The sequence below is a fragment of the Panthera tigris genome, chromosome E1 (genome assembly GCF_018350195.1).
Source record: "Panthera tigris isolate Pti1 chromosome E1, P.tigris_Pti1_mat1.1, whole genome shotgun sequence".
In the NCBI taxonomy this organism is placed as follows: Eukaryota; Metazoa; Chordata; class Mammalia; order Carnivora; family Felidae; genus Panthera; species Panthera tigris.
In genome coordinates this window covers 15,059,528-15,273,861 of record NC_056673.1, presented here as the reverse complement: position 1 = coordinate 15,273,861, position 214,334 = coordinate 15,059,528, and the positions used below count along the sequence as shown (strand labels likewise).

Here is a 214,334-nt window from a genome sequence, read left to right as displayed (position 1 = left end):
AAGACACATCACTATCCTGTTAATTTCCTAAGTCTTCTCTACCGAGAAGCTAGGATATATACACTTGTTGTGTCAACACCTCATTTAGTAGCAACAAATCAAGTGTGATGATGGAGCGGATATTCTTATACTGCTGATGGGGAAGAGGGGGGCTATAAAGTGGAACGACCCCTTCTGGAGGGAAATGGACAATATTTACCAGGTGAAAAGTTAATGTTCTCGGACACAGGAAACCTAGAAATGTATCATACAAATACACATGCAAATATTTAAGTGCAGTTACAAGGATATTTAATGCAGCACCATTTATAATAGCAATGCTGGAAACAATCTGAATGTCCAAAGGGGGTCAACTAGTTAAGAAAAGAAAAGATCAGGAGTACATCCATGTTACACTGTCATTCAAATTAGATCTAAATGCGGAATACAGAATGATCTGTATTAGCTAAATACCTATCCACGCTGTATAGACTATTTTTCGCACTTGATCTTAGCCAAAAGGCCGAGAAGCGATTAGACTATTTTTCGAAAAAAACTACTTAACACTGTCTCTAGTAAGGGGAACGGCTACAGAGTTTTACCACGTGTACATGTACTACTGAGAATGAAAGTATTCTTTTCTGCTTCTGCCACTGACCTTTGGAGTGGTAGTGGGGGCTAAGGTAATTTTACTTCAGACTAAGTAAGGAGGTTTATTAAGGACACATTCAGCCTTATTTAGTTGTAGAACCCAAAATTCCATGCTAGAAAATGATCCATAATTATACCTTAAGTATGAATTTGTACTTTTATGATTAAAATAAATACCGTGTTACTACCTGGTTGAGAGGACAGTAATGAAGTGACTTGGTGTTTCTTAGTGTTCTTCACAACCAGGTTACAAGTAAAAAAAAATTCTTTTTCTAAAAATACACATCATCTTTGGGGAAACAGACAAGTGATTTACAAAGAAAAGGGAGGGGAGATCTTTCCACATTCAGGAAAACAATACTGTCAATGTGTTTGGACTAGAGATTTTATTTTAGAAAGATAAAGGATGGAGGCGCAATAATATTTGGCATTTTTAATTTAGGTTTGTTTTATTTAAGTTTAATGTTAATTCCATGCTGTGTTTCAGTAAGAACAATACAGATTCTGTATCTGTGGCTCCAGTCAGATATCCAGTAGTACAAATTAGCTTCAAGTTACACATACTGAACAAAAGAGGTTGAGCGAGCGAAGTAGGGAAGGGGGGGCCCGGGGGGGAGAGGGAAGGAGAAGAAACAAAGAATTGAACACGCATGCAGGCTTTTCCATACCACCTTCAATGCTAACCTGCTTTAGAGGGAGAGTAAAAGTAGGCAAGAATGAGCAGCCACGGATTGTTGAACTGTTACCAGCACCATGCTTTTCAGCAACATTTCAGCAGAGTTTGAAACACTTTTTACAGCAAAACCATTACAACTCTCCGAACAACTTTTAACCACCTCAAGCTAACACCCAATTAATTTTAAACATTGGTATAAAATTCAATTTAAACAATTAGAAAAAGGAAAAATAATACCACAATGCCTCATAGTGTGATTAACCTCTCTCTTAGATGCTCGCGTCACCTAGAAGTCTAATAGCTTTCAAATATCATTTCCATTTCTAATGGTGATCTTGCCCCACCTGGCAGGAGACAATACAGTAATGCTGAAAAAGCCTCTATGCAGTCCTGTTAGTGTCTTAAAGAACCTAAAAGCTGGGACCAGTAAAATCCACAGAAATTCACTCTTGCCTTTAAGAACTTTTGAAAACGGTTTAAAAAAAAAAAATAATAACCAACAGGGCAGGAACCTAAATTCTGAGACCAAATGTAAAAGTCAGATTTGGTGGTTCTCAGTGACAATGGGGGAATTTCCAATGGGGGTGGGATGGGAAGGAATGGGGTGGTCAGAGATGGTTTCTCTTGTTGGCTTTTATGTCTCACTGATTTTCATCTTCCACATCCTGCAGCGCTTCTTTATTCTGCTCTTCACCTACAAAGAAGAATGAGTTAATTATTGCATACTGACTAGTCAGGCTGTTGTGGTCACAAAGGCATCATTCCAAGCATAAAGACTCCTTCTATTTGCTACAACTGGTATTAACCACAGACAGGCAAAGGACTTCTACCACCCTTAACACCTGAGACGCCTAAGCCAAGAGGTGCTGCTGGACCATGGTCCTGAATGGTAAACAGGATGAAAAAACTGATGCGCACAGTAAAACTAGTTTTATGCTAAAATAAGCTCTTGAAAGTAGACAGCCAAGGTAACCATAACTATTAAATGATTTTCAAGCTTTCATGTATATCTTGGGTCAAAATACTCTTTCTCAATAACCTCACCTCTTCAAGAGACTCAACAGTACTTTATAGTTGTTGGTTTTTTTGTTTTTTGTTTTGTAAAATCTACCCACAAGCTCCATGAGAAATGCTTCAATAAAGAGAACTGAGCAGTAAAATGCTCCAAAGGAGGTCTATAGTTTTAGAGGGAGAGTTTTGCTTTTTAAGGTATCTTACATTTTGTATCTTAGCCAGTCACACCAAACCATAAACCAAATTCCTTACTCCAAAGTGAAACAGCATGCTCAAAGTAAACCAGACCACTGAGGTTATTAAAGAAGGGCATTTGGACCAGTTCTCTCATGCCATTTTTCTCTTCCCTTAAAACATGATGATCGGCCTCGGGAGTTTCAACTGCACTATGACATGCAATAAAAAGCCAGCCTATTCACTGGAGAATCATCTACCTATTAATAAGCATTAAATAAGTCACAGCCATACTAAAGAGAACATGCAAGTTTTTGCTAAAATAAAATAATAATAATAATAATAATAAAACAGGTAAAAGTTACATTCTTTTGTGCTTTAACAAACCACTACAATTCCTATGTAGTTACTAGTTTGAATCAAATTTCAACAGGAAAAAATAAATACCAATTAACTAATCCAATAATCATTCCAGTTCAGACAATCCATCCATTCCCATTGCTTGCTAAATTAGTCAGGATGGATAAACGACACTAAGACCGGCTGACTACCAACATGAAGCATTTACCCTGAAGAGTGTTTTTAAACAGCCCTTGATATGATAAACAATAAATGCTGTCATGGCAACAAGGATTAGGTGAATGTAGTTTTAGAACATTTACAATTTTCTTCTCTAACAGAAATGTTTGATACTGATATGTGACTCTTAAAAAGTACTTAAGGTACATAAAGATTTTTGACTCATATAGAAAATGGACATGCAAAGACAAAAAAACATTTACCAAGGAAAGAAATGATGGACCACCCAATCAATCGTTCCCAAAACAATGTATTCAAACTTAGAAATGATAGGAACATTCACGCTCATTTTTAACAGCAATACACTGCCAAAATATGGTTAACATACAACAACAGAACACACTCTAATTCACTTATAAGCAACCATTAGATTTGCCAAGAGTTCCAAGTAACTTTGGCATAGAATATTGTCAGGTGAGTCACACCCAACCAGAGGTAGACAAGGGTAGCAGATCATAAATGTCTTAGAAGATTTCACATCCTAGAATGTAGAACAGGCAGTTTTGTAAGCAAAAGGATGATAATATATGCAGGCATGATTAGTGAAGAACCAAAACTAAAAAGCAGAATTTGCTGTGCCATGATAATGACTTACAAAGTAGAGTTTTTAGGAAAGGAAGAGTTGGATTTTCCTTTAGGAATCTATATTGTAAGGAGAAAGGGAGGGAGAACAATCATATGAAAGCAACATTACAAGAAAAATAAACCAAGACAGCAGGACAAAAGAAAACATCAATGATTTAGGGGAATCAGATTTTGGTCTTTTTACTTTGTATAAACTTCATTCTACAAAGTTATCTGTTCCTTTTACCTTTAAAAGGATGAAACAATATCCTCTTAAAAGGTATACAGAAGAGGAAAAAATGTTTCTTTGGGTATGTATTTCTTTGCCCATTGTTTCTTGATTTTGAGGGAAGACAGGAATAAGGCAGAGAACACACATTTTTTCTATAGACTTGTGTATGAAACGTCCTCTGAACATAGATTAAAAGGACTTAATGAGAAAAAGTGGTCTGTTTACAAAGATGTTCCAACACAGAAGTTAACATATTCTGCAGTTAAGAAAGTATAAAAGCGTCTCAATAAAAGCTTGTGAAACACATACATTTCTTCCTTCATAAAAAAATTAAAAAGGAGAAAACTAACTGATGGTCCGCTAAATCCAACATCCTAGAAAACTGCCAATTCCATGACTGCAATTCTGCATGGATTAAGTCACAAAACCAATTTAATAAAACATGTAATACTATACCTTTTAGGAAAATGGCAAATAAATTACTAGTACCCACAACAATTTGTAAATTCAGATAATTTGTTAATTTTACTAAAAATGTCACGAGACTACTAGAATTTTTTGCTGTTAAACTAGCAAGTTTCATCATTTCAAATACTGTCTTTAATGAAAATTAAATGAAATCTCTTAAATGTAAATTAGTCTGTCACAACCAAATTTAATCAATTATTCAGTTTACAAAGTGGTAAGAATTGAAGCAACTGGATTTAACTAAGATATACATAAACCTGTTTTAGGATTAAAGAGAAATCTATGCTGAAATGTAATAAAACATCTCTGTACAAAGAACCTTTGCAACTATGAAAAGTAAGTAGTTTCAAGAAAATATCCTATTGTAAAAAGTGATCTATTTCATAAAATGCCTGATAACCAAGGAAGAGAGTATCTTTGGTTTTATATAAAAACAGAATGGGAAAACATAGTTTACTTTGATTTATCAATTACTGGTTATCAATGATAAAGAACAGTAGTACTAGAAAATATAAAGTTCAGGGGAGCTTGGATGGCTCAGTTGGTTAAGTATTCGACTCTCGGTTTTGGCTCAGGTCATGATCTCATGGTTTGTGGGTTCAAGTGTAGATCCTGCTTGGGATTCTCTCTCCCTCTCCCCTGCTGTGCTCTCTCTCGCCCTCTCTCAAAGTAATTAAACTTAAAAAAAAAATTTTTTTAGAGAAAATATAAAACTTTATTTCTGTTTAATTTTGTAATCTAGCAAGCTTAGTTATAAAAGCTGGCATAAAATGTCTTTTAAAAAGCAATGTTTCAACCCAGGTCACCTTGTTTGTTATTTTCACCCTCAGAAAAATGTCCCCAGAGGTGTATACCTTACTTGGGTCAACACCGCTTACCAAACTCTCCACGTTTCCTTTTATCCCCTCAAACAGATACTAGTCTTCTCTGAGCTGAGGGTGACTATGAAGAGTCCACAGCTGTTTGGCCATTCTTCTGAGTAGTTATTGTTTAGAATACAACAGAATTTTAAAGCTGGAAGGAACCTCAAGTCATTAGTTCAGAGATGGTAAATTGGTTTTGAGACCCAAAGACTGGTAGCAGTTGCCTGAAGTGCTGTGTTAAAAAGTAATCTGTGGCACTGTCTGGCTTTGCTGGAAAAGTGTGCAAGCAGGTCACACGTGCCACACATCTCAAGCCAACCCTAATCAAATATCTAAATATTTCACAGACCTAGTGAGCTTTAAAGCTGAGTCACCTAATTCTCACTTTAGTACCTAAGGTAAGTCTAAAATCTCACTCTATCCTTCCATAGTAAGGACATTTAAAACGAAAACCCATTTTCAGAGGCACTTTTAAAGAAATATAATGCTTCCAAAGACAGTACAGCATGCTGGTGTGACCAACAGACTACAGTTAGCCTCAAGCAATGCAACCTGTATGTTTCATTTTGGTAATATACTCTTATAGGATCTGCAGTTGATATTGACAAACTTTCTTTTCCCCATACCACCACCAACTGTAAAGCTATCTCATAAAATGGTCATGTCACACTGGTTTTTGCACCCTGTGCCCTCCTCCCCCTGACTCTTCAGTGATCTATCATGGATAAAATGGATTCTCTGGAATAAGCACAACAAAATCTCCTTTAAAATCAACAATTATGACAAATTTTGGCATTTAGAATTTTAACCCCCTGGCCCAATCACAAAAGTAAGTTTTGTAAAATACTATTTAGAACTGAAAACTAAAACCAGACATCTTAAATAAGGACTAATGGCAAGACAGGACGTTCCATTTGCTCTAGAAAATCTTCTTTAGATAAAAGATTTCCACACAGAGAAGACGCTTCATAAATATTTACTGACACCATCCAGTTTTAACCTGAGGATACCAGTCGGCCAAAGTAGTGATCAGGACATTCAAATACAATTATCTTCGATCTCTAAAATTGAATCTGAGGAAGATAAAATGAACTGCTTCCTCCCTCAATCTTCCACAACAGTGAGAGAAGTTACCGAACATTAGAGGCAAAATTTTTAAATCTTCGAATACAAAAAAAGATCCCCTTTTCCAAACAAGTCTTTTACATTATCATACAGCCCAAAACGGAAAACTGTACTTTTGAGATCGTTTGCTGTAAAGGCAATAATTAAAATTTGATACTTTGTGGACGATAGGCTGAGTCTAAATTGCAGCTTAATGTGAAAAAATGCCAAGAAATGTCTAAGAGTAAAAAGACCCAACAACTCAAAAAGATGCATTCATTAACTTCCAAGTTTCCTTACCATCACCCTGCATGTCTGAAGTCCATAGTGTCAGATTATCACGTAACAACTGCATGATAAGTGTAGAGTCCTTATAGCTTTCTTCACTCAGCGTATCCAGTTCTGCAATTGCATCATCAAAAGCTGCTTTTGCCAACCTAAAAGCATTTACATAAATGTATTACAAAAATAAGCCCAAAAACAGAATTAGAAATAACATGTTAGAAATCAATCTTTTTCTTTAGTTATCCCACAGTATGTAATAGTGACACTGAGTAACTTGGGTTTAAATACCAAAATAAAAGAAAAGCAAGTGTAACTGATAAAAATTAACTTTCTATTTTATTTTGTAATGTAGCAAATTTGGAGGTAGTAAACTTTTTGGAGCACTACTTATTTATTTTTTTTTTTTTTAAACATACTCTCCCCTCAATGTGGGGCTCAAGCTCATGACCCTGAGATCAAGAGTCATCTTCTCTACCAGCCGAGCCAACCACATGCCCCTGGAGCACTGCTTCCTACTATGCTTAACAAGCCTATCAGTAAACAGAATACACAAACCAAATTCTATCCTAAACCACCGCCAAAATACATGCAATATAAAGGTATTACCAAGTTCTAGTCAACAACTCACTTAGACAGTATCTCAGTTTAATTTCAATAGAATTTAATGTTAATAGAAGCGGGGGGGGGCAGTATAGAACCCACAGAAATGTGATCATATAAGCCATCTGCTGCAATTTAAAAGAAATAAAATCAACATTTACTGAGTATGGTATATAATGAGCACCAAGTAAAGCAGGACACTGGTGGAGAAACTGAAGAAAAAGACGATCTCAGTCCACAATGAACTTAAAACATCTAGGAATAGAGGACTGACACATAAAACTATTATAAAAGAAGTATGCTACTCTGGAGAAAGTGCTTCGGAAACCCTAGAGGATGAGGAAATGGGGATGGGAAGACAAATCTGAACTCATCTTCAAAGTAGGAAAAGAGCATGAATGGCACGCTTAAGACTAAAGCAAATGCGTATAGCAAAGACATGGATAAGACTTAAATCAAAGTGATGTGTGGGACAGCCTAAACTAGAGAGTAACAATGAAAGAGCACAATACTATTAGCTGACAGATAGCTATAACTTCTTCATTAAAACCTGTATATGTTTGGACAAATTCAACTAGGCATTTAGAATGCTTTTAGATGAATAAATAACGGTTTGCATTTAAATGAATCTACCTCCCATCAGGAAAATCTCTCATGGAATATCTATCTGATTCCTATATACTCAAGAATACTCTAAGTTACAAACAACAAATACATTATTCCAATTATGAGGTACCTAAAATAGGCAAATTCACAAAGACAGAGAGCAGACACTGTGAAGGGGCAATAGTGGGGGGGATATGGAGAATTAGTGGTTAGAGTTTGTTTCTAGTGATGAAGTTTTAGAAACAGTAGTGACAGTTACACAATACTGTAGGTGTACTTAATGCCATCCAATTATACAACAAAATGGTTAGAATGATAACCTTCATGTTGTATTTTGTAGTAATTTTTACAAGTAAAAAGCCACGTACATAAAGATATCCTTTAAATTTCTATCTGTTTCAAAAATTGCGGGGCGCCTGGGCGGCTCAGTTGGTTGAGCATCTGACTCTTGGTTTCGGTTCAGATCGTGATCCTACAGTACATGAGTTTGAGCCCCACATCAGGCTCTGCTCCCACACTCACAGTGTGGAGCCTGCTTAGGATTCTCTCTCTTCCCCTTGCCCCTACCCCACTCGCCCTCTGTCTCTCTCAAAATAAGTAAATAAATTTAGGGAAAAAATTGGGAACAATCTGAAATACAAATGGGCGAATTGTTAACATACAAAGCTGGAGAACTGTTCATATTAAAATAGAAATTACAAAATATGTACAACTAAGAGCATACCTATATTAAAAAGCATGCCTACAAGGACTAACAGCTAATAAAAACATTAAAATAACTCTACTACAACTCCTCTCATTTCACTCTATCACTAACAAGTTAAAAAATTTTTTCAACCTATCAACAAAATATTTCCACATCAACATCCAAAACTGCTATCCTAGCAAACTAGGTAAGGTCTGTCCTAAATCATCCAAAGCAGTTTCATTAAGAGCCAAAAGAATTCTTTAGTACATGGCCAAGGATACAAAGGCAGTCCCAGGAAACAAAACAGAAACAATTGTCCTTTGTAACTTTTTCACTTTCATAGTGAGAGCTTTTGTTTCTCTTCCATAACTTACCTGCAGGCACGGTCAGGGGAATTAAGAATTTCATAGTAGAATACGGAGAAATTGAGAGCAAGACCTAAGCGAATAGGATGCGTCGGTGGAAGTTCTGTCATTGCAATATCACTAGCAGCTTTATAAGCCACTAGGCTGTTCTCCGCAGCCTCCTTCCTGTCATTTCCTGTGGCAAATTCAGCCAGATACCTGTGGTAGTCCCCTTTCCTAAAACAAAACAAAATAAAACAAATAGAATTAAGAAAAATGCTTTTTAAATGAAAGTAGACTGTTACAATTTTTCTATATTCTATAAAATGAAGTATGTGACAAAAATATATCAATAATTAACAAGTATACTTCAGTAATTTCACAAAGTCTCTTTCAGGAAAGACTGACTAGTCTATCTAGTTTTCCCCCTCAGAGTTCATATTACCAAACAGAAGCAAAACACTAGAGAAATCAACTGAAAAGCCTCAAAAATGAACAAATTTGTCAATGACTAGAATTAAAAATGAGAAGTGGTTCCCCAAAAAATGGCATGACAGTTTGTTAATCATGAAATAAAACTTGTACATAAAATGTTAAAATTGAGCTATGTAATAATGTATTACTATACAGCTGGGGGCTAATTCCACACAAAAATGCAAACAGGTAAAATAAAACCTAGTACTTTCACAGTAGTCTGACCATCTTAAACGCAACAATTGTTCACTAGCAGTGAATCTGCAAACGATTACTCAAAAATTAAGTTTTGAAAATCATTCTTCCCGTGTAACTATTCTTCTAACAAGCTATTATTAAAGTTGAACACCTACACAGAGAAAGTGATAATTCTAAGGGAGCCAACATTTAATCTCACATTTTCCCTTCTAGTATAGAACCTACATTTTATAATAGAAAACCTTGGACTCGCCAGTGTTAGCTGCTGGAATGAGGTGTTTGTCCAGTACATCCAGAATGTCACAACAGATTAACTTTAGCTCAGTCTCAACCTGGAAAAAAAAGTCAAAAATTGTTTAAGTCTAAGAGATTACATAAATTATGACACATTCTCCCTCTGGTTTTAAGGAAGAGAGCCATAGTAAACAGAATATACATCTTTCTCCAAACCTTCTTCCTCTCTCTTGATTAAAAAAAAAAAAAAAAACAGAAAAGTTATCTCCCAAGTTACAGAAATTACCTTCTTTCTTTCTCCATGCTGTTAAGTGCTTTTAAAAAAAAAAAAAAAAAAAAAAGGGCAGGAGTGCCTGGCTGACACAGACCATGGAGCATGGGACTCTCAATCTCCGGCTTGTGAGTTCAAGCCCCAGGTTGGGTATGGATACTACATAAAAATAAAAATCTTGGGGTGCCTGGGTGGCTCAGTCGGTTAAGCGTCCGACTTCAGCTCAGGTCACAATCTCGCGGTCCGTGGGTTCAAGCCCCGCGTCGGGCTCTGGGCTGATGGCTCAGGGCTCAGAGCCTGGAGCCTGCTTCCGATTCTTTGTCTCCCTCTCTCTCTGCCCCTCCCCCATTCATGCTCTGTCTCTGTCTCAAAAATAAATAAAAAACGTTTAAAAAAATTAAAAAAAATAAATAAATAAATAAAATAAAAAATAAAAATCTTGAGGCACCTGGGGGAGCTCAGTCTACTGAGCATACAACTTTGGCTCAGGTCATGATCTGGAGGTTCATGGGTTCCAGCCCTGTGTCAAGCTCTGCACTGACAGCTCAGAGCATGTAGCCTGCTTGAGATTTTGTGTCTCCCTTTCTCTCTGCCCTTCCCCTGCCTGTGCTGTCTGTCTCTCTCTCAAAAATAAACAAACATTAAAACAAGAGACAGAGCTATGATGTGAACACAAGCAGGCTAGAAAACCTAAGGTCATGGTTTATAAGGGATGGAATAAAAATTCAATCCCAGGCAACTGGCCTCCAGTGCTCACATTCCTAACCACTACTGTGCTCAACAGCCATAAGTGGCAGAGATCCACAGCCAAATTATAGCACTAAAACTCTGTATACTAAAGTAAATATTGCCACTCATCTCAATTTATCATACCAAAGATGAATATCCCAAATGAACATACATATATCTTAGTCTCTATTTTCTATTAATTCATGGTGACACTGGTGAACCTTTCCAAGTTCTTCTTATGCCCTCTGGAACCTCCTTTCCATTGTAAAGAATCCTCCCACTCTCTCTTCTCCTATAATCTCATCCAGATCCTAAATTAAACTAGCTCTTTCCTGAATGAACTACCTCCCTCATGGCTTTTCAAGTAGCAATTATTCTAAGAGAAAAAATTTCTGAATTCTCTTAGCTCCCCACTAACTCAGTATGACTGGCTGCTGTTACTCCAAACAGCTCCTCTCTGGAAGCTCATCCTCTGTGACGTAATTTTTCAGTATCTGTTATCAGTGGATCTCTACAGGCCTTCCAACCACATTCACAGGCTACCTCTCCAATTCCTGGTATCACACCAAGGTATTATCACCCATGTTCCTTTCAATACAGTTCCTTGATCTCAACTCCATGACCTATTTGTCAACATCTCTAACTGAGCTGCTTTATCCAAGAAGTCTTAAATGCTATTTCACTACTACATTGTAACTTCCTTCCTTACTTCTTTATTCCTGTTATTCCTAATTAGAGACACATCAAGACCTCCAGCCTCTTGAATCTTTCATCTTCCCCCAATTTATCAGTCCCTCTCTTTGCTTCCTGCTTCCTTTCCTACTTAGCCCAAATCCCACAATTTAGCACAGAATTCTGCCACTTAAGCTTAACTTTCTCATTTCATCATTCCTCTGAGACACCAAACTTTTCTACTGACAATCCATACTCTTGTTGCAATATATTTGACATTAATGGGCACACTGATATCAGCTTACCACCTGTTTTTAAAAATTATTTTAAGTTTATTTATTTTTGACAGAGTGAGAGCATGAGCTGGGGAGGGGCAGAGAGAGAGGGAGACACAGAACCCGAAGCAGGCCCCAAGCTCCAAGCTGTCAGCACAGAGCCCGACACGGGGCTCGAACTCACGAACTGTGAGATCATGACCTGGGCCGAAGTCAGATGCTTAACTGACTTAGCCACCCAGGCGTGCCCCTATATCAGCTTACCACCTCTTAAGTCACTCAAAACCTCAGTCTTCCCATCTATAAAGTAGACTAATACCTATTCTTTACAGGGTAATTTAAATAAATACCCTATGTTGCACAATTATGTGTATTAATAAATATCTCCCCACTCAAGAACAGCGTCCAACAAAGGTGGAGATAATAAATGTAGTTGCCCTTTTCCCTCTCCCTACCAAATTCATTCCCCATGCTACTTTTTGAGTGTTCCTGTAATTTCCCTCGCTGTACTCAAAATGTGTTTATATGCCTTTCTCTTCCACAAGAATCACTTTCTCAATAGTAGCCTGACATTTTGGACTAGATCATTCTTTGCTATAGGGGGCTGTTCTATGCACAGGGTATTCAGCAAACAGCATCCTTGTCTCTACCCACTGGATGCCAACAGCACCCTCCAAGTTGTGACAACCAAAAATGTCTTCAGAAATTGCCAAATGCCCTCTGAGCAGTAGAATCACCTCTGGTTGAAAACCACTGACCTAGATCAATGGCTATGGTACTTTTTTGACCAAAACTCACAGTATGAAAAATTCCATTTATATATAAAATACATGAAACAATAACTTCAAGAAATAATGTCCAATGCCTTTAACATTTCCTACTCAATTAAGAAAACAATGACTAGACTGAACCTCCATATGCAAAGTAACCTGTATTTGTCTCATCTTTACACCCATAGCACCTAGCAAATTGTGCAGCACATAAGAGGCACAAAAATACTTGTTACATTGTCCTGAATGGTTCTTTCAAGTCACTCAATGAAGTATTTTGCAGTTAACTACAATAAAAACAAGATTAAATTAGTTTCTCCTTGTTGGTGCTCAAAAGTGAGCACCTTCTATAGCTTCCAGAGAAAAGTTCTTCACCTGTGTCCTGAAATACTGTATGACCTATAATCTGGGTTAAGTAAAATATGCAAATCCATTCAAGTATAAAATTTATATTACACATGTGTACTACAGTGTGACCTAAAATGTTCAGGGGCACCTGGGTGGCTCAGTCAGTTAAGTGTCTGACTCTTGATTTTGGCTCAGGAGATGATCTCACCGTTCATGAGTTCATGACCCATTATCAGGCTCTGCACTGTAAATGCAGAGCCTGCTTGGGATTCTCTCTCTGTGTTCCTCCCCTGCTTTTATGCTCACTCACTCTCTCTCAAGATAAATGAACTTTTTAAAAATTCTTAAAAAATTAATAAAATAAAATGTTCAAAACCTGGGACGCCGGACTGGCTCAGTCGGAAGAGTATGTGACAATCTCAGAATCATGAGTTCAAGCCCCACACCGGGTTTAGAGACTACTTAAATAAAATTTTACTAAATTTTTTAATGTTTATTTCTGAAAGACAGAGCACAAGCGGGGGAGGGGCAAGAAAAACAGAGACAGAATCCGAAGCAGGCTCCAGGCTCTGAGCTGTCAGCACACAGAGCCCGAAGTGGGGTTCAAACTCACAAGCCATGAGATCATGACCTGAGCATGACATTGAACGCTTAACTGACTGAGTCACCCAGATGCCCCGAGCTTTAAAATAAAATATCCAAAACATGAGGCATCTTTCTTTAAAGAAGCCTAGGATATGATAATCTCACCATTTGCCGGTATTCCCGAATCATTTTTAGTTTGTCTTCTCCTCCCTTGTTTTCTTCTTTCTGTTCAATGCTGCTGATTATTCTCCAGGAAGCTCTTCTGGCTCCAATCACATTTTTATATGCAACAGATAGGAGGTTTCTTTCTTCAACTGTCAACTCCACATCCATCCCTGCTACTTTCTTCATCGATTCCACCATTTCTATAAGGGAAAAGTGAAATCAGACCTTACAAAGTAAGTTTTGTTGATACAAAATCCCTTCACAATAGGTCTTTTTTTCTGTCAAACTAGTATAAAAAGGTAAGAATTTTAACAAAAATAACTAGAATCATTAAACCTGAAAGGAGTAAAAAACCAAAAATCATGTAAAAGAAAGTACACTAAGAGCCTAGAACAAGAGAATCTGTAATAAAAGATCTATGGAATCAAAACCTCATATACCACCTAACTCAATACAGCTTAGAAGCATCTGTCTCATTAAATAAGGGAACTAGGAAAGCACATCTGCCCATTTCCCAGTAAAAATAATTGAGCTGGCAGTTTAAGACAAAGATTAAAAATCTGTAGGCTCTAGGGGTACCTGGGTGGCTCAGTTGGTCAAGCCCCCAACTTTGGCTTAGACGATGAACTCACAGCTTGTGGGTTCAAGCCCCACATCAGGCTCTGTTCTGACAACTCAGAACCTGGAGCTTGCTTCAGATTATGTCTCCCTCTCTCTGCCCCTCCCCCACTCATGGGCGTGCTCTCTCAAAAATAAGCATTAAGAAAATTTGTTTTAATTTACAGGCTCTAAAATATTTTTTCTTACAAATAAATTCTATTTCAAAAAATGTCATGGGAGAAAAGAATATTCATTCATATAGCAAACATACGCATTTGAGCATTTGGTTAAATCACAAACACAAACCAAACGTAACTTTGGATGTTTCCATCCTTCCACCTTTAGAAAGAAATTGTCCATCTCCTACACATTCATTAGCAAAACTTTTGATGGTTCCTATTTGTTACCACTAGGTGGCGGGCTAAGAAAGGGGCCCAGATAAACCTTAGGAGATCCCCAAGTTTAAAGAAAAACACAGGGAACAACAATGCAGAGAAATGCAAAGAACCAAAAACAGCTCAATGAATACTAACCCAATAAATACATTTACTAAAACTATGCTTTTAAATAGAAAAGACTAAATGCCATATCACCATGTGGCTCTTTACTGATTCAAAATCTTTGGTCATAAGACCCCAAGAATCTACATTTTAACAAATACCCTTAGCATACATTAACACTCTAAGCATAAGCATATTCTAAAATATGATACAGATGGTAACTTTATGAAACACTCCTTAACAGTTAAATTATGTGCTGTCCCAGGAAAATAAGTTTTAAAAAATTACACTTTAGGGAGGACCAGAAAATTAATAGAAACATTAAGATAGTAAGGTCTTTGAAAAGTTTGGTAGTTCTTATAGTTAGAAAACCCTGTTAAGACTCAGTAATTCCACTACTAGAGATTTCCCAAAAGAAATTAAAATGTATCTTAACAAAGACCTTCACACAAATAAATGGTCACAGCAACTTTATTCAAAACGCTAAGGTGAAAACAACCCAAAAGTCTAAGTATACAATGGAGTACTACTCAAGAATAAAAAAATAAACTACGGATACAAATAACAACATGTAGGGGGCGCCTGGGTGGCTCAGCCTTTTAAGTCTGTTAATTTCGGCGTGGGTCATGACCTCACAGTTCTTGGGACTGACAAGAAGCCTGCATGGGGTTCTCTCTCTCCCTCTGCCCATTCCTTGCTCGCACACGTATGTGGGCACATGCACTTCCTTCTCCCCAACCCGTACAAAAACAAATTTTAAAACAAAAAGTCACAAGATAGATGAATTACAAAATCATTCTAACTGAAAAAAGCCAGACCAAAAAAGACTATATAATTCACTCAAGCCAAGTCACAGAAATTGCAAAACTATAAAGACAACAAATAAGTGGTTATACCAAGGTATAGGGGTGAAGTGACGGGCTTGTGTGTAAAGGAAATTTGGGGAGTAAGAAAATTGCTCCACTGTGGTGGTTACACTTATCTAAACACTAAATTGTACAATATAAACCCTTGAATCACACAAGAGTAGGGCACCAAGCACAGTCAGAAATCCAAGTATACCTTGTAGCTCCCCAAAAACTTTACTAATAGCCGAATGCTGACCAAAAAGCCTTGCTGATAATTAACACATATTTCTGTATGCTATATCTATTATATACTGCATTCCACAATAAAGTAAGCTAGAGAAAAAGTTATAAAGAAAATTCCATAAGAGAAAATACATTCACAGTACTGTACTGGTTCATTGAAAAAAAAAATCCACACGTAAGTAGACCTGCTCAGTTCAAGCCCATGTTGTTGTTCAAGAGTCAACTGTATATGTAAAAGGGGTATATTTTATCATATATAAATTATACTTTAAGTAATTTTTTAATGTAATTCTGAAGCATGAAAGAAATAGTAGGGAGCACAATAAAACCATTAATTCATTTGTGGAAGCCTGAAAGCATTCATTTTTTTTTTTTTAAATTCAGTAGGCTCCATGCCCAACACAGGGCTTGAACTCACCACCTTGAGATCAAGAGTCACATGCTATAAGGACTGAGCCAGCCAAGTGCCCCAGAACATTTTTTTTTTTTTTTAACTACAGTCATTAAAAAGGGGGGGGGGGGCGCCTGGGTAGCTCAGTCAGTTGAGCGTCTGACTTCGGCTCAGGTCATGATCTTGTGGTCTGTGAGTTACAGCGTTGGGCTCTGTGCTGACAGCTCAGAGCCTGGAGCCTGTTTCCATTTTTGTGTCTCCCTCTCTCTCTCTGCCCCTCCCCCGCTCATGTACAAGCACGCGCGCGCGCTCTCTCTCTCTCAAAAATAAACAAACATTTAGGGAAAAAAAGGGCTAAATTCAGGGCCAGTGGAGTCAGAGGGTAATTTCAACATCACTTCCATACAAGTTTATTTTCAAAAAACTAACAAATTAAACATTCCTCAGAAGTGAATCAGTAATTAGTTTTCTATATTGGCCCCAACAAAGCAATTTAAAAATTAATCTAGCCACACCAAAAGACAATTATTTTAAATTGTAGGACTTTGCAACTATGTGGAAAAACTATACACAAAATACCACCAAAAATTTAACAATGATAGGTCTGAGTACTGTTCCAGATAATTTGCATTTCCTTCACTTTCTATGCTTTAAAATTTTCAACATTTTAACAATATTTTTACAGTAAGAAGAGGGAAATAGATTTTTAAAAATTTTTTAAATTTTCTGAGAGAAAGGGAGAAAGTGAACAGTGGAGAGAGGCAGAGGGGGAGAGAGAGAATCCCAAGCAGGATCAAGGCTCAGCATGGAGCCGGTTGCAGAGCTTGATCACAACCTGAGCCAAAATCAAGAGTCCAACATTCAACCAACTGAGCCACCCAAGGGCCCTAGGGAAATGGAATTAAAGGACTCAGTGATAGTCTACAATCCGATTCAATTAAGTATATCACTCCTTTCATTTTAGAAAGCCACAAACTATGCACAAAAGACTATGGTACAATTACGGAAGCAGCAGTTACCCAGTGTTATTAAACAACAGCTTCATTGATCTTCACCTATATGATTCACTCATTTAAAATGTACAATGTATGGGAATGCAAGCTGGTGCAGCCACTCTGGAAAACAGTATGAAGGTGCCTCAAAAAACTAAAAATAGAACTACCCTACGACCCAGCAATTGCGCTACTAGGTATTTATCCAAGGAATACAGGTGTGCTGTTTCAAAGGGACACAGGCACCCCAATGTTTATAGCAGCACCATCAACAATAGCCAAAGTATGGAAAGAGCCCAAATGTCCATCAGTGGATGAATGGATAAAGAAGATGTGGGGTGTGTGTGTGTGTGTGTGTGTGTGTGTGTGTGTGTGTATACATACACACAATGGAGTATTACTTGGCAATCAAAAAGAATGAAATCTTACCATCTGCAACTACGTGGATGGAACTGGAAGTATTAGGCTAAGTGAAACTAGTCAGAGAAAGACAAATATCATTATGACTTCACCCATATGAGGACTTTTAATCTTCAAAACAGATGAACATAAGGGAAGGAAAACAAAAATATAAAAACAGGGAGGAGAACAAAACATAAGAGACTCATAAATATGGAGAACAAACAGAGGGTTACTAGAGGGGGTGTGGGAGGAGGGATGGGCTAAAATGGGTAAGCGGCACTAAGGAATCTATTCCTGGAATCATTGTTGTACTATATGCTAACTAATTTGGATGTAAATTTTTAAAAAATACAACTTTTAAAAATAAATAAAATGCACAATGTAGTGGTTTTTAGTATATTCACAAAGTGCTGCAACGATGACCACAATCAGTTTTAGAACAGTTTCATCTCACCTGAAAAAGAAACACTCCATACCCATTAGCCATCACTCCCCACATACACCCCAATTCTCTCAACCCTAGGTAACCACCAATCTCCTTTCCATCTCTACGGATTTACCATTCCGGACATTCCATATAAATGCAACCATGTTATGTAGGCATACCTTGTTTTACAACTGCATTGTTTACAAATTGAAGATTTGTAGCCACTTTGTACTAAGCAAGTCCTCAGCACCATATTTCCAACAGCATCAGTTCATGTTTCTGTGTCACACTTCAATAATTCTCGTAATATTTCAAACTGATTTTTCATTATTATTACATTTGTTATGGCGATCTATAATCAGTGATCTTTGATGTAACAATTGTTTTGGGGCACCACAAACCGCACCCATATAAAATGGCAAACAATAAATGATGTGTTCTATCCCACCAACCTGCTATTCATCTTCAGTACCATGTCCTGTCACCCCACACTCCACTATCTCTCCCTCTCTCTCTCCTCAAGCCTCTCTATTCTCTGAGACACTACAATATTGAAATTAGGCCAGTTAATAACCCTAAAATGGTCCCTAAGTGTTCAAGTAAAAGGAAGTCACACAACTCTCACTGTAAATCAAAAGCTAGCAATGATTAAGTTTAGTAAGGAAGGTATGGTGAAAGTTGAGGCAGGCCAAAAGCTAGGCCTCTTATGACAAACAATTTGCCAAACTGTGAATACAAAAAAGTTCTTGAAGTTGAAATGAAAAGCACTACTCCAGTTAACACATGAATAGTAAGAAAGCAAAACAGCCTTATCCCTGATACAGAGAAGTTTTAGTGGTCTGGATAGAAGATCAAACTAGCCACAACATTCCCTTAAGCCAAAACCTAATCCAGATCAAGGACCTAACTTTCTTCTATTATATGAAGGCTGAGAGAGGGGAAGAAACTACAGAAGAAAAGTCAGGCCAGCAAAGGTTGGTTCATGAGGTTTAAGGGAAGAAAGTCCTCTCCACAACAAGGTGAAGCAGCAAGTGCTGTGGTACAAGCTACAACAAGTTATCCAGATCTAGCTAACATAATTAATGAAGGTGGCTACACTCAACAGATTTTCAGTGTTGATAAAACAGCTTTATATTATTAGATGCCATCTAAGATTTTCCCAGCTAAAGAGAAGTCAATGCCTGGTTTCAAAATTTCAAAGGATAGGGTGACTCTCATGTTAGGTAGGGCTAAAGCAGCTGGTGATTTTAAGTTGAAGCCAATATTCACTGACGATTCTGAAAATCCTCAGCCCTTAAGAATTATGCTAAATTTGGGTGCCTGGCGAGCATAGTCGGTACAGCATGCAACTCTTGATCTCAGGGTTTGAGTTCAAGCCCCTCACTGGTTGTAGAGATTACTAAAAATATAATCTTCAAAAAAATTACGCTAAATCTACTCTGCCTGTACAGTGTAAGAGAACAAAAGCCTAATGATAGCACATCTGTTTACAACACAGTTCACTATTTTTAGCCTACTATTGAGACCTACTGCTCAGGAAAAAAGATTCCTTTTCAAAATATTACTGCTCAATGACAATGGACCTGGCCACCCTAGAGCTCTGATGGAGATGGACAAGATTAAGGTTTTCACATGCCTGCTAACACAATATCAATTCTGCATCCCAAGAATCAAGGATAATTTCAACTTTCACTATTATTAACAAATACATTTCAGAAAGAAAAAAAAAAAGGAAATACATTTCAGGGGTGCCTGGCTGGCTCAATCAGTACAGCATGCCACTCTTGATCTTGGGATCATGAGTTCAAGACCCATGTTGGGTGGACATTACGTAAATAAACTTTAAAAAAAGTGGACTTAATCAAAACCAAAATGAGGTATCACCTGTCAGAATGGCTACTGTCAAAAAGACAAAAAATAAGAAGTGTTGGTGAACATGTGGACAGAAAGGAACCCTAATGCACTACTGGTGGGAATGTAAATTCGTGCAGCCACTGTAGAAAACAGTATGGAGATTCCTCAAAAAATTAAAAATAGACGGGGCGCCTGGGTGGCTCCGTCGGTTGAGCTGGACAACTTCAGCTCGGGTCATGATCGCACAGTTCATGGGTTCAAGCCCCACGTCGGGCTCTGCTGACAGAGCCTGGAGCCTGCTTCGGATTCTGTCTGTCTGTGTCTGTCTGTCTCTCTCTCTCTCTCTCTGTTCTTCTCCCACTCATGCTCCGTCTCTCTCTCTCAAAAATAAAAAAATAAACTTAAAAAATTTTTTAAAAATTAAAAATAGAAATACCATAGGATCCAGTAATTCCACTACTGAGTATTTAACTCAATGAAAATAAAAACACTAATTTGAAAAGATATATGCATCTCCACTTACCACAGTATTATTTACAATAACCAAGATATGGAAGCAATCTAAGTGTCGATCAAGAGATGAATGGATAAAGATATAGTGTGTACACAGACATTCCATGGAATACTACTCAGCCACGAAAAAGAATGACCTCTTATCATTTGCAATAATATGGACGGACACAGAAGATATTCTGCCAAGTGAAATAAGACAGAGAAAGACAAATACTGTATTTCACCTATATATGAAATCTAAAGAACAAAATAAAAGAACAAACAAAAAAGCAGGAACAGACCCCTAAGTACAGAGAACTGGTAGCTGCCAGAGGAAAGGGAGGTAGGGGATGGACAAAAGTGTGAAAGAGAGTGGGAGGTATGGGCTTCCAGTTATGGAATAAGTCAGAGGGATGAAAGGTACAGCACAGGGAATACAGTCAGTGGTGTTGTGATAATGCTATATAGTGACAGAAGTAGCTACACTTGTGGTGAGCATTGTATAATCCATACAGTTGCTCAATCACTGCTGTAAACCTGCAATTAATGTAACATTGTGTGTAAACTCTAAGAGCCAATAAAAAAAATAAATAACATAACAGGGGCTCCTGTTTGACAGGATTGACAGGGAGGGGCTCAGTCAGTTAAAGGCCCAACTCTTCATTTCTCTTGATTTCTGTTCAGGTCATGATCTCACAGTTCGTGAGATCAAGCCCCGCATCAGGCTCTGAACTGACAGTACAGAGCCTGTTTGGGATTCTCTCTCTCTGCCCCTCCCTCGCATGCACGCTCTCTCCCTCTCTCAAAATAAATAAATCAACTAAAATAATAAAATAACAAAGTAGGCCTGAAGGTTGACTCAACTGCTGCAATCTCAACTGCTGCAATCTCCTGATAAAACTGACAAATAAGGGAGTTAGGTTGCTTCTTATGAATGGAGCAAAGAAAATGGTTTATTTTTTTTAATGTTCATTTATCTTTGCGAGAGTGTGAGTGGAGGAAGGGCAGGGAGGGGGACAGAAAATCCAACGCAAGCCTTATACGGGGCTCAAACACACGAACTGCAAGACCATGACCTGAGCCAAAGTTGGGACACTCAACCGACTGAGCCACCCAGGCACCCCAGAAAATGGTTTTTTGAGATGGAATTTGCTTCTGGTTAAGACTGCTGAAATGAATCCAAAATCTATAAAGAACTTATCAAAATCAACACCCAAAAACCAAATAATCCAGTGAAGAAATGGGCAAAAGACATGAATAGACACTTCTCCCAAAGAAGACATCCAGATGGCTAACAGACACATGAAAACATACTCAACATCACTTATCATCAAGGAAATACAAATCAAAACCACAATGAGATACCACCTCACCTGTCAGAATGGCTACAAATTAACAACTCAGACAACAATAGACGTTGGCAAGGATGTGGAAGAAAAAAAGCACCCTTTTTCACTGTTAGTGGGATGCAAACTGGTGCAGCCACTCTGGAAAACGGTATGGAGTTTCCTCAAAATATTTAAAAATAGAACTACCTTACAACCCAGCAACTGCACTACTACGTATTTATCCAAAGGATACAGGCATGCTGTTTCAAAGGGGCACATGCACCCCAATGTTTATAACAGCGTTATCCACAACAGCCAAAGTATGGAAAGAGCCCAAATGTCCATCGACAGAGGAATGGATAAAGATGTGAAATACACACACACACACACACACACACACACACACACACACACACACACACACACAATGGAGTATTATTACTCAGCAATCAAAAAGAATGAAACCTTGCCATTTCAAACAATATGTATGGAACTAGAGTGTAGCATGCTAAGCAAAATTAGAGAAAGACAAATAGGACTTCACTCATATCTGGAATTTAAGACACAAAACAGATGAACATAATGGAAAGGAAGCAAAAAACCATAAAAACAGGGAGGGGAACAAAACATAACATACTCTTAAATATAGAGAACAAACAGGGTTGCTGAAGGGGTTGTGGGTGGGGGTATGGGCTAAATGGGCAAGGGGCATTAAGCATGACACTTGTTGGGATGAGCACTCGATGTTATATGAAGAGGATGAATCACTGGATTTGACTCCTGCAATCAGTATTGTACTATATGCTAACTAACTTGGATGTAAATTTAAGAAAAAAATTTTAATTGGAAAAAAGACTTCTGAAATGACATTAAAGCATTTAAAATAGTACTTAGACTTAGTTGATAAAGCATTAGCAGGATTTAAGAGGCTTGACATTGACTCCCAATTTTGAAAGACATTCTACCATGGGCAAAATGCTATCAAACAGCACCCCATGCTCCTGAAAGGAAATCAATCAATGCAGAAAACCTCACTGTTGTCTTTTTTTTTTTTTTTTAATGTTTATTTTTGAGACAGAGAGAGACAGAGCATGAACAGGGGAGGGTCAGAGAGAGGGAGACATAGAATCTGAAACAGGCTCCAGGCTCTGAGCTGTCAGCACAGAGCCCGACGCGGGGCTCGAACTCACAGACTATGAGATCATGACCTGAGCCGAAGTCGGACACTTAACCGACTGAGCCACCCAGGCGCCCCACTGTTGTCTTTTTTAAGACACTGCCACAACCGTCCCTACCTTCAGCAACCACCACCCTGATCCGTTAGCAGCCATCAACAAGGCAAGACATTCCAGCACCAAAAAGATGACTCACTGAAAGTTCAGACACAGCATTTTTTAGCAGTAAAGTATTTTTAACTAAGGTATATAATTTTTTTTGACATAATGCTACTGCATACTTAAGGACTACAGCATATTGTAAAAATAACTTTTATATGCACTAGCAAACCAAAAAATTCATCTGACTTGATTAGGATATTCGCTTCATTGGGATGTTCACTTTACTGCAGCAGTCTGGAACTAAATCCACAATATCTCCAAGTATGCTTGTAATATGTTGTCTTTGTAACTGGCTTCTTTCAATTAGCATGTCTCAGGGTTCACCCAGAATGCAGCACCTAACAATATAGTTCACAAACTATATGGATATACCACATTTTATTTATACATTTACCAGTTAGTGGACATGTGAGTTGAATTTTCACTTTTTGGCCACCATGACTAACGCTGCTATGAATATTCACAGAAGTATGCTTTCAGGTCTCTTGCCTATATTACCTAGCAGTGGAACTGCAGGGACATCATAGTAACTTTCTGAAGGAACTGCCAAACTTTTTCCCAGGGGCTGCACTATTTTTACATTCCTACTGGCAATATAGGAAGATTCTAATTCCTCCATACTCTCACCAATATTTGTTAGTTTCTTTTAAAAAAAAAAGTTACCTCAGTGTGGGCAAAGTTGTACACATCATGGTTTTTATTTCTTTAATGGCTAATGATGTTGAGCATCTTTTCATGTGCTTACTGGCCATCTGCGTACTTTCTCTGGAAAATATTCAGATGCTTTGCCAATCTTTTAATTGGCTTGTCTTTTTATAATGGAGTTGCAGATGTTATTTACTTTTAAGACCCCAACTCTTCCCTCTTAGCCCCTCAACTTCCAGAATCTGTCCATTCCTGAAGGTAGTAGATTAAGGGAGAGTAGTAGCCATGAGTCAGAAAAGCACTTCCTACTACCCCTAGGTGTTCTATACAACCAGCGCTTTGTACCAATTTGCAAATTATGACTATAATGAAGCTCTCGTGAAAACCTTGGTGTCATCCTCACCCTTTTAACACCAGCAACAGAAACATGATCCTACCTATAAAGTACCCCAAAACTTTACGTGAAAACTGATTTATCCAAAACTGGCCACACCTTCGAAACCACCATCAGCAGGATTAGCGCAATTATATTCACATAAAATGCTCAATTTAACTAGTATTTCACAAAGTCTCCTCTGCAATAACTATTTTCTCAATGTGATCTAAGCACTTCTGGGATGGGGGATGGCTGTCAAATCTGTTTGCAGCAGGTATGATCAAAACTTATGAACCAGTGAATAGAGTGTCACTGTCAAAGACTACGTGTGGATGCAGAGGCAATTTGGTACAAAAACTCTGGACAAAATTTGGGAGACTTCCAAGTAGCTTGGGGACAATAGGTAGCTGACTGAAAATCATCAAAGAAACTGAAATTTAGAATACTAGCAACAGAAAGGGCACAGTAATCAAACATACTAATAAATGCCTGTTTGGGAGCACCTGGGTGGCTTAGTCAGTTAAAAGCATCTGACTTTGTCTCAGGTCATGATCTCACAGTTCGTGAGTTCGAGTTCTGCTTTGGGTGAACTCGAGCCCTGCTTCGGTCTGTCTGTCTCTCTCTCTCTCTCTCTCTGCCCCTCGATCATTTGTGCCCTTTTTCTCTCAAAAATAGTAATAATAATTTATAAAGTTTAAAAAAAAAAAAAAAAGCCTGTTTGGTTCCAGGCCATTTCCCCTTTACTGTGTAGTAATAGCCTAGTTAGACAGCAATTACTTTAAACCAGCTTGCCTGTATTTGTTATGGGACTATCCTGCCAAAAGAAGTTCCCTATTTTTCACCCTGACTTTAATTTAGCTTTATTTCTTAGTTTTGCTCTTTGAAGTATTTGTGTAAATATATTCATTCAATAAACCATTCACAAATAAAACACCTCATGCCAGGCACTGTTCCAAATGCTTTGCAGGTATTAATGCATTTAATCTTCTCAACAAACCTTTGAAGTAGGTAGCAGTATTATCCCCATTTTATAAGGAAATTGAAGAACAGGGAAGTTAAACTTGATCAAAATCACAAAGTCAGTAGATTATAAACCCAGGCAATCCGACTCCAGAGCTGTACTTTCATTTAATCATACTACCTCAGATTTGAATATTCATTTGAATTCATCTGGATGGGGATCCTTTGGTCTTTTCCTCCCCACTCCCCAACCCGGTCTTTTTTTTGTTTGTTTTAATTGAAGTAAGAACAGATGCAATAAATGTATGCAGTGACAAGAGACACAAGCTTAATACATTAAACTTTGGCTTATTCTTGCTTAAAGCACATCCTTTTCCACCAAGTTAACCCTCCAGAACACTATCTCCAAAAAGCTTAATGCCCATGCCTTGCAGAATAACTCCCATGCCACTAAGATTTCTACATCAACGTCCCAGTAAACATGATTATCCCAAGATGTCCCCAACAGCTGGTAAAGCAAGTTTCTGCTGAGATTCAATAGCCCTGTAATCTTATAAAGACAAAGTACAAATCTACAAGGGGGCATGTTTCCACCTATTAAACTAAAAATTACCACAATGCCTAATTCTACAGTTCCTAATGAGATCCAGGATCAGAACAGAAGCAAACTGTTCAGCATCCGTCATGGAAAAATGAGCAGGCACTGTACTAGCTGACAGAATTAATGTACCTTGTACTGAAGCATACAGGGTCATAACCATAATTATTCCCAAAACGGAAAAAATACTTGCCAGTGGTTACAAAACATAATCCTGACTTTAAAACACAAAAACAGGGGCGCCTGGGTGGCTTAGTCACTTAAAGCAACTGACTTGGGCTCAGGTCAATGATCTCACAGTTCATGGGTTAGAACCCCGTGTCGGGCTGTGCTGACAGCTCAGAGCCTGGAGCCTGCTTAAGATTCTGGGTCTCCTTCTCTCTCTGCCCTTCCCCCACTTGTGCTCTGTCTCTATCAAAAATAAATAAATGTAAAAAAAAAAATTTTTTTTTTAATTCAAAACCAGACAATTTAACTTAAGTGCCTAAACTCTCAAACACCACATTCAACGAACTTTCCAAGTTAAATGCTCATAGAAACAAGAAATTCTTAAGTCCAAGAACACTGAAAGTAATCATCCCAAGAAAAGAAAAAGGCCATAATAGCATCAGACACTGCCTTACAAAGGTTCTGTCACTCAAGGTTCTGGAGAGGTACTGGGTTTGCTTTATGTAAAGGTCGATCAGTTGGCCCATGACTGTTCTTCTTTGCCTAGGAAATTATTCACTCTGAATCAAACTCAAACATTTCATTCTATAAAGCCTTCCTGTGCTTCCCAATCCATGTACACATTTCTCTGTACTGAAGATCAGTGTTTTTCTCCCCATCAAATATAACCTTCCAGTCAATCAATAATTTAGAAAATTCCCTTCCTGGGGTGCCTGGGTGGCTCAGCTGATTAAGCATAGACTTCAACTTCAGCTCAGGCCATGACCTGACAGTTCATGAGTTCGAGCCCCACATCGGGCTCTCCTGTCAGTGTAGAGCCCACTTAGGATCCGCTGTCCCCGCCGCCCTCTGCACCTCTCCTGCTCACACTCTCTCAAAAATAAACACTTAAAAAGTAATTTTTAAAAAAATTACTTTCCTAAAAGGTCAAGAAATGTGTTTTTATCTATGTATTTCCAGAAGAGCATAGTATCTAATGCCACAAAAGGAACACAAACATGTGATGAAAGAATGAAGACAGTAAGACAAGCTATATTAAATAAAAAGACAGAAATAGACTCTGGTGGGCTTGACTGAGTATGTCAGAGGTAAATGAAATCTTTAAGGATTCCTTCTAGATAGGACCAAAGATTCTGTAATCATCTGTCAGCAGTATTATTTGGTAGAAAACTTACTTATACCTGTCCCTAAAGAGGTCCCTGAGACCCAAGGTATCATCATCCTGAAAATCTGAGGTCTGTTCTTTAAATATATAAAGGGAAATTTAGTATAGTGTCTTATGTTATCTCACTTTGGTAAAGTGCCTATACATTCAAATAATATTCCCAACTAACAAGACTATGGTATCTTCAGGGATCCTATATTGAATCCTGTACACGAAATGACCAAAGGAGAACCAACACCATTGCACATTACAAGAGTCAAAGCATTTAGGGATATTGTGAGAACCTGGTCTAGAAGCTCCACTACTTATCATCAAGAGAAGACAAACAGAATGAGTAGGATTATAACATGTTTTAAATGGAAAAGTGACTGGTTGGTGTAAAAAACAAGGGTGGGTGGGAAATAAACTCATCAATGCAATCTATAAAAGAGGGTTAAAAAAAAAATGCCACTTTTCCCAGTCAAGAGCTCCTAGGGTGCATTTAACAGGACAGTGAAAGAAAAATCCTAGCTCTGTCCTTTATCTATTTAAAAAATAGTCACACTGGGACGCCTGGGTAGCTCAGTCGGTTAAACGTCAGCTCAGGTCATGATCCCACAGTTCGTGAGTTCAAGCCCTGCATCGGGCTCTGTGCTGACAGCTCAGAGCCTGAAGCCTACTTCAAATTCTATGTCTCCCTCTGTCTGCCCCTCCGCCGCTTGCACTCTGTCTCTAGCACTGTCTCAAAAATAAATAAACATTAAAAAAATTTTTTTAAAGATAATCACACTACTAGGTATTTACCCAAAGAATATAAAAATATTAACTCAAAGGGATACATGCACCCCTATGTTTATAGCAGCATTATCTACATTAGCCAAATTATGGAAACAGCCCAAGTAACCATAGATTGATGACCAGGGAGAGGGGGAGAGGGGGAGAGGGGGAGAGGGGGAGGGAGGGAGAGGCGCAAAGAAACTAAGTGTGTGTGTTTAATATTAGTCATAAAAAAGAATGAAATCCATGGGGCACCTAGGTGGCTCAGTCAGTTGAGCATCTGACTTCAGCTCAGGTCATGATCTAGTAGTTTGGGAGTTCAAGCCCCGTGTCGGGCTCTGTGCTGACAGCTACTAGCCTGGAGCCTGCTTCAGATTCTTTGTCTCCCCCAATCTCTGCCACTCCCATGCTCATGCTTATGGTCTCCCAATAATTTAAAAAAAAAAAAAAAAAAAAAAAGTTAAAAAAAAAAGGGAATGAAATCTTGCCCATTTCCAACAACATGGATGGCACTAGAGAGTATTTATGCTAAGTGAAGTCAGTCAGAGGAAGACAAATACCATATGATTTCACTCATATATGCAATTTAGGAAACAAAAGAGCAAAGGGGGAAAAAAAAAGAAGAGGCAAACCAAGAAACAGACTCTCAGCTACAGAAAACAAACTTGGGGTGCCTGGGTGGCTCAAGTTGGTTAAGCGTCCGACTTCAGCTCAAGTCATGATCCTGTGTTTCTTGAGTTCGAGCCCCGCATAGGGCTCTGTGTTGTCAGCAGAGGCTGCTTCAGATCCTCTGTTGGCCTCTCTGCCCCTCCCCCACTCTCTGTCTCAAAAAATAAACATTTAAAAGATTTAAAAAAATAAACCAATGGTTATCAGAAAGGAGGTGGGGGTTGGGGGGACAGGTTACATAGGTGATGAGGATTAAGGAGTGCACTTGTGATGAGCACCAGGTGATGTATGGAACTGTCAAATCACTATATTGTACACCTGAAACTAACATTACACTGTATGGTAACTGGAATTTAAATAAAAGCTTTTAAAAAAATTAAAAAAAATAAAAGATAAGGATGGCTACCACCAAAAAAGCAGGAAAGAAGTGCTGATGAGGCTGTGGAGAATTAGACCCTGCACTGTTGGTGGGCATGAAAAATGATATAGTTGTTGTGTGAAACAGTAAAACATTTCCTTCCACAAAACTTGTTAAATACAATTACCATATAACCCAACAATTTTACTTCTGGGAATATACCAAAAAGAATTGAAAGCAGGGTCTTGAAAACATTTGTACACACATGTTCACAGCAGCATTATTCACAATAGCTAAAACATGGAAACAACCCAAGTGTCCATCAGTGGATGAATGGATAAGCAAAATGTAATATATACATACAATAAAATATTATTCAGCCTTAAAAAGGGAAGGAAAGGGGCACCTGGGTGGCTCAACTGGTTAAGGGTCCGACTCTTGATTCTGGCTCAGGTCATGATCTAAGGGTTCTAAGATTGGGCCCCTAGTCCGTGCTAGGCATGGAACCTGCTTAAGATTCCCTCTACCTCTCCCCCTCTCTCTCTGTCCCTCTACTGCTCCTGCTGGCCTGCATGAAGGCAAGTTTCCCAAATCACTATGTCACATGGAAAGAATGCAAAGTTATCTTAGGGATGACTCAGAACTATAAGGGGGATGGGGGAAGATCAGGAAAAAAACAAGGTACCTCTGTAAACTGTAAAACTCTCTAAAATTCACATTGGTGTAATTATAAAAATCATCTCAGTAAACCTCTCTCTCTAGACTAATTATTAGTTCTCAGGAATGGTTGTTTGAAACTGTTAGTTTGGGACCTATCAAAATATATTTTATATGCATATATCTGGACTGATCAATAGAGAAGTTATTACTTCCTGAGATAAAAATATTTTAATGTTTATTTATTTTTGAGAGAGAGCGAGCATGCAAGCATGCGCGTGGTCGGGGGAGGGGCAGAGAAAGAAGTGGGAAAGAGGTTCTGAAACAGGCTCCCTGCTGACAGCAGAGAGCCCAACACTGGGCTCAAAAACCTGTGAATCGTGAGATCAAGACCTGAGCCAAGTCAGGTGCTTAACCTGCCCCTATAGTTCTTTTTGCTAAATAATATTCTATTCAATAATAGTACATCTACCAAAAGAGGTAAATCTACTGTACAATTATAAATGACAGTGTAAGACCTGTACATTCCAATAAAATGCCACTATCTTTCCCTTACCTTGAATATTCTTTCATCACATGACTATTATCTTACAGACACTTATTTTTAAAAATCTAAAAATAAGGATAAATACCACAGAAAAGACTTACCATCATGGAAAGCCACTTGCACTAGAAGAGAACAGCAAGAAGAGAACAAAACATCCTGCAGCATTTTCCCAGCTGCTGCGAAAAAGTATTTTATCCTTTGATGATAAAAAGAGGTAAACTTATTAGAAGGAGTGTGTCAACAGTTTAAATTTTAGGAATGTCCCCATCTTATGATTATCAGAGATATTAACACTGAGGGGAGAGACCCCTGTATGAACATGAATGACTCTTGCACCATATGTAAAAAATATATATATTTGCGTCTTCTGGGCTCAAAAAGGAGGAAGTACAGCAGCAAAGAAAAACCTGATGTCTGCATGGGGGGGGGGGGGGGGGGGGGGACACCCAAGTGAATAAAAACCAAAAACCCAGACCTGCTTCAGCAAATACATTGGAAGAATAGCTAAATTAAGGACCAAAGGGAGAACTAAAAGACCTAAAATAAACGCCAGAGAACTTAATGTAACAAATTAAACAAACCTCAGTAGTTAGGAGGCACCTGGGTGGCTCAGTCAGTTGAGCATCCTAATCAGGTCATGATCCTGGGGGTCATGGAATGGAGCCCAAATCTGGCTCTATGCTGAGCGTGGGGCATGCTTAAGATATATTCTCTCTCTCTCTCTCCCTCCCTCCCTCCCTCCCTCCCTCCCTCTGCCCCTCTTCCCTGCTTGTTCCAGTATGTGTTGCACGCTCACACGCGAGCTCTCTCTCTTAAAACAAATTTCTAATGTAAATCTCCACACTTAATTTTAAAAAGATGCAGTTTAGAAATAAAGGAATGAAGAGAAGGAACTCCACCAGAGAATCAGTCTACACAGAAATGGTGAAGTATCACGCCTCTTTATTCATTCATATTCTGAAGCTACCAGAGAAGTAAAATGTCCTTCATTTGGCATGCACATATTTAAGATAACAGTCAAAGGATGATTTTACTCATCTTCAGAAAAGTTAGCATATAAATTTTAAACAATCCCCTAAAATTCTAGAAAGCAGAGTAGCCTGGATGAAATCTACTTAGCATCTCAATTTGAAAACACAAAAGAGGCTGTAAACAGGTTTAAACCTTTTCTAAAGAATCAAGGGCCTGGGGGGAGGATATGCTTGGGAACAAAATTACTCCCCAAATTTCAGAGACTTCACACAAGGTTTCTTTAGTGAGGAACTATGCCTTTTGATAGTTGAGGATTCCTGGTCAAAGCAGAAAAAGGAAAAACAAAAAATCAGGAAAGGGGTTTTCACTGCCTCTACAGTTACGCACGTAAGTGCTGCTCACATTTCACCGATAAACAGCTCACATGGCCCTTCTGACTAAGTACAGAAGTTGTGAAAAGAGGGGAGGAAGCACTAGTGTATCAATATAAAAGAAAAAGAAAAGCCAATGAAACCACACTAAAATTAAAAAAAAAAAAAAAAGGCTGTCAAGTCAAATTAGACATTATTTTTAAAAGATACACATAGTGGGGTGCCTGGGTGACTCAGTGAGCTAAGCATCTGACTCTTGATTTCTACTCAGATCATGATCTCACGGTTCATGGGTTCCAACTCTGTGTCAGGCTTACAGCTGACAGCACAGAGCCTGATTGGGATTCTCAAAATTAATAAATACACCTTAAAAAAATTATATATGTCAAAGTTCAGGTATTATGCTTCTTTTAGAACTGATGGACTTACACAATATCCAAGGAATGGCTGAAATTATCAGCCAAACGAAATTTGGACAATCTCTAAACAGCCAATTCATAGATAATTCAATGACAATCAATACTCTGCCTTACAGATTTATAAAAGATCCAAATAACTTGGTAGCAAAGACTCTGCTGTTAATACTTAGGAATACACCAGGGTGCCTAGGTGGTTCAGTCAGTTGAGCACCAAACTTCAGCTAAGGTCATGATCTCGTTCATGGTTCCTGGGTTTGAGTCCTGCATCGGTGCAGAGCCTGCTTCTGAGCCCCTGTCCCCCTCTCTCTCTGCACCTCCCCTGCTTGTGTTCTCTCTCAGAAATAAACTTTTAAAAATGAAAGAAAAAAACATTTAGGAATACATAGATACACAGATATTTCTAAATACCATGCACTTTATCACATCGACAAATACTCCATTGGAGGTACCAGTTCTGTACCATAAAGCATGGAAAATAAATTTTCATTTGACAATCTTAAGGGAGAGTACAGTATCAGTTAACCATACAACAAATTCAGTATAATCCCTATGGAACATGATTTTTGACATAACTACACTCTAATAAACCTATGAGATTAAATTGGTTACAAAACATTCTTAGCTAAACTAACTTATAATGGTTGTTAAACATTAAATCCCTGCCAAATTTGACAATTTTAACTTTATCATAAATAATTCGACTGCTTAAGTCTACTCAAAGTTTGTGGTGCCATCATTTTAAAGTCTATTTGCACCTGAGTGGGCTTCCAAATCACTAAGGAATTCTAGGAGATGCTAAAACATAGTTTAAGATTTTGCATTACTCAAAACTGTAATTCAATCTATAAAAAAAAAAAAGTCTTGGTGCACCTGGGTGGCTCACTTGGTGAAGTGACCAACTCTTGATTTCAGCTCACGTCATGATTTCGCAGTTTGTGGGTTCAAGCCTCATATCTGGCTCTGCGCTCAGTGCAAAGAGCCTGCTTGGGATTCTCTCCCCCCCCCCCCGCCCCTCCCCAGCTTGCACGCTCTCTCTCAAAAATAAATACTTTTAAAAAATAAATTTTTAGAAGTTATAAAGGAAGGAAATTTGAAGTAAATAATTTTGCAAGATTTGAAGCGTCTCCTGGGATTTTTAAGCAAGAGTTTAAACGGCTTCAAGTGGACAGAATTAATAAATTAACTTAGAAGTCAATAGAAGTATACTTTGTGTTGGAGGAAATAGGATTTTTAAAATAGAAAATATGTCTGGGAAGCCTCTCTAAAGAGGTCCTATTCAATTCTAGTAACACTTCCACAATTCTCACTTGTACTCTTAGTAAGTGGACCAAAACACACACACACACTTTGAGAAACATAGCATGCTAGGAAAACACCACCTTTACAGCCAGAAAGACTCAGATGAGACTTTCTTCCTGCCGTACGTATTTATTTACAAGCTATTTAACCTATGTCAGGTAATCTCTATAAGACTGTTTCCTGATCAGAGATACCCACCTCTCACTAGGTTCTGAGAGTTAAAAGGAAGACTGCATAGGCAAATTCTGTAGCAAGTAACAGAACTCAACAGCATCTTAAAAATCCTTTTCTTTGCTTGCCTGTCTTCCAAGATTTAAAAAAAGGGGGACAGAGGAATCCAGGAGGATGTAAGCCCTCAGAGGAATGTTAACAATGTGCTTGATGCAGTAATGAGCTAAATAAAGAACACGGTTTAGAATCTAGCCTAATAAATAGAACCTTTTGCATCATCTAACTCCATCTCCTCTTTCTAGCCCAGATAACTCCATTCTTAGGCCTCACATGCTTAATTCCAATACTGCACTCTTGATTACTTATCTGAAAGAACCTTCCTCTCTCACTACCCAAATCTTATCCACTGGATAGCTCGCCTATTACTCAAGCTTTCCCTAATAATTATTCACAATGCTATCCTCAATTCCCCTTTTCTCAAATTCCTGTATCACATAAACTAGCAAAATCATTTTGTTTTTAGCCACAATTCTCCTTAAAGTGGACTGTAAGATCCTTTACGTTGAGTATTATAGTACATTCTTTTATCATTCACAAGGGGAAACTCATTCTCAAAACTCACTAAATACCTATTGATTAAAAAGCCCAAGAATGGATTTACAGGAGAAATCCTTAGGAATGCTTTTGAAGGTACCAAGAGAGGAATTCCTAATTATATCAAATGATCAAAATGTAATATAAAAATAGATGTTGATACAGGGGAAAATGATAGAAATCAACAAATGAAGGGAAGAAACATTAAGAAGCCCATAAGGTATGCAGTGCCAACTCTAAAACAAGATAAATAGTATTTTTTAAGTCAGATTAAATATGATTATTAGCATTTACAGCTAAATTTAAATCTGAAGTTATGCTACATATTCTATCATCTGCAAGACAGAAAGTAATCCTTTATTACTGCACTTGGGCAAATATATCCACATAACTAACCATTACTCATTGTTCAAAGCTGGACAAAAAATAGACAAAAAAAGCTATGCAGTACTGCTACATAGCTTCCAATATTCTCAAACTCAAGATCCCTGACAATTACTTAACTGCTGAAAAAAACAGCTGAGACAGCCTCTCTCTAGAAGGGAACGTTACAGGTCATCTAGTCAAAAGCAGCCGTATACCCCAAGATACGCATTAGGTTTCGAGTACAGACCAAATGTCTGAATTTTTTTTTTAATTTTTTTTTTTTAACATTTATTTATTTTTGAGACAGACAGAGAGAGAGAGCATGAACAGGGGAGGGGCAGAGAAAAGAGGGAGACACAGAATGGGAAGCAGGCTCCAGGCTCTGAGCCATCAGCCCAGAGCCCGACGCGGGGCTCGAACTCACGGACCGCAAGATCGTGACCTGAGCCAAAGTCAGACGCCCAACCGACTGAGCCACCCAGGCGCCCCCAAATGCCTGAATTTTTAATAAGCACACTCAGTTACTCTAATTCAGTCAGGCATATGAGAAACAATGATCGATTCCAGTGGTTCTCAATGCTGTTTGCACACTGAAATTCTTTAAGGAGTTTTTCTTTTGGGGCACCTGGGTGGCTCAGTGGGTTGAGCATCCAACTCTTCGCTCAGGTCATGACTTCGCTCAGGTCATGATCTCAGTCTGTGAAACTAAGCCCTGCTGTGGGCTCCTTGCTGAGAGCTAGGATTCTCTCTTCTCACCCCCTCTCTCTGCCCCTCCACCACTGGCCCACGAGTGCTCGCTCGTTCTCGCTCTCTCTCTGTCACTCAAAATAAATAAACTTTAGAGATGCCTGGGTAGTTCAGTCTGTTGGACATCAGACTTTGGCTCCGGTCATGATCTCATGATTCATAAGTTCGTGAGTTCGAGCCCCGCATCGGGCTGTGCTCTCAGTGCAGAACCTGCTTCAGATCCTGTCTCCCTCCTCTCTCTCTGCCCTCCCTTGCTCAAGCTCTCTGTCAAAAATAAAACATTTAAAAAATAAACTTTTTTAAAAAAATGTTTGAAGGGGAACCTGAGTGGCTCAGTTCGCGAAGCCTCCAACTCATGATCTCCCGGTTTCTGAGACTGAGCCCTGCATGGGGCTTTGCACTGACAGTGGGGAGGCAGCTTGGGATTTTCTCTCTCCCTCTCTGCCCCTCCCCCACTCTCTCAAAAACAAACCGTAAGAAAAATGAAAAAACATTAAAAAAAAAAAATCCTTCTTAAAAAATGTTGAACATTTCTGTAATTTAACAAAAAGAAAAAAAATTTTTAAGTTTATTTATTTTTAGAGAGGGAGAGAGGAGTGAGCAGGGAAGGGACAGAGAGAGAAGGAAAGAGAGAATCTCAAGCAGGTTCTACACTGCCAACTTGGACAAGAGTGACCAGGGGCTGAAACCCACGAACCCTCAAATCATGACCTGAGCCAAAACCAACAGTCAGACATTTAACTGACTGAGCCACCCAGGCACTCCAGACGTTTTTGTTTTAGTCGTTAGACTGACCTAGAGTAACACACCATTTTTTAAATTTTCATGTTAGTCTGGCTAAACCCATCATCCAATTGGTTTCTAAAGTATTTTTTAATATCTACAATGTTTTGGTGAGAAAAAGGTATGTTGCTAAATGATATGTATGTTTCCATGAAAAAATGTAATACAGATGTGTACATCCACTCTTTTAGGAAACTTTCCATATTAACATCCATACGATCCAGATTTTTCTTAGTGATGTATCAATGGTGGAATTGGCAGCATTTTTCTTTATTGGTGTTATACAAAGTAATAATGTATGTCAAATCAATAGCATGTTGGGGTCTATAAAATGGAAGTATCTTCCTGTGTTTGTACGTGCATGGACACTTGAGCAAAGACAAAATTCTCGAAGTATATTCAAACCATTAACAATAACAATAATTACTTCTGGCAGTACAGAGAAGCTGTATCTATTTGACAGGGCTGTACTATTGGACTTTATAACATTTAATTTTAGCTTTTGTAATTAAAACAGACATGCGTTTCACATTTTAAGTAATGTTTAAAATATTTAAATACATGAGTTCTTGTAGTGAAAACATTATATGCACTGAGCATTCATGAACTCGTTGTACTGTAAAATGAAAAGCTCCTTTCAGAAAAGGATGGTACAGAAGCCAAAGGCCTCAGGTTTATTTACCTTTTTTTATAATGTTTATTTTTGAGGGAGGGAGAGAGGGCATGCAAGCAAGTGGAGGAGGAGTAAAGAGAGGAAGACACAGTATCCAAGGGAAGCTCCAGGCTCTGAGCAGTCAGCATAGAGCCGGGAGGAGGGGCTCGAACTCATGAACCATGAGATCATGACCTGAGCCAAAGTCAAACACTTAACTGACTGAGCCATGGGCACCCCAGGCTTGTTTACTTAGACCAGTAAATTCCACTCCTCAAAATCTCTCCTAAGCAAATAACCCAAATTACAGAAAATGCTACATTGAATGTAAGTATTTCATTGCAGTATTACTAGCAATATACTAGCCAAAAACGTTTGTTACTGGATGTTACACAGCCAATAAGAATATTTACAAAATAGTTCGTGATATAAGAAAAATGCCCATAATACAAAACTGTGCAAAACGAGATAAAAAGGTATATAAAAAACAGGCTCCGGGGGCGCCTGGGTGGCTCAGTCGGTTAAGCGGCCGACTTCGGCTCAGGTCATAATCTCGCGGTCCGTGAGTTCAAGCCCCGCGTCGGGCTCTGTGCTGACCGCTGAGAGCCTGGAGCCTATTTCAGATTCTGTGTCTCCCTCTTTCTCTGACCCTCCCCCGTTCATGCTCTGTCTCTGTCTCAAAAAAATAAATAAACGTTAAAAAAAAAACAAAAAAAAACAAAAAAAAACAGGCTCCTCGCTGGCTCAGCTGGAAGAACGTGCAACTCTTCATCTCAAGGTCTTGAGTTTGAGCTCCAGACTGGATGTACAGATTACTAAAAAAAAATTTTTTAAAGACATATATAAAAAAGATATATAAAAAAACAATGAAATAGTGAAACAAAACAAAATCTGCACAGAACACATCAGTTAATACAAGTTTTCTTCCCACCTTTGGTTTTTCAAATTTTCCACAAATATACATCTACACTGAAAAAAAATACAGAAAATATACTAGATAGAGGCTTTAGCTGGAAAATATCCAAGTTACTCAAGTCAATTTTAATGCACTTTAGCCAGCTACTATTTTTAGTAATGATTGTCCTCAATTCCTCTCTGCTTCACAAGTGTCAGTAAATTTAAGAAAACACTTTCAGATTTTTAAGCTTAAATACTTGATGTCAAATAAAAATAAGAGAAAAAAGTAATTTTAATTATTTAAATCACATCTTGATTAGTCAAATAAGTCTACTTGATAATCAATCAAGACTTGATGTGAAGACCTCTACAATAGGCCATTCTCTTAATCTAATTATCTTCAAAGTCATACAGAACTAAAATAAAATACACTGCTTTACATATTACTACTAGTATTCCAAAACTTTCAGCTTTTATTTTTTTTTTAATTTTTTTTTTCAACGTTTTTTATTTTTATTTTTGGGACAGAGAGACAGAGCATGAATGGGGGAGGGGCAGAGAGAGAGGGAGACACAGAATCGGAAACAGGCTCCAGGCTCCGAGCCATCAGCCCAGAGCCTGACGCGGGGCTCGAACCCACGGACCGCGAGATCGTGACCTGGCTGACAAAACTTTCAGCTTTTAAAAGCGTAGGAAAGAGGGGCGCCTGGGTGGCTCAGTCGGTTAAGCATCTGACTTCAGCTCAGGTCATGATCTCGCGGTCCGTGAGTTCGAGCCCCGCGTCAGGCTCTGCGCTGACAGCTCAGAGCCTGGAGCCTGTTTCAGATTCTGTGTCTCCCTCTCTCTCTGACCCTCCCCCATTAATACTGTCTCTATCTCAAAAATAAATAAACGTTAAAAAAAAAATTTTAAAGCATAGGAAAGAAAACTGGGTAACAATATTAATGCAGTCTGATAGACAAGAATAAAAAGTAAAGACAAAATGACTAAAGAAATGTTGGCAAATAACATTCTGAATGGAGGAAAACTAAATCAAGAAAGTCATAAGCAAGTTGTAGCAATGACGAATAAAAGACAAAGGCATAAAGGACCATGTTAATGGTTATCTGTTAACTGTCAGGAAGAGGAAAAACCAATTTAACAGCAAATAGTCTAGAGAAAAAAACCAACGTCTCCTGTGGCCATTCCCCAGTGCCCCCAAATTACATGCCTTACAAATCACACACTGAAAAGATACATAAAGAAAAAGAAAAGGGGCACCTGGGTGACTCAGTTGTTGAGCATCGACTCTTGATTTCTGCTCAGGTTACGATCCCAGGGTCGTGGGATCGAGCCCCGCGTCAGGCTCTGCACTCAACACGGAGCCTGTTTGGAATTCCCTCTGCCCCTCTCCCCATCTCGCTCTCTAAAACTGAAAAATAAAGAATAAAAAGAAAAAGAAAGAAAAAGGAAAATAGAGGGCCGTATTACTGTCTCATTAAGTTCCTACGGCTTCTTTCCTATCCAGCCCTTTATAAAGTGTTAGTCTAGCAAGAGGTTACAAACAGTAGTTATTTTTCTTATGCTCAGCATTGTTTTATTTGCTCTATTCCTTGATTAAATAACAGTTGAGGGCACCTGGGTGGTTCAGTCTGTTAAGCATCCGACTTCCTCTCAGGTCATGATCTCTCAGTTAGTGAGTTCAAGCCCCATATGAGCTCCCGTGCTGACAGCTTGGAGCCCGGAGCCTGCTTCAGATTCTGTCTCCCTCTCTCTCTGCTCCTCCCCTGCTTGCCTTCAGTCTCTCACTCTCAAAAACAAACATTAAAAAAAAATTTTTTTTTTTTTAAGTAACATTTGAACATGTTCAATGGCCATATTAAAAAGTAGAAGGTTGGTGGTGGTGCCTGGGTGGCTCAATCAGTTAAGCGTTCAACTTCGGCTCAGGTCATGATCTCATGGTTTGTGGGTTCAAGCCCTGCATCCGGCTGTGTGCTGACAGCTCAGAGCCTGGAGCCTGCTTCAGATTCTGGGTCTCCCTCTCTCTCTGCCCCTCCCCTACTCACACTCTCTCTCAAAAATAAATACTAAAAAAAAAAATTTTTTTTAAAGGTAGAAGGCTGAACAGTAAGTTAAGGGTTTGTTAGATTCCAAAGCTAGAAAGAAACAGAAGAATCTCACAATGAGGGAGGGGAAAGAGGGAGGATATCAGTTCTTTAAAATAAATACAGAATTATAAGAAAAATTCCACATTTATAAATGGGATTCTACTGGCTACAGGTGAGGAACATATTACTACCGTATAATCTAATAAATCCGAACATTTTCTTATAACTATATCAAGACCAATTCTCTTCTGGAAAGAAAAGTGAGCATAGTGGCCTTTTCCATTCTCTTCATTCAAACAACTAGCAAAAAAAAAAAAAAAAAAAAAAAAATGAGGGTGGGGGATAAATCCCAAGGCACCTAGCTGGCTCAATCAGTTAAGCATCCAATTCTTGGTTTCAGCTCAGGTTATGATCTCATGATACTTGAATGTGAACCCCTCATCTGGCTCCATGCTTACAGCACAGGGCCTGCTTGGGATTCTCTCTCTCTCTCTCTCTCTCTCTCTCACTCACTCACTCACTCACTCTCCCCCCTCTCTCTCCCCTTCCCCTGCTCGTGCTCTCTCAAGATAGTAAGAAAACTTTAAGAAAAAAATGTTTTAATAAAAAAAAGGGTAAATTCCACTCATTTTGTTTGAGGGAGGGGGAAAAGTTTGCCACCTTTCCTCCAAAATTTTCTAAATTTATCTGCAGTACCTATGTTGCACAGTTTCAGAAGTTATACTATCCAGTGACCCTTAAAATGCTGCATTAAAAGAACTGCAAACAGGGATGCCTGGGTGGCTCAGTCGGTTAAGTGTCCGACTTCAGATGAAGTCATGATCTCATGGTTCCTGGGTTCGAGCCCCTGCATCAGGTTCTGTGCTCAGGGCCTGGAGCCTGCTTCAGATTCTGTCTCCCTCTCTCTCTCTGCCCCTCCCCCGCTTGTGCTCTGTCTCTAAAATAAACATTAAAAACAAACAAACAAAAAGCTGCAAACAGCAAATTTGAATCAATTATTGAGAGAAAAAAAGACCTAGAAAATTAAAATAGGTAAAATCTATTTAAGTACGTACAAAAAGCAAAAACAACCTCAGAAAATATTCATGTACAATACCTCAGTAACCCTGGTACTTCCTTAAAACTTGATGCCTCTTTGGGTATATTAAGAGCTCACCTTCCAGACCTTCCAACCACCACTTAACTTAGGTTGTACCATATGAAATGATCATTTTTACAGGTGAAAAATGATTGAAATTGAGGTACAAACTGCCAATTATAAAATAAATAAGTCATGGGGCACCTGTGTGGCTCAGTTGATTTCTGCTCAGGTCATGAGTTCAGGGTCATGAAATCAAGCCCAGCGTCGGGCTCCTGTCCCTCCCTCTCCCTCTGTCTTTACTTTGCTTATATGCATGAGTATGCTCACTCTCTCAAATAAAAACAAAAAGGGGCGGGGGGGGGGGGGAGCCTGGGTGGCTCAGTCAGTTAAGCGTTTGACTTCGACTCAGGTCATGATCTCGCAGTTTGTGGGTTCAAGACCCATGTTGGGCTCTGTGCTGACAGCTCAGAGCCTGGAGCCTGCTTCGGATTCTGTGTCTCCCTCGCTCTCTGCCCCCCCCCCCCACTCTTGCTCTGTCTCTCAAATAAACATTTAAAAAAACTGTAAAATAAATAAGTCACAATGCTATAAAGTACACACAGCATAAGAAATATTGTCAATAATATAACTTGGTATGGTGACAAACTACACTTATTGTGGTGAGCACTGCACAATGTACAGATTTACTGAATCACAACGTTGTACACCCAAACTAGTATCCCATGCATGTTCACTATACTTCAACTAAAAATTGACTGAAATTGGCAATTTCATATAGTTCAACCTCATAATTCATTCAACACAAGCAGAAATATAAATGCAAATTTGTCCTCCCTGGGCTTGGACGTAGTTTGCGGTGACATGGCTACACGCACCAACAAAGTCGGAATTGTCAATAAACATGGGACATGTTATGGTGCCTCCCTCAGGAAAATGGTGAAGACTGAAATGAGCCAGCACATGGGGCGCCTGGGTGGCTCAGTTGGTTGAGCGTCCAACTCCGGCTTGGGCCATAATTTCACATTTGTGGGTTCAAGCCCCACATCAGGCTCTGTGCTGACAGCTTGAAGCCTGGAGCCTGCTTTGGATTCCTTGTCTCCCTCTCTTTCTCTGCCTTTCCCCTGCGTGCACTCTGTCTCTCTCTCAAAATATAAAAATAAAAAACATTAAAAAAAAAGGTTTGGGGAGGGGTGCCTGGGTGGCTCAGTCAGTTGAGCGCCTGTCAGTTGTGCTTCAGATTCTGTCTCTCCCTCTCTCTCTGCTCCTACCCCACTTGCACTCTGGTCTCTCAAAAATAAAATAAATTTTTTAAAAAGAAACAAGCCAGCACACAAGTACACTTGCTCCTTGTGTGGCAAAACCAAGATGAAAAGATGAGCTGTGGGGATCTGGCATTGTGGTTCCTGCCTGCAAACCATAGCGAGCGGGTGGTGCCTGGAACTACAACACCACGTCTGCTGTCACAGCAAAGTCAGTCATGAGAAGACTGAAGGAGCTGAAAGAAGCTCCACCATTTGAAACATTGCTAGCCTATAATAAATGGGGCAATTTATACAACAAAATTTAAATAAATAATTTATGTAGAAATGCAAATTTTGAAAATGGAAGTTTTCTATTCAATGAAATCAGTAGCTAAGATGGCTGGATCAAAAAACCAAAGTTGTAGATGTAATCTAGATCTGAATTTAGATTCATTTCCTAGCTCTCCATCCACTTGTCACAAGGCAAAGATTTTAAAAGTTGCAGGGGCGCCTGGGTGGCTCAGAAGCGTGCAACTCCAGCTCAGGTCAGGATCTCAGTTTGTGGGTTCGAGCCCTGCCTCAGGCTCTGTGTCGACAGCTCAGAGCCTGGAGCCTGCTTCCGATTCTGTCTCATTCTCTCTCTGCCCCTCCCCCACTCACTCTCTGTGTCTCAAAAATAAATAAATGCAAAAAACAAAAAAAAAATTTTTTTTTTAATGAGCTGCAGCCTCAGAGGCCCCAGCTGAGCTTCTGACTTCAGCTCAGGTCGTGATCTCACAGTTTGTGAGTTCGAGCCCTGTATCGGGGTCTCTGCTGTCAGCATGGAAGCCGGCCTCCAATCCCCTGTTCCCCTCTCTCTGCCCCTCCCTGCTTGCACTCACTCTCCTCAAAAGTAAACATTTAAATATATATAACAAATAAATAAATCAACAAAATAAGTAGTTTCAGCCTGCAAATTCATTAAATAACTTTCAGAAAAGAAATCTCTCAGGGTGCCTGGGTGGCTCAGTTGGTTGAGTGTCACACTCTTGATTCTGGCTCGGCTTGTGATCCCAGCCAGGGTCGTGGGATCAATCCCCAAGTCGGGCTCCACACTATCTGTGGAGCCTGCTTAAGATTTCCTCTCGGGGTGTCTGGGGTGGCTCAGTCAGTTAAGCGTCCAACTTGGATTTCAGCTCAGAACAGGATCTCCTAGCTTGTGAGATCGCCCCTTATTGGGCTCTGCAGACAGCAGGAAGCTGGCTAGGGATGCTCTCTGCCCCTCCCCCCACTCACTGTCACTCTCACAGACACACACATGTGCTCTCTCTCTCTCTCTCTCTCTCCCTCAAAATAAATAATACACTAAAAAAGGTTAAAAAAAAGAAAGAAAAGACTCACTCTCTCCCCACTAGCTCGCACACATACTCTCATAAATACTAAAAAAATAAAATAAAATAAAATCTCTCATTATACAGATGATAAAAACAGGCCTTGAAAGTAACCATGTCTCAAGAGAGTGATCCACATAAAATCTGAACGTAACAAACCTCCCCCTAAATTTAATGACTTCTTGTCCAGTGCTTGTTCTACTATCTCTTGTTGCCTCTCCACTGGAAAATATACTCGACCTCCACACCCCTGTCTCCTTCATATGAAAGAAAATGCTAGGGGCGCCCAGGGTGGCTCAGAAAAGTTAAGCATCCAACTCTTGGTTTCTGCTCAGGTCATAATCTCACAACTAGTGGGTTTGGGCCCAACATCAGGCTCTGCACTGGCAGCTTGGGGCCTGCTTGGGATTATCCCTCTTTCTCTCTGCCCCTCCCCAACTCACGCGCAGGCACTCTCAAAATTAAACAAACTTTTTTTTTTTTTTTTTTTAATTTTTTACAAACGGGCGCCTGGGTGGCTCAGTCAGTTGGATGTCCAACTCTTGATCTCAGCTCAGGTCATGATCTCACGGTTCGTGGGTTTAAGTCCCACTTTGGGAGAGCCTGCGTGGGATTCTGTCTCTCCCTCTCTCTCTGCCCCTCCCCACTCTCCCTCTCAAAAGAAAAAAATGCTAAACAGAGAAATTAAGTCAAAAGACTCTTCAAAGGAACTTCTAAGTTACAAAATTAAAATCTATGGAACAGAAATAAGAGCTTCAAGGAGACTGGACTAATGTTTACATACAAGCACAGAAGCTATCAGCCTGGGAGTGCAACATCCGTCCCAGTGATGTTACCTATTTACTGCCACCTTTCCTAATGTTCTTAATCCTTACCTGTAAAATAAGTGGCGTATCTACTTTGCAGGGGTTTTTTTTTTGAGGATTGAGAGAAATAATAAGTACCTGGCATAATTAATAGATGTTATTAGAGAATTTTATTATCACAGAGTCAATGAAAACTTTTTAAAGCTTTTCAGTTTGTTAGCACTACTTGACCATAGCAGTCAATAAAGTACATTTGTAGTTTTCTAGTCCTTGATACAGGACAGGGACCAGCAATAGGTATGGTGCCTTTATTAAACATCACTGTTGTTACTAATTCAAATTAACTCAATTACACATACTAACAGAAGAAATAATTCTAAAAACGTTTATACATTCACTGCAATATAAACTCCTTGAAGAGACCCTTTGTCTATTTTGTTTAATGATGAATCCCAAGTGTCTAGAACAGTGCCTGGTACATAGTTGGATCTCATTATGTATTTGTCAAATGCCTTTGGAACTTACTTTTAACACTCTGAATACTAAGGCTTTCAAAACACAATAATCTTGGCATTCAAGTACAATTTTTTTCTTCTTGTACCAGCCTAAAGAGAAGCACCTCTCACTCCAGAATTAACTCCTATCTTCCCTAGAAACAGGCAAAAAAAAAAAAATCTTGTGTAAGCCTTCTGAAGAACTTTAAAACGTTCCCAACTAGCTTCTGTTAGGTAGAAACAGGACAGCTTTGGGGTGCCTGGGTAGCACAGTGTGTTAAGCGTCAGGACCCCTGGTCTCAGCTCGGATCATGATCTCACTGAGCCCAGCACTGGGCTCTGCACCGCTGGCACGGAGCCTGCTTGGGATTCTCTCTTCTCTGCCCCTTCCTCACTTGTGCGTTTTCTCTCTCTCTCTCTCAAAATAAATTAACTTAAAAAAATTTTTTTTTTTTAAACAGGACAACCTTCTACCCAGATTCTACAATTTTGACTGCAAAGAAGTACCACTCTCATTAGTCTCACGATTGGGGGAAATGGGAAATTCCCTCTGACTCCATCAAAACAGGAGTTTTCTCTTCCAAGAGTTTAAGAGGATATCCCCTCAGGCAGCCAAAAATGTTAAGCCTTGGTAGAATCAAAAAGATGAGGTGCAGAGAAAACAGAGGTAGAAAATAAGAGATTTAAAAAGAAAAGGGGCGCCTGGGTGGCTCAGTTGGTTAAGCGTCCGACTTCGGCTCAGGTCACGATCTCACAGTCTGTGAGTTCGAGCCCCGCGTCGGGCTCTGTGCTGACAGCTCAGAGCCTGGAGCCTGCTTCAGATTCTGTGTCTCCCTCTCTCTCTGCCCCTTCCCCGCTCATGCTCTGTCTCTCTCTGTCTCAAACATAAATAAAAACATTAAAAAAAAAAAAAAAGAAAAGAAAAGAGAGGGGTGCCTGGGTAGCTCAGTCGGTTAAGCATTCAACTTCAGCTCAGGTCATGATCCCACAAGTTCGTGAGTTCGAGCCCCACATCAGGCTCTGTGCTGACAGCTCAGAGCCTGAAGCCTGCTTCAAATTCTATGTCTCCCTCTCTCTCTGCTCCTCCCCCACTCATGCTCTGTCTCTCTTTCAAAAATAAATAAAAACATTAAAAAAAATTTTTTTAAATAAAAAGAAAAGAGATTGGCAAGATAAGCGACCTAAGACACTGACATATGGGGAAAAAAGGAAAAAAAAGGTCAAGGTCTAAATCTTTTGTCATGTTTTTGCAGAATTAGAAGACACATTTGTTTTAGAATACATCAGGGGAAAAAAGCACCAAAAATAACCCTTGTACTGATACAGCTTAAAAGAAAGGTTACACCAAATTTATTACTAATTTCACTTATTCTTCTAAGTCTCTGAACAGCCAAGAAACCTTCACCAAAATTTCAGCAGTTTTAAAGCTGTGAAACCTATTCTGCAGATTTTGTATTAATGAATTCCTTTTGCAAATTCTAAAAACAAAGTCATAACTGGGGCACCTGGGTGGCTCAGTTGGTTAAGCGTCCAACTCTTGATTTCGGCTTAGGTCATGATCTCAGGGCTCATAAGTTTGAGCCCTCTGTGCTGACAGCGTGAAGCCTGCTTGGAATTCTCTCAGCCCCTCCCCCACTCACACACACATGGGCTCTCTCTCAAAATACACATTTAAAAAAATAAAATCATAACTGTCAGTGATATTTCGTAGTCAAAGAACACACAGTGTTTTGAAATTTTCATGATATTCTTCTCATAAAGTTTTACTACTTAAAACAACACATTATAACAAATAAATACAATGACTAACCACCAAGGTACAAGTAGTATTAATTGGTAGCATTTTATTAATCAGAACCCATTCACTGCCCAAGGCTTACATTAAGCCTTTAGAATCACATTTCACAAAACTGGTTATAGGTAGTATACACACTATATGTACCTACTATAGATAGTATCAGTATGTTCCTAGTGAGTAATCTTGAGACTGCTAGCAAAAATATTTTAATCCTAAATTATATTTTTATTCTATGGAATCTTTCATTCCAGATCTACCTACAACAGGTGTTTTATTTGTCAGAGAGACATGAACATTCTCTTGAATATTAACCTGGAATTAGTATCAAAGGAACTACAGACCAGCTCAACATGGCCAAATTATGTATTATATTGCTTCAGAATAATTTGGACAACCTTCACTTTTAGGATATGCAAATGTTCAGATTTGAGTTACAATTAAGGATTTTCAGAACTAATTTCTCTTTATGCAAATGTAACTTAGAGACTAACACCACAAGAGTACACTTGCTAGGAAAAACTCAAGAGATAATTCATCTTATAATATGACCACAGTATACCCACAGCAAAATTTTACTTCATCTTTCACACCGGAAAACAGGAATACTCTGCCCTTTAATGAACCCACAATTTCATAACCCTGTAAATTAGCAGGCAAGGCAAGTAATCATTAATTGCCCTTCTACAGACAAGGAATGCAAGGGTTCCAAGGCCTTTGCACTATACCACATCTGCCAAAATATGAAAATAGTCATAAATTTCAATGCAACGTGTCTCTTTGAAATTTCACAAATGAACGTTAAACATATTTCATATTGCTTTAGCTGGATAAAATCCTGACCTGATCACAAATCAAGCTTACCAATGACAGATCTGCCCAGCTATTGTGCTAAATCGTTGGAAGAAGGGCTACAAATTGAAGATTAAATTTAAAACAAGATAAACCAGGATCATGGTCATGTTTTCTAAACTAAACAATTCAGTGTTCTAAACAGAATGGTCATAACAAGGTATGGGGTTAGACTATAGAAGCGTACTTGGGGAAAATCTTCCAAGCTTAGGACAGACACTGCTACTAACACCTAAGTCAAGTATTTTTAAAGACTTTTTTAATGTTTTTTTTTTTGGGGGGGGGGAGGAAGAGGGAGATGGAGAGACAGAGAACAAGCGGGGGGGGGGGGGGGGGTGAGAGGGGGCAGAGAGAGACAGACAGAGAGACAGAGGATCCAAAGCAGGTTCTGAGCTGACACAAACTGACATCATGACCTGAGCTTAACCACTGCATTCATCAAAAACACAGATCTACTCAAGACAGACAGACAGACATAAAACTAACATATTTGGCTTTGACACTATCAGTCAGGTCCACCGGTTGGTGGTTTGTATGAATCTAAATGAGATGAGTAAGAACAAATGGTCTTAAGTACAATAACCGTAAGGCAAGTTTGCATCTCCGAACAATCCTAGTTTATGCTTACGGTCTTAGCACTATTATGAATTGCTACCCCTTCGTTTCAAGGTATCCTGATTTGAATGATAAATTATGATGGCCCTTTAATTATTATGGCAGTTATTATGACCCAATTATTATGTAGTCTAACATGAATATTTAGTTAATGAGTTCAAACCACAGAATTATGTTGGCAAACCAATTTGCTGTTAACTGACCATTTCAGAAACAGTATAACTTTTTGCTACTGTTCCTCACTACCCCTTAATGGATTCTGTATGACAGCTCTCTAGGCTAGTATCTGGAACATTTGCAAATCATTTGTCAACCTCTCCCCCTCCTAAAAGTGTTATGACTAAATCATTAACTTAAAGGCTGCATCCATCAAGACAAAAGGGGGGGGGGGGGGTTGGACAGAGGTTTTAAATAAAAGCAATTTGCAGAAATGCCTGGCCATACCCCAGCAGACTCTACAAACCGAGGAAACCAAGGAAACCGTATGCAAACACAAATTTTGAGATTACCTAAAATCCCTCATTCTAACTTCATTCACTGTGCCTTAAAATGAGATTTTTTTTAAGTTTATTAATTTTTTTTTAACAATCTCTCCACCCAATGTGGGGCTCAAACTCATGACCCCAAGATCAAGAATCGCACACTATGGGGCACCTGCATGGCTTACTGGGTTAAGCGTTTAAGAATCCAACTTCGGCTCAGGTCACGATCTCACGGTTTGTGGGTTCGAGCCCCATGTCGGGCTCTGTGCTGACAGCTCAGAGACTGGGGCCTGCTTCAGATTCTGTGTCTCCCTCTCCCTCAAAAATAAATAAACGTTGGGGAGCCTGGGTGGCTCAGTCAGTTAAGCGACCCACTTCAGCTCAGGTCATGATCTCCCGATTCGTGGGTTAGAGCTCCATATCGGGCTCTGTGCTGACAGCTCAGAGCCAGAAGCCTGCTTCAGATTCTGTGTCTCCCTCTCTCTGCTCCTCCCTCTCTCTCAAAAATAAACATTAAAAAATATTTTTAATAAGTAAATGTTAAAAAAAATTAAAGAGGGGCGCCTGGGTGGCTCAGTCGGTTGAACATCCGACTTCGGCTCAGGTCATGATCTCGCGGTCTGTGAGTCTGAGCCCCGCGTCGGGCTCTGTGCTGACAGCTCGGAGCCTGGAGCCTGCTTCGGATTCTGTGTCTCCCTCTCTCTCTGACCCTCCTCCACTCACACCCTGTCTCTCTCTCTCCTTCAAAAATAAATAAACATTAAAAAAAAAAATTAAAGAATCGCACGCTTTTCGGACTGAGCCAGGGAGGTGTCCTAAGATGGAATTGTTTTGAAAACACGAGGTTTCTTTAGAAAAGCATGAAGATGTTTTATCTACTATTTATGACAGATACAAGTCAAGCACCAAGACACATTATTTGAACTACTAAAAAAGTAAGTATACAGCATTCCCAGCTTACTACCTTAATTAGTTACACACAGGTCTCTTTTGTGGCTTAGAAGTGGCTTAGAAGAAATGAGAGTACTGGTCTAAAGATCAGCAGACAAGTTCTGGCTTTGCCATTTACTAGCCAACCAGTCATGTGGTAGGAAAAAAAAAAAAAAAACATTGAATCTCAAATTCACTTTCCTGAACCATAAAATGGAAGCAACATTATCTAGTTCACTGATACATGATATAAGTAAAAAAGTTTGTGAAAGAAGTTTGTGAAATGTGAAATTCTAGATAAATGTGTTCTATAAAGTCTAAAAGTTTAACCTTTACCTTACTCCTGTCATTGCTGTTTAAATACACACTCGTCTTAAATATAAAGTAAAAAAAAAAAAAAAAAATTGCTGCAAAATCAGCCTTACAGCCTTCTTTTTTAAAAATTCTGCTTTGGGTTAGGGGCGCCCGGGTGGCTCAGATGAGCGTCTGACTTCGGCGCAGGTCATGATCTCACGTTTCATGGGTTTGAGCCCAGAGTCGGGCTCTGTGCTGACAGCTCGGAGACCGGAGCCTGCTTCACATTGTGTCTCCCCCTCTCTCTGCCCCTCCCCTGTTCACGCTCTGTCTCTCTCTGTCTCTCAATAATAAATAAACGTTAAAAAAAAAATGCTTTGGGTGGCTCAGTCGGCTAAGCATCTGACTTCAGCTCAGGTCATGATCTCGGAGTTCGTGAGTTTGGCCCCCCACAGAGTCTGGAGCTTGCTTCCGATTCTGTGTCTGCCCCATCACTGCTCATGCTCGCGCTCTCTCAAAAAAAATAAAATAAATAAAATAAAATTTATTATTATTTTTTTTTTTTTGAATTATGCTTTTGGGGGCACCTCAGTGGCTCAGTCAGTTAAGCATCCCTCTTCGGCTGAGGTCATGATGTGGCTTCTCATGAGTTCCAGTGCCCCATCAGGCTCTAAGCTGACAACTCGGAGACCCGTCTCCCTCTCTGTCTCTGCCCCTCCCCCGGTCACACTCTCTCTCCCAAAAGTAAATAAACATTTAAAAAATTAAAATAAATAAATAAATAAATAAATCACCAAAACTTTCAAAAAAATTATGCTTTTGGGGCATCTGGGTGGCTCAATGGGTTAAGCGTCTGACTTCAGTTCAGGTCATGATCTCGCAGTTTGTGAATTCGAGCCCCACACTGGGCTGTCACCACAGAGCCTGCTTCAGATCCTCTGTTCCCCCCCACCCCTCCCCCACTCGTTCTCTATCAAAATAAATAAACTTTAAAAAATGAAAAAAAAAAGTTTTTTTAATTATGCTTTCAGGGGTACCTGGGTGGCTCAGTTGGGTTAAGTGTCCAACTCTTGATAACAGCTCAGGTCACGATCTCACGGTTTCCTGAGCTCAAGCTCCATGTCAGGCTCTGTGCTAAGCCTGCTTAGGAATCTGTCTCTCCCTTTCTCTGCATCCGTGCTCTCTCAAAATAAATAAATTTTAAGAAAATAAAAATAGGGGCGCCTGGATGGCTCAGTTGGTTAAGCGTCCAACTTCGGCTCAGGTCATCATCTCAGTCCGTGAGTTCGAGCCCCGCATCAAGATCTGTGCTGCTATCAGTTCAGAGCCTGGAGCTTGCTTCGGATTCTGTGTCTCCCCCTCTCTCTGCCCCTCCCCCATTCACGCTCTGTCTCTGTGTCTCAAAAAATGAATAAACATTAAAAAAAATTTTTTTAAAGAAAATAAAAATAAATAAAAATAATGTTCTCAGATCATCTTCTTAAAGTATTGGTAACTCATTTATAAAATTAGATACATTAAATTACCAGACTGAAATTTCACTTTCTATATTTCACTTGCTATATATACCAGGTTAAAGTCTAGGAGTGTTTTAAATGTTTCATATTCCTTTGAACAAGCTTATTAGACAATTATGAAAACTCTGCTTGTTTGCACAGACTCTCAACGTGTTTGTTTGTACTTACTGAATCCAAATTTTGCTCAGATTATGTGTTCTAGACCATACTAGAATTCAAATTGAGACCTTTTCAAATAAAGGTGAAAAGGATGCCTAGGAATGTCCGCAATAGTAAGAATTTACTCCCATCATCTCAAATTACAATGATTTCATTATATTCCATAGTTTGGGAAGCCAACAAAATAAACTGAAATTTGCCCACTGTGCACAATACTGTACAAAAGCCTAAAGTAGGGGTGCCTGGCTGGTTCAGTTGGTGGAGCATGCGACTCTTGATCTTGGGGTCATGAATTCCTGCCCCATGTGGGGTGTACAGTTTACTTAAACAAGAAAGTATTTTAAATGTTAAAGTAAACACAAAAGAGCATCCGATTTAATTAAATATGAAGGCTAGGGCACCTGGGTGGCTCAGTCAGTTAAGCATCTGACTTAGGCTCAGGTCATCTCATGGTCTGTGAGTTCAAGCCCCTAGCTGGCTGGACTCTGTGAAGACAGCTGGGAACCTGGAGCCTGCTTCAGATTCTGTGTCTCCCCCCCTCTCTCTGCCCCTCCCCCGCCTGGAGCCTGCTTCAGATTCTGTATCCCCCCCCCACCCCTCCCCATTTGGGCTCTTGCTCACTCTTGAAAATAAACATTCAAAAAAAATTTTTTTTAATGTTTATTTATTTTTGAGACAGGGAGAGATAGCATGAACAGGGGAGGGGCAGAGAGAGAAGACGACACAGAATCTGAAGCAGGCTCCAGGCTCTGAGCTGTCAGCACAGAGCTCGATGCGGGGCTCGAACTCACAAACCGTGAGATCACGACCTGAGCCGAAGTCGGAGGCTCAACCGACTGAGCCACCCAGGCGCCCCACAAAAAAAAAAAAAAAAAAAAATTTTTTTGTTTTAAAATTAAGGCTAAAGGTTACCTGTAGAAGGGATTTTTTTTAATTGCGTTATCCAACTCTGCTTATATTTAGGCAGGGGGAAAAAAACATTCAATAAAGTTAACTCCCATTAACTGAAATAGCAATAATAAAAATTATTATTGCCCTACATAGAATTGATAGTAACCTGCTTTAAACTCGTTACTAAAGTTACTCTTTATCCGTTTTTCTCTCCCTAACATCTATTAAGGAGTTTATTCACAACATGTTCCCACCTTCACTGACTATAGAATAAGCTAGAGATGAGGCTCTGGTATTTTAAAAAGGACTGCGCTCAAGTAAATAACTCAGAATAGATGCATTCATTCACACAGAGAATGAATCACAAGTGACCATCTAAACTTTACCCCTACCCCACAAGGAGCCAATCATCACAGGGAAAAGGTAAGAAAGGACAAAACCAGCAACTACCCCACAAACCCAATGTACTTTATGCTGACCCCTCTACTCTGAAAAATGTGAAAAGCACTTTTTCCGCTTTTATTTTTCCTTTTCTGTACTACTGTGGTTTGTGTATATGGGAATGCTAAGACTTGGTTCAGAAATGCTTAAAGGTAACAGGCTTGCTTAAAACTGCTACAAATGTTAGAAAACCTATGTCTTAGACTACTAAGTGATGCCGCTAGATTTAATCTCCAAGGTGAACACTCCTACCCCAAACTTCAATATTTCCTATCTGCAACCGCCAAGTGTCCTTTTCCTGAACACAGCTTAGCTCTTCCTCCAGTACCATTAAATAATCCATATAAATTGATTCCAATTCCCCAGAATATAATTAAATGATGCTACAAAAAAGTATTACGTTCAACAGAGTATGCAACATAACAGATACTGCAGGAACCAGAAAAGCCAGTATTTACTTCCAACCCAAAAACAAATCATTTAAATGCACTCTTCTTCTACTCCCCACACCACATATTGTTCAGTGACTAAAACTATGAGGAATTTTTGTCACCACAAAACTGAATTATTGCACTCAACAAAGGAGTGGACACAGGTAGAGGCTACTTCCTGATGACTGCTTTCCTCTTCTTCCCAATGAATTCCTCCCTATCTTGTGCCCAGCAGTCACAGGAGTTCCTTCCCACCTGGTAGATCCTATTTCCTTCCCCCTTTATATCCTGAAGGAGACACTTAACGTTTAAATAACTTAATGAAGTGGCTCTCTCTAGATAACACTATGTTCAATAACCAACAGGGCTTTGGTTAAAACTCCTCACCACCCAGCTCCAATATTATCACTAAACCATCACTTGCTTGGAAGCTACAATCATGAGCTTCCAAAATCAGTTTTAAAACAAATTAAAAACAAAAAGCTTCTTCCACACCCTTTTTGGTTTTGGCAAAACCTAAATCCTAACTTGAGAATTTGAGCCTAAATCCTTACAGACCAGAGAGCATTCAAATACAATTTCAAGTTTCCCCCCAAGGACACTAATAGATTGAGAGGAACCTATCTGGTGCCTAAGGGGGATGAAGAAAAACTTCCACAAGGAGCACACCTACATTGTTTCACTTTTAAACAAGGAAATAAAGACAAATCTGACCTTGAGCTGTACTTCCCCATCTTATTTCCCTCTCCCTCCCAACAAAAACCTTGTTCAATACAAATAGGTATGTAAGAATTTATGAAATGCAATTGGAGTTCCTGACCTTTTCTAATTTTCAAATTCTTGAATCCTAATATATGATGATATACTGAGACTACCCCTGAGGCTATTCACATGACCAACCTGGCATTCAAGGAAAGCATGGGCCCTACATAACATTTTGAAAAATAAGTGGCTTCAGTAATTATGAAAAAATCTGAAGATCAATGGTTGTTTCCAACCTTGTCTCACCCCTGAACAGAATTAAAACCACAGAAACCACATATAAGGTTTTTTGTTTTTATAATACTACAGGTTTAACGGATGTGGGGTAATTCAAGTTACCTAGGTCCAAAATGGAGGAGGTAAGGGCAATTTTAAAGAGCAGCACCCTTTGACGACTAAACAGACACAATGGACATTTCGATCAAGTTCTAAAAAAATGACTCAAGAACCTTTAGGGGCAAAGGAGCAATGAACAAAGAACTGTTCAAATCTGTACACAAAGCCATTTCTTTAAAATAGAAAAGAGAAAATACGATCTGCTGGGATGCCCTATGTTCAAAATCCAATAACCAAACCCTCAGCTGAGGGCTTCGGGTAGGTTACGACCTCCCCATTAAATACAAACACGCATTCCAAGCCGGGGGAGTCAACCAAAATACAGTTATTAAACGTTATTTGAAATAACTTTATTTTCCAACAGGTCTTTTCGTTTGTCATAATGGTAACTGTAAACAGTAAAGTCATCATTTTTACAAACTGGTAAACTGAGGCACGGGCATTTAAAGGACTAAGAATCATGGTCTCCTTATTTCCTGTTCAATGCTTTATCCACCAGAACCTGCCCCCCCCCCGCCGTCCCCAGCTAACGATGCCAGAAAATGATTACAGGAACTTGCGAGCTCTCCAGGATAAGTCCGAGGAAAGGGACCGTGAGCGAGGTTTTTCTAGACCTCCCCAGAAGAAAGCAAGGTTGATTGAACGTAAAGTCTAAAAATCACTCAATACAAGGTGTGCCGGCCTACGGAAAGGAAATCCGATCGCAGCATCTCGGCTGGCCTCCGCTCAAGGATGAACTGCAGTGATTCCCACTCTGTCCTTCCCCACCCCTCACCCAAGACGGCCCTCCACCACAAACCCAAAGCCCTCCGCTCGCAAGGATTCTCCTTTGTGAGACTCCACAGCCGCCGCCCCACATTGGGCCTCCGGGGAAAAGCCACCGCCCCCACCCGCCATATTTCCCTCAAAGGCGCCCGCGCTGCAGCTCCTGGTGCCACTCTCCCCCATGTGACGGGTGTTTCTTCTCCCATCACCCCACCCAATTGTTCGCCACATCCCAAGATGGCCCAGAGGTTCCCCTGGGGATTGCTCGCGCGGAGACAGCACCCGCCATCTCCTCCCCCTCCCCCGCCCCGGGACTCGCCCTCCCCCCCCCAGCCGCCATTTTACAACCAACTCCTCCACCCTCTCGCCTCGGCCTCCAGGCCCGCGAGTGTCTGCAACTGAGGACGCCAAAGGGGTCAAATTCCTGGGCCTGGAGCCTCCCACCGCTCCGGGAGCCCACAGGCCATTTCCTGCTTCCCGAATCCACGTCCCCGGCCAGGTTCGGAGACGATGCCGCCATTTTGTCTCCTGCTCCCGGCCTCTGTGGGCGGCGGCAGAGGGTCCGAGAATTCCAGCCCCCCGTAACCCCCCCAACTCACCGTCGTATCGCTCAGCCTGCTCGGCCAGCTTCGCCTGGTACACCAGATCCTCCCGATCATCCATAGCGGCAGCGGCTCCGGCAGGGTCTGCGCGACGGATGGAAGCGGATAGTGTCTCCGACTCTCTCAGCCTCTCGCTCCGTGTCTGGGCAGCAAAAATGGCGGCGCCTCAATCCGGGACTTCCGCCTGCGCACGCGGACAACTGCTCAGCTCTATGGCAACCGCTCCCTGGCAACTGGCGCGGGGAGGGGGGGGGGGCGGGTCCAGGAGCTCAAAGCCCGAAGAGGCTGGAACCAGCCAGAAGCCCCTCCTCCGTGGGCTCCGCAGGCGTTGGAACGTTGAGGCGGGAACTGCGACGGCTGGGAGGGAGAACTATCCCGAGAGATTGAGGGAAGAGAGAGACAGCGCGGGGGAGGCCGCCTGGACGGCTCCTGAAGTGAGTGAGCGAGGGAGCCTGGGCTGTGACCTAAGGCCGACGCCTGGACGTGCGGGAAGAGAGCCAGAGGCTGTAACGGTTTTTATAATGGCAGGCCTTCCTCACTGAAACCAACTTCTGTCCTACCTGCTCCTTTTTCAGCCAAACCCAGTCCTGGGACATTTTCACACCCTTTTGACACCAGGGTTAAGAGTGGGATTCTGCTATAATTGGTAGGGGAAAGAGGCCTGCAGATTTCACACCTCAACTTCATCCTTGCCTTTTGCAGTCTTTTTCTTCTTCCTTTTTAGTCTTCTTTTTCTCCTTAGGCCCACCGTGGATAGGAGAGGGAAGTTGTTAGAGAAATCCGGTCTGGAGTGCAAGGTGCAGAAGAGTGGGACCAATATTAAATCGAGATGGAGGAGGCAAGACTGGGAAAGAACCTGGCCTGTGTTTCTTCCCAATGGATTCCCAGCACCTTGTACTCAATAACATATTAGTTGCATGACTGAAGCTCAGGTCAGAATACAAACTCTGTGGTGGGATATGCAATAGATGTGGAATAAAAAGTAGATTGGAAACAAATTATGAAGAGTCTTGTATGGTAAACTAGGAAGTTTGCACCTTTTTTTTTTAATTTTTTTTTTTAACGTTTATTTATTTTTTGAGACAGAGAGAGACAGAGCATGAACAGGGGAGGGGCAGAGAGAGAGGGAGACACAGAATCGGAAACAGGCTCCAGGCTCTGAGCTGTCAGCACAGAGCCCGACGCGGGGCTCGAACTCACAGACCGTGAGATCATGACCTGAGCCGAAGTCGGACGCGCAACCGACCAAGCCACCCAGGCGCCCCTGCACCTTATTTCGTGGGCACAAGGGAGTTATTTTTTGATGATTTTACGTGGAGGATGATGCCATCATGCATACACTTTGGAAAGATTAATAGAGATTGCATGGCAGGCCTTGCAGTCCCCATGATCCCAAAACCACCTGCACTGCCCAGCCATGATCAACCCCACCATGTTCTTCCACCTCGCTGTGGGTGGGGAGCCATTGGGCCACGACGCCTTCCAGCTGTTTGCAGACAAAAGTTCCAAAGACAGCAAGCAAACTTTTGTGCTCTGAGCACAGGGGAGAAAAGATTTGGTTATAAAGATTCCTGCTTTCACAGGATTATTTGGGATTCATGGGCCAGGGTGGTGACTTCCCATGCCAAAATGGCAGTGGTGGCAAGTCCATCTGTGGGGAGAAATCTGATGATGAGAATTTCATCCTGAAGCATACAAGTGTTGGCATCTGTCCATGGCAAGTGCAGGACCCAACACAAAGTTTTTCATCTACATTGCCAAGACTGGATGGCAAGCATGCGGTCTTTTGCAAAGTGAAAGAGAGCATGAGTATTATGGAAGCCATGAAGTGCTTTGGGGCCAGGAATGACAAGACCAGTAAGAAGATCACCATTGCTGACTGTGGACAAATCTAATAAATTTAACTTGTGTTTTATCTTTTTTGGTTTTGATTTGTGTTTTATCTTAACGACCAGACCATTCATTCTATAGCTCAGGAGAGCACCCCTTCACCCCCATCTGCTCCAAAAATCCCGTAATCTTTGTGCTCTCACCACAGTTCTATGGGTTCCATATTTTCCTTACTCCTCTCCATGTCTAGCTGGATTGCTAAGTTAAGTTTATGATGATGAGGGGCTCCTGGCTGGCTCAGTAGGAAGGACATGCAACTCTTGATCTTGGATTGTGAGCTAAAGCTCCACACTGTATGTAGAGATTTCTCAAAAATAAAAAATCTTTTTAAAAGGTTTATGGGGTGCCTGGGTGGCTCAGTCAGTTAAGCTTCCGACTCTTGATTTTGGCTCAGGTCATGATCTCACAGTTCATGAGTTCAACCCCCACATCAGGCTCTGTGCTGACATCGCCAATCCTGCTTGGGATTCTGTATCCTTCCCTCTCTCTGCCCCTCCTCCGCTCACTCTCTATCTCTCACTCTCTCTCAAAATAAATAAAAATAAATTTTAAAAATAAGTTTATGAGGGGTGCCTGGGTGACTCAGTTGGTTAAGCATCCAACTTGGGCTCAGGTCATGATCTCATGGTGTGTGAGTTTGAGCCCCACATCAGGCTCTCTGCTGTCAGCACAGAGCCCACTTCAGATCCTCTGTTCTCCTCTGTCTCTGCCCCCTCTCCCCGGCTCATTCTTCCTCTCTCTCTCTCTCTCAAAATAAAAACTTAAACAAAATTTTTAAAACATAACTTTATGATTATGAAATAAAAATTAAAACAAAAAAGGTTGCACAGCTGTTATTAAAGAAAGGCTACAATAATACAGGTAAGAGTAATAGATGGTTGCAGTAAAGATAGGAAGGAAAGGACAGATAGAAATAGTCCTACAGAGAAAAGCCTCAAGAGTTCATAGCTGGGGGCACCTGGCTGGCTCAGTTGGTAGAGCATGCAACTCTTGACCTCAGGGCTGTGAGTTTGAGCCCCACATTGGGTGTAGAGATTACTTAAAAATAAGATTTAAAAAAAAAAAAGTTTGTAGCTGTTCGGATGTGTCAATTTTGTGAAGAGAAAAAAAAATTAAAATTGACAGGTAGGGAAAGCTGCTGACGGAATGAACGGAACATAAATGAACAGAGACGTGACGGAATGAACAGAGACATGAATTCCTTTTTGTACATGTTCTAAGGTTCTCACAGATCATCAGGTAAAAATTACCAGCATGGAATTGGGAGGCTGCCACGGAAGCAACTAGAGAATGTGTGCAGGTAGAAGACCAGAGAAACCTTGAAGAAGACCTGCTTTTAAGAGATATTTGAAAGCAGGAGACCCAACGAAAGAGATTGGGTAGCTCCTTATTGCCTTCGAAACGAAGCCCCTTTACACTTTAAACATACTTATCAGGGGCACGCCCGGGGGACTCAGTCAGGTAAGCCTCTGACTATTGATTTCTGCTCAGGTCCTGATCCCAGGGTCGTGAAATCAAGCCCCGAGTTGATCTACACACTGAGCTTGAAGCCTCATGCTTAAGATTCTCTCTCTCTCCCTCTGCCCTTCTTTCCATCTCTTTCTCTCTCTAAAAAAATAAAAATAAAAATAAAAAACAAACAAACAAAAAAAACAACTTATCAATCTTAATGGTAAACGTGAAAATCAAAAAGACCTACTAGGTTCCAGTACCAATTCTGTAAATAAATAAACATGTGACCTTCAGCAAACATCATGTTCTTCTGTAAGTTAAGGAACTGGAGATCGTATGATAGGCCACAAAAGCAGTCTTTTTGTTTTTAATATTTATTTATTTTTGAGAGACAGAGACAGAGTGCAAGTGGGGGAGGGGCAGAGAGAGAGGGAGACACAGAATCCAAAGCAGGCTCCAGGCTCTGAGCTGTCAGCACAGAGTGGGATGCGGGGATCGAACCCACGAACCATGAGATCATGACCTGAGCCAAATCAGATGCCCAACCAAATGAGCCACCCAAGCACACCACAAAATGAGTTTTAATAAATGCTGAAAGATTGAGGGGCGCCTGGGTGGTGTAGTCAGTTAAGCGTCCGACTCGCTCTCAGCTCAGGTCATGATCTCATCATTTGTGAGTTCGAGCCCTCCATCGGGCTTTGCACCCTGCACTGATGGTGCGGAAACTGCTTGGGATTCTGTTTCTCCTTCTCTCTGCTCCTACCCTACGGGTGCTCTCTCTCTCTCTCTCTCTCTCTCTTTCTCAAAAAGAAATATATAAACTTAAAAAAAAGTTAAAAGAATGCAATCATACAAAATATCTTTTCCTATCACAATGGAATGAAACTAAAAATCAATAATAAAAAGAAAACTGGAAAATTAACAAATATGTGGAAATGAAGTAACACTTTAAATATTTTTTTTAAGTTCATATATTTATTTTGAGAGCCAGAAAGAGTGCATGTGCTTAGCAGAGGGGCAGAGAGAGGGGGAGAGAGAGAATCCCAAGCAGGCCCCATGCTGTCAGCGCAGAGCCAGATTGGGGGCTCAATCCCAAGAACTACGAGCTCATGACCAGAGCCAAAATCAAGAGTCAGACACTCAACCGACTGAGCCACCCAGGCGCCCCTGAAATAACACTTTTAAATAACTAATGGCCCAGGAAGAAATCACCAGGGAAATTTAAAAATACCTTGAGATGAATAAAAACAAGCACACAGTATACCAAAACATGAGATGACTAAAAATAGTGCTAAGAGGGAAATTTGTAGCTGTAAATGCCTACATTAAAAAAGGAAGATCTTTTGGGGTGTCTGGGTGGCTCGGTGGGTTGAGCAACCGACTTTAGCTCAGGTCATGATCTCGCAGTTCATGAGTTTGAGCCCCGCGTTGGGCTAGCTGCTATCAATGTGGAGCCCACTTCTTCCCATCTTCTGTCCCCCTCGCTCTCTGCCCCTCCCCCATTCGCGTTATCTCCCTCCCTCTCTCTCTCTCTCTCTTTCAAAAATAAATAAACATTTAAAAAAAGGAAGATCTCGGGGCGCCTGGGTGGCTCAGTCGGTTAAGCGTCCGACTTCAGCTCAGGTCATGATCTCGTGGTCCGTGAGTTCGAGCCCCACGTCGGGCTCTGTGCTGACCGCTCAGAACCTGGAGCCTGTTTCAGATTCTGTGTCTCCCTCTCTCTCTGACCCTCCCCTGTTCATGCTCTGTCTCTCTCTGTCTCAAAAATAAATAAACGTTAAAAAATTTAAAAAAAAATAAAAAAATAAAAAAAGGAAGATCTCAAATTAATAACTGTACATCTTAAGGAACTACAAAAAGAAGAATCAACTAAACCGAAAATTAGCGGAATAAAGATTAAAGTGGACATAAATAAAATAGAAAATAACAAAAACTAGATTGGCTAAGAAGAAAAGAAGTCTCAAAATTAAAATCAGAAATGAAAGTAGGGACATTACTATAAACCTTACAGAAAGAAGGATTGTATTATGAACACTGCTATGCCGATAAACTGGATAACAAATGAAATGGACAAATTCCTAGAAACATAATGTGATATCATGATATAGTAAAAAGTACATGTTTGGCCTTTGTCCTTAGTTCCTTGAACAGAGCTCCTAAAACTCTTGTAACTTCCCAAATAATCCCTGTGAAGAGCTTCTGTTATTTGTTTTTTTTTTAAATGTTTATTTATTTTTGAGAGAGAGAGAGAGAGAGACAGAGCACAAGAAGGGGAGGGACAGAGAAAGAAGGAGAGACACAGAATCCGAAGCAGGCTCCAGGCTCCGAGCTGTCAGCCTGTTAGCACAGAGCCCAACGCGGGGCTCGAACTCACAAACCGTGAGATCATGACCTGAGCCGAAGTTGGCTGCTTAACCAACTGAGCGACCCAGGCACCTCCCTCTCTCAAAAATAAATAAACATTAAAAACATTTTTTTAAATAATGAAGTGGGGAACTGTCCTATGGAACTGAGCCCTTAACCTCAGTCCCCGGGGTCTGTAGTAACTCTGGGTAGTGTCAGAATTGAATTAAAATTTAGGATACCCAGTTGGTGTCCACAGATAATTGGAAAATTGCTTGGTGTGGGAACCCACACATTTGGTATAAGAAATATTGTATGTAGAACCAGATCATACTACGTGCAAACTACCAAAACTGACTCAAGAAGAAATAGAAAATAATCTTCCAACAAATAAAATCCCAAGACTAGATGCCTTCACTGGTGAAATCTGCCAAGCATTTAAAAAAAAATTTTTTTTAATGTTTATTTATTTTTGTAGGAGAGAGACAGAGCATGAGCAGGGGAGGGGCAGAGAGAGAGGGAGACACAGAATCCGAAGCAGGCTCCAGGCTCTGGGCTGTCAGCACAGAGCCCGATGAGGGGCTTGAACTCACAAGGTGTGAAATCATGACCTGAGCTGAAGTCGGACGCCCAACTGACTGAGCCACCCGGATGCCCCTTTTTTTCTTTTCTTTTCTTTTCTTTTTTTTTTTTCTGCCAAGCATTTAAAGAATTAACACCAAACCCTTTGAAATTCTTCCGAAAAATTAGCTGAGAGAGCACGTCCTACCTCATTTTGTTAGACCAGCTTTACCTGGCTCTCTAATACCAAATCTGGACAAAGACATTACAAGAAAACTACAGACCAAAGTCTTTTATAAATAGATGCAAACCTCTTCAACAAAATAATAGCAAACCTACCACAGCAGCATAGGGGCTCCTGGCTGGCTCAGTTGATGGAACATGGACTCTTCTGGATCTTGGGGTTGTGAGTTCGAGCCCCACATTAGGTGTACAGATTACTAAATACATAAACTTTGGGAAAAAAAGATTAGCAATGAGGAAAAGCCATTGGATATAGGAATTAGGTCATTACTGACCTTCAAGAGCAGCTTCTAAAGGATGTTGGAGGCCACACTGCATTTGACTAAAGCATAAAGAAGGCAAGAAAGTGAGAGCAGTAAGTTTGGGGTTCTCTTGAGAAGAAAAGCAGTGAAAAGATAGAGAGTGGTCATTTTACAGAAATAGTAGCCAACAGGGGTGGCCAATTGGCCCCCCTTTTTCACCCTACAAAGCCAGCTGTGCTCCCAGGATGCTACAGGGCTATCATGGACATGCAGAGGTTTGGGGGGACCTCATTGTCACCACTTGGTACTCTCTCCTGAGCAGTGTCTCCCAAGACTGGCTGAAGTCTATCTGAAGGTGCCTCTTCCTAAGAAACTGCTGAGAAGGTGGAAATCTTAAACCTAGATGGATTCTTTGACTGTACTGCCTGTCCTCTCAACAAACAGAACTAAGAGAGACAGAAATTATTGACAAGGTAACAAACATATAAAGAAATATTTTTAAACTTAATTTCAGCATAGTTAATATATAAGGTTATATTAGTTTCAGTTGTACAATATAATGATTCAACAATTGTTACAGCTCAGTGCTCACCTTGATAAGTATACTCTTCTTTTTTAATTTTTTATTCACTTTTTGAGAGAGAGAGAGAGAGAGAGAGAGAGAGACAGTGTGAGGGGGGAGGGGCAAAGAGAGAGGGAGACAGAATCGGAAGCAGGCTCCAGGCTGTTGGCAGACAGAGCCCCATGTGGGGCTTGAACCCACGAACCATGAGATCATGACCTGAGCCAAAGTCAGACACTTAACCGACTGAGCCACCCAGGCACCCCTGGTAAGTGTACTCTTAATGCTTAATCCGTTTTACCTATTTCACCCATCTCCCTACCCACCTCCCCTCTGGTAACCTTCAGTTTGTTCTCTACAGACAATTTTGTTTCCTAAATTGCATCTATGAATGAGATCATATAGTGTTTGTCTTTCTCTGACTGGTTACTTTACTTCGCATTATATTCTCTAGATCTATCCATGTTGTAACAAACGGCAAGATTTTATTATTTTTATGGCTGAATAATATTCCATCCGGTATATATACCACATCTTGTCATTCATCTATCGATGAACACTTGTGCTGCTTCCATAATTTGGCCATTGTAAATATCGCCGCAATAAACAAAGGGGTGCATATAGCTTTTTGAATTAGTGTTTTGGTATTCTTGGGTAAATATCCAGTAGTGGAATTACTGGATCACATGGTAGTTCTATTTTTAATTTCTGTGAGGAAGCTCCATACTGTTTTTCACAGTGGCTACACGAGTTTGCATTCCCACCAACAAGGAAAGAGAGTTCCTTTTTCTCCTCATCCTCACCGACACTTGTTTCTCGTGTTTTTATTTTAGGCATTCTGACAAGGGTGAGGCGATATCTCATTGTGGTTTCCCTGATGATGAATGATGTTGAGCATCCTTTCATGTGGCTGTTGGCCACCTGTCTTCTTTGGAGAAATGTGTGTTAATGTCTTCTGCCCATTTTTTTATTGGATTATTTGGGATGTTTGGGTGTTGAGTTGGTACAAGTTCTTTCTGTGTTTTGGATACTAACCCTTTATTGGGTATGCCATTTGCAAATATCTTATCCCATTCAATAGATTGTTATTTCATTTTGATGGTTGGTTGCTGTGCAGACCAATTTTTGATGTAGTTCCAATAGTTCACTTTTGCTTTTGTTTCCCTTGCTTCAGGAGACATATCCAGAAAAATGTTGCTACGGCCAATGTCAGATAAATTACCACCTATGATCTTTTACTAGGATTTTATGATTTTAGGGGCATAGGGGCTCCTGGGTGGCTCAGTCAGCTGAGCATCTGGCTCTTGATTTCAGCTCAGGTCATGATCCCAGGATTGTAGGATAGAGCCTGCTCAGGATTCTCTTTCTCTCTCTCTCTCTCTCTCTGCCCACCCCACCCCACCCCCAAAATGAATAAGTAAACTTTTTAAAAAAAGGATTTTTATGGTTTTAGATCTCACTTTTTTTTTAAGGTCTCACATTTTTTAAATGGTTTCAGGTCTTACATTTAGTTCTTTAATCCATTTTGGATTTATTTTTGTTTATGGTGTTAGAAAGTGATCCAGTTTCATTCTTTTGCATGTTTCTCTAACTTTCCCAACACCATTTGTTGAAGGGACTGTTTTTTTCCCATTGAATATTCTTGTCTCCATTGTCAAAGATTAATTGACCATATAATCACGGTTTGTTACTGGACTCTCTATTCTGTTCCATTGATATATGTGCCTATTTTTGTGCCAGTACCATTCTGTTTTGATTAGTACAGTCTTGTAGTGTATCTTGAAATCTGGATTGATTACTACAGTCTTGTAGTGTATCTTGAAATCTGGATTGTGATACCTCCACCTTTGCTCTTCTTTCTCAAGATTGCTTTGGCTCTCCGGGGTCTTTTGTGGTTCCATACAAATTTAGGATTATTTGTTCCAGTTCAGTGAAAAATACTGTCGCCATTTTGATAGGGATTGCATTAAATCTGTAGAATGCTTTGGGTGGCATGGACATTTTAACAATATTTGTTCTTCCAACCCATGAGCATGGAATGTCTTTCCATTTGTTTGTATCATCTTCAATTTCTTTCATCTATGTTTCATGATCTTCAGAGTACAAAGTTTTTCACCTCCTTAGTTCGGTTTATTCCTAGGTATTTTATTACTTTTGACGCAATTATACATGGTATCATTTTCCTAATTTGTCTTTCTACTACTTCATTATTAGTGTGGAGAATGCAATGGATTTCTGTATATTGATTTTGTGTCCTATGTGTGACTTTACTGAATTCATTTATCAGTTTTAGTAGTTGTTGGTGGAGTTTTTAGGGTTTTCTATATATACAGTATCATGTCTTCTGAAAATAATGAAAGTTTAAAGGTAGAATGTGAAGGGGCACCTGGGTGACTCGGTTGGGCATCCGACTTTGGCTCAGGTCGTGCTCCCCTGGTTTGTGAGTTTCAGACTCACACCAGGCTCTTCGCTGTCAGCACGGAGCCCACTTTGGATCCTCTGTCCCTCTCTCTGCCCCTCCCCCACTGGTTCATGTGTTTTCTCTCTCTCTCTCTCTCTCTCTCTCTCTCAGAATAAATAAATAAATAGGGGGCACCTGGGTGGCTCAGGTCATGATCTCATGGCTCGTGAGTTCGAGCCCCACATCGGGCTCTGTGCTGACAGCTCAGAGCCTGGAGCCTGTTTCAGATTCTGTGTCTCCCTCTCTCTAACCCTCCCCTGTTCATGCTCTGTCTCTCTCTGTCTCAAAAATAATAAAACATTAAAGAAAATTTTAAAAAAAATAGTGAGTTTTACTTTTTCCTTACTACTTTGGATGCCTTTCATTTCTTTTTCTTTTTCTTTTTTTTTATTTGTTTGTTTTTGGTTTTTTTGTTTTTGTTTGATTGCTGTGGTTAGGACTTCCAGTACTATGTCAAAAAAAAAAAAAAAGGAGAAACATTTTTGATATAGCATCTGGGACTATATATACAAAACAGATATAAAAAAATCATGGTGCATGCATGGGGGCGCCTGGCTAGCTCAGTTGGTAGGGCATATGACTTTTTTTTTAATGTTTATTTATTTATTTGAAAGAGAGAGAGAATGCAGGGGAGGGGCAGGGGCAAAAAGAGGGGAAAAGAGAATCCCATGCAGGCTTCGTGCTGTCAGCACAGAGTCCTGTTGGGTCTCAGTCTCACGATTCCCTGAGATCATGACCTGAGCTGAAACCTAGAGTTGGACTCTCAACCAACTGAGCCAACCGCTCAGGCGCCCCAGTAAAGCATGTGACTCTTGATTTCAGGATGAGGAGTTCAAGCACTATCTTGGGTGGAGAGATTAATACTTACAGAAAATCATGGTGCTGTATTGAGGTGGTTCTCAGAGTGTAATACTGAACTTCACACAGCTGCTGTGTTAACGGATACTTCATACTCCATTGAAAATCCTTTAAAACAATCACCAGGTCATTAAATCACACCCTTAAGTATGAGTCTCCCAACTTTATTGAAATATTTCCTTTAATGGAAACAAGACCTCACTTGACTTGTCTTGAGTAGTGTATCCATACATGGCAGTGTGCTAAGCACTACAAGAAGGAAATAGGACATTAAAAAATATGATTAGTCATTGCCTCCGGGAGCTTGCAGTTTAGTTGTTTTGTTTTTTTTTAAGTTAACATTGTGTTTTTACTTGTAAAAATAGGCTAATTATTTTATTTTGAACTTTTTAAAATTTGTTTAAATTTTTTAAATGTGTGTACTACCTTAAAATTTACAATTTAATTTTTAAAAATTAATTTTTTTTAATTTACAATATAAAATTTATGAAGATACCCATGAAAAACTCTCACAATGTATGATTAAGTATAAAAGCAATGAAATCACATATTTAGTATCATCGCATTGTTAAAAATACAATTATATTTAGAAAACAATAAAAATACACTAATAGAATGTTGAAATCAGTTTTTAAAAAAATTTTTATGTATAGGGGCACCTGGATGGCTCAGTCGGTTAAGCATCCGACTTCAGCTCAGGTCATGATCTCATGCTCCGTGAATTCGAGCCCCGCGTCGGGCTCTGTGCTGACAGCTAGGAGCCTGGAGCCTGTTTCAGATTCTGTGTCTCCCTCTCTCTCTGCCCCTCCCCTGCTCAGGCTCTGTCTCTCTCTGTCTCCAAAATAAATTTAAAAACATTAAAAACATTTTTTTACGTTTAATTATTTTTGAGTGAGAGAGAGAGAGAGAGAGAGAACGCCAGCTGGGGAGGGGCAGAGGGAGACAGAGACACAGAATCTGAAGCAGTCTCCAGGCTCTGAGTTGTCAGCACAGAGTCCAACATAGGGCTGGAACTCACAAACCACAAAATCATGACCTGAGCCGAAGTCGGACGCTTAACCGACTGAGCCCCCCAGGTGCCCCAAGAAGGTTAAAATCAGTTTTTTAGGGATTACAGGTGTTTTATTTTCAGCTTTTGCTTTCATTTTTTGTTGTATTTTCATAAATATCTTTAATTATGTATTGCTTTTATTTTTTTTAACTTTTTGAAATTTATTTGTTTTGAGAGAATGAGAGAGTGCAAGCAGAGGAGGTCAGAGAGAGAGGGAGAGAATCACAAGTAGGCTCCGTCCTGACAGTGCACCACCCAAGTGCCCTGGATTACGTACTACTTTTAAAGAGTAGAAAGGTGAGGGCACCTGGGTGGCTCAGTTGGTTAAGCCTCCGACTCTTGATCTCAGCTTAGGTCTTGATCTCAGGGTGGGGAGTTCAAGGCCCTTGTTGGACTCCGACTGGGCATGGAGCCTACTTAGAAACAAAAATAAATAAATAAATAAATAAGTGAACCAAAAGAAATAAAAATTACTTTCTGCCATAATATTGTTCTGCAGACTCAGACTGCTTTTTCCATTCAATATATCATATATATATATATATATGATATATATACACACATACCTTTTTTTTTTTTTTTGTAAACTGTATGCCCAACATGGGGCTCAAACTCACCACCTTGACATCAAGAGTTGTGTGCAACCCTGACTGAGCCAGCATGGTGCCCTTCAAGAATATTTTTTCAATAGTACCTATAAAGCTACTTTTCTCTTTTTAACACCTATGATATTCTCTTGTATGGGTGTTACATTATTTAATCAATCTTCTACTGATAAATATCTAAACTCTTTATAATTTATTGCTGTTACAGGGGCACCTGGGTGTCTCAGTCAGTTAACCATCTGACTATGATTTCGTGGTTTGTGAGCTCGAGCCCCGAATTGGGCTCTGTGCTCACAGCTCAGAGCCCGGAGCCTATTTCAGATTCTGTGTCTCTCTTTCTTTCTTGGCCCTGCCTCTTCCCCACCCCTCAAAAGTAAATAAACATTTAAAAAAATTTTTTTAAATTACTGCTGTTACAAATAATACTGTAACAAACCCCTTTATTTATTTACATATATATATATATATATATATATATATGGGTATGTTTACATATATAAGGGTATTTACATATTTGCATATATATAAGGGTATTTCTAGGAAAGAAAATTGTTTTATTTATTTATTTGTTTGTTTGTTTATTTATTTATTTATTTATAAGCAATCTCTACACCCAATGTGGGGCTCTAACTCACGACCCCAAGATTAAGAGTTGCATGCTCTATCGACTGAGCCAGCCAGGCTCCCCTAGAAGGAAAAGTTATTATTATTATTTTCTAAAGGTTAATTTGTAAGTAATCTCTACACCCGATATGGGACTGGAACTCACAGCTCCAAGATCAAGAGTCTCATGCTACCAACTAAGCCAGCCAGGTGCTCGTTTGTCTATCCTTATTTCAACATGACGTTATTTATTACAATAGGTTTACAGCACACTATCATGTTGGTAAAGTAAACATTTTTTTCAAAATTTCACTCATTTTGTATTATAAGTCTCCCAGATGAACTGGAGAATCAACCTGAAACATTCTCTCAAGATCCGTTTTGAGGGGCGCCTGGGTGGCTCAGTCCGTTAAGCCTCTGACTTCGGCTCAGGTCACGATCTCACGGTCCGTGAGTTCGAGCCCCACGTCGGGCTCTGTGCTGACAGCTCAGAGCCTGGAACCTGTTTCAGATTCTGCGTCTCCCTCTCTCTCTGCGCCTCCCCTATTCACGCTCTGTCTTTCTCTGTCTCAAAATAAATAAATATTTAAAAAAAGAAAGATCCGTTTTGAATTTTTTTCTTTATTTTAGAGAGGGAGAAAGTGTGTACAAGTTGGGGAGAGGGGCAGAAGGAGACAGTGAAAGAGAGAGAGAGAATCCCAAACAGGCTCTACACTTGGCCTGATGCACAGCTTGATCCCAGGGGGATCAGGACCAGACTGAATTCAATAGTTGGATGCTCAACCTACTGAGCCACCTAAGCGCCCCTCCCAAGATCCATTTTGATTTTGATTGGGGTTCCCCTGAATTTATAGATTAATTAGGGGAAAGTTGGGAATCTTTTTTTTTAATGTTTATTTACTTATTTTTGAGAGAGAGAGGGAGAGAGAGAGAGGAGATAACAAGTGGGGGAGGGGCAGAGAGAGAGAGAGACAGAGAGAGAATCCCAAGCAGGCTCTGCACTGTCAGCACAGAGCTGGATGTGGGGCTCAAACCCACGAACCATGAGATCATGACCTGAGCTGAAGTCTGAGGCTTAACTGACTGAGCCACCCTGGCTTTCCCTCTGGCTTTCCCTCTCTCTTTCCCCCTGGCTTGGGTTTTCAGAGTGAACTACTAAAATTTTTGTTTCGTAGTACCTGGGTGGCTCAGTCGGTTAAGCGTCTCTTGGTTTCAGCTCAGGTCAGGATCTGGTGGTTCTTGAGTTCGAGCCCCACATTGGGCTCCGTGCTGACAGTGTGGAGTCTGCTTAGGATTCTCTCTCTTCCTCTCTCTCTGGCCCTTCCCTGCTCACTCTGTCAAAAATAAATAAATAAACTTTTTAAAAAATTTTAAAAAGATAAAATTTTTGTGTCTTCCTTTACAGTAAGATAGCTCCTATTTACTTCTCATTTCTCCATATCTATGTAGCTTCAGATAAATGTTGACTATGGGATCAAATTGGGCATTTGTTAAATTCCATATTTTAATGGGAATGTCTAATATTTCACCTTAATATTTAAGGTGAATTTAATATTTCACATTAAGAGTAATGTTTACTAATGGTTTGATAAATAGGCGTTTTTTTAAATCAAGTTAAAGAGATCCCTCTACTTCTAATTTGGTAAGACTGTTTATTAAACACTAAGTTAAGGGGCACCTGGGTGGCTCAGTCGGTTGAGCATCCGACTTCCGCGCAGGTCATAATCTCACAGTTTGTGAGTTCAAGCCCCACATCAGGCTCACTGCTGTCAGCCTGTCAGCACAGAGCCTGCTTCTATCTGCCCCTTTCCCACTTGTGCTCTCCCCAAAAATAAATAAATATTTTTTAAATAAATAAATAAAAACTGAGTTAAAAAGTGAATGTTGGGGCACCTGGCTGGCTCAGTCAGTAGAGCATGCTGTCTTGATCTCGGGGTTGTGAGTTTGAGCCTCACATTGGGTATAGAAATTATTTAAGGAAATAATAATAAAAAAAAAAGTTTTTACTTTATACTGGATGCTTTTTCAGGCTCAATTTTTATAAAGTATGGGTTTTTTTTCCTTTAATGAGTACGTATAGTTGGTTATATTAGATTTTCTAATGGACTCATATTTACATTGCTGGAATAATTTCTTAGTTATATATACATATGGCAGGCAGCCCGTGACTGGCTCTCTTCAGGACACCTGTGTAAATATGTTGGGAGTGTTCTTTTTTTTGTTGTTTTAATTATTATTTTTTTTTTTTTAGGAGAGAGAGAGAGTGCAAGCCAGGTAGAGGGGCAAAGGAAGAGAGAGAGAGAGAGAGAGAGAGAGAGAGAGAATCCCAAGCAGGCTCCATGCTCAGCGCAGAGAGCTGGGCACGGGGCTGGATCCCATGGCCCTGGGATCAGGACCTGAGCCAAAATCAAGCATCAGATGCTCAATGGACTGAGCCACCCAGGTGACCCTGTTGGGAAGGTTCCGAAGGGCTTCCCCTCTTGGTAGGTTACAGGCAAGTAGTTTCAGCCCAGAAACTTATTGTCTGGTCCATTGACTCTCAGGAAAATACCCACGTTTATATTGTGCGGAAAGATGGGAGTACAGGTGGCTTCCATGGCACCTCCTCTCTATCCTGCCATCTCTCCTCAACCCTTTGGTCAGGTGCCCAGAGAGGCTTGGGCACATGAGCAATCCACCACATCACGTCCTTCTACATTTGTGGCTGATTTCACTCAAGATTCTGCTACCCTCCGGGGCACCTGGGTGGCTCAGTCAGTTGAGTGTCTGACTCTTGATTTCAGCTCAGGTCATGATCTCTAGATTCATGAGGTGGAGCCCCCCATCGGGTTCAGTCAGCATTGATAGCAGGGCCTGCTTGGAATTCTTTCTCTTTCCCCCTCTCTGCCCCTCCCCCGCCAAAATAAATACAGTTAAAAAAAAAAAAAAGATTCTGCTATTCTCCAAATAACTAGTAAAATCTATCACTTCCAACCCTCACAAGATTGTATTACTTAGGAAGAAGAAAAGATTATCTTGTAAGTGGTTTGAGGACAGTAGCAAATTAGAAAGAAGTTAGGTCTACACTTTATGCCATTCACCAATTAGTTTTTAAATTTAATGAAGTAAGGTTAAGAACCAACTTCTATAAATATTAGTATAAAATATAATCAAATAACTGTCAGATCAATGGAAGAAGGTTTTTTAGCATTGAAAGTAAAAATTGACTATTTGAAGGGGATCCTGGGTGGCTCAGTTGGTTAAGCAACTGATTTTGGCTCAGGTCATGATCTCACGGTTCATGGGTTCAAGCCCTCATCGGGCTCTGTGCTGACAGCTCAGAGCCTGGAGCCTGCTTCCGATTCTGTGTCTCCCTCTCTCTCTGCCCCCCCCACTCTCTCTCTATCTCTTTCAAAAATAAACATTAAAAAAATGGACTATTTGAGGGGCGCCTGGGTGGCTCAGTCGGTTGAGCGTCTGACTTTGGCTCAGGTCATGATCTCGCAGTCTGTGAGTTCGAGCCCCGCGTCAGGCTCTGTGCTGACATCTTGGAGCCTGGAGCTTGTTTCAGATTCTGTGTCTCCCTCTTTCTCTGACCCTCCCCCGTTCATGCTCTGTCTCTCTCTGTCTCAAAAATAAATAAACATTAAAAAATTTTTTTAAAAAAGGACTATTTGAATAAAGAGTAAATGCAGTAAATAAAATATGAAAGGGGTATAACCTGGGACACCTGGGTAGCTCAATCAGCTGAGCATCCAACTCTTGATTTCTGCTCAGGTCATGATCTCAGGATCTGGGATCCTGCCCCATGTTAGGGCTCTGAGCTGAGCGTGGAGCCTGCTTAAGATTCCCTCACCTTCTCCCTCTGCCCCTCCCCCACATGGGTGTGTGGAAGCTAGCGCATGCACATTCTCTCTAAATTAAAAGTAGTAAGTAAGTAAAAACAAAAAAAATAAAAGGGTATAACCTGCTAATTCATACATGAGAAAAGTCAAAGAGTTAATAAAGAAATATATTCATTCTCACTAGTAATAAAATTTACAAATAAATTGAGTGAGTTATACTTTTTGAAAAGTTCATCAATTAATCTTTAATTCTTTTTTTAAATGTTTTCATTATTTATTTTGACATATATATATTTATGTATTTATGTTTTATTTATTCTTGAGAAAGAGAGAGACAGAGCATGAGTGAGGGAGGGGCACAGCAAGAGAAGGGACACAGAATCCAAAGCAGACTCCAACCTCTGAGCTGTCAGCACAGAGCCCGATGTGGGGCTTGAACTCATGAGTCGTGAGATCATGACCTGGGCCGAAGTCGGACACTCGACCGACTGAGCCACCCAGGCGCCCCTTCATTATTTATTTTGAAGGAGAGAGAAAGAGAGGGGGAGAGAGAGAGAGAGATAGTGAAGGAAGGGCAGAGAGAGAGAACGAGAGAGAATCCCAAGCAGGCTCCACCCTGTCAACACAGAGCCTGACACTGGTCTCAAATCCCCAAACCATGAAATTATGCCCTGAGCCAAAATCAAGAGTCAGACACTTAACTGAGCCACCCAGGTGCCTCAAGATTTTATTTTTTTTAAGTAACCTCTATACCCAACGCTGGGCTCAAACTCACAACCCAGAGATCAAGGGTTGCATACTCTACTGACTGAGCCAGCCAGGTGCTCCTCATTCATTTTTTTAATATCATTGAATATTCAGTCCGTGGTCAATTTCCCATGGTTGTCTCAAATGCTTTTTTTTTTTTTTCCAATTGGTATACCTGAATCAGGATACAAACTAAATTCACACAATACATCAGTGAGTAGAGCTCTTAAGTCTCTCTTTATCCATAACAGATATCCCTTCCTGTCCTTCGTCTTTTTCATGCCATTTATTTGAGAGAAACTGGGCCATTTGTCTTATAGAATATCTCACATCCTGGATACGTCCTCACTTCCTTATGGTGTTATTTAACTTGTTCCTGTATTCCTCATATTTCCTGTAAACTGATAGCTGGATTAGAGTAAGGTCCTTTTTTTTTTTTTTTTTTTTTAATTTGAATGCCTCAGAAGTGGTGCTTGCTATGAGCTTCCTGTTGTATCACATCGGTGACACACAATGTCCTATTCACTTTTGGTGTGGCTATCACTGATAAGAGACAAATACTTTTATCATACTCAGAACAATGTTTTCTGTTTTTTAAATTTTTATTTTTCATTGAAATATAATTGTTATACAACGTACAATGTTATGTTAGTAAAAAGACAACCACAAAAAAACCCCACCAATGTTATATTAGTTTCAGGTATGCAACGTAGTGATTTGACAATGCATTATTCATTGCTCACCGCAGTGGGCGTTAATCACAATCTGTCACCGTACTGTGTTACTACAACATTATTTACTATACTGCCCATGCTGTACTTTTCATTATCATGACATTTCGTTTATTACTGGAAGTTTGTATCTCTTTTTTTTTTTTTTTTTTTTGAAGTTTGTATTTCTTAATCCCCTTCACCTATTTTGTCCCTACCCACCTCCCCTCTGGCAACTACCCGTTTGTTTTATGTATTTAAAAATGTGTTTCGGGGGGCACCTGGGTGGCTCAGTCGGTTGAGCATCCGACTCTTGATTTCAGCTCAGGTCATGATCCCGGGGTCGTGGATTGAGTCCCACGTCGGCTCTCTGCTGTGCATGGAGCCTGCTGGAGATTCTCCTCTCTCTCCACATACCAGAAAATATATAGCAAATATTAACAGTGGTCTTCCTTGTGTAATCACATAACTGGTGGACTTTTCATCCCTTCACGTATTACTATTTTTTATCATAAGCATGTATTAGTTAATAAATATAAAATAATAAAATACAGTGTACACTCAAAAAAAAAAAAAAAAAAGATTATCCTCTCTCTCCCTCTGCCCCTCTCCCCTGCTCTCTGTCTCTCTAAAACAAACAAAAAAGTCTGGTTTTTTTGTTCGTTGATTTGTTTTTTAGATTCCATATATAAGTGAAATCATATGTTCTTTGTCTTTCTCTGCCTGACTTATTACCCTTAGCACAATACACTCTATCCATATATGTCACAAATGGCAAGATCTCATTCTTTTTTATGGCTGAGTAATATTCCACGGTGTATGTATACACCACATCTTCTTTATCCATTCATCTACTGAGGGACACTTGGGCTGCTTCCATATACTGGCTATTGCAAATAATGCTGCCATAAACATAGGGGTGTGTATATCTTTTCAAATTAGTTTTTTCATTTTGAGGGGTATATAGTGAGTAATGGAATTACTGGATCATATGGTATTTCTATTTTAATTTTTTTAGTGTTTACTTATTTTTGAGAGAGAGACAGAGTGCAAGTAGGAGAGGGGTAGAGAGAGAAGGAGACACAGAATCTGAAACAGGCTCTAGGCTCTGAGCTGTCAGCACAGAGCCCCACACGGGGCTTGAATTCACAAACCACGAGATCAGGACCTGAGCTGAAGGCAGATGGTTAATGGACTGAGCCACCCAGGCACCCCTAGTTTGAATTTTTTTTAAAGATTTTATTTATGTAAAACTCAAACTCACAGCCCTGAGGTCAAGAGTTGCATGCTCCACTGACTGAGCCAGCCAGGTGTCCTTCCATTTTTAATTTTTTTGAGGAAACTCCATACTGTTTTCCACAGTGGCTACACCAATTTACATTCCCACCAAGAGTGCAGGAGGGATCTGTGTTTCTGCATCTTCACCAATACTCATTTCTTTTCTTTAAAAAAAAATTTTTTTATGGGGGCGCCTGGGTGGCTCAGTCATTGAGCATTGATTTCAGCTCAGATCATGATCTTGCAGTTCATGGGTTCAAGCCCCACATCAGGCTCCTGTGCTGACAGTGAGGAGCCTGCGTGGGGTTCTCTCTTTCTCTGTCCCTCCCAACATGCGCTTTCTCTCTCTCTCAAAAGAAATGAATAAACTTAAAAAAAAAATCTGGACAGCAATTAAAAAAAAAGATTTTATTTATGTATTTTTAAAATTTGTTTTCTAAAAAATTTTTTGATGTTTTATTTATTTTTGAGAGAGAGCATGCACGCAGGCGGGGGAGGGACTGAGGGAGAGGGGAACAGAAGATTCGAAGCAGGCTCCACACTGACATCAGCAATCCCAAAGTGGAGCTTGAACTCACAAACGGTGATATCATGACCTGAGCTGATGTCGAATGCTCAACCAACTGAGCCACTCAGGTGCCCCTATTTGTGTGTTTGTAAGTAATCTCTACACCTAATGTGGGGCTTGCACTCGTAACCCCGAGATCAAGAATTGCATGCCGCACTGACTAAGCCAGCCTAGGCACCCCAACATTTGTTATCTCTTGCTGAGACAGATATTTTTATTTATTTGTTTGTTTGTTTATTTTTATTTGAGACAAATATTTTCAAAGCGCTTTACTGAGATATAATATACACACCATAAAATCCATTAGTTTTCAGCGTAAAATTCAATTAATTTCAGTGTGTTAACAGAGTTATGTAGCTGTTGCCACAGTCTAATTTTAGAACACTTCCATCATGCTGAAATGAAACTTTGAGCCCATTTACAGTCAGTCCCCATTCCTTCTCCCAGCCCCGGGCAACCATTAATCTATTTTCTGTCTCATAGATTCACCCTATATAAAAACAAATCATGTTTGTGTGCTCCACTGTTTTCATCTCTGTTAACTCTCAGTCGGTTTCAGAATTTGGTTCAGACATTTTATTTATAAAAAAAATTTTTTTAATGTTTTTATTTATTTTTGAGACAGAGAGAGACAGAGCATGAGGAGGGGAGGGGCAGAGAGAGAGGGAGACACAGAATCGGAAGCAGGCTCCAGGCTCCCAGCTGTCAGCACAGAGCCCAGTGAGGGGCTCGAACTCACACACTGTGAGATCATGTCCTGAGCCGAAGTCAGACGCTCAACCGACTGAGCCACCCAGGCACCCTTGGTTCAGACATTTTAACCTCACTATGCCTTTTTCCTTCCCTTGCTCCTGTTTCTCTCAATCCCTCATTCATTGACGTTGATTAATTTCTAAAAAAATTTCTTAAGTTTATTTATGTATTTTGACAAACAGAGAGAAAACACGAGTCAGGGAGGGGCAGAGACAGGAGAGAGCAAGTCCCAAGTGAGCTCCATGCTGTCAGCACAGAGCCGAACATACAAACCATGAGATCGTGACGTAAGCAGAAATCAAGAGTTGGATGCTTAATTGACTGAGCCACCCAGGTGACCCTTTTTAAATATTTTTTAAAGCTTTTTTATTTATTTTGTGTATGTGTGCACACGTGCACACAAGTGGAGGAGGGCCTGAAAGAAAGAGGGAGAAAGAATCCCAAGTAGGCTCTGCACTGTCAGTGCAGAGCCTGGCACGGGGCTCGATCTCATGAGCCCTGAGATCATAACCTGAGCTGAAATCAAGAGTTGGACACTTAACCGACTGAGCCACCCAGGCACCCCAATGTTGATCAATTTTTAAGAACAGTGTCTCTAGTTTTGTGCTTAATTTCCTTGCTTTGTGCATTTTGTGTCGTCTTGTATCCCTCAGTAGCCAGCTCTGTGCTCCCCTAAATTACCAGGGCTGGCTGGGCTTGCCCAAAAGAACTGTTGTAAGATTTGTAAAATAGGTCCCCCTCCAACACACAGTCTTAAAGGCTTGCTGCTTAGCAGGCAAAAGGCTGCTATGTTTGAACTTAAAACTATGCCCCCTGCAGGCAGGCAAAGCCAGGAGCCAGGCCTGAATCTTGGCCATCAGAGCACAGATTGGATTTCAACTCCACTCCTCTGTGCCCCACAAGTCCTTCGTTAGGGCCTAACTTGTATATTCACATGCAGCAGCACTGCTAATAAGACTAGACATTTGGTTTTCCTTTACAGTAGTAAATAGAAGTTTACTATTTGTCATTTGACAAACATTTGCTGAGTGTTTCCCGTGTGGTAATTATGTGAGGTGCTACAGATAAAAGCGAATAAAATGGGCACAACCCCTGACGTTAAGAAGCCTGCTGTCAGAGTCTTTTCATTCCCAGTAATCTTTTTCCATGGGCCTTTCTTCTCAAACAGTTCCCAAGGCCCAGTTCCAAACACCCACTTTGGCAGGTGCTAAAAATCATGCTTGGGGCGCCTGGCCGGCTCAGTTGTTTGAACGTGTGACTCTTGATCTTGGGGTCATGAGCTCAAGCCCCATGTTGACTGTAGAGATTACTTAAAGAAATAAACATTTTTATTTATTTTATTTTTATAAAATAAAATAAAGGCAAGCTATTAAAAAATAAACACTATGGGGCACCTGGCTGGCTCAGTCTATAGCACATGCAACTCTTGATGTATTTACAGCTCATCTCATCAAGAGGGGGAGTCTATTTCCTCACTCCTTGAAACCTGGCTGGCCTTGAGACTCACTTTGATCGATAGAATGCGGTGGAGTTGATATTGTGTCAGTTCTAAGGTTAGGCCTTAAGAGCCTCCATAGGATTCTTCCTGTTCTTTTGGAATTGTCAGTAGCTATGAGACCCGGTCCAGGCTACCCTGCTGGAGGATGGAAGGTCACACAAAGCAGAGATAAACTGTGTTGGCTGAGGGCCATCCAAGACTGGTCAGCCCCCAGTCAGTCAGAAGCTGAGCAGACCAGGGGCGCATGGGGGACTCAGTTGATTAAATGTCTGACTTCGGGTCAGGTCATAATCTCATGGTTCCTGGGTTTGAGCCCCACATTCACGGTTCGTGGGTTTGAGCCCCGCATAGGGCTCTGCGCTGGCAGTTCAGAGCCTGGAGCCTGCTTCGGATTCTGTGTCTCCCTCTCTCTCTCTGCCCCTCCCCTGCTCGCATTCTATCTCTCTCTTTCAAAAAGAAATAAATGTTAAAAAAAAATTTTTTTAGCAGACCAGAACAGTCCAGCTGAGCCAACCTACACTGCAGAACTATAAGATAAATAAGTGATTGTTGTTTTAAGCCACTAAGTATTGACATGGTTTACTTTGCAGCAAAAGCTAACTGATACAGTAACTTTCTTATGTCCATTGGATTATTACTACCCGCTGCTCCCACTTGGCTTTTGATGACCTCTGGCCTATCCTGCTTTCCATTATTTTGTCCAAAATAATGATATCTGGGTGTGTGCAAGATACCATTGGGTATCTGTTGTGTGTACAAGCAGAGCTGGGTACTGAAATACACCAATGAGCCACCTTGGTTATGCAACAGGCACGTACAGGTAGTTTCAGTTCAGTGTGATGCTACAAATGTAAATACATATTGCCAACAAAGGACCTGGGACAGACACCTAACTAGTCAGATAAGATAACTAGTCAGATAATTACTAGTCAGGTAAGACTAGTAATTGAAGGTGAGAGAGAAAGTGAGTCAGAGAGAGGTATAGACTGTACACAAAAGCCTGGAGGGGCACAGAGGAGGGTCAGGTAAAGAAAGGTCAAGAAATTCAGTGTGGCTAGAGCCCAGAGTACAGGAGGGAGAGCAAGGAGAGGCAGGGCTGGAGAGAGAAGCAGGAACTAGAACACAAAGAGCTCTACCCGCCTTTACAGAGAGTTTAGCTATCTGCTGCAGGGGAATATAATCTAATATAATATGAATGTAGGAAGCTCACTAGGACTGCAATGTGACAGAGGGACTGGAGGGGTTGAAACTAGAGGCAGGAGACCAGTTAGGCGGCTGTTGCGGTCATCTAGATGACAGAACGTGGCAGTATGAACTAAGGTAGCAGTAGTGGGGATGAAGTTAAGTGGACTGATATTATAGATGCTTAGGAGTTAAGATTCCGTAACTGACTAGAAATGGGATGATGAACGAGAGGAAGGAATAAAGGGTGGTCCCAGATTTTTGGCTTGGCCAAATGGTGATAGAATTGAGGTTAAGAATGTGGGTGAGGAACAGGGGAACAGAAGGGGCAACTGTGTCCAGTTCAGTCGGTGGAGCATGTAACTCTTTTTTTTGTTTTTTAAGTTTATTTATTTTGAGAGAGAGAGAGAAAGTAGGGGAGGGAGAGAGAGCAAGTGGGGGAGGAGCAGAGAGAGGGAGAGAGAGAATCCCAGGCAGGCTCTGTACTGTCCATGCAGAACCTGATATGAGGCTCGAACTCACGAACCATGAGATTATGACCCAAGCCGAAGTTGGATGCTTAACCAAATGAGCCACCCAGGTGCCCCTGGAGCCTGCAACTCTTGATCTCAGGGTTATAAGTTTGAGCCCCACATTGGGTATAGAGATTACTTAAAAATAAAATCTTAAAAAATAGGGGAAGAGATGAAGAATTCAGTTTAGGATATGTTAAGTCTGAGGTGCCTTCAGGACATCCAAATGGAGATGTCTAGTAGGCAGTTGGATATATCTAAGACCTGACAAACAATATTTTATATATTTGCTCATTATCTAACTTGAAAAAAAAAAAAAAGATAGGAGGTATCTGATAGTTGAGGAGTTTAGGGACTAGAGGAGGAAGGGAAGAAGAGAGCTTTGGGAAAAGTGAGAGAACCGGAAGCCTAGAAGGTAGTGGTCAGAGAGTAAAATGTCTAGGATCCCAGGATGTAAAAGTACAAGATAATGAATTTGAAGTACTCGAAAAAAAAAAAAAAAAAGAGAGAGAGAGAGAGAGAGGCCAAGGTGATGGATGGGTCACCCCAGATGATAGCAGGCCAGATGTCAAAACCTTTCATAAATGAGAGGAAGGTAAACCTTTCATAAATGAGCCACCTGGGTGGCTCAGTCAGTTAAGCGTTTGACTTTGGCTCAGGTCATGATCTCGCGGTTCGTGAATTCGAGCCCCGTGTGGGGTTCTGTGCTGACAGCTCAGAGCCTAGAGCCTGCTTTGGATTCTGTGTCTCCCTCTCTCTCATTGCCCCTCTCCCACTCACGCTCTCTCTCAAAAATAAATAAACATTAAAAATTAAAAAAAAAAAATGAGAGGAAGGTTGATGACAGTAAAGTGGGTAAGGGGCAGAACAGGATGGCAAGACCTTCAAAGATGGAGTGAAGTCCAAAACGGGGCACGTATGTTCAGAGAAGACTCGGCACAGCTTGAGGATGCCAGGAACAAAATGAAGGGTGACTGGGGGACTTACACTTGGGGCAATTAGCAAAATGACAAGAATGTGAAGTATGGTATGAGTGGGTTGGCCCCAGATGTCCAGGTACAGATTGTTCATGCTTTGGAAGGAATGCAATACCCCTTGAGGAAAGAGCAGGAGCCCGGCACAGTGTTTCTCTTTTAAAGGGCAGCCGGGGATAGAATTGCCAGGTTTAGCAAATGAAAATACGGATGCTCAGTTAAATTTTTTTTTTAATTTTTAAGTTTATTTATTTATTTTGAGAGAGAAAGGAGGTACAAGCAGGGGAGGGCCAGAGAAAGAGGCAGGGAGAGAGAATCCCAAACAGGCTCTGCACTGTCAGCGGGGCTCAAACTCGCAAACCGTGACATCATGACCAGAGTCGAGACCAAAAGCCAAACGCTTAACCGACTGAGCCACCCAGGCGCCCCGCTCAGTTAAATTTCAATTTCAGGTATTGCATGGGACATACTTAGACCAATTTCTACAAAGTTTTGGCATCATACAGTCGTAACAGCCTGCCAGCTGGTTAGCCTCTCAGCTATCCAATTCAACTCCTTTGTATTAGAGTAGGCTAACTGCTACAACTATTTGATCTTAAAACATAAAATGGGTTTTTAAAAAAGAATTATTTTTAATGTTTATTTATTTTTGAGAGACAGAGTGCAAGCAGAGAAGGGGTAGAGACAGATGGAGACACAGAATCTGAAGCAGGCTCCAGGCTCCGAGCTGTCAGCACAGAGCCCGACATGGAGCTCGAACCCACAAACCGCAAGATCATGACCTGAGCTGAAGTTGGACACTTAACCGACTGAGCCACTCAGGCGCCTCAGGTTTCTTGATTTTCGAAATTTATTTTTAAAAATTAAAAATATTTTTAAGATTTTATTTTCTTTTTAAAGATTTTATTTTTTCATTTTTTAAAATTTATTTGAGAGAGAGAGAGAGAGAGCGAGCACCAATGGGGGAGAGGGGCAGAGGGAGAGTGAGAATCATAAGCAGGCTCCATGCACAGCCCAGAGACCGATGCCACACCCCAGGTACCCCTGAAGATTTTATTTTTAAGTAATCTCTACTCCCAACGTGGGCCTCAAACTCACAACCCTGAGATCGAGTCCCATGCTCCACCGACTGAGCCAGCAACGTGCCCCCATATAATGGTTGAACAAAGCTTATTTCCTACCTAGCTGGTAACGAAGCTGGAGAGGCCCTTCTACATGCAGTCATTTAGGGGTCAGGGGGATGAACTTTCTGCCCTGGGTGTCATCTCCATTCCAGCCGGGTGGAAATGGTGAGCATGGAGGAGCACCTGTAGGGGTTTGTATAAGCCAGGCCCGAAAGTGGCGTAGACACTCCTGCACACAGTCCGTTGGCTGATGTCAATCACATGGTCCTACGTAACAGCAAGGGAGTCCTGTTAATGTAGTCAGGCAGTGTGCATAGAAGAGAACACGGATTTGAGCGAGTCATCTCTGCCATACCCCTTAGGAGGTTTATCTGTGGATCCCCTAGGGGGTCATTAAGATTCTGGTTCAATAACCGTTGCTTTTGGAACAGGCCACTCCTCTCCCTCTCAAAAACACACCAAGTCCTGATTGCTGCTGAAAATGTGATTAAAGACAGAATGAAAGATTATCACATTCTTTCCTTTTTTTCCCAGATACGGTGGTACTTAGGATAGCCAAAAGTGGCACCTATCAAATAGATCTCACTAAAAGAAATAGGAAAAGTCTGTCTTGTTTTTCCAATTCTAGCTGCTAGCCTGTCAAGTTGGTGCTATATCTTTCCATTACGATGAAATTTACCACAAATCATTCCAAACAACAAATATTTTCCCCCAGTTCTTGCTTATGTAAATGTAGGTTGTCATGACAACAAGAAGACTGCCTTGATCATATGGCAGAGCTTGCTAAGAAACAAGAAGCAACTAGCTGGTTCAAACATAAACCTAATCCCATAGGCATGCTTAACAAGGGAAATGAAAAACTGGGGCAATTTTTTATTCAAAAGAAAAAGTGAAAGTAGAGGAAGAATTTGATTCTACTGAGAGAAAAGATGTGGTCAAAAAATTTAAATAAACCACTTCCTCTTGTTACATTCTTTCTTTGGGGATGGGATCTGGCTTTCTTCTTGTTTCTTGCTGTATCACAAGGCTCATAAAAGGATTTGGGCCCCAGACTCGGCCAATTTTCTCTTTACTTGCAATCCACCTTGACATTGGAATGGGGTCACGCCCTTTACTATATACTTTACAGAAAGAATTCACAGGGACCTCACCCATTAGCTGCTTTCTTGACTTGCTGCCTCTACGGTCTATGTTATTGAGACCTAAATGGCAAGATAAGAACTAATTACTTTGAATAATGTTTAGGATATATTAAGCTACTTTCATTAGAACTGGCATTTTAGAACAAAATAATTTGCACATAACCTTGACATTTTTGGTCATGGGATTCAGTCTTTTTGAAAGTATTGCTAAAACGAGATATTAAAAATAAGCTACAACTAGCGAGGAGCACCCCCCCCCCCCACGCCCTGCACTGCTTGGCAGCAATGCAGATTGGTGCAGCGACTATGGAAGATCTTATGAAGGTTCCTCAAAAAGTTAAAGGTGGGGGGCACCTGAGTGGCTCAGTCAGTGAAGTGTCGGCCTCTTGATTTTGGCTCAGGTCATGATCTCACAGTTTGTGAGTTTGAGCCCCGAGATGGGCTCTGGACTGGCAGCATAGAGCCTGCTTGGGATTCTCTCTCTCTCCCTCTCTGCCCCTCCCCCACTTGTGTTTTCTCTCTCCCTCTCTCTCAAATAAATAAACATTTTTTTAAAAGTTAAAGATGGAACTATCCTACAACCCCGTAATTGCACTACTGGGTATTTACCCAAAGAGTACAAAAACACTAATTTGAAGAGATATGTGCACCTCTACGCTTATTGCAACATTATTTACAATTAGCCAAGATATGGAAGCAGGACAAAACAAACAAGTGTCCATCAACAGATGAATGCATAAAGATGTAAGACATATATAATATATACACATACATATACATATATAACCACACAGGAATATTATTCAGCCATAGAAAATAATTAAATCTTGCCATTTGCAACAACATGGATGGATCCAGAGAGTATAATGCTAAGTAAAATAAGCCAGTCAGAGAAAGACAACCACCATATGATTTCACTCATATGGAACTTAAGAAACAAAACAAACAAGGGGGGGAAAAAGAGACAAACCAAAAAACAAACTCTTAAGTATAAAGTACAAACTGATGTTTACCAGAAGGGAGTGGGGGGGGGGGCGTGGGGGAAATAGGTGAGTAGGATTAAGAATACACTTGTCTTGATGGGTTTTAGTCTAATATTAAAACGAACCTACAGTCTTTGAGCATACACAAGACCAGGGAAACCAGAGACAGCAGCTGAGAGGTAGTTGGCTGGGCCCCTATTCCCCAGCACTAAAAACTCTGCTGAAGGAAACATTCTTTGTTCAATAAACGTGTATTATCGGCTGTGAGCTAGGCTCTGTGCTGGGCTCTCAAGATGGAATGACCAAATCATGCATAGCTCCCGCCCTGCTGGAGCTGACTTCTAGTCTAACAGAGGAGATGGAATGAAATGACCACAGAAATATACCACCACAATTTGAGATGAGCACTGTGAATGCGAATGATGTGATTGATTACAAGATTTGTGGGTTTGGGGAAGGCATCTCTGAGGAAGTGACATTTAAGCTGGAACCAAGAGAGTTAATAGATCAGAGTTGGGGGAAGGGAGGTCCTAGAATGGGCAAAGGCTTCTTTATCCGAGCTGACTTGCTCCCCATCCCTTTTTAAGTAACCTCTATGGCCAGCGTGAGGCTCCACCTCAAGACTTCAAGATCAACAGTCACACACTCTACCAATTGAGCCAACCAGGTGCCCCTCATCTGAGAAGCTGAAAGGAAAGCCTGCCAGGAGCACAGAGGATAAGATACGCCAAGGAAAAGGTCAGCATTCCCATGTAGGCCATTCTATGGAATACGGATTGTATTTTATGATTAAGAGGAAGCCATTAAATGATTTTAAGCAAAGGAATGCCATGCTCAAGTCTGCCGAGGACGACCATCCTGGATGCTTTCTGAAGAACAGACTAGGGAAAGTGCATGGCCAGAGGAATGTTGCAGTGGTCTACAGGAGAGATGGCTGCTTAGGTGGTGGTGGTAGAGGCATGCAGGGAATATTTTAGAGGCAGAGCAGACAGGATTTGGTGATGATGGGGATGTGAGGAAGAGAGACATCTATAAACGGGCAGCCAACTGAAACATTAAAAAGAATAACCCAAACTATTTACTGAGTACCACGTACAGTTCTGCATCAGAAAAGGGCAATCAGTTGAGGAGGCAAGAGGGGTTATAATCTACATCACACTCTTGTTTGGACTTGTGAAGCCACGAGCCTGGCATGGGCCATGTCCACAAAGAGGAAGGAGTGCCTTCCTACTGCCCACCAAGCTGGTGTCTAGTGACCTTGACAGAACACTTTCAGAAAGCCACCAGCAGCCTCCATGGGGGCAATGGATGTGGGTTTTGTCCTGCTTCTCCTAGAATGTAAGATTCACAAGGGCAAGGATCTATCCTGTAGGAACTACCACACTTAGAGCTGCTATAATCTGATCAAACCCAGTCACAGAAGCACTCATCTAGCCCTGACAGCTCAACAGCCTGCAAAATATGAAGTCAATCTCTCCCTTTAGTGACAACAGATGAGTACTTCATATTTATTTATTAAAATACTTCACATTTAGAATAGCTCCCTTCTGTGGCAGTAGAGGTATCCTTGGGTTCATGTGACACTCTCTCAAAACAAAGATTACAAAACCATGAGTGAGGTCAAGTAGGTAATCTTTAGACACCATAGCGACACCAGCCAAGGCAGTCAAGACTTTGTGTTAGGGCTCCCAGCTGTTAAGGGCTCACAGGAGCCCTATGGTCACGCTGGAGGTCTAAGGGGAGAGAGGTAGCATTGAGTATACAAACCTGCACAAACACAGTAACTTCAGGAAGCTTAATCCTGCATTACATAGTACATGAAGGTAGCCCAGAGGTATCCAACAAACAGTATTACTATACCCTAACATTGTACCAAGTTTTCACTCACAGTATTTTCCTGGCATAAAAGAGAAAGGAGGAGCCCATCTTACATCTTAACTCAGGTCTCTTTCCTAGTTTCCTTACTGGTACTCAGATCCTTGCAGAAACCCACCAGGGCCACCAGCTTGAAATGAAGCTAGAAAACTCCACAAAATTGTCCCAAATTAAGGAGAGGAGGCTTGGAACAAGTCAACCTCCACAGGTCTGATATACAATCTCTCTCCCTCCCACTCCCAGAAAGCTAAAATGTCCAAAGTCTTCCCATTTCAAGTAGGAGGATAGAAAAAAAAAATCTGTCCAAGTCAGTTTACCTTTGACCATTTGGTCAATACTCTAGTACCCACCTTGCAGATTCAATGCAAATCTCAAATCTAAGAAAATCAGGCCAACTACAGAAATACTGGAAGCATCCCTTTGACCAGAAGCCAGGCTGGGTGCTCATTTTTTTTTGCTTGCTTTCATCCTGTATCCCTAGAGGATCCTCAACCATTGCTCCCGTTATGAACCTCACTTCCTGATGGTTAGTTCTGGCTTGCCCTCCACCCATTTCTTTCTATATTCAGGGTATGTATGGTAGTAGAGCTCCAAATACTTGGTTTCCTCCTGTCAAACTCAAGAGGCCTATTTTCGCATTTTCTTCTACAGAGGGGGCTTCTTCTCTCTTCTTATCTGTAAAAGGAATAGAATTTAATCTGAAAATCAGGGTCATAAACATAAGAGTAGGTATGGGCACTCAAAGTTATGTGAAGGAACCCAACACTCAACATATTAAAACAAGATTTTAACACTTTATTTTTTATTGATAAAAAGTCGAAACACACTTAAATCACCTTGCTGTTAAGCTTGTATATGCCAAAGTTGGCTCCCTTTGGGGGAGATTCCTTTATTTAACTCCGGGTTGACAATCTGCTTTGTCTACAGCGGTAATGAGATGTTTTATTTTGGGTCCAAGTAATTGGCAAAGCTTGTCCTTTTCATTTCATTTTTTGAAAGTAATTTCTATACCCAACTTGGGGCTCAAACTCACAACCCCAAGGTCAAGAGTTGCATACTCTACTGACTGAGCCACCCAGGTGTCCCTGTCCTTTTCATTTTAAAACTTCACCACCCATAGGACACAAAACTAGAGGACAATGTCAACCTGTTAGGTATATATAGTGTCATACTGTGTGTGTCTCGATATATACACGTGCTTTGAGAAAGGATGGAAAAAACATAACGTTTAACCTTTTTTTTTTTTTTTTGGTATTTACTAAATTATCTATCCTGAAAATGTGCTACTTACATAAAAAAGGAGAAATTAAACTGTGTATCTATCCACACTAACATTCTAAAAACCTATTATATAATGTCTAAATTTCTCATTTGCTTTATAAAGTCCCCTACCATATCCTTACTTTCTCTACACCCACATATAACCATTTCTGGACAAGTTTGATGTTCTCTGTCCACATTATTCCAGCTTTTTGATCATTACATAATCTCTTATGTTCCTCTCAAATCAATTTATTTCATAACTTCTGGAGACCCTTGTTCAAAATATCACCAATGATTAACCTCATCTTTAATGAGTACCCACAGATTATACATAATTGTTCCTTTATCCGATTATATGATTGTTCGTAGGTTGTTGAATGTACACACCTCTTATTCCCTAAGCATAAAAGATTTAGCTCTTTTGTGAAAAATATTCAAGGATTACTTTCTTCAAAAGATCACCAAGCCAAACATTTGGCCATATTTTTATTTACTACATATACTATAAACATATACAATACATGCTACAAAAAAACATTTTTTTTTAAATTTAACTGTCAAGAAAGTGTATAGTGTTATAATACAATGGCACATGTTCATATTTTATTTCAAATTGGTTTGCTGACCACCCATTTCAAACCATTAATAGTGAAATGTTACTTAAGGATAATTAAAAATTATCTATTTGCATTATTAACAATAAACAATTCCAACAAATTAATAAGAATTAACCACGTCAAATATTAGTATCCAAAAACTGGGCTTTTGCAGAAATGATTATATAAAATATAGCAGCCAATTACAGTTTACTTGCTCTGTGACAATGTACATATGCACTTGAATAGGATTCTAGCATTTGCTTTTGGAAGATACTTTTTAGAAGTCCTTTGATTTAAGGTCTAACAACTGACACACCCAGCCAAATCCAACCCAACAGTTCATATAATGGCTTCAGACAACTGATCAAACTGATCATTGAGAAATTCTTATGATTTGGGTAGAGTTGAATGTTCACTAATATTACATATGATGAAAAGAGACATATCCAAGCCAATATCAAAGTCAAAGGCAAAAGAAAATACAAACATTCAAATCAGTTTATGACAAGGTTTTTCTACAAGTATTTTAGATGTCACACTTTCAGGAAAACAAGATTTAATTTAATGTGTAATTGGATTTGGATTTTACAGTATCTATGCTCTAACTGAAAATTTAAGAGTAGTCAGATGGAATTAAGTCTAGTATTGCAAATATGTTCATTTAACATTATTGAGCACCCACTACGTGCATTGCACTGTGCTAACTTTTAAAAGTTGAGTATTAATATATTTATCAAGCATTACCTTAGTGTGAGGTAAAAATAAATTAGCGTCAACTCATTAGTTTGCTTGTGGTATGTAATCCTGTGTCAGCTGGCTTCCCTGTGCCGTATAATGAGCTTCTGCACACCCCTCATTCACTCACACAAACATCTGCACACCGACTATGCCAGGCATTGTGCTAGTCACTGGGATACCATGATTTGGTATAGTTCAAAGAATGCATATTAATCATTAACCTATGTAGAAACAATGAGAAAGATACATTACTTTTCTAAAATGAGGCCCAAAGCAAAATATAAGGTGTTTCTATGGGTCATACCACACCATAGACCAGTAAGTGCCTTTCTAGACTGGGAACTAACTTTTAAGGTTTCATATTGTAGTCTAAATAGCCTAGATCATTTTTGGTCTCAGAAGTCAATTCTTTGGAGCACCTGACCCCACATAAACCTTCCATACTGGAAAGGATTTGTAAACTAAACTGGAACACAAAGAAAAAGAGCCAAAAATGAAGGCAGTTGATAACGTAATGCACTTCAAGCACTATTCTGGCCATGTAAAATGAATACTACATAATTCATGATTGGTTCAAATGTTTTTAAAAGCGCTAACCCTACCCCAAACTCATGTAATTTTAATCTGACTTGTATACAAGTTGCACATAAAGCAAAGGGCAGAATTTGGCCCTACAACCCTCTATGGAATATTCTAAGTGATTGGTCCTTCCACTCCAAGCAAGTAGAAGCTAAGAATTTCAGAGAGTTCCCTAATAGGATACTGGCACTCAGAAGAAATGGCCCTACTGGATCCCATTAGCCAGGAGTCTGTTTAGTTGTGGTAGCAGTGTGAACCTATGACCCCTTGAGGGAAGGCAGAAAGCTGGGAGTTTGGGTGTCCACTCAGTGAATCCAATACTGGCTTAAAGCTATGCACTGAATAAAGTGCTCTGCACATCCTGCTTGTCATCTGGAATGAAAAATACTTTTCTCAAGAATGAACCTGTTTGTAGGTTTAGGGGAAAAGAATGACAAGGATTTAAAGAATCCCAAGAAAAAGTATGAAGCATTGACTAGGAAGGAAGACAAATGCCTCTAGTAGTGTCCTCAGAAATCTCAGGATCTGAACTGTCAGAATGAGTCACACAGTGGTCATGTTCTATAAATGAAAAAGCAATCCCACTGGGTACTTCCTATTCACACGGTGCAATATTACTTCATGGGGGTGGAAGGGAATAGTCTATTGCCATTTGCTAGCATGGTTTCAAAATGAAAACAAAACCATTGAGTAAATCAGGGTAAGCAGTGTCCAATATTCCTCTCCTGTCCATCAGTTTTCCACAGGTTGATCTGCACTACCTGAGGGAAAGGAGGCAAAATACCCATCCCTTCTGACACACTCAGGCATGGCTGCTATCGCCTAAAATTGCCAATTCAGAAGTTAACACACGAGCCCTCCAGTTTCGTACCCTGAATATGGTAAATGAGACTAGAGATGGAGTAGTTCAGTCTAAAAAAGATCACAGGTAACAGAATGCTTATATAAACTAGACTGCTTTGACGTCTGTAAGAAAATCGTATAGATGACAATTGGAAAAAAAAAAAAAAAAAAGATTGTTCCCATCTGTCAGCAAAACTGTTGAGCTATACTCAGCTGAAGTCCTCATCAGGATTCTGTTGATCCAGCAGACGGACATGTGTGAATGGGAAGTGACCTCGTTTGCCATTACACTCCCCTTCCCACTGACCACTCACATTAATCTTCGTAACCTTTACCAGCTCACCGACCTGCAGGAGGAGAATAAGGAAAGCGCTTTATTTCCAGTTATGAATGCAAACTGAAAAACTCCATTCTCTGGTTAGGCATACCCTGCCCACGTGATTGCTCTAGGGCTGACATTATAGAAATGGCTATTTGCTGCCTCCCAAGCCCCAGCCACCAGACTGATTACTTGTGGTTAGTGCAGGCAGAAGGAAGAAGTGATTTTAGCAGTGCAGAAAAACACAGAGTACAGAAAATAGAAAGGGCCCTAAAAAATGACACTTTTTGGAAATTTTAATCATCTCTGGAAGAGCAATCCCAACCAGAATGAGCCGGTATTCTTTTTTCTGGTACCCACTGCCCTTAGATTCCTGCTTGCCCCCCAGGCCATGGCCTAGGAGGAGAGATCCCCCACCCCTACTGGCATACAAGCAGCAGCACAATCCCTCAACCCACTAGTGTATACATATCACTACCTACTAGTGCTTGCAGAGAAGATAATCATGGAAATCAACTTCATCTGGTCCCAGAAAATGAAGTGTTCTATCACCTTCCTATCAAGGCAAGGCTTTTCCCATTTGGGCAGGTATAGGCCAAAACTCCAAATTCCATCAGCTCCCTGCAAAGTCCCCATCTTCTTCATCAAGCTCTACTTGGCAGACCACTGCCTGCCAGCTCTCCACCCCCACCCTACCATGTACTAACAGACCTTGTTGCTCCTTCAATGCCACTTGGTACCTATTCATTAAGGAGACATTACGTTTTCGTTTCTGTTATGAAAAACTTTCCTTTGCAACATCAACTATAAAGTTTTGACAATCTAGGATATACGTCTATTCTCCTATAAAACTTAAGACAAAATCAGTCTGATGAATGGATTCATCCTGTGGCAAAATATTGAACAAATGGTGAGATCAGGCCCCATATGACACTGGACTAAAGAACTTTACCCTTTAATTATCAACATCTGAGTTCTGAGCATACAAGAAGTTTCTAAGCATAACTGTTCATTTGGTTTTATTAAGTTAATAGCTACTATTTACTGAACTTTCATTAAGTACTGTAGAGGATTTTTTTTTTTTTTTTTTTTTTTTAAAGTAAGCTCCAAGATCCAACATGGGGTTTGAACTCACAACCCTGAGATCAAGTATCACATGCTCTACTGACTGAGCCAGCCAGGCACCCCTACCGTACAAAATATTTTATATAAACGATTTTCTAGTCCTTATGATAACCTTGTAAAACAGGAATTTTTCATTTTATAGCTGATAAAACTGAGGTTCAGAGCAATTACAGGATATACCTGAGGTCACATAGCCAGGAGCAGGGCTGGGATTTGAGCCCAGAAGTATTGGCTCCAAAGCCAATTAATTTATGCTCTTTCTACCATAGCAGGAACTTTCAAATTATGCTCCCACGACCTTCAGGATTCCCTAAGAATGTCTGTAGGTCAACCACTTGCTTAAGTGAACTCGAGTTTAGGACCAGAGCCTTCTGCAAAACCAGCTTGATCTTAGAGAAGAAACAGATTGTCTACTGGTCTGTCTATAATGTCCTGAAGAACTATCTGAGAACTACAGAGGCCTAAGGTGGTTGTGGGGACCATAGGGTGCGGAAAAAAGGAAGACAGAAACTAGAGAAGATCTGAGAAAAGGGGATAAAATATAAGGGTGAGAAAAGGCAGCAGTGTAGTCTGCTGATGTTGTCAAGATTGAGGCTGATGGTTTAAGGGGAGAAGAAAAGATGCTGCACGTCCATTCTTGCATCCACATGCACAATGCAGTCCCCCAAGGCTGCTAGCACCAGGGTTCTTTATTCCAAGCAATCTTTGAATTCAAAGTTCCTGATGTCCAAGCAAGCCAACCATGACAAGTCAAGATGTTCCTATAGCCCCCAATCACACCACTAGCCTCTTGCTATGCTAAGGTCAATTATACCGAGTGTAGGACTTCTTTTCTCCATCTTAGTATTTATTTGTATTTTCTACTAAAACACTCATGTCGTGCTAAGTGCTATTCTGGTAGCTAGACATAGGGTAGTAGACCTAGGGGATGTGTACACTCATGTCAAAAGTCTAAATTGCCACTCACATTAAGTTCCCCTCCAGATGGGGACAAGGGCCCCCAGTTTGAGAAGTTGGTTTGACAGGGTGCTGGCTGGCTCAGTCAGTAGAGCATGTGACTATTGATCTCGGGGTAGTGAATTCAAGCCCCATGTTGGGTGAAGCGCTTACTTGGCATTGGGGGGGGGGGGGTGGGGGGAAGCTAGTTTGACAATATCTAACACCCCTAACAGCTGTCATATCTGAATCCATCATTTTACTGATATTAAAAACCCACAAGAGAGACATGAGGAAACATTCTGGAGTGTTGGAAATGTTTTATACTTTCATGTGGGTGGTTATCACATAGGTGAATACACATGTAAAACTCCAAGCTGTATACTCAGGACCAGTACCTTTTACCAAATGATTTCATATATTTTTTTCTCCTAACCCCACTCCCTCAAATGATTTCATATTTAAATGAAAAGATGAAAATTTGTTATATTTTACCCGCATTTTCTGGGTTTTTGAGAAGATGGTTCTTCAGGGTATACCCTTAAGTCCACCATTCTACTTGATAGCAAAATCTAGGTTTATTTTATTCATTTTGTTTCAAGTTTGTTTATTTTATTTTGAGAGAGAGCAAGTGGGGGAGGGGCAGAGAGAGAAAGAGAGAATCTCAAGCAGACCCCATGCTGTCAAGCACGGAGCCCAATGCAGGGCTTGAACCCACAAACCCTGAGATCATGACCTGAGCCAAAACGAAGTCAGATGCTTAACCAACTGAGCCACCCATGCACCCCCAAAATCTAGATTTAAACACTTTTCTCTCAATGTTACATTGTCTTTATTTTTAAGCATTCAACATGCTATCTCAAATCGCATCCCACAGAGCTCTGAGAAGTGAAGGACAGGTTGAAATGTGGACTAGCCCAGCCTCTTGTTTTTATCAGTACCACAGAAACACAACAGCTGCTCCACAAGCAGGACAGAACCTGCTGGCCTGCCCTCAGACTTTTCTTCTTTCAGAGGTCAAACGGAGAAACATTGCAAGATGGTACTGGTAGGGGTGAGGGGTGGATTCTGTACAGATTAGACCTTGGGACACACCAGAGCCATCTCTAACGCACATGGTGTCTTGGCTCTACCCTACAGAGGCTCTGGAAAACCACACCATATTCTGAAATCCAAAACCTTTTTTTTTTTATAGTTGATCAGGTTCTTGGCAGAGAGGCCCAAACATCAGGGAGTGAAACAAAGGCTATGGCACAACTCTAAAACAATTCTAACTTTTTTTTTTTTTAATTCTGATATTTAAGTGGATAAAAGAGAAAAATTGTAAGCAGTCAATTGGGCTAATTAACCTGTCCAAAGTGGCCTTTAAGTACAAGTACTTCGAGGAAGATCTTATCAAATTAAATAACCCTTTGTACCCTATGGAGTTTTTCTACTGCAATATTCAAAGCCCATGGGGATTCCTAGGGTCAAGAAAAGGCAAACCCCAAGGGCAACACGACTATCCTTAGATCACATGAAGCCCTAGTACTTTCGTAGTCTGGAAGAATAGGTGGCTGTCAAGCCTGGAGGATGCAGGCTGGGGGAGCTCAGAAGGTGCCAGGGCAGTCTGAAAACACGGGCTACGCTAAGTGCAGTTCTTCCTCCAAATCAGAAACAACACGAGAATTCACGCTTCTCCTCCTGTTAGGCAACAACTCACTAAAGCAGGATTTCCAAGGCCACACCAAGGAGGATGAGGGGGACGGATATGGGTTCAAGCTTGGCATGCTATTCCAAAGACAAAGAAAGCAAAACAGAGTACTTGCTCCAGAAATGCTATAATCTTAAGATACAAAGGAATGTACTAATCAGTAAGTGCAGTAATAACGGTGTTCTAACACTACTGATTTCAAAATTCAAGTTATAGATGGAAAAAACCCTAATTTGCCTATCAATGAATAAGAAAGACTTTATAAAGGATTTGAAGCACGAGACAGTTCACCTTTCTTTTTATGAGGCAGACTTCATCACCACCCTGTAAAGGAGAGACAGTGATGATTCTTTCACTGAGGTACTGTTCTATTGTCCAGTCAGTTCTCCTGATCCTAGGTCATGAACTTGGACGCAAGCCTGCAAGTAAATCATGGCATCATCTATAAAGAGGACTGAATGTGGTTACTTCAGTGTTTTCACTCCTAGGGAATTTGATGAATACTGGTTTCTTCCCTAGCTCTGTGTAGTTCCCAAGGTAAATCACAATTTTGGTACACATGAGTCAGATCTACAATTGGTCCAGGAGCAAAAGACTACCCAATCGATATTCACCAGTGAGTTTCCATTATAGTGAGAAAAATACTGGCACCCAATTAGCATTAATTTTTGGTACTCGCTAAATAGGAGACATCAGGGAACTGTGTGATCTCCTTCCTTTGCTGGTGTAACTCCAGGTGACTACTTTTCTAGTTTCGGTCCCTACTATCTAACAGGAAAGGCATCAACAATCACCAGTGTTCCTTTGATGCTAACTTGCTGTAGGATTCCAGTGAGATCTGACAAGAAACACATACAAATTCATATAAATAGAACCAGAGAAAAGCACATACAGAGATGGAATACAGAGGCCTTGTCTTCAAACATTTTTGAACACACCAAGAACACATTTAGTAAATACTTCCAGATTTGGCTGGAGGAGAACAAAAGTTAAGAAAACGACAGCAATCTAAGACAGGGGTCAGCAAGCTACGGTCCATGAGCCAAATCCAGCTTGCTCCCTGTTTCTGTAAACAGTTCTCTCAGAACACAGCAAACTCATCTGTTGTTTTGTCTATGGCTGCTTTCTTGCTACAATGACAGTTGAGTGGTTGTGACAGAAAGCGTATGGTCTGAAAACCCCTTTACTGAAAAAGTTTGCAGATCTCTGATCTAAGGGAATAGGTAATATTTAGGGTACATCTACAGTCTTGCAAATCAATGGAAACAACTGCAGACAGTTCGGCCTTAAAGATTCACTTGCCTCAGAGATGGACTGAAATTGCCATGGGCTATATTGGTAGAAAGTGGCAGGTCTTTGAGATTTAACTGGTAGGCTTCTGGATGAAAAGAAAAAGCATCTCAACAAATCCTGGAAAATAGGTCTCATCCTAATTCTAGTCCAAGTCAGAACAGATCTTCTCTAGCTCCACAGCCGATACTACCTAAAACTAAGTTCCCTATCCCCCTGGACAAGTTGGGGAGGTAACCACATATACTAGATACATTTTTAGCTAAATGTAAAGAATTTTCTTTTTTTTTTTTTCTTTTTAAAGTTTATTTATTTTGAGGGGGAGAGGGAAGAGGTGCAGAGAGACAGGGAAAGAAAGACAGGAAGAGAGAGAATCCCAAGCAGGCTCTGTGCTGTCAGCTTGATCCTGTAAACTGTAAGACCATGACCTGACCAGAAATTAAGAATCAGATGCTTAACTGACTGAGCCACCCAGGCTCTCCTCTTCTTTTTTCTCCCTTAAGGATTCTATTTTTAAGTAATCTCTAGACCCAACGTGGGGCTCAAACTCACAACTCCAAGGTAAAGAGCTTCATGTTCAACCAACTCAGCCAGCCAGGCCCCCCACGGATTTTCTAAAAACCAACACAATGGACTAGACCTAAGGTTCCCAAACTGTAGTATCAGAGAGAGGCACTGCAGCAAATTCAGAGGGTGCCGCGACACAGTTAAAGTTTTGAGGGAAACAGCAATACTTGACATCTATTATGCCACGTGAACTACTAGCTCAAGGCAGCTGACAATTTCTACACTAGACTGCACAACATTCCTTTCAAAGATGTCGTCTCTTTGCAAAACCAGGTGGCAGCAAGCTACAATAAAAAACAAGTACCTCATGAAATAAGTGTGGAACAAGAAACAAGAATGGCAGTGTTCTAAATGATCTCAAGGTTTGGAAACAATACGGCATCTAATAGATGTACACGTCTTTTTTTTTTTTTTTTTTTTTATTTCTTTTTTTAATGTTCTTACTTAGTTTTGAGAGAGAGAGAAAGAGAATGAGCAAGGGAGGGGCAGAGAGAAAGGAAGGCAGAGAGAGGATCTGAAGTAGGCTCTGCACTAACAGACAGCCCAATGCAGGGCTTGAACCCACGAACTGTGAGATCATGACCTGAGCCAAAGTTGGATGCTTAACCGATTGAGCCACCCAGGTACCCCTAGATGTACATGTCTTAATAGTTAAGTAATTGCAGTTATTTGAGATTAAAATTAAAATATTGTTTTCTTGGGGAGCGTGGGTGGCTCAACTGGTTAAGTGTCTGACTCTTGGTTTCAGCTCAGGTCATGACCTCATGGTTTGTGAGTTCAAGCCCCACATTGGGCTCCAGGCTGACGGTGCAGACCCTGCTTGGGATTCTCTCTCTCCATCTCTCTCTGCCCTTCCCCCACTCTCTCTCTCAAAAATAAACTTAAAATTTTTTTTCTTAAATATTGTCTTCTTTCCACTATGTTTATTATTTTTCAAATGGGTACTAAGTTATTAGGATATAAAATTTTAACCTATCTACTAAAGAAATGCAACTGTCATGTATTTCTTTTGGCCTGGGACACTGTGAAATGTTACTGAGACACTATAGGTGCTACGAACCAAGAAAGTTTGGAACCTCTGGACTATACTTCTGTGTTGACAGCAAGTTCCCCAAAAGTAGAGATATCCAAGCAGATGTTTAAAAAATCACCTGTGAAGATACCAGAAGATCTGCCTTTAATGTCTGAGAGGCTAGATTAGTTTACCTCCAAAAGTCTTTTCCAACTGAGATTCTATGAGCTGAAATAAAGGTAATGTCCAAGAAGAATGGAAAGAAGAGGAAAAGTAGACATCTGTCTCAATAAGCAATACAGAAATCTGTAATTACAATTCCAGGAAAAGACAAACCAAACTGACACAGCAAGAACCTGCCACTCGTGTTCTTACACTTTCCGATCTCAATTTTTTTTTTTTCCAACACAGGAAAGTTTAAAAACTTAGGTTTCATAGAGTTCCACATGGGGAGATAGAGTTGGTGTAGCCACTAATGCATATAATCTGGGACCCAAAGCACATTTACTCCTTTCCTATCTGTGCCCTGAGGAACAGGTCCAAGTCTAAGAATACCTGAGAAGCTCCTTGATTACTCTCAAGTCTTATCATCAATCAAAGGCAAAATGCCAGGTTGAATCAGAGAATGAAAGTTACGTGATTAGTACATTTAAAGATAATTTGATTATTTTCGACAGTCTATAGAGGCATCAAATTAACTTTAACATCTGCCATTCATAAAATAAGATTCATCCTATTCCAGCTCCCAAGGAACCATTACACAAAAATCTAAGAACAAAAATTAAAGGTGCCACTGCACTACCCTAATGTTATTGCCAGTATCTCTCCTTTAAAACACTGCATATTTGTATGTTTAAAATCTCAGGAGCTCCAGAATGGAACAGAAGGTATCTGGTTTAGTTATATTCCCCCCAGATATGACCAACTGACCCACAGAACTATAGTGGGCAGAGGAATACCCTTACTTTGGTGGTTAGCTGGAATCAATCCCTACTTTCCAAACCCTTCAACCTTACTAGAGAAATCTGGTGCATAGCAAAAGAGAAAATATCTAATAATCTTCCAGTTGAGGACTGTGGTCAGAATAAATGTACTAATGCAGAAAAATTCCATCTTTAAGGTGAGGGCAGGTGGTTTGTGAACTCTGTTTTTTAAATTTATGTTTTTAAGTACAGAAATCCTTTCTTCAAAGAAAATCTTAGAGAGATCCAAATACGTAACACAGTTAAAAACAGTTGCTTTGGTTGAAGCCAGAGCCCTGCATCCTTCGATTCCCCCTCTCACTATGTACCTCTTGGGACTCTTATGACACTGAGAAGCAGTCTGAAGACTGCTGGTCTTAGGGGCGCCTGGGTGGCTCAGTCAGTTAAGTGTCCAACTTTGGCTCAGGTCATGATCTCGCAGTGCGTGAGTTCAAGGCCCACGTCCAGCTCTGTGCTGACAGCTCAGAGCCTAGAGTCTGCTTCAGATTGTGTCTCCCTCTCTCTCTGCACCTCCCCCACTCACGTTCTGTCTCTCTCAAAAATAAATAAACATTAAAAAAAATTTATGAAGGGGCGCCTGGGTGACTCAGTTAATTGAGCATCTGACTTTGGCTCAGGTCATGATCTTGCAGTCTGTGAGTTTGAGGCCCATGTCAGGCTCTGTGCTGACAGCTCAGAGCCTGGAGCCTGCTTCAGATTCTGTGTCTCCTATTCTCTCTGCCCCTCCCCCTGCTCGCTCTCTCTTAAACATAAATAAACTTAAAAAAAAACTTATGAAGACTGCTGGTCTAATACAGTATCTCTAGGGCCCTACCAATTCTAAAATGCAAGGATTCTAATTTGTCAATTTCAAGTTAAATGTAAAACTGCACTAAAATGTACCTCGCTGGTCTACAGATCTTGATTTCTAGTGGGTCATATATAGCAATGAATGTTTTACTTTATTGTTTTTATTAAACCAGAATGCTAAGGTCAGAACACCACAGCCTCCTACTCTTATCTCCCAGCCTCACCTCAATAAGGACAAGGCATCAGCGTATAAAAAACTAGACATGGGAAAGGAGAACTGTAGACAACTGTCTCCTATACAGCTGTACTGTATTGAGAGCACAACTATCCTTGCATACAGTACAAGTGAGGATATGCTGTCAGTGAAATCACACAAAACCTACATTGAGAAGGGCAGTGGCACTGTTAAAAAACAAAAAGAATCAGAGATTAGATTGGGCATGGTAGAAAAGGTACCACATGAGATCTGGGTTCATTATAGCTCTACCTCCAATTAGTCTGAACAATCCAATCTGTCTAAACATCAGTTCTTTTTATATAACAGATAAAGATATCTAAGGTCCTTTCCAGCTCTAAAATTGTATGATGCTAAACTGACACTGTGTTTTTAAGCACATGAGGTATTTTGAAGCTATTACTGTGGGGTATCGAACTTGAAAGAGGCCATCTTCAGCAATCAATGTATGTGGCTTAAAACCAGTATCTGACCAAAAAACAAAACTTACTGAAATCAGACATTATTTTCTTTCCTTTTTTTTTTTTTTTTTTATAAATTATTTTCTACTTAGTTATTCACAAGATTTATGTTTCATAGTAGGGAGAGCAACTCAACCACTTTGAGCACTAAAATCTCTTAGTCAAGGCAGGCATCATTAAAAACAATTCTCTTGAGGAGCCTGGGTGGCTCAGTTGGCTAAGCGTCCAATTCTTGATTTCAGCTCAGGTCATGATCTCATGTTTCAGGGTTCAAGCCCCACATTGGGCTCTGAGCTGACAGCACAGGGCCTGCTTGGGATTTTCTCACTCCCTTCTCTCGCTCTCTGCCCCTCCCCAACTCTGTCATTCTCACAATATTAAAAAAAACAACACCACTTCATTAAAAAGAAATCTCTTTCAAGAAAGGAAATGCAGGGGCACCTGGGTGGCTCAGTAGGTAGAGGGTCTATTGATTTTGGCTCAGGTCATGACCCCAGGGTAGTGGGATCAAGCTCTGCATCAGGCTCCGTACCAAGCATGGAGCCTGCTTAAAAGTCTGTCTCTCTCTATCTCTCTCATTCTCTCTCTCAAATGAATGAATGAATGAATGAATGGAAATGCAAGAGCGCCTGGCTGGCTTAGTCAGTAGAGCATGTGACTCTTGGTCTTGGGGTTGTGAGTTTGAGCCCCGTGTTGGGTACTAAGATTACTTTAAAGAAAAAAAAAAAAAAAAAAGGAAATGCAAATGGAAACAAAAGTACTGTGATAATTATTCTTTCCAGGGTCTTGGCTGGCTTGTTTCATGAATGCTATTTTCATACTCCAGCCCAGTGCTAACAAGGTCTGCAGTAAATGTCAAGAGTTACATCTGTCATGTATGTGCCCAGCATCATGCTGTATGTCCAGACTCAAAGTGGGAAAAAGTGGTGTGCCCTAGATAACACACATTCGTTTCTCGCCAAAGCAGAAACACAATACTTTTAACTCACAGCACAATCTCAAAAAACAAGCACTTTAAAAATAATTTTTCAGTAAAATCTGTATGACTCAGCTAACCCTCTTTGCATTCACTATTCAGAATGTAAAAGAAAAATTTCAAATCCAGTATGATCACAGACTGATTCAAATAAAACCTAGCTTATTCTATAGGCTAACACTTCTAAGCAGCTCTTACTCCTCAGTGTATGAACATAACCCAAAGAAAACAGCATTTAGAGATTTCAGTTTATAAGAACACACTTTGGCCCCTTCTCTGCTAGTCAGTACTCACATAACTTCAGTCTGTGCTTATGAAAGGTAGCTCCTTGCTTAAATTCACATTCTATCGTAAGCCCTGAAAGACAGGAGAGCATACCACTTTTGTACAAGCTTTTACACTAAACCACTAGCTCTGCATAACTCAGAAAGGCAGGGAGACAAAGCTATGAGTGCTAAAGAGAGGAATAAAAGAATAAACACAATGCAACGGTTGGCCAGAGGAGATGGGCTACCAAGATTAACTATTCACCAGTAAAAGGCAAGAATTTATTCCTCAGGAGGAACTGGCTTCCCTCCTGTCAAAGGTACCGAACAACAAAAGCCAAGTAAACCTGCTGCTCCTTGGAGTGTATGCTTTTAGGTACATATCTCTTCTCCCCTGTACTATGCTACACTGTTCGTCCTGAATTCTTCCTTTATGAACACAATCAGTCAATGCTAAGGAACCCCATGCCCTCTAAAGTAAAAACATTATGGTTTTGTGGGAAAACTCCATTTAAGTACTTCAATAGAGCCCATCTTATTATTTTCAACACCGATAAACAGAAAGAATCAGATTAGAATGCAGAGGAGAAAAAAATATTTTAGGTTAATTCCTGTGAATTTAGGCGGAGTTAAAGAGGTCAAAGTATGTTTAGTAGATCAATCAGAACATTCAGTTATACAATTTTAAGCTTACTCATTTCAAAATAGGTTTTCTACAAAAAAAGAGAAAACCCAACATTAAATGCCAAAATCAGTACTTAATGATTCGACATCTACAACATCACAATGCTGGTGCTTGTATTCAGCATTCCTATAAAGCTCTAAGAGGTCTGAAAGGGAGACCCTGTAGCAGATCTCTTCTTTCTACATTTTGCACATTATGTACCTCCAAAGCCAAGGCTGTCTTGTCGTAGGCATTAGGGACTCGCTTCTGGATTACCCTGGCATAAATGGGCCCATTCTGGAGGTTAGGGAGCGGAGTGTTGACGCTGGGTTGGGCATAGGGCCCAGGCTCCGGCCCACCCAGTGGCTGTGGGTGGGAACCCTCCTGGTTACCTCCAATCAGAGCCGATACTGAGGCGGAGGCAGGTCTATACTTCTCGACGTAAGGGACTGGAATCATCCCCCTCTTGCCTTCGCTGTCCTCCGCATTCCACCACTGCTCTTCAGGCTTATCCCGGATTCTCAGGATGTCTCCTTTCTTAAAGGGAAGATCTTCTTCATCATTCCCATTAAAGTCAAAGAGGGCTCGCACATACTCAGCCTCCTCCTGCCTGAGAATCACTCCACTACCCTGCCTGGATTTGGAAACTGGTTCTATCAACGTTGTAGTGTCCAAATAATGTATTTTGTAGAATTCCAGTAAAGCAGGCAATGAATCAAACTCTTGATCTCCTATTCGGAGTCTGGAGGGGCTCACCCCTGGAAAAAAAAACAGAGCAGGCTATTATTTAAAGATGTATTATACAGGATATGAAATGCAGATTTTAAGCATTTCCCAAACACATTTAGTCAGTAATCAGAAAAAAAATAAATAAATAAAGTCTAGAAAAGATAATCCCATCTCCTTATGGTAAACTGAAATACTCTGTAGCTAAAACATACCCTCAAAAGATGCCCAGCACCACCTGCAGCAGAAAAGGAAGAGAAGGTCATAAGAGACCAGATCAGTCGGGGCATATTCTCATACTGGATAAAAGACAAAGCAACATGGAGACTTTGTTCATTTTCCCAAAATGTTCTGTGCTATCCCATTTACAGAGTAGCATAAGGCTTAACATTTTGTTAAAATCTTCTTTTCAACCTCAGGAAATGTAGCGAGTTCTTTTCCACAGGTCTCAGCAGCTTTTCCAAGAAGAGGTGGGGAGAACTTGCTATTTATCTATACCAGGCTCATACATTCCTTCTCTTCACATTTAGAATGTATAATTGCTAAGAAAAGGTTGTTTTTTGGTTTTTTTAAGTGAGCTCTGTGCCCAATGTGGGGCTCAAATTTATGACCCTGAGATCAAGAGTCACATGCTCTACTGACTGAGCCAGCCAGGCAGGCACTATCTCTTTAAAAATTGTTTTTTCATTTAACCTACTTTTTAGAGTGAGAGAGGGAGAGGGAGAGAGAGTGCATGTGCACGTGGGGGGGGGGGTGCAGGGAGAGACAAACAGAAAGAGAATCCCACGCAGGCTCCACACTTGGCACAGAGCCTGATGCTGGGCTCAATCCCACAACCCTGGGTTGAACTGGATGCTCAACCAACTGAGCCACCCAGGCACCCCAAGACTATCTTTTTTAATCTATGATTGCTGATTTCAATTTTATTTCTGACAGCCAAAAAAAAAAAAAAAAAAAAAAAAGAAGAAGAATCTTAATCAGGCAAAAGAATCAAGGAGCCTATAAAAAGAAACTAAAAAGCTGCTTAAAAATCAATTCCTAATGTCTTCATTGAAATAAAACATGCAAACAGTATTGTTCCCTTTGAGGCAAACAGGTCATGAAAAAAAGTAAATAAGGATGCTTGAAAAAATAAAGAAGCATTAAAATTCTCAACGTCTAGGGGTACCTGGCTTCCTCACTCACAGCACATGACTCCTGATCTCAGGATTGTGAGTTCCAGTCCCGTGTTGGGTGTACAAATTACTTAAAATCTTTTAAAAAATAAAAATAAAATTCTCAACCTCTGAGGACATCCTGAGGGTCAAGGAGAAAATGCATTAGGAATCTTTAAAATTCATATGATGCAAAGAGGTGTATGGCCCTAGACATACAGGGCATACTTCAGAATGTATTCCCTCTCAGGGCGCCTGGGTGGCTCAGTCGGTTGGGCTGCCAACTTTGGCTCAGGTCATGATCTCGTGGCCCATGGGTTCGGCCCCACGTCGGGCTCTGTGCTGACAGCTCAGAGCCTGGAGCCTGCTTCAGACTCTGTGTCTCCCTCTCTCTCTGGCCCTCCCCCGTTTGCGCTCTGTCTCTATCTTTCAAGGGTGAATAAATGTTAAAAAAAAAAAAAAAAAAGAATGCATTCCCTTTATCCTGAGATTCTAGAATTGAATAAATTAACACAGTATCAGTTCAAATGAGAAACAAAGTTTCTAGTAAGGAGCACCTCTAACACTCTGCTAAGTGCCAAAATATCAAATTGTCTTCATTGGATTTTTAACCTTTGGCTTCCTGATAAAGTAATAAATAACTCTATAGAAAACTGGATTTTGTGGAGATTGGATTTTTTTTTCAATCAGCCTTAACCTACAGGCACTCAGCATTGAGTTATAACATCCCAGATTAAAAAAAAAATTAATGTTCATTCATTTTTGAGGAGAGAGAGACAAGAGTGCCAGCGGCAGGAGGGGCAGAGAGAAAGAGGGAGATACAGATTCTGAAGCAGGCTCCAGGCTGAGCTGTCAGCACAGAGCCCAAAGCAGGGATCAAACTCACGAACTGTGAGATCATGACCTGATCCGAAGTTGGACACTTAACGACAGGTGCCCACAACCTCCCAGATTTTAATATAGATCTGTGTGTATGTGTGTGTCATAAATTTATACAGGTTTTCATAGCCAGGTTGCTATAAAGTTTTATATCTTGCCTTTTCTCCTACTATGAAAAACATTTTATTTTATACAATAAAAACTTTCTCTCTTTTCAAGAACATGACTTTTAATAGCTACAAAGTATTCCCCAGGCGCCTGGGTGGCTCAGTCCCTTAAGCTTCTGGCTCTGATCTCAGCTCAGATCTTGATCTGCATCATCAGTTCAAGCTCCACACTGGGCTCCATACTGGGCATGGAGCCTTCTTAAAAATAAATAAATTGAGGTGCTTGGGTGGTTCACTCAGTTGGCATCTGATTCTTGATTTCAGCTCAGGTCATGATCTCATGGTTCATTAGTTTGAGCCCTACATTAGGATATGCACTGACAGTGCAGAGCGTGCTTGGGATTCTCCGTCTCCCTCTCTTTCTGTCCCTCCCCAGCTCATGCACACACGTGCATTCTCTCTCTGAAAAATAAACACCAAAATAAATCAAATAGGGGTGTCTGGGTGCCTCAGTTGGTTAAGCATCCGACTCCTGGTTTCGGTTGAGGACATGAACTCACGGTTTGTGGATGGAGCCCTGCATCTGGCTCTGCGCTTAACAGTGCGAAGTCTGCTTAGGATTCTCTCTCTCCCTCTCAGCCCCTCCCCTGCTCACACGCTCCCTCTTTGAAAATAAACTTTAAAAATAAATAAATACAGATAATGGAATAAATGCTGATAATGGATTTAAAAAATAAAAATTAAAAAAATGAAGTATTCCCAACTTTTTGCTAGTGAAAATGCTACTACAAGCAATTTTTTAAATTTATTTTCTTTTGAGAGAGACAGAGAGTGTAAGCAGGGGAGGGGCAGAGAGAGGGAGAGGAAGACTCCCAAGCAGGCTCCTCGTGGTCAGTACTCAGAGCCTGGTTCGGGGCTCGAACCCACAAAACAATGAGATCATGACCTGAGCCAAAACCAAGAGTTGGATGCTTAACCAACTGAGCCACCCAGGTGCCTCTATTGTGAGCATTTTTTTCTTAACTATTAATGAACTTTTTTCTCATTACTTCCTTAGGATAGATTCCTTGAAATGCAATGGCTGGAGCAAAGGGTAAGAACATTAAAGTTCAGGGGTGTCTGGATGGCTCAGTTGGTTAAGCTATCCAATTCTTTTTTTTTAATGTTTATTTATTTTTGAGACAGAGAGAGACAGAGCATGAACGGGGGAGGGTCAGAGAGAGAGGGAGACACAGAATCTGAAACAGGCTCCAGGCACTGAGCCGTCAGCACAGAGCCTGACTCGGGGCTCGAACTCACGGACCGTGAGATCATGACCTGAGCCGAAGTCGGACGCTTAACCGACTGAGCCACCCAGGCGCCCCAAGCTATCCAATTCTTGATTTCGGCTCAGGTCAAGCATGATCTTGTGGTTGTGAGAGCTACATGTCTGTGGAGCCTGCTTGGGATTCTCTCTCCTTCTCTCCCTTGCATACATGTGGTCTCCCTCAAAAAAAAAAAAAAAAAAAAGAAAGAAAGAAAAGAAAAAAGAAAAAACCATTAAGGTTTATGTTGCCAAATTGCCCTCCAAAAAATCTGTACAATTTTACACTCCCACCAGTGGTTTATGAGTTCCCACTTCCCCCATACTCTTGCCAAAACAGCATTTAAAAAATCACTGCCAATTTAATGAGAAACGTGATCTCTTTTTAAATATCATCTTTGATTATTTGGTGTTTTTCAAGTTTACTATTTGTACTTTTTTTGGGAAGGTTTCTTGTTCAAGTCCTTTGTTAAGGGAAAATGGTCAATTTCTGCTCTCCACTCCAAGAACACTGGTCCACCATCTAAAAGCCATAGTGATTAATATGGTGAAATAGCAATATTGTGGTAGCCCAGAAGTATCAATTAATTTGCATTCTAAAAGAAATGAGACCCAATTATTCTGTTGTTAGAAATCACTTCTAGAATGACCAGAAAAAGTACATTTAAAATTCAGTAGTGAGGAGAAGTGAAGATAAACTTTGGAAGTTAACCTGAAGTCCTCAATACAGAATGAGTTCTGATGAATGAATGCCTTCCGTTTTTACATAAATGAATGAATGAACAGCTGTAAGCTAAACAAGCTGTAAGCTAAAACAAGTTAATAGCCCACATTCAGTAATGCTGTCTCTCCAACTCAAGATGCTGAAATAGATGTCCAGACCCAGGACTACATATCTATGGAGAACACTTAGCAGGCACAATCACGATAGTTCTGAGTGTTGAACTAGAAAGAGAATTTCGGTTATGAATACACCAGAGCACGGTGGTGCTATATTTTGGGGTTTCTCTTCACTAAAGGGGATCAATGAAGGGGAACTGTTCTTATTTAAGTCTGGTAGGCAGGGAGACACATGGTCATTCTGCCTATCACCACTAGGCTAATTAAGTGATCCTTTAGACCTGCATAACTGTTAAGGATTGGGTCAGTGTGAGCTCCAAGGAAACCTACGTAGCACTGCCTGCTCAAGAATGCCTTCAGGGCTGAGTGGTAGAGAGAACTCTCACACCAGCAGAGTATCCATGGCGTAGAAAATGGTCCTAATGACACCTGGGGAGGAAAGTTTCTTTGCTCGAGTTTACATGACTACATGCCAAGGTGCAACAGCCAAATGGTTTTCACTAGTTGCCTTTTTGGGACAGTGGTTGGAAGACGGTATATACTCAATAAATGTTAGATATTATTAATGAACAAAACTCTGAAGTGAGGTAAAGAAGTAAAATGAAAGTCTGTTCCCAGCTTTGAGAAGCTCACAGCATAACTGGGGATGTAAAGGCATACACAGTGTAACCAAAGCAGTGTATCGCAGGAAGACGTTATTTCCCCCCTGCTTCCACTTTTTTTTTAAATTTGTAAATGTTTTATTTTTGAGAGAAGAGAGAGAGAGACAGAGACAGAGACAGAGAGAGAGAGAGAGAGAGAGCGCACACAAGCAGGGGGAGGGGCAGAGAAAGAGGGACACACAGAATTTAAAAGACTCTAGGCTCTGAGCTGTCAGCACAGAGCCCAACACAGGGCTCGAACTCACAGCTGCGAGATCATGACCTGAGCCAAAGTCGGACGCTTAACTTACTGAGCTATCCAGGCGCCCCACCTCCTGCTTTCACTCTGAAGGGGAGAGGTGTTCTTACAAAAAACAGTAGCAACATCAAACTGTGTTCTTAGATACAACAAAATCATGATGAAAGATTTGATCATGCCTGAACATTTCCAAGGCACTCTTTTCACTCTAAAAAGGAAAGTAACCACTCCCTGTTATCCATTGTTATAGTTCCTCCATTACTGTAGTAGCCCAAATAAAATGTGTTTTGTGTTTGTGTTTCTTTGGGGGAAAAGAGTTTAGAAGAACAAATAAGACCACAAAACCCATTCCCTTAGAAAGATCGCTGGGAGAATTCTGAAAGGAAAAACTGGCAGCTCCTCCGCCATAAACATAAAGGTAGGAAGCTGTTCATTTCTTCTTCAATTGCTACATGGTGTGAAGTGGGCCCACTATGACTTCTTTCTTGGCTTGGCTTGGCAACCCCGGCAGTCACAGAAATATAAGCAAAACACCAAGGGAAATCTTAGATATTCCTTACTCATAAATTTTTTTCTCTTCTAATGACACTATAATAATACCACAAGAAGAATGCCTGTTTTTGTGTACTGCTGAAGCAATCAGGTTATATAGACTATCAAGTTTCATCGATCCAAACTCCAGAGGAAGGGAAGGGAAGGGAAGAGAACAAAGGTAAGTCTCAGATAAGCCCAAACCTCATTACAGCTGTGTGTCCTGGTTCCTTTTCCCTAGTCCATCTCCCTCCAACTACAAAGAGCCAAAGGCAGGAAATAGAAGGGCGGGAAAGGAAGGAGATACAGTCAGTCTAGAGAAAAGAACCAATGACAAGGTTCTCATTGCTGGAGCTTGGAAACCTCACTGATTTGTTCTACCTAAACCTGCCCTGGTATTCTGAACATGCAGTTATGAACACACACGTTCAGAAATCACAATCAATGCAAGCAATTAGATATTCTTTTGGTTTCTGTACATGCTCAACTCATTACTTCTAAGCATTTTAGCCCTTGGGTTACATCAGTTTTTACAACACGACTCCCTGAAGGTTATATGCACACCCAAGAGCTCTGTGGGCTATGACAGGCAAGGTCACTTCTGACGTGGGTACCACCTCAGCAGCTCCATTATCATCGTCTCCTTGATCTCACAGCACTTCCTTTTTCCCTTTCCCTTTCCTTAATTCCCACTCCTTCTCTTCTGCTTATGGTATTTATAGAAATTGCTTACACACACCCCACCACCTGTCTAATACAAAGGGATAAAAAGGCTGCTGACTTCCATCTGAGAAGGTTTCCTAAAGAGGTATCAAATGTCTGGTCTCCTAAGCAAACAGAACTTTCTAAAAATGGTAGCTATTAGCTATCAGCCTGGTACTTTGCAGACTCAGACTGATTGGGTTTGATGAATTCTGGCTCTGCCATTTACTAGCTGTATGAGCTGTTATTTAACTTCTCATGGGGCCAAACACCTACTTTATTACAACAAAGTTCCTAAAAGTAGCTGGTACCTTACAGGTGCTTAATAAAAAGCAAATTCAGCTTAATACCCTGCCCAAACTTCTGAATTCCTTTAGAAATTTCCAATTAATCCCAAACCCAAAGTCCACTATACTGTTTCCCAGAAAAGGTTCTACAGAATCTCAAATGCTTCTCAAAAAGTCTTGTGGTCAAATATGTTTGAAAAACCCAGTATCCAATACCTACTAATTTCACATAAGCATAGTAAAGGCTTAGAGAAGTCCTCTAGTAAATAAACCTACTTCCTTTTACCATGGAATCCTTTTCTTGTAAAACGTGGAAGTAACTCACTGAAGAACTTCCCCCCAGAACCACTGGATGGATGGATGCTCTGTAACTGACGAGTAAAACCTGAGGACCAGGTTTCAGAACCGCAAAGACCAGGTAAACAAATGAAACACAGATGGTGGATGAACAAAAAAAGGAGCAGTGGGTAATGAGCAGTCCCACAAGATCTCTAAGTGGCTTAGTGCAACACCACGTTGAAGAGGCAGCACAAACAATAACCACCTTAGCTTCTGCCCCTCCCCCCTCAAAAGGAGGCAAGCTTTTATGCTCCCTTCATCCACCAGAGCAACAGGTAGAAGGCTCTGAGTTAAGCAGGTAACAACAGGTGTCTTCTTTATTTCCATGTCCTGGATCCAAGGTCCTTTTCACACTTCTTGATGCACCCCATTCCCCTCCACCCAGGCACCTGCCAGTGTCCACCAATCCACACTGTGCCTACCTGTGAGCCTCTCAAAGCTGAGAGTTTTCAATTTGGCTTCAAGTCCTGCTCTCCCAACCTCATAAGACTAACATATCTAATACTTACTGAGTACTTCCCATATGTTGGCCCCATTCATAAGTATTTAATATACTAAATTCATTTAATCCTCACAACATAGTGAGGTATCATACTCTATGAGGTATTACTATTTCCCACTTCTTCACAGATGGGGAAACAGACAGAAGTTAAAAAACTTGCCCAAAGTTATATAAGTAGTAAGTGGCAGGTAAGAAAGATTCAAATCCAAGCTCCAGGGCTCAAACTTATAACTACTCTCCCAGATCACACTTACTCAGTTTCGTTGACTGTCTACTGATCAAGGTCTAGTAATACCTCATTGTCTGAAGAAGAAACGTGTGAATCAGTGATTGCAAAGCCTTCCCAAGAGGTCAACCTTGAAGTCTAACCTGACCAGGTATGACCAGCAGACCTGACCAAACCTTGCCTTATGGCCCTGAGGCATAAGGCAGGTTGCTCTCAGACTACGGCAGCCTATGGAGGCTGAACAGCTAAGTTAAAAATAGGTTCACGGGAAAAGGTTGAGAATACCTGTTCCATCCTATCCCTATGACTCTAAAAACTAAGCCATTCTATACAATTTCTACCTATGTATTATGTCCAGAAAATATGCTATATAATCCTACGTAAAAAGCTCATTTTTCATGTTCAAATTACCAAATAAGGATTTTTAAAGCTTCATCATTGACTTTTAGATGGCAGACGTGTATTATCTAAATGCTAAAGCGAGTTTCTTCTTGTCATCCTTTCCTTTTGGTCTTTAAATAGAACCTGTAACCCCAGGACACAGACAGAAGTGTTGAATCCTCTATGTGCATGGTTGAGATCTTAAAAGGAAAGAGAAAGAAGTACAGTATAATAACGTAAGCTCTCTGGTCAGAATTCGAAGGTTCAAATTCTGGCTCAGTCATTTACTAGTTATGTGACCTTGGGCAAATTACTGAATCTTTAACTCTGTTTCCTCAGCTATAAAATGGGAAAAAAAAAACCATTTTTTTGTTAAAATGAAAACACTTTAATAAATAGAAATCATAGCACTTTGTCCTCAGATTGTTATAGACAGAGAATGAAATAAAGCACAGAAAGTACTCAGCAAAGTCCTTGGCATAGAATAACCAGTCAATAAATGTTAGCTAATACCGTGCATGCTTTTCTAAAACTCAAGAATTCCTGTGGAGTTTCAAAAGAAAATAGCTTGATGGGGGAGGGGGAGAACAAAGATTAAGTAATCTTTATAAAGACAGCAACTCAATCAATTGCTCTACGTGGAAAAAGTGGGCACGCTACCAGAAACGAGAATTACCACAATGCCCATGAATGTTCCACACCCCATCTACAAACCTTGGCAATCTTCACCTTCTCTCTTGGGACAAGCATGTGAACTCGTATCTGTTATGACAAGGTGGAGCTCAATATCAAGGTAAGTGCAGAGATACAAAGTCATAACACCAAGGTGTGGAGAAAGCTCAAACTAGCAAACCTTCCTGCTGCCATTCCCAAATTTTGCAAAACAGATACACAAACAAAAAGGCTGAAAATTAAGCTTTGGTGACAGTTTGACATCATATTACTGCATTGTAATGCAAAAACCTAGATACCAAGAAGGTGGTAAAAGGTAGACTATATCTGGTTTAGGGCAAATTTATGTTACATCAATATTCCTGTCTCATGTTATGCTATTAAACCAAAGAGACTGAGAAAGACTTAGGCATTGGTATGTGCTAGCAACAAAGAGACGGACTATCCTATCTCCCCCTTTCTGGCCAGAGTGAATAAATCTAAATTAGGACTACCTAATTTGCAAGTCTGCAAAGCCTGGCTCAGGAGCTTCCTAATTCACTGAGACTGGCCCAGAGCTTGCCTCAACTGGTCAGGAGGAAACTGCTTCAATTTGGGAACAATGAGAAAGACAAAGCCTCTCCGTGCTGTGACACAGATGATGGTAAGAGGATAGGAACCTCAGAATTACTCTGTACCTCACAAATCTCAAGTACTAAGTGCACAAATCTCGTTAACATTCTCCAAAGACGTCGATAAGACAGTCACGTCTCAACGATCCTTGCTAAGGAAAACCTAGGTCACAGCCCCCAAGTTACTGAGAAAGGAGAGGCCCTGACTTACAAGACTGACAATGTTTAAGTCCAATGAAATTGCAAGGTCCCTTCACTTTGAAGGAAAAGATGGTTTCCACTGGCTTATTTCCTGGGGGGGGATGTCCTCCCCCAAATACCTTGAAAACTAGAACCCGTAATTGTGGAGAACAGTCTCTGGACGCTAAGATCTCTCGGACACTATCAGCTGGGCATCAACTTGTTCTGGGCTGATCACAGAGGGCTTACTTCTATCACCAAGGCGCTTAGCTCACCACCTTCGTCCTCTGTGGGGGAAGAGGGCAGTAAAAGTATTTTGGAAAAATGCCCAAGAAAGGAAAAAGCTGACCGGTTTCCTGAGGGTGTCTCCATCCCTCCCGGCTAGTATGTGGTGACTTCCTACCAAAGGCCAGCAGGGGAGAATAGCTCTCCAAACCAAACCCGGCTCTCTAACACTACAGGAAATGTTTCAAGCCTAAAAAGCCACTTGTAGGATTATCGGATTCATTCTGGGAACCGGTGCCAAGTGATGCCCCCGCAGTGCCAACATCCCCCTCAGCTCTTTGTCCCCACGTTGCCCGGCCCTGCCCTTGTGCCTGGCCCCGCCGCTAGCCCCACCCTGGGGCCGAAGCAGTTCCCCTTCCCCCGGGCTGTCCTCCCAAGTCACACCCAGAGGCCTGGGTCAGCGGCTCCTCCTCTCCCCACCCCCCAACACACGCCCGCTAGTCGGTGGGAACGAGCCCGGACACCAGGCTGCCCCCCTGCCATGGTCGCTCCAGCCCTCTGCCCGTGTCCCTCGTGGAGGTCAGCTCGCGAGGAGCAGCCAGCCAGGCTGGGGAGTTCCGCGGCCCTCACCCCCGCCCCGGGCCTCCCGTCCCGTCTGTCCTCACCGGGCGGAGGCTGGGCGGGCGACGGTGGCACGGGCGGGCGCGGGCCGCTGCTGTTGATGATGTAGTGGGAGACGCGCGAGTTCTCGGAGACGCTGAGCACATAGTCCCCGGGGCTGGTGCTCGAGTCCCGCACCAGAAACACCCCGTGCCGCTGGCCCTGCAACAGCGCCACCGCCTCCTGCCGGCTCAGCCGCCCCCAGTACCAGCTACTCCGCTCCTCCGAGTCGAAGTTGCCCGCCATGGCCGCCTCCGCGCCTATACGCTGGGCCGCCGCCGCCGCCGCGCGCGCGCCCCTCTTGCCCCGGCGCCCGCCGCCCAGCGGACCGGCTCCGGTCTCAGCCTCACAGCAGCGCCTGAAATGGCGGCGGCGGCCGCGGGCCTTCCCCACCGGAAATGACGCGCGCTTTGCCCCCTCGAGGATGCCGGGAAGGGGACCGCCACCCGCCATTGGGAGAAGGGCAAAGGATGGCTCGAGCGCTCACTGCGCGTGCGTTCTCACGTGCGTCGCCACCTGGCGGGGATCGGGACTGCAGAGGATGGACAGGCAAAGTCTGGGACGAGGGGTAGGGGCTCAGCCAGCAGTCGGCGGAGGTTTGTGTTTGTGCTTTGCGACCCGAGGCTCTTCTCTGCACCAGGCTTCAAGTTCCTGGAAGGCCCGGAATTTCTAGGCGGCGACTCCGGGCCAGAACTGGAGTACAAAAGATGCATGTGGCCCCAGGGCCTGAGTTCCGGGAGACCCGTCTTTTTCTGGTGGTTCCTCCAGCTTTTGTCTATACTGGCTAAAGTTTTTTGTTCGCATTGATTCATTCAGCAGTTACTGACACCACTGTGGGTGCAAAGGTGACCAAGGCTGGGCCTTGACCTCACCGAATTCACCACCAGTGGGAGGAACCAGGAAACAATGACAAAGGAATGCCAAGTGCTGTGATAGGGAACCGAGAAGGGACTCTAGGAGCACGGTGGGGGGTGGGGGTGGGGGTGCTAATCCAGTCTGTAAAGGGATTCAATATGAAGTGGCTTACCAGAGGAGGTGGCTTGAGCTGAATGTTGAATGGCAAGTGGGGGAAGAGCATTCAACACAAAGGAAGCGGAATGTGCCAAGCGAGGTAGAGGTATGGAGTTCTCCGTACTGATTCAATCTCTCAAGTCATTTGCCCAGATTCTTCTAAACCCTAATTGTGGCCGTGGGGATCCTGTACTTTCCCTGCTGTCATGAGCATGTCTGTCTCTGTATTCTGCATCTATATCTGTATTCCTGTGAACAGCTGCTCACTCGTGCTCTATAGTCTTGCTGCCCCAAGTGCATTGCACATATCTGCCAGCGTCAGCTTTCTAAATTACAGCTCTAAGTCTGTTGCCACCCTGTGTACAACTTTGAACGGTCTCCAGGTGTGAAAACTCGGTGTAGCTCCCAGCGTAAAATGGGGCCACAGTCTCCTCTTAACTGCTCCTGCGTGAACCTTGTGTTTCTTTTTCCTGGAATACCTTTTCAGTCCTTTCCAGATCTCAAACTCAAATGTGTCCCGGCCTTGACCACCCATCCCTCCCTCTCGGCACCGACAGCGCTGTGTCCGTATTATTTCCATTACAGTTCCTACCCATTGTACTGTAACCTTTCGTTTACAGATCTGTCCGTGTCCCACACTAGAGCTCCTCGAAGGCCAAGCATCTAGTGTAGGAGGCACTACACAAATGTTTTATGATAACGGCTCACATTTATCCAGGGAATACTACCTGCTAGGCAGAGTGCCAATTGCTAACCGCCTTTATACGGGTCATCTCATTTAATCCTCTTAACAACCTATTGTACAGCTATCTCCATTTTACAGATGAAGCTCAGGGAGGTTAAGTAATTTGTCCAGAGACACACGGCTGCCGAGTGAGGAGCTGGCATTCAAATCCTGGAAGGAACAGAGAGCTATGGTCCTTGTGCCACATCCTCAGGCTCCTGGGATAGGAACAGAGAGGGACCCGAGGCTGGGGGAGGATGGCAGAAATAGGCATTAAAAAAAATCAGCCTTTGGTCTTAACATGAACAGCACACCTCTTCCGGATCTACTTCACACACTCCTGGGCCTGCTCTGGGAAGGGAAGGGGAGCAAAGGCACCTTCCATGCTGTGGGTGACTCATCGTGACCCTGGCTTAGTCACAGCCAAGTTACCACAAGCCAGCAGCAGAAGCCATCCCAGTGTGAATTCTGGCCCTTTGGGAAAGAGGAGTGCCTGCTCTCCGCTTCTCCAGGATGGCGGAGCCTTGAGGCAAAGCCTTACCAGGAGGCTGCTTGTGGGCTCTGAAGCCATTTCTCCAAACCCTCTCTCCGGGGCATATGGATATGACAGAAAACGTACTTTAAAAGAAGAAAAAGGGAAAGGAAGGAAGGAAGGCACAGAGGAAGGAAGGAAACAGATCATAAACTGGATTATAAGCAAGGAGATCGACAAGGAGGGAGACCTAGACCCAAGGGGCTACTCGCGTGTGTTCTTTCTTGAGCACAGAGAGGCCAACGAGGTAGGAACAGGAGTGGCCTTGGAACAAGGAGGAGGTGAACCCATCCTGCGCCTCCGTCCTTTCTCTTCTCCTCCTTCTCTCCCCTACATACATTTGGGATTTGTGCTGTAATGGTGGCTTTTGCACACACCCCCCCCCCATTCTTTGCCCTACAAAAAATGTGACTTTCCTGCTTAGGAATGGCTCCTGGTGCCGGGGTGGGGTGTGGGGGAGTTACCTGAAAGAGAAGCAGAAGGAAAAAGGAAAAAGAGAAGCCTGCCCCATTCAAGAGAAAAACACACCAAAGTCCTTTACTCCCAACTCTCCTAACCAGAGAAAGGCATTCCTTATTTTAGCAGGGGAGGAGGAGCAGGGGATCAGTGATCTGCTTGTGTGCCTGCACTGAGTTACCTAAAGTAATCAGAGCTGCCTCGTACAGCTGTGCAGGCTGTGCACTGCATAAGTCCACACTATTATGTAAGGAAGCCCTTGGAGTTGGGTTACTACTATTACACAGTTTGCCTTAAAAAAAAAAAAAAAAAAAAAAAAAAAAAAAAGCAAACAAAGACGATTTGTACCAAAGACGACAAAAATATTGCTATCTAGAGCGAAAACCGACAGGATCACCTTGCAAGAGAGAGAAAGAAAAGGTGGGTGAGTATGTGGAGACACAATTCGTATTAGTACAAAACCACCATTCTACCCTGTTCTCATCCATGTAGGGAGACCGGGGGGGGAAAGGAAGGAGACACAAAAATCTCCAAACCTCTGCTGGAGTTTCTGAACTATGAAGAGAAATGCCCCACCTCCCAGTGGGTAGCCCTTAGTTTTGCAGAGATGGGACTGGTCTTAAAATGTGCAAAGATAAGATCTAGAGGCAGACACGGGGCGGTGCGGGGGGGGGGGGGAAGCTCTGTGAGGAATTGTGAGGGGATTCCAGGAGGGCCTAGGAGAGGAGAGTGTGCTAGGAACCGAGGCAGGAGGCCAGACCTTCCCAGGAAAGTCAGTGAGATGTTCCCATGTGGTGATGTGCTGTGGGACCGGTGAGAATAGGTTGTGGGGGGCGCCTGGCTGACTCGGGCTGTGGAGCATGCGACTCTTGGTCTCAGGGTTGTGAGTTTGAGCCCCGTGTTGGGTGTAGAGATTACTTAAAATCTTTTTAAAAAGAGAGAGAAAGACACGGGGCGCCTGGGTGGCTCAGTCGGCCGAGCGTCCGACTTCGGCTCAGGTCACGATCTCACAGCTCGTGAGTTCGAGCCCCGCGTCGGGCTCTGTGCTGACAGCTCAGAGCCTGGAGCCTGCTTCGGATTCTGTGTCTCCCTCTCTCTCTGCCCCTAACCCACTCGCATTCTGTCTCTGTCTCTCTGAAAAATAAATAAACATTAAAAAAATTTTTTAAAGACAGAGAAAGGCAGAATGCGTTGTATGCCTTGCCGCGAGGTGAATGCCCCTCCCCGCCTCCATCCTTTAGGAAAGCCTTTGCAGTGAGGCATCCAAGAGAAGGTGTCACCTTCGTTGTCTCCATCCTCTCCAAGCTGAAGAAGTCAAGAACATCTGAAGGAGGCAAGATGCAACCGTGCCCGTCTTGTCGTCTCCCCCTGCTCTCCCGTCCCTGGCTCCTCTGATTCTTCTTCCTCCTCTGACGAGCCTCCGCACTTTGCACTTGCTGTTCCCTCCACTGGCGGCCCACCGTCAGTCCCTCACCTCCTCCAGGTCTGTGCCCCGTGTTGCCCCCTCAGGGAGACCTTCCCTCACCTGCCCATTTGCAAAGGCGAATGGTGCAGCCACCTCTGCTTCTCCTCCTTCTCTGCTTTATTTATTTTCCTCCTCTAAAACGTAAGCTCCGTAAAAGCAAGGATTTGGGTGCTTTTTGTTCTTGCTATATCCCGAGCGCCTGGCAGAGAGCCTGGCACATAATAGACATTAAGTAAATACTGGTTGAATGAAGGAATGGACGGAGATTTGGGTGGAGACTCTTGTCCAGGGCCCCATGTAGCTTGCCACAGTTGGCACGCAACTCCTGGAGGGCACTGGACTTCCTGCAGGACGTGAGCTGAGGGTGCAGACCATTCTTGACTGCCTCGCCAGAGGCCAGGGCTCCTGGGCCGCACGTGGGTCACGTCTGCGACGCGGCCCTTGCACACATCGCAGTTTGCTAGAGAAAGGCGTGTTGCTGGGTTCTAAAGCTGCTAATTGCACCCAGCACAATGCTTATCTTATCTGTCGGCTTCTTGCAGCCACTGCCACTACTGATAGAGCGGACAAATTATTGTGGTGCTTTTTTTTTCCCCGTAGTTGGGGGAGTGTCAAATCTAGGTTGTGCGCACAGGATTGCGTCAAGCCCAAGATAGTCCCACGTTGCACAGTATCTCATTCATCGGGAACTTCTGCCCCGGGTGATGAATCTAAGCTCCTGGGCAGATAGCTTGACCCCAAATTAAACTTTTTCTTGCCTTTAACCCTTTCCTTTGCCATTCCTTCTGCTCACCACGCCTGTCCCACTTGGGAAAACTCTTAGCCATCTGCCAAGTTCTGTGGATGCTGCCTGCAACACTCATTCCCTTTCTTCTGGAGGCACCACTCTGATGATCTCTTGGGAAGCCATCTGCCCCCGCTCTTGGACCATGAGTCAGGTGTGGTTCATGCTGCTGGTGTCTGGGCTGGGGTAGGGGATAGACGCATGACCTAGACCTGGCAGGCACCTATCGGAACAGAATGTGCTCTTCTCCCTAACTGCAACAGTTGGGTCAGGGAAGACCCAGTTCAAGGTCTTCATTCAAGTTGGTCTACTCTGCATTGGCTCTGAGACTTTTTTTTGGTCTTTTTTTTTTTTTTAACGTTTATTCATTTTTGAGACACAGGGAGAGAGACGGAGCATGAGCGGGGGAGGAGCAGAAAGAAAGGGAGACGCAGAATCCGAAGCAGGCTCCAGGCTCTGAGCTGTCAGCACAGAGCCCGATGAGGAGCTTGAACTTGGAACGGCGAGATCATGACCTGAGCCAAAGTTGGACGCTTCCACGACTGAGCCACCCAGGCGCCCCCTGAGACTTTTGAATTACTGGGAAAGACGCTCTTTTTTCCTACCTCCTTATGCTCAACTCACAGAGTGAAAGCCCAGAGCTGCTGCTGACTGTTGCCGCCATGCCACAGGGCAGACCCTGCTTGACAGTGGAGCCACCGCAGAGGAAGGCTGAGCCAAGAGATGGTCCCAGACATGTTCTTAACGATGTTGTTTGAGTGCCTGCAAGCAGCCCTACCCTGGGACCATTAGGTCGGTAATGCTAATAAATGCCTTTCCTGCCCAAGCCAATTTAGATTTTATTTGCCACTTGCCACAGAATTTGGAGCCTATCCTTTGGGACCCAGCTCAGATGTCATCTTCTCTGTGAAGTGTTTACAGCCTTTCTCCCCCACTGAGTCCATCGCTAGTCAGCAGGCCCCTTGGGGCCTGCACTTCCCACACTGGGCTGTGTTTCTCTCCGCCGGGCTGAGGACCACTGGGCAGGGACTGTGTGAGATGCATCTTCCCCTGGCCCACAGCAGTGGGCCAGGCTGAGCAGCCCTTCGGTAGATAGTTAACGAAAAAGCAAGTCTGTGTTGCAGCTACTGGTTACTTCTGTTTTCCCTCCGGGAAGGCGCCCTGCCTTCCTCCTTCTGTGGACAAGGCAAAAATTCTAACACAAGACCCCGGGTTGCCTTTAGGGGTCCTGTCCCTTTCCTAACATTCGCAAGCAGACCAATGTTGGCAAACACATATTGCTTTATTTAGTGTTTCTCTGGATTGCAGAAGTATCAGCGGTGGGCTGAGACCCCCAGGAGGGCAGAGGCAGCTGGGCAGCGCTCAGGCCCTCTGGGGAGGTGGGGGGACACAGCAGAAAGAGGTGATGCCTCTGCAGCTCCTCCCAAGGCTAGCCTCTTCCCTGGGCTCCGCAGACAGGAGGGCGTAAGGGCCAGGAAAGGGCCTACATCCTTGAATTGGGGCCAAAGTATATAAACAGGATGTTTGTCATCCTAAGGCATAGACTCAGGTAGGACTGCTTCTCCCACCTGTTGGCCCCCAGGGTGATTGCTGGTTAGGGAGCCACACGCACCCTTGAAGACATGAACCTGTCCCTGGAGAGGCAGTGAGGTGTGTTGAAGACAGGACTGCAGTCCTGGTTTTGCCCCAACCTGCTGGATGAAGGGCACATCCCTTCTCTTGGGCCTCTGTCTCCTGCTCTGTCACACCAGGAAGCTTACACTGGATGATCTCTCGGCGTGTTCCAAATTCTGTGGTCTAAGACCCCTTCCCCCGCTCCAGGATGTCCTCAGGCGGGGGTGATGATTTTGAAAGGGTATTTTTAAGGCAGGAAGAAGGGGGCAGGCAGAGGTGGTCTCAGCCCCCAAGGGGATGGCAGAGTGGGCTGCAAAGGGTACAGGTGGGCAGGCAGGCAGAAAGAAAGGTGCCAAGGGAATGAAGAGGAGAGAGTGGCCTGGGCAAGGGAGAGGGCACCGGGGCCCAGACCACCCAACCCCTCGGCTACACTCCCTGCCCTGCTGGCATCAGGGAAAACACATCCAGTGTGTCTTGGGGTGGGAAAATAGCTTTTTTAAAAAATAGTTTCTTATAAAGCATCAAAAAATCTCAGAGAAAACCTCAGCAAAAGTTCCCTTCTCTCAAATATTTGGCATCGGCAGTGGGGCTGGCATGGCCGCCTCTGTCCCCGGCTTTCCTATTGCTGTGGCCCGGCCTGGCCCACTTCTGGGGCGGCTCCCTGGCCCCCGCTGCTCCCTCAAGAGAGGGGTGAGCAAAAGGCAGGAATTTGTCAGTGGGCTTTGAGGTGTCCCTGGGTCCCTGTCTAGAAGCTCGAGTCTTTGGTAAGTGGGAAGGGGAGGTGGGGAGAAGCAAAGCATTGGGAGGTGGGAGGGGGTCCAGTGGGCGCCTTCATCACCGAGAGTTCAGCCGTGGGGCCACCTATGGGGGCAGAGAGAGAAGCCCAAGTGGTGAGTAGGAAGCAGACCCAGGCGCTTTGGGTGCTTGTCTACATGGATTAGATAAATGCAGTGGCGGTCTGAGGGGTGGGCGTCTGGTGGCCTCAGTCCTGGAGCCTCTGATCCTACTCCCATAGGACTCCCCGTCCTGCCAGAGTGGGCCTTGTCTACAGCTCCCCTCGAGCCTCCCAGGCCTCCCCCACCTCCCGATGCTGCCATCTTTATGACCCTCTGCACCGTGGAGGCTCATATGGCCCCACTCTCTGGCCCTCGATGGGCAGTGGGAAGAACAAGGTGGTTTGATGCCCCACGGATGGAGACCCATGGATGAGCTGCCCAGGCTCTGCCAAGCTGCCGAGAAGCATGGCCACCCGAGGCTCACCCGAGCCCCAGGGCTACTGATAGGGAGGTGGGCTGTTGCCTGCTGGCCCCACTCACCACAGCCAGGTGCCCGTTCTTGGCCTTGGTGATGAGCAGTTCCGAGCCAGGCGTGAAGTCGATAATGCCATCCCTGCCGGGGCCCCCTGCAAACGTGATGCTGGAAGGAAGGGGGTGTGTGAGGGCTGTCTGCATACGCACACCTGGTCCCCTCATCACCCCTGACCGCCTCACCTGCCCTGGTTGATGTTGATGTTGTTCACGCGGTCAGCACTGAGGGCTGTCTTGGTCAGTGTCTCAATCACGTGGTCACTCTGCAGCACCACATCCCCCTGGGGGGTCCAGAAGAGAGAGGGGTCAGGCCCTGCCCAAAGCTAGAGAACCCACCTCGGCCCTGCCGCCCAGGCCCCAACAGGGTACCTTCTGCTTATTGTCCTCCCGCTGCACATGCAGCACGAAGAGGCTGTCGCTCAGGCTGCTGACAGAGATTCCTGAGGGGAAGGGCAGAGGTTAGGGGTCAAGGGTCAGAGCAGGGGCCCTCCCTAAGCAGCCCTGGGCTCTCGCTCACCGGTCAGGTTGGTGTAGTCAATCCTCTGCTTGACTTTGGCGTCCTCCACGATGACCACAGCGCTGGGTGTCAGCAGCAGCTGCCGGGAGCGGGCTTTGTAGCCCTTGCGGTCGTATTTCACCACAGGCACCGCATACTGCGGATGGAAGGTGGGGTGAGGGCTCGGGGAGGGGCTACGGGGCCTCCAGGGCAGCCCCTCATTCTCTGCCCGGGCCCTGAGCACCCCCCATGGAGCCCTCAGGCCGCAGAACCGTGGTCTCACCTGGATGGGCTCAGAGCCCAGGGCCTGCAGTACCTTGGGGCTGATCTCATCTGCACCTGCAACGCAGATGGGGGAGAGAGAGGTCAGGGGAGGGGAGAGGGGACTTAAGTCGGATGGTGCTGGAGGGTCGGAGCACTGAAAGGGGCTCACCAAGCCGTGTGCTGATGAAGAGCCTGGGGACACTCTGGGGGTAATTGTCCTTCTTGCCCTTGAAGATCTCACTAGCCACGGCTTTTTGCTGCAGCTGAGGAGACAAGGGCGGGAGGTGGGGGTTACAAGGGGTGGGAACCATCAGGGAGCGGGAAGGGGCAGGCCAGCCCCAGGAACTGAGACAGTCTCTCACCTTCTCTCTGGCCCCAGCACCAGGAGGCGAGGCCCTGCCACCAACCCTGCTGTTGGCCTCTCCCTCTGCTTTGCCCCCAACCCCACTAACAAGACACAAGGCTTTCCAGAAGGGTCAAGACAGCATTTCCAGGGGCTAGGCTCGACCTGGGGGCTAACTCCCCATCGTATGAGGCCCTGGGGCCCCTGGCGTTCAGCTCTAGCTTGGCACCTTGAAGCTGGCTGATTGCTGATACTCGAAACTACTAACAGGTTATCTGAGCTGGTGGGTCTTTCAGCATCATCCAATAGTGACTTGGCCAACACAAGGCACATCAGACACCAACGTCCATCCGTGGAACCACGGCAGACGTTACCAACCGATCAGACTGAATCTGTAGCCTTTTCAACACAGGGCTCTGGGGAGCCTCTACCAGTCCGGTGGAGTGGGCCCAGAGGACGAATCCTATTTGCCACCCAGGAGCCACTCCAGCCTTGACCTCACACACGAGGCCAAATAGGGCCCGGGATCCGTCTGACATCACACCGTAAACCCGGGGTGGGGGGGGTGGGTGACGTGCTCCTCCCAGCACGCTGCCCCGACCTCGCTGGCTAGTCCCAGTCCACGCCTGCCTCCTCGCTCTCCATACCTGCTGCTTCCACTCCGGGCTGATGCTCCGACAGTAGTTCCACACCATGTTCTTCATGCACAGCTCCCGCAGAAGCTCTGAGGCCTGAGGGCACGAGTGAGGTCAGGGCACCTACACAGCCCGGCTCCCTTCCCTCTGAAGACACTAGGCATATGCCCACTACTGGGCCTTTGCCGGAGTGACCCCCACCCCCTCAACCTGGACATCCCTTCCATTCCTGAGCCGTTTCTCTCAAAAGAACTCATTCTCCGTGGCCCAGCTCCAGTTCTCCCTCGGGGGACCTCCAATGCTTCTCCGTCCACAAGATCAGTAGGCCCCTCCGCTGAGTGCTTTCACGGTCCCCAGATCAGCAGGGAAGCCCACGGACCTCACGCAGGGCAGGTGGCGGTGTGGGCCAGGAAGTGTCCAAGACATTCCGGGGCAGATGCTTCCGCAGGTTGAGCAGAAAGGAGGTGCGCACGTGGTCCAGGAAGAAGGCATTCTCAGGGCAACGGGGTGCGTGGCGCAGGATGAATCCACGGATGAGCCTGGGGGTGTGGGCCCGCCAGGGGTGGGGGTGAGAGGCCTGGCAGCGCCCCACCGCCTGTTCTGCACCACCCCCTCGTGGCGCCCCGGTGCTCACCGCCGGATCGTCTGGGCGGCCCACTTTCTCTTGGCTGCCTTCCTCCGGCCCAGCGTTCCCCGCCACCACGACTGGATGCAGATGGCTGCGGAGACCACAAACGGCTGACCTTAATCTCCTCACGATGGCGGCCCACTCTAGCCCCAGACCCTGCCCCTTCTGAGGACCCCTGGGCCCCCAAACCTGATCGCTTCACACGGAGGAATTTCTGCCGCCAGTGAAAGCCCCTCCAGGCGGCCTGGATCTTCGTGGCTGTGGTGGGGAAAGAAAGTCACTTGGCCAGAGCCCTGGGGAACCAGCTGAGGGCCTGGCACTGTCAGAGCTCACTGAGGGGCACGAATGAGTGTGGCTGAAGGAACTACTGAATGAGAGGATACATAAGAGAAGGAGAATGCGATGCGTGAAGGAGTGAAGGAGGGAGCAAAGGAAGGTGGGAATATGCTCAGAGTTTGCATCCAGGAGCAGGACTGGAGCTGGTAAGGAGGAGGGGAGCTGAATGTGAGTGAACTGGGCTTCCTGGAGAAAAGGCCCAAATGCAGTGATTTCTTTCCTTCTCCCCAGAACAGACCCCACTGGGACAGGAAGGTGCGGCCTCTCTCTTACCCAGGCTCTGCCGCCGGACCTCCAGGGCGTCCTCTGTGGCAAACAGGGTCTTGGGGAAGCGGATGAAGATCTTGGTCCTGAGGAGGCAGCAGTGATCAGCCCCTGCTTGCTACCCCTTAGCACCCCAAACACTGGGTGTGGGCGGGTACCACTCACCTGCCCATCTTGTACTCTTCTGGCTTGTAGCCCAGGTGCCTGACCAGCACAGCCACCCCATCCTGGGGCCGTCCTGCCCATGTGGGCCATGTCTCTGGACACAGTGACTTGTACCTGGAGACAGGAGGAGCGGAAATGCACCCAGGCCCCACCCCAATCAATTCCCCCCCACCCCTGGGGACCCAAATCAGCTTTTCGGGGTACATGCTGGGTACTCCCACCCATGACTTGCAGCTCATGAAAAGCCTCAGAGGTCACTTTGTCACTATATCCATTTTATTTTATTTATTTATTTTTCGAGAGAGTGAGCAGGAGAGGGGCAGAGAGAGAGAGGGAGAGGGAGAGAGAGGATCTTAAGCAGGCTCTACACTCAGCAAAGAGCCCAACACAGGGGCCCGAATCTCATGACTGTGAGCCGAAATCAAGAGTAGGACACTTAAACAACTGAGCCATCCAGGCGCCCCACTGCATTCATTTTTTTTTTTAATTTTTTAACGTTTATTTATTTTTGAGAGAGGGGGGGAGAGAGAGAGAGAGAGAGAGAGAGAGAGAGCAAGCGCAAACAGGGAAGAGGCAGAGAGAGAGGGAGACACAGAATCGAAAGCAGGTTCCAGGCACTGAGCTGTCAGCACAGAGCCCGACACGGGGCTCGAACCCACGAACCATGAGATCATGACCTGAGCTGAAGTCGGACACTTAACCAACTGAGCCACCCAGGCGCCCCACCACTGCATCCATTTTAAAGAGGAGGAAACTGATGTATCCTCATCTGTGTAAGGCCACAGGGCTAGAAAGTGGCAGGGATGGAATTCAAATCTAATTGACTCTCCAGCCCCTTAGACCAACCACAAAGCTGCTCTATCCTTTCTGAACTGATTGGAAACTCTGTCCTCTTCATAGACTTTTACTATGCCACCTGGTGACAAGCATGTGGATGCATGCCTATGGACCCCTAACCAGGTGCTCTATGAGGGCAGGTCCCTGAGCGGGTGGGGTGGGGGATGGGGTTGGGAGCGCTGGCGTCCTGTCCACCTAGCTTGATATTAGGCCTTCAAGCATAGAGGGTCCCCTGACATGAGACCCACAGCAGCTCAGAGACTCAGCGTCCTAGTCTCTGAAATGGGGCCAAGAATCCCCGTCTGCTCTCACGGGATCCAGAAATTTCCTACCCTCCTACCCCCTTTCACTGGCGCTGAGCCAGGCCACGCCCCCACCTCTGCAGGAAAGCTTCGTATTTGCGCCGATAGGCGAAGCCGGCTCTGCGCACGCGCAGGTTCTCCATCAACCCCAGGTACTTCACCTGGTGCCTGATCAGCACTTCGTCAAAGCGGCCTGGGGGAGGGGTAACAGGGTGGTCAGTGGACTTTCAGGGATGGATAGCCTGTTGCCCCTGCAGGGGTGACCCAGTCCCCACAGGCCTATGGCGGGCAGAGGCACCTACCTGGCTGTTTAGCATCATTGGGCTTGATGCAGCGGACATAGGCGGGCTCTTTGGACTGCAGGATCTCCACCAGCTGCAGGAGGCTCATCTTGAACTGGGTGGCAACCTGGGCAGCCAAAGTGAATGGAAGGTTGGCCAAGGCTGTGGATCCCTGCAGCTGCCCCTCACTGGGGCAAAGCTGCTGAACCCTGCAGACGCCCCTTCCTGGAGCGGAGTGGCGCCAGTCCCCTGGGCCCTACTTGGGCCCTTCCTTTTGCTTCCCCAAGCTCACAGGAGAGGGAGGGACCAGACTGCTGGCATCTTCCAGCTGGGCTACAGACATCAGCTTAGGAACCTCACTCCTACCTAAAAACTCTGCTCAGGAGGCACCAGGCTGAGACTCAATCATTGGAACCTACTCTTGTGGGCTCAAGCCACACCCAATCTCTACATCCAATCTTTTACACATTGGCTGTAGAGATTACTTAAAAAACCAAAACCAAAAACACTTGTTCAGGTATCCCCACAACCCCGATTCTAATCTCCCTTTGATGACAACTCTTTCTCCTTCTAGAATTTCAGGACCACCTTCTTTACCAATGTGTCCTAATGCCTATGCATCCAACCATTGTCTCTGCACACTGCTCATCAAGACCGTCAAGGATCTCAGGCCTATGGGAGAAGCAGACTTCTCAACAGATTCGCAATTCCATCAATGACAGAGGTGTATGCCTGGGGGTTCCAAAAGCATCAAGGAGGGGCAACTAATCTAGTCTGTGGGGTAAGGGGCATCAGGAAATGCCCCTTGGGCTGAGATTTAAAGGGTAAGTAGGAGATAGCCAGAAGGAAGAGAGGAGAGGAAGGTATTCAGGCAGAGGGACAGCCTGAGCAAAAGTTTCATGTACCCAGGGAGCTATAAGCAGTGAAAGGATCCAGATGGGGAGTAAACAAGATAGGATTAGAGAGGCAAGCAGATGCAGTATCATGACAGGCTTGGAGAGTCACATTCGGGGGACTGACTTCTCCTGAGGGAAATAGGGAGCCAATGAAGAATCCGGAATGAGGGAACAGCAGGCACAGATCTGCATTTTGGAAGACCTCTACGCAAATATATGGAGGGTGGGTGGCAAGGGCAGCCAGGAAGCCAGGAGGAGACCAGAGATGACACTGGCTGGCTCAGAGCACTGAACTGGAGCAGTGGTTATGGGGACAGGCTGAGGGGAAGGAGCTGAGAAGTACTCAGGCAGCAGGAACCAGCAAGATCCAGTAGTTGTCTGGATGAGGGAGATGGGGGAGACTGAAGAGTCATGGATGTTGCCCAGGTTTCTGGCCTGTGAGACTGGGTGGTGGGTGATCCTCGTCCTGAGTTAGGGACACAGAAGGGGCAGGCCTGGGGCACTGTGCAATCAAGGGCCCATTTTAGACCAGTGGGTTGCCTGGAAGGCACTGGAGGAGATCAGTGGATATGTGAACCTGCAGCCTGCTGGAGAGGCCTGGACAGTGGTGCGTGTCCTTCCCCCGAAGGGGGGGTATGTGTGTGTGGGGAGGGCGAGGGGTATGCATCAGGGAACAAGGGACTGGGGAGTGGGACACTGGGCAACCCATGGTTTCTGCACCCTCCCTGCCAGCGTGTCTCAGCCTGCAGGACTCCAGCTTCTACCTCAGACTGAGCCCGCTCCTGCTGGGACCCGGGGCCTCCTCCCGCCACACCCAACAGCCACACCTCTGCCCTCAGCTCACTGGAGCTCTCCCTGAATCAGGCACCACTGGCCGCACCCGCCTTTCCCAGCCTCTCTCTCGATGATGTCACTCTCCTGTCAACCTCCTGGTCTTTTTCTGGGTTCTGCGTGTCTGTGCTGGGCCTCCCTCTGCCTGCTGTGCTCTCCCATAGGTCCCTCTGACAAGCACATACTCAGTCCCAAGTTATCTCAGATGCTTCCTCTAGGAAGCCTTCCCAGACTGCTCCCCCCACTTCTACTCCCTCAGGCAATTTGCTGTTCCTTATTCTGTTTCCAAAGCACCCTGTGCACATTTCTATGAAAGCACCTATTCATTTTGGTCTCCTAAGTGCCTAGGAATGTCTCATCCAAATGTCTGCCGAGTGGGTGAATGCAGGCAAGTGCCGACGCAGAGACAGGTATAATCCCCACAAGGACTCGGGGGTTCATGTGTGGGTCTACAGGTAGAGACAGGTGCACACATGGAAGCCAGCACAGATGCACCCACGGGCAGCCTCCTAGACGCACACAGATGTGTACCAGTGAACATGTAGCTCACATGCACACTGCCAACTCCCGGCTCACGCAGGCACCCATCCACACACACGTGCACACACGTGCCCCCTCAGGTCCCCACAGCCTCCACACCGTCTCTGGCCGCTTCTTGTCGCTGAGCTCACTCCGGTCGAAGCATTGGCTCATAATGGGATTTTCTGAGCTGCACATGGTCTGTGAGGGCAAAGCAGGGAGTCAGGGCACAGGGGCAGGTGGGACCCGTTCCTGGGGCAGAGGTCAGTCAGTGCCCAGATCCCGATCCCTCTCCCCAGTCTTTCTCACCTCCTTCAGGTTCCGGAAGAGAAGGTCATTGTTTTTATCCAGAAACCCTGGGAGGGGGGAGCAGACACGAGGTGAGGGCGAGCCCCTCTCCCTGCCCACTGTGGGGACCCAGCTCCAGAATCCTCACCGGTCACGCTGTAGGTCACCTCCCCAGCATAGTGCAGAAGGCGGAACTCCCCACGGCCCAGAGATTTCCTGGTCCGCTGGTCAGCCAGCTTGTGCCTGGAGAACGAGAGGAAGCTACAGATTGCTGGCCTGAGCCACGCGCCTTCCTGCTGAAGAGGCTCAAGAAACGAACCGGGCATCCAGTAAGGAGCAGGTACGCCCTGGGCCACGCCACAACCCTCCATGCCTGGTGACAGACAGGGCAGGGCCGTCGGCTGTGGAGGCTCAGGGAGGCAGACAGCCTTTCCCAGGGTCACACAGTGCCAGGCCCGGGATGCAGGCCTCTGCGCGGCTGGGGCTCACGGGGCAGAGGTCTCCTTTCATTGCTTGTGGCTGTTATGTGACTCTGCTCAGAAGGCTCAGTGCTGCCCACTGCATTTTAAGAATGGAAATCTGCCCCAAAAGATTACTTAAGTGTATTTATACCCTTTAACCCATTGTCTACCATTTTTTTTTTTAAGATTTTATTTTTTAAGTAATCTCTATACCTAACATGGGACTCAAACTTACAATTCCGAGATCAAGAGTCACATGGTCCACCGACAGAGCCGGCCAGGTGCACCCCCGCCCCCACCATTTTCTACAACTATTCCAAGCAACTAACCAGAGATACAGGGAGAGATTTAAGGCACAAGGATGTTTGTGGCAGCCTTGTTACCCCAGCAGAAGCCTGGAGGCTGGCTAGGGGCCTCCAGAGGCTGGGTGAGAGCAGTAGAGTATCTGTGAGTTAGAGCCACTGGAGGAAGTGTTTTGAGGAAATTTTTCTGTTTGATGATCCAGGAAAGCACTCAGGATATAACATTATCCTGAACCTTATACACAATAAGTTTTCAACTATGAAAAAAAAACATATAGAAAAAGGCAGGAAGGAAATGCCTCACATTGTTATCAGTGATGACCTCTGGGTGTTAAGCTAGATAACAAGTGGCTTTTGCACACGTTCCAATTTTTCTCTAATGAGCATCATTATTTTTACAATCAGAAAAAAAATGTTAATTTATTTACTATGAGAGAGAGAGAGAGAGAGAGAGAGAGAGAGAGCGTGAGTGGGGCAGCGGCAGAGAGAGAGGAGAGAGTGAGAATCCCAAGCAGGTTCCACACCATCAGCGCTGCACCCTGAGAACCCTGAAATCATGACCTGAGCCGAAGTTGGATGCTTAACTGACTGAGCCACCCAGGCGCCCCCAGGAAGCGGTTTTTAATGTTACGATTTTTTAATTTAAAGTTTATTTATGTATAAATAAATTGAAAGAGAGAGAGAGAGTATGAGCAGGAGAGGGGCAGAGAGAGAGAGAGAGAGAATCCCAAGCAGGCTCTGCACTGTCAGCGCAGAGCCTGATGCGGGGTTTGAACTCACAAACCATGAGATCATGACCTGAGCTGAAATCAAGAGTCAGACTTCTGGGGTGCCTGGGTGGCTCAGTCAGTTGAATGACCAATTTCGGCTCAGGTCATGATCTCACGGTTTGTGACTTCAAGCCCCGCATCGGGCTCTGTGCTGACAGCTCAGAACCTAGTGCCTGCTTCGGATTCTGGGTCTCCCTCTCTCTCTGCCCCTCCCCCACTCATGCTCTGTCTCTGTCTCAGAAATAAATAAACATTAGAAAAAAAATTTAAAAAAAAAGAGTCAGACTTTTAACCGACAGAGCCACCCAGGTGCCCCTTAAGGTTACAACTAAGCAAAAAATAAAAATAAAAAAATAAAAAGGTAAAATGCTCGGGGCTTTGGCGTTCAACAGCTCCAGGCCTGAGTCCTAGCTCTGCAACTTACTAAATGTGTGATGACCTTAGGCAAATGACGTCACCTCTTGGAGCCTCAGTACAGTGGAGAAAGCACCACGAATGCCTCCTTACAGGCTTGCTTCAGGTTAGAGGAGGTGATGTGCACAAAAGATGCAGGGCAGAGGTGCTTGCTTCTTTCCTTCCCCTTCCCACATTAGGGGAATCCTTAAAGAAAGAGCAACTTCCAAATAAGGAAGCTAAAAAAATCTTAACAAGTTTCATTCTCAAAAAAGAATAAGGAGGGAGCCATGCTCCTCTTAGCTTCTTACTTTGATGCACCACAAGCTGTGGCTTTGTGCGCCTGTCCTCAGCTTAGCAACTCCCCTGGTCATCCCTCCTTATGGCTGGGGTCTTAGGATTGTAGGGGGATCCCGCGCTTCACAGGCTCTTCCCCAAGCGAGCCCTTGCCCCTAAGCTGCTCGGCCACCCCGCTTACGTCAGGAAGTGCGGATGGTGCTTGACTGTGTCCTCCAACTTCTCCAGGAAGGTCAGATCCGTGGCCTCCCCAGGGCGCAGACATTCCTCATCCTGGGGGGGTGTGGCAGAGGATGAGGGATGTATCAGGGAAGGAGCCGGAGGGCACAGGAGACTCAGGGGCATCGTGCCAGGAAGCAGAGATGCAGCGGACAGGGGCAGATCATAGGGAGCCTCCCACAGACAGCTTCCAGACCAGACCAGCACCTCACCTCACCCTCCACACACAGCCCTGCCCTGTCCCTACTCAACACCAAACTCAGGCCCTCCGTGGACAGGCCTAAGAGAACAGGGAACGGAGTTACATCCTCCCACCCAGCCCCCAACATGAGTCCTCGGAAGAGCAAAGGACTCACCAAAATGGAGATGATGCCCTTGAACTTCTCCTCCACCAGGTCACAGATGATCTTATTGTTGAAATACTGGACGGGCTCCCACTGAAGGGCAAAAGGGAAGGACAGCATCATCATGGGGTCCTAGCACCTTGTCCGGGGGACCCCAGTGCCTGGCTTCCTATGGGGTGTCCATAGGGACACCTGTAGGCTCGCACCCACCGCGATGCCCTCTGCCTCATATTCCTCCTGCTCCGACTTGAGGGTGAGCTCGATGAAGAGCTGCTGAAGCTTCTCGTTGCAGTAATTGATGCAGAACTGCTCAAAGCTGTGAAGGAAACAGAAGAGCCCACGGTAGTTCAAGGGGGACACAGGACCAGGACAGGGGAGAGATGCGGGGAGGACTCGGAGTAGCTAAGGGAAGGTACACAGAGCAGGACCCGAGGTGGCCGGGGACTTCATCAGGAATACGAGAGGCAGGGGCAAGAGGAGAGGGACCGGGACAGGGGAGATGGGAGGAGAGATGGGCAGGTGGACGGGGGGGCTGACCTGTTGTGCTGAAACACTTCAAAGCCATAAATGTCCAGGAGCCCAAGGACCGTGGTGCTCCGCCAGCTGGGGCTCTCAGCATCCTAGGGCCAGCGGTTCAACAAAGAGCGTGGGTCCTGGTGTTTGCCAGCACCCAGCCCCGGGCCTCCCTGGACTGCCCTCTCTGCTGCCTCAGAAGCAGCATGGGCCAAGGGCCACGAGCTCACCTTGGAGGCCAGCGACCTGTTGATCTTCCTGACCAGCCAGGTAAAAGTGCGGCTGTACACGGCCTTGGCAAGAGCGTCTCGTGCATACGCAGCCTGTTCCAAGTTCAGCGGGCTCAGGAGCTGCCAGCCAAGGTGAGACGGGAGATGATGCCACAGACCCCTTTCCATCTGCCTCCCGTATGGGCTCAGGCCGAGCACCAGAAAACCACAACCGCTCTGTCCTCCCGGCTCCTGGTGAGCCTGGGGGGTGGGGCACGCCAGGAGCGGCCACAGTGGCCACATCAGAGGGAAGACGGTGTAAGGACAGGAGGCTGCGTTCCTGGAGGTGGGAGTCTCAGAAGAGGCCTTGGAGCACCTGCACCCCCTTCACCCCCCACGTCCTGAGACAAAGGCTTGGCCTCACCTCCTCCCCCTTGGCGATGATCTTCCTGTGTGTCAGGGCTTCCCGCAACGTCGAGCCTTCCACACCAAGCAGCTGTCAAGGGAGGGGGTGGGCATGGTGGGGGTGCACTCCTCCTCACCCCAGCCCCTCTGCCCTCGCCCTCTGCTCACCCCACTCACCCTGGTCAGATACTTGAGCTGGTTCTCGGTGGTGACCTGGGCGTTGCTCTCCTCATCAGCGGCAAAGTGGATGTTGCCCAAATGCAGGACGCTGGCCACAATACTCAGCAGGTCCTGGACAAACAGGGAGGGGTGGGTGGGGGTCACAGGAGGGGCAGAGAGCCAAGGAGGGCAACCAGTGAGCAGTCAGATGGAGCAAGGAATAGGTGGGGGAGTGTCTGAGAGAAGGGAGCTGTAAGGGCTGTAAAAGCGGACGGAGGTTTTCCAGGTGCGGCAGGAGGAAAGGGGGGGTCCCCAGCACGGGCCTCACCTCCACTTCATCTTCAGTGAAGTCGATGACTGTCAGAGCCTTCCTGACGACTTTCCAGTCACTCTTGTCATTGATGGACGAGACTTTGGCACACTGGCCCTGGGGGAAGAGCAGAGCTGGGTCACCAGCCCCAGCGCTGCGCTCCCTGGGTGGCACCCGCCCTGCCCACTCGCGACTCACCTTGACCAGGTACAGGTAGCTCTGGGGGTTCCGCTCCAAGCCCAGCCTGCGCAGCATCTCCTCCTCGCCCCCTTCCAGCAGCTGGTAGAAGACGTGGAAGTTCCTCTCCCCGTGGTTCTGGTGAACCACTCGGGACTTCTCCAGCAGGTAACTGAGGATGTGGCCACCCACAGGCGCACCCTGTGGGCAGGGCAGGACGTGGTGGCTGTTCAGGGGGCCTGGGGATAGGCTCCAACCCACCCTCCCCCGCCTTCCTCTGCACTCCTGGCCTCTAATTCTAGAGCTGCGACTAGCTGCATGGGCTCAGCCAGCCACCCCCTCTGGCCTCCGTGTTCTCATCTGGGAAATGAGCACGTCCAGCCCTATCTACCTGGCCACTCCACTTGGCTGTCCGACGAGCCGCTTACACTCAACAGGCCTGGAACTGCACCCTGTACTCATGGTGTCCCCTCCTCAGACCAGCTCCTCTCTTCCCATCTTGGTCAATGGCCACTCCACCCAAGAAGTTTGCCCTCCTCTTGGAAGCCTCTTTTCCTCCCTAACCTCATGTCCCGCCACGCAGCCAATCCTGCTGCTTTAACCCTCAAAACATCCACAACTCTACACTGCCACCACACTGGTCCCAGCCACTGTCATCTGTCATCTCGGCTTAATAACCACCAGCCTCTGGACTGGTTTCCTTGTTCAGCCTGCTTCTCCTACCATCTACTCTTGACAAAGCACTAGAGGGATCTGTTTGAGAGCAACGTCACATCATGACGCACTTCTGTTCCAAACCCTCCAACAGCTCCCCTTCTACTCAGAGTTTCTTGTTTTGTTTTATTTAGTTTTGAGAGAGACAGAGACAGAGCATGGGGGGGGGGGGGCAGAGAGAGAGGGAGACACAGAATCCAAAGCAAGCTCCAGGCTCCGAGCTGTCAGCGCAGAGCCCGACATGGGGCTCAAACTCATGAACCACGAGATCATGGCCTGAGCCAAAGTCAAAGGCTTAACCGACTGAGCCACCCACGTGCCCCTACTCAGAGTTGTTTTTTTTTTTAAACTTCTTACAAAGACCCAGAAGTGCCTGCACCATCCAGTCTCCCCTCCTATTCCTGGGCACCTTGTTCTCTGGCCTCCTTGCTGTCCTTACCAGGTACTCTCCTACCCCAGGGCCTTTGCACTGGTTAGTCCCGCTGCCTGAACTCTCTCCCCTAGGTATCCGCACAGCTTGCTCCCCTGTCTCCATCAAGCCTTTACCAAAATACTACCTTCTCAGTGAGGTCTACCCTATCTGCCTTATTTAAAATAGCAACTGGTCCCACCCCTCACCTCATTTTACTTTTTCTATAGCACTCGTCACCTAAATTACATTTTTCTGTTTATTGTCTATCTCCCTGGAGGCAGGATTTTTGTCTATTTTGTTTCACTGCTGTACCACTGGCACCTGGAACAGCACCTGGCACAGAGTAGACGCTCAATAAATATTTGCTGATACCAAAGACCTGGCGAGTGGGTGCCTACCACCTGGGAATCCCATTCCCCCTGCCTTGACCCATCCACAGGTACCTTGAAGTCAAACTGCACATCCATGTACTTCCCAAACCTGCTGGAGTTATCGTTCCGGAGGGTCTTGGCGTTTCCGAAGGCCTAGGAGCGGAGGGGGGTATGAGGGATATCTGGTGTTCTCTCCCTGCCCCTCCCTCCCTGCAGACACTGCTGTCCCCTACCTCCAGCACCGGGTTGCTCTGCAGCAGCCGGTCACGTACAGCACCCCCCCTCTCGGGGGCTGGGCAGGTCTCAGCGTAGAACTGCAGCAGCCGCTTGGTGGCCTCTGTCTTGCCTGCCCCGCTCTCCCCAGAGATCATCACCGCCTGATCCCGGCGCTCGGTGCGCAGTGCCCGGTACACGGTGTCGGCCACTGCAAACCTGGGGCAGAGGCTTGTCAGGAGCTTAAGGGATGGGAGTGGGGCAAGGTAGGAGGGGGATGGGGCACAGGGATTCCCGTATTTCTCATATTTGCTTGGAATTCATTTGTGGGTGGGAGTTGGGCATACCCTCACAGATGGGGATTGGGGGACCCTCAGGACTGCGGGTCAGGGAAGGTCCTTCACCCTGAAATGGGGGTCACTTTGAGATGGAGGACTGAGGAGATCACTCACGGGTGGGGGTCCTGGAAGTCATTCAGGTAGAGATTGGGGTCGCAGAGTCACTGAGGTTGGGGAGCCATGCCCTGGTACAGTTGGGGGCAAGGAGCTAGGGGTGTGAGGTGGGGTGGGGGCTGGGGAGGCCCCCCCCCAGATGGGGTTGAGAGATTCATCTCAAGTGGGGATCAGGGTCACTCTAAGGTGAGAGATTGTAGGACCCCTCACAGATCATTCATCCCAGGTTGGAGGTCAGGGATATTCTAGAGCGAGAGCCATCTCAGGTGGGGTCATCTCAGGTGGAAGGGGGGGGTCACTCCTGGAGAGGCTGGGGGTCACTCACAGGTGGGGTGGCACCTCATAGAAGCTGACACCCCGGTAACGTTCCATGTGCTGCCGGCTGTAGATCTGTAGGTCTCGGTAGGGGTTGACAGAAACCAGGACGGGGCCAATATAGGTCTGGGGGTTGAGGGAGGAGAATCAGAAGTCTCTCCCAGAGGCTCCTGGTGCTTCTTTCCCCCTCAGACCTGTGTCTGCGCCCCCCAGAAACCCTTCTCTTCCCACTTGGGGCTCACGTAAATGAGGTTCTCCCGGAAGCGTCGCCGCAGGTTTTCGATGAAGGCTGCCTCACTGGTGAAGTTCTCCAGCAGCACGAAATCCTGTACCCCCACCCGGTCACGGGCCGTCAGTGCACTCTCCATGGTCACCCGCACCCCGTCACTGCCCAGGGCCTGCAGGGAATGGACCACAGGACGGTCAGAGCCAGCAGGGTAAGGTAAGGCTGCTTCTCTTCCACCTCAGCCTGTGGGACTAAGAGGGCAACCAGGGGCACATGCACCCAGGACACAGAGAACACCCAAGAAATGGACCCTGCTGGGTACAGGGGCAGGGTCACAGGAAGCTGGCACATGGAACACTGAGGACATGGGTCATATAGAACAAGGACCATGTGGGGCACATGGCACCTGGACACAGGACACTGGGGCACGGAAGACCCTGAGGAATGTGAAGCAAGGCCACTAAATCCAGGCAGGCACTGCTTTTTGTGTAGAGAAAGAGGAGTCATGAGAAGAAACTCCCTGGAATAATAAAAAGAATGCTCTGTTGACCTTGGACAAATCCCCTCCTCTCTCTGGGTTGTTTCCTCCTCAAGGAGGAGTTGAGTTAGACCAGGTGACCTCAAGTCCCTTAGTTCTGGGCCACGTGTGACAGGTGCTTTGGAGGACAAAATGGCTCAGAGTGAATTCTGCAGTCAGGGTGGAGCCATCTCTGCCACCCTCACTCATCAAAATCTCCAGGAGAAGAGGGGCGCCTGGGTGGCTCAGTCGGTTGAGCGTCCGACTTCAGCTCAGGTCACGATCTCGCGGTCCGCGAGTTCGAGCCCCGCGTCGGGCTCTGGGCTGATGGCTCAGAGCCTGGAGCCTGCTTCCGATTCCGTGTCTCCCTCTCTCTCTGCCCCTCCCCCGTTCATGCTGTGTCTCTCTCTGTCTCAAAAATAAATAAAACGTTAAAAAAAAAAATTAAAAAAAAAAAAAATCTCCAGGAGAAGAGAGTCAGGGACCAAGCAAGAGGCCACCAACAGACCACAGGAGAGGGATTTCCCCAGAGGGCCTCCTGTCCCAGCTGGACTCAACACCCACCCCAGAAGTTGCAGGGGAGGAGGGGGGGGGCACTCCTTCCCATAGCTGGGCCACACCCTCTCCTCCAGCTGCCAGCCTCCCCAGACACCCTCCTCCTGAGAGCCCCAGAAGCCTCAAGGGGGTGGGGGTTTTACCATGGAAAGCCCAGCTGCCTCCAGAGCACACAGGCTCAACGAGGCCCTCACCCCAGGTTACACTCTTCACATAGGAGGAGAGGGGGCTCTAGGAAATTGACGTCAAGAGTGTCAAGGGTCGGAGAACAGCAAGGTGGCAGTGTGGGGGGGGTGTGTAGATCCCACTGAGGCCATCAATTCTCCTCCAACCACAAAGCATCCAGATCTCTGGCCTGGGGCACCCCTCTGGGTCTGGCCTGCCTCTCCCAGGCTTGTCCCTCGCCGCCTTAACCGCCCCCCCCCCCCAATGCTGTCCCGAAGCTGCTGCCAAATCTGGCCAAAGCTCCCGCCCCCTTGCCCTCTGGGTGACGGGTCTCTGTGCTCTCAGCCCTCCCTGAGAGCCGCCAGCCGGGCTCTGGGTCCGAGTGCCCTGCGGCCCTCTTTGCCTCCGCCTCTTCCCCCTGCAACTTTCCGGGACGTTTTTCCACCCGAAATTCCTGGGCCGCGCCCGCTTCCTGGCGGGGCCGAGGCGGCGCCGCGAGGCAGAGAGGGACGCTCGGGACCCCCGCCCTGCCCGCCACCTCCGCTCACCGACGCCCGGTAGCGCATCCTGCCCGGCCGGTCTGGCGCCCTGCTCCGCTGCCGGTGCTCTCCGCCCGGGGCTCGGCGGCAGCGGCGGCGGCGGCGTCAGCGAGGGAGGGGCCGGCCCGCCCCCCGCGCCGCCCCCTGCGCGAGCCTCAGAAGCGCGGGACTCCCCGGCCGCCCGCGCCTCCCACGGGGTTCGCACTCGGGGGTTCCTGCCCAGCTGGTGGGAGTGGGGTGGGAACTACGCGGGATTTCGGTGCGGGGGTGGAAATGGGGGGGGGGGAACGGAGCTCCCCGCCCGGGAGGGGCTTGGCCTGAGTCAGGTTTTCCAGGAGGGGCGTTGTTGGTTCCAGGGTGGGGCCCGGAACCCGCACGGCCGCCGCGTCTACACGGACCCGGAACTCACTTCCGGGCTGTGTCTACACTACACATCAGGCCAGGCGCACGACGAAGATTGAGGCCCTTGGGTCCCGAAGGAGGCAGGATTTCCATCTCCCCTCACCCCAACCTCAAGTCCCAGGAAAGTTAAAAATAGACCGAAATGTCCAAATACGGCCGGCGAGCCCAGGCGGGCGGAGCCTCCGTGCAGGACACTGTCCACCCCTATATACTCTCTGGGAGGTGGCCCAGTGTCCTTAAGGCCCAAGAAAATCTCTTTAGGTTCCGAGTCAGGACGGAGCGCACACCCAAGGGACAGCCACGGCCACAGGGAGCCTTTGCCGGGCGCGGTGTGTGTCTGGCCCCTATGGAGGTCTCATTCTTCCATCTGGGAAATGTACACCCGACTTCCAGCATTTGGGGCCTATACCCTTCTCCCCTATCCCAGACACCCTAACGAGGGCCTCTGTGCTTCGCTCAGGGGCTCCTCTCCTCTCCCTCTTGATCCCCCAGGACACTCTTCTCCCAAACCAGCCCCAAGCAGCCCCACCGTCGCTGGGGTCTTAAAAGGCACTCGAGGGGCAAACTCTAGCTCAGATCCCACCGCTGGCAGAGGCGGTGATGGCTAAAAGGCTTTGGTGCTTGCAAACGGCTGGGCTATTTCTCACGAGCTGTATGGGAGCAAGTCGGTTTCGTAGAGCCAACTCTGTATCCTTAAAATGTGGCTAATACCTGCCTTAAAGATTGCTGGGAAGGCTAAGATAAAGCGCGAAGGCACCTCCCAGTCCCTCAACAAGCACTTCCCTCTCTCGGCCCGACATTCATTCCACACGTGCTTGGGACAGACCTACTAAGAGCCAGGCCCTGGGCCAGATAGGTCACACTTCCTATAGTGGGGAAAGCCCCTCAGGCGTGCCTGCCAGTTACAGACAGCTCTCGTAAACTTTACCTGTTTCCCACCTGACAGATAAGGAACCTGAGGCACAGTAACGCGGACTTGTCCTAGAGAGGAAAAGGCGGGGCCGAGACCTAAAGCCCCAGCATGCCCCTCGCACTCAGGCTCCCCGGAGAGGGGGTGAGGCTGCGGCAGGTGCGGGCTGCAGCCTCGTGGGGAGGCTCATTACCTCGAGAACAACAGCCCGGTCGGAGCCGCGGCCCGGGGGACCCCGCGGGGGGTGCACCAGCTGGGAGATGGGGCCTTGCGGAGGGGCCAGGGGACTGGGTGCGCAGCTGGGAGATGGGTGGGAGAGGAGGGGGGGGGTATTAAACGCCACCGACAGAAGCGGGCTCAGGGAGGAAGGGGGCGCCCTCTGCGGCGTCCCAGGTTTAAAATCCAGAAGGGAAGGGGAGCGGGGAGGGTTCTCAGGTTCCAGCCCACTCGGGGTGGGGAGCGCCTTTGGATACTGGGGGAACGAGGTCGAGCGAGCCCCCACCAGCAGCATGGCTCCCTGCGGTAAGGGGGCGACAGGGCTGGCGCTGCGGCCGCTCGCGGACCGGGGAGGAGGAGCGGAGAACGGGAGGAGCCTCGCGGCCGCAGAGCCCGCCCCGCCCGCTGCCGCGTCAAGCGGCTGGAATGAGGGGAATCCGCGTGCGGAGGGGTCCTGCCGGCCACCCCCCCCCCCCACCCGGAGCCGCGCCGCCGCATTCCCGGGATGCCCGCTGGCGCCCCCACAGCCGCCGCCCGGCGGCGGAAGGAGGGGGCGTCTTCGCTGCCGGGCAGGCCAGAGGGGCGGCCCCGGCCGGGGTCCCGGCCCCCGCCCGCCCCGCCTCACTGGACGGAAGCGCCAGCCCCAGGGAGGGGGTAGGGAGGCGGGGAACCGAGGGTGTGAGACACACAGCGACCAAGGCTGCAGCTCCTGGAGCTTCCTGCGTTCTCAGCGCCCACTTACCGTACTCCCTTCCATGCTCCCAAGCCAAGCCTTTAGGTCTGCGTTATTACCCCATTCTATAGGCGGGGAAACTGAGTCTGGGCAGGTGAATGACTTGTTCAAGATCCCAGGACTAGTAAAAGGAGGGGTGGGGTCGGAACCGGCAACGCCAGCACTCACTGCTTCTGCAGGGCTGCCCTGAAGGAGAGAGGCAGGCCCGCCCGCTGGCTGGTGGATGTCCAAGCTTCCGCTTCTCTGCAAGGGTTAACTCGCTGCCCTGGCAGGCTATGACCTTCCTCAGTAACCCCGTGACTGCAGTGCCCAGTATACAACCCTGTCGGTTTTGTGTGACTATTGATATGTAGGCCTTAGGAGCAATAGCTAGGGAGTACGCCACTGCCTTTGGGCCCCGAGCATGGCCCTGCACCTAGGGGCTGGCTGCAGGCTGGCGAGAAGCCATGGACACATGAGTGACCCAAGACTTATTTCCCTAGACTACCTCTGGGTTTCCTCCCACCTGTGTCATTTCCTCTAAAGGCAGGGATGGGGCAGACCCGGCAGACCTAGGTCATCCAGTGCCCTTTACCTAGTGTGGGCCAGGTACCCTCAAGACTGGCCTCTGGAGGAGTGGGGAAGGCAGTGGCAGCCTCAGATGTTCAAAGAGCCTCAAAGGACCCATGCAGATCTGGAGAGGGTGTTTTGAGCTTCCCCAGATTTCTGCTAAAAGCTGATTTCCACCGAGGCAGCCTCCTGGCCTTTTGGGGAAACAGACTCATAGCCTCTCTCACCCACAGTGTAGTGCTGGGCACAGAAGAGTTTATATTCAGTTTATATTCATTATGCTCAGTTTATATTTATTGGATGTATCTTAGATCTGGGCCCAGGCTGCCCCACCAAGGACTGTTCCAGACTTAAGGCAACTGTTGTGAGGGGCAAGGGAGATGAAAGGTGGGGACTAAAGGGCTCTACCCGATTGTTCACAGGGCCCCAGTCAAGGGCTGTACACTCTAGTTCTAGAATCATGGGTCTCTGGCCTGCCAGACACCTCTGCTTGGGGGTCCAGCGGAAGTAAACAGAGCACTTTGTCTCCCTGACCTATCCTCCTTGTTCAATATCCTATATGTAGAAAGGAGGAAGACACCTCCAGCTAGTCATCACCATCTGGCATCAAAAGTCCTGTTCACTTCCCTCCATTTCTCACACCAAGGAGTCACCACCTGCTAAAACCTTCCCTCTGCTCCCCCTTCACTCTTGTGCTCCTGGATCAGGCAGCAACCTTCACACTGCCCTCCCAGCCTTCCTCCCTCCAATCCATTTTCCCACAACAGCCTGTAGTATTTACAAATGCAAGTCTGATTAATTAACATCTTATGTTAACGGAGTGAAAGTTTATGGGGCACCCTTCCATGTGCCAAGCCCACACTTCACACCTAATGCTTCTTGCCAGGAACCTGCATAGAGACTCCAGCAGCCCCCTCTGTCCTCAGCTCACCCCGATGTGCCCTGTTCCCGTGTGACCACAGGGGTGGCCCTCTCCAGTCCCTTCTTTCACTACCACACACAGCCAGGAGGAACTGCCCCCATCCCTATCACACGTCGCTCTCTCCCTAAGCTTCTTGTCTTTGCACCTGCACCTTCCTTGGTTGGGCGCACCCTCCCTCTCCCCACCTGACTGACTCTTAGTCATCCTTGAAGACTCAGCTCAGGTATCACCTCCTTCAGAACCCCTTCCTGCCTCCCCCAACACATAGCCCCCTCCATATCTCATCGTGCTCCAATCGCCAGTTTCCTTGTCAGTCTCTCCCGGGAGACTGCTCCCTCCAGGGCGTACACCCCGGCTAGGCACACAGTAGGGGCTCAGTAACCCCTCGTGGACGCCTGTATGAATGAACGAATCACAGAGCCCAGAGCGTGCCGGGAGTTGAATAAGGCCGTGGACCGACCATTCATTCTCTCGTTCACCTCCGAGACCCCGGCCGCCGCACTCACCGGCGCCCAGGCGCGGGGAAGCTGGCACTGCAGGGCCCCGGGGGCGGAGTACGGGAAGGGGCGGGGCTCGAGCGTCCTCTCCGGAACCCAGAGGCAGCCCCGGCTGCCGGAGGGGCCCAAAGAGGGTACAGGGTGCCTGGATCCTGTGACCCCAGCCGCCCCTCCCCGCCCTCACGTTACCTGCAAGTAATCTAAGTCTCCACGAGGCCGAGTTCTGGGACCCCTCACGGGCCGGGCCAGGCCGCCCGGGCCGACCCTCGGCCCCAGCGATCCCCAGGCCGGCGACCCCCGCCTTCCCGCACGGCAGCTCCGGGCTGGGCTCGGCTTTCGGCCACCTGCCCTTTCCCCCTTTCCCCCCGCCGGCCGACCCCTCCCGAGACCACGCGGCTGCTGCCCGCCGTGCGCCCACGCCCCCCGTACCCACCGGCTCGGCTCTTCGGGTGCGCAGGCGGGGGCCAGGCTGGGCGGCGTGGCCGGCTCCGGAGTCCGCGGCCCCGGCACGCTCTCCCCGCCCAGGGCCCGCCCGGGGCCGGGCCGCTGCCTGTCGTCATCCCGGGCAGGGCCCAGGCCCGGGCGCGCGCGCGCGAACCCTCCCGCCCCGCCCCGCCCCGGCCAGCCCCGGCCCTGGCCCCCGCCTGAGTCCGCCGAGACTCGGTGCCGCACACTCCGCAACCAGCTCCGGGGACGGGGCGCGCGTCACAGCCACACGCGGACACACGCGCTCGCTCTCGCTCTCTCTCTCTCTCTCTCTCTCTCTCTCTCACACACACACACACACACACACACACACTCACGCACTCTCCACACCTGGCCCACTCGCTGCAGCGCTGGGGTCGAGGGGATGCATTTCCCCATCCTAGGGCCGCTTTGCATCCTCAGAGCAAACCCGACCCCCGCCCCGCTTTTGCCAGGCCAGCCCAGCTCTTCCCCACTTGTGCCTACCTGTCTCCCTTCCCCCTCCTTCCCTGCCCAAGCTTCCCTGCCCGCTCTGAGCTGGCCAGTCCTGGTTCTTTGGGCTGAATGAAGCGGAGGCATTAATTCAACCTGTACTATGCGTCTGGAGCTTTACATGCACCGCCGGTCCTTTGGCCCCAGAGCAGTCCTGTCACCTACGTGTTAGGGCCAGTTTATAGCCCAGCCTATTGAGGATCAGGGAGCTGGGAGAGAAGGGATTCAAACCTAGATCCCTGCTTAGAAAAACCCTGCTCCTAGAGGTGCTTAAACTCTTACCCCTTCCTTTCATTTACCCCTTCTTGTCCAGTCTGTTCCTGTCCAGCCAAAGATCAGAACCCCTCCCCACTGCTCACCTCTTTCCTGAGGGGCTTGCTTGAGAGGGAGCTGCTGGGCCCTGGGGAGATGCTGCCACCCTTCCTCCCGGCCCAGGGCATCCCAGCTTACAAGCTTGCAGGGCCTGTGGGGATGAACCACGCGGATGATCTCCCCAGTGGGTATCAGCTCCACTTGCAGTGCCATTCTGCCGATGGAGAGCCAGTGTGCTGAGCAAAAGCCTGCCTGCCCCCTGGCTCTGGCTGCTCCCGGAGTCAGGAATCTGGTCTCACACTGGGATGGCCACTTGGTTCGGCTTCAACTCCGGCCCCGGCCCCGGGGGATGTGTCTGGTCCAGCTCCTCAGGACACAGCTGGAGCAGCGCAGGTCTGATTGGGAGGCCTCTTGGCCCAGCGGGTTGGGGCAGGAAGAGGAGGGGCCGAGGGATGGAGGAAATGCCTGTTGTCCCAGGTAACCAGAGGAGCTGATGCAGCCACCCGTGGGGGACCCTGGCCTCCAGGTCAAAGGTTAGGAGGGTCCTTCGCCACAGCAGCTCCATGGCCAGGCCTCTCCTGCTGCCCACTCACCGGTGTCAGCCGTAGAGCTCAGTGTTCCCCAAACCAGAAGCACATCCCGCCCTAAGCCAACAGGATCCATCAATAGGCACTGCCCCTCCTGCATGTTCCCCCAGCGTGCCTACCTCCCCACAGCAGCGGGCAAACCCCTTAAGTTCGAGAGGCCAGAGCGGCTGGGGGCTGGCCATGTTGGACAGAGGGGGTTTAGCCAGAGAGGCAGGACGACATTGGGAGGAGGCCCCCGTCCCACCGTCCTCTGGAGCCTTTAATGCTTGGGAAGTTGGTCCCCAGACTCCTTGGCTCTGGGCAGCTGTAGCCCTGTCGGCTTCTTACTTTTCCATAGCACCCTCAGGTGCCCCTCACCCCCGGTGTTCCTGTTTTCTTCTTTATTGTTGCTAAATCACAGCTGACACTTTCCTGGCCTGGGAGTGAGCCCTCAGGTCTTCAGCCGTTCCTTATCGGAAGTGAGAAGGGAAAGAGGATGGGGAAAAGTGACCTTTCCAGAGAGAGGCACTGGCCTGGGAGGGGTGGAGTCCAGTGGGCTGGTGCTGGCCTTGACAGCCCCCTGGATGGGCACCTTCCCCCCGGGGCACCCTTTCCTTCCCTCCCCACGGCTTCCCCCGCCCAGGAAAGGCCAGCAAAGCTTCCTTCCTTCCTCTGAGCAGCATGTCTATCTAGGGCAGGCTCATCCCCGGTGGCCACACAATGGCCCTTATCAGCTGTGGAGCCAGGCGCAGAGACCCAGCGAACACCAAGTCTCACATATTTCCTGTTTCCACCCAGCGGGTCAGGGCTGGGCCCAGAGCGACCATATCCTGACTGGGGCCAAGAGGAGGGAGAACACTCCCCCTTCCCTTTCCCGGCCTCTCAATCACTGGACTCACCCCCACCCCCAGGCCAGGAGGGGGCCCCCAACAGGAGGCAGGGGTAGGGATGTGTGAGGACTTAAAGGAGGGAAGGGGAGAGGTGGGCACATGGACAAGCATGCTCCACAAGCAGAAGGGGGGACCACGGAGACCCAGCCCCAGGGCTCCGTTAATCAGAACGAAGAGGTAGGCATGCTGTCGCTTTGGTTGTTTTTGCAATTGTTCTCACAACAATCTTGTGAATGGATTCATTCTTTGTGTTTTACAGACAGCCGAGATTCCTGTGTGGGAAGAGGTGGAACTCGGATTCAAACCTGGGTCTTGACCTCATTCCTGGGTTTCTGGCCCTGCAGGACACCACAGCTGCCTGTGTAATTTTGGAAGGATCACGCCACTCCTTTGAGCTTTGGTTTCTCTGTTTGCCAAGTGACAGGTGCCATGTGGCAGAGCCCATGATGGTTGTGCAGGCACGAAGGCAGGAGGCGGGCAAGTGTGGGTGTTTGGGGTTCCTCAGGTGTTGAGTGTGTTGGGGCAGGAACAGAGGTTACCATGGAGATGTTGGGGGCAGGAGGGTCTGGGAAAAGGTGGGGCAGAGAGAAAAGATGGTGACATCTTTGGATAGCTGGACATGGGACCAAGGCTCAAGACTAAGGTGAGGAGGGATGAACCAGAGTGCAGAGTAAGCACCTTTTCTGAGTTGTCGGTTGCCAGAAATGCATTCTGCTTCGCAGCAAAGTAAACTAAGTGCCTAATCACATAGGTGGCTCGCCCCAACTGCACCAGGGACCCAGAGGGCCACCATCCTGGAACCTCATCCCATTCCCATCCCGGCAATATCTGCCACCCTCGGACACAGAAAGTCTAGTCTGGATCTACAGGGCCCTCGTCCCAGAGTTTAGAAAGGGCCCATTACTAGGTGCCACAGAGTCACACACAAGTGTAAAAGTCATGTTTCTAATTATCCTCCAACACAATAGACGCAGAGCACAGATAGCCATGGCCCGCTAGCAGCCAGGGGGACAGTTCTTCATGGTACACACGGCTCCCAGGGTGGAGTATGGATCAGAGAGCAACTGCAGCGTCCCTCAGTCTCAAGTCATAGGATGGGCATGATGGTCACAGAGCAGGCTCCCTGAGGTGTCTTCTCCTTGGAGAAGGGCCGTTGAATCACCAGTGGCTGGAGGCAAGTGGTGGGAGGTGGGACTGAGTGCCCACACAGCACCTAGAGAATGCTCTCTGAACACCCTCAAGGTCAGATTCTCCAACATCTAGATTCTGGCTCTCTTCTCTGCCGGCCTCCGCTTCTGCGTGCTAGGGCACTCTAGAGAGAGGGCAGGTTTCTGGCCAGTGACCGCAGCAAGGGTAGGGGCAGATGAGCCACGAATGGGCGAGGAACACCCTGGAAAAGTCTGTGCCTTCACAAGAGGACAGGTTGGGGCATGGAGCCTGACCCACCAGCAGAAGTGAACCTGGGTTCAATCTTCTGCTCCGGCCCTGGGACATCCTGGGGTGGGGGTACTGGCAGCAGGACAGTCATCGTCTTGCCCACAACATCTACATGAGAGCCTGGGTGAAGGGGCCCCTCCATCCCACCCACTTAGTCCTTGCTGAAAGCAGGGACCCCAGGCCCTCTGCCTATCCCTCAGGGGGACAGGCAATGAGATGCCAAGACTCCTGGAACCCAGGGCTGCTTGTGCCAACCAGTCTACAGAGCCTGTGCAAATGTGAGCATCTCTTCCCCCCCGCCCAGGCAGCCTGAGGCCCAGGATGGCGTGACAAGAATGCAGGCCTGTGCCAGATGGGGCATGTGCCTGGCAGGCCTGCTTGGGCGGAACTGGAAGTGTGTGTGGGGAAAATCAAGAAACGAGATGCAGGCTGGAGGGTCTTCCCACAGCCAGTGGACTGTCTCAGGTCTTCACTGCTGACAAACCAGCTGGTTGCACTCACATCTCAGCAACAAAAACCTGTATTCAAGTGGCCAATTCCAGAGATCTGGACTGGAGAGAGAGCATAGGAGTGTGGCGAGAGCTCCCCCTGGGAGGTGGAGGGTACCTGCTGCCTCTTCTGGGGGCTGGGCCCCCAGCGCTCCTGGCAGTGGTAGGCAGAGCTGGCTGCCAGCTCTGGCCTCCGCCCTGGATCCACTCTCATCCGGGCTCAGATATGTGGTTGGGCTTCACCCAGTAGGTCCTCTGCCAAGGAGGAGCCAGGCTGGATCTGCAGGGATAAAACAGGCGGTGAGTAGAAGTGCAGGGGGAGGGGGGGGGAGGGGAAGAGCAGGTTTTCCTTTGTGCCTTTCCATCACTCCCATTCTCAAAGGATGCGGCTCCATGGTACAAGTGGGTTCCTAGCCCGTGCCCTCGGAGAACCGATGAGGAGCTCAAGTCCTCTGACAGTCCCCTTCCCCACCAGCATCCCGTACCTTGAAGGGTTTGCTTATCCCCACCACAGAATGTAGACTGTTGCTATAGTAACAGAGGAGAAACTGGTCCTCAGTCTCGGGGATATCGCTGACATTGAAGTATACCTGGAGGGGAGGATGAATAGGAATGGGGTCACCTCCCCAGGCTGGGCCCCACCCAGCGCTCAGCAACAAATCATCCCAGCCTCGGTTCTTTCCAAAGACAGAGCGGTGCTCAGGCAAGCCCTCATGCTGGAGACGTGGAATACCTAGCTTAGGAAAGGGGGCAGGTACCTGGCTCAGCCCATCGTTGAAGGAGACCTGGTTGTCCCTGACCCAGACATAGGACACGTAGTCATTAATGTGGCGCAGCCCCACCTGTGGGAGAGGGGATTGGGCAGTCAGTGGTCTGGGAGGACACAGGACCTATGGCAAGTCCTAAGGAGAGGACGGTTTTACTCCCCAGGCTGGCCATTGTAGCGTATGCACCGTCCCCTTCACTGCCAGCCCCTAGGTGGGCAAGGACCCCCATGGGGGATGAGCATGAGCTCTTCAGCCTGTGCCCAGCTCCCGTAAACCCTCAGGATGGATAAGCCAGAGCAGTATGGCTGATGGACGCCACGCCTTTCCCGCCACATCACCTTGTATAGTCCAATCCAGTCCCAGGGGCTGCTGAGAAAGTCTGGGGTCAAGGAGTAGCTGATCAACATGTCGTTTTCCATGGTCCACAGGCCCTCAGGTATCAGGGTGATCAATGGGGCAGACACCAATGGCTTCAGCTACACGCAGGAGTGGGAAAGGGGTTGAAATCCCATAGCATCATTCCTTTCTCTGAGACGAATGTCCTTGCTGGGCCCTTCCAACACATCAGGGTCAGTAGGGGAAAAGAGGGCACGCAAGGGGGTGGGCATCGAACTCTGCTCGGCTGCCCCGAGAAAGTATCAGACCCTGGCTGGCCACCTGGAGGAAGGGGCCAAAGGTTTGTTGGGGGTGGCTGGCCCTGCCAGGGAAGATGGGGATGGGGGCCAGGTGGGTAACCACGCAGAGAGTCAAGTGTTGAGGGGTGATGGTGGAGGAGAATGGGGGAGTTGATGACAGGTTTAAGAAAGAAGGCAGAGAGCTGCTCTCAGGCCTCTAGGGTTTGTCAGGAACCCTCCCCAAGGCTCTGGGGAGAACAGCTATAGGCATGTGGAGGGACACAATGGTATACAGACAGACAAACCAGTATGAAAAAGTGAAGGCTGAGGGCAGCCAGCGGGTCACCAAGGGAAGTCAACATTGCCTTGGTCATTGGATGGCAAGATGCAAGGATGTAGGGAGCTCCCTTTGCAACCTGATCCAGGTAGGTTTAGGACAAAAAGAAGAAGTCCTACTTCACATAGTAGGTAATAAGCATAATGGAACTCATTAGCCCCAAGGGACGGTACCAAGAGGAAATGGAAACCTGTTCACAAAGGGTCTGGACACGTTTTTGACAGAGCCCTCCACAGCTTCTAAGAGCTGGGATACCTGACCTGGGAGGAGTGGCAGTGGTGTCCTCCTACAGGTCTCCCCTGGGACGTTTGCTGACATTAGAATCCAGGGCTGGAGGGTGTGGGAGGTGGCCCGGCACGGGTGCTCTGTTAAGTGCCAGGCAGCCCAGAAATTCACCTCCAAGTCAAAGGTGCTGGTGACAGGCTTATGGTCACTGATGCAGTACACCATGTGGCTGACGTAGCTCCTCAGGGTCAGGCAGAAGTGGGGGGCTGGCAGTCTCGGGGTGTGGGGGTTGGCCTGGGGCTGCCGCTTCAACCTCCACAGGATGCGGTCGGTCCATGCGGGCTTGCGTTTTTTCTCACTGCCGGTGGGGGTGGGGGTGGGTGGAGAAAAAGAAGGAGGAGAGAAGGGTTGGCAGGAGAGCAAGAAGTTACCCCCCACAAGCTTGCTGGAGCCCCTAACACCAGGGGCTATCAGTGGCCCTGACAGCCCTGGGCCACAGCTGGAGTATGGCATGGCAGCAGACTGGAGGGGGCCCAAGGGAATCAAAAGTATGTTGGCTTTTGTCAGACTCCGCCAAGGACCTGCAGTCTGGTCTACGTTTGTATGAATCAAATTGTGATTCGGAACCGTTTCTTTTCAAAGCTTTTCTTCTTTCTTAAACGAAAGCAGCAGTAGCTCAAAAAAGCTGAGGTCTGGACTCGGGAGTCAGACGTGAGCTTGACTTTGGCTTCCCCCTCACTAAAGGCACAGCCTCAGGAAAGGAAAGGGAAGCATTTGGAGAAGCTGTCTATGCCTGCCATCGATACTGTTTGTTCCACTCTCCACTCCACAGGTGGAGAAATTGAGATTTAGAGGGGAAGCAACTTTCCCAAAGTCACACAGCTACCGAGCATGGAGCCAGGATTCAAGGGCAGGCAGCATGACCACAGAGCACACGCTCTTCATCACACCAACCCCTCCTGGCCTCAGCCTCCTCATCTGTAAAATGAAGGTAATAAGGGTTGCTGACGTGATTAAATGAGATAAAGCACAAAAAATATTTAGCACGGCAGTAGGTACAAAATAAGCTCTCTGTAGTCACTGGCTATTATGACTCTTTGTTCTCGAGAGTCCTCCACTGAGGGACCTCTCACCTGTTTGCTTACAAGCTTCCTTGAAGGGCATGAGGGGCCATACAGCCCCTGGAGACAAGAGTGCTCTCCTCCCCTAGGTAACTGTAGTTGCCCCAAGACAGGCAAATCTCTCACTCCTAACACAGCTATGCCCAGGCAGCTACTGGTGTTCTCGAAGACTGGCTGGCTAACCAGGCCCTGCCCTCCAAAGGGGGACCCTGAGTCCTGGAACAGGGTGGGGTGGGAACAGTGGCTGTTCTGGGTTCCTCCCCCCTTTATTTTATTTTTTTAATTTATTTATTTTGAGAGAGAGAGAGAGAGAGAGAGTGAGTGGGGGGGGGGGGGGGAGAGAGAGAGAGAGAGAGAGAGAGAGAGAGAGAGAGAGAGAGAGAGATAGAATCCCAAGCAGGCTCCACAATGTCATCACAGAGCCCAATGGGGGGCTTGAACTCATGAACCGTGAGATCGTGACCTGAGGCGAAATCAAGAGTTGGACACTTAACCGACTGAGCCACCCAGGCATCTCCTCCCCCTTTATTTTACGTATTAAAAAAATTTTTTAACGTTTTATTTATTCTTGAGAGAGAGCGAGAGAGACAGAGCATGAGTGGGGGAGGGACGAGTGAGAGGGACACAGAATCGGAAGTAGTCTCCAGGCTCTGAGCTGTCAGCACAGAGCCTGACGTGAGGCTTGAACTCACAAACCGTGAGATCATAACCTGAGCCGAAGTCAGACGCTTTACCAACAGAGCCACCCAGGCGCCTCCCCCTCCCCCTTTATTTTATTTATTATTTTTTTAAAAAAATTTTTTAACGTTTATTTTATTTTTATTTATTTATTTATTTATTAAAAAAAATTTTTTTTTAACGTTTATTTATTTTTGAGACAGAGAGAGACAGAGCATGAGCAGGGGAGGGTCAGAGAGAGAGGGAGACACAGAATCGGAAGCAGGCTCCAGGCTCTGAGCCATCAGCCCAGAGCCCGACGAGGGGCTCGAACTCACAGACCGTGAGATCGTGACCTGAGCTGAAGTCGGACGCTTAACCGACTGAGCCACCCAGGCGCCCCCCCTCCCCCTTTATTTTAAATGAAGCCAGAGTAGTCAAGCCTGTTCAGATGGTTCCCTACTTTAAAAACTGCCCCCCCCCTTTTAAAACCTTTAAGGAGTCTTCATGCCTCCAAAATAAAGCTCAAGTCCCCAAATATGGCTTTCAAGGTGCTCAGGAGTCTCACACCCCTGTCCTACCTTGTCTCCCACCACTGTCCCAGACCCATCTACCACAGTGATTCTTAAGCCTCAGGACCTTTACTCTTGCAGTTTTTGCTGCCCGGAACATACTTCTTCACAGGGAGAGGCCCAATTCCAAAGCTGTCTTTGTCATAAAGCCAGCTTTGAGCTCTCCTTTTTGCTTCCAAAGCATTTTACACCGGTGCTTCCCTAATTATGTTATACAGCGCGGCCGTTTTGTTTCCCAGTCAGCACGTCGCTTAGCGTGAGCTCGGAAGGCAGGACTGGCTCTTGAGTCCCCTGTGTATTCTCAGCATTAGTACAGAGCCTGGCACGTAGTAGGTACTTAATGGTGTATGGAACCCAAACTAACTAAAACCCCAAACTCAATCTCTCTCCTCAAAAATGATCATCTAATCCTAACGTATACGGTTTCAGATGTTGATAACCAGTTTGAAATGTTATTTTTGTCTTGTTTCATCCCGTTTTTAATTAATTAAAAATAAATTAATTAATTAATTAATTAAGTTTTTTTTTTTTTGAGTGGAGGGTGAGAGAGAGAGAGAGAGAGGAGAGAGAGAGAGAGAGAGAGAGAGAGAGAGAGGGAGAGAGAATCTCAAGCAGGTTCTGCACAGTCAGCGCAGAGCCTCACGCTGGGCTTGATCTCACGAACCATGAGATCATGACCCGAGCTGAAATCAAGAGTCGGTCGCTCAACCAACTGAGCAACCCAGGCACCGCCCCCCCACCCCGCCCTCTTTCACTGTTTTAAATGAACATTTCCGACGTACTGTTGTCAATTCAACAGCAATAGTCTTCCAGCAACAGAGGCAGAATGGTGTCCTGCTGGTAAACTCTGACTCTGGAATCAGACAACAGGAGTTGGGGGAAGGTCCTGCTCTGTTATTTAAGAGCTACATGGTTCTGGTTGGTGAACATGTGATTTGAAGAGCGTGGCGGGCTCAGAGGGCAGGGAAGCTCCTCGCCCTCTCCCCATACCTTGCCCTACGCATCTCTTTCATCTGCCTGTTCCTGAATTACATCTTTTTATAATTAACTGGTAATTTAGTTTAAAAAAGAGAGAGAGAGAGAGAAAGCTATGTGCCCTTGGGCAAGTGACTTCACTACTCCAAGCCTCAGTTTCTTCAACTCTAAGATGGGGTGATAACAGTACCTACTTCAAAGACACATTGTGAGGACCAAATAAATTAATGTGCGTCAAGGGAGTGGCCAAAAAGTGCTAACTGGCTGAAGCACATCTGTTTGGGGCTCCTGGGGTTGTTTCAACTTTTCACTCTTCTGAGGACTGGTCAGAGCACATCAGAATGTGCTATTTCCATCCCAGAGACTATAAACAGAATCTCAGAACCTACTGAACCTACATTCAGTACCCAGCAATGCTTATACTTGGTGATGCGCCACATAAATACACCACTCTTCCTTTCAAAGTGTTCCCCCTCCTCAACTTCCCTATCATGGTGACTTCAAGATCTTCCCCAAGACCGGACCACAGCCTGTCTCCCTTTCTTCCTTTTCCATGGCCTGGCCCAGGCTTATCACTGGGCACCTGTATTGTTCAGTCTTTCAACAAAGATTTACTGAGCCCTTATTATATGCCAGGCAACTGGGGACCTGAAAAATGGGATTGACAAGGTCCTCAAAGAGCTTGTTTGACAAACAAAAGACAGGAAGCAAGTTAAATGTGCACAAATTAAATTCCCCCAGTTCTCCATTTCTAAAAATAACAAGAGCAAAACATGGGGTCCTTCTGTGCATTAGACACTGTGACAGGTGTCTCACGGACTGTTCTAACCCTCTCAACACCGGAAGAATGTCACAGGGCGCATTTTCGTCCTTCTACAAGACCCTGAAGTTCAGAGGTCACCCTGTCCAGACAGAAGTCGGACGTTTGCCCAGGTCTACGAAGTCCACACTCCTTCCACGGCACTCCCCTGTGGCCAATTCCCAGCAGCCAGAACTGTCTCAGAGCATGCCGTATAGAACTGGACCTCGCTTTTGCTTTTTGGCTGAATGGTATGACTGAGTATAAGAAATGCTTCTGGATATTACTGTGTCCTAATTTTTGAAAAATTAAAACCGAATATAACTCTGCAAATTTCTCTTTAGGAGCTAGAAAACTGAGCCAATTTACTGACCCTAAAGTAGGGAAGTGTTCCATTTCTAGGTCAGAAGTGGACTTTCCCTTCCGCTCCCTATAGATGGCTTCTAAGTGTCTCACTGAACTCTGGACATGAGTTTTGACTAGATTGAGCATAATAACCTCTGCTCATCGCCTAGTGGAGAGGTTGACCAGGCTCGTGTTGACTGTAACAAAATCCTATCGCAATCCCTGACTATAACAGGATTTCCCGCTCTGGGCCCTTTCACCCTCCCCTGTAATGGAGCTGACCTCGTTTCTCATTACATCTTGGCTCAGGGACGCTGCTGTGGCTGGGCAGAGCCGTGTGCGTACTATGCCCTGTATACAACTCACTCGCAGCCACATTGTATGGCTGGTCAGCCTCTTCTCAAGGTGCCTCTCATCGGTGCTGCTGATTGACCGGAACGTCTGCCCTTCTTTCTGCCAAAGTCTGCTGCTTCCTTGACAGCAGCTCTGACTGACTCCTCCTGGCTTCAGCTGTCTGTCTCCTTACCATTCGCTCAACTTCCTTCGGCACTTACAGAGCTCTAGAACCTTTTACTGGCCAACTCTTGGACTTGAGAGTGTTTATTTGGATCTCTTGCTATGGGTGGGTCTCTCTACTAGGCTGGCTGCTCCTTAAATAACTTATCTTTCTTCCTTTTGTCCTCTCAGGCTCCTGATTCAAACATACGCCAGGCACTATGCTACATACCAGAAACGGTCATAAATCAGCTCTCTTCAGGCATTCATAGTAGAGCAAGAAAAGCACACCGTGTCTTGAGAACAATACCAAAAGCATGATGTGTGCAGGGGTTTCAGGAGGCATGCCGGCAGGAGAGGACTCTCGGTGGGATGGGGGAGGGTCAAGGAAGGCCTTCTAACAGACGTGATGTCTGAACTGAGTTTTCAAGGATGAGTAACAGTCTGGTTACACAGACACACGGCAAGTGCTCAGTAATGGCGACCACAATGTGGGTTGTATCTATCATGTGGAAGTACCTGCTTCCTTCTTAGCAAGGCTTTGCTATCCCAATCCCGCCCTTTCTGCGGCTGCTGGCAAGACCGGCTGTGATTGTGGAGGTACTGCGGGCTAGAGGGAAGCATCGTGGGCCACCAGAGTCCAGAGTCAGGTCTCAGCCCCAACTCTGCCACCAGTGGCTGAGCTTCCTGGGGAAGTCCTCTGAAGTCCTTTAACACCTCAGGGCCTCTCTAGCCAATCTCAGTCCCTGCTGACCGCAGCCTAGACTCAGCTGTAACAATTCCTAGTCTCCTGGTGGTTTCCCTACCATACCTCGGGGTGGGGACAGAGGGACACCTGGTCACATGGCCTGCCAGCAGCTCTCTTCCTGCTGCCAAGTGAGGATTTAAAGTCAATTGGCAGAGGGTCCCAGGCCCCAAGGCTTGGGCCTGTCCCACCGAGGCCTCCCAATTTCCATGATAGCTCTCATTTCCAATGGATGGCTGCGGAGACTGGCGTTCTCCGTGCCGCTGTGGCCCCGGGCCAGCTGGCCAGCCAGAACCTGCCCTCTTACCTCTTTTCCAGCCTGTTCTGTTGCCCAGGCTGGACTCTGTTTCCAGTGTTCATGGCCTCTTCTTGTGTACATTGCCCGGGCCATGACCCCAACCCGTCTTGCTCCACACTCCTGAAATGGCTCACCCTCTCCCCGTTCCGTGGAGGGGCCGCTGTGGCTCTGCCATACCCCTTCCGGCACAGGGCCGTCGGTTCTACCTGTCTTCCTGGCCTGGCTGGGGAGACACCTGTTCACTCCCTAAATTCCAGAGGCGCTGCCCTGGAGGCACTTCCCGCCTCCCTCATAAGGCAGCCCCGCTGTGAGGAATAGATGAAGCCGCTGCTCCAGGGGAAACGAAACCCCCAGAACACGTGAGGGGTTCTTCTTTTTCTCTTCTTTTTTTAACATTTTATCTTTTTTTTTTTTTTTTAACATTTTATCTTTAAGTAGTCTCCCTGCTCAACGTGGGGCTCGAACTCACAACCCTGGGATCAAGTGTCGTACGCTCCACCGACGGAGCCAGCCAGGTGCCCCTATTCTTTTTCTTCAAAGAGATGAGAATCCTTGCCAAACTGGGCCAGGGACTCCATGCCGGAGCTGCTTTCGACCCTCGGCCTGAGCTTAAAGTTTTGGTGGTTACCTGGCCCTTTCTTGGCTTCTTAGGAACGTTTCTGGTAAAACTACCACCTGAAGGCACGAATCTAACAACAGCAGTCGTCACCGTGCTTACCAGGTGCCAGGCACCGGGCTAAGCACATGCAAGGTCTCGTTCAATCCTCAACTTCATGAGGGGGGGTACTGTTAGCACCCCCATTTTATAGATGACAAGACTGAGGCTTAAACACCTGTCCAAGGTCATGCAGCCGGCGAGGGGCAGAGCTGTACCTCTGACTGCCAGCTGCACCGTCTCTATACTGTTTCCCATAAACTCCTCCCCGCCCCGACAACTACTATTTCATCTTCCTAAATAGTACCTGATTCACCCACAGCTGGGGCAGGGACACTTCATACCAGTAACTGGCTGAGCTGAGATTTCTGTCCCCCTGTCTGGGAGGGACCAGAAGGTCTGGGGAAGTGTGGACAAGGGTGCCCAGAATGCTGAAATACGGTCCCTCCCAAGGGAGGAATGAGCTGCTTCCCCCCTTCCTCCTGCCCTACCTGCCCTGCCCCCACCCCCACCCTGCAGCCTCGTCAGCACCTCCATGCTCTCCGAGGACAATCTGGGGCAGCTCCTGTGGTCAGCGCCTCATGAGGTGGGTGGGAGGTGCCATTCCCGAGGTGGTGGCTGGCCGGATCTGTTCCCGCTTTCTAACACTTCTGTGAGGCAGCTCCCTCTGCCACTAGGGCCCGTACAACCCGACTTCCCGGGCCTCCTGGCCCTGCACTTCCTCCTCACAGGCTAATTCCAAATCTGCGGCAGGCTGACCCTCTCCTGGTGGAGCCCCCTCACCTGGTATCGTAGTTGTTGGAGTTCTTATCAAACTTGTAGGTGGGCGGGAAGAGCAGAGGGCCCTCCTGGAACTCCCGGAGCAGCGGGTCGTGTTTCTTGGCAATGCTGAGCTAGAGAGAAAGAACAGTCCCATCTCCTAGGAGTCCTGACCCAGTGGCCCAGCACACACTCCATTCAAGGGATGAGCACGTGCCGGCACGCTAGGCAAGAGTCCAGCAACACGTCTTCCCTTCCTCACCGCCGCCCCGGTGGCAACCTCAGCACCCCATCCCCACTCCACCCCCAGGAAAGCAGCTGGATCCCTTTGTAAACATCACGCGAGATCCCTAGTCCCGCGAGAGGCAGATGCCTGCCATTTCCCAGTCCTTGGACTCTAGGGAGCGGGCTTTGAATTGCATCTGTCTGGGAGACACTAGCAGACATGTATCACAGTGTATTTGGGTAGCCAGGGTGCCCCCAAAGGGGTAGTATCTCATCCTCCAGAAGGCAAGCAAGCCTGGGGATGGGAAAGACAACAGGGTATAGGAGAGTCAGCGTCTGGTGCGGGGCCACGGCAGGCGGAAGCCCTTCTCATTCCCCAACTTATTTCACACCCGGCAGCTCCTCCAGGCGAAGACCAGGCCTCTGGGTGCAAAGGGAACAGGGACTTCAGAGGCTTGGGAATGGGGGACAGGTGCTCAGGAACCCGAGCAGTGCTCCCCACATTTGATGTTAGGCCTCCACAATGGGCTCAGATCACCCCTCTGGACCCTTCCTTCATTTGATACCTGATCCTTCTCCCACAGGTCACTGTAGCACCGATTTTTTATGGATTCCCGAACAAAATGCAGCCCAAAGTCCTCGATCCGAAAGTTCATGTCTCCAAACCAGAGAATGAGGCTGCAGAGAGAAAAGAAGGCAGCTGAGGGCTATGATGAGGTAAGAGAAGACAGGAGCAATGGACCCCGGGGCCGCTCACTCCTCTGGCACAGAGCTCGAGGAGCAGGTGAGGCGCCAGATGCTGGGAGAGGAGCCAGTAATGGTAACGACGTGGCATGGGTCCTACCGGGCTGTTCTGACAGCCACTTCCTTGTCCTCCAAAGAGGCCAGCCCCTGGGGGCAAGTAGCAAATACAGAGCAGGCTCTAGGCCTCCCACTCCCCCCCTCAACTGGCCACCAGGCAAGGCTGAGAATCAGCTCCCTGTGGGTGACCTCAAGGAACCATGGCCTTCTCAATCTGGGGTGTTCAGAAGTGTCTAGAGCTCCTAGGCAGGCCAGGGAGGCAAAGCTGGATGGGAGAGTAGATGGAGCGTTAGGGAAGAGGCTGGGAAAGGGGGGGAGGGGAGCAAAGCTGCCTGAGGAGGATGCTAGCCTGGGCTGACCGCAGGGGCAGCAGTTTACAAGCACATGCTCACTCATGGTCCAGGATGTTGGGGATGTTCTGTCCCTCAAAATTTTGCATCTCCAGGATCCGGTCAAAGTGCTGCAGCCGCTGGTCATTGTTGGCCATGTGGGGGGGGAGGTGGCAGTTGATGATGCTGACATAGTAGCCATAAAGCTTCAGGCAGATGTTGATGCCCCCTTTGTTCCCCTGGTGGAACAGGTGGGCAGAAGGGTGGGAAGTCGCTCTGGGTGAGAATCACCTCCCCTTTCCCATTGCAGGGCCAGACACTCAGCTCCCTGGAGCGACATCTCCATCTAAGAGCCCAGCTCACCCAGTCTGAGGTCTCAGGGGTGCTAAGCTCCCAGGGGCAGGAGAGCAGATATGTGGGGCACTGGCCTGGAAGAATGCTAAGATTCATTTCACCCCCTCTTTTATTTGCTCACCTCTAAAGAACCCAGCCCTCCCCGGCCCAGTGGCAGGAGGCCTCCCAGCTCACAACTCAGACCACAGCTCAGTCCTTACCCAGTACCCGAAGAGGCCAGTGGGGGTGGATTTAGTAGAGAGGATCTGGACAAAGGGCAAATGCTGATGCTTGGCAAAGAAGAGTAAGAGGAGCCCCTGCATGCGGACACTGGAGACCTACAGCACAGGGGGGGACAATGGTCATTCATTTCCCTGCACTGGCTGAGCACGACTCTGCCCAGCCCTGAGGTCAATGGTATCTCAGCTCCAGTCTCACTCCCCTTAGCTGCCAAATGATGCATTCTGGGAGCTGAGCAAGTTCCAGTTTCTGTTCTTGGCCTTGGGTGGAAGGCAGGGAAGACAAGGCCACCAGGGTACCCTGCCATCAGGAGGGCACTGACTCTTCAGTCCCAGTCCCATGGAACCCAGGGGCTCCTCTCACCCATGCTCTGTAGGTCCTTTGGGCACTGTGGGCTGCTACCCCTGTGGGCCAGGGCCTCAGAGAGGAATGGCACAATGCAGGATAGTGGCTAAGGGCAGTGGCTTTGAAGTTAGCCAGATCTGGGTTCAAAGCCCAAGAGTATTTGATACTGGGCCAAGTCTCAGTCTATTTTATCATTGATAAAGCAGGAATCTATCTCATCTATCTCACAGATGCTGGAAGGATTAACTGGTAGCTGCTATTTTTTGGTTTAAGGATTTATTTTTTGTTTTTAACATTTATTATTGAGAGACAGAGCATGAGCAGGGGAAGGGCAGAGAGAGAGGGAGACACAGAATCTGAAGTAGGCTCCAGGCTCTGAGCTGTCAGCACAGAGCCTGACGCGGGGCTCAAACTCACAAACTGCAAGATCATGACCTGAGCCGAAGGCGGATGCTCAACCGACGGAGCCACCCAGGCATCCCATGGATTTTTTTTTTTTTTAAAGTAATCTACACCCAAAATGGGGCTTGAACTCATGACCCTGAGATCAAGAGTCGCAGGCTCTTCTGATTGAACCAGCCATGCGCCCTTGATTTAAAGTTTTTAAAAGTAAATTGGGTGGCAGGGGGGTGGTGCCTGGGTGGCTTGGTCAGTTAAGCATCTGACCTCGGCTCACGTTATGATCTTATGGTTTGTAAGTTCGAGCCTCGCACTGGGATTGCTGCTGTCAGCACAGAGCCTCTTTTGGATCCTCTGTCCCCCTCTCTCTGCCCCTCCCCCGTGAGCATGCACATGCACATTCAAAAATAAACATTTAAAAATAAATAAATACATACATACATTAATACATAAATAAATAAAAGTAAATTTAGGGGACCGCTTCAGTCACTTAATCATATGACTCTTAATTTTGGCTCAGGTCATGATCTCACCAGTTGTGAGATCAAGCCCTGAGTCAGTCTCTACGCTGACAGCATGGAGCCTGCTTGATTCTTTCTCTCTGCCCCTTTGTCTCTCTCCCTCCCTCTTATAACCATTTTACAAAATTAAAAAATACATATAAGTAAATTCAGGGAGGGGTGCCTGGATGACTTCAGTCGGTAGAGCATGTGACCTTGATCTCAGGATTGTGAGTTCAAGCCTCACGTTGGGCGTGGAGCCTACTTAAAAAAAAAAAAAAAGAAAGTAAATTCAGGTAAAGAACATGAGAGAGCCTTCTAGGGTGCTAAACGTATTCTGTATCTTGACTTGCTGACTTGACAGGTGATAATATTGGTGCATATACACATAAAAATCCATAAAAAATACGCTTAATTTTGCAAACAGTATAGGTCAATGGAAAATTAAGAAAATGCTCCACAAAATAATTATACCCTGTGGTTCGTTGCATTTCCACAAAGGCAATGAGAGCAAGCACAGTGGACATGTGTTTACGGGCTGGGGAGAACGGCCACCATCTACACAAACCCTTCATACCGCATTTAACCTCTGCACCAATGTCCCTGTTCTGCAGATGGAAGGCTGAGGCTCAAGGAGACTAAGGAACCAGTAGGACTACTTGGATAACAGTATTAGAGGTCTGGGGTCACCAAAATCCTTGCTCTCTTTGAGGTGGGGTGGGAAAGGGCCCTAGCCAGTGACCCTCTCACTCAGCTTCAGGCTGTCTACACCTACCACCCGAGTAGCTGTTTCCGGAGCATGAGGTGCAGAGGCCAAGGAGGAAATCCCCGGGTGGGGAGTGTGTACTGGGGCCTTCCAGGAATTATGAAACTTGATGCCGCAGGCCAGGAGCTTTGGCACAGTGGAGGAGTCAAAGCAGGGAGAACCCCAAACCCAGGAACGAGTGAGGGAGGCGTGGAAACCTAGGGCTGGGTAGAGGTTGCTACAGATGTGTCCTCAGCCCCACCCTCCAGCCCCAGTCTTGGTCTCTCCCATTCACAAGCACAGGATAATGGACCGGACTAAGGAACCGATAAAGATCCAGGAAGGGCTGTCAAGCTTAATCCTAATCCACAGAGCAGGTCTGGGCCACTGGGACCCAGCACAAAGGCACCAGTCCACTCTGTGAAGCAGCAGGGACTGGTGGGGAAGGGGGGGGGTGGCAGAGGCAGGAAAGCCTCAGACTGGGAGAAAGGGTAGGGCCAGGGAGGGGGGGGGGTGGGAAGGCGGGAGAGGGGAAGTTCGGTTGGAGGAAGTGAAGTAGGAGGAGCTAAGGAAGGGCCTAAAGGGAGGCAGATAGGGGCTCTGGAGCAGGCAGAGGGCATCAGGCCCAGGCTTCTCAACCTATAATTGGCAAACTCCTGCCAAAGGAAGAGGCTGCAAGCAGGACTCACCCCTTCCCCTCAATTCTTGGCTAGGGGGAGGAGGGACGTCTATCTGCTTTGGGTGCCAGCCCCTCAGGCAGTCCTCCCAAACGCGGGAGGCTGCATGGGTGGAATGGGTTGTGTCCCCGCCACAAACTGAGCTAATTTCCTTGGCTCCATTCCATTCTACCAATCCCTTGCCAGTTAGCTGGGGCGCAAGGAGGCCTCCAATCTTGGGAAGAGAGTGGGTGGTGAGAGTAATGGTTCTGCCTTCACAGAGGCTCTAGCTCCTCGTCTGTAGAAAGAGGCCTGAGTTTCATCTGGAGAAGACCAAGGGCTTGGGGGTTGGCCTTTTCTAGCCTCAGCAGCAGGACAAAACTTGTATTCCCTCCTCCTGGCTCTGCCCTCAAGAGGACTCACATCTGTTGCCTTGGCATCTTTAGGCAAACTGGGGTAAGAGAATCAATTCTGAAGAAATCCAGTTGCCCAGGGAGAGGAATAGAGGAATTCTGGTATTTCCTAGAAGCACTGCATGAGGCGCTCTGAATGGGAGGATGCTTCATCCCTCAGCTGCGCAGGACATAAAGGTGAAGATGTAGCAATCTAGAGCCTTCCTGTGGAGTCTCCTATGGTCTAGTTTCCCCAAAGAATACTGGCCTTTCAGACTGAGAACTATTTTCCTCCCCATCTATCTCCCCTCTCCTAACCTCTGGGCCCCTAGAAGTTGAGGCACATGTCCTCTATGATCAGAGGACACCCTCGGATACCAGTAGGCTAGCCTTGGGATACCTGTCAGCCTCAGAGCTCACCAATATAGCAATAAAGTATAGTAATCAAAAACATGGGTTATGAAGTTTGAAAGATATGGATTTAAATCCCAGATAGCCTGTGTGACCTCTGAGTCTTGGTTTTATCTGTAAAATAACCATATTTCAAGAGTTATGGTTTCTAAGTAATGTATATAGAAAGCTTATTTACAATGCTTACTACCAGGTAAGCACTCGATACATGTTAGCAGTTATTATTATATTCGGGGACTTTAGGCTGGGCATGTGAGTAGAGATGGAGGCTGGCGGTAGGGTAGGCACCGAGGTGTTAATAAGCTCCCCCCTCCACCCCCCCCCCCCCGGATTCTCCCAATCTGAAAAATATCAAGGTGTTAAACTAACCCCCCGGGGTCCCAGCTCAGCTCCAGCTACATTGGAAAGACACAAGGCAGACAGGAGCACCAGGAAGCCAGGTGCAACTGAAGTTCAGGCCTTTAAATAAATGGAAACAGCATGAAAGCCTGAGTGGGAGACCAAAGGACTGGGGGTTAGTGAGGAGAGGGGAGATACATTTCCCAACTGCCCATGAACTTGTAAGTTACCTTGACGAAGGTCAGAGGGGAAAGCACATCCATGAAGAAACTGCTCCATGGGTCTTCAAAGGCAGTGTCAGAAAGGAGGCTCATGATCCCACAGTTCATTTCCTGCAAACTGCCCATCCCAGGTCAGAGGATCTCCCCCTGGCCTAGAGGGTACTGCCTCTGCCACAGACATTTTATACTGCCCTCAGCACTTTCAAACCTTGGGTACTCATGACCGTGATCTCTCCCTCCCCTGGCTGTTGATCGCCAACCTTCGCCATCACTAACTCAGGACAAGAGACACTGACTGGCTGAAAGCTCCTAGCCTTCAGACTCCAGAGCAAGGGAGGACAGGTCACAGTTCCCCATGGGGACGATTTGGGACTGGCTGGGCTTACCTATCTCAGATATGGGGAAGGGTGAGGGGGCATTGCAGACACCTACCCAATGACATACATGTCCACACTCAGGTTCTCTTTGTTGAGCTGAAGAAGATCACTGAGGTCTAGAGGAGGTGCTGCAGAGGCCACGTTCCACGTCACAACATGGATGCTGTGGAAGGGATGCAAAGGGAAGTCGTGGAGGAAGGAGGGTAAGACCTTATCCCGGTAACAAACGGGCCGAGGCCCGCTGACGGCCGCACCACGATCCCCTGCAATCGTAGTGGGAAATGTGTTTCTGCACCTGGGTGTGGGAAGAGGTGCACTGAACTGCAGGCTCTTCATCCTGACTTCCGTCCTGAAGCAGGACAATTCCATCCTGCTTTGGCTCCTCCATGCAGGCCCACAGCTGCCCACACCTGGCAGCATGGGTGCTGCTGACATCAGCAAAGCTGCTCAAAGGTTTCCGGGGCAGGCAAGGGAAGGGGTGGGGATGGGGTGGGTCGTCAGGAACTTAATAATTCCATCAGCCATTCACACCTCAGGGCTCCTAAGACCACCAGAAAGATTCTGGAGGTTCAGTTTTTACCTTGTAAGAGGCCTCGGCACTACAAGACAGGAGAATTTCAAAAATAACAGAAGATAACAATACCACATTCCCTTCCTTCCTTCTTCCTAGGAGGTCCCTGGAGCATAACCAAATTCTGCCAAACATTTCAGGGAGCCCAAAGAGAAGATCCTAAATAACAAGGTTCTCAACATCTCTCTCAAGAGTCTACCCTCTTTTGGGAAAAGTCATCAGTTGGATAACATCCTCAACCTTGGCTTCACGCTAGGGAAGCAACAGAACTTAGATCAGCAGCTTTCAATAACAATGGATCACATCAGAGGCTCCGGGGAAAAGACACTTGCAGATCTCTTTAATTGAATAGTTACAGCAATACTCCAAGAGAGCCCGACTCTGCTCAGTACAGAGCTACAAACCCTGCAGAGACCAAAGACAGCCACCAATCCCTAGGTGAGTCTTAGGGACACTGAGGAGAGGATCTGCAGCAGCTGCAAACCGAGAATGGGAGCAGCTACAAGGGGGTTGAAAGAGGTGGGAGAGAAGGGCAGGACGTCTAAAAACATCTCTTCTTCACCAGATCCTGTTCTTAGAGGTCCGTGTTCTAAAAAGCACAATTTGAAATTCTCGGCCTTTTTAAAACAACTTCCTGCCCCTCCCTATGAACATCAACAAAACAATACACAAACCACCTTTCTAGGCATTCGGCCAGAGATTCTGGGCTACGTTAGTTTAAGATCTCCCCCTGCTGTCCAACAAAGGATTAAGAAAAACAACCCTTTTAGTGCAAGGCTCTTTGTTTTCCCACGGACCAGCTCTAAATGGATGGAGAACAAAAGTCGGGATTTCTTGCCCTCACTCTCAGATCCGACGATTAGCAGCAAATCCCTGCATTGTGACTTGCACTAAGTTGGTGATTAGTGGTGTTCTTTGCTAAAGAGCAAGCATGGGACCAGGCTATATCCCTTCGCTAAAGATCTTATCTAAATCTGATTTCGGATTTCAGGAGATCACAACGGGATCAGGTAGACCCCGTGATGTACGTGCTGATCAAAAGAACAAGATTTCTACTCTAGAGCTGACAGAAGAATGCCTTGTTATGTCTTTAACTTCAGACAGCCCGACACCGCTGCCTCCGCCAGTAGCAAACTGAGACACCTGCTTGGGGCACCCAAATAGGAACGAGCTCGGCGGCTTGAATTTGGAGGGGGCGCGGGGCTTGGGCCCAAAACAGCCCACTCGACATCGGCTTGGGAGAACTGGGGAGGGCCTCTGAACTAGAATCAGCCCTGTGGCCTGGTCCTTTCTCTCCCAGTCTAGTTCTACCCCAGATCCGCAGCCCGGAATGGGTAGGAGGCAGTGATCCTGCCCGGAGCAGGCGGGCCTGCCCGCAGCCGCCTTCCTCACCTAAGCGTCTTGCCTCTCGGTTCGGTTAATTTCCGTGGGTTCACAGCCGCCATCGTCCCAAGCAACGGCCCGGCCGCCTCGTGTGTCCCCGCCACAGCCGCTCCTGGCCCGATCCGCCTCCCTCCTGCAGGAGGTCCCGGCCAGCTTACTCTCACCAATTGTTTTCCTTCCGGATTCTGACTCTCCGCCTCAGCTTCCGTAAGAGGCGGGGCTTGAGGGCACGAAGGGCTCTGAGTGGCTCGGCCCGGGGGAAGAGGCGGGCCTCTCCAACGAGCGCGAAACGGCGAAAGGCTGCGAGGAGAGAGGCTTAGGGGATCCGGGCCGTAAGACAGGCACGTCTCTGTGTCGTCAGAACCCGACGCAACGATGCCCCGCCCAGCGCGCCGAGCATCTGTCACCGCCCACCCCGTGGCTCCCAGGGTGCCCCGCGCGAGGCCGGCCGGGAGGTGCTGTCTTCCGGCGGAAGCTGCTGCGAGGCCCGCACCGGCATCCTCGAGCCGGCGCGTCTCCCTGTCGTTGGAAATGGGGTCTCTGACCTCTGCGCTGTGCCCCTCCACCTCCCCAATGCCCAGAGACCCAAAGGGCGAAGGTTGAGGGTGGGGTGGCAGCCCAGCCACTGTCGTGCCTGTAAACCAGTCTCTCTGCCCCTCATCTACAGGTAAACGCTTTCATGTTGGTCATTGAGCTCCTCCTTCGTTCGTCTCCACTCCCACTTTAAAGTGCTTCTCGCTTTTCAAACTCATTAGGTTATTTATTACACGTTAGACGCTGGAGGTTCCTGGGCTCTTAAAAAAAAAAAAATTAGCCACCAAAGAATCAAAAACCACTCCCTATATTTGATGAATATCAGATGAAGATTATTTTGCCAAAGATTAACACAGATTTTCTTCAGATAACTGGCTCTTAATCTTGTTTGGCAGTGGGGAGGACGGTGCATGGGATTCCTTTGAGGATCCGATGAGAACCATGACTCCCCAGAAGAATGCACAATTTCACAAACAAGTTTTAGGAGGTTCACAGACCTGGAACTTTTTTTTTTTTTTTTTTTTTAAATAAATGTTTTGATGGGTAGGATGGTTAAAAAGAGGGAGATGTGAAGAGGAGAGACCAAAGCAAAAAGGAAATACTACCAATATAAAGTGGCAGAATTCCTTTCAAATACGTGATGTCTGTGTAAGTACAATGACGAGGGGATGTTTTAATTTACAGAAATTGGCCTGCAAAAAATTTTGGAGATATCTTGTATTTTTTTCTAATCCTGGTAAAATGGAGGACATCAGCAGAAGTTGGAGCATATCTAAGTTGTAAAATGGACATAAGGACATCACCAATAAGCTGGACTCCAGAAATCTCTGTCTAGGATTTTATTAGACTGCTTTTCTCCCCCCAGTATACCTGTTTCGGAAGATTAAGACAAAAAGGCACAAACTCACATTAAATAAACAAGATAATCTAATCAGTTCTACAAAGTGTATTTTGTAAAAGAAGTAGCACTAGGAACCAACCGAAATAAGTCAGGGAGTCCCAGCAGGGACTATAAGAGGACTTGGGAAGATATACACATGCCCACAATACTGACCCCGTCCCTGACCTCTCTCGACGAGAAGGCCAGAGCCCGGCATCCCCCCTTAACAGAGGCACTGCTGCTTCAAACTGGGACTATGACCCTGGAAATCTAATGGAAGCAGCTAGTCTGCAGGGGCACGGCACACCCTCAGGTACTATCCCTGGAGCTGAGCCTTGCATCAGAAGCCCCTCTCGGTGCTAGTCAGTTTGGGGGGTGGGTGAGAGGGTAAGGGGGATACTTAAAAGCCAACACTGTTGCCCAGCAGCAACACTATCCGTGGGGATAGAATAGACCAGGGACACCCCTCCTTATGTTTCTGTGGGTTGGAGCCCCAGATCCAGCTGACCTCAGGAAATTCTAGCTCAGCTCATGTGGATGCTTTCAAACTGGGGCAACAGGTGGAGGTGGGAGGAGCCAGAGAAGAGCCAGATAAAGAGCAAGCCCCCAACTCCATGGAGTTGGGAGTGGTATGTGTGGATCTTAGGAGAAGAGCTGAAGCAAGGAGACTAACATCTGCTGACCCTCAAACTACCTGTCTGCTGAGAACATCATGGTTCGTTTCTCCCAGGATGACCCACATCTGGACTTAGATGATGAATGAAGAAGGGAAAACGTTAAGCACAAATATAATTATAGCTAATACAGAGCTTGTAGGAAAACATTAACATTTTTCTCCAGTAGTAATGCTTCACTTTCCCAGTCAAAGGGAAGCTACCAGCAGTCGGGATCCTAATAACCAACTGAACTGCCCCAGATCCATTACTGTAGACCCCACAAGGTGAGGAGACTGAAAGGAAGGTGTAACAGGACATTTCCTGGTCCCAAAGAGGCCTCAATGAAGGTGGGAGACAACCACACTGAGGGGTCTGAGTCCATCCACTGTTGCCCCAACAGGGCCACAGGGAAGCATCCATCAGGATGTCACAGGTGCAATCCTGTGAAACATTCCCTTATTGCACTTAGAAATGAGTAAGGCAAAACAAACTGACAAGAACATAAGGATAAATGATCCCATCCTACTTCTTGCTCCCCCAACACAGATTTGGTCTCTTAATCAGCCACCCCACCCAGGCTGGCATGGGCTTGGATCACAACACGCTTGGCTAACAACATACCTCACAAGGCTTGGGAGATGTCAGATGACACCACAGCTATCTCGGATTCTCCCACCGGGAAGGCATGCTTGGGTTCTGCCAAGTCGTACAAAACCATGAAGCACTCAGCAGCTTCTACCTCCCTTGGAGTCGACTTTTTCACTGGCCTACTATGGTAGAGTTCTATACCACGATCACTACTTGCTTTTGATTGTCCAAGACAGAACTCAGCATGGGGGTGGGATGAGCTGAGTCCTTGATCCCCAAATTCCTTTCCGGTAGCTGGAGACAAGAGGGAACATGTTCTTCTGGGGAAAAGCTTTTTGCATGCTCGTTTTGTGCAGCAAGAAAAGATCAGGACCCTTCTGTCCTGACCAGCCTCAAAGACAGGGCAGGAATGTGAGAAAGCACAGAGAAAAGAGGATTATTGCTGAGTGGCAGCACCAGCCCAAAAGGGAAGAGGAGCATGGACATACAGAGCTCCTCAGGGGGGTGGGCACACTAATTAGTACATAGAGGGCAGACTCAGTTCTAAGGGCCACACTGGACAGGTCCCTCCAGGTGGAGAGTTGACCCGGGCGTATCATGGGCTCTGTGAGGTTCAGACAGAGTGGGCAACAGGAGGGCCGAGAAGCCATAGGTGTTTCTAAGACTAGTGACCAGAGATGCGATGCCTGGGGCAGAGGTTATCTGAATTTGTTGAATTTTTAAAGCAGACTGGCTGGGCCCTGGGTACTTCCTCCTCGGTGCTTACAGCACATGAACAATGGGTTACTGAGAGCAGAGATCACAGTTAGGAAGCCGGACTGCTGTTCGGTGGAAATGGAGGAAAAAACTGTATTTCCAACTCATCTCCTCTCCCCAGGTGAGCACTCAAATTTGCAAAGATCTGCCCAGGAAGCGACATACCTCAGTTTATCCCAAGGTTGAAAACAAACAAACTTAAATCATTTAAATCACCACATCACAAAAGGCAGCTATTTTGAAAGACTAAAAATGTCACTTGGAAATAAAGGGAGGGGCACACAGAAATGGGCTGAGAACACAATGGCTGGAGAGGGAGGAGCTGTAAACACAGCAACCTACAGGCCATGTATCTCAGAGGAGCAGGCTCCCGTACACGCGGGCTTCATAATACCAGACGGTCTATTTGTTCACAATATTGAAGGGCATCTAGAATTAGCTACAGTAAGGGATCGAAAGTTGCCTGAAGAATGGGCACAGAAAGGCTGCGTCCGAAGATGGCCTGTCACTCGGGAGGGTGGAGCTGCTGGGCCTTCCTGTTGACCACTGTCTTGCAAAACTAGAAAAGAAATACAATTATTAAGGAAGCAACAGAGGAAAATAGAAGCACACTGTAAATCATCATTGATGGGGCAATTTCAAAAGGAGGAAAGATGCCGGTTGGGGGTTGGGGTCAGGGGAGGAAACTAAGGCCCAAGCAGCTGGCATTGCACCAATCCGCTTGATCTTACTGTTTTATCTCTCAGAAGTTCTCAAGCACATGAGGCAGGGAGAGCAAGCTGAGGTCCACGCTACTGCTAAGACCCCAGGCCTCCTCAGCTCCTTAGTGGTAGAGGACAACCAGATTTTATTTGATAAAATAATTTTCTCTCAGAGCCTGATGGGAAGCAGGGCCAGGTTTTCAATGCCATGACCAAGCCGGCTCTGAGCTGCTGGAATACCAGGAGTCTGTGGAGGTATGTAGGGCCCTGGGGGCTAAGAGAAGGACAGGGCTTGGGCAAGAGTGACAGCATGAAACAAGGAACATCTCATTCTGGTCCTATGACCTGGGCAGAAATACTGTCCAAGCATCTGAAAGATGCTGCCTCTTATGAGGACAGCTACTTAGTATGGGATCAGGAGGTCTAAAGAACAAGGAAACGATGCCCCAGACACAATGATGGACCCTAGGAAAAGCTGTCTGGCCCGCAGATTTTCCAAGGGTGGGGCAGGTAATGCCGGCCTGGGAGCTAGGAACGAGCTCAGGGGCATAGGGAGCACTCCGGAATGCCAGCTGCAACTTGACACGGCTCTAGTTATGACAGGGAGAGGAATTAGTTGCAGATAAGCTTCAAATGTGTATCTACCAACACAGCCCCCCACTCCTCACCCCCAGGTCCATGTGTCTGTCTGGGCCGTTCATTATAAAATCACATATCCCTGAAATGTCCTAATAGTCACAGGATCTTTCAGTGGAGGGCTGAGAGCTGTTTAGCATGGCAGCCGTCGTTATCAGTGGAGGGCAGGATGATGAACGAAGCGTGCTTCCTGATGCCACAGTGAGCTGCTGAGGCCCCGAGGACCCAAACTGGCTTTCACGTCTATGACATGCAAAGGGAGGGTATTTGGTACATACAGTGCAGAAGGGGGAGGGGTGGCTTTAGTCATCTGCGGTCATTCCTTTCACTGGGTCCTTTTGTCTCATCTGGAACAGAAAAAAACAGGAAAAACTGAAGGCTCTTGCTGCTGATGGAACTCCAACACAAATACATTCCGCCTTCTCTTCAGTCCTGCCAATGAAGAGGGTGGAGCATTTTTTGTTCACAAAGCTAATCAGAAGAAGAGAATTCTGCATACCTACGGCCAAAGCCCTACCATGGATAGCTCCGTGTCACTGGTCCCACTGTCCAGGATTTCTGTTCCTCGCCCTGCATCCCAGTGCTGGGGTATAGCTCTTAAGCTCCTCTCTTTCTTCATTCATTCATTCAACAAATATCTATGAAGCAACTCCTTTGTGCTAGAAACTGCACAAAACTGCTTCAGGCCTGAGGATTCAACAGTGAACCAGGGAGAGACCAAGTCTCTCCTCCCGGTGCTTACATCCTGGGGCAAAGTGAGGGAGAACAAACCAATATGTCACGTGGGGCCAAGGGCTGTTTGGATGGAGCATGACCCTGGAGAAGCGGGTTGTGGAAGGTCTCTGACAAGTGACATTAAGTAGAGACCGGCAGGAAGCGAGGTGGCAAGTCCTGTGGCTCCCTGGAGGGGGCAGGTGAAGGGAAGCGCAATTCCCTTTCCTGGGCTCTGCTGAGAGGCTCCGCGCCATCGGTCAGATGGGCAGAGCGTGGCACGAGAAGGCAGGGCTTGAAAGTGCAGGGTGGGTAGATCTCAGCAGAAGTGTGAGGCTGCCAGAAAACAGGATGGGGTCTTCTCTGGAAGCCCTGAGTGGCCCCTGTCAGCTGCACCTTCCAAGCAGAAGTGGACACAACTTCTCGTGGGGAGACCGCGGAGGTGATCTCTCTCAAATCCTTTCCAACTTGCAAGTTCCACCCTATTTGCAGCATGCCTACAACACACGCGTATTTTAACTTCCCATCAGGTATTTCTTCACTATCCATGAGTTTTCTGCTCAACTCTCATTCTTTATTCATTCAACAAATTGTGAGCACCTCAGAGAATGGGCCTCTGGAGTCAAACTGCCTGGATTGTACGCTGGCGCCATCACCACATGTGACCCTGAACAAGTTACCTCACGGCACTCTAAGCCTCAGTGTCTGTGATAATAAAATGAAGATAATAAAAGCGACTACATCGTGGGGTTGTAGAAAATGAAGTAAAGGTATTCATGCAGAGTACTTAGCGCGGTAGAGTGCTGGCCCCGAGTATGCGCTCAGTCCACCCCACCTGGGATCTCTGCAGCACCCTGCAGCAAAGCGGGGGTGGGGGGTGCCCACAAGCTCCGAGGAAACTGGACTTCTACGCTTCCTCCTCAGAGTTCTGTTTCGTTCGCTAAAACTTTAACACTGCCACGTCTGCAGAGACTCTACCTCAGAAGCAGCAGTTCTCCACTAGGACATATTTTCAAAATACTCTTCCCGCCACATTTGGAACTCGTGTCCATTTTTCACACTCCCTGCTTTCCCCCAATTATTACACTCAGTGAATCCATGTGGAACCTGGACATAGTTAAAAAAAAAAAAAAAATTCTCCTGGAGGTTCCGATATTCATTCCCTGTTGACAACTTTTACTGGAATTACATCAAATGTCTCAGCTTGGTCTTTCGGGCCAGAGTTTCCTACTTGAGCAAAAGAATTGCCCAGACTGCTTGTTGTAGATTCTTGGACCCAAGACCTGATAAGTCAGAACCTACAGGAGACAGACAGTAAGTGAGTCATCAAATCAGTCAGTCTTACATGCCTCACTTACCATCCCCAGCAAAGATCCTCTGTGCCAAACAGGAAGATCCGTTTTCTGACACGAAGCCAGTATGTGCTTATTCCTACCTCCACCTGAGTGCCTAGCCCCTGTCGATTTGCTCTAAACTCACTTTCACAAATGATGACTTTTGATTTTTATTGCTTCTGTAACTTCAGTTATCTCTATCAATTAATGCCTGTTAATATATTACTTTATTGGAGTTTAACAAATTCAAGATTTTCCAACATGATAGAAATCTGTTAAGGATAAAGGCACTGTTTTAAAAATTTTTTTAATGTTTATTTATTTTTGAGACAATGCAAGAGACAGAGTGCAAGCAGTGGAGGGGCAGACAGAGGGAGACACAGAATCTGAAGCGGGCTCCAGGCTCCGAGCTGTCAGCCCAGAGCCCAATGCGGGGCTCGAACTCACGAACCGTGAGATCATGACCTGAGCCGAAGTCAGATGCTTAACCGACTGAGCCACTCAGACGCCCCACTGTTATGTTTTTAAAAAGAGAAAAAGTTTACCTTGTAGTATTAGGCTGGAATTGGAAGTATTTGTGTGAACATACACGTAAGACAGATATGGAAATAACTAAAGATGTGAAAGTTCCTCAGCTCTGTCCTATGAGAAGGCCTGGGGGCAGCAACAGCCCAGCAGTAACGAGCACACACAGGACCCTTCACTAAAAAGAACCAGGGCTCCTTAGAGACATGGTCCCAGGGCTGTGTCACGGAAAGAAAAAGACAAACCCCTGATGCCTTGTGCTTTGAGTGGACAGAGGTAACCTGAGCAGTAAGTGGACAGAAAGACAGCTACAATGCAATGAAAGGACACCAAATCTGTGACATTCTGGCCTAAAATATATAAACTGGATCTAATCCTGCAGAATCATTGCATAAACCCAAACTGAAAGACATTTTACATGATGATTTCCCTATGCCTATAACCTTCAAAAATGTCAGGGTCACGGAAGTCCAGGAAAACTGAGGAATTGCATCAGAGTGACAGAGACTAGAAGGGTACAGTGTGTGACACTGGGCTGTATCCGCTTGAGAGGACAGAAGTCTCTGGGGAGCCTGGGTGGCTCAGTCAGTTAAGCATCCGACTCTTCATTTTGGCTCAGGTCATGATCTCACAGTGTGTGAGATTGAGCACTGTGTTGGGATTCTCTCCCTCTCTCTCTGCCCCTCCACTGCTCGCTCTCTCTCTCTCTCTCTCTAAGATAAATAAATAGGGGTGCCTGGGTAGCTCAGTCAGTTAAATGTCCAACTTTTCATCTCAGCTGGGATCATGATCTTGCAGTTCCTGGGGCTGAGCCCTCTGTCGATGCAGAGCTGCTTAGGATTCTCTCTCCGCCCCCCCCCCCCCGCCCCTCCCCAGCGCTTTCTCTCTCTCAAAGAAAGAAATAAACTTAAAAAAAAAAAAAAAAACTTAAAAGGAATGAGGTCTCTGTGTAAGGGGGCATACAAGAGTTCTTTGTGTTTTTCTTGTCATTTTCTCTAAGTTTGAAACTCTTTCAAACTAATTTTTAACTTTATTTTTTTTTAATTTTAGAGAGAGAGATCACATGCATGCAGGGAAGATGGGCAGGGGGAGAGAGAGAATCTTAAGCAGGCTCCACACTCAGTGTGGACAGGGCTCTATCCCATGACCCTGGGATCATGACCTGAGCCAAAATCAAGAGTTGGCCACTCAACCAACTGAGCCACCCAGGTGCCCGTCAAAATAAATTAAAAAAAAAAAAAAATTAAAGTATAGCTGATGTACAATATTATGTTAGTTTCTGTGTACAACACAGTGATTCGACAATTAGATACATTAGGAAATGTTCACCATGTGAGTGTAGTCGCCATTGGTCACATACAAAATTATTCCACTACTATTGACTGTATTACCTGTGCTGTATTTTTCATCCTGTGACTTATTTTTTTTTTTTAAGTTCGTTTAAGTGTGAGCAGGGGAGGGGCGCAGAGAGAGAGAGAGAGAGGTGGGGGGGGGGGGGGGAATCCCAAGCAGGCTCTGCATTGTCAGCACAGAGCCCAACGTGAAGCTCAAACTCACAAATTATGACATCATGACCCGAGCTGAAATCAAGAGTCAGATGCTTAACTGAATGAGCCACCCAGGCTCCCCGTGACCTTATTTTATAACTGTTTCACCCACCTCCCAATCCACCCTCCCCTCTGGGAACCACTAGTTTGTTCTCTATATTTGAGGCTCTGTTTCTCTTGTTTGTTCATTTGTTTTGTTCTTTAGATTCCACCCATCAGTGAGATTATATGGTATTTGTCTTTTTTTCTGTCTGACTTATTTCACTTAGTGTAATACCCTTTAGGGTCCATCCATGTTGTCACAATGCAAGATTTCATTCCCTTTTATGGCTGAGTCGTATGCCATCCATTTTATTTACACACACACACACACACCCCACATCTTCTTTAGCCATTCATCTATTGATGGACACTTAGGTTGTTTCCATATCTCAGCTCAAAATAAATTTTTTTAAAAACACAAAAAAGAATTCATTAACTGTTTGCTCACTAATGACCATTCACATAAATTTTCGATTTGAGAGAGGCTAAGATTTAGTACCAGGGGAGGAAATCTCCTTGGGCCCCAACTAGATCCATGTATACCCTCAGAGTTTATTGCCTTGCTTTAATTTACTAAAGCCAGGTCCTGTTTCCTATGGCTTAGGATGCAACTTCCTATCAGAGACCATGAAAGCTTCCCTTACTCTCAGAGACAAGGTCACCTCAGAGGGTGCCACTGAAATAAAAATGCATTATTTCATTCTTCTAATGAAATGCTCTAAGAATGCTTATTTCCTGTTTCTTGGGGCCTGTATAACACTGAGAGGTTTTATCTGATGTTTGTTCTTCCGATCAAGCTACCAAAGGCTGGCTATGTAGACGCATATAGTCCAGGAATATGAAAATACAAACTCCAATCCTGGTTTGTTTTGTTTTGTTTGAGAAAAAGAGAGAACGTGTGTGCACGCACACGTGCGCAAGCAAGGGAGAGGGGCGGAAGGAGAGAGAGAATCTTAAGCAGGTTCCACGCTGAGTGCAGAGCCTGATACAGGGCTCAGTCCCAAGACCCTGGGGTCGATCATGACCTGAACAGAAATCAGGAGTCGGATGCTCATCCGACTGAGCCATGTCAGTTGGACTAGGCATCCCCTGGTTTGTTTGTTTTTTAATTTTTATTTTAATGTTTATTTTTGACAGAGAGAGAGAGAGAGACAGAGCATGAGCGGGGGAGGGACAGAGAGAGAGGGAGACAGAATCCGAAGCAGGCTCCAGGCTCCGAGCTGTCAGCACAGATCCCGATGTGGGGCTCAAACTCACGGAGTGCAAGATCATGACCTGAGCTGACCCCTCCCCTGTTTGTTTTTTTATTATTTTTATTTATTTTTGAGAAAGAGAGAGAGACAGAGCATGAGCAGGGGAGGGGCAGAGAGAGAAGAAGACACAGAATCTGAAGCAGGCTCCAGGCTCTGAGCTGTCAGCACACAGCCCGACATGGGGGTCTAATTCACAGACTGTGAGATCATGACCTGAGCTGAAGTCGGATGCCCAAACGACTGAGCCACCCAGGCGCCCCCCTTGGTTTGTTTTTAACAGTGATTTTCTCTACGGAATAAGGCCAGGGATTGGAAGAAAGGAACTTTTATTCATCTATTTATTTTATTTATTTATTTGGACTTCAATTTTGTATTTTTCCATATTTATATATTTTTAAGATTTTATTTTTGGGGCCCCTGGGTGGCTCAGTCGGTTAAGCCTCTGACTTCAGCTCAGGTCATGATCTCACAGTTCGTGGGTTCAAGCCCTGCGATGGGCTCTGTGCTGACAGCTCAGAGCCTGGAGCCTGCTTCAGATTCTGTGTCTCCCTCTCTCTCTGCCCTTCTCCCACTCATGTTCTGTCTCTCTGTCTCTCAAAAATAAACAAACATTAAAAAAAAAAAAGATTTTATTTTTAATCTCTACACCTAACATGGGGCTCAAACTTACAACCATGAAATCAAGAGTCACATGCTCTACCAAATAAGCCAGGCAGGTGTCCCTATTTTGTATATCTTTTGAAAATTTTTACTATTAAGTATGAAATACTCCTTTGATTAAAAAAAAACTAGTGAAAGTATCAATGTCAATATCCTGGTTGTGATACTGTACTGTAGTTTTGCAACACATTGCCGTTGGGAGAAATGGATCTCTTTGCATTCTTTTTTTTTTTTTAAGTTTATTTCTTTTAGAGAGAGGGAGAGAGAGCATGCATGAATGTGGCAGAGAGAGAAGGAGACAGAATCCCGAGCAGGCTCCGCTCTGTCAGCATACAGCCGGAGGTGGGGATTGAACTCATAAACTGTGAGGTCACGATGTGAGCCAAAATTGAGTTGTACGCTTAACTGACTAAGCCACCCAGGCACCCCACTCTGTATTATTTCTTATAACTGCATGTGAATCTTTTTTTATTTAATTTTTTTAAATGTTTATTTATTTTTGAGAGACAGAGAGAGACAGAGTGTGAGCAGGGGAGGGGCAGAGAGAGAGAGAAAGACACAGAATCTGAAGAGGCTCCAGGCTCCAAGCTGTCAGCACAGAGCCCGATGCAGGGCTCGAACTCACAAGCTGTGAGATCATGACCTGAGCCGAAGCTGGACGCTTAACCGACTGAGCCATCCAGGCGCCCCTACATGTGAATCTTATAATCATTTCAAAATAAAAAGTTCAATAAGAAATAAAGCTAGTAAAAAAAAAAAAAATCAGTTTAAGACCCTGAAAAGCAACCAGAGACCAAGCATTCCTGAAGGAACACAAACATGAGGCACATGCAAATTGTTTCTAGAACCTCTTTAGAAAGCCCTTTGCAGGGGTTCCTGGCTGACTCAATCAGAGGGGCGCGTGACTCTTGGATCTCCAGGTCATGAGCTCAAGCTCCATGGTGGGTGCAGAGATTACTTAAATAAATAAAACTGAAAAGAAAATTAAATTAAAAAAAAAAGAAAGCCCTTCAGAAAAGAAATTTGGTAATAAATAACAAGAGTCTTAAATTCTCTAATTCCATTGGTAGGAATTTATTCTAAGGAAATAATCATAATCCAAATCCAAATAATCCAAAACACTGCACGCACAGAGATTTTCATCCCAGCATTATTGATAACAGTGAGAACCTGAGAACATGAAGGAAAACCCAATGCAGGGCAATGACCGATCACAGAGCAATGTGTATGCTGCCGTCAGAACCCTGTATGTGAAGAAACTCTTGGTGGAAAATGTTAACATTTGTTATAATGTTACATATTTGTTATAATGTTCAGAGAAAAAGTAGGCTATCCATTTGGCCTATGTCCTATGATCATAACTAAGTAAAAGTGTGTAGAAAGGGGCACCTGGGTGGCTCAGTCAGTTAAGCATCCAACTTTGGCCTAGGTCATGATCTCACGGTTCTCGTGAGTTCAAGCCCCGCATCGGGCTCTGTGCTGACAGCTTGGAGCCTGGGGCCTGCTTCAGATTCTGTGTCTCCCTCTCTCTCTGCTCCTCCCCTGTTCATGCTCCGTGTCTCTCTCTCAAAAATAAACATTAAAACTTTTTTTTAAAAAAAGTGTGTAGAAAGACTTCACATGTTTTGGAGGTTATCTTTAAGTAGAGTACAAGTCATTTTTTTTCTTTCTACTTTTCACTATTTTCCAAAAAAATGTTTAATGTTTATATATTACCCTAATATTGAAAAATGAGATTGTATTTGAAAAGAAAATAAAGAGGCACCTGCCTGGGTAGCTCCGTTGGTTAAGCCTCCGACCTTGGCTCAGGTCACATGATCCCACAGTTTGTGAGTTCGAGCCCCGCGTCAGGGTCTGTGCTGACAGCTTGGAGCCTGGAGCCTGCTTGGGATTCCGTGTCTCCCTCTCTCTCTGCCCCACCCCTGCTCGCACTCTGCCTCTTGCTCTCTCTCAAAAATAAACAAACATTAATAAGTGAATGACTGATGAACAAATAAATAAAAAAGAACGTAAATAAATCTACTTCCATATTTCAAGATGTTCCAGAGTTCCAGGCGGTCTGCCCTGGGGTCACTCGCTGTTGGGCAGATGAGAGGGAATTAAGAGTCCATGGGCCAACATGGTTCTCCACCTGCAGGGATCCCGCAGCCTCAAGAGCCCGAGCTAGCGCTGCCCTGTGCCAATGCTACTGGAATCTCACGCCCCACTGTCCCGCGGCCCAGCGGGTAAGCCAGGCTCTGAATGGTTTCTGTTGATCAGCTTAACCCTCTAAACTTCTGTCTACCATAATCACAAACTGGAAACTTTGGGGTATAGTAGGCATTTCACTGCACAGGGACACTTATATAGTCTCAGGGGAACCAGTTCAGAGTTTAAGACTTAAAAATCTAAAAATGATGGTGAACCAGCAATCATCTGCCAGAAAGCCAAAGGATGGAGCAAGGGACCTTTGCATCAAGAGTCAGGAGACGAGAAAGGGAAAGGCATATTCACAGGTAAGCACAGGGACAGGGGGAATGACTGCAAGGAGGTTCAGAGACAGCCCCCAAAGTGGACCTGCGGAGCAAGAGGGTCATGCGGCCTCTTGGCTCCATCACGAAGGGATGGGCTATGGAGGGACCAGAGGAATCACGGAGCCCACAGGGACTTAGAAGGAACCCCCACAAAGGAAGGCTGGGAAAGAAAATGCTACAGAATCTTACTCATGCACTCTGACACAACAGTATCTTTGCTGTTTTTCAGCAAATGTTCTAGAGTCCAGCACATCAGGAAACAAGTTTTCTTAAAAGTTTAAAAATGAGTTCCCTTCTCCCAGGTGCATTATCTACAGAGTTATTGGCCAAAGGCCCAGGCGGCACTTGTATACTGAACTAGAAGGTATCCTCAACTTCTTTGAGCCTCAGTTGTTCTACCTATAAGATGAAAATACTATGGCACAGGATGACATGAGGATTTGATAACGCAATTCACGGAAAATGCTGACCACACACGCCAGGCATACAGTAAGACCTCAATAAAATATTAGCTATTAGTAATGAAAATATTTTTTATTACCACCACGTTCAATAGATAGTGAGTTCCCCATTATAGGAAGCAATCAAGCACAGGCTGGTGGGGAAGCTGCAGAGAGGACTCAAGCGTTGGACATGCAATTGGACTAAGTGAGCTTTAAGGAGCTTTCTTTCAGTTTCAAGATTATGAGTCTCTTTTTAAAAAAAATTTTTTTTTTCCTTAGTGTTTTTATTTATTTTTGAGACAGAGACAGAGCATGAGCAGGGAAGGGGCAGAGAGAGAGGGAGACACAGAATCGGAAGCAGGCTCCAGGCTCTGAGCCATCAGCACAGAGCCCGATGCGGGGCTCGAACTCACAGACTGTGAGATCATGACCTGAGCCGAAGTCAGACGTTCAACCGACTGAGCCACCCAGGCACCCCTCAAGACTATGAGTCTCTTAAGAGAGCAAGAGCAAGGGAGAGGGAGAAAAAGAGAGGGAAGAAGGGAGGGAAAGAGGAAAGGAGGGAGGAAGACAGACAGACACTGCTCTCCTACAGGCACACATATCCTGACATGTTTCTTTTTAGGGCAAAGGACTGATCTCTTGATCCCTTGTTTCTCAAACCCTTGAACCTCACCCAAGAATGGTAAGTCCACCCTCCCATTGGGACCAGAGTTACAGTAGTGGTGACTGTGGCCTTACAGTGACCCCTCATAATTCACCGAGAAAATCCACCCACGTTAGACTGCTATGCATTATTCAGAGAGCAAGGGTCATAATTCCTCTTGCAAATTTACAGTTAACCATGGCAGGTTGTAAACATACATCTATCGCTATTCCTCCCCCAAACCCCACTACGATGACAGTAAAAGAATAAGCAAAAAATATAAAACCATGAAGACAACAAAAACACAGGTGCCAACAGCAGAGAAGAGATGGCAACACCATTCTGGAAGATGAAACATGGATGGACGAGTAGTGACTAATTCGCAGAGCAGCAGGACTGGCACTAAGTACCTGTGAGGAGGGGAGCTGAGGAGGAACAGACCCACTTGTGCTGCAAGTTCTCCAGAGGCTCAGGAACCGGAAGCACCAGGTACCTTAGAGGGTGGGTGTGCAGCCAGGGTTGAAAATGGGTGACTTGTTTGAAAGTGAGAATAAAAAAAACCCAGTTTGGCCCTGGTATTCCCTCCCTGAGTTCTCACATCCAAGTAATCACCCCCCTTCCTGTCACATCATAGCAGCAGTGAAGGGCTCAGCAAGTGCGGGGGTGGGGGGGGGGGACCCTTAACCAGGGGGTTAAGTTCAAGCAATCCCATGGCATGCTCACTCTTAGATGTGAATGAATGGCCAAGGACCGCTAGTCATTTAAGGAAAGCCACTAAGGCGAATCACGGAGTCCAACAGGAGAAGGGTGCTCAGGGGAAACAAAGAACACACGAGGGGCAGAGAAACCTCAAAAACCAAACACAAAAACAAAAAGCCAAAGCCTCAGAAAAGGAAGATAACGCACAGAGAAAAACAGAAAAAGTACTGAAGAAAAAGAACACGGCGCAAGAAATGCTTGAAAATGTTTTTAAAATCAATAGATGAGAGAGAAGCAAACATTGGAAAATATCTTCAGAAGGCAGATAAAAAAGGAGAGAAAACATAAGAAAATGAGGTCACTTCATTAAGTCTGATTTCTGACTCCTAATACAAATTCCAGAAAAAAGAATAAAGGAAACAGAGGGGAAAAAATTATGAAATAGATATACAAACACATTTTCCAGAACTGAGGAGATCTTGAGATCAGAGTGTCTGTTGAGGGGGGAGCAAAATCGGTGAGGATGAACTGACATTACCTACGTTATCACACGGCACACGCCACACGACCAGACAGGATCACCCATGTAAAGATTCAAAAACAAAACTTAATGACACAGATACATAAAACTAAGCCAACTAAAGGAAGGGAGGCAATTACTAACTTCTTATCTTTTTTTTCCCCAGGTGTTTATTTAAATTCCAGTTCGTTAACATACTAGTTTCAAACTGTATTATTAAAAAACAAAAAATTTTCCAAGAAAGGAACAGAAATCAGCAGAAGACTAAAGTGCTCAGATGGGGAAATGAACAAAAAAGTTGTAATAATATAAACAGAATAATGAATTAACCCAAAATTCTGATAATGGAGGAGGGAGAAGAGAGTGAGTGATGGGTGGAGTACAGGAACTAAATCATAGGAAAAGTCGACCATTAATATCTAAAGTTGAAAAATTGAGAACTAAGCACCTAAGCATATTATTTGGAAATACTGGAGGTCATTAACAAAAGAAACACCCCGAAGAACTGCAAGGGGCTGCTTCTTGGGGGCAGGACTCCAGGGGCAGGGCAGAGGAGGACAGCTTCTTCCTCATAAGCCGGGGACGCCATCTGAGTTTGAAAACTAAAAATGCTTTTGGAGGTGATGTTTTTGTTCACGCAAAAACTGTGATGATGGTTTCACAGATGTATACTTATCTGAAACTCATCAAGATATATAGATTAAATATGTGCAGCTTTCTGTGTGCCAATCATACCCCAATAAGTTTTTTTTTTTAATAAATATAACTATAAAAATAAAACTTTGATAAAAATATTTTTAGAAGGAGGGAAAAAAAGAGAAAAAAGACAAGTATGCCAGAGGTACAGTTGCTGATGAGGTCAAAAGATGTCCCACAACGACACAGACTTGGTTTTCCCTTTTTCTTCTACTACAAACTATTTAAAATTCCAGTTCTAAAACGGGTTTCCTGATTTTGCAGTTAGCCTGGAGGATAGCGGTCTTCTAAGGTTTTGGCACAATTCTCCACAGAATGGAGAAACACACAGAGAGGTGGGGATTAAAAAAAAGAACTCCCTAAAGGTGAGGACTCTCAAACTTTGAATCTCAGAGTCAGATCCAGGAGCTCCTCTGGAGAGTTCCTCCAGCTCCAAGAACTCAAATTCTGCCCAAAGAGTGAAAGGCTGTCTGCAAACGCCTCCATGAGCCCCGGTATACCTTGTCAGGCAGTGGGTGACGGAAGCTCCAGGCTGAACCCTGAAGTCACCACGCTCCTTTGTTTGGTAATTTCTTCCCTTCTTTTGTCAGGACTAGGGTGACCAAAACACTCCGGCCTCTCTCTCATATAGTCCCGGAGGTTAAAAATCTACCACTTCCTTGAAGATCCTTAGCAGAAGAATCGGGAATTGTGTCAAAAATCCTGCCACTTCCCTGCCAAATGCAGCTGGATGAATAACCAGAACATCTGCCTTCAACAGGAACTAGGGAAGGAAGAACGCCTGGGCCCAGTCTGCACCCAAGACCAGCTCAGTGGAGCGGGAGCACCATGGACACCCAGGCCTGGGTCTCGCCGGAGGCACTACCGGGGAGCTGGGCGAAGCTGGGCAAAGCAATGTCTGCCCGACATCTGGCTCCACGCCAACCCACCCAGGGCAAGGAGGGAGAAATGGACGGCAGTTATGAAACAGAGCTTCCGGCCTTATTTTTAGCCCCGAGAGGGCAGGACGGCCCCAAATGGCATCTAAGGGAGGAAAAGCAGCCAAGTGATCCGGAGCTATGGCTCTCACCCTGCCCGTATCACCCTGCCCGTATCACGAGCTGGACTCTAGGAGCCTCGTCTGAGGGTGGCAACAACAGTGGCGTCTCCTCACCGGTATCATGAGGATCTCAGGAGATGGCGTATTTAAGAGCCCTTGGAATGGTGCCTCACACACAGTCAGTGCTTGAATGTTGTTTACTGATCATCTCCTCAGAGCGAGCCTCGCAGAGAAGCATCCCCAAATGAGGCGGCACGAGTGGTAGGCCTCCGGCTCCTTGGATCCACGCCAGGCCCCCGCTTCCCCCAAAAGAGCCAAGGCTCCAAACTCTAAATATAGCTCAAGACCACCCTCTTCAGTAGTTAGCTGCGTGTGTGCGCTGCTGCCGTCCTCCGTGGGGGATGTGCGTGGTACTCACGGATCCGACCAGCCTGCCTTCTCCCAGGGGCCCCCTCGAGGTCGCAGCCCAGCACGGCTCCCCCCACCCCTCCAGTTCCAAAGAACCACGGCAGCAAGCGCTCACTTGGCATGCAGCACACGATGCCATATTCGTCTCTCCGAGTACGCCAAGGCCTCAGCTCGCTGTCTCTCCTTCCATGCCACCTGGCACCAGACCTTACTCACGTGGACACTGACGCGTTCCTAGAGCCGCAGGCGGCGCCCTCGTGAACTGCCCCGCATGACGGTCTCCTTCGGGGATCGACCGGGTGGAGAGCCCAGTCTCTTCCAGGCACCCACTTACCTCATCCAGCTGTCTCTTCGTCTCTTCTTCCATCCTTCGGATGTCGTCCATGGTCAGGTCAACCCACTTATCGAGCCAACAGAACAGCTGCCTGTGGAAGTTTGTAAACAGACGCCTTTCTTGCTACAGAGAGGAGGGAACCTAGTTAGAAGTTAGAACCAGAAGGCAGAGGCCACTGCTGCAGCTCCCCTCCCACGATCTCCGTGTCAACAACCCCACTTTCCGGGGGTGGGCGGGGAAGAGTGGTGCCTGGCTGGCTTACACGGGTGAGCCCTTGGGTCCCAAAAGTCAGTGATTTTTGCCCTCACATGACAACAGGTAACGTCTCAGGTAGGAGGGAGCCCCCCCCACAGCCTAGGCCCTGTGTCCAAAATGCTGGCAAGACGGGCAGCGCATGTGCTCACAGTTCGGCCAAGGCCCCCCAAAAACTGTGCCAAGTTTCCCTTCTTGTCTCTGGAGCCTAAGGCCAGGTTAAAACCGGCCAGCAGCTATGAAATGTGGCCCAGGAGCGAGGCTCTAACACATCAGAGAAAAAGCTATAAAAACGCCTTAGGTCTGTCCAGTTCAGGAATTGAGGGTGCTGGAGAATTTAGCTCATGGGGCCTCTTGCCTTTCGGCTTCAAGCAAAGAGAAAGACTGAGTTTTATTTGAAGCTCAGTCATAGAAAACCCCTTCCTGTTTCCTTTTTGTTGCTTCAGTTTCCTTCCCTGTAACATGTGGTGCTCCTGGACAGACAGCATTCAACTGTAAGACAGTTAAGTGAAAGGGGAAGTGGGGTCTGGGAAATCAAACCGAAATATTCTGATGTCACCCACCTGAGGATAAAAGTCACTTATCTTGTTGGGCAACCACCCCCCCCCCCCCCCACGGGAAAGGCCTTACCCTGGTCACTTACCTTATGTATAAAGTTTTCCACTTTGTTCTGCAGGCCCCACCACTTAAACTTGACAGTGACCAGTTTGTATGCACACATGTATGGGCAGTCTTTCTGATTTACAAGTTCTTGCTGTATTAGAAACACACATATAGGCAGGCAGGTAACTAAGAGGGCAGACCTCTGGCTCTCCCTCGGCCCACCCTAGCCATTCCCCTCCTCAATGGCAGAGGTCTACCCATGCTGTGCCCTGCCCCCTGGTGGTGAGGATGTGAACTGCACCTTCCAATTGGGTCCCAAGGGTCCTCGGCCTGTTTTGATAGACTTAAATTTTGCTGGGTCTTCCTCCGCCTTGTAATCCTGAGAGAAGTGGTAGAATTGGAGTTGGGGTCGGAAGGGAGAGAAGGAGGGAAGGCGGGAGGGGGAGAGACACAGAGATTAGGTTTTTCCATCAGAATACACTTCATACCAGTTGAAGCTGCTGGTGTATAGAAAACATGGGAAAATTTTATAAACAAGATATAGAACCGTTTACATTTGCCTCTGAGGAGAGCTCTGTGTGATTTTCTCTGCCACAGTTTGTTTTCAGTTTTATGCGTATGAAAGTGTCAAGTCAAGTACTATCTGAGCAGGCACATATTTCCACCTTAAGACAGAGATGTTCAACCTGGGATAAGCATCCGAATGGAAAGCTTTTTCAAAATACAGATTTTTGGGCTGCTGCACCTAAACCCCAGCAAATAAGAATATTTGCAGGTAAGGGCAGATTTTCTTTTTTTTGTTTTAAGCCTCCGCAGGTGATTCTAAAACCTGGCCATAGATGAGAACTGCTTGTCGAACCTGAAATCTCATCCAATCTCCTGCTGGTTCTGTTGTTTTTAACTGACTTGTTTTAATAAAATCATTACTGGAAACGTTCATTGTATGGAACCTATCCTCTTGTATACCATTGTTAGTCTCACTTCACTTATTTATAACGCGGTCAATGCTGTGTGTGAATTAACCATAACAGAAGTTTAATCTGTGGCTATTCTTCTGCACTGACTAATATGGGCTTAAGAAAAGCAACCTCACTCTAAGAGCTACTTAACGAAAATACCGAAGAAAACAAATCACACGCATACACACGAGTCATAAAGCATTTCCCAAAATGAAAATTATGTGTTTTAAAAAAAAAAAAGATCAACCTTTTGTGTCAACTATACTTAAATAAAAACAAATTAATTATTCATATCTTCCCCACCTCTGCTTATCTCCATGCACACAAAACCACCAGAGTTGACAAAATCCTCAGAGAGCCATAGTCTTTGTTAGCATTTCTGTTGGAGAAATATCTGGGTATGTTCAGTTTGAGAAAATCCATTAAGCTATACACTTAGGATATATAAACTTTGCTGTATGCTATACTTCAATAAAAACCTTTTTGAAAAAGCCACTAACTTTTGAGGGTGGAAGTGAGGCTATTACGCAAGGAAGCATAGGATGGTTTTCCTGTCTTTTTGGAGACATACAGATCAAAATATCGAAGCACAGAGAGCGACTGGTCCAAGAAAGAGGTGTCATACCCCTGGGATATGGAGAGCAAACACTTACTTCCCACCAATGGGCAGAGAGCCAAATTCCTCTGCCCTGATCCCAATATCCCCCGTCAGATAGGAAGAGTAGTGAATGAGGAAGAAACTAAACTTTCCTTCCCTAAACAAATACTTCCTGGGAGCACAGCACTGAGCAGGACACACCTGGTCCCGGCTCTCTCCAAGTTCATGGTCTAGTAGTGACCGTCCTTTTCTGGGCATGTGCTGCCATGTGTGTTACTCTGACAAGCCACCACCAACTTCTTGGGGGGAGGGCATCTGTCTTTTCATTTTTCTGCTGGAATCCACAGAACACAGTCTTCCAAACATAACAGGCAGGCAATAAATGTTTTTTTAATTACTGGGTTGGAAACATTAATTTGAAAACTAGTTTCACGCTAAGTGTCATTTCAGCTGAGCAAATTATCCTCGGCACCTACACTGTCCGGTGATAATTCCCAGAGGCTAAACAGGACACATACATCTGGGCCACTATCTTCCTGGTGGAATCCCCCAGTCAAGACAGGAGAATTCTTAACACTACTTTACAAAAATAAACAATAGCTGAGACAGAACTTCCCTTTGAGCCAAGTTGGGTATGGTTCCCTGCTTTCTCTGACACTTGGAAGTCATTTCTGCACCTCAAAGGCCGCCCACGTCGCTAACCAGTTCCTACCTTGCTAAGTACTTGGCTTCGATCTGCAATGTCTATATATATGGCTTCCACGTGTTTCCAGGCCTCAGGCTCCAGTTTGTGCACCTGTAGGAACAAGGACCACTGTGTAGGTTTTGTCAACTACAAAGCACCCTTTAGTCAGAATGAACACCTAGGGGGCGCCTGGGTGGCTCAGTTGGTTAAGCGTCCATCCGACTTCGGCTCAGGCCGTGATCTCCCAGTTCATGGGTTCGAGCCCCGCATCGGGCTCTGTGCTGACAGCTCAGAGCCTGGAGCTTGCTTCGGATTCTGTGTCTCCTTCTCTCTCTGTTCCTCCCCTGCTCATGCTCTGTCTCTCTCTCCCTCTCTCAAAAATAAATAAATATTACAACAGAATGAACACCTAGGAACAGCTATTCCTGTAGTCATCGATGTGCAATTCCTACAGTAAGGAATTATACACAAAATTATCCAAAGGAACAAGAGAAGGATTTTAAGTAGATACACAAGAGAGAAGTAACACTCTGATTTCAGCAGGCCAGAACACTCAGGGCTACTTACAGCACTAACATTATTTCTGTATGTTCCCCTTTATAAAGACTACAAACACTTGTGGACATGTTCCCTGTTTAGCCATATACTATCTTTTTTTTTTAATGCTTATTTATTTTTGAGAGAGAGAGAGAGAATGAGAAGGAGAGGGGCAGAAAGAGAGGGAGAGGGAGAGAGAGAGGGAGGGAATCCCAAGCAGGCTCCACGCTACCAGCACAGAGCCTGATGTAGGGCTCAAACTCAAAACTTACAAATCATGAGATCATGACCTGAGCCAAAATCAAGAGTCGGACGCTTAACTAACTGAGTCACCCAAGTGCCCCTATACTGCTTACTTTGATGCTTTTAAAAAACTTTCTCTTGCTTATCTTCCAGTCCCCTCCTGAGTAACACCACCACCACCAGGTTCTATGCACAAACATCCATGTAGAGAGATTTTTCTTTTAACAAAAAATGGTAACACAAATACACAGTTTTGCATCATGCTTTTTTTCACTGAACAGTCTACCTTGAAGACTGTTCTCTATTGTTTTTTTTTAAGTTTTTGCGTGAACATGTTTTATTTTTTAAAAATATTTATTTTATTTTGAGAGAGAGAAAGAGCACGTACAAGCAGGGGGGAGGGGGGAAGGAGAGGGAGAGGGAGAGAGAGAGAGAGAAAAAGAGAGAGAAGAGACAGAGAATTCCAAGCAGACTCCACACTGTCAGCACAGAGCACGATGCGGGGCTTGAATTCACAAACTGTGAGACATGACCTGAGCCGAAATCAAGAGTCAGATGCTTAACCGACTGAGCCACCCAGATGCCACCCCACCTTTTTAAAAAATGTTTATTTACTTATTTTGTGAGAGAGAGAACAAGGGAGGGAGGGAGAGAGGAAGAGGGAGAGGGAGAGGGAGAGGGAGGGAGAGGGAGAGGGAGAGGGAGGGAGAGGGAGAGGGAGAGAGAGAGAGAGAGAGAGAGAGGAGAGAGAATATTCTTTTATCTTTTAAATATTTATTTGGAGAGAGAGGGAGAGGGACAACATATGAGCAGGGGAGGGGCAGAGAAAGAACTCCAAGCAGGCTCCAAGCTGTCAGCGCAGAGCCCGATGCAGGGCTCGATCTCACAAACCGAAAGATCACAACCTGAGCCCAAATCAAGAGTCAGCTGCTTAACCAAATTAGCCACCCAGGCGCCCCTATAATCTTTGTGGTTTAAAAATACAATTCCTCTGTGCCAAGCGTTGCATTTTAGACCAATCTCAGCTGTACGAGAAGGCCCTATAAGGAGTCTTGGAGGGGCGCCTGGGTGGCTCAGTCAGTTAAGCGTCTGACTTCGGCTCAGGTCATGACCTCATGGTTCGTGAGTTTGAGCCCTGCATCAGGCTCTGTGCTGACAATTCGGAGCCTGGAGCCTGCTTTGGATTCTGTGTCTCCCTCTCTCTCTGCCGTTCCCCCACTTGTGCTCTCTCTTTCCCTCTCTCTGACTCAAAAAATAAAAGAAAAACATTTAAAAAATAAAAAAAAAAAAAAGAAAAAAGGAGTCTTGGAGATCATGTTTGGCAAATGAGAGCAATCCCATGCTGGTAGAAAGGGTCTAGGTACAGGCTGTTGCCTTCATGGCCAGGGAAGATGGGACCACGGGGAAGGCAGTGAAGGAGAAGCTCTGGGCAGAACCTCAAACGCCACTCTGCAGCCTGCAAGTCCTTGGGCTCTTGGGAAGTGCTACTTACATTCTCCTGGGTGCCAAGATCTGGTTTGTGCCAGGTTTCAATTTTAATCAGAAAGTCTTCTTTCATGTATTCATTCTGGAAGGGGGAAAACACCTTACGGTCACCAGCCTCAAAGGTGGAGAGTAACTATCTCCCATTACTGCTCGCAGGCGGTTGAGAGACTCCAGCTTGTCTTACAGTAACAGCCAACTTGACGAGGCGCCCACAACATGCTAGGGGCGTGTTATCTTGTTCACTCCTTATCCCAGTCCGCAAGGGCTGTAGTACTATCACCCTCGTTTTACAGACGAGGAAAGTGAAGTTCAAAGCGGGGAGGTGACTTGCCCAAGGCCACGGGGACACTGACAGAGCTGGGCCTTAAAACCACATTGGTCTGACTTCAAAATCCACGTAATTAACAACTCGGTCATCCTGCTTTAAGCACAGGGTGCCAACGGTTAATGTGAGAAGGAATATTCCTAACCAACCAAATGTTCACCGGCACCCCATCCGCCAGCCAGACTTTTGCCGAGGCCTGAAGTTCTCTTCTCAGCAAATGAACCCTTGGTGCTTCCTCCCTTGATGCTGTTTAAAACATGGTGCTACTTGGAGGAGGCACGCATTAACCCCGAACTCCTCAGCGGGCATGAGGTGGGCAGAAGCCGCCTCCACTGAGCAGCAGGGACGGACACCCGGATGTGGTGTCCAAGGGTGAAGAGAAGGGGTGATGACGGGGGGGTGGACGTGGAAAAGACACCCCGTTGCCTTCACAATTTTGCCAACAGGCAGTGCCGCCTGGGGTCCACAGGTGCGCACGTGGGAAAGCCACGCTCAGTCAGCTGAACTGAGGTTTCGTAAACCCTGAGAAGGCATGACGTGGGGAGGGCGGGAGGGAGCCTCGGGTCATCCTGTACACGTGAGACCCGTGGTCCTAACTGCCGGACCTACAAAGCCACATGCCAATGCAGCTTACGGCAAGAGGCCACTTTGCCAATTAACAAATTCCTCATTAGGAGCGAAAGGATTAAGCCTCAACAGCACCATGTCTCCTGACAGAGAGGAACACCCAGGAACCGCCAGTGTAGTGATATTTTAATTTCCTCTTTTCTTATAAATCATCTGCAATTCCACTCCCCCCTCGGAAATTCTTACCGTAATAACTGCTCCAAGGCAAGGACATGGAAAGAAGAGAGAAAAAGATTAATGAGGATCAATAAATATCTGCCCCTCACCCCCAGGGACCACGGTAGTAAAAAGTTCTCCACTCCCTGGGGCTTATGCCATGGTCACCCTTCAAGCCCCGTGAGTGCATCTGGCACTTCAAATGTACCAACCCTCAAGGTTCACTCATACAAAAGTCCCAAAAGACCAAATCTGGAATGGATTCTTCCCAGCTGCGCAAGGAAAGGGGCCGGCTCTGAGGAGCTGAAGCCCCCTGAGACCCAGCACTCTGCCATCAGAGCGTCACCTCCCACCGCCTCCCGGGGCACAGAGGGCGCTTGCGGCCAGACACTGTCTGTCGGCCTTCTGCACGCTTCCTGTCACTGTAACCAAATCTCGCGCCCTCTATACTCCTGCTCATTGTAATGAGACCCCTTCGGAGAGCACGGATCAATTATTTACCAGAGAAAATGGCTGCAGCTCTAATGTCACTGGGGAACAAACTAGCTCTCCTCCTGACAACAGCCCAGGTCACTGTGTACCCTCTGAATTTAGGAGCTATCTCAGGTTCTGATGGAGGTCACACGGCCATATTGGACAGCTTATGGGGCTAACAGTCAAACTCCATAACTCCAAAACTGAAACTGAGGTTACCCCTGAGATTAAAATGAGGAAACGCTGAAATATAACAGAGAAGGCCCACCTTGTATAGAAACAATCCAAGAGACTACTGGTAATTTCCCGGAGTCCGACGAAAGATACTTGCAAGAAAGCACCCGGTTAAGATTATTAACTACATGGCCTGTCCTGTTATCAGCTTGAAGGAAATCAGTTCACAAAAAAGGAAATGATAGGTATGATATCCACTGAGCGGGAGGCCAAAGAGGCCCGTTTGGCAGAAATTCTCCCGTGTTATACCGGAGGCAGTAATTCCAGGGCACATCTAGTCAGCCCGTCTCTACAGTGGAGACAGCGGTGTCAGCCGGGACTGGTTTGACGACACGAGCCACTAAGGTTCTCCAACTAACCACCTGATCCTGAATCCGTGTACTCCAAGCAATGTTCTAGTAGCCAAGCCTCCGTGGGGACAGAATATGCTCATCAACGGACACGAGAGTCCAATCACTTAAGCAAATGGACATTTCTACCGCGTGTTGGCGTACTGGGTAAGCGCTGGTTTCCCATGTAGAGGGGTCCCCAAGGAAAGAACACTCTAGTCAGCAAACAGGAATACCAGGTGTCATTAGTTAATTCTGTATTTCAATGCAACTTAATATATCAGCATTTGGGGTTCTCATGCGTTAGTCTTTCTGAGACCCTGAGAAAAGGATCCACTCAGTTCTGACAAACTAGGTTTCTGAACCTACGAGGGTGATGACCCTCCCTGGCCTTTAATGTCAACTCAGGTGACCAAACAAGCTCCCCCAATCTTCTCTAGTCCTCCCTGTCCCTCCAAACACCTCTGCATTCAGAACAGACCCTTTTCTTCAAACCGCAACGCTAGCTACACTGGAAGAGTCTCGGGAAGCCCTTTGCGGTTGGGAAATGCGGCTCTCCAAATAAGACTTATCAGGTACTTTAAAACCATGGCTTACCGAGACCGCGTTCAGGCCCGGGTTAAGGTTAGAGGGAGAGGCAAGAGGAGAAACATTTATTTCCCTCTTCCTACTTTCAATCACAGGCCAAGCCCCCTCTTACCCCCTCCTTATCAGCAACAGGAGGAAAGAAACAGAGAGAAACAAGGTCAGAGGACGGAAAGAGCGGACAGTGAAGAGAGCATCACAAATCCGTTTTCATTCCACTCAGAGCAGGGGTAGAGCCTTCTAAAAGACACCCTGTGCTCCTTTATCCATTCTCACCTCAAACTTTACTTCAGCCAGGCTAAGGGGTTTGAACTATTGATCTTTCTCCCACCAGAGGGAACTGGCCAGTATTTCTGGCTCCTTATTTCTATCTCTGAATTTCAAAAAACAATGTCTAACTAAGCAGATCTAAGATTCAACATATTCGTTCCGTATGATGGAGAGTTCTGGCTATGAGACCAGCACCCACTGAGGAAACCAACCTTACTCCCCTAACTCCCTGCTTCTCCTCTTCATGGAATATTTAGAAATTACATTCTTCTTCTTCTTCTTTTTTTTTTTGCTAAGGATCAGGACAATATGTGAACGGACACTTGGCATCTAGAAAAATGCCCGTGTCAGCTGTAGCACACTCTCCCCAGAATTACTCAGAGGACAGAGGCGTCTCTGAGTCAACACAAGCTCTGTACGCAGAACACTGACCCAGGCATGAAAGAGTCCACATTATCTGTTTATCACTTTTATGCCATGTTGGTTAAGGTTTTTATGATGCATGCTCCATGCAATTCTCTTGGACATAAAGAAAATTCACCTTTGACCCTAGGCCAGACACACCCAGCCACAGTGGGCAGTGTCTTTTAAGAAAGTGTGTGCATGCCTCTTTTCCAAGAATTTAACAATTTTATGCCCTGCACTGTTTAGGGAGTTGTGGTATTTGCACTGTCAGCTACTGCAATAAAACTCTAAGTGTTACACATCCCGGGTTCTACCGAAGATTGTCCATCGCCTGAAACAAAGTTCTTGAACCTCCGTAGGGCCACTGAGGGTTGGAGAGAGCAATGACTCTGTGCTCTAGCCTTTAGTCACTCCCAAAGTCCACAGGATAAGGACTCCATGGGTGGAACATCCTCATCAGATACAATCTTTAGGGTGTGCCGGGTTCCAACAAATGAGACAGGTGTTAACTCTACACGTAAGTAGAGGCTGGCAGGAGGGCCCCACAGCCAGACTGTCTATGCCAACAAATGCAGGTTGGCCAGGGGAAAGGCCACTCAACTAACTCACAGTCAAATTCCAGGGGACCTCTAAGGACACCCCCCACCCCCCGCCAAGATTTGGATCAGTACTGGCTTCGGTCCTCCAAGAGTTCTACTCTTAAAGAGCCTTCAAGACCTAAGAATCCTAAAATGCTAAGAGTCTGAATTACTCAAAAGGAATCCCAGAATGTCTAGAAGAGAAAGTTCTCTGTGGAGGTTCAAGTCTTTCCTTTCCAGAAACTCCAGATAGCCAAGATTAAGACAATAATTCCACCCCTACTCATACCTTGAATACAGAATATGCTGATTTTGTGTAAGCCTTCAATTCAGGGCTCTTAGCAGTAACCACCTTCCCTCCTTGTCTCCTTACTCCCCAGATCTGGCATGTATGTATATTCTATGTGGCATATATATATAAAATACATATCTATATAATACACACACACACACACACACACACACACACACACACACACACACACAGGCTTGACACTCCCCCAGGGCAAGAAGGTCACCTTATAGGTCCTTTCCTACGACTGCCGCCCTCAAGAGTTCCTCAGACTCAAAGCTGCTTTTCAAGCCAAACCCAAATATGTTATATTTAACTGGAAATTTCAGTGTCTAACAATAAGGGAGTGGTTTAAAAAGATCACAGTACCCTCACAGAATAAAATACTATTCAGACATTACAAATTTAAAAAACAGTAGACTACATAGTGATAGGGAAAATGTTCTGAGTAAAAAATGAACAATTTAACAATTAGTACAATTTGATCTAAAATTTGTCTTTAAAATGTGTCTGGAGATGTGCATGTAAGCATTAAAAAGAGGATTAGATACAAAGACACTACACTGTTAACATGACTATCTAGAAATGGAAGAATCGTGGGTGATTATTTTCCTCTGTTTGGATGTATGTTCCACGATTTAAACAGAGAGCATTACTTCTGCAATAAGTAAAAACCATCATAATTATTATACCATCCCAACCAAGGCGGGCTGGTTCTATGCCATCCAGGCCGTGACTCCTTGGTGGTTCCCACCCAGCTGGCTGCCAAACTGTACTAGACAGCACAGATGCTCACCACCGGCCCGGAGGGAGTCCCCAGACTCATCTTTTCACTGGCTTAATCTGGCAAATGAAGGTATGACCCCAAACCCTAATTCACTGCCACCCCTGGGCCTACCTGACCACACCCTCGGTCCACCTTGGGGCTCAAACTCCAGCTTCTGGCCAGGTCTGCACTTACCAGTTCTGCAGTAAGGGTAGGCATTCCATGCCTTTTCATGTATATTCAGGGCTCCCTCTGGGGCTAGCATTCGAACAAACGTGGGCACTTTGCTGTGGTAAGAAAAAGGGATTGTGAAGAAAAACGGAGAGGAGAAAAGACAGTGGGCTTTTATATCACATTCTTCAGGCCACAGCTTCTTCAGTGGGGTTGACAAGCAAATTTCCACGAGACAAGCAGGTTACTCTTGTGTGTGAGAGGCCACCTGTCAGAGCCTGATGCCCAGGCTCGGCTGGCTACTAACATCTACCCACACTCGCCCCAGTACCTCACCACCCATCAGAACAGGACAGCAGGTGGGACCCTGGGCTACCTGCCATGGCTTGGCAGTCCTTACATTATCATTACCCATATTTTTTAGCTCACCAGGCCCAGGGCATTATACTACACCCTGCAAGGATGTGATAACTCCAAGAGTTCACCCGTCTAGGCTTATGGGCCAGCGTGACTGACAGGCTGATGAACTTGGAATATGGGATCCAAGATAATCTGATCTGCTTCGTCAGTTCTGGGAGGCCAGAAGGGCCTCAGGGCCATCTGACTCCCAGGACAAAATATTTCATCAATTCATTTTATCTCAGGTTACAGAACAGCAGGTACAGTATGAGCCCATTTTTGTTTGTTTGCCTGTTTGTTTTTAAAGGTGCATACGTTCCTCTGCCTTCGTTTTTAGCTGGTAATCCATGTAGTCTTTAGAGGCCCCAACGATCTCATCAGCTTTAGAGCCTGGGCCTAAGACAAAAGAGCTAAGTCCAGCAGAGAGCTGATTCAGGCACTCAGCAACCCTCTGAGATTCATTCACTCACCGACACACTCATTCAGGGAAATACTCCTGTGTGCCAGGCACCAGGACACATACAGAAATCACACAGACATGGCTCCTGACTTCATGGAGCTTACGTGCGAGCAGGGAGTCCAGCAAACCAGGCAGAGGACGGCACTGTACGTGTATATGCCATAACGGGTGAGCCCAGGGCTCTGGGGGGACAGAGCGTGGGGAGAACACAGTGTGGGAGGGACCGTGGGACATGGGGTGGGACATGGGGAGGCTCCTCAGAGAAAATAAGAATTACACGAACACAGAATAGAGTGAGTAGGACTGAGCTAGAAAGGTCAGAAGTGAGGTTAGAAAAGGTAGGAGAAAGAGAAGATTGGAGTAGCTGGTATAAGGTATGAGGCAGGAAATATAAGAAAACATGATGGGGTGCCTGGGTGGCTCAGTCAGTTGAGCGGCCGACTTTCGCTCAGGTCATGATCCCACGGTTCATGAGTTCGAGCCCCACGTCAGGCCCTGTGCTGACAGCTCAGAGTCTGGAGCCTGCTTGGGATTCTCTGTCTCCCTCTCTCTCTGCCCCTCCCCAACTCATGCTCTGTCTCTGTCTCTTCAAAAATAAATAAACATGAAAAAGAAAAGAAAAGAAAAGATGCAAAATCTGATCATAAAAGATCTTGTAAGTTACATCAAGGAGTATGGACTTTATCCATACTTTCGGGCATAGGGAAGCCATCCAGAACTTTTTTTTTTTTTTTTTTAAATATTTATTTATTTATTTATTTTTTGGAGAGCACAAGCAGGGGAGGGACAGAGAGAGGGAGACAGAGGATCCAAAGTGGGCTCTGTGCTGACAGGTTAACAACAGTGAGCCCAATATGGGGCTCGAACTCACAATCTGTGAGATCATGACCTGAGCCAAAGTTGGACGCTCAACCAACTGAGCCACCTAGATGTCCCCATCCAGAGCTTTTAAGCTGGGGAGCAACAGATCTATCTTTGGACAGAACACTGGAAGCAGAGAAATGGAAAGCAGGGAGAACAGTTAGGAGGCGCTGTAGTAAGAGATGATGATGGCTGGCAAGAGATGATGGAAGGCAATGGAAATGCTGGAGGTACTAAGGAGATGGAGTCAAAAGGACATGATGTGATATGAGGGACGAGGAAGAAGGTAGTGGGCAGCCCATATTTCTGACCAGGGCAACCAGACGGCTGACAGGAAGGCTTTGATCCTCATGAGGGAAGGTGGTCACGGGATTCAGCACTGTTGGTTTCCATCTGGTTTTTGCAGTTGAAGTTAAGTCAAGAGTGGTGGTGGCAGCCCAAAGTTTACCCCCTCTCTTTTAAGGAAGAGAGTAAGACGTGTCCCACCCTCCACATGTGCAGATCTCCCCTCTGACACTTTGGTTGGACCAACTGAGTCGTAAGAAACCAGCTGGTCTCTTCTCCCAACCTCACTCTCTCTGCAAAGTCCTCTTTAGGAAAACACAGAGACGCTATGGGGAAGGCATATCCTGAGTCTTATCCTAACCAACGGCGAATGCCTCAGTAAGGACTGGTTGGCAGTCAACTGAGTAGGGATGGAAGACGACGAAGAGGAGACATGGAGGAGAAAGAAGACAACGGCAAGGAAATGGGACCATGGCGAGATTTCCCCACTTTACAGTGTTGCTCTCTTCCTGGTTCCAGCACTCACAAAATCCTGGACCGCTCTGGGCTAGCACTTTTACATCTCCAGAGCATCAGACTACATTAAGTCAGGGATTTCACCAGACGAAAATGAAATTGATTTCATGTCTGGTCAGTTCAGCGACTGGAAATGAAGATTCCGGTTTACGTTACATGGCGATGTAAATGTACTTATTGCCACTGAACTTAAAAATGGTGAATTTTGTGTTTTGTGTATTTTACCACAGTTAAAAAACATAGATTTGGGGGGAAAAAAGGCATAGATAAGATTTATTTTTTCCAGTACTGGATAGTTTCTAAAACTAGCTTTGTTCAACTTCCATTCAAGCTGGTGTATGTTTACCATGGCTTTCAGTGCCCTTTGGGTCAGCTTAGAGTTTACTGAAATATGACTGTTTACTGAAATATATGATTCAGCAAATCTATGTGATTTGCTATGGATTTTGGTATACAAATAAGACTCACTTTTATTTTTATTTATTTTTTTAATGTTTATTTAGTTTTGAGAGAGAGACAGACAGCATGTAAGCTGGGGAGGGGCAGACAGAGGGAGACCCAGAATCAGAAGCAGGCTCCAAGCTCTGAGCTGTCAGCACAAATTTGGACGTGGGGCTCAAACCCATGCACTGTGAGATCATGACCTGAGCTAAGTCTGGCGCTTAACCCACTGAGCCACCCAGGCACCCCTCAGACTCACGTTTACTTATGCCTTTGGGGCACCTGGGTGGCTCAGTCGGTTAAGCGTCCGACTTCGGCTCAGGTCATGATCTCACAGTGCGTGGGTTCGAGCCCTGCTTCGGGCTCTGTGCTGACAGCTCAGAGCCTGGAGCCTGTTTCGGATTCTGGGTTTCCCTCTCTCTCTCTCTCTCAAAAATAAGTAAACATTAAAAAAAATTTCTTTTAGGGGCGCCTGGGTGGCTCAGTCGGTTGAGCATCCGACTTTGGCTCAGGTCACGATCTCGCAGTCTGTGAGTTCGAGCCCCGCGTCAGGCTCTGGGCTGATGGCTCAGAGCCTGGAGCCTGCTTCCGATTCTGTGTCTCCCTCTCTCTCTGCCCCTCCCCTGTTCACGCTCTGTCTCTCTCTGTCTCAAAAATAAATAAATGTTAAAAAAAGAAAAAAAAATTTCTTTTAATTAAATACGTATGCCTTTGATCCAAAAAGAGGTGCTTCAAGTTCTCTAGTAACCAATTCCCCAATATCAGAATTTAAAATACTACCTGCCCCCAATTTCACTTTTAGGAGCATGTACTATAGATTTATACACATAAGTGCAGCAAAAGATCTGTGTAACATCTGGGAAGGATGACTGTCCGTCCAGCAGGGGAGGACTGGTGAAGCAGACTATAGCACATCTGTATGACCTAACACTGTGCTCTCTAAAAGAACAGGGTTGAATATGCTGACAGCCAAAGACAGCTATGATATGACAAGTAACAAAAGCTCCGAGTCCATATCTGTACGTATAGTTCGATCCCATGGATGAGAGAACAATAAAGGAAATGGAACACCCATACATATACACACACACACACACACACACACACACACACACCCCTATACTCACAGACCATGGAACAGCCTCCAAGAAACTAAACACTACCACCTCTAGGGACGAGGAACCTGGCGGGGAAAGTATTAAAAAAAAAAAATCTAAAAAATAAATTTAAAATAAACTAAAAAAACCTTTAAATGAGCAAAGAAGTGTCCTTTACACCCACTCCCACAGGTGAAGCAACCCGCGTAACCAGCCGAGAACCCGGAACAAAACCCCAGCGATCCACTATCTCTGTTTCGATCCCTGCCTGCCTCCCGGCCCTGCTGCTCGGCCACATACCTCTGTAGGTGGTAGATCTTGTGTGTGTACTGGCCTTTCTCGCCATCCTTCTCGTAGGGCTCATTCACCAGCACCTCCACGCCTTCACCACCACCCGTTTCGTTTTTACTGGCCTCGGCCACAGAATACAGCTGCCCTACTTGGTACTAGAGCAACAGAGGGACAGGAGTCATTGTCAGTGCAGAGTCTTCTCGACAGGCGCACAGAGTCCAGTTGCCAGGAACTGTCCAGTGAGATCACTCTGGGATTCCCCTGCATCCAGGACCTCATTCTGCAGTTCCACTGGGACCTTGCCCAAATCCACCCACAGCGACTAAGAATGCTGCTCCGTGGCCTCTCTTTAGCTATCAGATGTGTTTCGTTTCATCCTTCCATTTTCCCATCTTCCAGCAAGGCTGAAGGAGCCAGGTAAATACACTTAACTTCACACCACTATCCAGGAACCAGATTACAGAGTCCAAGGCAGCTTCTTCCCTGAACCTGCCTCTGGTATTAAGACCCTAAAACCAGATCTGGGTCGGCCGCTAGAATCTCTTCACCCCATTCATTCAAACAGATCCTAACACAGGACTTCTTGTCAAAGAAAGTTGCCCCAGTGCTCTGAGAAGTCCACAACCTCCGCTGTAAACTGACTCATCTACCTGTTTTTTCTCCAGTGTCGGGCAGCTCGTCACCCTGCCAGCACCTCAGAGAACAGTTTTATAGGCGACCAAACCTCCTGATGCTTTCCAGATTCCTGGTAGCGCTGGGGCAAGTGGCCTGCTTCCCATACTGGATGACAGAGATTCCGACCCCACGGTGTGTGCCTTTACTAGATGGCAAGAACCTGGTTTTCCTTTATTTGGGCATCTGCCACCCTATCAAGTCACCAGTCAAGGTTACCGGCCTCCTCTGACCCCCTCAGGACAACCCAGTGTTATGGCCAGTGACCTGGGCATTGCCCAGACCTGGCCCTTCTGCAACCTTCTGAGTGAAGCTGTTTGGAGGGAAAAATAAGGCAAAAAGAATGAATGGCAGTAGTTAATGCAGGAAGTTATGTCTATACCGGAGGATGCATTTTCCCTCTTACTGCCAGTGCCACCAGGAACAACTATTCAGGGAGGATGAGAAAAAAAGGTACGTAATCACACTGCAGGTATAAAGGTTTTCCTCACCCTCTACGTTGCTCCCCAGACTCCTTTTACACCCAGGAGAGATAGACAAGGGGTTCCCTCCCTTCGAGATTAAAAGAGAGAGGCTGCGTCTCTGAGCAGCTGCCACTTAACCCACTCCCGGCAACAGCAAGGAGCAGAGGCAGCTTCCAGGGCTACTTCCCCTCAAACTTGGAAGCCCGCTCTACCAGGCAGCTTCAGAATGAAGCACTGCAGGGAAATTTCTGGGCAGAGTCTGGGGGAGGCAGCACACTAGGACAAACGGCTAGAGGCCTAACTTCCAAAGTAAAAACCCAGTATAAAATGCCAAAGAAAGGCCCAAGCAAGTGATCAAGGCTCAGTTAATCCCATAGAGAGAAACATCTGGGACAGAGCCAGTCACCTTGACCTTGCTAATCCTGAACAACATCAGCGCTGCCTCAGTGCCCCCGTGGAACACCAAGCTGTCTCTGTGCCTTTCCAAGTCCACCCCCTCAAGTGGGTCCGGGTTGGGCTAAAACAGGGGTTCCTAAGAAGGAGCATTAATTGTTTCAGAGAAGAGTCATAATAACATCTAACCACTGACTCAGCAATCCTGAAGGACAGGCTGAAGAAAGGGCCTGGTGGAGGGGACAGGGCTGGTGGCTGGTGGCGCTGCTTGGGGAGGGGCCCCCACGCAGACACTAATCCCCTTCATTTGGTTCCTCATCAGATACAGGAACCAGAGGGCAGGTTCTAAGAGGATCAGTCTGTTGGGCCGGCATCTTCCCCTTTAATCTCTCTTGATATTCTGATCCTTTAATCCCAATGAGACAAGTGAAGGCCGTTCTGTTAATCCAAAGGGGTTAAGTAAGACTGGCCTTCAGAAGCTACAAGTGAGGGACACTTTTCATGCCAGAGGGTTCCCTTTGGCAAAGTGGCGCCACACCTTCGGAAAGCAGAAAGCAGCCACACTCAGATGGGGGTGGGGGTGGCGGGCAGACCATTAAATCAGATAAAAAACCCTTATCCATCTGAGGAGTCCAGCCTCCTCAGGCCTAGGACAATGAGGCCTGCCCTTGTCCCAAAGAACTAAGACACTCAGCTAAGAAAAACAGACTCTACCACTTAGGCAACCTGGGAGTGGGAGCCCAGGAACATGCAGTGGGTGGGCCTGAAACACTGACAGGCAATATTATCATGAAAAACAGCACAGCTGTTGGCCCCATCCACGTGACTGTGTCAGGCCAGGTACCACAGGCGGATGGTAACATGCATTTCTGGAAATGGGAAGTAAAACAGCCCTGCCTATCTAAGTGGGAAGAGGGTGGGCCTATCTAAGCCAGGGAAGAGGGTGGGAAGAGGGTGGGCCTATCTAAGCCAGGAACCACCGGTGGACACACCCTTGTCAAACATCCAGGGCTTTCTCCGCAGAAGGCCTAGAAACCCTGTGCAGTGTTAACCCAAAGGCTCTGGCCAGATAGAAGCTAATTCCGCCCCAAAATATTGATTCACACCATCAGGATCGTTATAAAGACATGGCCTTCTCTTTTCTCCTTCTTCTCTTCCCCAACCTACAACAGAAAGCCCTGAGGAAGGGTGCCTGGCTGGTTCAGTCACAAGAGCATGCAATTCTTGATCCTGAGGCCTTGAGTTAAGCTCCACGTTGGCTATACAGATCACTTACATAAATAAATAAACTTTAAAAAAAAAAAAGGAAAGAAAGCCACGAGGGCCTCAAATCAAGGCCTCCAATTAGGAAGTAAATCCAACAGTCATATGATGCTGGGCTGTTCCCATGGGAACCAAGAGTCATGATGGGTCTATTGATAAAGACTGAAAAGGTTGATCATTACTTGTTTCTTCTTTGGCTTCCCCATTCAAGATTTTCTGATCTCTGGAACTAAGGTTTAAGCCATCAGAAAAGCAGCTCCAGGGTGCCTGCTGGCTCAGATGGTGGAGCAAGGGATTCTTGATCTTGGGGTTATAAGTTCAAGACCCACACTAGGGCCACAGAGGTTACTTAAAAACAAAAAATCTTAGAGAAGCAGCACCTGCTTCACCCTACCCAAGCCATGTACTTGCTTTCTCATCAGTGGTTTCTAGCTAAGAAAAGGCTGACCATTCCCAGGCAGACAGATGAATCCTTAGCAGAGCTTACTTCCCAAGCTTCTGCTTAGACTTTAGGCTCTGTTCAACCTGCCCCATCACTTCCTCAATGCTGAAAAAAAAAAAAAAAAAAAAAAAAAAAATCACAAGCTAAAAACTGCCAATTGCAGATGATCTCCAGGTGAGTTCCTCTTTCCCTCCACTCTTGGCCCCATCCTAAGTCACCTCCAGCCTTGCTGCAGAGTAGCCAATAGGTGCTCCTGAACAGTGCTGGCTCTCCCGGGTTGGCCACACTTCTCACAAATATTCCCATCCTTGTTCTATCAAGATACTCCCTGTGAAAAGACCCATTTTGCCCCTAAATGCTACACTGAGGTACTCCGGAGTTCCTGGGGGACATCTTCCTGACGGGGGTGGGGGGGGCGGTGGGATCATCCTGTACAGCAAAGAGAGGGTTACTGGACTCCCAAGAGCTGAGTTTCAGGGTAAGGGACAGGCCGAGCCTTCCTGCTTGGCCTCCTGATTTGGAAAATCATCACTTTTATTTTTCACAAAGACGGCAAAGCCCCCAAGGAGGTGGGTTAACAGGAGCCCCCCAAGCCCAACACCTGTCAGCCTAAGCACAGGGTTCCCAGGCCCCAAGTACACGTCAGGTGCTTCCAGGGATAGAAGCATCTATCCTTTCCATGCCCTTTGCCCTGCATCCCCAGTCTGGTTTCTCTCAAGCTCCTTTCCTAGAGCTCCCAGAGCATGTTCGAGGACCACCTCTGGCTCCCACCCCCAGGTCTCCACAGCTCTTATCAGATTACAGCCCACCACTGGAGACGATCCTCTAGGGGGCCGATGGCTACCCACCCCCTTTGGGTCCAAGAAGCTTGGATATCTGTCTCATCTAAAGTGTGCTGCAGGCTCTGTTGGCCTGATTTCATTTTTCAAAGGTCCATTTCATATTTGGAACAGAGTGTAAGTTATCACAGGAGCTTCATGCTGACACCACAGGAAAGACAGTGACTGAGGGCACTGCGCTGGCTGACACACTTCACCCAAACTGGAGCCTGGCTAGAAGCTGGGGGGTGCAAAGACCAGGCTGCAACAGGAGAAGACAGTGGAGGAGATTCAAAGAAAGGATGGAACAAGGGAGGCTCTATGACAGTTTTCTGCTGTCCAAGACACGATTCTGAGTCAGCATGGCCTATGAACCTTCTTGGGGCAAGTCCTGCCAGATCCCCATATACAGGGACGTTGGGCCTAAAACCATAAAAGGACAGAGGGCAAGCCAAGCCCATTTGTTATTCCTTGCCCTCCGTAAAAGGGTTCGGGGCCTTGGTCTTCCCAGCGGTCACCTAGAGCATGGCTAGGGAGGGCCTCGGAGATTTCCTGCCCTACTGGTTTGTTGCACAACCAGACAGAGGGCCGTGCACGCTTCCCAGTCAAGTGCTGGAGGGCCCAGAAATCCCCTCACACACTCAGTCCCCTCAATAAAATGTCCCCCAACAGGCACAGTCTTAGCAGGTAAACGGGGCTGGTTTAGTCTCTATCCAAAGTCTCCGTTCAAAGTTATCTAGCATGTCGACAGCTTGAGGCAGGTTGCAGATATACAAAATAGGTGCCCTCCTTCGACTAAAGGTGCCACTAGGAAAATTCTCATCAGATACTGAGTATCTCTAAGTTAGAACAACCATGAAAACCACACCAAGAGTGTGGGCCACTTGTAGCCCAACGTAGCTAATGGTCGCAGGCAATTATATGAATAAAAAGAAACTATGAATAAAAAGGAAAAAAAAAAACTTACCTCATCTACAGACACAGGTAGGATGACTCGGCTACAAGAGAGGGAAAACAGTATCAACTTCAGGCCTGAATGCTACCCAAGGCCATTACAGCACCACTGTAGAACAGTCTTAAATGTTCTGTTGCACATGGCATATGCTCACTGCCGAAAACCCAGCAGAGAATGGCCCCCTGAGTGCTATGAGGCAGGATCGTCTGTGCCCTTCAGCCTCAACTTAGAACCTGTGATTCAGTGCAAGCCTGTCCCCCTACGGGCTACTTCGCAGGCCTCTGACTCACATTTGGAGCTGTCTTCTTCTCCCTTTCCCCCACTGATATCTTTCCCAGCAAAACGAGGACCCCCCCCCCTCCCCACCCCCGCAAACTCTGAAGCCAAGATGAGGAGTCAGACCTGAAGACTCGGGCCCTGGGGATTTCATCTCTACGGGCCCAACGTCCTGACGATGGCCCTCAAGGTAGAAAGCTAGGAAGGGACCAAGCTCCTTCAAAGCTTAATCACCCCAAGAGCACACACCAACCATCTCTGCTCTGAGGCAGGATATTGCAATACAAGCTACTATCACAAAGTCACCAAGAGAGGACACTCGACTTGTGTCTTAAACTCCAGAAGCTGTCCAAAGGCACCCAATTGACAGTTTCCTTTTACTTCTTCTCCTTCTTAACGACCACTGATTGTTGGAGGTGCCAACAAGCCATGCCCAACAAGTCATGCCCAGCCAGGTCGCACACCCGTCAGCATTCCACAGAGGTGCGAGGGCTAGTGGCAGAGCAACAGCCAAGCCCCAGCTGAAAGCCGCGAGGTCAGAGAGGTGAGACCAAAACACTTGGTTGTATTCATACAAACGAGGCCCGCTCCCGAGCTCAGGTTCTCAGTGCCCAGACCCCAGTTGGAACGCCCTGGAGCCTCCTGCACCTCGCACGCTTGGCGAATCGTGAGCTGCTATGTTCTCCTTCCTAGGCAGTGCTTCCGACAACTGGGATCTGTGCTCCAGGCTGCTAAACAGTCCGCTCACTATTTTCCAAATCCACAAAGGTCCCCCAGGTAGCAAGAAGCACACAGGGGTCTGAGAAAAACATCACACTGAAGGCAAGGTGCGGGGCAGAAAAGGAGCAGGAAAAACAAAAGGGGCTTCAAGTGCTTACTGCCTGCTAACCCCCTCCTCCAGAATGACTCAAATAACACAAATCCTGCAGGTTACTGGATGCTGCCACGAATGCCCTCCTCCCATTAGAGAAAGCCAACAGCGCAGAAAAATACTTTCAACGTGGAGGCCACAATTTCTGCACCCTCAGAAGAAACTTCCTAGAAAACAATACGCCTTTTATCTGCAAGAACAGCAGTAAGAATCACATCCAAGAATTTGCAGAAATCAAATCCAGGAGAATCCTGTTAGAGGAAGTGTCAGAAAAATCTCCAGGGAAACCGCCAGACCCTGGGTAGGCACCAAGTCTCCCCCAGCTCCTGACGGGATGCTCTGAGGCTGCCTTACGTGACAGCCGCACACCCGGACGTCTCTCCCTGGCTCCTCAGGAGCAAAACCACTTTAGCAGCAATTGGGTGCAATTCCAAAGGATAGGGCCACAGGGGCAGTGCTGGGCTGAGACTGGAGCTGTGCTCACTTCAGTGTGACCTTCACTTCCACCCTTCCCAGAGCTGCAGCACTGCAGCCACGGCCAAGTGTCTCGGATGCCCCCCTCCTCGGCCCCTGCCCCAGGACGCACACACTCGCCGGAGCACACGCGGGGCACAAGTCAGGCCGGAAGGAAACGCAGATGCCAGGCAGGCTCTGCACCCCCGGCACCTTGGACCTTTCCCTGGTAGGCTTCAAGGGTAGAAGAACAAAGACTGGGGAGGAAGGCCCTTTCTTCAAAACTCACTCAGATCTCTTCTGAAGGTCCCTTCCCTGCCTGACCTTCTTCACAAAACTACAGGTTTCTACAGACTCTGGAATTCACTTGGGAAGAGATAAAAAGACCAGGAGAATGGGATGGGATGGGAAAAGCCTGTTTTCTGGACGGTCGAGGTTAAAAGCCAAAGTGCACCATGCTCTCCTCCCATTGGTATCCCAAGGTTCTTCCTCCTCACCGTACCAAGCTCCAAGCTCTGGCTGGATCAACATCAGACTGGAGGTCAAGAACTAGAGGTGGAGGGGCTCCAAAAAATGCTGTTCAGATGAGGTGTCCAGCCGGGACGACAGCTTGGGTCTCTGCTCCCTTTGTTAACCAAAGCGCCACACTATGTCCTAAATGTCCTAAATACCTCCAAGGAGCAAGCCATATGGGATGGGGCAAAGTACTTTCAATGACAGAATGGAAGCAGCCCTCTGCACACCTGCCTGGCTACCAACTGAGTTCCACCAGTTGCTCTCTATGGGGACATCTCCCCCTTCTGGATTTCCTGGGCTTCTGACCCAATGCTGCCCACCCACCCTCTTCTCCAGGGAATCACAGTTTCACCGTAAATTCTGCACACACACATTCAATCTCTCCTCTTTGGGGGCAGGGAGGAAGTCCTCAAATGTTTACTTGGAACCATGAGCTTCAGTGATGGGTCATCTAGTGTTTGAAAGATTTAGCCATCTACACATCCCCACCTGTCATCCAATCCCCTGGATTTCAGGAGCAAGCCTTCTGCCTGCAACACCAACCAGAAGTCACTAGTTTTCCACCCCAGTCACTAGTTGAGAACTCCTTCACCCTTCACTGTCTTTCCTCAAGTAATGGCTTTATGGGAACCTCCTTAATTTCTCAAAGCAATTTCCCTCTTTGCATCAAGACTGAGACTGCCCTAGAGACAGGCTGCCCCTGCCCCCTAACCCCTACTCCAATACGTTTATTTATTACATACATTCACAAACCTACTCCCTCTCCAAACTGTCCTCTACCGCGGTAACATCCCAGCCCTCTCCAGCACTCTAACTCCCACAAACCAGCTCCTCCCCAATATTTTCTGGATGCCTTCCCCAAGTGTCCCCCAAGTCCCAAGCAAACATCCTAAGCTTCTTTCCAAGTACCTCCTCCCCTGCACCTACCACTTAGGCACCATGTCACGCCACCAGTGCCCTCTGCAATCTTCTTAGACCCTTCCTCTGTCACCCAAGCCTGGCCCTAACTCCCTGCACCTTTCCCTGTGTGCACTTCCTTACAATCCTCCCCATGCCTAAGGCGGCCACTCCTCATACTCCAGGTCCCCCTCACGCTCCTCTCCACCATCTCGGCTCCATTCCTGAAGCTGTCTTAACTGTTCCTCAGCCCCTGAAGCCTACTCCTCCTTCTCCCGCCAGTCCCCGCGGCCACTCCTGTAGTTCTGGCGGGCCCCTTCGTCCCTCTGCCCCCACTGTAGGGCCACCACGCATCTCCATCCCCTCAAGCCCCTCCTCATGCCCTGCTGGCTCTCGCTGTCCCCTTGACCCCATCTCTGGCCCTGTCCAGCCCTCATTGTCCCTTTGGCCTCTTCTCTCAGGCCTATTCGGCCCTCACTGTCCCTCAGGCCCCACCTCAGGAGCTGTCCGTATCTCTCTATCCCCGTTGGCCCCACCTCAGGCCCTTTCCGGCCCTCACGGTCCCCTCAGCCCCTGCTGGGCCGCCCAACAGCCCATCCATTGCTCCCCATCCCCGTCCGGTCGCTGCATCCACTCCGCCAAGCCATCAGGCTCCCTGGTCGTCATCCCCGACTTTCCCTTCCTCCCCGCTTCCGCACGGCGCGCCGGACACTCACTACTCCTTGAGCAGCACCATGTCGCTCCGCAGCTCGGCGGCTGCCCGCTGCCCGCCCGGCCTCCCGCCCGCTTCCCGGCGGCCGCTCTCCCCGTGGCCCGGCCCGGCCCTGCTGCCTGCGCGCCTTCGTCGTGGTCTGCTCCGTCCCCGCCGCTCTCGCTGCGGTCGCCGCGCCGGCTTCTGCCGCCCCGGCCTTGCCGCCTCCCGCGCCGCTGCCGACGCCGCCCGGAGCTCCGGTTCCGCAGCGCCGCGCGGGGGCGGGGCGTCTCTGCGGCAACCAGAGCGTCACACGCAGCGGTGCGCGCTGACCTCAGCGCGAAGGCGGAGCCTTCTCGGGCCCGCCCCCTCCATCCTTAAGTGGGCCTCGGCGTCTGCGTCCTCTTCCGAGGTGGGCCCCCAGCGGGGGTCAAGAGCTCCCCGCCGCCCGCCCAGGGCAGTAGGCGAAGCGGACATCAAGGTGTCGCGTGGGGACCTAGGTGTGACTGTTTTGCACCTGTACGTTTGGCCCCCCTCAGCGGGGTGGGTTGAGATCAAGGAAACAGTTGTGCCAAGAAAATATTAAAAATAGCCAAATTTACATGCGACTGCTGTTCCAAGTGCTTGACTCCTCACAACAACTCTACCGGAAAAAGTTACCATTACTGTCCGCATTTACAGGTGAGGAGGAGGAGGAGGCAGAGGCTAAAGGAATTGCTCAAAAGTGAATGAATGACTTGTTCAAGTGCATAGAGAGCATGTGATGGAGATTTTCACCTAACAGTCTTAGTGTGATGTCATTCATCCAATAAGTGTTTGCAGAGTACCTGCTGTGTGCCAAAACCTGTGCTTTTTTTTGAGAGAATGAACAGAGCAGAAATGAGAAAAGGCCCGTGAATAGTGAAACACAAGCTTGATGGGATTACACTGGAGGTATAGTCCTCAAAATTTTCCTGGAAGAGGGTTTGTTTGGTTTTTTTTCACTTTGTTTTTAAGATTTTTTTTTTTTTTTTGTATCTATATAAAGGAATCTCCACACCCAACGTGGGGCTCAAACTCACGACCCTGAGATCAAGAGGCACATGCTCTATGGAATGAGCCAGGTCCCCCTCACGCTCCTCTCCACCATCTCGGTGGAAGAGGCACTCCCTGAAAGAGGAAGTTCTAAGCTGAGGTCTGCAGAGAGCTTGGAAAGGGAGAGTTTACCAGGCAGAGTGCAGAGAGGGTTGGGGGCAGATAATGCAGTTCCTGACAGGTGATAATAAGTTGTTTGGAGTCCATCCTAAGGGGGCTGGGGCCTTTTAGGGGTTTTAAGCAGGTTTGGTGTTCGGAGGCTCACTCTGAGCAGTGGGTGGAGAGGGGATGGCGGGGGCCAGAGCAGAGGCAGGGTGACCAGTAAGGAGGCCTCTGCAGTAGTCCAGGTGAAGATGACAGCGATGGGAAAGGGCAGTGGAGGGAAGCAGCTCAAGAGGTAATATCAGCAAGGCTTGTTGACTAATTGGCTGGGGGAGAAAGGAAGAAAACCACCCAGGTTTCTGGCCTGGGAGCCTGGGTGGGCAGTACTGTCTTTAGAAGAATACCAGAAAGGTAGATTTGCACAGCAGAAGATAATGACTCCACGGTTGGACTTGAGGGACAGCCAGGTGATGGTGGGTGGGCCGCCACTGTACGGATTTGGGAAGGGAGGGTGGAGTAGGTGGCATATTGCTGTCAAGCCGTGACTCGTACCCCAGGACAGCTCTGAGTATTGCCCATGTTGGCCACTCATTCATCAAATCCTAAAGTAGGTGCGTGGATTGCCCCAGAAATCCAAGCCTCTTGAAGGAAGGCCAAGAGAAGAGATATTACCACCCGAAGTCCAAGTTGAACTGGACCCTGATCCCCTGACCCTTCAGTAGAGGGCTTTTTCTCCTACATAATAGCAGTGAATAGTTGTTTAACAATCGCCATGTGCTAGTTCTCTCCAGAAAGTAACCGAACCATGCCCTCTGGGAGCCTGAAGTCTAGTTGGGACAACTAGTGAATTCACTCAGTAAATACTGATTGAGCTCCTGGCCCTGTCCTGGGCCTTTCTCTCAGCACTTGGGACACGGGGGGTGACCTAGAAAAACCAGGTCCTTCCCTTGTTCAGAGTGAGGGAGTGGAGTATAAACAAACACAGAAATAACTTCAAGTAGTGATAAACGTTCCGGAGAGGCTGAACACGGTGACTGTGGGCAGTGGCGGGTGACATTAATGGGGTGGTCAGGGAAGGCGCTTAGAGGAGGCGAGGTTTACACTGAGCCCTCCATGATGAGAGGAATTATTGCTAAGCAGACTCTTAGTTAACAAGAGCTGAGACAAAGGGGCTTGGAGGGCTGTGCTGGGCTCTGGGGAAAGTAAGAAGCAAAACAGTAATCGAAATGCCTGAGAAACAGCCCCTGCTCTTGAGTCGCTCACAGGGAGGGGGACTTGCAGTTTTGGAGAACTGCAACTCGTGACACAAGGTAGCTTGTGACAAAGGGGAACATGTGTGACACAAAGAACAGGTCCAAGGAGAGGCCTCTCTGGGCTGCAGAGGCGTGGGAAGCATCCCGGGACAACAGGCACTTGAGCCACATTGGAAGAGGAAATGGCATCTCCAGAGGGAAACTATGACATGCAAAGGTGCAGAGGCAGGATGCTACGAGGGCCTCTGGTTAGCATTTGAGCGTGGTCTGCGTGGGCACACGGGTGGGACTGAGTGCCAAGCTAGAGAACTGTATCTCTGTTCCGGGGACAGGGGGCAGCCACCCAGGGCCTTAAGGAACCCCCAGTCCTTGTCACCCAGATCCAACGGTTAGAGAGATTTTGCCACTCATGCTTTATCTCTTTTCTGGAACATTTTATTTTAAACGTTTAAGTATTTTTTAGAGAGATCGCGCACGCGCGTGAGCGGGGGAGGAGCAGAGGGGAAGGAGGGGACAGAGGATCCTAAGCAGGCTCTGCACTGTCAGCACAGAGCCTGATGCGGGGCTCGAACTAAACTCACAAACCGTGAGATCACGACCTGAGCTGAAGTCAGACGCTTAACCAACTAAGCCACCCAGTCGCCCCTTTTCTGAAATGTTTTAAAGCAGATCTCAGACATCATACCACCTCACCCCTCTATGTTTTGGTATGCATTCTAGGAATAGGAATATTTTCTCGAAAACCCATGCCATTATCATACTTAAAAAATTAATAATTTCTTTTTTTTAATGTTTATTTATTTTTGAGAGAGAGACAGACAGACCATGAGCAGGGGAGGGGCAGAGAGAGACGGAGACACAGAATCTGAAGCAGGCATCAGGCTCTGAGCTGTCAGCACAGAGCCCTATGTGGGGCTGGAACTTATGAACCTTGAGATCATGACCTGAGCCAAGGTGGATGCTTAACTGACTGAACCACCAAGATGCCCCAACAATTTCTTTTTTTTAATGTTTCTTTATTTCCTTTGAGAGAGAGAAAAAGAGATAGCATGAGTGGGAGAGAGAGCCAGAGAGAAAGAGAGAGAGAATCTTTAAGCAGGCTCCATGTTCAGCCTGGAGCCTGTCACGGGGCTTGATCTCATGACCCTGGGATCATGACCTGAGCCAAAGTCAAGAGTCAGATGCTCAACCAACTGAGCCTCCTAGATGCTCCTCTTTTTTTTTTTTTTTTTTTTAAGTAATTTTGACCCCCAACGTGGGGCTTGAACTCATGACCCTGAGATCAAGAGTCACATGCTCTACCAACTGAGCCAGCCAGGCACCCCAAATTAATCTAATCATTTCTTGATATTATCTCCTACCCAGTTCATATTCAGATTTCTCTTATTATCTAAAAAATATTTTGCAGTTTCTTTTAGATAAGTTCAGTGTCTGAACAAGGTCTACATTTCCCCCACATTTTAGCTTTGCGATGTTTCTTACATCTTCCACTCTAGCAAGCTCTGCTTCGGGTGTGTTTAAGAGTTAGCCCTCACATGCGGGTGCCACAGCACTTTCTAGCTTGGCCCCCTGGGAGTCCTCAGCCCTGCTGTGGGAGCAGACCCCCCAGTGCCCCATGCCTTCCAGTCCTTCCGCCTGTATGAACTTGGGCAAGGTACTTCACCTCTCTGTGCCTCAGCTTCCTCGGTTGTAAAACTGGGCAATGATTGTGCCTGCCTGCTAGGAATCAGGAGACGAGGCGGTGTCCTTGAGGCAATCTTGTGCAGTGCATGGCACATTTCCATATCATCATTATTGGGGAACGGGTGTTGTGAGGAAAGAGGGATGGACGCCACCGCCCTTTAAATCTACCTCTCCGATGGCATCTGGGTGGCTCAGTGGGTTGAGCGTCCCACTCTTGGTTTCGGCTCAGGTTACGATCTCACAGTTCAGGAGTTCGAGCCCCGCGTCAGACTCCACGATGAGTGTGGAGCCTGCTTGGGATTCTCTTTCTCTCTCTCTCCCTCTGCATCCCTCCCCCCCATCTCTCTCTCAAATAAGAAAATGAAAAATAATTTGAAAAACTACTTCTCCAGGCTCCAGGCTTAAAATCTCGAGTGTCACAGTGACCTCCTATCATGTCTCCTTCTTTGTTTCTCTCCCTCTTTCCATCTCTATCTGCACCAGAATTTCTGTCTTCTCTCCCTCCCATACTCCCTCACCAATTCTGTCTCTCCTGTCTCTTTGTATCTCTGTCTCTGTATCTCTCCGTACCTTTGTCTCCCTCTCTGTTCTGTCTCTCTCTGCCTTCTGTTTCTCTGTATCTTTCTGTCTCTGTCTTTCCTCTCTCTGTCTCTCTTCACTTCTCCTCCTGCCTGTCCTCTTCAGACCTCTCTCTGCCTCTCCGCAGCCCTCTGGTTTCAGTCTTTGTCACACTGCTCTGTCTGGGTGATGATCTTCAGCCAGTGTTTTTGCCATCTTCTCTTCCCAGCGGTCTCCTGCCCCTGCCTGCGTGCTGTTCGCTCCACCTTGGACTTCCTCCTGCCTTCGTCCTCACGTCTGTGTATCTCAAAGTTCCGACCCCCACCCAGGTCCTCCTGGCTGGCCGGCCCTGTGACTGCTTGGGCCACAGCCACACCTGGAACCCACCTCTGGGTATCTCGAGGAGACTGTGTTTCACTGTTTCCGTCTTCTGCTGTGTCCCTTCCTGGCTGGCGAGGGCATGCTCTTCCCCTTTCTCAGTGTGTTTCAGCCCCTTTTCAGTTCATTTCTGTCTGTCTCTCTCCATTTTTAAATTTCATCTTCCAAATATTTATTGAGCAGCTGTTCCTTGCCGGGCACCATTCTGGGCCCTGGAGGTATTGCAGTGACCAGGACAGAGCATGGGGCAGCTTTCAAGAGGCATTCATTCTAGTGGAGAGACAGACACCGGACAAGAAAACAGACAAAGGCGTGACCCTGGCTGCTGGGCTGGACCCACTGGGAGGAGGAGGGTGTCGGCCAGTCCAGGCCACGGGCAGGCACTCAGCCAGTAAGGGCGGGCTGCTTCTGCCCTGCACTTTGCCTGACAATTCCCTGTCCCTATATGGAGACTCGGCCCCTCTAGAAGCCAGACTAGAGTGTTTAACCCACTTGCTCCCTCCACAGCATTCATTATGCACCAGGCTTGGGGGAGACAAAGGGAAAAATGAAAAGGTCCCAGGCCAGATAGGGCCACAGTCTGATGCAAGACAAACGTGCCACCTGCTGGAGCCAAGGAAATAGACAAGCAGTTGTTTTTGGGCCCCCGAAAGAGGCAAGGAGGCCCTGCACATTCTCCTCTCTCCTTGCCTCTGGCGTGTTTGGTCTGCATACAGTGGAAAGCTATTTGAGCAGCCATGAGAGTTTTTAAAAAATTGTTTTGAGCCGACAATCGAAAATGGGAACTTTGGGGCGCCTGGGTGGCGCAGTCGGTTAAGCGTCCGACTTCAGCCAGGTCACGATCTCGCGGTCCGTGAGTTCGAGCCCCGCGTCGGGCTCTGGGCTGATGGCTCAGAGCCTGGAGCCTGTTTCCGATTCTGTGTCTCCCTCTCTCTCTGCCCCTCCCCCGTTCATGCTCTGTCTCTCTCTGTCCCAAAAATAAATAAAAAACGTTGAAAAAAAAAATTTAAAAAAAAAAAAAAAAAAAAAGAAAATGGGAACTTAAAAAAAATTTTTTTTAATTTTTATTTGAGAGACAGAGAGAGAGAGAGCACAAGTGGGGGAGGGGGCAGAGGAAGAGAGAATCCCAAGCAGGCTCCACACTCAGGGCAGAGCCTGACGCTGGGCTCGATCCCACGACCCCGGGATCGCGACGTGGCCAAAATCAAGAGTCGGACGCTCACCTCACTGAGCCACCCAGGTGCCCCGAGAAAGAGAATTTTTAAAAAAATAATAAAATTTAGGATTTTCAGCTTCTCCTGAAAAAACTCAGAAGATCTGACAGACAACACTAGGCTCATTCCCACGTGGCCACGATAGAGTGGGGTCAAGGCTGCCCTTTAGATGGAGGCTGTGGCCTCCAGGTCCCCCCAGTCCCCCCTCCCCAAGTCCTCCTGTGTCCCTGGCATGGAGGTCAAGGTCTAACAACGCCTGCATTACCAGAGACCTTATGCTGGCTCTACTTACGTTAGAGAAATATTTCTCTGTGCTTTCTCAGTCAAACATGGGAAAAGGAAAGGTAGCAAAGCGATGTGTCAGAGCCTTATTTTGAATTTGCAATCCTGACAGGTAGGAGCTCCCACACACACCCAGGTAATATTCCCTCTCATCTTTTCCCCAGCTGGCCCCTGAGGCCATGCACATCCCTCCCCTGGGCCTCAAGCCCCCTGCACACAATTAGGGTGAGGGGCCAGGCCATCCATTCCCTCCCTGGGGTGGGGATCTCCTTGTGGCTTCTCCAGAGAGGCCCAGTGGCTGGCTCTCTCTCTCTCTCTCTCTCTCTCTCTCTGCCACTGCCCAGGGCCCTGGCAGGAGGGCAGCCAGCATGGTGGGAAATCTTAGAAGGAGCACTCATGCCCATGACCACCACCTTAGTACGAAAGAAAAGAGACGAGGATGAGCTCCCTTTAGAACCAGAATTCACCAGAAGCCTCGGTCTTCCCACCCAAGAGGCCCCTCACTCTGTCCCTCCCCCACCTCTTGAAATGGCCACGCAGAAGGCCAAGCCAGCAAAGCTGGGCCATGGCAAGGGCACCATAGGGGAGGGGTGGGGGTCAGGGAGCACACTTCAGACAAGTGACACAGGATCTGAGCAAAAGGTAAGGGGCAGAAAGACGGGGGACTTAGGAAGAGACACAGGAGCAGAGGAGGAAGTAATTGTTAGTCATTCTCAGCATACATTTATTGAGTGCTTACTGTGTGCCAGGAAGTAAGCCAGGTGCCAGAAACAGCAATAGGGCCGGGAGTCAGGGTCAGTTACTGAGGAGCGGTGTCACTATTGACCCTGGTTGACACAGGGAACCGATGAACCCTTCAGGCACCACTCAGGACCTAGGCCTTCCCAGCCATGGAAAGGGATTCAACGAGGCAAGACCCTCTCCCTCTTCTCCAGCACACAAGCTCCTACACACTCCTCAAAACGCGTTCACACCTGACGTGCCCGGAGCACATCTCAACTCACACGTGCACACACGCACACACTGAGGCACAGCCAAGCAGTTGTGCAGGAGGTGGTACGGAGGTGCCACCTACATGCAGTGACCCGAGTCACCCCACTTAGCATGAACTGTCGGGGCGCCTGAACACCCACCACTTAGAAATTATCTTGAGATGCTTTGGGGCCAAGTCACTTACTAAAATGTGAGAAATAAACGAAAAATAACAATAAACAAGATGAACAAAGGGACAACTTCTTAAGGCTTTTGCTTCGAGAGGGGTTCTGAGAGGGATACGGGTCAGCGGAAACGGACCTCACTTCCTTTAGTTGGCCACAAGTCTGTTCCGGTCAGAGTTGCCTAAGGTAGATGTCACGTTGTATGGATGGGGTTAGGGTGGGGACGGTCTTTGTTCCCTGTGCTATCCGCAGTATACCACCGTGCATGTGCTTTATGCCCATGTCCCCCTACCTCCCAGTGAGGGGATCACCTCCATTTTACAGGTAAGGAAACTGAGGCTCAAGACTTGCCTAAGGCCACGGAGACAGTATATGCCGTGGGGCCTCTAACCTCTGCTCCTCCTCTCACTGCCTCCTTGGCACGGGAAGATGGAGCCTTATCTGGGATGGGTCAAGAGGCTGGGAGCTGCCAGGGGCCCGGGTTCAGTCTCGGATCCACCCAGGAGGCTGAGAATGACTGACTTCAAAGGTGAACGTGCTGTGTGCAGAGACCCAGGGGCACAGGTGGTGGCCCCCTGCTGGCAGGGAGAGGCTGGTGCTGTGGCAGGCTACCCACGTGGAGGATGCCACACCTCCTTCTTGACACTGTGTCCTCACCCCAGGGCTTGGGTGAGTTAGGAAATGGGTGGAAACAGCCTCACAGAGCCTACCTGTTCACCCTGACCTTGCCCCCAACCCTGGGGGACCGGGGTGGGGGCTGCAGCCTATGGAAAACCAACTCTTTCACTTTGGGGGTCCTGGGCTCCTAATCCTCACAACCCCACGACCTATACCGTTTTGGGAAAAATGGGCTATCACCCTTGAGTTGGTCCCCTGGCAATTGGAACAGGTAAGGCGCCCCACCACCCCAAGAGCCTGTGAGGAGCCATCATATTCTCCTTCAGAGAAGAGGGGAGCTGGTGTTTAAACAGCCTCTGAAGCCCGATCCTGGCGAGAAGACTTCTCAGAGCTCTCTGACAGGAGCCCCTGACCACAGAGTGCCAACCACTCATCCCCACACCCCCACCTTACGTGTCTGCTCAGACTCACGCAGGCTGATGCAAGTGCATCAACAACTCCACAGAGCTGAATGTGCTGCTGCCTGGGGGCAGTCCTGCACATATACCCCCAATACCAGGCGTGTCCCCATTTTCAGTGTCCTTGAGGCCCAGGGCAGAGTGATGCCCCCCTCAGACTGCATAGCCCCGGGGCCATGACGATGGGGGCTTGAGCAGAAGTTCCTTTGACCACGCCGATTCTGGATACAAGAGGGAAAGGAGATGGAGCAAAACCAAAAGGAACCCACAGGGGCCTGCGACCACAACTGTGGGATTTAGAAGGGTTGGGACTTTCCCCAGCAGCGTTTGCAGGAAGCCAACCACAAAGGAATGACTAGACTCCCAGACAGGAGTCCAGGAAGACTAGACAGGAGGAGACCCCTGGCAACGTTCCTGAGGACGGCCCAGCCCCCTTCCTCTCTCCGACCAAAAGCGCAGGACCAGGCATCGCTTCCTGCTCCTTCCCACCAGGAGCCTGGAGGCTGGGGGAGTGGGACGAGACCAGAGGGCTGTGGCCACTTGGTGTCCACTGCCTTTGACCAGCTCGTGGTCCCTTTCCCACCCCAGGGCACTCTTCTCAGGGTGGGGGTGACCAGAGATTTGCTCCCCCTTGTACCCATCAGTCTCCAGGGCCAAGATGACTCTACTAAGTAGAGCTCAATCCAGGCTCTGAGGAAGCTCTTGGCTCCAGGAAATGGAGACCATGCCTGGCTTTTTGCTTCCCTTCCCTGGGCTGTTGCTGCCCTGCTCCCAAGGCCCAGTGGGCCCTGGGGCTGATGCTCCAAATGGAATGTCCTGGTCTAGAGGGCCTTGGATGCTCTAATGACTTCAGGAGTCCTGGCTCTAACCTTAAGCATGTTACTCCACCCCCTGGGCCTCGAGTTTTCCAGCTATAAAATAGGGATAGTATCTAACTCCTGGGTTATTATGATTCAAGGATGATAACAGGAAAATATGTAACCCATCAACTCCGTACTGTCAGAGCAGAATGACTGGCCCCCGACAAGGGGGTGCGGGTGCAGTTACCTGACCCGTCTGGTACTGCTCCATGCACTGTTGGCCTTGGACTCTTTTCCACCCTGCCCTCTAGTTTCTCAATGCCTGCTTCTTCTCACAAAGTGCCCATGTCCTGCAGGTGGGTTGGGAGAGATAGGCAGCAGCTCCCTTTGGCCGGGCCTGGGTGCTGCTGGGGACGACACGGGCCCTGTCTGTACAACCTCAATACGGAAGGGCCCTTGCTAATTAGCCATCTCCCCAAATTGTACTCCTCTGTGTCCCTAGGTCTCGAAATTTGGGTGCCCCAGAATCACCAGGTGGGGCTTAGCAAAATGTAGATTGTCAATTCTCCGGGCCAGAGGCGACACCTGGCGTCGACCTTTTTAACAAGCACCCGAGGAGTTCCTGCTGCCGGTGGTCATTGGACCATCCGTGGAGGACGGCTCTGACTGCTAACACCATACCCCACCTGGCCTTGGAAGCCACAGGTCCACGAACATGACAAAAGCACAACACCTGCCTGACTTTAACTCTGCATTTCCCAAATTTGACCATTTATTTATTTATTTTT

The 214,334-nt window shown here is 46.1% G+C and overlaps 5 protein-coding genes and 1 long non-coding RNA gene across 14 annotated transcripts; 1 reads left to right on the top strand and 5 right to left on the bottom strand.

The window, feature by feature from the left end:
• Positions 1-1,048: 1,048 nt before the first annotated feature.
• Positions 1,049-55,163, bottom strand: YWHAE (tyrosine 3-monooxygenase/tryptophan 5-monooxygenase activation protein epsilon). Of its 2 annotated transcripts, XM_042967086.1 has the most exons (7): positions 55,081-55,163; positions 29,963-30,057; positions 13,549-13,748; positions 9,725-9,831; positions 8,858-9,064; positions 6,605-6,741; positions 1,049-2,000 (listed from the first exon to the last, which is right to left on the bottom strand). In XM_042967086.1, the coding sequence occupies exons 2-7, from the start codon at positions 30,024-30,026 to the stop codon at positions 1,948-1,950; spliced, it is 768 nt and encodes a 255-aa protein (XP_042823020.1). In that variant the 5' UTR covers positions 30,027-30,057; positions 55,081-55,163; the 3' UTR covers positions 1,049-1,947. The 2 variants fall into 2 exon arrangements, with proteins under 2 accessions (XP_042823020.1, XP_042823018.1); XM_042967084.1 differs by lacking the exon at positions 29,963-30,057 and having other exon boundaries at positions 55,081-55,158.
• Positions 55,164-80,960: 25,797 nt separating this feature from the next.
• Positions 80,961-112,072, bottom strand: CRK (CRK proto-oncogene, adaptor protein). Of its 3 annotated transcripts, none has more exons than XM_042967082.1 (3): positions 111,693-112,072; positions 100,855-101,220; positions 80,961-81,391 (listed from the first exon to the last, which is right to left on the bottom strand). In XM_042967082.1, exons 1-3 carry the CDS (start codon positions 111,931-111,933, stop codon positions 81,378-81,380), a joined length of 621 nt encoding a protein of 206 aa, XP_042823016.1. In that variant the 5' UTR covers positions 111,934-112,072; the 3' UTR covers positions 80,961-81,377. The 3 variants fall into 3 exon arrangements, with proteins under 3 accessions (XP_042823016.1, XP_042823015.1, XP_042823017.1); XM_042967081.1 differs by lacking the exon at positions 80,961-81,391 and adding an exon at positions 86,861-89,493 and having other exon boundaries at positions 100,685-101,220; XM_042967083.1 differs by lacking the exon at positions 80,961-81,391 and adding an exon at positions 89,400-89,493.
• Positions 112,073-117,922: 5,850 nt separating this feature from the next.
• On the bottom strand, positions 117,923-141,500 carry MYO1C (myosin IC). 3 transcript variants are annotated; one of them, XM_042966483.1, is made up of 32 exons: positions 141,340-141,500; positions 133,944-134,099; positions 133,712-133,827; positions 132,955-133,153; positions 132,794-132,874; positions 131,246-131,425; positions 131,066-131,164; positions 130,756-130,869; positions 130,598-130,669; positions 130,195-130,314; positions 129,989-130,071; positions 129,662-129,767; positions 129,464-129,544; positions 129,070-129,161; positions 126,814-126,908; positions 126,687-126,733; positions 126,498-126,578; positions 124,153-124,258; positions 123,926-124,043; positions 122,712-122,825; positions 122,556-122,632; positions 122,136-122,204; positions 121,953-122,037; positions 121,698-121,857; positions 121,331-121,414; positions 120,510-120,603; positions 120,360-120,415; positions 120,098-120,233; positions 119,950-120,020; positions 119,764-119,861; positions 119,590-119,689; positions 117,923-119,134 (listed from the first exon to the last, which is right to left on the bottom strand). In XM_042966483.1, exons 1-32 carry the CDS (start codon positions 141,412-141,414, stop codon positions 119,108-119,110), a joined length of 3,192 nt encoding a protein of 1,063 aa, XP_042822417.1. In that variant the 5' UTR covers positions 141,415-141,500; the 3' UTR covers positions 117,923-119,107. The 3 variants fall into 3 exon arrangements, with proteins under 3 accessions (XP_042822417.1, XP_042822419.1, XP_042822418.1); XM_042966485.1 differs by lacking the exon at positions 141,340-141,500 and adding an exon at positions 140,366-140,487; XM_042966484.1 differs by lacking the exon at positions 141,340-141,500 and adding an exon at positions 135,713-135,792.
• A 2,088-nt stretch (positions 141,501-143,588) lies between these two features.
• On the bottom strand, positions 143,589-162,499 carry INPP5K (inositol polyphosphate-5-phosphatase K). Of its 3 annotated transcripts, none has more exons than XM_007076109.3 (12): positions 162,223-162,499; positions 160,315-160,422; positions 159,892-160,000; positions 155,856-155,972; positions 155,365-155,540; positions 154,738-154,849; positions 153,971-154,080; positions 146,697-146,883; positions 145,688-145,825; positions 145,341-145,424; positions 145,068-145,172; positions 143,589-144,862 (listed from the first exon to the last, which is right to left on the bottom strand). In XM_007076109.3, exons 1-12 carry the CDS (start codon positions 162,273-162,275, stop codon positions 144,803-144,805), a joined length of 1,359 nt encoding a protein of 452 aa, XP_007076171.2. In that variant the 5' UTR covers positions 162,276-162,499; the 3' UTR covers positions 143,589-144,802. The 3 variants fall into 3 exon arrangements, with proteins under 3 accessions (XP_007076171.2, XP_042823446.1, XP_042823445.1); XM_042967512.1 differs by lacking the exon at positions 162,223-162,499 and adding an exon at positions 160,555-161,828; XM_042967511.1 differs by lacking the exon at positions 155,856-155,972.
• Positions 162,500-162,661: 162 nt separating this feature from the next.
• Positions 162,662-163,682, top strand: LOC107179044. Its single transcript, XR_001509581.2, has 2 exons — positions 162,662-162,880; positions 163,432-163,682. It is a non-coding gene; the product is annotated as an uncharacterized LOC107179044 (long non-coding RNA).
• Positions 163,572-204,201, bottom strand: PITPNA (phosphatidylinositol transfer protein alpha). Of its 2 annotated transcripts, XM_042967514.1 has the most exons (12): positions 203,995-204,201; positions 200,278-200,308; positions 195,268-195,413; positions 190,933-191,024; positions 186,835-186,842; positions 185,704-185,778; positions 183,459-183,542; positions 181,491-181,568; positions 181,230-181,340; positions 180,335-180,457; positions 167,243-167,311; positions 163,572-166,186 (listed from the first exon to the last, which is right to left on the bottom strand). In XM_042967514.1, exons 1-11 carry the CDS (start codon positions 204,012-204,014, stop codon positions 167,267-167,269), a joined length of 813 nt encoding a protein of 270 aa, XP_042823448.1. In that variant the 5' UTR covers positions 204,015-204,201; the 3' UTR covers positions 163,572-166,186; positions 167,243-167,266. The 2 variants fall into 2 exon arrangements, with proteins under 2 accessions (XP_042823448.1, XP_042823447.1); XM_042967513.1 differs by lacking the exon at positions 181,230-181,340.
• Positions 204,202-214,334: the final 10,133 nt, after the last annotated feature.

Excerpts from the sequence above, each read along its gene's own strand:
- YWHAE (XM_042967086.1), bottom strand. The coding sequence starts at position 30,026 with ATGCTGCAGGATGTTTTGTTCTCTTCTTGCTGTTCTCTTCTAGTGCAA. Across the intron at positions 13,749-29,962 it reads GCAAGTGGCTTTCCATGATG|AAATGGTGGAATCGATGAAG; the intron begins GTAAGTCTTTTC and ends TTTCCCTTATAG. Across the intron at positions 6,742-8,857 it reads TCCCCTGACCGTGCCTGCAG|GTTGGCAAAAGCAGCTTTTG; the intron begins GTAAGTTATGGA and ends AAATGCTTTTAG.
- CRK (XM_042967081.1), bottom strand. The coding sequence starts at position 111,933 with ATGGCGGGCAACTTCGACTCGGAGGAGCGGAGTAGCTGGTACTGGGGG. Across the intron at positions 101,221-111,692 it reads GCCCGCCCAGCCTCCGCCCG|GGGTGAGCCCCTCCAGACTC; the intron begins GTGAGGACAGAC and ends TTTTTTTTCCAG. Across the intron at positions 89,494-100,684 it reads AGACAGCCTTGGCTTTGGAG|GTCGGTGAGCTGGTAAAGGT; the intron begins GTACATAATGTG and ends CTCCTCCTGCAG.
- MYO1C (XM_042966483.1), bottom strand. The coding sequence starts at position 141,414 with ATGGCACTGCAAGTGGAGCTGATACCCACTGGGGAGATCATCCGCGTG. Across the intron at positions 133,828-133,943 it reads TCCGGGAGAACCTCATTTAC|ACCTATATTGGCCCCGTCCT; the intron begins GTGAGCCCCAAG and ends CTCAACCCCCAG. Across the intron at positions 130,072-130,194 it reads ACAGGTCGCTGGCCTCCAAG|GATGCTGAGAGCCCCAGCTG; the intron begins GTGAGCTCGTGG and ends CGCTGGCCCTAG.
- INPP5K (XM_042967512.1), bottom strand. The coding sequence starts at position 160,694 with ATGTCAGCAGCACCCATGCTGCCAGGTGTGGGCAGCTGTGGGCCTGCA. Across the intron at positions 146,884-153,970 it reads TCCAACAACTACGATACCAG|TGAGAAAAAACGCAAGCCCG; the intron begins GTGAGGGGGCTC and ends CCCCACCGGCAG. Across the intron at positions 145,826-146,696 it reads CCAGCACCTTTGACTTGGAG|CTGAAGCCATTGGTGTCTGC; the intron begins GTGAATTTCTGG and ends TCCTGCGTGTAG.
- PITPNA (XM_042967514.1), bottom strand. The coding sequence starts at position 204,014 with ATGGTGCTGCTCAAGGAGTA. Across the intron at positions 191,025-195,267 it reads AAGATCTACCACCTACAGAG|CAAAGTGCCCACGTTTGTTC; the intron begins GTATGTGGCCGA and ends TTCTTACCACAG. Across the intron at positions 181,569-183,458 it reads GAAGCCAAGTACTTAGCAAG|GATTACAAGGCGGAGGAAGA; the intron begins GTAGGAACTGGT and ends CACTTCTCTCAG.